The following is a 242337-nucleotide window of genomic DNA, read 5'->3' on the forward strand; positions in this document are numbered from 1 at the left end:
CATTATCTCAGCTATTTCTCACGAGATTCGTTTAAGGAATTCCTTCTGAATATTTTCAGGAATTTCTTCAGATTTCTTTTTTCATTGATTTCTCATATGATTCCTTCAGGGATCTCTTTAAATATTTCTCCAGAGTGTCCGTCAAGGATTCCTCCAGAGATTTCATCCATGGATTCTTCATTGATTCCCCCTTAGGGATTTCCCCCAAGTTTCTTTCCCGTTTTTTCACGGATTATTCCCGAGAATCCATCAGAGATTCCTCCAGGATTCTTCCGGCATTCTTTCATGTATTTATTGATTCCTCCCTTAATTTTGTCATTTACTTTTACCGTTTATTTTTTGGGATACCTCTCATGATTCATTCAGGGATTCTTTAAGAGATTTCTAGCAGAATTCTTTTCGGCATTCTCTCAGGTATTTCTAACGAGATTCATTCAAGAATTCCTTTTGGATATTTTCAGGAATTCGTTCAGAGATATCTTCCGGAACTCATTCATTGATCCTTGAGTTTCCGTCGAGGATTCCTCCACAGATTTTATTCGGGATTCCTTCCTGGAACCATTCTTTTCTCGAGATTTTTTTTTTATGGATTTTTTCGGCATTTTTTTCTGAGATTCAGTGATTTCCCCCGGGATTCTTCCCGAGTTTTGTGTTTGAGATTCTTTTATGGATCATTTCAAAGGCTGCTTCAAGGATTCCTCCAGGTTTTTTTCTGGGCTTTCTTCCGGGTTCCTCCAGCGATTCATTCAAGGATACTTGCTGGAATTCCTTTGAAGGTTTATTCCGAAACTACTTTTGAGATTCCTTCATTGATATCTCCCTGGTATTCTTTCAGGTATTCCTCCCAAAATGTATTTAGATATTCCTATTGAGATTCCGCCTGAATCCTTTCAGGGATTGCTTCAGAAATTTCTTTCGTAATTCCTTCTTTTATTCTTCCCAAGTTTCTTTTAGGATTTTATCTCAGTATTCCTTAAGGACTTCCAGACCTCCAGATATTTTTAACTATTACACCACCTGGGATTCCACTCGAGATGTCTACAGAGATTCCTCCAAGGATCCCGGCATTTCTACACTTATTTTCAATGGAATGCCTCTAGGGATTTTCCCTGAGATTCCTTCAGGGTTTCTTCTACAATGTTTCCAGATATCTCTCCCGGGGTCGCTGTTGGGATTCCTCTAAGATACTTATTACGACTTTTTTAAGATTCTTTCAGAGAACACTCACAGATTTTTTATGGATTTCCTCAAGAATTTCTCTCGGGCTTCCTCCATAGATTCCTTCTGAAATACCTTCAGGAGTTCTTCAAAGGATTCCTTCATTGACACCTCCTTGAATTTTTTTTTATTGATTCTTCTCAGGTTTCCTTTAGGGATTCTTCCCAGGAGGGAAATACCTTCAGGAGTTCTTCAAAGGATTCCTTCATTGACACCTCCTTGGATTTTTTTTATTGATTCTTCTCAGGTTTCCTTTAGGGATTCTTCCCAGGAGGGATTTCTCCGAATTTCCTTTACGAATTTCGCCCAAGATTCTTTCAGGGAATCCTTCTAAGATTATTCTGAGATTTTCTTCAGAAATCCTTCGTGGATTTCGTCCTAGGATTCTCCTGAGATTCCTCCAGAATTCTTTCATGGATTGCTCCCGACACTCCTTCAGGGATTTCTGCTGGTCTTTCTCCTCGATTCTTCCAGGGATTTCTCTCAAGTTTTCCTAAAGTTCATCCTAGAATTTCTTCCGGGATTTCTCCAAGGGGAGCCTTCAGGGATTCCTCTTAGAATTTCTTCCACGATTCCTACTAGGATGTCTCCCGGGATTTTCCCCGCTATCGATTCTTTTTTCAGATTCCTTCCGGGATTCCTCTAAGGATTTATTCCAGAATTTCTCCTGGGATTCCACTCGGAATTTGCGGCTTTTTCCTGAGATTCTTTCAAGAGTGCTTCTGTTATTCTATCAGACAACTCTCCCAAGATTGTTTTAAACATTCTCTAAAATATTTAAAACGACTCCTTTTCAGATTCTTTCAGATTTCTTAAGAATTTCTTCAGGGATTTCTCCCGGGCTTCCTTTCGGAATACCTTTGGGAGTTCTTCCCAGGATTCCTTTATTAACACCTCCCGGAATTCTTTCATTGATTCTACTCAGATTTCCTTTAGGGATTTCCCGATATTCTTTAAATGATTCTTCTCAGAAGGCATTTCTTCGAATTTCCTCTACGAATTTCGCCCAAGATTCGTTCAGGGAATCCTTCTGATATTATTTATAATTTCTCCAGTAACCCTTTCTGGAATCCTTCCTGGATTTCGTCCTAGGATTCTCCTGTGATTCCTCCAGATTTTTTTCATGGATTGCTCCCGACACTTCTTAAGGGATTTCTGCTGGGATTCCTCCTTGATTCTTTCAGGGATTTCTCCCGGGTTTTCCTTAAGTTCATCCAAGAATTTCTTCCGGAATTTCTCCAAGGGGAGCCTTCAGAGATTTCTACTAGAATTTCATCCGGGTTCCTACTAGGATGTCTCCTGGGATAATCCCCGCTACCAATCCTTTTTTCAGACTCCTTCCGGGATTCCTCTAAGGATTCAATCCGGGATTTCTCCTGGGATTCCACTCGAGATTTGCGAATTTCTCCTAAGATTCTTTCAAGAGTTCTTCTACTATTCTACCAGATATCTCTCCCAGGATTGTTTTAAAGATTCCTCTAAAATATTTAAAACGGCTCCTTTTCAGATTCTTTCAGAGAATATTTTCAGATTTTTAAAAAATTTCTTCAGGAATTTCTCCCGGGATTACTTTCGGAATACCTTTAGGAGTTCTTCTCAGGATTCCTTCAATGACACCTTCCGGGATTTTTTCATTGATTCTTCTCAAGTTTCCTTTAGGGAATCTTCCTGAGATTCTTTGCATCCCTTTAGGCATTTCTCTCGAAATTCCTCACAGCATTCTGTTAGGTATTGCTCTCCATATTCATTTGATGTTTCTGTCAGAGATTTCTCCCGTGTTTTTTTTTTCTATTGAATTTTCCTTTAGGAATTTCGCCCAGGATTCTTCCAGGGATTTCTCTCGAGATTTTTTCAGGGAATTCCAGAGATTATTTCATTCATTATTTCATTTTATTTCTTTCCAGAATCCTTCGTGGATTTCTCTTGGAATTCCTTCATATGATTCTTCTGGAATACCTTCCGGAATTCCTCCAGGATTATTTTCAGTTTCTTTCAGGGATTTCTTCAGGATTCTTTCATGGATTGCTCCCGGAAATTCTTCAGGGATTCCTCCTCGATTATTTTAGGAATTTAACCCGCAGTTTCTACAAAAAAAACCAGAAAGAAATAAGTTCGAAATTTGGTAGATCTTACACCGTAACGCACCATTCTAAGGTGATCTACTCACGTTACGGGACGCTACGAAATATCATAATCCTCAAGAGGACAAAGTCAATGAGGCTTGGAATAAGCATGGAAATTCACCATGAATTCCTTCATATTTTAGATTAATTATATCATGGCCTTTACAGCAGCTTCTTCGGATGTCCTCTTGGAATTTGTTCAAGAATGTTGAAATAATAGGAAACTTTCAAACGAGAGAAGGGAAGCTATGAAAAATGTCTTTATATTTATATTAACAATGCCAATTAAATCACATAACGAACATCCCAACAAACATTATTGCTGTACAATGACTGAATAAACCGCTCTTAAGCTTGATTTCAATTTTTTTAGCTAAATAAGTCGTTATTCAGCTATTAATGTTACTTTGGATATTAATTCGAGTTTGATTCTCTTCATCTGCCACACAGATACAACCAGCTGACATCGATTCCGGTGTCGTTGAAAAACTGCACTCACATGGACGAGTTCAACGTCGAGGGTAACGGAATCAGCCAGCTGCCGGACGGCTTGCTGGCCAGTCTCAGCAATTTGACGACCATCACGCTGTCGCGCAATGCGTTCCATAGTTATCCCTCCGGTGGGCCGGCCCAGTTCACCAACGTCACCAGCATCAACATGGAGCACAATCAAATCGACAAGATCCAGTACGGTATTTTCTCGCGTGCCAAAGGGCTTACCAAGCTGAACATGAAGGAGAATGCGTTGACGTCCCTGCCGTTGGACATCGGGACTTGGACGCAGATGGTAGAGCTCAACTTCGGTACCAATTCGCTAACGAAGCTCCCGGATGACATTCACTGCCTGCAGAACCTTGAAATCCTAATCCTGTCCAACAACGTGCTGAAACGAATCCCCAATACGATTGGAAACCTTAAGAAGCTCCGAGTGCTAGACCTGGAAGAGAACCGACTGGAATCGCTTCCTTCGGAGATTGGCCTACTGCACGATCTTCAAAAGCTTATCCTTCAATCGAACCAACTGACTTCCCTGCCTCGAACCATCGGGCACCTAACGAACCTCACGTACCTGTCCGTCGGCGAGAACAACCTCCAGTTCCTGCCGGAAGAAATTGGCACGCTTGAAAACCTCGAGTCGCTCTACATCAACGACAACGCCTCGCTGGTGAAACTCCCGTACGAACTAGCCCTGTGCCAAAATCTGGCTATCATGAGCATCGAAAACTGTCCCCTGTCGGCACTGCCACCGGAAGTGGTCAGCGGAGGTCCGAGCCTGGTGATACAGTACCTAAAGCTCCATTCGCCGTACCGACAGATGTGATTTGTTCCCGGGGCGTAAACTGGAGCAGGCGAAACTGTGTTGTATACAAATTTGGTTGTTTTCTCTGCGATTTGGTTAGTTGGTTGGTTGGTTAGACATTTCGGGCTGAAAGCCCGAGTGGCGGCAATTTGTTTGACCTTGTGCATGCTGAACATGGGAGGAGGACGGAAGTTTGAAGGACTCGACAGGAGATATGAAGCGATGCATGCGAAGCATGTTGGCAAAGGATGTCTGACCTACACGAAAAGTGGCGGCATTCCATTACGAGCGTGCACCACTCGTAGGTGACGACAGACACGGGAAACACAAACGCGAAAAGTGTTTTCGTAATTGTTTTTATTTTTCGAACGAAGCAGTGGAAGGCAGTTGGTAAGAAACAACAAATTAATGTGATTGAAATAAAGCTTTAATAATATTGCTATTTAAAGAAGGCAAATAAGCAAAAACACTAACTAATATGGAGAACAAAGAAAAATGTCGCAAAAAAAGCAACATTGTACAGAAGATAAATGAAATCCGTTAAACTTAAGCTGAATCTGATTTGTAAAACGACGTTGGTGTACATCAATACATGGGAAGATTTGAACGCAAACGGTAGAACGTGGCAGCGGAGATCGGCAGTTATACAGCGTCGTCATAAGCAGCAGATTAATGTTTCCTTTATTACTGGTAAGTACCAAATGTATTACTTGCGACACTGGTGTAAACAATCTCATTAGTCGCGCTCAACGCGAGACTAGAAGAGATAAATTGGTACAAGAGAAAAGCGAGACGATTTTGTGAATGACGACCCTGAAGGGCGGTTAAAGCGATCATGCGATTTGTTCAGGGCTCAAGAAGGACGCCATATTCTTACTCTAGTAGGGTAGCGAGCCACTTTGTGATAATTTTTTTTTTTTTTTTTTTTGCTAGGTTTCTAGCTGCACTCTGAATAGAGTTGAAACCTCTACACTAGACCTGAAGATAGGAAAGCGAACGTAATCTTTCAGAAGCAGTTTACCAGCCGTACGCGGAAAATGATATCCATTAAGACACTGTTGCAAACTGACTCAGAAAGTTACGGTAGAAAGATTGGAAAGTTTTCAATTGGTCAGTCAGTCAGAATTTGCCTATGTAGTGTTATGGTCACACGGTTTGTGTTTGTCTTCTTGTTTGATTTTGTGGTATGGTTCAATATGTTTTACTTCTCGTTGAATCAGTTGTCGTATATTTGTTTTTTTCGAATCAATCGAACCCTGTATGTTAAAATATATTCGATCCTGTGTCAAATTGTTTTCTTGGTTTCGCTAATCGTTTTCTACTTCTCTGTGTTCATCTCTTGTGTCCTTAAATTGTCATCGGTGCAAAACCCACAGAAACATGTAACTGAACTTCTGATATTTTTCTGTTGTCGTCATAATACCATCTAAGTGATAAACAAAAATACGCCAAGTTGGTCAGTTGATTGCAATAAAATTTTAAAATAATTAAGATTTCATGTCAACTTTCATCCCGCTACAAATACTATGAAAAATATTCAAATTCGTTCAATTGTCCTATCGGTCCTACCTAGATAAACCATGTCATTTTCTCAAGCGTAGCCTAGAAATGTCAACCTAGTCATACCCTACGTCTCCACTAGACAGAAATGTCTTGCCATTTTGCTGCCAGAAAGAGAAAACGTAACTGAAATGAGCAACACCGCTGCTTCCCATGCAAACAGCGAGAGAACATTTCTGTCATGACACATCTGTCCAGCAAAATGGCAAGACATTTCTGTCTAGTGGAGACGTCGGGATACACAAGTAACGTTGTTCAGTTAATAAAAGGCAGTCAGTTTTTGTCCAAAATGTCACGTCGAACGCATTGACGTCAACAATGCGTTTAAGTGTTCGCACGTTAGCTTCGAATCTATCAGCACAATTAAGTGCTGCAAATCTCCTTCCCACTATTAATTCTTCGGTCGATTTTTATTGCTTTATTTAAAGAAAATATGACCAACTAACATTGCAAGAAATCGAAAAAGCGACTATGACATTAATAAATTACTAATCAAAATCAACCGAGAAACGTGGGAAATAGAGCCCAAACAACATTTTGAAGTCAGCTGGCTGTAAAAGGTTCCAAAACCTGTCACAAATCCTATAACAGTTTTATTAGGATTTGTAACGATCATCAAAACCCTCTTAAATCCAACCGACTTTAAACTATTGTTTGGGAATAGACTCTACTGAGCCCTGGCGGTTCCTCCGTGTATATCGAGCATGTCTGATGCATATGATCAGCCATACTCCATCTGCAGCAGCCGGTTCGTGATGAACCGTTGGAGGCGCATTAAAGTGTTAAAAAGGTGATATGTTTCACTAAAGAACACTACATTACAATAATCAAAATGAAACTCCTTCACTTTAATACCGTCAACCCCTGCGAACTTGGCCAGGGAGCCACTTTGTGATAATTGTAGTAAAACCACTAATCTACAAGATTGCTGAACGCCACATTTTAATATCAGGCTTCTGAACTGAGTTAAAGACAAATGAGTCGCACGATTGCCAGGTGATCGAAAACATTCATGCCCTATGGCTTCCTCCAGGGATTCCTCCGGTGAACTCACTAGGAATTCTTTCAGGGAATTCTCCAATGATTCGGCCATAGATCTCTTTAGTGATTCATTTAATAATACCTGAAGAATTCGTCAATAGATTGCTTCAAGAAATTCTTCAGGGATCCCTCCAGAGATTCCTCCACGAATTCATCCAGAGATTGCTCCGGGAATTCCACCAGGGATTCTTCCGAAATTCTCCGGAGATTCCTCTAAACAATCACCCAGGGAAATCTTCTAGGAATTCCTCCAGAGCGTTCTCCAGAGATTCCTTCAGGGATTCGTCTATATATTCCTCCAGGAATTTCTCCAATAATACCTTCAGGGATACGTCAATAGATTCCTTCAGGGATTTCATTAAGGATTGCTCTAGGATTCTTCCAAGAATTCTCCGGAGATTGCTCATGAAATTCCACCAGAGATTCCTTCAAGAAATCTGGATAATCGTGCTAGAGGAATCAGAGATTTTTCAGAAATTCTGTCAGGGTTTATTTCTGGAACTTCTCTAGATATAGGTGCCTCTTGAAATGCCTTCTGGGATTTCTCACATTTTTTTTCCATATTTTCACCCCATTATTCCTTTTTGAATTACCTTTGGTGATTCTTCCGGATTCCTACGTCTATGCTTATTGGCAATCTTGGAATGTCCTGTACCTTAATTACTCTAAGAATAAACCTTCAGTTGAATTGTTTTGAGTACATCCTTGTCGAAATCTCCCCAAAGATTGTTTTATATACTCATATACTGCCCATAATCGCATAAGAGTAACATTCGACAAAAGTAAGGCATTGGAGAAAATGGAGCCCACAGATTCAACTTTGAATGGTATGGAATTGAACCTAAATTTTAAAAATTTCTCATAAATTGGTAGTCAATCGTTTAGCAATAAAATTTTCTACAGCACATCTTATATGCTAGTCGAATTGCCAGAAAATAAATCGGACCTGATTATGATTGATGACACGCTTTAAAGCCAGCCTTTTTTTCCAGTGTGACTGTTATGCGGTTACATTGGTCAATGAGACAAAATGACTTGGTATTTTTTTCATAAATCCTAGAACAAACTTGAATTTTTTATTCAGGAAGTCGAAAGTACTTGCGATTTGATGGTGATCCCCGGTAATAACTCAATATCATCAAAATATGCAAATGTTACAAATATGCAGTTATGAGCAGTATACTGCATGTAGTCATCTCAGAGTATAATCCTACCCACCAAACGCTTTCAGCAATATTTTGCTAAATTTTGTAAATTTTTTTTGCTGAACTTTCAGCAAAGTTTGCTGAATTTCAGCAAAACGTTACTGATGATCAGCAGAGTTTACTGAGCAAATCAGCAAAATTTTGCTGAATTTCAGCAAAATTTTTGCTGAAACCTTCAGCTTGGCAAAACTCAGCAAAATTTTGCTGAAACCGTCAATCGATTTTTGGAATGTATAGAATGTATGTATGTATAGTCAATTGGCGTTTTTCCGAGAAGGATCCTACGAAGATTTTTTGAAAGAATTCTCATAAAAGCCTTGAAACTAACACTGGAGGAAACCCTCGAGTTATTCCTATGAGAATTTTTCAAAGAAATGTCTGAAGAACTTCTTGAAGAATTTTGCTGCAGGTATTTTCGGAGAATTCTCAAACAATGGAATTTTTGAAAAGATCCTGGAATATATTCAAAAATAAATGTGTGGAGGAATTTAGGAAGGAATTCCCAGAAAAATTTTGGTGCTGAGACATTCCGGGAGAAGTTCCTGGAAGAATTCCGAAAGAGTCTTTCCTGGGTGAATTCCTGAAGGATTCCCTGGAGAAATGTCCGAAAGCACTTTCAGCATGTAAGTTCTTATATGTTTGAAGTAAGTCACTTCTACGCAACCAGAACTTGCGGTGCGGTGGGTGACTCTTGTGGCATGTGTGTTGCTTGCAAGAATCACTGGAGGACTTATTGTCTCCCTTATTGTAAGAATTGCTAATGGAATCCCTGAGTAAACTTCTGAAGAAACTGCTGGAGGGATTGCTTAAAGAATCCCTGCATAATGTCCTGATTCCTGTATGCATCCTTTTTAAATTTTCTTACAATACTAGTCGCTGGAGACATTTTTCCAGAAATTCTTGGAGCAATTAAAAAAAATCATCAGGTAATCCTGGAAACATTCTTGGGTACATCCCTGAAAAAGATGATTGAAGTTATTTTTTTAATTTCTGAAGGAACTCCCTTATGAATCTTTGAAGAGAAACTGAGACGAATTTCTGAAGAAATCACTTCAGGTACTCCCGGAGCAATCCCAGGGAGAAATCCTGGAGCAATTCCTGGAAAAATTTCTGAAAAAAATCAGGAAGGAAGCCCTAGACAAATTTCAGAAGAAATCTCTTAAGGAATATTGGAGGAATTCTTAGAGAAATTTCTGAAGCAATTCCTGGAAAAATCTCTAGAGAGATTCCTGAAGGAATGCCTAGAGGAACTTCTGAACAAATTTCTTGTGTAATCGCTGGAGGAATTTCTGGAGAAGTTCTTATATGAGACCCAGCAGGAATTCCTGGAGAACTTCCTGAAGCAATTCTTGGATAAATTCTAGGAGCAATCCCTGGAAGAATTCCTGGAGAAATCTCTAGAGGAATTCTGAAAAGATCTCTTGAGGAGGATTTCCTGAAAGAATCCTTGGACGAATTTCTGGAGGAGTTCCTGGAGGAATCTTCGAAGGATTTCCTGGAGGAATCTCTGGGAAAATCCCTGGAGAAATTTGTGTAGAAATCTCTGGAGGAATCCCTGAAGCAATCCCTGGAGGAATATCTGGAGGAATGCTTGGAGGAATCCTTGAAGAAATCTCTGAGGAAAGCTCTGCCAAACGATTTCCTGGTGAAATTCTTGGAGAAACTGCTGACATAATTTCTGAAAGATGGTCAGGAGCAATTCCTGGAAAAATCCTGGAGGAATTCTTGAAGAAATTGCTGGAGTAAGTCCTGGAGGAGTTCCTAGGTAAATTACTGGAAACAAATTCTGGATGAATGCCTGCAGGAATTCCTAGAGATATTTCTGTGGGAATTGCTGGAGGCATTCCTGGATGAATCTCTAGGGAAATTCTTGAAAGAATTACTGGATGAATATCTGGAAGAATCTGTAGAGGAATTGATTTCTATTTGTATTTTAATTATTTCTATATTTCTGCAGAAATCCTCGAAGGAATTCCTTAAGGAATCCGTGAAAAAAAATTGTGGAGAAATCCCCAAAGCAATTCCTGGAGGAATCTTTGGAAGAATTCTTGTAAGAATGTCTGGAGGAATCCCAAAAAAAAAATCCTGAACATATTCCTGGAGAGTTTCCTGGTACAATTTCTGCAGAAATTCCTAGAGGATTTCGGGGAAGAATCCTTGGAGGAAATTCTGGAGGATTTCCTGGAGGAAATTCTGGAGGATTTCCTGGAGAAATTTCTGGAGGAGTTCCAGGTGGAATCTTTGAAGGATTACGTAGAAGAATCCCTTGGAAAATCCCTGGAAAAAATCGTGGAGAAATCTCTGGAGGAATCCCTGAAGCAATTCCTGAAGGAATCTCTGGAAATATTCCTGGAGAAAATTCCTCAAAATTTCCTGAAGGTATTCTCGAAAAAAATCCCGGAAGAATTTCTGCAGAAATGCCTACAGGATTTCCTAGAAGAATCCCTGGGGAATTCCTGGAGAAATCTCTGGAGGAATTCCTGAAGCAATTCGCTGAAGGAATCTTTGGAAATATTTCTGGGGAAAATTCCTGAAGGTATTCCCGAAAAAATTCCCGGAAAAATTTCTGCAGAAATTCCTAGAGAATTTCCTAGGGAAATTCTTGGAGAAGTTGATGACAAAATTTCTGAGGGTTGTTCAGGAGCAATTCTGGATCAATTACCGGAGAAATTCATGGAGGAGTTCCTGGAGAAATTCCTGGATGAAATCCTGGAGGAAGGCCTGAAGGAATTTCTGGAGGAATCTCTAGAGGAATTCTTGAACCAATTACTGTAAGAATTTCTGGAGGATTCTCTAGAGTACCTCTGGGAGAAATTTCTGAAGCAATCCCTTGAGAATTCCAGGAGAAATTTCCAGAGGAATTTCTGAAAACATATCCGAAGGATTTACTGAAAGAATCCCTGGAAAAATTCGCGGAGAAATCGCTGGAAAATCCCTGAAGGATTTCCTGGAGGAATTATTAGCGGAATTCCTGGAGGAAATTCTGGAAAAATTCGTAAAGTAATTCCTGGAAAAAAAAAATCCAGAAGGTATTCTTAGAGAAAATCCTGGACGAATTTTTGAAGGAATGCGTGACGGATTTCATTAGAAAATTCCTGGATGAATTGCAGACAGAATTTATGAAGTAATTCCCAGATTAATTCCTGGTGAAATTCTTGGAGGTATCCCTGAAGAAATTCCTGGGGTTGTTTCCGGAGGAATTCCTCGAGGAGACCCTGGAGAAATTCCTGGATGAAATCCTGGAGGAGTTCCTGAAGCAACTCATGGAGGAATATATGAAGAAATACCTGGAAGAATCTCTGAAAAAATTCCTGAAGAAATCTCTGCAAGAATCCAAGGACGAATCCCTGGAAGAATGCCTAAGAGAATTCTCGACGGAATTCTTGGAGGAATCCTTGAAGTAATTCCTGGAGAAATCTTTGGAGGAATTTCTGTACACGTCTCTGAAAAAATCCATGGAAAAATCTCTTGAAGAATCCATGAATGAGTTCCTGGAGTAATTCCTGGAGGAGTCCCTGAAGCAATTCCTGGAAGAATACCTGTAGGAATCGCTGAAAGAATTCATGGAGAAATCTCTACAAGAATCCAAGAAAGAATCTCTGGAGGAATTTTTGGAAGGATGCCTAGATTTCCTGTAGGAGGGAAACACCAGAGGAACTCCTGGAGAAATCTCTAGAGGAATTTCTGGTGGAGTATCTGGAGGAATTCCTGAGGGAATTTTTAGAGAAATACCTCCAGGAATTCCGGGAAGAATTTCTGAATGAATTCCTGATGAAATTTCTGGAGAAATCTCCTAAGAAATTCGTAGGGGAATTCCAGGAGTAATTCCCGAAATAATCGCAAATGAAATTCTTTGAGAAATTCTGAAGAAATCCTTGGAAGAGTTCGATGAGGAATAGCAATGCCTGAAGAAATCCCTAGAGGAATTCCTGAAGTAACTCCAGGAGGAATTTCTAAGGTAATATCTGAACAGTTCGTGGAGGAAGTACTTAATAAATTCCTGGAGGAGTTTCTTAGAGAACACAAGGTGGAATTCTGGAAGGAAGCCTCAAAAGAGTTCCACGGGGAATCTTTGGAGAAATTTTTAAAATAAGTTGTTCCAGAAAGTATTACAGAAGGAACACCCGATTGAAATCCTGGCAAAATTCTTGGAATAATCCATGGATTCCTCTGAGATTTTCACCAGGATTTCACTCGGGAACTCTTTCTGAAGGAATACTAGTGGGATGCCTGCAGGGATTCCCGGAGGAATCTCTGGAGAAACTCTTGGAGAAATCGCTAGAAGAATTCGTGGAGGAATCTCTAGAGACATTTATGCAGCAATTTCCACAGGAATCCCTGGAATAGTTCGTGGAGGAATCCCTTGAGGAATTTCTGGAGGAATCCCACGAAGAATTCCTGAAGAAATCGCACATGGAATTCTTGGAGAAATCCTGAAGGAATCCTAAGAAGAGTTCGTGGAGGAACTCCTTAAGGAATCTCTGTTGCAGTTCCTGAAAGAATTCCTGCAAGAATTCCTGAAGAAACCCCAGGAGAAATCCTGGAAGCAATTCCAAGAGAAACTCCTGAAGGAATTCTTAAAAGAGTTCCAGAGGGAATCCTTGGAGGAATTTCCCTGGAGTTATTTCTGAAAGAATCACAGAAGAAATGTTCGGGTGAATGTCTGGAAGAATTCTTGGAGGAATCCCAGGAAAAATTCCAAGATGAAATTCTTGGAGATATCCTGAAGGAATCTTAGGAGGAGTTCGTGGAGGAACTCCTTGAGGAATCCCTGTAGTAGTTTCAGGAGGAATTCCTGAAGAAACCCCAGTAGGAATCCCACACGCAATACCAAGGGGAATTCCTAAGGGAATCCCCAAACATTTCCTGGAGGAAGTACTGGATTAATTCTTGGAGAAGTTCCTGAAAGAACTCCAAGAGGAACAGCTGAAGGAATTCTAAAAAAAGTTCCGAGAGGAATCCTTGGAGGAATTTTTAAAATAATCTCTGGAGTTGTCGCTGAAAAGAACACAGAAGAAATATACAGCAGAATCCCTGGAGGAAGTTTTGGAGGGCAATCTGGATGAATTCCTAGAGAAATCCCATAAGCAATCCCGGAAGCCATCCCATGAGGAATTCCTTAGAAAATCCCAGGAAACTGTCACGCCCCCCTGCCCCCCTTTGGCTACGCCCATGCTTTTATACCAGTGTAGCAGCTTCTAGTTAACGATGTCGAAGACTAATAATTCCAATTTCATCTTTCACCATTACCTTCTAGAAACTATACATCAATGACGATGCCGGTAGCACCAGGGATCACTGACGCGAGCCGATCCAAGGGCGGACCACCCGTTCTCGTGAACGAACAAGCGAAAGGAGGTATCAAATTACGCTCCCATATTCTCCCGGCAGTAGTCACCACACAAGCCGATCTTCACCCACATTCTTTTTGCCAAAAACTTACTACACACTGCGCGAAGCGAAGCGAACGGACACATCCAGAAAAAAAAGGATAGGGGTAATAACGTGAAAACGCAGGAAAAAGTCCTGCACAGAACCGCAAAATCGGCACTTGCTTTTTTTGGTGAAATTTGATCTCATGTTTTCGCACAGAACTGGATTATGTTTCCTTCCCTTTCAAAACAGGAAGGTTTAAAAAAAAGGGTGGTCTCATCAGCTATCAATTTTGTTAACATGTTGCAATCTAACGAACGAACACTCGATTTCAACTGGCAATCAGTTTTTAACTTTGTCTATTTGTCTTGTAGGAGGTATCTGTAGTAGAGGTACATAACTTTCCGTTTTGAAACCAGTGATAACGATCATCATGTATCGAAATGCTCTATATACAATATGCATGTTAGGTTTATACGATCCGTTAAAATGTATAGGAAATCCGTTAGCAGCAACTATAATGTACAATCAACATGTAGGTATGCATGATTGTTTCCTATTTAGTTGAGTCTTTTATCCACTAGGTAATATACTTTTACATCGCAAAGGTGCTCAATTTTTTCGCTTGATTTTTTGAAACTTTATTTTGCGTAGCTCATGTTTATCTGATTTTAGTAAAATCAATTGCAACGAAAATAAATTTGGTATTCTTATCGCCATTTTCAACTGAAAATATCCATGCATTACAGTTCGGCTTACTTATTCCTTAAAACGAGATCAATCCGATAAGTTTCGCTCTACTGGACTCATAGAATAAGTATCGGAAATCGTGAATACATTATCAAAGCATAGAAAAAGCTTGGGAATGCTGTTCATTAATGCTTGACAAAGTCTTTAAAATTGAGGTTTCATTTGCAAAAAAATCAAAAATAGTTGTAAATTTTTTTTTTTTACATGACAATTTTCCGAAGGGCATTAATGAATAGCATTGGCATTACTGTTACAAATGATACACTGAATACAAACCGCAGCCTGAAATCGATTGAGAAGCGATACGATCACGCCCCTTAACGACATTCGATCGGAAACCGTTATGATTCACAAACCCAATTATGTTATCCTAAATTTGGATGACAGTCATATCAAGACCAACAATTGAAAAGGCCGCATCAACATTTTAAAAACAAACGTGTTTCTGTCGACTTGAAGCCTTTTGAACTCTACCCACACACCACCACTAACAGAAAGCGCAAACATTAAGCTTTCTGTTAATGGTGGTGAGATGCGTGGGTGGATCCCAGAAGGCCCTAAGTCGACAGAAACGTGTTTGTTTGCGAAATGTTGATGCGGCCTTTTCAATTGTTGGTCTTGATATAAAAATGGAATGTTCGAGCAACCTTGTTTTATAGCGATGGATAACACAAATTGTATCCTTATAAACGAACGATGTGCGAAGGAGTTGTCAGGTCACGGGCACACTTTTCCAAAAGATGCCCTGTCCTAAATAGAACTTGCAACGAAAAAATTTGAATGTCGCGAGTATAACTATCAAGAAAATGCTTACGCTGAATAAGTTCAGCGAATCTGTGTTGCCTTCGCTTCAAACAAAACTAATATCTGTTCTCGCGTCGACTTCTCGCATTCGAGATGATCTTCATTCTATTTTAGGATGATTTTCATACGGCTGATTCGTCGTTCGAAAACACGATTGTGGTAATTTGAACTAATCAGTCTATTTCGGGGTGAGGTTTTCGTTCAGTGTAGTTTGCATTTGCGCTTTCTTGTTTCTTGAAAAGTTTTTCGATTCACGTTACAGAAATCTAGTCAAAAATCATAGAAAAACGCTTTGTTTTTGCATGCCGCCGATCATTTACATTATAATTGCACCGACATAACCCTGTTCAGAGTGTTGGTAAAGTTACTATTGAAATGACAGTAAAAAACATTTAAGTAAACTGAAATGAAATGGCCTAATAAAATTGTAGTAAAAGCCAACATTAACACTGAAGAAGAAAAAAAAATGACAAAACAAAAAATAATTAAGATAAAGTAAGGCGAAACATTTCAAAGCACGAATGAGAAAAACATATGAGAATTAGAAGAATAGTCTAGCGTTCTAGAGATCACACGTTGAGTTGTGTTTGTTTAATTGTGTGCACAGAGTAGGAACAATTCTATCCTAACATTTGAAAACACCTCATTTACCGCAATTAACCTGTTAAAAAAAAATATCATTGAACGTTTAAGGTGAAACGGGACGCCGTGTTATTTTTCCTATCTTGCCTCTCTTTCTAACAATTTGCCTCGCGATTTTGAAGATGGTAATCTCGAGTTCTATCGCACTGAAGATGTTGAAAATCAATCAGCATATGCACTGCAAGTGAGCATACACAATGATAGGTTTTTGTTGCAAAATATGAAGTAGAATCTGAGATTACCATCTCAGTAGCCACAGAGCAATGGCGGATATTTCCTCGACCGTCCCGTCCGCCCTTAACAGGAATTTGTTATTTGTTCCTTACAGTGAATGCGTTCGTACCTAGGTATGTGCCATAATAAGCTATTTTCAAATATCTTTTTCTCATTCGCAAACAGTTAGGATTTCACGAAAAAAAAATCAAATTCTTGATCAAATCGGCGTTGCAAATCATGATCCCGAGAGACAGTGTATAGATTATTAAATTTACGAAGGTGGAAAGAGAGGAGATATACACCCAAGCAGCACACTGTCCATCAATACATATCGATTCCACGGGATTGCCACCTTCCCAAGCACTGCAAAAGAATGCCCTCTCACTGTGGACTATGTTTACTATCGCCATGAGAGTGTTTCTCACGAAAGTAAGAGTGCGGTCACTCCGATCACTCACTAAACGCGAAGTACTGTTGTTTTTACTACCACTATGAGACTGAATTTCTTATAAATGTAAGGGTGCGGTCATCCGAACGCGCAGTAGACAATGAGACAGAACTTCTTACTAAAACAAGGGTGAGGTCATCCGGACATGCTGTGGTCTATATTTACTGTCACCATGAGATAGAATTTATTACAAAAGTAGGCGTGCGGTCATCCGAACACGCTATGGACTATTTTTACTGTCGCCGTGAGTGTTGCTTACGAAAGTTAGAAAACGGTCATCTAGACGCGCTGTGAACTATTTTTACTGTCGCCATGAGACAGAATGTCTTACAAAGGTAAATGTGCGGTCATCCGGACGCGCTGTGGATTATTTTTACTGTCGCCATGAGTGCTGATTACGAAAGTTAGAATGCAGTCATTCCGACGCGCTGTGAACTATTATCCGTTGCAAGAAAATAGAGAGCGAAAATGGTGCAAAATCGCTAATAGACCTCCGCTCGTACGTTTAATCGTTCTAGTGTCTTTTACGATAAGTGCGCGAATGGGCCAAAGATTACTGCGCCGAAAACACCGACACGATTTACCGTACTGGCGGAGGTATACGAGCTCTTGCGCTCAAAAATTTTCGCGCAACGCATAATATTTTAACAAAAGTAAATGTGCGGTGATCGGGACGCGTTGTGGACTATTTTTACGGTCTCCATGAGATAGAATATCTTATATGTATAAGTAAGCGTACGGTCGTCCTAACACGCTGTGGACTATTTTACTGTTGCCGTGAGTGCTGATTACGAAAGTTAGAATACGGTCATCCAGACGCACTGTGAACTATTTTTACTGTCGCCAAGAGACAAAATTTCTTACAAAAGTAAGTGTGCGGTCATCCGGACACGCTGTGGATTGTCTACTGTCGCCTTGAGTGTTGATTACGAAAGTTAGAATACGGTCATCCGGACGCGCTGTGAACTATTTTTTACTGTCGCCATGAGACAGAATTTCTTTCAAAAGTAAATGTGCTGTCATCTTGACTGTTTTTTTTTTTATTATCGCGATGAGACAGAATTATGCGGAAAAGTTATGCATTTATGGACAGTACACTTGTCTAAAATAGGTTGCGGTTACAGTTATCAGATGTGAAATGAAGGTGACCGTTTATTGGACAAAGAGTGCTGCTTGGGCACACAATACGCACACAAATAAAGTATTCAGATGTAAGGAGAAACTGTTTAAAAGTAAACGGTGAAGAAAAAAAAATCGTAGTCATACAAGCTATATATTAAGAAAACAAAAGTAGATAAATAATAGAATTACTCATTCGTGTAAAATGTGTAGTCTACTGTTATAAAATGTTAGAAAAAAGATGATTGAATTTGGAATGATCGATTTTTTGTTAGTGTTTGTTCACTGTTTTGAATGCATCACATATGATCTCTACTCGTTTATTGAACATTGATTTTTTTCTTCTCAATTTGTTTCGATCGATAATATCATTCATACTTTACAGAAGAGTTACTATCAAATCCATAACTTCACTGTTGGACAATTGTGTATGGCAAATAAATAAAAACTTAAACGTCAATACAGCGAAACATGTAAAGTGAAAGTGAGCGATAGTAAGCATATGGTAGTTCGACAAACAAAATAAATAATCTACACACATAATGCATAACCGAAGCTGTTGTATAACCGAGCGCAAAAAGTAAAACAAAATCACAAAACCGCTAACAAAACAAATCAGTGTAAATATATTCAATCAATCTTGGAAGCATCCATTGAAGAACAATAGCGAACAAACTGATACCCACTTTAAACCGATGCAGAAAATAAACTTGTTGTAGAAGAAAGCCATATATTTAGGGAGTTTACACATAATTGCCAAAAATACAGAACGTCAACTAAAACAAACACAAGACAAAACAGAAAAAGAAATCAGATACGAATCAATGTTGAAACCGAAAACGAAAAGCACAAACTAGACAAGTAGTAGCGAAGTTAGTAGGAGATAAGCTTTGTCAAAACAAAGAAGAATCAAACGTTAGGGAGGAAATTCAATGAACTCATACACACATACACACAGCAAATCATGCAGTGTTAGTGTTATCCGTATCCGTGAGATGAAGAATGTCAAGTGCAGCGTGAGGAACGCATGGACTGCGAATGTATGACCCTATTTAGCTAGAGACAGCTATAGTAGAGTAATTTGTGTTTCCTTAAGGCTTTTTAGAGCACGTGAAGTATGAATGCGAGACTGTGGTTCGGGTGAGAGCGAGACTTATAATTGGAAACGAGCTTAGCGGTACAAAAGCGTTTTCCCCGGAAGGGGGTACGACAGAAGACACATTCTTTTGCATTTATTACACACGGAATGGGCCAAGCGGACGGCCAGATTCACATCAGTGAAGTGCACGTCCCCTTGGTCCAGTGTTTTGTAGTTTATCCGAGCATATGTGTGTGAGATTGGGTGCTGTTTTGTCTGACAATGGGTGAAATTCAGGAGAACGAGAGAAGTGGAAATTGTTACCCAACTATAGAAATCGAAACAGTCACAATCAGAACTTGATCGAAAACATTACTCAATTAGTTGAATTATTTGTCAATCTGTGGTAGAACAAGGAAGACGAAGCTGTTTACATAAAAAAAATAAGTTCAGATAGGTACTTAAGAAGAGATGTGAAAGTAAAATCTACGATAAATTACTGATCGGGTGTTGTTATTCCTTGCTACCTTCGGCATACAGACACAATGAATAGTGTGAAGGTAGAAGACAAAAGAAAATATATATTATACATATATAGATAAACTCGCTGAGATAATACTAGAAAGAGAAGAAAATGCAGCCAGATATATATTAAATACAGAAAAGAAAATTAATAAACAATGCAAGAATATATATGAAAGAATACAAAGTAACATTTGGGAAACCGAAGATAAAGTGAAATTACTTTATTGAGATGATAATTTTCATAAATAAATGTTTGTATATGTACAAATCTGCCAATTGTTTTTCTTTTAATTACGAATATTCCCTTATTGGTTCCCAGGGGTGTGTGTGTGTCTATACAATCCAACTTCCTCATACCAGATGTAGTGGGGTTAGCAAAGCGCCGGAATCGCGATAGGAATTCCCGGGGGAAACTCGGAAGGAATTCCCGGGGGAATCTCGGAAGGAATTCCCGGGGGGATCTCGGAAGGAATTCCCGGGGGATCTCGGAAGGAATTCCCGGGGGGATCTCGGAAGGAATTCCCGGGGGGATCTCGGAAGGAATTCCCGGGGGGATCTCGGAAGGAATTCCCGGGGGGATCTCGGAAGGAATTCCCGGGGGGATCTCGGAAGGAATTCCCGGGGGCATCTCGGAAGGAATTCCCGGGGGGATCTCGGAAGGAATTCCCGGGGGGATCTCGGAAGGAATTCCCGGGGGGATCTCGGAAGGAATTCCCGGGGGAATCTCGGAAGGAATTCCCGGGGGAATCTCGGAAGGAATTCCCGGGGGAATCTCGGAAGGAATTCCCGGGGGAATCTCGGAAGGAATTCCCGGGGGAATCTCGGAAGGAATTCCCGGGGGAATCTCGGAAGGAATTCCCGGGGGAATCTCGGAAGGAATTCCCGGGGGAATCTCGGAAGGAATTCCCGGGGGAATCTCGGAAGGAATTCCCGGGGGAATCTCGGAAGGAATTCCCGGGGGAATCTCGGAAGGAATTCCCGGGGGAATCTCGGAAGGAATTCCCGGGGGAATCTCGGAAGGAATTCCCGGGGGAATCTCGGAAGGAATTCCCGGGGGAATCTCGGAAGGAATTCCCGGGGGAATCTCGGAAGGAATTCCCGGGGGAATCTCGGAAGGAATTCCCGGGGGAATCTCGGAAGGAATTCCCGGGGGAATCTCGGAAGGAATTCCCGGGGGAATCTCGGAAGGAATTCCCGGGGGAATCTCGGAAGGAATTCCCGGGGGAATCTCGGAAGGAATTCCCGGGGGAATCTCGGAAGGAATTCCCGGGGGAATCTCGGAAGGAATTCCCGGGGGAATCTCGGAAGGAATTCCCGGGGGAATCTCGGAAGGAATTCCCGGGGGAATCTCGGAAGGAATTCCCGGGGGAATCTCGGAAGGAATTCCCGGGGGAATCTCGGAAGGAATTCCCGGGGGAATCTCGGAAGGAATTCCCGGGGGAATCTCGGAAGGAATTCCCGGGGGAATCTCGGAAGGAATTCCCGGGGGAATCTCGGAAGGAATTCCCGGGGGAATCTCGGAAGGAATTCCCGGGGGAATCTCGGAAGGAATTCCCGGGGGAATCTCGGAAGGAATTCCCGGGGGAATCTCGGAAGGAATTCCCGGGGGAATCTCGGAAGGAATTCCCGGGGGAATCTCGGAAGGAATTCCCGGGGGAATCTCGGAAGGAATTCCCGGGGGAATCTCGGAAGGAATTCCCGGGGGAATCTCGGAAGGAATTCCCGGGGGAATCTCGGAAGGAATTCCCGGGGGAATCTCGGAAGGAATTCCCGGGGGAATCTCGGAAGGAATTCCCGGGGGAATCTCGGAAGGAATTCCCGGGGGAATCTCGGAAGGAATTCCCGGGGGAATCTCGGAAGGAATTCCCGGGGGAATCTCGGAAGGAATTCCCGGGGGAATCTCGGAAGGAATTCCCGGGGGAATCTCGGAAGGAATTCCCGGGGGAATCTCGGAAGGAATTCCCGGGGGAATCTCGGAAGGAATTCCCGGGGGAATCTCGGAAGGAATTCCCGGGGGAATCTCGGAAGGAATTCCCGGGGGAATCTCGGAAGGAATTCCCGGGGGAATCTCGGAAGGAATTCCCGGGGGAATCTCGGAAGGAATTCCCGGGGGAATCTCGGAAGGAATTCCCGGGGGAATCTCGGAAGGAATTCCCGGGGGAATCTCGGAAGGAATTCCCGGGGGAATCTCGGAAGGAATTCCCGGGGGAATCTCGGAAGGAATTCCCGGGGGAATCTCGGAAGGAATTCCCGGGGGAATCTCGGAAGGAATTCCCGGGGGAATCTCGGAAGGAATTCCCGGGGGAATCTCGGAAGGAATTCCCGGGGGAATCTCGGAAGGAATTCCCGGGGGAATCTCGGAAGGAATTCCCGGGGGAATCTCGGAAGGAATTCCCGGGGGAATCTCGGAAGGAATTCCCGGGGGAATCTCGGAAGGAATTCACGGGGGAATCTCGGAAGGAATTCACGGGGGAATCTCGGAAGGAATTCCCGGGGGAATCTCGGAAGGAATTCCCGGGAGAATCTCGGAAGGAATTCCCGGGGGAATCTCGGAAGGAATTCCCAGGGGAATCTCGGAAGGAATTCCCGGGGGAATCTCGGAAGGAATTCCCGGGGGAATCTCGGAAGGAATTCCCGGGGGAATCTCGGAAGGAATTCCCGGGGGAATCTCGGAAGGAATTCCCGGGGGAATCTCGGAAGGAATTCCCGGGGGAATCTCGGAAGGAATTCCCGGGGGAATCTCGGAAGGAATTCCCGGGGGAATCTCGGAAGGAATTCCCGGGGGAATCTCGGAAGGAATTCCCGGGGGAATCTCGGAAGGAATTCCCGGGGGAATCTCGGAAGGAATTCCCGGGGGAATCTCGGAAGGAATTCCCGGGGGAATCTCGGAAGGAATTCCCGGGGGAATCTCGGAAGGAATTCCCGGGGGAATCTCGGAAGGAATTCCCGGGGGAATCTCGGAAGGAATTCCCGGGGGAATCTCGGAAGGAATTCCCGGGGGAATCTCGGAAGGAATTCCCGGGGGAATCTCGGAAGGAATTCCCGGGGGAATCTCGGAAGGAATTCCCGGGGGAATCTCGGAAGGAATTCCCGGGGGAATCTCGGAAGGAATTCCCGGGGGAATCTCGGAAGGAATTCCCGGGGGAATCTCGGAAGGAATTCCCGGGGGAATCTCGGAAGGAATTCCCGGGGGAATCTCGGAAGGAATTCCCGGGGGAATCTCGGAAGGAATTCCCGGGGGAATCTCGGAAGGAATTCCCGGGGGAATCTCGGAAGGAATTCCCGGGGGAATCTCGGAAGGAATTCCCGGGGGAATCTCGGAAGGAATTCCCGGGGGAATCTCGGAAGGAATTCCCGGGGGAATCTCGGAAGGAATTCCCGGGGGAATCTCGGAAGGAATTCCCGGGGGAATCTCGGAAGGAATTCCCGGGGGAATCTCGGAAGGAATTCCCGGGGGAATCTCGGAAGGAATTCCCGGGGGAATCTCGGAAGGAATTCCCGGGGGAATCTCGGAAGGAATTCCCGGGGGAATCTCGGAAGGAATTCCCGGGGGAATCTCGGAAGGAATTCCCGGGGGAATCTCGGAAGGAATTCCCGGGGGAATCTCGGAAGGAATTCCCGGGGGAATCTCGGAAGGAATTCACGGGGGAATCTCGGAAGGAATTCACGGGGGAATCTCGGAAGGAATTCCCGGGGGAATCTCGGAAGGAATTCCCGGGAGAATCTCGGAAGGAATTCCCGGGGGAATCTCGGAAGGAATTCCCAGGGGAATCTCGGAAGGAATTCCCGGGGGAATCTCGGAAGGAATTCCCGGGGGAATCTCGGAAGGAATTCCCGGGGGAATCTCGGAAGGAATTCCCGGGGGAATCTCGGAAGGAATTCCCGGGGGAATCTCGGAAGGAATTCCCGGGGGAATCTCGGAAGGAATTCCCGGGGGAATCTCGGAAGGAATTCCCGGGGGAATCTCGGAAGGAATTCCCGGGGGAATCTCGGAAGGAATTCCCGGGGGAATCTCGGAAGGAATTCCCGGGGGAATCTCGGAAGGAATTCCCGGGGGAATCTCGGAAGGAATTCCCGGGGGAATCTCGGAAGGAATTCCCGGGGGAATCTCGGAAGGAATTCCCGGGGGAATCTCGGAAGGAATTCCCGGGGGAATCTCGGAAGGAATTCCCCGGGGAATCTCGGAAGGAATTCCCGGAGGAATCTCGGAAGGAATTCCCGGAGGAATCTCGGAAGGAATTCCCGGGGAAATCTCGGAAGGAATTCCCGGGGGAATCTCGGAAGGAATTCCCGGGGGAATCTCGGAAGGAATTCCCGGGGGAATCTCGGAAGGAATTCCCGGGGGAATCTCGGAAGGAATTCCCGGGGGGATCTCGGAAGGAATTCCCGGGGGAATCTCGGAAGGAATTCCCGGCGGAATCTCGGAAGGAATGCCCGGGGGAATCTCGGAAGGAATTCCCGGGGGAATGTCGGAAGGAATTCCCGGGGAAATCTCGGAAGGAATACTAAGGGGAATCCCAGAAGAAATTCCTGGATGAATCCCCGAGGACATCCCTGAGGGAATTCCAGGAGTTCTTCTAGATTTCTAGAAGAATCCCTGAGGGAATTCCTGGAGGATTATTCCAAGGAATTCCACGAGGATTTTCCGAAACAAAACATTCATAAGGGTGCTCCGAAGGAATTCCTGACGAAATTTCTAGAAAAATTCTTGAATGATCTTCAGGACGAACCCCAGACAGAACGGTATCTCCTGGAGTTTTTTAAGGGATTTCTTAAGGTGAAACATCAAGAAATCCCATTGCAATTTTGCATACAAACTTTATAGGCACAAATCTGACGAACGAAGCATCGAACCAAGCCGTGCTTGTTTATCCTGTCTTTGCTCACTTGCAAAAAGAGGTAGCTTTTCCAAATCGAGCGGATTTGTTTACGAATTTTAAAGATCGTTGCTCTTGAAAACGCGAGTAGGGGTCCAAGTCAGCCATTGTGGCAGCCATATTTGTATTCTCTGATGTTTATCCTTAAGGCGAAACTGGATCCATTTCCTCACTTTTTGGTTTTCGATTTTTTATAAAATAACGATGCAATATTTTCAAAATCGGTTTTCGTGCACATGCAGAGTATGGATCAAGGTATCTCCTGAATTCCTGGTGGAAAATGTTTTTCGTTTTTGCAGAAACCATTTTTAAACAAAATAACACAAAAAAATAAAAATAGGGTCTCCAGTTAGCCTAGTGGTTAAGGCTATGGATCGCCAATCCGGAGACGGCGGGTTCGATTCCCGTTCCGGTCGGGAAAATTTTCTCGACTCCCTGGGCATAGTGTATCATTGTACTTGCCTCACAATATACAAATTCATGCAATGGCAGGCAAAGAAAGCCCTTCAATTAATAACTGTGGAAGTGCTCATAGAACACTAAGTTGAAGCGAGGCAGGCCAAGTCCCAGTGGGGACGTAGAGCCATAAAGAAGAAGAAGAACACAAAAAAATGGTTTCCGTAAAAATGGAAAACATTTTCCACCACAAAAAAATTCAGAAGATACCTTGATCCATACTCTACATGTGCACGAAAACCGATTTTGGAAATATTGCTTCGTTATTTAATAAAAAATCAAAAACCAAAAAAAATGAGGAAATCCTTCCAGTTTCGCCTTAAGACAATCCTCTAGGGATTTCTTGGAAATTCCTTCAGATTCCTGAAAGAATTCTTCAGTAATTCTCGCGCAATTTTCGGAAGAACTTCTGAAACATCCCTGGAGGACTATTGGAACAAATTCTGCAGGGATCTCTAAAGACAACCCAGGATATTTTCCTGATGGAAACGCAAAAGAAAATTTCTTAACAAAACCTTGTTGAAATTTCTACAGAAATCACTGAAACAATTTCTCAAAGAATTCTTGGAGAAACATTGGGAAAAGTTTCCGAAGCAATCCTATAGGATTTTTTGAAATACAGGTCGAAATCGATTAACCGAAGTCGGGTTTCGAAATTTTCCAAACATATATTTGAGGAAAGGATCAGTAACCAGTCCAAAGCTTTGTACGGCATTCCGTCTCCCAGATATTAGTTTGGAAAGCATCAGAACCCAACTCCGGATAATCGAGAATGTTCCTTCCGATCTAAAGTGGACTGTGATGTTCTAGTTTTTCGGCATTCCACCCTTTCGCTTTCGATACTAAAATCAAGCGCGACCGGTTCACTTGAATGATTGTACAGAATTTGTTTTCATTCATGTTTTTGTGGAGAGATACATGGGTTGGGTAGAAACGTGTTTCGGCACAGAAGGTGCTTGAGATGTTCATGTTTGAGGATTGTTCATTTTATTAGTAATCGAACAGAGTCCGAACTGTATTGGTATATAAAGAATGGGACACGTTTGGTGTAGTACTAGAATTGTAGTAATGAGCTGAATTTTAGTATGGTGAGAAGGTCATTTCTCCGTTTCTGCAAAGAAATGGTGCAAAAAGCGTGGGTATTATGATTCCTTGCCTAATTTGATGCTGTTTGAGCAAAACTTTGGATAACTATGTTGTTTATGTTGCAAGAAATGGAGAAAACAACACACCTGTTACCCAAAGTTTTGCTCAAACAGCATCAAATTAGGCAAGGAATCATAATACCCACGCTTTTTGCACCATTTCATTGCAGAAACGGAGAATTGACCTTCTCACCATACTAAAATTCAGCTCATTACTACAAATCTAGTACTTCACCGATCTGTCCTATTGTAACGGTCTACGAACTGGTTGATAACAATAGACTTGTAAAAAAATTTGGAACAACCATGGAAGAATCTTTGAAGGAATCCCGTGCTGAAATTCCAAAAAAAACAGTCCTTAAAATTCTGAAGAAGCATCTGGAGAAAAAAATATCTCCTCAAAGTAATTTCCGAAGGAATCCTAGCAGGAATTTCTGAAAGAAACCTTGAAGGAATTTCTGAAGCAATTCTGAAGAAATCCTAGGGAAATTCTTGAAGGAATCCCAGTAAGAATTTCTTAAGAATTTCCTGGAAAAACTTCTAGGGAAACCCTTGGAGGAATAGTTGGAAAAAAAATAATGAAGAATTTATAGGAAAATCCCTCGAGAATCCTTTAATAAAACCGTTAGAGGATTTTCTGTCAGTATTCTTGGAGAAATTGGTGAACGAATTTCTGAAAAAAGTCCAAAATACCTGGAGAAACCCATAGATGAGTAATTGCGTAGATCACTAAAACAGCTCTTGACATATTTCAGAAGGAGTTTCCTTAGAAATTCTTAAGAAATATTTTTGAATAAATTTCTTGAAAAATCCGTGGAGAAGTTAATGTTATTAGAGTTATTCTTAGAGAAAATACCGGATGAATTTCGGCGGCAATACATGGAGGAATATTTGGAAGAAACTCTGAAGGAATCTCTGCATAAACTCATGCTGGATTCTCTGGAGGAATTGCCGCCTGAATCACTGAAAAAAAATAATGGAAGAATCTTTAGAGAAATTCCTGCAGAAGTTTCTGGATGAGATCATGAAGAAATTTCTTTATACATTCATGTGAACATTTCAAATGGAATCCCTAGAGCCTTTCCTGAACAAATCTTTGGTGGATTTACTAAAGGAATCCTGAACGAATTTCTGGAGAAATATTTGGAAGAATTTATTAAAGAATCTTTGAAAGAATTTCTTTAGAAATTCCTTTGAAAGAAATCCCTGTACAAATTCTTAAAGGAATCCGTGGAGAAATTTCCAAAGATTTTTTTTAAATGAATTTCTAGAAGATTTTTTAAAGAATTCCTGGTTGACTTTCAGAAGGAACCCATACAATTCTACCATTTCAGAAGGAACTTAAGGAGTGTATCGTAAAGTAGTTGAAAATGTTTACAATAGCATCAAAAATAGTTTAATACAACTTTTAAGTAATTTAATTTTTGAAGATACTGTACAAATCCATGAAAAGAGAAGTAGCTTTTAACATTTTCTAAAAATGTTCTTTTAACTAGGTTTTTAACCTAGATTACTGAACGCATGTTTTTATTTTTTTGCACACCTTCAAAAAAATTGAAATTGCGAAAAAAGTTCGATAATGTTCGAAAATTGTCAACTTTTTTGTGCAAATATAATAAGCTCCAGAATCTCCATGATATAGGCAAATTATTTTTTTCAAGAAAACTCTTCACTGAATTTAAGCGCAATTCTTAAAAATGAAAAAAAGCCATTTTTGGGAACCCCTTTTTTCTATGCTCCTCCAAATCAAGTTTTCGCAAATAAAAAATAGGTACATAAAATGAAAAATTCGCATTTTTTTAAATAGGGTATGTTTTTTAATTTAAGTAAGTTAGAGCAAAAAATAGAATTTTTTGCAATTTCTCATCGTAATAGGCTGTTTTACCTCACGCAAATCTGTCAGGAAAAGGCCTACTTTCCCACACTAAATAAGCAGTGCTGTAATGGTTCATTACAGCACTGATTTGCGTTGCGTAATGAACCATTACAGCACTGTATTCAATTTTGATCAACTTCTTGATGCTTTCTGGACGCAGTTTTGGAAATTTGTGACAACTGCACTGCATAATTTGCTATGATCAAACTTTCTTAAACATGGCTATGAACATCAGTATGCAGTTTGATCAAAAAGTTTTGTTAAAAACTATCCTCAAGTGGTAATTTATGAAATTGCAAAAAACGTTGTACGCAACTCGGTGCAGAACTCGACTTTTACAGCACTCATCGTAATTATCCAACTCGGCAAGCCTCGTTGGATAAATGTACGACTCGTGCTGTAAAAATCTTCATTCTGCACCTTGTTGCGTAAACTACTATTATAACCTTTCAAGATATTAGAAGCAGAACTTCAAAGTTTTACCAAAAAATAGACGTTTTTTGGAGTGGACCATTTTGTAGATATAGCAGATTTTTCTATCGAAAATATGAATTTTGAAAGTCGGTGTTGAATGATATGTTATGTGTACATAACTGTTAACAAGCATCACTATTCTCCAAATTTTTTATCATACAAATTTTATTCGTAACAGATTTTTGAAATGTTGAAAAATCTTAACAAAATTGCATTTTGTGCAGATTTTTATTTTGTGAGGTGTATTCATTAAACTATATTTTCAATAATACTAAACATTCCAAATGTTTCCATGCTGAACTAAACTTAACTATATTGTGAAGATTTCATAGAAGAACCTAAATGAACAGACCAACCCAGCTTCGAGATAGAGCATCCTGAACATTTTCAACTACTTTCCGATACACTCCTTATACCAAATCTAAATTTCCTTAGGCTTGGAATCCTTGGATAAATTTATGGAGAAATCTAAAAAGGAAATTTCCTAAATAATTCCTGCAAGAATTTCGAAAGTAATCTTTGTAAGAATTGCTGAAGGAGTCAGTGGGAGATTGTCTAAAGAAAACATAGGAGAAATTTCTGGAGATACCTTGGATTTTCTTGAAAAAAAATCGTCTTTAAAAGCATTTCGGAAGGAATCCGTTGGTGATTTCCTGAAAGAATCCTCGTATAGACTCCTGAAAAAAAAATCTATGGAAGATTTTCTGAAGAAACACCTGGAGGATTTTTGGATTAATTTCTGAAGATGTTCATAAGAAACTAAAAACTGTAGAAAATTTCCTAATGATTGTTCGATAGATTTTTTAAAGAGTTCTGTTGTAGTGATTATACTACTGTTTGGTGAAACTGGCAGCACTGGAACTCTAAATAGTTAGCATGGTGTCTGGTATGGAAAACTGATAGTAGTTTACGAGGTATTTTATAGTTAAGTTGTTGGGAAATGAAACCATTCTCTCTCTCTTCTCTCTTCTTGGCGTAACGTCCTCACTGGGACAAAGCCTGCTTCTCAGTTTAGTGTTCTTTGAGCACTTCCACAGTTATTAACTGAGAGCTTCCTCTGCCAATGACCATTTTTCATGCGTATATCGTGTGGCAGGCACGAAGATACTCTATGCCCAAGGAAGTCAAGGAAATTTCCTTTACGAAAAGATCCTGGACCGACCGGGAATCGAACCCGTCTCCCTCAGCATGGTCATGCTGAATACCCGTGCGTTTACCGCCTCGGCTATATGGGCCCTATGAAACCATCGCGGATGTAAAAATTAAAATGTAAGTTTTATACCCGATATACGTATTTCCCGGAAACCGGTTCTGGTGGTTCCGGGATCCATTCATCAACAAGCGACACCTCAAATTTCATGGTTTTTCGAGATTCTTCATTCTAAGCTGTTTTTGCTTTACTCCTGCAATTCATACAGTGACTCCTCCAAGAATTCCTCTAGGAATGACTCTATCGATTCAGATGCTTCCAGGGATTTCTTCATGGATTCCTACCGAATTCTTCTAGGGATTCTTCAAGAAATTTCAATTGAGATTTCTTCAGGAATTCCTAGTGGGATTATTCAAGACCATCTTTCTGGGATCTTCCCAGAACTTCGTTCGGTGATTCTTCCAGAAAATTTCCATGCGATTCCTCCAGAAGTTCCTATTTACATTCCTCCGTGAATTCTAGCAACTCCTGCTGAGGTTCTTCCAGCAAATTCTGTTAGAACTCCTTCACGAGTTCTAACTGTGGTACCTTCAGGTATACTACAAGGGATTCCTCTAAAGATTTCTTCAAACTTTCTTGCTGGGATTCTTCGATGATTTTCCTAGGGATTTTTTCAAGGATTTTTCCCGGATTTCCTCCTGAGATTTTATCCAGTGGTTCTTCCAAAATTACCTCATGAGATTTCTCCAGGGACTGTTGATCTTCTTCTATGAAATCCAGCTCAAGCAATTCTTATTAGCAATCCTTCAGAAATTCTAATTGTGGTACTTCCACGAATGCTTTTATGGACTTCTCCTGGCATACCAACTTGCTGCAATACTTTCGGTAAATCTTCTCGAGATTCCTCCAGAAATGCCATAACTCCTGCGATTCCATCGGAAAATCCTTATCTGCATGAGACAATTATGCTGAGAACGGCAGTATAGACAGAGATCAGAACATTGGCTAGGATATCCTATCCTGTAGTCGAAAATATTCGCCTGCGATTATCCAGTGCCACGAGTTCAAGAAACAACAGAACCAATTCAATACCTAACGCTTGTCAGCCGAAGGGATTGCTGCAAGGTGCTGTGCAAAGAAGCTAGACAACAGGATAGGAGAGACCAATGGATCTGGATATGTCAACAGTTTATGGGGGATTATCTATGAAACAGTGACAACAATAGCCCAAGATGTGATATGTACCGTTCAGCGACGCCAACGTAATGGTTGGTTTGACGAGGACTGCCAACGATTAGCAAACGAAAACAATGCCGCTAGCAGTCGAATGGAAGTGGCCGATCCACCACAGTTAAAAAACGGCAGCACCAAGAGAGTGTCATTTCTGAAGCGCGGGAAAATATGGACAGAAACGATATGCAGAGGTTTTATGCAACTGTCAATGGCGCGCGGCACAAGACTGCGCCAGTACATGAGGAGCACATTGGAAGGAATTTTGCTGACAAACAAAACTATTGTGGCAGTCAGGTGGAATAATTAGTTGAATGGTAGCTATGAAGGAGCACCTAGGAACAGGATTAACATAGTGGATGACGGTCAAGCAATCAGTGGAACCGCCAACACTAGATGAGGTGAAGAAGGCCCTTTGGGAGCTGAAAAGCAGTAAGGCTGTTGGGAAGGGCGTGGTCCCGGTCGAACTTTTTGAGCAAGGAAGCGCGCAGCTACATTAATCAATCCACCAGATTTTTGTAAAGGTTCACAGTATAAGACACTGTCGCGTGTCCTGTTCAACAAACTGGAACCTCTTGCTTGAGGAGTCCTTCGTAGGCGAATACCAGGCTGGTTATCGTGCAAGCCGACGGATCAAATGTTTAACCCTTGTACAAGCCCTAGTAAGATGTTGGGGTCAACATGACCCAGACAGGCACCCTGAATGTATTCTATTCCAGTGTGGTGTGCCAGAATGTCAGAACATGGTTTACCGGTGAAACTAATTAGGCTGATACGCGCAACGCTGGACGAATTAAAATCAAGTATTCGGATTGCAGACCTATCTCGTGTCTACCTCATTTGTGACCTTAGATGGATTGAAACAGGGTGATGCCCTTTAAAATTTACTGTTCAACATTGCACTCGAAGGAGCGATTAGGAGATCTGGCGTGCAGAGGAATGGCACAATCATTACACGGTCGCACATACTTCACGGCTTTGCGGACGATATTGATCTCATCGGCATCGATCGCAGGGCAGTGTGGAGGAAGGTTAAGCTCCTCTGAAGAGACAGACAGCAAGGATAGGCTTGACGATTAACTCTACCAAGACTAAGTACATGATTGCGAGTAGAGACAGAGGCAGACCTAGTGGTGTTCATGCTGAGGTAGTGATCGATGGGGATATGTTAGAAGTTGTTGAAGATTTGCGGCTGTGAATGGGACTGATTGTGGTTGCTCTCTACGGAGGTGTGAATATTGAAGGAGGTAGACCGAAACTGTTTTGGAGTTTTTGAGCGCAAAGTGCTACAATTAATTCTCGGTGGGAAACAATAAGTGTGACCGACGTAGATAGCTCGGCGTAAGAGGAAAGTTACTTAGCCAACAAGGTATCAAGATAAAGTAAAAAGCGGTTTGATTCCTGATTCCGGCCTGACGTTGGTAATGAAGTAAAATTGGAGGATCGTTCGAATTGTTTTAGCACACAACAAACTCTGCTATACGCCACTTTATACATCACTTAACATAAAAAGACATATTTATTCATCTACTCTGCTCGTTTGTATGTTTTTAAGGTTTACTTAACCGTAAGTATAGTACTCTCTCTTTTTCGTTTACGCATGTAAATTGCATCAAAAAATACGACTACAACTATATATAACCGAAGGAGGCTCTCGCTTCGTTCAAGTATGTAATACATTATATAAATACCAATCGCTATGCCTTAAAAATGTGTTTCGCCCTCATTTCGTTTTGTCCCTCCGTCCAGAATTTTCGTTGCTTCCCGAAAACGTCCATTAGAGGAGGGAGCACTAGTTAGTAATACTTTGTAGGATCGATCTCGTTTTTCGAATTTTTACGAAGAATACGCGTGCGCGCTTGGCTTGGCTTATCGGGAGGGATGAAGGATTAAAATACATTCGGAAATCTTGCATCATACGGCGGGCAGACTGTGGGTTCTCCGTACCGTTGCATTCGTGTTCATATCTCTAAATAAACTAACATTAATACGACCTTCTGTAAGCGACCCATTTTTTTTTTAATTAACGATTCACAGTTCGAACAAATCTTTTCATCTTCGGTAGAATTCATGTTTAAAAAATTCGAAGAAGGCAACGCAAAGGCAGTTTGTCTCCTGTATAATATGGTTTTGTTTGTGTAATGTTTTCTTCTGTGAATGTAGCTTTTGAAGGTATCTCTATTCTAATGTTTTTGCATTATCACACGACGGTTTCGATCGAAAGATGAAATGGGATTTTGTCTTCTGTTCGTTGCTTAAATGCACGCTTTTGAATATTCGTCGGACCAGAAGTTGATGAAGTGTGGAGGCGGTCAAGCCCATCCAAGTAGGCTTGCAACAGAGCCTTGTTTTGACGTGGCCTACCACGTTTCTTTTTTTGTGTAAAAATTTAAATAAATTGGAAAATATCACACGGACGCGTCGTGAACATTCCGAAAAGAATATAATAAAATACTTACCTTTCTACTGCTAAATAGCAAATGTCTGTTGCGTTAAAAGTGATAATCGCAAATATTAATAAACTAGCTCAAACTTAAACACAACGACAACAATCGTCCGCCTCCTGTTGTATCTATCCTCTTGGCGGTTTGTCGATCGTTCTTTATCCATAGTTGCTCAGCTTCGTTACGTCGTGTCATATCTTACTAACTGCATGCTTTGATTATCGATTCGGTTCGGTTCGGTTCACTTTAGAATTGACTCTCCTTTCGGAGCAGGGACACAGTCGTTCCACCGGCAGCACCGCCTCCGGTCGAGACGGTTTTGGTGCTCTCGGTCTTGGTGGTCGAATTGTGCTCTCCGTTGACGTGACTGGTTCCGTGCTTAACCGTGGTGATGACCGATTTGATGATCACCGAGTTGGAGGCCGTTTCCGTGGAATCGCTGCAAAAAAGCGTGAATTAGTCTTGTAAAATGATGGCTGACTTTGATGTTAAGATGAACTCACAACACCAAAATCAGTAACTTTTTGTCACAGAGAAAAATGATATTTTACATACCCGATGTGCTTCAAATCTTTGATGTTAGAAGAATTGAGAGTGGTCACGTCGGTGGTTTTGGCGGAGGAAGCTACGTTGTTTGAATGCGTACTCAGCACCGAAAGTCGTCCTAAGAAACAGTGATTCAATCAGAAAAATCGTAGACTTAAACGTTTGTATCGAGATCAAAGAATCATATGATATTCATGACATTTCACAGATTTGCGATAGTCGACGCAAAAGACTCAGTTATTTCCAAGTTTCAATCCCTTTTTCCCCATAGTGGAATACACCTTCCCCTCTATGTAACTTACCGACGATCTCCTCGGTGGTGGTCGAACAAAGCGTCGTGGTCGTCGAGTTCAGATGATCACGAACCGAGTCAATGGTAATGTCGCCGATCGAGCTGGTAATGGTCTCGTTGGCGGCTTTGTTGGGAGAAGCGTCATCTCCGCTGCCGACGCCGTTGGTTAGACCATCTCCGGAACCGGTTCCGTTGATGGCCGTCACCACTACCGACAAGGGTGAGGAAGCATCAACCGATCTCGCAGCAGCGATGGGTTCCTCATTTTCCGGTGTTACAGCAGTTTCTTCTGCTTCAACTGCCTGCTCTGTCTCTTCCTGTTCGACTTGAGACCAATCTTCCAGCTCGATGTAACCGGTCGGGGAAACAATCTTCGACGTGGACAATGTGATTCGCTGCACCTCAGACGAAGACATCATGTACAGAGCTTCTCCATGGTTCGTGAAGCAAAGCGAAGAGATACCACTGGAAACATTAAGGAACGGTTTAGTAAAACAACCTCAACAGAATGATATCGTTTAATCCTTACTTGATATCTTCCCTTCGGACGGCTGCCGCGTTCAGTTGCCGCTTCAGTTCCGGAATCGATAGGACCAAACAATCGCCAAGATTCGTCAGACAGAGCAGACTGATCTCGTAGTGCTTCATAACTTCGGGAACCGGAGCCGCCTGTTCCGCGGGGTTTGCATTCAGTGCTTCGGCTGATGGAGAACCAGATGCTGGGGCAGGTTCCGCAGCAGGAGCTGTTGGTGATGCTGCTGGAGGAGCAGGTGATCGTGGTCCAGTTTTGGATGGGCTGGCTTGTGGATGTGACGCCGGCAGGGTGCACATGAATGTCGCGAAAGCTATACGGCGAACCCTAAAATTTAAGTGTACATTTAGAATATGATGTACTATTTTGGCCACTGGCCATTCACTATTTTGAAATATGACCTCAGATGGCAACACTGGTCGATCTACAAAAGACCGTCCATTACCTAGGGCTGCTGCTAGTTATCTAGTTAAGTTTCAATCTATCTCGGTAACGAAAGCAGATAGAAAAGTGTCGTCTTCGGCAAAGTTGTTCAGAAGGACAAGAATATTCCAGCGATTCAACGAATTAGTTGGCGATTTCACCGCTAGGTGGCGCTTATAATCCAGTAACGTTTTAGACTTCTCTATCTCGGAACGAAAGCAGATAGAAATTTGTCGTCTTCGGCAAAGTTGTTCAGAATGACGAGCACATTCTGGCGATTCTTCAATTAGTTGGCGATTGCGCCGCTAGGTGGCGCTAGTAATCAAATAAAGTTTTATATTTCTCTTTTTCGATAACGGAAGCAGATGAAAATGTGTCGTGTTCAGCAAAGTTGTTCAGAGCGACAAGAGCATTTTGGCGATTCTTTAATTAGTTGGAAAATGCGCCTCTAGGTGGCACTACCCAACTAACATTTATTGTGAATGTAAACGTCAACAAAGCGTCCTCAATACGGCTTGATGCTGAGTTACTGTGTTGTACATATAGATGGAAGCTTCTATGCAAGCCCTATACCAATGAATCTGGCGAACTTAATCAGCATGTATATGCTGTGCGAGAAGCTTCTATGCCACCAAGTCATAGCTCTTTTCTCGGCTCCTATGTAACCACTAACTGAAAAACATTTTGAGAAGGCGCTTTTTCAGCCTTTTCGCAGTTGTTAAATAATAGTTATACGGCATCCCCAAATTAAACGGTTAAATATAATTAGGTTATGGATATCGTGACGCAATACATGTGGAACTGGAATTATCACTTTTAAAATTGAATAATTAAAGTACTTGCCGCTATTTGGAATCGAACTCCCGATCTCCGTATCCACTGGTCCCGATGATGTCCTCGCTGCCACACTGCTATATATAAATAACATAGAAAATAGCCCGTTTTGTTTTACTTCAGACAAGGCTTCATAATTGTGCCACAAGAAACCTTACCCAACTTCATCTTGCTGCAAAAGCTTGTGAAACGTCAAACGCAATAATGTTTACATTGAACAAGCTGTGTGATTGCGCCAACAGATTCTTCTTCACAACTTCTAGCTGAAAGAGTGTTCTTTAAACGGCTACGAAGCGCTGCTGTTTTGTGTTTTGGCAACATTACAAAACGTACTGTATAAAAGCAGCTGTTGTAGTGGCTGGGACTTACTCGATTTGCACATCTTCCGGCAAATCTACCGGCATTGAATTAAAGTGCAATAAAAGCAACCCAAATAATTTCACAGCACATACATGGATAGCTGTAAAGAATTTGTGTAGTAGCTATATATCCCGCTTAAAGTTTGTTTTGACAATAATGTTTATATCCGACAAGCCGTGTTGGTATAAACCAACAGTTTCTTTATTACAGCTTCTAACCGTAATGAAATCGCATAACGGCCTTTAAAGCGCTGCTGGTTTGGGGATTTGTCAGTATAATGAATTGTACTGTATAGTAGCAGCTGTTTTGTTAGTGGGGACTCCTATTCGATGTGTTCAAGTTTTCACATCTTCCGGGAAATCTCCCGGAGTTGGAATAGGGTGGAGTAAAGGCAGCCCCAGTGACAAGTAATGGATTTCTGAAAACCGAGTTTGGTAGCTGTATGGTGCTTGTTTTGCAGTCGTGTATTAGCTTATGATTTATATTTGACTAGCTTTCCTTTTATTCAGCGTTGACTGCTTTTACTCGATGGTTACACAACAGAAAGCAAATGACTGAAGCTTATAGCGCTGAAAATGTTAGTTGGGATACTATATGCTAGTTTATCTTTTCTATGAGTTCAGCAAAGTTTGAGTACTGACCAAGGGCTATCACGTGTGGGCCACTGGTCATTCACTGTTTTGAAATATGACCTCAGATGGCAACACTGGTCGAGCTACAAAAGACCGTCCATTACCTGGGGCTATTGCTAGTTATCTAGTTAAGTTTCAGCAGAAGGACGAGAACATTCTGGCGGTTCTTCAATTAGTTGGCTTCAATTAGCCGCTAGGTGGCGCTTATAATCCAATAATGTTTTAGATGTCTCTATCTTGGTAACGAAAGCGTTTTCAGCAAAGTTGTACAGAGCGACAAAAGTATTCTGGCGATTCTTTAATTAGTTGGCAACTGCGCCGCTAGGTGCCGCTAGTTACCTGGTAAGGTTTTAGACTCTATCTTGGTTACGAAAGCAGATAGAAAAGTGACAACTTCAGCAAAGTTGTTCAGAGCGACAAGAGCATTCTGGCTATTATTTAATTAGTTGGAAAATGCACCGCTAGGTGGCGCTAGTTCTCAAGTAAAGTTTTAGACTTCTCTATCTGGGTAGCGAAAGCAGATAGAAAAGTGTCGTCTTCGACAAAGTTGTTCAGAAGTACAAGAATATTCTTCAATTAGTAGGCGATTTCGCCGCTAGGTGGCGCTTACAATCCAGTAATGCTTTAGACTTCTCTATCGCGGTAACGATATAGAAAACGCGGTAACAGATAGAAAAGTGAGTTCTTAAGCAAAATTGTTCAGAAGGACAAGAGCATTCCGGCGATTATTCAATTAGTTGGCGATTTCGCCGCTAGGTTGCACTTACAATCCAGAAATGTTTTAGACTTCTCTATCTCGGTAACGAAAGCAGATAGAAATGTGTCGTCTTCGGCGCTAGTTCTCAAGTAAAGTTTTAGGCTTCTCTATTTCGTAACGAAAGCAGATAGAAATGTGCCGTCCTCGGCAAAATTGTTCAGAAGGACAAGAACATTCTGGCGATTCTTCAATTAGTTGACAATTGCGTCGCTAGGTGGCGCTAGTAATCAAGTAAAGCTTTAGATTTCTCTTTCCCGGTAACGGAAGCAGGTGGAAAAGTGTCGGGTTAGGCAAAGTTGTTCAGAAGGACAAGAATATTCTAGCGATACACCAATTATTTGACGATTTCGCCGCTAGTTGGCGTTTATAATGCAGTAAAGTTTTAGACTTCTCTATCTCGGTAACGAAAGCAGATAGAAAAGTGTCGTCTTCGGCAAAGTTGTTCAGAAGGATAAGAACATTCTGGCGATTTTTCTATTGTTTGGTGAGTATTAGGCTTCTTTATCTTGGGACCCAGAGCAGAAAGAAATGTGTCATCTTCGGCACAATTTTTCAGAATGACAAGATCATTCTGGTGATTGACCAATTGGTTATGTTACATGTCCAAACGCCCGAATGATAAATACCCGAAAGTAAAAAACGCCCGAACGTAACAGATGCCCAAACACACTAATAACCTTGAAAACACTTTTCTGAAATCAGTGAGGAGAAATATCAATAAATCCTATTTCAATTTTTCATACAAATTTTAGAGGCACAAACATGACGAACAAAGCATCAAACTACGCTGCATTTGTTTATCCTGGCTTGGCCCACTTGCAAAAAAGAGGCAGGTAATCCAAATCAGACGCATTTGTTTACGAATTTTCAAGTTCAGTGCTAATAAAAACGTGAGTAGGAGTTGAAGTCGGCAAATGTGGCAGCCATAGTTGTATTAAAAAAATGTTTCACCTTAAGGCGTCGGCTTAAGGTGTGTTTTATCACCTTATTAAATCGGAAATAGTTTTAGTGTGAAGGTTGGGTGGTTGCCTATGTTAAGTAATCCTACAGGGGCTTTCAGGAGTACTTTTGGGCAGTGGCGTAGCTTTTCGATTTTTTTGCTTTAGTATGAAAAATAAGTGCAATCAACGTATTCCAACGATTTCATCAAGTTTTTCTTTCCAAGTATTCTTTGAAGGGTTTCCGCAAGAGTTCCTTCGGGCAAGGTATATATTTACCTTGCCTTCGGGAATATGTATTACGATTTATCAAGCAGTTACTTCAAAGACTTCTACAAAAAATCCTCTAAGATTTACTGGATTGCTTCAGAAATTCTTCTAAGTATTGATTTTGGAATGCTTGAATTGATTCCTTCAGGAACACCTCCAAGAATTTCTTCAGGAATTTCTTTAAAAAATATCAATCCTTCAAATATTCCTTCAAGGATTACTTTTTTTGTGAATTCCTTCAAGCATTCCTTCAGAAATACCTCTTCGGATCCCTTCATAAAGTCCTTCAAGGATTATGTCATGAAGTCCTTTAACGAAACCATCAGATGAACCTTAAGGAATTTCTCCAAGGATTCGTTTAGAGACTTCTCCAAGAAGGAATATTGCAGGAGTTCCTCATGGAAAATATCCATGATGAATTTCTGAGATCATGCTTGCTCAGGTATGGCTCCTGAATGGATCCTTGTGAGATTTTCTAAAGGAATTTTGGAGGAATGACTGAAAGAATCTTTGTAGAAATGCTTGCAGGAATTTTTAAAGGAATCCTCTAAGAGTCTTCTAGATGAACTCTAAGATGTATTCGGAAAAAAAATCATTGGGTATGAAGTAGTAGTAGAAGTACTATGAGGAATAACGTAAAGGATTCCTGAAGTAACATTTAAAAGCAAAGGGATTTTTGGAAGAATTAACTATGAAATGGGTATATTATTTTTCATAGAAATCAACGGCATAAACGCCTAAGAATTCCTCTCAAATTCGTTGATGCAAATAAAAAAAAATTAAAGAATTATTATAAATTTCCGTGGAGAAATTTCTGGGGGAATTTTTGTAACACCCCTTGAGTGAATGTGTACAGGAATCCTTTAGGGATGAATGTGTTCATCCTTGTGGCATTATCTGAAGGAAAACTTTGAGAAATCCATGAAAAAATCTTGGAAACGTAGCTTGGAAAAATCCTTGGAGAAAAAGATTAAGCCTTTACTGGAATTTCTGCAAGGATTCATGAACGAATTGTGAAAGAGAAATTGAAAAAAAAAATGCCTAAGGAATCTTTGGACGATTTAATAGTCATTATTGAAAGAATTTCTGAAGATATCTTTGAAATGCTTGAACAATGCTTCGTAAGAAATTCTTGAAAGGAATTCAAGAAAAACCATTTGAGGCATTTCAAAATGAACCCTTGCAGAAACACCTGAAAACAAATCTTGAAGGAGTTCCCAAAGGATTCCTCTGAGAAATTTGCTCAAGGGATCATATGGGGTAGCCCCAAAGGAATCGTTTCATGAAATCTTAAAAAAAAACTCTTTATCAAATTCTTGGGAATACATTATACTGAAGAAATTGCTTCAGAAACACTTGGAGGAGTTTCCGAAGCAATCGCTGTAGCAACTTTCAAAGCAAATCTTGGAGAAATTTGTAAAGAAGCCCTTGAAGTGGTTCCGAGATGAATCGTAAAAGATATCTAAGAAAAAGTTCTTGGAGTTTCTCAGTTGGAAAAATGTTTGATAAAAACGTTAGAAAAAATCGTGAAGGAAATCCGGATGAAAATGGTATTATCGCCAAGTGAATCAATAGATGGAAATCTTGGAAAAATACCTAAAGAATTTATTGAAAGAATTCCAATAACATTTCTTGAACGAATTTCTGTGAGAATTCTTGAAAAAAATCTTGCATTTTTTATTAGAATTTTCATTTGGAAATTTCTTTAGGATCTTTTTCAGTAATTACTTTGGAAATCCGTGTAAGAATTCGTTAAGGAATATCTTTGAAAATTTATTTGAAAACTCTTTCATCAGATACTCTGAAAATTTTCTTCGCAAAATGGGTTTGGGAATTCCTAAATACTTTTTTTCTGAATACATTCTTCATTATTTTTAAATAAATTCTTTGGTAATTCATTTGAAAATTACATCAATTATTGTGTTCGCAATTCCTTTGGTAGCAAGTTACAAGTTTCATTTCTGTTACAAGTTTCATTGAAAACTCCTATGGCAATTCTTTTGGGAAATTGTTAGGCAATTCCTTTATAAACTTCTTTAATCAGTTCTCGACAATGCTTTATACGGAAATTTCTTTGGAAATTCCATTTACAACTACTCTTCGTTTTTTTAGCAAAGTCTTTACAAATTTTTCTAGCCATTTTTATTGGATTTGATCCGAAATTTCCTATAAGATTATTGTTGGGGTTTTCTTGGACATTTTTTGAAAACTATTTCGGCCATTCCTTTGAAATTTGGTTCGGAAATTTTTGGACAATATTCAAAATTAATTTAACTATTTAATATAACTTTGAAATTTGGTTCGGAAATTTTTGGACAATATTCAAAATTAATTTAACTATTTAATATAACTAACAATTACTTGTGTAATTCTTTCGAAAGTTACTTTCGTAATTCATTCGGCAGGTCCTTTGAAAATTCCTTAGTTAATTCGTTTGTAAACTGAGGCGGCAATTTTAGAAAATTACTGTAGTAGTTCCTCGGAAAATTCCTATGGTAATTCCTCGGGAAATTTCATTTAATAATTCCTTACGGAATTCCGTCTATTGGTACTTTTGAAATTCTATAAGATACACTCTTGCGAATTAAAAAAAAATCCAAAAATCTAAGCGAGTTCACAACAATTTCTTAAGAAAGCCAGTAGATTTTTTTGGGGGAATTTCTGTGAGAATGCTTGAAAAAATTCTTACATTTTCAGTTGAATATTTGGAGATATCGCAAAAGAATTATTGGATAAACTATTAAAGAAATGTTTGGAAAAATTGCTGAAGGAAATTCGGGAAGAATTTCGAAAGGCCTCTTTGAAGGAATTCCTTTAGAATTTTGAACAGAACCTTGGTAGAAATCTTGAAGCCCAAAAGTAATCCTCTGTAGAGCTCTTGGAGAAATTATTGAATAAATTAAGCAAGGAATGCTTCATCCGATTTATGAAACCTTCGCAGAGGTTCCTAACAAGATCTTTAAAGAAACTCCGAAAGATTTTTTTGAAGAAATATTTGAGAAAACCTTGTAAAAAATCCCGTAGGAATTCTTGAAGCGATTCCTGAAGAATTGGATTGGAAGGTGAATATTCTATATGAAGAAAGTGGCAAAACGGTCTTAGGAGGAGTTCTTGGAGAAACTTCTGAAGAAATTATTTGATTTTATCTCATCAAATCAGGTATCTGTTCAAGTGTAGAATTAGTATAAGTTAAAATACACAGAAACAAAAATTTATAAAAGGGTATCTGTTCCTTTACTATATAAGCATATATACTCCTGTTTTCATTCTACTGAAAACAAAGGAATAAAACGCTTGTTTGTTAGAAGTGGCACGAATGATAACAAACATTACGTAATCAATCAGTGCCGGAATCGCTTTGTTTTCGAATAAGATGAATTTGGGATTGTAAGTTTACTAAGGCACGTTGACCCTACCAGGAATCCACAAAGATTTTTTTAAACTAATTTTCGGAGGAATTTCTGAAGAAATCATTAATAAAACCTGGAGAAATTTTTGACTGAGATGGCTCGATGGAAACTTAGGATGGTTTTTCAAAAGGTTTTTCGAAAGTACGTTTAAGGAGTCTTATAAAAAGTCGCAATAGAAATTTTTAGAAGAATTCCTAGAGGTATGCTAGCAAAAATTTCTGGAGGAATCCTTGGGGAAACTCCTAGAGTAGATGGATATTTCAGAATTTGCGGGAAGATATCCGGAAGGATTTTTGGAAGAAAATCCTACAGAAGTTCCTCTAAGAATGTTCTTGGAGGATTTTTTTTTAATTATTATCTAATGGATTCTTTGGAAATTTCTTGATGGATAAATTCTAGTACAAATCTCACAATGAAACTTTAGAGAAACTGCTTGAAGGATCCTTGCAGATTTTTTTTCGAAAAAAAAAGCGTTGCAATAATTCTTGAAGGAATTTCTAAAGGAATCCTTGTAAGAAATTTTCAAGAAATCTTCAAAGGAACGCCAAGATGAGTAATGAATGCTTGAGGAAATGCCAAGATTAACCCGTGGATAAATCTATGAAGAAATGCTTGACTTCCGCGGAAAAATCATTTAAGGGATATTTAGAGGATCTCCTGAAAGAAATTATGGAGGAATGTTTGAAGAAATTCTATAAGGACTTCTCTTTCGAATTCCGGAATTCCGATGTATTTTTTTGGAAAAATATCTGGTTCCGAAAAAATCATTGCAGAATTTTTTGTAGTGTTTTTTTTTCAGAATTCCTTAAGAATTCTTTGATTTTATAGATAAATCCTCAGAGATATTATTGTTAGAATCCTTGGTGGACTTCCTGAACAAATGTTTCGAGAAATACTAGATGAAGCCTTTGCAAGAATCTTTTGAAGTACTCTGAAGTACTTTTGAAAACATCCTCGGGGACAACACTGTAAGAATTCTTGAAGAAGTGTTTAGATAAATACTGAATGACACCTTTGCATTAATCACTTGAACGATTCTTGAAGACAAATTAATATTAAAGTAACTTTTTTTTTAAAGAAAACTGTTAAACAATCTCATTGCAATGAGCGTAAGGATTTGTTTTCTAAGAATTATGTTGAAGTTTTTTTAGGAATTGCGTCAAGTAATTCTTTAGGAATTCCTTCAAAGATTGCTTTACCGTTTTCTTCAATGCATTGATGGAATTCCGGAATGTACTTATCCTTGCAGAAATCCCCGAAAAAAATATGAATGAATACAGAAAATATTCTTTAACCTTCCGTCAGTTATTTGGCCACCACTGCCAGCATCACGCTAATGCTGAGTACAAAAGTAAATATTTTTTCAACGTTTTGTACAAAATTCAACGGTGTGATCATTTGATAGTTAGAAGGATAGATTTACTATTGTAAAATATGTACATCTGTAATTTTCAGGAGGGCCTACAAATTTGGATCCGCATCGGGCCCCAAATTCCTAGCTACGCCACTGCTTTCGGGATGTCTCTCGATTCTATCTGGAGAATCTCAAATTCACTCCAGAGATGCTTTAAAAATATCTGAATATCTGCCAGCAATAACATAATTTTTGTGTCATAATGTGAAACAATGTACTTTAACATTGTCGAACATTTAATTTGCCTGTCTTATTCCGGGTCTGAGATACAGGTCGGACTCGATTATCCGGGTGCTCGATTATCCGTGATTCGATTATCCAATAAATTTGGCTCGGTAATTCACGAATCACATAATTATGTGCTTTATTTGCACAATTTCAGCTAGCATAATGCCAAAAAATGAAGGAAATTAAAAAAAAAAAACAACATGAATTATTTTTATTGTACAGATTTTTTTATTGCAAAAACCCCATTTTCAAAATATATGTCGTTGAATTTAAGCACTATAACATCACACAACATATCTTCTATGTTTACCAAAATGTTTTTGATTGAAGAACATCAACTACAATATAAAAACGTATGACTCGATTATCCGGGGTGATTTTTTTTGAGTCACTCGGATAATCGAGTTTGTATTTGTAATTTAATCAATTCATCTGACATGTTAGTCTTAATGAATAAAATTAATTAATATTACATACATTTAAACGACATTTAACGCAGATTTAATACGATTAGCGAAAAGTCTTGTCGGTTCGTTAAAAACGAAGAATTCTTGCACATCTGCAAAAGCACGAATACACGCTGAGAAGGGCTCGTTGTAATCATACACGGTTCGGCGGAAAGTTGGTTGCAGTAATGTCGAATTTCGAAGATGTACCTATGGTCGGAACACCGAAATTTAATGAAGAAACCAACCCTGGAGCATCGATTTCACTATTAAGAAGTTTTGCTACAAGTAGCGACTGCTGTACTTTTCGCTGTCGCACCAAAGTCTCCAACCCCAGTATAGTCGGCATCTGTCTGGATATGGTGGCGAGTTATCAATCAGGATCTCTCCAAGGCAAACTTCTCAAGGCTAAGCGGATGAACCGTCTCTGAATTCGTTAAATTCTTAGGCTCCACGTGACTTGGTGCGGATGCCATATGACGGAGGCATTTTCAAAATTAGAACCTATATTGAGCTTTATTCAAATCACAATGTGAAATAATGTACTGAACTCGAGGTGCACTATAACATTCGAATTGCCTATCTCACACCGGATCTGAGTTATTGAACTCTGTGTTGCCAGCAATAATATAATTTTTGTGTCGCAATGTGAAGTAATGTACATATAACATTGTCAAACATTCGAATTGATTATTTCACACCGTATCAGAGATGTTAAGCTATATGTTAATCTGTATGATCAGTGTTGTCAGAAATTTCTATGTCGCAACGTGAAGCAATTTACTGCACTAGGTGCGCTGTAACATTGTTGAACATTCGAATTGCCTATCTAACACCGGATCTGAGTTATTGAGCTCTGTTTGATTCTACTTGGTCAGTGTTGCCAGCATTAATAGCATGTTGTGTCGCAATGTGAAAAAATGTACTGTACTTGAGGGGCACTATAACATTGTCGAAATTTTAGGTTGTCTATCTCACACCATATTAGAGATATGGAGCTATAATTAAATCTGTATGATCAGTGTTGCCAGCAATAATATATTTTTGTGTCGCGATGTGAAAAAATGAATTGCGCTTGAGGTTAACTATGACATTGTCGAATATTTGAATTGCCTATCTCACACCGAATCTAAGATATTGAGTTTTATCTAAATTTGCATCGTAATTTGAAAAAATGTACTGCACTTGAGGTTTACTATGACATTGTCGAATATTCGAATGGTCTATCTCACACTAGAACTGTGATATTGATCTATATTTGAATCTGAATGACCAGTGTTGCCAGTTACTCCAAGAATTCTGAGTTAGTAAATGACGTCAAAAATTCCTGTTTTAAAATGACGCTTAAGATGCCACTTGACTTCTACATTATCTTAGCTGAACAATCGAATTCGATATATTATCTCAAAACCGTGTTGATCGATGTTTGACATTATGCAGTGTTGCGAGTTGCAGAGATAATTTTGAAGAAATTTTCTTTTACAGAGACAAGTACATAAGGTAAATCTAGATGACTTGCTGATAATATGTTACGTTACTTCAAACTCCATTGAACATGAACACCATCCAAATTGTAATGAATCACATATTCAGATTTTTATTTACAGTTCAGCAGTGTTGCCAGCTTCGTTTTATTCTATGCAACATGAAAGAGCGTCAAATATCCCAAATGGAGGATAACGTGCTTCTGAAGCCAACCTTCTGATTCCTGACCTGATATATTGCAGTGCAACCATTCGTATGTATATATTCAGCAAGATATGATTCTATTTGAACAGTGTTGCCATCTAACATAAGCAATCATCAGGAGCTGTTGCTATTTGATGTCCTTTCGAACTTTACTGAACATCACATGTGCATATTTAGAAAACTATTCAAGATTTAGAGCAATGATTGAAATGGATGTTAATCTAAATTTTGGACGTAAAAAAGTGGATGTAAATCAATTCTGCGTAAAATAAACGGACGTAAAATAAGGTTATATATTGTACTAACCTTGCTCCTTCGTGCGCCGTTAGTTTGTACTTGTTGACCGGCTTCAGCTGTGGCAGGGAGAACACCTTGAACTGTTCCTCGGATGCGATGAGAACCTTGTGTGGGCCAGGTCCCGGCTTCGACTGGAACTCTAATGGAACTCCATGCTACAACAAGGAAGAAGAACGAATGATTATTTGCCGGTTATAATAAATATGTAGTCCAATTTCCCGGATATCATTAACTAAATCAAGTTGTTTGAGTCGGTTGCGTCGGTCACTCACCTGATCGAACAGAGAAATAGCAATGACCGGTGCCCGGTGCTTCAGCTGGATCTCCTTAGCCAGCACGCCGGTGATGGGTTTCGGTGGCGGAACATCTCCTCCGTCGACGTTAGCTTCGTTGTTCTGGACCGGTGGTTGCGGTTGCTGCCGTGGCGGTACATTCAGGATGAACACCGACACACAACTGGAGTTCGTCCCGGACCACAGTGTTGCACTGGTGTGCTGTTGGTTGGTCAGATAGGTCTGCGCAAAGGTCAGACACCGGACCATTGAACCCATTCCATCGTCCACTGGGCGAGCTTCAATCTGCCGCTCAACGGGCCGAGCTTCGGCCGGGGTTGTTGCCTGAGCACTTGGGTTGTTCCGCGTGGAACGTCCCTTACGCAACCGACGGAATGACTCGCGGAGGGTTTTCTTGAACGATTTACGGCGGGATAGGGTTTCACCTGCGCCGGTGAGATCTGGGTGGGAAGAGAAAAAAGGCAAAATATAGATAGATGTTCATAAAGATAAACTAGGCGGTACATACCATTTGGATTCAGCGTGCACTTGTACAGGACCAGATGCTGGGTGTGATAATCGAACGCCACCAGTCCGTGGGCGGTACCAGCCGCAACCAAATTCCATTGACTTTGCACAGCCGTGCAGGTCACAGCAGCCGGCGGAAGAATCTGCAACACACTGACCACATTCACGCCCTCCTGAATCGGTTGATTTTCCTCCAACAGCTGTCGTTTGACCTTCAGCTGATCGTGACCCTTCCAAACGAAACCGTCGCGATCGCTAACCAGGTTCATTGTAGATACCTTTAACGGGCCTGGTTCCTCCGGGGATGGTTCGAAGTTGGCAATCACCACATTGCCAGCGGTGCCAGCAATCACCAATGTTCCGGTTGTTGGACATAGCTGAACCTTCTTCACAGCTAAACGGGGATCGTCCGAATACGGATCAAACTGGCCGGCTTTACGGAAGGGAGGTTCCCCTTCGTCCAACTGTTCAGTTGAGGTAGTCAAATGATTGTCAAACGGTTCGTCACTGTTGTTGAACAGTGGGGCAGTTTTTACGTGTAAAATTGGGGCCAAGCAAACGTCACTGCAGTTCCAGAATTTTACGGAACCGTCTTCGTGACCCGTAATGAGCAGGTCGTACTCTTGTCGTTCTTCTTCGATTGTTTCTGGAAGCATTCCACCGTCAATCGGCCATGGTTTGGAGCTGTAATCCGCCATTTGGGACTCTCCGGCTTGTACGATCTTCTGATACAACTCTGGCTTTACACCGGAAATCAGATGATTGCAGGTCACGGCAGAGGCATGCAACGAATGTAGATATGGAACGTTGATCTGTGGAATGGTCTCATCTGTCAAGTCGTATGCGACCAGCTCCTCCTCCAGCAATACAACCAGAACTTCAGCCTGCTCCGGGTGTTCGTCGTTGAACGTGACGAAGAAATCGATAACCTTGGAGGTAAAATCAAAGGCCACTTTTGTGCCACCTCGGCAGTGAACCGACACGCATTGGTGTTCTCCGTAGGCCGATCTTGGCATTCCTCCGGAGAACACAACCAGTTCACATAATCCTCGTTTTCCGCGAATTAACCGGTCTATTGCTTTGCACGGATCTGGTCCATAAGGCACATACTTCTGGTTTTCAGGTGGAATCACACTATCTAAATCCCACGTAGCGAAGGAGCCATCTCCGTGGTACCATGTGAACTGTGTCCCGCACGGTGAAATGTACAATCCAACACTCTGGCCATGTCCCGGTGAAATAAACGACTGTTTCACATTGCATGCTTCCAAGTCCCACAGTACGGTCAGTCCCCGATTGTAGGCGATCAGCAGTTGGTTGTGATTGTTTGGCAGTTGCTTGACCGATTCGATCGCTCCCGGATTCAGCTTGTACGATTGTGGCAATTGTTCGAGAACCACATCGTGATAGATGACCGGTTCCCGCACCGAAAAACTCTTGATATCGAACTGATAAACGTTACCCCCTTCTGTTCCAATCCACACCGTGTCCTTCATGTAGGAACAGCACAACGATGAAATCTTCTTCAGCTTGCCATCGAAGGGAAGCGTTTTGATGGGGACCAGCACCGTTCCGGTGGGTTCCCACAGAATCAACTGATTCGATGCCGTCAACGAGAGGAGCCGACCACTGCCGGGGATCCATTCCAGCAGTTGGACAATCGAGTCGGACGCGTTCGTCGTGGCCGGATGTTGACCATAGAACTCGACGCCAGGCCGGCCAAACACTTTGATGATGCCACTGTTGGTTCCGATGGCCATCAGCTTGCTGATGGGGTCGTACGCCACTGCCGAGGGTTTGTGCGGGAAGCCATGCTGGGCTGTCTGTTGAGAGGAAGAGATGAGTATTTGATGAAATGGAACTCTTGGGTAACACCAAATTACTCAAGTAATACGTGAAATTGATGTAAATGCATTCTGTAAGCGTTCTAGATCTAGATGTATCAGGGTTGAACAACTTCCTTTTGAAAATCTAACAAACATTTCAAGAATTACAAAAAAGTAATAATAATACTAACATCGTAGAATATATAGGAAAGATAAATGACGGAAAAGTTGGTAGAATATCAGATCTTGGTAATCTCAACTTGATCTCATCATACTGACAGACAGACAGACAGACAGACAGACAGACAGACAGACAGACAGACAGACAGACAGACAGACAGACAGACAGACAGACAGACAGACAGACAGACATACAGACAGACAGACAGACAGACAGACAGACAGATAGACAGAAATTCATTTCTATATATTCTCGGGAAATCCTTGGGATTCGTGCAAGAATTTCTTCTGAAGTTATTTTTTGGGATTCCTAAAGGATTTTTTTCTGAGAATTATCCATGGGATTCTACTGGATTCTCTCCAGAAGCCTCTTTGGAATTTCTCCCGGATTTTTAACTGGGATTCTTTTTAAGAATTTCTTCTGGAAATCCTTTTGGAAATCAGAATGCTCTAAGCTCCTTTCGGAAATCTTCCTGGAATTCTTTCTGAGAATGCTCCAGGAGTTACTTGTCGGATCCGATCAGAAGTTTCTTCTGGCAGTTTTTCATGATTTTTTTAGAAGGCTTTCAGGAGCTCCTTTTGGGATTCATCCAGGAGTTCTTTTATTTTGAACTTTGTTATCTATGGGATACTTTCAGGAGATTTTTTTTAATCCTTCCGGAATTTTCTGGTGTTCTTCCAGAAAATCCTTCTGAGATTTGTCAAGCATTTTTTCCTGAAGTTTATGACGTGTATTAGATATAGGAAAATAGCGAGATAGAGGGTGCAGAGAGTATAGAGTTTAAGCTTGATTGACCACCCGTGAATGCTGTTCCAGTATTGCCAGACCAGCTACACTCACACAAGGAACCAATGAGATATCTGTCGGGGACTAAGCAGACATCTTCAGTGTGTGAGTGTTGGTGATCTTCTATTTTTTCAGGCAACAATGGTGCCTGTCACGTCAGGTTGCAGATCAATATTGGGAAGTGAGGATTGCAATCATTTATATCCACACCGAATATACACTCCCGTTCAAAAGTTTGGGGTCACCCCCTCAAAAACATGTAATTTTTTTAGGCCCATATCTCCGCCAATTTGCGTCAGATTTCAAAACCCTAGGTTTCATTCAAAAGAAAATAAGTCAAAGAAACTTTGAACATGATTTAAAAGAAAGTTTTTCAGAAAATTTTGTATGTAAACTTAACCCAAAGTTGCCAAATTTTCTAAAAAATGAATATAAACTTACGGCAGTGTCGCTGGAAGTTGGGTCGACCAAATTTTAAGATGAGAGCGGTAATATGACCCATTTTCTATTAGCTTTCAACTGCTTTTTACAGAACTTAGCTAAGAAATCTAGGAAAAAAGTTATTAAGTAAATTAATCCTTGATGTCATCGACCAAAAGTTTGGGGTCACCCGTCAATATGATGTATCGGCCAAAAGTTTGGGGTCACTTTCGTAAAACATGGAAAAGTGATTTGGTGATATCTTCGTCATCTATAGTTCAATTTTAATTATTTTTGGCTCATTTCAAAGATAATTAACTAAATTTACGTTTGATGTCTTCAACTTAACGTATTTAACGATTTTTGTATATAAAAATGTTATGTAAAGTTAGCACATTTTACCATGCTTCAAAAAATGAGGCAACTTTACGTTAAGTTTTAGTATGTAAATTTCAACAAATATGTGTGGTTCAATGTCTATGCAGTAAGTATCATTCATTTTGTTTCAAATTAGCCAAGAAGAATTAAAATTGAATGAAAGATGACAAAGATATCAACAAATCACTTTTCCATGTTTTACGAAAGTGACCCCAAACTTTTGGCCGATACATCATATTGAGGGGTGACCCCAAACTTTTGGTCGGTGACATCAAGGATTAATTTACTTAATAACTTTTTTTCTAGATTTTTTAGCTAAGTTCTGTAAAAAGCAGTTGAAAGCTAATAGAAAATGGGTCATATTACCGCTCTCATCTTGAAATTTGGTCGACCCAACTTCCAGCGACATTGCCGTAAGTTTATATTCATTTTTTAGAAAATTTGGCAACTTTGGATTAAGTTTACATACAAAATCTTTTGAAAAAGTTTCTTTTAAATCATGTTCAAAGTTTCTTTGACTTATTATTTTTTGAATGAAACCTAGGGTTTTGAAATCGGACGCAAATTGACGAAGATATGGGCCTAAAAAAATGACATGTTTTTGAGGGGGTGACCCCAAACTTTTGAACGGGAGTGTACCTCTGCGTCTGCACAAATTCATGCGGATGCCGGAGTGTTGGTGGGATATGGTTGACAATGGGTTCACACATTGGTGCATGGATGCCAGGCGTAAGGTGACAGATTAGTGCATTTATTACTCTGAAGATATTGCGGCACAGTTCGCTTGATTGCATAACTCATAGGCGTTATATGATAGATTGACGCTGTGCTAGTAAAGTTGGAAGGAAGGGAAACAATGTTTTCAACCCATTTCTGTTTTAGTGATGACTATGATCTTATGAATACACTCTTTTAGGGAACGACCATAAATTACGTCACGCTTTTAGGGGGAGGGGGTTCAGTAAAGTGTGACAACTCATACAAAAATTTCAGAGGTCTCATACAAAAACTGTGACATGGGGGGAAGGGGGTTGAAAACTGGCCATTTTTGCGTGACGTGATTTGTGGACGCTCTTTTATTGTATATGTAGATAAGAGAAAGAGATAGAGATAAAGAGATAGAAAGATACAAAGTAGGAGGAAAAAGACGGGCCAGGGATTGAACCTAGGACCTTCTGCATATGAATCAGAAGCGGTAACCACTAGATCAGCAAGCCCGTCAGAAAAATCTTTCACACCTCATGTAATACAAACATAATATGCCTTTCCAGACATTTAATCATGCAAAATCAACTTGAAGTATTTGGAAAATAAACTAGGGTCTGAGACCATTTGGGTAGGAATACCTATTTTGGGCACTTGCTGCTATAACTCAGACAATTTCAGGCCAAATATTTCAATAGGTCCTATCTGCATTTGAAAGGCGCTCTTTATTCACTTTCTCTTTCAATTATTGCAATGTAATGGTACACTTTTCAACTACTTTTGCAGTACAAATCAAAAGACGATTGTTTTGACTATCGTACTATGCAAGGAGACAATCATAATTCAAATAAACAGCTGAGATATTAACGAAAGCGAGGAAAACCAAAGAAAGCCTCTCTTCTGCGAATAGGACCTTTAGATATGTTTGGCCTGGTTTTGAACCAATTGACTTGATTTTTGAGACACGATCAGATTCGCACAGTATCTAATCATGTTCAAAAAGTCAAGCCAATCGGATTGAAATTGACTGAGTTATAGCAGCAAGTGCTCAAAATAGGATCCCTGAATCATGAATTTGATTATCCCAGAATCCTAAAATAAAATTCTTCAAGAATCCTGAGAGGAATTCTAAAAGCGGTTCTTACACATTCTTGAAATAAATTCATCTAAAATACTGAGAGATTCTCACAAAAAAATATTTTCGGAATTCTAAGATGAAATCCACAAGAAACTTGACAGAAATGCCCCATAACCCTGAAAAGGAAAGTTTAGAACCCTAAGAAAGATTACTTCAGAATCCTGAGAAAGGTTCCCTCAAAATACTGGGCGAGATTGCCAAAGAAACCTGAGATATACTCTCACATAATTCTGGAAGATAGGATTCCCCCATAATCCTGAGAAGAATAACTGCAGAACCTTTTTAAGTATTTTTCCAGAATTGCCCTAGAATCCTGGGTGTAATCCTTTAGAATGCCGAGAATAATTCTGCCAGAATCCCGAAAAGTATTCCCTCAGAATCCTGAAAGGGATCATAAGAGAGGTTCTTTCAGATTCTTGAGAGGACTATATCTAGAAACCTAAGTGGGATTTTTTCCGAAAAACTGATGAGGATTCTCCCTGGAAGAGCTTACGAAAACTTCTAGAATGGACTTCCCCAGCATCCTGAGAAGGATTCTCTGGAAATCTGAGAGATATTCCCACATAAAACAGAAAAATTACAGCCGATTCCTAAAAGACATTCCCTCAGAATCATTAGAAGGACTTCCCTAAATTCCTGAAAGGGGTAGCTTCAGAACTCTGAGAGTGATTCCTCTAGAATACTTAAACGAAATACAGAAAAAATACAGAAAACAGATTTCTACTGGAATTCTCGTAGAATGCTAAGTAGGATTTCTTCCGAACCTTAAGAGGAATCACAACAATTAAATTTCTCTAGAGAATTCCGCCCAGAATTTCGTGAGAGATTCTTCAATAATCAATAATTCTGAAAGAAAGTTCCTAGAATCTTGAAAAAATGTACCTCCAGCATCCCAAGGATTTCTCCGAAATCATGGGACAAATTCCCCAGAATCCTGACAGAGATTACCCCAGAAAGCCGAAATTTCAGAGAATCTTGGGAAGAGTACCCGTAGAATACATAGTGATATCCTCCCAGAATCTTTCAAGGATCTTACACAGAATCCTGAGAAGGGTATCGCTAGAAACCTCACACAGGATTCCCCCAGAATTCTAAGAGGAATTTCGCCGAAATTCTCAGAATGATGAATATGATTCTCCAAGAAGTCTGAGAGGAGTTCTTGAGAATACTGAGAAAGATTTACTCAGATCCTAAGTGAGGGTCTTCCAGAATCCTTAGAGGAATCAACCCAGATCATCCATAAATTACTTCTGTACTCCAAAAACCTGAAATTATTATTTTTAGAATCCAGAGATTCATAAGAACTCTGATAGGTATTTCCATGTAATACTGCTGACAAAATTCCTTGAGAATTTTTGAAATGACTTTTCTCTGAGGACTCCTTCAAAATTCTGTGAAAGATTCCTTCTAAATGCTGAAAATTATCAGACCAGCATCCTGAGAGACCTTATCCCAGAAAAGAGAGAAAGACTCTTTCAATAAGAATTCTACCTGAATTCTATTAAGGATTTCCCTAGAATCCTGGGACAGATTACTCCAGTTTTCTGAGATGGATTCTCTCAGAAATTAAGAGGAATTCTTCCAGAATCCTGAGGGATTTCCGCGGATTCCCGAGATGGATACTCCCTGAATCCTGTAATGAGTTGCCTCAGAATCCTGAGAGAAGTTTTTCCTGGGAATTCTCCCAGAGTGCTTAGACGGATATCCCCAGAACTCCCTGGCGGATTCTTCCACAATCCTTAGAGGGATTCTCCTAGAATTCTGAGAGAAATTCTCCTGCAGTATTGAAAGACTTTATAATCCTGAAAGAAATTGCCCCAGAATCCTGAGAGGAGAGGGATCCTAAGACCATCCATGGTGTCGAAGTGCGTGGAATGTATCCCGAGCATTTAGCATTGTTTTGCCGAGAAATTCGGTAAAAGAAAGTACCGACGACGAAACCTACCTACCAGGGAATCACAAACCTCAAATCTCAGCTAATAAACAAACTTTTAACTGGTAGATGGCGCCGATGAATCAGAATGATCATCGCGATTACCATTCCGGGAACCGGTGTCACCGGCGCATTGTACGGCCACAGAGATTGTGAGGTTAAGCACGTTCAAAAGGCGGTGACATGTGCACGCTTTCACAAGCAGTGCACACCGTATAAGGAAAACTGGGGTAAAGCATGAGTCCCTGGTGCAATTATTGCAGAGTGGAAAAGGGGAAACAGGTGAGCAAGAAGTCTGAAACGTATGGAGCACTTCCAGATTAAGTTGTAGCTGTCATAAATCTGCTGAAGCAACAACAGTTCAACTGCGTTAAGGTGGGCGAGGCAACAGATAGACAGACAGACCGCTCGATTCAATCAACAGACGAGGAAGGATGACGACAGGAAATGTTGGGTATACAATATGTTTTTGTTTGGCTAGGTGCGGTGACGATAATTATAACACTTGTAATTATTTTGAGTGCCTTTCTGCAACGAGACTGATAACGAGCAAGGGGTGACCTTATTGGCGAACGTCGTATATTTCCAAACAGGTGATATCAGCTCTGCTGGAAGAGTATGACAAATTGAATACTTTTGATTCAAATGTTTTGAAACTCAATTTTTATTTAGTAAAAAACTCATTTTTTTCAAGTTGCTTATAGCCGGCACAGTCATACACAGTGAATAGGAACATAAATTATTAATGTATGATCGTCATCTTCAAGTCGGAACTTCCAGCCACTGCACTGGCTCATCGGTGAACGTCGTAAAATTTGCATTCGAAAAGATTTTCAATCGTTTGTGAATTGTGAAGTACCTGGCCCACCAACGCAGTCCGCAATGCTTTCTTCGGTCCATTCGCGGTGAATGAGTCACGGTTTTAGCCGGTCACATTCTATAAAAGCATGTAGATACACAGGTGTACCCGATACCACCCCATAACCGGTGTGAATCACATCACATAAGGTTGTGAGATTTGTTCGCACCATTCACGATTGATGTTTAATATACACACTGCACTGCAATCGTTGACTGTGTAGTAATGTGTGTTTTTGCATGTGTGGCGTTGGTGGATGCTGGACGGCGTGCGTTCTGTGTAATCTCGTTGAATGTCGTGTGAGCAGATATATTGGTTACACTGGAATGGAGGGTATGGCAGATAAGGGGAAGTACAATGGCGGGTTTTGGGGAAGTGAGAGGTGGGAAAATTTCACACGCTGATCTGTTTGACTGATAATGATATAAACAATAATCGGCGGTCAGATGGGCGATTCGTGTTGGTACACCACCCTCTGTTAGCTAAATTAGTTGATGTGAACATAATGAACGTTTTTTGTCGTTCAATATCAGTATGAATCAGATTATATTCACCTTCAAACATTTCAGGTTCGCACTAAATACACTAATAAATCATGTTAACATGAGTAATTCTCATAATACCTGGAAGTAAAATAAAAATATTCAATCTACACCTGAGATCAATGGATCAGTGATGTTGCTAGAATGAATTACATTGGCAAAAAATATTTTTTTTTTTTTCCATAGTGATTACGGCGGTAGCACACTGTGCTTATGTTCTAACACCGCCACCGCACCCTTTCCCTACGTTTGCTTCTATGAGCCTCTATTTTTGTTTCAACACACAGAAGTACGTAGGCATATCGTGGCCCAAGTCGACACTGTTTTGGCCTGCGTTGAACAAAAATAGTTTTAATAAAAGTTTCCCCTTTTTTTCTTTTTGTCAATTGTTTTTTTCAAGGTTACCAATAATCGTATCGTGGAGCACTCACCATGATTTTTAAGCCGATAAGCATTTCCAAGCTCACCGTGCATATTTTGATCGCTAATGCAATGAACTCAGCTGTCACTGTCTAGCTGAGGAAAACTCTCGCTGGTTACAGTGGCGCTTGTAAACAAAGATACTCACGCTCTCGAAGTGGTGTTCATTCATCGATCACAACTCTCGCACCGCTGCTCGAAAGTGAACGATTCGAAGGAAGCGAAAACTGGAGCAGTTATTATCGCGGGTGATAATTTTCACTGCGATTGATAATAATTTATCACCACGAGTGCCGATTCAAAGGAAAAGCAGCGCAGTATCGATACCGTGTCTTTAAATAATGCTCACCAAAGATGCACATTTTTATACCTTGATGCATTTACATATGTATTTGAGACACATATTTTGCGCTACAGTAAAATGAGCTTGCAACTCTAACGGTATTTTAAACCTAACTGATGAACCGTAAGGTGTGTGGTGTGCCTTTGGCAATGTCATTTCATCGAGCGTGGATTGGTCGTTCTCGTATTACAAGTAAAACTTGTGTAATACAAAATGCACTGGTAAGAGCACAAGAGGATGGTGTTTTCTGCAATGTTTGCTTGAAGAGTAAAAAAAGATGTAGTTTTAGGAAGCGTGGACTCCCTCTACGATTATGGGTCGGACCGTATGCATATTACATAGTTAAAAAACATGCTCCTCTGAAGGAGAAGGGAGGAATCAAAAATTGTACAAACATACTAAAATTTAATACATCACATATCATGATCCTGACCATTTAGATAGAGATAATGTAATTGGACAAAATTGTATGCTTATTTGTGCCACTCAGCGGAAGAGTTACATTTACGAAACAAACGATCTATCTTCTGTAAATCCTTGAATTATTTAATAACTTTACCGGATACACCATTTGTCCAATAAATGTCCCTCGAGCAGTCGCGGCTTTGACTACCTGCAGCGACGCCGCGCTCACGCGGTGTACCACATGCGTGCATTTTTTCATGATGCGTGTCTCAGTACACGACGCAACCGCTCCCGGGATATTTGTCAATTCTGGAACTCGATTTGAATAGGTCGTATGTGCTTTTGTCGATATAAAATTCGATCAATTGGATTCGCTTCTTATAGCGGAAACTGTTGAAATTTAACAAAATCAATACATACAACCGATTCCTCACAAAACAAGCCACCGAAATACCATCCATATTTCTACTATTACTAAAATAAACTGATCGAATTTTATATCGATGAAAGCACATACGACCTATTCAAATCGATCTCCAGAATTAATCAATTCCGAGATTAAGATCTTCATGCACTTGAGTGCTAGTTGATGACACATTTGCTAATCAATCGAAAAGAAAGCAACATATGACAATTTCAGTCCCCCAAAACCACCAACTACGAAACAACTTTTGTATTTTCAAATTTTTAAAATTTTGCATGAAGTGCGTTACGCGCTAGGTTCCCTTCCTCCCCGTTATGTAATTTTTGAACGAACCCTTGCATGCCAATTCTCGATCTACCAAACAAATTTATAACTTTATTTCTGACTAATTCCGAACCCTAATGCACACAAACGGGTTTCTGATAAAATCTTCCCCATGCTCCTGCCGATTTCGATGATATTATCGCCGTGAGTGGGAATCGGAATGAAAGCTGAGAATCAGCACGATACTTTCGAGCAAATTATCTTTCGCAGCTGAATGGAAAATAGTTCGACAGCGCTCTCGCAATTTTCATTCCAGTTAGTTGGTGGGCAACACACTCACGCTGGATGAGTTCATTCACGCCTTTGTGAGTAAATGAACGAGTTGTTGTTTCTATGATGAACATTTGGGACGATACACACTGAAATTAATTGTTTGGCTTTCGCGAGAATTTTCGTCTATCAGTAACCTTGGTTTTTTTTTTGTAGTATGGTCCATGTATTTAGTTAGGTTCTTGTCAATTTGTCAGTTATTCGAAGTAGATCTCCAAGGTAATAGTCAATTAAGTCATTCTGGTCAGTTCTATCATAGCAGCTTTAGTCTTTGCTTTATTGAAGTGTAGTTTTATTGGAAATATGCTGAATGTAGTTATTAAAAAGAGACGTCTGGAACTGTGTCCTGCTAGTTGTTTCGTCATGCACATACGTCATGTCTTAATAATGCCTAGGAGATTAACAAAAACACGTGTGTTCGGTCGGATGTCCATTGCGTAGAAAGTCAAGGAAAATAGGTTTCTTTATTGTCAGTTGTTATGTAAGCCTCGCTTGAAGCACTTTCCGTGAGAATCCTGTTATCTGTACACCAACTAATCCGTATCTTCGTACACAGCTAAATACTGTACTGTCAACCGGCGAAAAGCCTACGGTTAAATATTAAATAATGAATAATAATGCTGTTTAGCGCATTGTTTCCTATCGCCACTATTTTAGTCTAGTCCCAACTGCAAGCTTTTTTTCCAATCTTAGCGTCAATTGTCTTCTAGATACTTCTAGATAGATTCATCGAATCAGTCGAACCCGTATGTTAAAATATAGTCGATTCTGTGCCAAATTGTTTTCTTGATTTCTACTTCTCTGTGTTCATCTCTTGTGTCCTTAAATTGTCATCGGTGGAAAACCCACAGAAACATGTAACTGAACTCCTGATATTTTTCTTTTGGTGTCATAGCACCATCTAAAAGATAAACAAAAATACGCTAAGTTGGTCAGTTGATTGTAATAAAACAAAAATTGCTTGTCAACTATTATGTATTCATCCCCCTACAAATACTATGAAAAATATTCAAATTCGTTCTGTCCTATCGGTCCTACCTCGATAAACCATGTCATTTTCTCATGCGTGGCCTAGAAATGTCAACCTAGTCATACAAAAGTAACGTTGTTCAGTTAATAAAAAGCAGTCAGCTTTTGTCCAAAATGTCACGTCGAACGCATTGATGTCAACAATGCGTTTAAGTGTTCGCACGTTAGCTTCGAATCTATCAGCACAATTAAGTGCTGCAAATCTCCTTCCCACTATTAATTCGTCGGTTGATTTTAATTGCATTATTTAAAGAAAATATGACCAACTAACATTGTAAAAAATCGAAAAAGCGACTATGACATTAATACATTTTTAATCAAAATCAACCGAGAAACGTGAGAAATAGAGCCCAAACAACATTTTGAAGTCAACTGGCTGTTAAAGGTTCCAAAACCTGTCACAAATCCTATAATACTTTTATTAGGATTTGTAACGATCATCAAAACCTTCTCAAATCCAACCGACTTGGAACTATTGCTTGGGAATAGACTCTACTGAGCCCTGGCGGTTCCTCCGTGTTTATCGAGCATGTCTGATGCATATGATCAGCCATACTCCATCTGCAGCAGCCGGTTCGTGATGAACCGTTGGAGGCGCATTAAAGTGTTAAAAAGGTGATATGTTTCACTAAAGAACACTACATTACAATAATCAAAATGAAACTCCTTCACTTTAATACCGTCAACCCCTGCGAACTTGGCCAGGGAATTACATTGGCAAAAAATATTGAATAAAAAAGGCCAAGTTCTCGCTGTACTTGAGCAGATGCAGCCACAAAACAAGATCATGCTCAAAGCGGCTGAGTTCGATTTTGGACCAAGTTGAGAAACCTTTCAGGTCTGGTCAGAAAAAAATCTGGGTCGAGCTATCAGTAAATTATTGTGGATGTGCTCACATAACAGCTATTTCTATTCAAAGGCAGACTCTTGCAGTTGGAATACCTAAAAACTAAAAGTTATGTTATTTTCTAATATGAATGCTATGCTATGCACAATTCAAGAACTGGACCACACTGACAGAAATTGGAATGACTTCAAACTATTTTAATAGACATGACGTTGAATAGCTAATAAACAATACTCATGAGGTATATGCTCATTTCGAGCATGGTTGAAACATTTTCTTAAGCTCGTTAACCTCTGTACCCGTCGTGCCCACCCCGCTAATCCTCTTCGGCTGTTTCAATACATCTTGCTTGCAAGACTGACTGACCCACTCATTGAAAGAATGGTACCGAGCGAGCTAACCAACCGCACGAGTTTTATTATAACGGTGAGTTTTGCGAATCACGTCATCTCTTTGCTCCACGCTACTAGCACTAGATAGATAGGTCACCACACTTAGCAGTTCACCGGCATTCGATCAGTTTAATGATAGCTATCTCTTGCTGCACCTTTGTTCAACGGGAGAGGCCACACCAAAGTTAGCGACAACTGTACGATTCGGGATGGTGGATAATGACATCGACTGTGTCTTTGCGAAAGTTGAAATTTATAGACAACCACCCCTGGTGACAGACAAGTTGTCGCCATTTAAAAATAGTACACGTTCCAACCTCGCAGGGAGTTCATGGAACAAAATTACTCCAACCCATTCCACATGCATTAGATACTTAATTCGATTGGAATGATTGACCCAAAAAGTGTGAAGGTACATACCCATAAGAGTACACAACACAGTGCAGTGGTTCAAAAGTGTAACAAACCGGGACTAAGCCTCATATTTTTGAGAACAAAATATGTTTCCTAACGTACACAAAAATAAATCAGCCTGTCAAATTCAGTTGACTACAGATTAGATGAAAAGCTTCCAATCCGGGCTTCTGTTGTAGCCTACACAAGGCCTCACTGGAATCATTCCTCGCACATCAATAATCTACTAAACATTGATCCTCGACTTGAACTTATTTTATATACGCACTATATCCTAATATCTAAATCGATTCCTTAAACTATTGACACAGTATTTTTGAATGACTCGGAATACTCAAAAATACGGTGTCAATAGTTTAGGAAATCGATTTAGATATTAGGGTCTAGTGAGTACATAGAATAAGTTCGAACCGAGGAACGACCTCGATAAAGGTCAATTCCAACGGGGCTCCATTTTCTGGTACAAATTTATAACAGTTTTAAAAATTTAGAACACCGAAAATAGTTCAAAATTCCATTAGCTTTCAGGTGTTCCACCTGGAATTTCTATAGGAATTTCACCTGGGATTTTCCAGGAATTCCACTTAGGTTCATTCCACCTGGGATTCTTCTTCGAGTTTTAACTTAGATTTGTCCAGATGTTCCACCTGAGATTTATTCAGGAGTTTCAATTGAGATTTCTCTAGAAGTTCTACCTAGGGTTTCTACAGGAACTCCCAGTGGCGTCGCGTAACCTCACTTTTTACCTGTGCACCGACCCTAAAACTTTCCATTGCAGGGGATTTCAGGCCAAACATGTCTAAAGGTCCAATCTGCACAAGAGAGGCTCTCTTTGGTTTCTCTCTCTTTCGTTAATATCTCAGCTGTTTATTTGTATTTTGATTGCCTCCTTGCATTGAACGATGGTCAAAACAATCGTCTTTTGATTTCTACTGCAAAAATAGTTGGAAAGTGTACCATTACATTGCAATAATTGAAAGAGAAAGTAAACAAAGAGAGCCTCTCAAATGCAGATAGGACCTATTGAAATGTTTGGCCTGATTTATGATCGAAACCAAAATACAAATGAGTGAAAGCAGCTATTCTCGTCATTTTCTAATTATTACAAGCAAATTTGTTCAAAAAATTCAAGAATTTATATTTGGTGCACAGGTAAAAAGTGAGGTTACGCGACGCCACTGGGAACTCCACCTGCGATTTAGGGTTCATTCACAAATGTCATAACGCTAAAATTTGTCGTTTTCAACACCCACCCACCCCTTCGTAACACTGCTTATATGGGGAAAATTTTATTTTGTTCGAGCTGTAACACCATGAAGGACACCCACCCACCCCCTCCAGCGTTATGACATTTGTGAACAAGCCCTTATACAAAAGTGCAACTTGAGATTGTTCCAGTAATTCAAATTGGAATTCCTTCAGTAGTTTATGGCTGGAATTCATAAAAAAAAACTGGTATTCATTCTTTAGTTCCACATGACATTTCTCTAGGAGTGCCACATGGGGCTCTTCCAAGACTTCCATATGAAATTTCTCCAAAAGTTGCGTTTGGTTTCCTCCCAGACATTCCACTAAGAGCTCTTCCAAGACTTCCACCTGGAATTCTATCAAGATTTCTACTGGGATTTCTCCAGTAGTTCTACCTGAGATATCTTTAAAGTTCTACCTGAGATTTCAACACGGGCGCCACCTGTGATTTATTCAGAAGTTCCATCTGGGATTCCTCCAGGAGTTCCACATGGACGTGATTCTCTAGGAGTTCTATCTGGTATGTCTCCAAAAGCTCACCAGAAATTTCCTTAGAAGTTCTAACAGAAGTTCCAACAGTTCCACGAGGGGTTTCTCCAAGAGTTCCACATGTAGTTACTCCAGAAGATACACCTGGTTTTCTTCAAGGAGCTCCATCTGGACTTCTCCCAAATAATCTGCATGAGATTTTTACAGGATTTCAACCTGCGGTTTTTCCAGTAGTTCCAACTTTGATTTCAGCAAAAGTTCCATCAGGGATTTCTTTAGATATTCCACCTGGGATTTATTCAAAAGTTTTACTAGGAATCCCTTAAAGAATTTCTTCTGCACTACAACCTTGACCCAGTCTTCCCAAACGAACACCGAACTCGCTAAGTACTGCTGTATTTAAACTCCACCTGTACTCTGACTTGGTGTTTAAACCGCAACACACAAATCTGTACCCAAACGTGTACTTATGTTCAGAGTTCGTTCCAAACACAAGTACGAACATATGTACAGTACACGTGTATCGCACGAAACGAAGTGGGAAGCGATCGTGCAAAAAAGAACATTCTCGAACGACGATTGCCAGTTCGACACCACTCGTTTACCAATCGGAAAGCTGCTTCGGGTTTCATTCTCGGTTTTGGCTCGGTTCGATTCTTGTTTTGTACTTCTGTACGAACACAAGTTTTGTACTTGAGTACTCTTTGGTACGGAGTACGCTAGCAAACACGGGTACTCCGATGTTTGGTGTTTGATGTTCAACACAAGTGCGAGTAATCGTACCGAAGTTGAACATGTGTTGCGTTCGTGGGAAGATTGCCTTGACCTTCTCCAGCAGCTCCATTTGCAAGACCTTCGGGAGTTTCCATCTGGAATGCCACACAAAGTTATTCCGGAAGTAACACCTGGTGTTTTTCTTCAAGTAGTTGCACCTGGCATTCGTTCAAGAGTTCCACCTGGAGTTACTCCATCAGTTTCAGTTGAGATGCCTTCAAAATTTCTACCTCGGAATTGTGCAGGATTTAATCCTGCGATTTCTCCAGTAGTTCCAACATCGAATTCAACAGAGGTTTCACCAGGTATTTCACCTTGGATTTATTCAGGAGCTTCGTCAGGAATTCTTTTTAGGATTTTTTTTTCAGCAGTACAACCTAGACATTCTCCAGCAGGGCCACCTGAAAGTCTTTCAGAAGTTTCAACTGCTATTCCTCCAGCAATTCCAACCGGAATGAATCGGTGAGTCTGGACGTAGCATATTCTATAGTACAAGCAAAAAATATTGTTCCATTTAACATCAACGTCACATTAATATTAATTTTTATCAATATAAAAAAAAATGGTGAACAAATTTGACTGATTGAATGCTAGAAGGGCTTGACAGTACAAACAAGGAGAAGATGTATCACTCTTTTTATGGCCAGTTTATTATCAAACGAATCACTCTCGTAAGATTCACCTAGAATACTATCAGGGGTTTCTTCTGATATTCCTAAAGAGGTTCCATATTTGAGATTTCTCCTGAGATTACTTACGGGATTTTTCGAGGAATTCCTCTAGGATTTCTCCAAAAGTTCTTTTACGGATTACTTCCATAGTTCCTTCTGGAATCCCCAAAGGGTTTTATTCTAGGATTTTTGGATTTTTTCTATGATCCTTCCAGCAATTACCCATTATTTCTTCCAAGATTTTCCTGGAAACTATTGCCGGGGATTGCTTCAGGAATTCCTTCAGGAACTTTTTGTGAAATTCCTGAAAGAACTCCTTCCGGTATTCGTTCAGGAATTATTGCTGAGTGCATCAAGATCGAAAATATCAAATGCGGGGACACAACTTGGCGGTGATACTGACAATGGTTTCTTAGTGGCCTTTGGTTGCACCGCGTTCAAAACGAAAAAAGGGAAACTTGGGATTGTTCCAAGTGTTCAAACTAAGCAGGAATTCATCCAGAACTGGGTATTCCTCCTTGTGTTCCATGTTTCCTTCTACAAGTTCCACATGTGATTTCTCCTGAAGTGACATCTGGTATTCTTCCAGGCGTTCGACTAAGATATGTTCCAAGAGCTCGACCTGGGATACCTTCAGGATTTCTCCAGTAGTTCTGCCTTAGATATCTTCAGGAGTTCTACCTGTGATTTATTCAGAAGTTCCACCAGGGATTTCTTCCAGAAGTTTCAACTAGAATACCTCTTTCAACTGGCAGTTCTTTCCGAGATCATTTCGGTGTACTTTCGGGATTTCTCAAAAGTTTTTCTCGTTAATTTTGCGATATTTCTGCGATCTTCGAGTTTTTCGACGTATTTCTTGGATTTCTTCGCGCAGAATTTCTTTATGTGGTTTTTGGAGTTCCTTCTTGAATTGCCTCAATATTTATTCCCGCGATTTCTTGACAAATTGCACCTGGTTTTTTCCGGAATTTCTTACAAGCCATTTCGTAAGTAATTTCAGGAGACACTTCGAAGAAAAAAATTCTGAAAAAAACCTACAAGAACTTCGGAATCGACTCTGGGCTATTTCTGGTAGGGATTCCCTCCGGGAAGAGCTCTAGAAATAATTCGGAGAAAATCCGTAAAAATAATCTTAGATGAATCAGTGTCAGAAATCTGGTAAACAACTACGAGAAAAAAGCCTAGTAGAAATCACGGGAAGAGCTCCGTGACAAATATTCGCAATAACTCCTGCAGAAATCCTAGAAGGCACTTCAAAAAAAAAACTTTGGAGAAAGTCCATGGTAAAGTCAGAAAGACTCTGAAAGACATCCTAGGGCCTGAAGGAATTTTCTGAGACAAGTCTCCGAGAGAAATCTTTGGTAACACTTCAGAAGGAATCCCACAAGAACCTTTAGGAAATATCCCAGCTGAAACATTTGCAAAAATTCAGGGAGAAAATCTAGAAGAAAGCTCATGGAAATTTCTTGAAGAAATTACCTGCAAAAGAAACTTCGAACAAAATCCAGGGAGGTACTCCTGCAGGAAATTCGGGAAAAACTTTTCAAGAAATACTTGAAATACTTGAGAAATGATTAACTCTTGTAGCGACTCTGAGAGAAATCATGGAAAGATCTCCAGGAGAAGTCCAAAGAGGAACACCGGAAGGAATCGCGGGAAACCCTCAAGAGGTATGGCGAGAGAAACTCCGCGACAACATATGCGATAATTCCTTAGGTTGTGGAGATCTCGCGGGATTAATCCTGGTAGAAATCCCACGAAAATGTTTTTGGACAAAACACAGGAGGAATCCCACGAGGTACTTGAGTGGAACACTGATGGAAGAGTGAACGGTCGTCGGTCGTCAGTGACAAACAGGGGGCGGAGGCTGAAACATGCCGCATTTTGTCGTTCCCGCGTTTTTGCATTTTTCTTTGTGTTTTTAGTTCGTACTTGAGTGGAACACTGATGGAAGAGTGAACGGTCGTCGGTCGTCAGTGACAAGCAGGGCTCGGAGGCTGAAACATGCCGCATTTCGTCGTTCCCGCGTTTTCGTATTTTTCTTTGTGTTTTTTGTTCGCACTTTGTGTAAACGATCGACGATGGCTCGGTGCCAAGAGACCACATTGCCCGCATCGTGGTGCTCGTGCTCGTCGTTATTTCGAGTTGGGAAATGCTAGTATCCAAGAGATTGTTTTTCAGTGCGTCGGGTATTCTCGCTTATGTATTTTTTTTTCGGATTCTTCGATGGACGATCGGAGAATCAGCGAGCGGTGTGAACGAGTGCACATTTAATATGGTTGGACCGTTTGCATGCTGAGACCAAAGCCAAAGATAGAAAACCAGCTGGTTAGGATTACCCGGTGAGTTCGTTCCTTATTACTTTTTATATTTGAACATGACATACATGGGGATTTCGGAGGGGTAGCCTAAGGAAGTTAAATGAACTGGTTTCCGGGCAAATGTTCGTGGGGTGGCCAGACTTTGTCACGAGATAACAATTATCATGTTGTTTTCCGAAGGTCTCCAGTGAATTTAGCTTACCCTGCTACAACAAACCATCAGGTAGATCATTCCGTTCCGGTATGACTCTGCAGCCATAGGTAATCCTTGCGCTGATGGTGGGTACACAATCATCATCATCATCATCATCATCATCATCAAAACACAGGAGGAATCCCACGAGGAACTCTGGGAGCAATACCTCTGGGAGAAATTCTGGGAAGAAAATCTGCAGAAAAACTGCAGGAAAAATGGAAAACACAGAAATCCTGGAAGATCCACAAGGAAAATTAATGGAATGAATTGTTCAAATCTTAGAGAATTTCCAGAAGGAATCCTGGAAAATGCCGGTAAGCATCTCCGGGTGGAATTTAAAAAGGAACTCTAAGAAAAGTTGTGTAAAAATACAAAATAAATACAGAAGAAATAGAGACGTTCCAGAAAGAAACCCTGATGGAATTTTTGAAGAAATCTTTGTAGCGGAGTTTCTAGAACTTAGACGGATTTCAACTTGCAGGTTCATTCGCGTCCACATGAAATTTGGACTGGAGGAATGCTAGATCTTCTCCTCGTGTTCCTCTAGCACGGTTATCCAAATTCCTTCTTTATTCAACTAACAGCACATCACTGTACTGCCCCCACTCGCATAACAGTCCCATTTGCAAAAAGTAGGAATTGAGAAAACGGCATTTGAAGTTGTTTCCATATAAAACTTTGAAAAATCGCCAAAATTTGAAAAATATTTCGATCATCTCGAAACTTTCACAGATTGCTTTGCACATGAATATATAACTGTAAAAAATATTACAATCATTACAAAGTTGTTCAGTTTTGTGTTACGTAACACAAAAATCCACGATGGGACTGTTATGCGGGTACTTTTGATATGGGACGCTCATAACTTGGTATTTTTTTCACACATTGACATAAAAATTCGTAATTTCTATTATTGTTTTTGGAAGTACATAAAAAATGATGACTATTCATAACGTTAACCCAAAAGTGATGAAAAGTCAAATGGGACTGTTATGCGAGTGGGGGCAGTGTACATGCCTACAATCCCTGCCTGGGTTTTATTCAGGAGTTTCACTTCACTAGGATTCCTTCAAAAATGCAACCTAGACTTTTTCCAACAACTCCACCTGGAAGTCTAAGGAGTTTGAACTGAAATTCCTCCAGGAGTTCTGGAGTTTTCTAAAACCTGTAGATCTCAAAGTTAGTATAAACATTTTTCTTACCAAGCTGAACAATACGGCAATATTTCAGGCAGTTTTGCCAATAACTAATCCATTTCCAAATAGTTACGTTACATATTGAGGTCTCAGCTTCCACAGCAGTCATCGTTATCTAAAAAATCTAAAAGACTATGAAAATTGAAAGGCAATAAAGAAAAAAGCTCTAGAGCAAATTTTTTAAGGTTGTTATCTACCCAAAGTATCCAGATTTTAAAACGTTCTGGAGATCTACCTTATGGGGCAGACGAAATCATTGAAATATGATTTTTCGATTTTCAGAAGTAGTTTGGTATGGTTTTATAAGTCGACACCGAACTTCTGACTATAGCCCTCTGCTACTAGTCGCGCCTTGTGAAGGATTGCTTGATCAGACCTGTCGAGCTTCATCTTGAAGATCCATTTGCATCCGATTTGCGGGCTTCTCCACGATGTCCCATGTCGAGTTACAAACTCTTTGTCCCCCGATTTCTCCATTCTCGACTTTCCTATCTGCGCATAGCTCCATCATACGTACGGAGTTCGTCTTACAGAGTTGATGCCAGCCGGGTAGCTTCTCCTTATCGTACCGGTGACACACCAATGTTCGATCGGTTTAATATTCATACATCCTTGATTTCGTTCGATTTCGACCGCAGCATCACATGACATGAGGAGCTTGTTTGTCGGTAGCCCTTATGCTGATGCGAGTAATCGACCAACGCCGTTTCCATCGATTTTGGGTCCAAGTTGGAACGCTGCGATTCGAACAATCGCAGATGATTGACGTCCGGCTACTTCTATGTCCACCAGTGCTGAAAATGTCATTTCGACATACCTAAATTCAACAACATCCCGCTCATTTTAGAATATGGTATATGAAAAACTTGTGCGGCTAGACCAGCTCTACAAGAATGTCACGGAAAAACCCCTCTTTTGAATCGAAAAAATGACAGTTGATATTCATCATGATTATCATTGGCATTTTTCGAACATAGTCCGTGACATTTATCTTAAATATTCGAAAAAGATCGGGTTTCCCGTGACTTTCTTGTAGAGCTGGTCTAGCCGCACACGTTTTTCATATACCATATTCTCAGGTTGAGCTTCTAATGAGCAGGATGTGGATGTGGAATTTCGATTTGTCGAAATGACATTTTCAGCACTGATCGAATTGTTGATATAGGAGTTTTCAAGTGAAAGCTCTTCACAAGTTCAAGCATTTGGGTACACCAGCACTGGGTGTCAACATATTTTGAAGGTAGAATGCTATGTTGATTGCTCCAGTTCAATATTTGTTCAGCATCTTAACATCACATATTTAGCAGGCATATTCCTATCCCGACTAGCGTTCTTCCTTTCAGCAATCAAACGTACTGTTAGGGCGTATGACTCGTGCTGAACTGCTGTTGAACAGAGTTGCAAAATATCAGTTCAGTTGCAGTGATTGTGATTTTGAGTGCGGGTCAGTATCAAGTCGTTGCCTGTCATTGTCGTCTTGATATTGATCGGCCTACAGTGTTAGTGATGGTGGTGCAAAATCAATAGTCAACTACGACAATAGACTGATATTGTGCAGTTCTGTTGTTGAATGTTATCTTGACGACAACAAATAGCCAGTCCTTGATTCTGGAATTCGCCACCCTGATACGACGGAATTATTTTAGCGGTCTACCGAACGACGTCTTCATTTCATGCACGTGTTGCTGGATGAACGTGTTGACTTCTGGCTTGCGTTAAAGAAAGTACATCACTGAAAAGCGTGTGATATGAAATTGTATGTTATAGCCACAAAATACCGATGTTGGTCCGGATAGATCGAGAGGTTGCTTCGTCTTCTTCTCGGATTGCTTCAGGAAAAGTAATTTTGAGAACTTTGATTTAAGTTGAAATGATAGGAACTCTGACAATAAGCTTTAAATCTGAGCAGGTTACAAATTCTGACATATAGCAGACATACAGTATGTAACTGATAGATGTTGTTGTGAATCTATGTACCAGAATCTTCAAAATGTTGGCAGATGTTCGAGATGATGCCAAAAGCAGCATCATTGAGAGAAAATTTTGAGTTCAAATGTGCTGGTAAAATGATCAGGAACTTCCAGGAAGACAACAGCTTGAGAATAAAGCTCAGTGGGTTGATCCCAGAAAGTTCTAAAACAACAGAAACATGTTTGTTTACAAAAAGCTGATGTGTCCTTTTCTATGATTTTGAACTAAAACTCTATTACATTGCTCATAACTGTGCATGGAACGGAAAACTCCACCGAAATATATGAGAGGATAGATTTGAATGCGGCGGTCTATAGTAACGGTTTATGGGGCGCTTCCAGCGTAGCCGCCGGTAGGCTGTAACCAAATGAGATGCGTATGAATGCACCGTCCATGTCCGGCGCGCTTCTTCTCCGTTTTTTATGGAATTTCTTCGAAGAGCGAAACATTGATATTGGGGATTTAATTAGTTGCCCGATAATTAAAGCATCCATTTAACACCCACTCCGGGTTACGGGTGAGGGTGGTCCAATAGGGGAGGGGAATATATTATCGTCCAATTAATTGATAGTGCCTGTGTTGCTGATTCGGATGGAAACAGGTGTTGCCAGTCAATCAAGCGAGTGGTTTACGGTTTGTTTACCGAAGAACGTTCAAACAAAAACTTTGATTGTGCGCGTTGGTTTTCGGCTTTTTGGCCATTTTAGTGATTATACCAAGCCGCTACGTGTGAACGCGGGGTGATGAAAGAAATTCGATTTGTTTTTCTCTACTAGATATTGCATTTACCGCACTCTGATAATGTGGTATCTGGATTGCATTACCGATTATTTAGATTAAAGGGGAACCAGGGGTACGATAGACATCTAATACTTTGTCCATGACTTTGTCTATTTTTTTATTGTACACACTTCATGATTTCAGTGTTCTCTCGACAACAAACGTGGGTGTAATCCAGGAAATTCTACCCTCGTAATACATTTCGAACGTTTGTGAATTGATCCGCAGTTCAACGAACCGAGTAAATCCAACTCATACGACTTGAGCCAAGTCCCGCTGATCAACTCCACATCTAACTCAAGAAAGTACAGAAAGCAAACAAAAAAACTATGATATAGGAAACCACCGAGGGTAAGGAGGAGAGGTGTACCTAATGTGGAGTAGTAGAGCAATTACCAGCCCGCATTAAGTCATTGAATGTCGTCGTCGTCACGAAGTCACTGATGGCGTTTTGTTTTCGTTTCTTCTTTACAATTTTTCTTTATACATTCGTTTCTATAATATGGTCGGTGGTAAAATGGGTCAACACAATAATTGAGAGGAAAAAAAGAAAGAATGAACCAGCCAATTCGAATCAGGCTTTTCGCGCTACGTAAGTTTTCGTTTGGTGAACCCTTTTACTTTATAGGTTGCTCAGTGCAGACAGAGTAGTGTTGCAACCTGGTGAAGATCTCGCTCGACCGAAGCAAGAAGCATTAGAGAGGAGATCGTGGAATGGCAACGGAGAAAAACAAACGAATCGTGTGGCTGAGCGCTGAGGAGCTATGGTTGGGATGGGCTCGTCTCTCTGGCAGTCAGTTGTCGATTGGGTAGATCCCGTTAGGTTCTATCGCTTCTCGTGATGACGTTGTTTTAGGAGCACATTTTACAACGATGGAAATACGAGTTGAGGGAGTTGTAACGTTGAGGTCCCATTTGAATAGGGAATCGCGCCACTTGGGCAGTGGCTTCTATATTCATCTGTTTTCCACTATAACTCAGTCAAATTTGAACCAATTGACACAACTTTTGGAATTTGGTGAGATAGGCATAGTACCCGGGTAGAGGTAAAATACTGACGATCAAAACGTGATATTGATTTGATTGATATAAGAGATAAAAGATCTGAAAATAATATCTGAAAAATGTTCCTGGAATATCTGAACAATATCAAAATTTGATATTTCAAGATCAAACAAATAGCTTGCTGCTATTGGTTAGATCTTACAAAATCTAATTATGATCTGATGATGATGTTGCAGGAGTAAATTTTAGATATTATTTTCAGATCTTTTATCTCTTATATCAATCAAACCAATACAGGTATGTTCCGTTTTTGTCACTATCCGTTATTATCACTACCCGTTTTTATCACTATCCGATTTCGTCAACATTTCATTCCGTTTTTGTCAACACTAAAGGTTTTGTCGATTTTTTTCCTTCGAACACGAGTTATTTATAGTTTAACATTAATCTTGTGGCAATGCATCCATCAGTGAATTTGAAGCAACCACAATGCATTGCAATGATGACATAGAAGACGTATACGCTACAATAGCTTTGATCACATTTCAAATTCAGCTGTAGATAATGTTAATTCATGCTTTCTCTCACGCATAATTTTACTTCTTATTTGAACATGAGAAAAATTAAACCAATATTCCGATAGAAAAATTACTCTAGCTCTACGTACCAACTGGAACATGGCCTGCCTCTTTAAGGGTCGAGAGCTTAAAAAGTTTGGGTTTTTGCCTGTCATTGCCTGAATTTTTACACTACAATCTTTTTTACAAGATTTTTTTAAGTGCAATATCTTCCACGCGGTTTTTTACACGATTTTCTTAAAATTACGCGATGTGCTGAATTCTTCTCTTCTGGTCGCTATTTCTTTTCGACGGGGCTCAAATTTAAACCAGAAATCTCTCTTATCATCCTTGATACTCTGTCCAAATTTCCCCGTCGAAAACTGCTACATTCACTAGGAAAACTGGAGATTCCTATATAATTTTATCCGGGACTTCATCTTTCGATTGCTCTAAAAATGCAATCTTGGTTTCCTTTAGTAATTTCTACTAGTGATTCTACCTTGTATTCCTCCAGATTATTTAATGGTTTTCTTGTGAGATATCGTTAGGAAATAATTCAGAAGTTTCTTTAGGAGTTAAGCCTTCCAGAAATAAGTTTCTCTAGGAAAAAGGAGTCTAGGAACATGACAAACGCTCTGGGGATTTCTCCAGCGACTACTGAAGGGTTCCCAGAAGAATCTAAGGATTCCCAAAAAATCCTAAAAAATTTCCATCAATTCTGAACTTATACAGGATTCCTAGAAGGAATTTCTCAAGGTTTCCCACTAGGAAATTCTGGAGGATTCTCAGGAATAACTCCCCGGAGATTTCTACACAGAACATCAGGAGGACTCCCTGAAGAAATTTCTGGAGTGTTTGAGGAAGGATTCATGGAATTCCTGGAAGATGACTAGACTAAACTACTGGGATATTCCTAGGAAACGCAGTAAGAAGTCGGGGAGAATTATTACTATATTATTTTTTTACGAGATTGTCAGCTCAAGGCTGGTTCATCTACTAATCATGGGGAAATAACGAAGATGAAAGATAGAATCCTCTTGGAAGTATTCATAATAAAAGTTCTAGTAGGTGTATGTGTTTCTACTGCGCATAAATACCAAAACAAAGTCCTGTAGGAATCCTTATAAGAGATTTTTCGATGGAGGACGTTCCAGGGAAAAATATTATTAGAAACTCTTTAAAGAATCCAAGAAAGAACTTCTGATGAAATTCTAGAAAAAATGTTGAAGGAATCTTAGAAATAAATTTTGGAGGAACCCCAGAATGAACCCCTGGAGAAATATCAGGAAAATGTTCTGGAGTGATTTCAAAAAGTAATCTTGGAAGAATTCCCGCAAGAAATTCTGAAGAAACGGAGTTATTCCTATATTCCAAAAGTAAAATCAAGGTGAATCTCCAAAGCAACTCGAGTTGGATTAATTTCAACAGGATGTCTAGGTTAAATCCCAAAATGATTTTTTTAGCCCACCTTGTGCATTCTAGACCCAAACTGTACACTACGTCAGCCAGAGATGGGAACACTCACTTGTGAAGAGTTACACTCACTTTCTGTTTCTCAGCTCAGAAGCGTGCAATCAAGAAACTATGTACGGACGACTTTTGCCTTTTGGTTTTGTCTAAAAATTTATCGAAGAAAGTATGGGTCGCACACGCATATCAAAGGCGTGAAGGTGCTGCGAAGGCAACTCTCCACGAGGTGAATGTAAATTACCCTCACATTGTAGAGAGTCGCTTTCACAGGTCTGTCACGACTTTGGTATGGGTTTACGACCCCTACTCTATTCAGCAAACTTTTAGATAAAACCACAAGCCAAAAGTCGCCCATACATCGTTTCTTGATTGCACGTTTCTGAGCTGAGAAAACAGCAAGTGAGTGTAACTCTTCACAAGTGAGTGTTCCCATCCCTGACGTCAGCGAGCTGTTCCCATCATAATGCATAAGGAACGTTAATAAATTCCATTTCCTGGTGGAATATTTGAAGGGATCCCCACAGAAACTCCAGGAGAAATTTAAAAAAAGACTCCTAGGTTGAGCCGAGAAGGAATTTCTGAAGAAATCATAAAACTTATTTTCTCTAAAAAATCCAATCGAATTCCAAAATATAAACAAGCGACATAATACAAGGTAACCTAGAGAAACGCCTTCCGGAATGAAGTAAACATATCCTTTTTTGTTAGGATATCGAAATTATGTTCCTGGAGATTAATAATTCCTGGAAGTATGTCATATTTTAAAACGTCGATCCGGGTACTGGAACTGTAATATGTGTCATTCTTGCGTTCAACGAAAATAAATTTCCAAAAATGTGGTAACAAATGTGGTGAAAACCTCTTGTCGGCGTCAGTCAGAAGACTGTAATTTGAACTGGTTGCAGATGTGCTAAATTAATGTTTTTAACAATTTAATTTCATAGTAAACAGCATATTTTTACTTTAGGAATGTGTTCTACAGTAAAACTTCCAATTCATATTAAAATGTTGCAAAATATTTTGTCAAAGAAAATTATTCCGTTTTTATCACTATTCCGTTTTTGTCAACTGAAAATCGCGGACCGTGTTGATAAAAACGGAACATACCTGTATCACATTTTGATCTCAATATCAAAATATGCTATTATTAAGCTCTTTTCCTCTACCCGGGTATCTACCCGTGTACAACATTCTAAGTCAATTGGCTCAGAAAAGACTGAGTTATAGTGGAAAACAGACGAATATAAAAGCCACCGCCCAAGTGGCGCGATACCCTACGTACATGTAGACTTGGAATAGATGGTCATCAGCCATTTTCATAGGTTTTTTTTTCGATGAAGGATAACATCAGCCTCGTACTTGAAGAGCGTCGATGATATACAAACAATAACCATGATATGTAATAAGGCCGACCAAAAAGTCGTTGATATCCGATACTCCGTTTCGATAAACTAAATCACAATCCATTACATCTATTTTTTTTTTCAAAAAAGCTACACAACGTCAACTGTTATGACAGGGAATTAAACATTTCAATAAAAATGTCAAAAGAGCCGATTGGGAATTCGGCATCTCAGCAATCAAAGGATGGATGAATCAAGATAGTTTCCCACCAAGAAACCGCAGTTGAGAACCACTGCTAAACTTAGAAGTCAGCAGACACACAGCGGAGCGCATAGAAGATGGCAAATCAGTGCGGAGGAGATGTTGCATATATTATTTAGTTGGACGAGTTTAGAGTGTGGCCAAGCGCGATGATGATGTTCATTGGAGTGTGTCGTCTGCTGAAGAAAGGGTGCAACGTGGGTACGTGAACGTGGAAACAACAGAGTTGGGCTCACGGAAAAAGAAACACCACACCTTGTTTACGATGTCGACGACGGTGAAATGATAAACCCAAAAGGCCGCCGTGTCGCTGGCGCTGTTTGTACTTCACCGGGCACACCTTCGCCAAGATATCGGCCCGGCGATGGGTTCATTTGGTTACGTTTTTTTTATATATTTCCCTTTGCTCTTTGTTAGAATGAAGGTGTAGGAAACACGAAGGAAATTGATACTATTATTATGATTATTTTCCGTCTCTCCACCCCCAGCTCAAATAGCGGGCGAGCACCTCAGAGAGTGAACGGGGTCAGCGTTGAACAGTGTGTCGATAAGTCAATCCACGTTCACAATAAAATTAGTTCGTCAGACGGAAAAAGTACACATTGTAGAGGTGCTCCGTTACAGGTTAATCAAACCGGTTCTTGAATTTCTTCTCTACGAAACTTGAACGCTTCATACTTCAAGAAAAAGTATACCTTCTGTCTAGGCAATTGTTCGTGAACATCGCCAGTTCCTATCAGTACCCGGAGCCCAACCCAAGTCCTCCAAAGATAAGATGTGCCGGGCGTACTGTCGATACCGAGCTGGGTCGGGTTCGTTGATTAGAACAAATGATAGCAGCGAACAACAAAGCTAACGGTTTCCAGTGTTAACCAAACATCGAAACTTGGCACCGTGTAAAGGGCATCGGAAAAAAATGAAGCATTACTAGATAAGCCAGCGTACGATACCACGATCGATGTGTCATATCACCGTTGTGGGTACACAAACACCAGACACCGTTGAAGCATTTGCTTCGGTAGCTCAAAAGATTACTGGTCGCCGATGTGTGGGTAGGGTATGTACTTTTTGGTGATGTCGGATTGATGATTCATTGCTGAAAACACCCATAGATCACGTACTGATCAAACAATGCAGACCGTATGATTAATTGTATGTTTTATATCTATGGCCATGGAATTAGAAGAATTTCAACAACACAACATAAGTATGACCAACGACTTAAACCCACCAATATCATACTCAGATTCGGTCTTACAAAAGCGGCAAAGGATAGCCTTAGTTATTTCGTGTATGAATCCATTAGCGTGATTGAAACAATCGTTTTTGCTCCACACCACTTATTCGATTCGTAACCAGATTCTATGCCTTCTCTCTAAATTTGAGCTCATTTGGTTGAAAATTGAGACAAGCCCTTCAAAGTTTGTTTGGAAATTACTTAGGGAAAACGATGTAATCAATTGTATGAATCATTGGTTAGCTACCGATTTTTAACCAGAATAACAATCTTTACTTTTCTGATAATTGAACTATTCGGTAGGCATCACTGCATTTTGCCGAGAAACATAGTAACCATGATATCTGTGAGCTATCTTTGGCGCCATGTGCAGCAATCAGAGAGTAAAATATTCGAAGATTGAAAGTGAAGATTGACATTTTCATTTTTTCATTCGTGTTTGGCCACATTCATTGTCAGCTGAATGCCTCTCTTTTTTCATTCAATTCTCTGTCACGAATATTTTTTCGGACGGCGTAAAATGTCCAATTTCTGTTAACAGACGCACAATCCGACTTAATGGACAAATAGAGAACATAATTAATATTCTAATTAACTACTATACACAAGTTTTGAGGTAATTGGAAGTATAATCGGGAGTTACGGTCCAGTTTTATTTCTTAGTGAAAATTGTCAGTGACAGAAAAATGAATGAATAGGTGAAAAAATTCATTCACCAAAATGAATTTTATTTTGATCCCTCAGTTGAGAATCTTCAAAGTTCACGTTGAATTTCATTCATTGAAAATGAAAATTTTAAACTCTGGCAGCAATGTTGCCTGCTGGGAAGCTTAAGATTCGCTGTTAATGTTGTTGGCAATAGCTTCTCTTTGGAGCCACCAAATGTTGGTGTCAGCATAGTCTTCCAATAATTGACAGCACGATTGATGTGGTGTTCCTCTTGCAGTCTTACTTGCTGAATCCAGCCAGTTGCGAAGAGATACAATATTACATTCCGTACATAACCAACAGACTAGTCGGAACGCGCTACTTTCGAACAGCGATACAACTCACTCAGGGTAGGAATTACGAGAGGGAGAATAGTTAAAATCCATACGTCCTAATCCTATGTGATAGCATTTAGACCTTTCTAGACTCATGCCAACGTTCTCGCATTTCGGAACCTTAGCTTGCCATAGTGAGAAAAAGTTAGATAGATTTAATGATTAGGGACACGTCTAAATCGTGTGTAGTACCACTTAGGCCTTTATAGACTAAAAATTCTTCTCTGGGTACCCGAAGAGAATTACTAAAGTGAGAAAAGTTTTATCGATTCTAAGTGTTCGCTCTTTTGAAGGCTTTAATTATCCAATCAAGTGATCAGAATAAGTTTTGCTTCGCAAGTGCTAGTTTAGGATCAAAGGGACTTTAGTAGTAAAATATTAACCGGGAGATATCCAGTGTGGAATCCAAAACAAAAAAAAAAATACTGTCGCCCTTATTGATCTTCCTCTTTTATAGCTACAGGGTCTACACATGATCTTTTTCTGAAGGATGATGTGGCTCTCGTTACGATTTACGCATCTGATACATTTGGTACGTGTATTGACATGGATATGAGCGGCAAGAATTCTAGAATAATCTTTTGCAAGTGCATGGTTTTACGTTTCTGCACAAGAGAAATATCTTCTTCAAAACCGTTCTCTAGCCCTAGCGGATCCTTAGGAGATTATGCAGAAAACGGATCACATTTTCGGAAATAATACTATCAAGACGAAATCAACAAAAAGAAATCAATCACTAATGTTATGCCCATATGATAATAAAATTGTAAACAGTACTATTTGCAGTGCTGAAAAAGTCAATTCGTCATATCTAAATTCAACCACCTACAGCTCATTTTAGAAGCTGAACCTGAGTATATGGTATTGGAAAAACTTGTGCTGCTAGACCAGTTCTACAAGAAAGTCACGGAAAATCCGCTCTTTTCGAATATTTAAGGTAAATGTCACGGGCTACCTTCGAAAAATGCCAATTGATATTCACCATGAATTTACCAATTGATATTCACCGTGACATTTATCTTAAATATTCAAAAAAGAGCGGGTTTTCCGTGACTTTCTTGTAGAACTGCTCTAGCCGCACAAGTTTTTCTAATACCATATTCTCAGGTTCAGCTTCTAAAATGAGCTGTACTGCCGTGAATCGCAAGTCAGTCACATATGTAAAAAGTAGGCATTGAGAAAATGGCCTCTGAAGTTTTCAAATTCGTTTTCTATGTGAAGCTTTCAAAAATCGCCATGAATTGAAAACTTCTGCGATCATCATAAAACTTTCATACATAGTTTCAAACGTGTAAACGTAACAGTGAAAAATATACCGCATTTAGTTCACCACTGGACTGCGAACTGCGACTTCATAAGTGCGAAAACGTAAATAAAAGTGCGCGATTGCATCATATCAGTGGGCGAATTCCGGCGCACAATCTCTTCGAAGAGAAGAAATTTTCTTCCATTGCCCACCTGTAAGAAAATTTTCTTCTCTTCGAAGAAATTGTGCGTCGGAATTCACTCACAGGTTGATGTCTTCGGCGCACTATTTCTTCAATCTATGGTGAACAAGTGCTCTGAAGACACCGAGTTGATTTGATGCTATCGCGCACTTTTATTAGCGTTTTCGCACTCGTAAAAACTAGTGCGATAGTCCAGTGGTGAACTAAATGCGCTATATAAAACTGGCTAAAATAGTGTCAGATTTTGTATTGGATGGTGCACAAGTTCGTAATGGGACTGACTTGCGATTACATTTCATTATGGGACAATCTGACTTGGTGTTGTTTTTCAATTTTATTGAACAAACTATAAATTATTTTGCACGCAGCTGAAAAATCATCCGAAGAAAGCTCGAAAACGGCCATTAACTCATTTTTGCCCAAAATGCAGATGGGACTGACTTGCGATTCACGGCAGTGTAGGAAGTTGAATTTAGATATGACGAAATGACTTTTTAAGTCCCAAGTTGACTCCTTTGTCTAGAAGCATTTTGGAATGCCTCCTGGGAGTTTCATCATGGACATCTTTATCTTTTCAGGAGATCTTTCAGGAATTCCGACGGGAGTCCCTTCAGATATGGTTCCAGGAGAATTCGGGAATGCCTTCAGGTGATCCATAAGTGATTCATCCAGAAGATCCTTCAGGGATTCCCATAGATGATTCATAAGAGATTAGTTTAAAAGTTCCTTCAGGGATTTATTCTGAAGCTCCTTTAGAAATTCCTACAGGAGTTGTTTCAGGAATTAGTCCAGAAGTTCTTTTAAATATTCCTTTAGGAGTTCCTTCAAAAAATCATCATGAATTCCAATCAGGGATTTCTCCTGGCATTCTGACATTTCTCCTGACAGTTCTTTCTGGGATCCCTCATGGAGTTTTTTTTTACCCAAGTCAAGTAGGTTCCAAGAGGTTATAAACGGTTATACGGCGGTTCTTAAAACCTCTAGAAAGCAAATGAAGCATCTAATTGTTGCTTGAACAGAATCTCTTCTGAAATTTCTTCGGTATATCTCATGGAGATTTTTCATAGATTCTCGCAGGAGTTCTTTTTGGGAATTTCTCTAGGAGTTTCTTTAGGTATTTATTCATAGAGTAGTAGTAGTAGTAGTAGTAGTAGTACTTTCAAGGTTTGCTCCAAAAGGGTTCCTTTAGGGATCTCTCCAGGAGTTCCGTCAGGGATCTCCCCAGAAGTTCCAGGAAGATTTAGGGATGCCTCCAGGTGTTTTCTTCAGAGGTTTCTACAGCTATTCCAATAGGAGTGACTTCTGGTATTCATCCAGAAACTCCTTCAGAGATTCTTTCAGGAGGATTTAGGGATGTCTTCAAAAGTTCCTACGATAGGTCCTTCGGGAACTCTTACAGGAAGTCCTTCGGGAACTCTTACAGGAAGTCCTTCGGGAATTCCTACAGAAGGTCCTTTAGAGATTTGCCCACAATGTCGCAACCTGAATTTGTCACGACATTCTACCCAATGCGACATAGGTTTGTCCCAACTTGAACAGAATAGGACAAAGATCGTGCACCACGAGTTTAGAGATTTTTAAGGCTTGCATTGTGATTTTCGAGCGGTAACTTCGAGTCGGTAAACACTGCAACGCTGCTGAAGAAGTATCATCAAAAAGTTTTGATTATTCACGAGTTGAAAAGTACGCAGTTCAGGTTCCGTATTGTCTTCAACAATTTTTTTCGAGATCATGTCATTGTCTGTTACCAGATGGGATAAAGAGTAATCACCACCTCTTTTTACTTTATTTTGCTTGTTTTGTGCCTCTTGTGTCTGACAATTCTCTCCACTGGTCCAGGAGTTTCTTTAGAGATTCCTCCAGGAATTTCAAGGATGCGCGCAGATGTTTCTTCTGAGATTGCTCCTGGAATTCTTTCAGGGATTCCTCCATAAGTTCTCTCCATGAGTTCCTTAAGAGATTCTTACAGGGGAATCCAAGCATACCCCCAGGAGAATTCAGGGATTCTCTAAAAGTGTCTTCAGGGAATACTATAGAAGTTCATTCAGGAATTAGATCAGGGTTCCTTTCAAGATTCCTCCAGAAGTTTCTTTAGAGATTCTTCTAGGAATTTCTAGGAATCCCTCCTATATCTCTATCTCAAACTTTTTTCTAGATGATCCAGGATATCTCTAGGAGTTAGATCAGAGATTGCTCCAAAAGTTCCTTCAGGAACTTCTACATGAGTTCCTTCATGATTTTTTTAAAAAGACACGGACACGTTCAATGCTTCCAGTGAGCTTTTCGCTCTTTGAAGCAAGCACGACACTAGACAACGGACTAGCATGCAACGCCCAGTGGCACAGCCGAAAATTTTTCCTGACAGCTGCGGCGTTAATCGAACCCGCGCTCCTCAGCACGATGCGACTAAGAGCTTGGTGACCCTAGCCACACGACCACGGAGCCGCACGGGACTATAATCCCGCATTCCTCCAGGATTTCCTCATGGAGTTCCTACAATAATGCCTCCAGAAATTGTTTCATGGAATCATCCAAGTTTTCCTTCTGGAATTTCGCCAGGAATTCTTCCAGGGTTTCTCCTGAAAATTCTTTAGGAATTCCTCCTGAAAATCGTTCGAGGATTCCTCCTGGAAATGCTACGAAGATTACTCCTGGAAATCCTTCAAGAATTCCTCCGGGTATTCATCCTGAAATTCCTTCGGGGACTTTTCCTCCTGGAACTCCTTCGGGGATCCCTCTTAGTTTTTCTTTGAGGAATCTTCCTTACTATCCTTCGGGGACTCCTCCTAGAAAACCTTTAGGAATTCCTCCTGGAAATCTTTCAGGGACTCTTTCTGAAATTCCTTCTGAGACTGCTTCTAATTTTCTTTCGGGGATTCCTGCAGGAATTCCTTCCTTTATGCATTTTTTAGAACTATAATCAGGCATGGCTACAGGATTTCCTCATAGAGTTCCTACAATAATTCCTCCAGAATTAGTTTCATGGATCAAACCAAGTTTTCCTTCTGGAATTTCTCCAGGACTTCTTTCGGGGATTTTTACTGAGCATTCTTTGGAAATTCCAGCTGGAAATCGTTCAGAGATTCCTCCAGGGATTCATCCAGAAATTCTTTCGGGGACTTCTCCTAGAATTCTTTCGCTAATTCCTTCTGGAGTTCCTTCGGGGATTCCTCCTGGATTTCCTTCGAGAAATTCTTCTAATTTTTTTTTTCGGGGATTCCTCCAGGATTTTTTTCGAGTATTTTCCCTGGGATTCCTCCTCAATTCCTTCAAAGATTCCTCCTGAAATTCCTTCAGGAATTGTTGCTGAAATCGCTTCCGGGATTGCTCCTGGAATTCCTTCGGGGATTCCTCCTCAAATTGCTTCGGAAATTTCCGCTAGAATTCCTTCGGTGATTCCGGCTGGAGTTTCTTTGGGGATTCCCGCTGGAATTGTTTCGAGAATTTCTTATGGAACTCCTTCGATGATTCTTCCTGGAATTAATTTTTGGATTCCTACTGAAATTCCAAGCAAGGATTTTTTAGAAGTTTCTGCAGGAACTCTCTAAGAGATACTTGTACCACCAGGGTACCTGCAGAAGTTCCTCAAGGGTTTCATACAACAATCTCTGAAGGGATTGCTCCAGGAGTTCCTTCAGGAATTGCTCCAATAGTTATTTCAGAGATTCCTCTCTAAGAGTTTTTCAGGGATTCCTTCTGTAGTTCCTTCAAGGTTTCTTCCGAAATACCTTCGGGGATTTTACTGGAATTCCTTCGAAGATTCCTCCTGGAAATCTTTCGGCGATTCTATATAGTGCGACCTTATTATCAACTTTGATAGCATTTGAAGCTTCTAAGAAAACCAAACATAAGCTGTATCAAAATCGATACTTGTCCTTCAATAATGGAGTAATGCCACAAGCACTGCACTAAGGATATGGGTTCTACCTAGGTAATTTAACCTAGACACACTCCTGAAACATGTTGAAGGTGATGTTCTACGAACACAATGCCATTGTACGGCGAACATACGTTGACAGCTCTCCGACGCAAACGCCACGCCAGTGACCATTGAATTCCCAAGAAATTGCGCGAAACTGCACCCCATATTTACACTGGTGTATTGTACTGCATTCTTTCGCTGACCTAAGCCAGAACCGCGCCAGAAGACCTTCACCGTGAGCGCACCGTAAAGCACGCCCTCTCGCACCGCTTTGTATGTACTCTTTTCTAAGCCAAAACAATTTTGGCGGGTGCGAACGCGGATGAGTACCGCTGCTTCGTAGGCGCGGGCAACAGGAAGGACGCCCTCATTTTTCGCGACGTCCATTTCCAGTGCAGCCCAAACAAAAACTACTCTGCACAAAGCAGCTCTGTTAAAAGCAACCATGTGCTACTACGGTGTAACATTTACTTTCCGTTGAAGATTTTCGAGAAGACGTTCATAGACCAGTTGGTCAGTAATCACAATGACTTGATAAACAAGATCGAATAAATTTGTGATGTGACTAGGAAGACACAGCATTATTTCATCTCATTTTACACAACTCCTGAAAGCTTAACTGAAACACATTACAAATTGTGTAAGCAGCTGTTATTTTTTATCCAAAGAAGAGTTTGTTTGTACTACTTCAATCAATATAATTTGGGATCGAATTTATATGAATCTCTGTTACCGATACCTAACTAAAACAGAACATAAGCTTATAATGTTGTTTCTTCTATGAATCGAAAAGGTGATGAAAGAAAGAAAAAAAGCTCTGTAGCCACTTACCCGCCGGAATGCAAATAGTTCCTTCTGCAGCTTCTGCCGTTCGGCCGAAGGTTGTTGGCCTTTTCCACGTATAAATTTCAACATTGTTGCCGCCGTAGATGCTACTTCTGCTGGTCCAGCGTTGTTGTTCCTTGTCTTCCTCTATGAGTTTTTCTATCTATTTATCTATTCTCGCCTCCTTCCCAACAACTATCGCTCACTCACATGCACATACAATAACACAAAATTCCACTACTCTGGATGTTTCGTTTCTTTTCCTTCTATGTTAGTAATAACTCTTCTCTTCTGAATTGCGCGCGGCGGTCTTCTTTGCGGTTGCGCGATGGATTGATGCTGCGTGATGATCCCCAAGATTTATCTGTTTCTGTACTATCTTTTTTTTTCTCCGTTTTCGTTTCCTCTTTTCACTTACGCGAGAAGCTTGACCATTTCTGGATGGACTGCCGGAAGGGTGTTAGCCTTCTGCTTGGGGCTTCAATTAACTACACTCTCCACTTGGGGGCAGCCGTGGTGCACGAACAAGACCATTGAAAACGTGCTCCGCCAGATTGGTTGCGCTCAATTTTGATTTCGGCAGCACGATGATGGTCCCAGTGATAGTTTTGTTGCTGGTGGTGATGATGATGATGATGCCGATGCTCCGGAGTTGATTCCGTTGTCATGGAACCGAATCGAATCTTCTGATTCCAGTAGCGCACAGATTTCAGTCAAACGAAGTTTCGGTACTGTGGAAGAAGAAGAAGACATAGACACAGAATAAGCATATTGAATTCAAATACAAAGAACATTAATTTAATTATTTCCACCGACAGTTGGTAGAAGCATTTCATTTGATGGGCTTCTGTCATACTTCAAATCCTCTCAAAGTGTCATCACAACCGAAAAGCGTAAAAAGCAACTCTCACATAAGTAAAACCGGAAAGATAATAAACCGTAAAATAATAACCTCCTTATGCAGGTAACAATGGGTTGAAACAAAGAAAACTTCCATTTATTTGTAAGCAAGACTATGATATTAAGATAAACAGTATGCTCTATGATAAACCGTAAATGTGTTACCAGGAATACTAAGATAAGACTACCTACTGAAAAAAATGAAATCTACAAATTCAGATGCTTTTGTCAAGTTAAAGTACAGAAGCTGCTCAACTACAAATTTGAACGCATCTACTATTGACCCATTGTCACATTCAGCGATGGTAAATCACACACTGGAACCACATCCACGGTTGTGTTGTCGTCGTTCTGGTAGAACGACAAGGTCCAGAGGATAACATCCGGTAGAATTATATATGCACAAAGTAAGTAGCTTCGAAAAGAATAAAAAATATGCCACACCAGAGTAGGGAAATCCATCGAACTCAAACATGAGCTGAGCATTCTACAACAACTTTTACCTTGCCTACATGAAGGTAAAAAGCGTACGTACGAACGTTATCGTCTTTCATACCTTCGCCCGAAGAATGCGAAAAACACCGGAAATGCGTCTACGAACAGGCAGTTCATTTACAGGGGGAAGCCCAATAAAGAATCGCTTTTGTTTATCATTGCAGAAAACTAAACACTGTAAAAAGGACGAACGCAGTAGCTACGAATCTGTTGGAAAAAGTCACCAAATTGTAATCTCGATGTGAATCAGTTTATCAACTATAACAGTTGCACTGCCTCCCACGTGAACCACTTTCACGAGCTGAATAAAAAAAATGCAGGGACATAAGAAGATACATGCGAAAGCGAGTCGACGTAAGTCGTTTACCCGGTCCTCCTACGTCGGGTTTCCAGATGGGTGTTGGATTCGACATCAACATCACCTCGTTCGTTCAGGTATACTGATTGAAGAAGAGTTAATTCTCAAGATGTAATAGTCTTGGACGACTGTGTCTTAAACTTTAAATATCTATTTTAAAATAAGCATGTGATTAGTATTGGATGTACACCCAAGTCAAATAGCAAATCATTTGAAGAATAGTTTTGTAACTGTCTTCCTCAGTTCAGTTGAAGTATGTGGTGTTGCAGAACCTTGCATCCAAACATAATATTCTACGCACACATATTCTATCTTTAACCCTCTCAGGCCAGATTTTTTCCGGGTAGAATATGATGTTGAAATTTCTTTATGGATATCCTAGGTCTACCAAACTGGTCTTGAGTGAGTGTTATCAGTTTTGTACCTTTAAATTCCGCCGGGCGGAATTAAAAGGTACAAAACTGATTACACTCATTCGAAAAGGGTATTCTGCTTAGAGGGTTCGAAAAGTCGGTACAAGTCTGGTTTTGAGTTCAGATCATAAAGTCTATGGGTGTAACAGTAACTTCTTCCAGATTTGTGATGTATCATGTCCAGTAAGTCTTCTGATGTCTATCATGCCCGGGTAAGTCTTTTAGAAGTTCAATAGACAGTATTAGATATGTTGGGATATCCTAGATCATCCAAACCGTTCTTGAGTTTACATCCCGAAGTCTACGGGCGTAACGATAACTGTTTTCATTATACGAAGTCCGGTAAATCTTTTGAAACTGTTATGATGTTTAAAATCTAGCATCCACAGCAATAGAAGCTTCTGTTTTGCCCGTATAGAGTTATGTTGCATAATATACTATACGTACTGGAGTTCATAGAATATAATCAGAGACTATAACATAGATTCGGGATATTCAGAATCGTAAACACAGTCATGTAATATTTTACATGGAATCTAAAGCCGTAATAATATCTTTTTTTTTGCCTTTTTGAGTTACACAACATAACCAATCAAAATGATTGTATCGAATACATTTATTTAACGTGATTAATAATTATAATAAAACTGAATCAACAATTCTTCACCACAACACTCGGTTCGTGGCTGCAGTCCTCCATCCTCGGTCACGTCCCACATTTACCAGATCGTTCTGCACCAGCTTTGCGGCATTCTCACAACATGCCCTTCCCATCATATCCTTCCAGCATTTGTCACCTTCCGGATCCTAGATTCGTCGTAGAGTACAGCGAGCTCGTGGTTCATTCTTCGCCGCCACATACCGTACTCTTGCACACGGCCAAAGATGCTCCTAAGAACTGAACTTCAGAATACTTAGGATGACCCAGAAAAACAAAAAAAAACTTTCTAAGAATACCTTGGGACCTTTAATTATTCAGTGAACATGATGGATTACTCTATTGTATATTTTACGGATAATCAGACCTTGAAGACGAAATTGAACTCGCCCTAATATGGTACTAACCTAACATTATGACACATTTTCGCCTTCTTTTCCCGATTCCAGCGAAACCAGCTGATTTTGTTATGAAGACATAAACAGCTGGTAGCCGAGAACAATAAGGATGAACGTAAACATCGGTAAACCAGCTGGTTTTGTTGCGTAAACATGACCAGCTATTGGACCGAGAACTAAAAACCTTAATGGTAAACATTGAGACAGCCGGCGAAAACTGTCACATTATCGGGCGAGTTGCAAAAACCCTGCGACTGAGAGTGACAGCGAAATCGAAAGCGAAATATGAGTACGACGAAATTTATTGCATCAGTCTAAGTCGAAAAAAAAATCGCAATATTAGAATAATTTTGATACAAATGTTAGCTGGAAGTTCTTAGTTGTAGGGAAGTTTAGTAATCCTGAAATATCCAAAAGGTATTTTGGAATGGCTCTGGGTTTTACAGAAGTTCACGGATCTGGGTGGGTTACACTAGGTGCCGTAACTTTTCATAGCACAAACGAATACAGATTTCAAAAAATGAGTATCATAAAAGTTTGTACAACCTTAAATATTTCAAAGGTACAGAACAATGCCTACTAGCCCTTGATGAATATTAGTATATTCATTATGTATTATTATTTAATGTAGCAGGCTACACCAAAACCTCCATTTAGGTAACGAGTTGGGACTGCCTAAACAGAGTTTTTACCTAAATGGATTTGAAGATTGCAAAGAAGTTTAAGAAGGGCGAGTTAGCTGGAGATTTGAAGGAGACCATGCGGGATTTCAGAGGGATTTCATGGAAGTTTCAGGAGGGGGGGGACTATGTCAGAGACGTTGTACCGGGAGGGAGGGCTTCAGGGGTATTTTCGGGGAGTTTCGAAGGGTTTCAGTTTCGTTAGATGGGGCCCGAGGGGGTTTAGGGGGATTTCGAAGGCATTTCAGACAACTTCAGATGATTTTTAGCAAGTTTCAGACGTTACGAAGGCGTTTTCGGTTTTTTTTTCCCGAGGGTCTCAGGTGCGTTACATGAGGTCCGAGGGGGGTTTTAGGGAGATTTCGAAGGCGTTTCAGACAGCTTTAAATGATTTTTGGCGAGTTTCAGAGTTGTTACTCAGGCTTTGCGATGGCGTTCTCGGGGGTTTCTGAGGGTCTCAGGTGCGTTACATGAGATCCGAGTGGCTTTTAGGGGGATTAAGAAGGCATTTCAGAAAGCTTCAGATGATTTTTGGCGAGATTATGAGGTGTTACTCAGACGTTTTCGGTGGTTTCTGTAAGTGTAAGGTGCATTACATGGGGTTCGAAGGGGTTTTAGGGGGATTTCGAAGGCGCTTCAGACAACTTCAGATGATTTTTGGCGAGTTTCAGAGGTGTTACTTAGGCGTTACGTAGGCGTTTTCAGGAGTCTCTTTGGGTCTTAGGTGCGTTACATGGGGTCCGAGGGGGTTTTAGGGGGATTTCGAAAGCATTTCAGAAAGCTTCAGATGATTTTTGGCGAGTTTCAGAGGCGTGACTTAGGAGTTACGAAGGCTTTTTCGGTGCTACATCAGGCATGAGGCTGTGTTAGCATAACTTTTATGCAATCATTTTAGCACACAAGTTATGTGAGTACATTCGATGGCTCATGCTCAAGAAAGTTCTTATGAAACCTTAAAAAGTCCCAAACCAAACCCATCCCCCCTCATTGCCTCCCCCTCCCTAATCACGCCCTGAACTCCCCTTAACTACACTTGCAACTTAATTCCCTTACACCAATCTTATCACCAAACTAAAACACTCCAACTGCTCTGAACACAATGAGATTCCATTTAGATGACGTTACCTAAATAGATTTTACCTTAATGGATTCGACCTAAATGAAGGTTTTAGTGTAGCATTGCAAGTGTAGATATAAAGTTGTGCACTCCATGAAAGATTGGACGACCTAAAGTATCACAAAACTATCATGGAGTGACCCTTGACAGTTGAGAGGTTCATGGATCCTAATTTGGTATTTTTACTACCTAATCTAAAACAAATTCACCAATGGTTGTTTTTATCAAGTAAGCCCCATAACAGTGAGGAAGACCCACAATATCCCAAACATATATAACAACGCTTATTGTTCCTCGAACTACTTTGGTAAATCCAGTTGATTATGTAACACTACCATCGTTGGGGATGACAATGGGTCAGAGGAGCGAGATTGGGTCAAAACATCATCTGAAATATCTCATCAAATATTGCGAATATCGAATCAAACATTTCGTCTTGGCATCCCAGCGGTTCCTGTCAAAGCATTAGATTTCTGGAGCAATTAGTCAATTTTTGATAAATCATCGAAATAGCTTGAAAATGAAGCCTTTTTAAAATGCCACTTTTAAGGCTCGGTGAAACATCACACTTTTAGGTGGATTCGTGGATTGATACTTTTTAGAATCTCAAACTCATATCCATCATATAATATATTATTGGTTAATACTATCACCCTTGAACTTTATCAACTTGCTTCGTTGTCATTGCTGAACAAATTCGATTCCCTTCTCACCCGAACGACGAACTCCAATATGTATTCATCATTTGATCACCGGAATGTGATCTTTGGCAATACATGCACAAAGATGCATTGCCAAAGATCACATTCCAGTGAATCAATGACTTTTTCATGCAAAGAAGCAAAAGATACTGAATAATGAATGTGAAAGTATGCATTTTTAACCCATTCTTATCCTCAACGACGGTACTTAACGTAGTGGCAAAAGTCACAAGTGTAGACCTGGTGCTATGATCTCCGGAGTAGTTTGGGTGATCTGGAATATCTCAAAAGCATCTTGAAATGACTCATGAAATGCCAGGTGTATTGCAGATTACAGCTGGATGTATAATGTTACAGTTGATTGTGAGAATACTGGTACTGTCAGTCAAGAGATAAACTTCAGTTTGGACGATAAAGACAGTTTGGACGACCCTAAATGTCCCAAAGGTTTATCTTAATCTCTTCATATTGATCCAGTAGCCGCGGTTGATTATGCAGCGTTATTCAGCAGATATGACTACTGTTACGAGTGTAGACCTGAAGTTTTGAACTCCAAGGTAGTTTGGCTTACCTAGAATATCTCTATAGTGTCTATAAACGGCATTATAGTTTTTCAGAGCTTTACGGATACCAGTAGATTATGCAATGCTATTATTTATAGCGAAAACACAAAAAAAAAATCTTGTAGATTTGAAGGACTTCACTGTAGGGAAGTTTGGAACACCTAGAACATCAAAGAATACAAAACATGCTATTCTACAGAATACGAAACTGATATTCTTGACAAAGGTTAAATGATACTTATGAACGTAATTCATATCCAAATTCAGCTTTTGGAACAACTGGTATGTCAATTATTTCGTTTCTCTAAACTTCATGGTGTTCAGGACGTTCTTGGATCTCAATAAAGTCTCAAATACAAACATTCCCATTTTTACTTAATAGGGGACTCAACTTGCAACAACTTTGCCGACGACAGTGTTTTTTATTGAATGTGTGAATTCATACAGCCGTTTCTATGTTGGGGTCATATATGACCCCTCCGGCTCCAAAGGGTTAAAGGGAATTCCTGCTAGATCTGCTTGATGGGACATTTATGCATAGAACGACAGCATACCACTCGCAAACATATAGTCTATCATCCGGTGGAATGCAATCGTCGTGGAAAAATCTTACTATTCATGAGGAGTCTCGAACCACGATAGAGCAAGAATACTAATAATGGAACGAACATTACCCATAGTAAATGTATTTGCGTTGCGTATACGTACATTGATTGGTAGACTCTTGCTGTACGGTACCAGTTTTTTTTCTATGGTTAGTGGACTTGTCGTCTCGGTTGCTGTTGTTGTAATTTGAATATCAACCACCGACTCTGAGTCGATGTCTATATTGAGGCAATACCGTCGTGGCAAGCGTGGCGTCATAACAATGCGGATACGCCACGGAAATTGTCTGCACTATCTTGTTCCGTTCCCATGATTTCGCTACTAGTACTAAACCGTAGGCCTGCACTGAGCACTGCTTGATGCTTGGTTTGATATGCCTGTCTGACCGTAGAAGATATCGCATTTCGTCCCGCGTCAATGGCAAATATTTATATAGCGACCACCAGCAGTACTTCGAACCGTAAGAAAAGCTCGGTGCGTGCGTGATCCAATGCAGTTTCCGAAGGCCGTCTTCCACCGACCAGGTTCCACCTGAGACAATGCGAATTGGTGTGGCCCCTAATTAACTCCATAGAAAGAGGTGTTTGTTTTTCCATGAAGCGTTGTTTGCTTATGTCATACCACTGGACTGAGGTGGCTGTGACTGCGAAGTAACAAATTCTGACTTGGCTTTTAATTAAATTTAACAACGTGTCGAAAAAGAAGCGCAAGAACGAATCATCTAAAAACAGATTGCACGATGAACTTGAAATTGGGTTGGACGTTCTTTCTCAGCGTGGCTTTGAGCTACTCACTCGTGCATAGTGGCAGCAAAGAAAGGTATGACATCATGCTCCGCGTCCGCTGGTGGTGTATATTTATATTTATATGTGACGTGCCGCATCGAGTTGTTTAGTCCACCGACCGACCGGCAGTGAGAGGCACGACAAGCAGGTTTCCGTGTAATCTATTTAACACATCTATATGAGAAAAAGTTGTTTTGCTGTGTTTGTAATTTAAATTCTCGTTCTTGTGGACACCCGTCGATCACATCCTGGGAAGGTAGAGAGGGAGGAAAGGGTCCGGAAATTGTCTCACTCAATTGATCCCCGGTGACCCTTACGAAGATCATGCAAGATGCGACAGTTGCACATTCCTAACGTATTCCTGATCTAGTGGCGTAGGTTGCAATCTGTGGTAGTTGAGCGTGATCAAGTAGGCTACGCACAAGATTCAGAACACTTCTAGTTCAACTGTCAGAAAGCGAAGCACGCAACTACGCAACCCACCACAAATGGCTGACGAAGATGGGATCTTGGAGAAAATGCCTGAAGAAGTATATAACAAATCGAAGATGATGAAAATTCGCATCAAGACGAGGACGATTTAAACGAAAATGTGAAGAAAAGTCTGACCTGGTTTGGCATGCAAATTCCACCAACTAGCCTACGAGGGAATCCATCCGTACAAGACCTTCTACCGTGGCAAGATTTACCAATGAAACTTGAAATTGCAAGTTCACATCCGGCGAATCCTATACAAAGTCCCTCACAGACAACCTCGGGTTGGTCGGTGAGGGCATGTCAGAACAAAGACCCTCACGGACAACCTCGGGTTGGTCGGTGAGGGCACAACACAATAAAGTCCCTCACGGACAACCTCGGGTTGGTCGGTGAGGGCACGACATAATAAAGTCCCTCACGGACAACCTCGGGTTGGTCGGTGAGGGCATGACAGAATAAAGCCCCTCACGGACAACCTCGGGTTGGTCGGTGAGGGCACGACACAATAAAGTCCCTCACGGACAACCTCGGGTTGGTCGGTGAGGGCATGTCAGAACAAAGACCCTCACGGACAACCTCGGGTTGGTCGGTGAGGGCACGACATAATAAAGTCCCTCACGGACAACCTCGGGTTGGTCGGTGAGGGCATGACAGAATAAAGTCCCTCACGGACAACCTCGGGTTGGTCGGTGAGGGCATGACAGAATAAAGACCCTCACGGACAACCTCGGGTTGGTCGGTGAGGGCACAACATAATAAAGTCCCTCACGGACAACCTCGGGTTGGTCGGTGAGGGCACGACATAATAAAGTCCCTCACGGACAACCTCGGGTTGGTCGGTGAGGGCATGACAGAATAAAGCCCCTCACGGACAACCTCGGGTTGGTCGGTGAGGGCATGTTAGAACAAAGACCCTCACGGACAACCTCGGGTTGGTCGGTGAGGGCACGACATTATAAAGTCCCTCACGGACAACCTCGGGTTGGTCGGTGAGGGCATGACAGAATAAAGTCCCTCACGGACAACCTCGGGTTGGTCGGTGAGGGCATGACAGAATAAAGACCCTCTAGTAAAAAAAATATATGTAGATCCGTTGACCCGTTCTCAAGCCAAATCGTTGAAACAAAACACCATTTTGAATAACTATATAAAGCTCATTCAATTATAAAGAAAAGGAGATGTGGTAGTTGAGCGTGATCAAGAAGGCTACGCACAAGATTCAGAACACTTCTAGTTCAACTGTCAGAAAGCGAAGCACGCAACTACGCAACCCACCACACAATCTATTTATTATCTTCCGCCACAGTAGCTGTACTTTTAAGGAAAGTCAAAATAATAATAGAAGTAACCCAAATGAAGCTATTTTACTCGATCGTCGATTGGTTTTGAAAAACTGATTGGCCATTGATTCCGGATTCCAGATACTTTTGGATGACTACGGTGTTCTAGCCCAAGCTTCAGAGTATGAGCACGATTTACGACTTTTGCACTTGCTAGTGGCGTAGACCACTGCTGAATCCGTTAACGTTTACAGTATGCGGCAGGAAAAAATGCGAAAATGTTTTTCAACTTCAAACCTCGTTTTCAATCTCTACGCAGTGCACCAGGCAATTATTGTCAAAGCATACAATTTTGAATTTGTTAGAAAAGCTGTGATATTTTTTGAAGCGACTCTTAAGTGCATCCACTCGTCCCTGAAATATTTTATTCCGTCATAGATGTGACACTGACACTGTTATTCGAGTTAGAATATTTTCTGACTGATGATATATCTGGAAATTTTCAGCTGAGATCCTGAGCAGACTCATAATGAAATTTTCGCCACATTCCTGAACTTTAGCAAAGTCCTACGTTGACCCCTGTATGATATAACTTTTGTGGTTTTGAAAGACGTTTTTCCTAGACCATGACTAGGTTTTTGCAGAAATATATGCCAATGATTCTTAAGATATCCTTGAATGCTTTACTTTCATAACCATTGCATATATTTGACAAGGTTATTGGGTAAATTTCTTCTAGATTTTCTGGGCACTCAAGAGATCGAAAGGAGATTCCTTTGAAATCATTAACACATTTTCAATGGAATTCCTGGAAAACTAATTTCGAGATCATTCATAGATCCTTTCTCTAGTCTTATGCATTACTACTAACTAGTTGGGTTGTTTCTGAAATTTTTAGCGAAGTTCTTGAAGATGCATTGATGGTAGTAGTGCTTTGAGAATCTTTTTTTCGTGCACCGCAGTGCACGATCTGAAAACCCCTGGTCTTAGATATCCCGAAAAAGTTTTTCGAAGGCCGGAAAGTGATCAGACGCGTGTGATAAAAGTTATGCCTACGAGGCATTGCACTATCAGTAAAATTTTATTGCTATTATTATTCCTTTATTTGTTAAACGTTAAGCACCACCCGACGGTCTGCAAGTAATATCTTTTCTAACAAGCGTCTGATGACTTTGCGGTCTTCGACTAAGTTTTTTGACACATCTAAGCCTACACACTATATAATCGATTGTGTTATTTAAGAGCAGTCCAAGGCTGAAAGTTTCTATAATAAAGCGAATTAAATTGATTTAAGAAAAAATAGAGCTCCTAACGAGAAAAAAAAATGCAAGAAACGACGTTTTCCCATATAAATTTCCATAAAAATTGCAAATAAGTTTAACACCGCTCAAGTGTCAACGGATTTACTGTAATATTTGATCAGAGCATCGCAAACTTCTGAAACTTACTGAGATCCCTGGAACAGTCCTGGAACAACTTGAAACTCCAGGATCGTCCTTGGAACATTTTGAAACCTCTTGGAACACCACTGAAATCCCCTGGAATGTCCTTGGAACCCTCTGGAACACACCTGAAACCTCTGAGGCGCTACTAAAATCACTTGGAACACTCCTGAAAGTCTTTGAGAACACTACTGAAATCCCCCGTAACACCTTGAAATACCCCTGAAAAGCCCCTGAAGCTCTCTGGAACAGTCTTGAAATTACATGGAACAGTGCTGAAGCTCCTGAAACGCTACTGAAATCACCACACACTCAGATTTGATTACCGTACTCGGTAAAACTTTACTGGGTGTTTCAACAGCAGAGAAAACTCAGTATGTAATGCGAAAAATTTCTGATCTGTCGAAATATAACTGTTCGCGCCAAAATTGTTACTGTCTTTTTCGGTAAAGCGTTTGTTTACTTCTGAATTGCTGAGTTTTTTAGTTGTTAAAGCGAAACCCGGTTTTTTAGAACACAAATTTAGTTTTGATTTTAATTTTATTTAGAACTAGCTGTCCCGGCAAACTTTGTCTTGCCGTCTTGGTGGTGGTTTGACAAATGTTGAGCTCAAAATAGCACCGCACTTTAGATTGATTTCATTTCGGTCGTGTTGATTTCCTTCTCAGTTCATATAGAAAATCAGTTCTTTTTCAATTTTGTTACTTTTCTAGTTGATTTTCGTAACTTTTTGTGCATATAAACACAGCCACCATGAAAACAAATCGAATCGTGCAAGAGACATCCTAATTGGTTCAGCCGTTTGTGAGTTTGTTGTCTCAAAGGGATTTCAAACTTATTTTTATATAGGGTGACATTGGGTATTGTCGGCAGGTTTGTTCTCTTCGTCATTGGGGGTTTCTGTGAGCTAAATTGCCCGAAACTTGCCATATAATTCAGCTTAGTTGGTAAGGATTTGAGGCCAACTTTGAGTTCAGTAGGTTTCAAAAAACCCCCCAAGACGAAGAGAACAAAACGGCCGAGAATAGGCAATTTCCCCTATATAGATCGCTAGATTATGCCATACTATCGGAGCAACACAACTTTGTTATTCAAGCATGTTCCTGCATGACCCTTCCCACTTTGAATGGTTTGTTTAAGCGCCTTGGTCAGCTTTTCATGGATAATTCCGCTTCATGAGAAGCTGAGACATGAGGAGGTAGCGGAACTATACGAGCTTATTGTAAGAACTGTATCACCTAACTGATTACCTAGCTGTTGAGTTTATTTAGGAAATTAGTTGGAATTGGAGTTGCAGGAGAATATAGTCGAACTCTGCTCTATCAAATCAGCAGTTTGACCAATTGACTATCTTCGCCTGCAATTCGAAGCCCAGATGGTTAAAGGAAACCTTATAATTAAATGTGTAGTTTTGTCCTCGTTGATCTTTTTAGAAGGAAGACCTACCTTTAGCAACTGACCAAGGCGCTTAATTTTAATAAAACAATATGTTTCCCGCAGGAGGCTGAATCCGAAAACTTCCGACGATGACTCTGGTGTTGGCTGGTCCAAAGTACTTAATTGACATTGACGACCGCGCCTTTATTTGTTAACGTTCAGTAAAAGTTAGTTTTAGCCGATAGAACTATCTTGTACTTGTTTTTACTGAATTTTTCCGTTCGGCTGTTGATGTCCGGTAAAATCTCAGTTTTACGATGTGCTCAGTACTAAAAATTACCGTATTCAGTAGAAAGTGAAATAATTTACTGATCATCAACAGGTTCAATATTGAAAGCTGAAATCTCAGTAGTTAAGCCGTTGTGCGGTGCAGAATGAAGATTTTTACAGCACGAGTCGTACATTTATCCAACGAGGCTTGCCGAGTTGGATAATTACGACAAGTGCTGTAGAAATCGAGTTCTGCACCGAGTTGCGTACAACGTTTTTTGCAATTTCATAAATTACCGCTTGTGGTTAGTTTTAAAAAAACTTTCCCATCAAATTGCACATTATACTGTGTAGTTGTCACAATTTTCAAAACTGCGTCCAGAATGCATCAAGAAGTTGATGAAACCTGAAAACAGTGCTGTAATGGTTCATTACGCAACGTAAATCAGTGCTGTAATGAACCATTACAGCACTGTTTATTTGGTGCGGGAAATTAGGCCTTTTCCTGTCAGATTTGCGTGAGGTAAAACAGCCTATTACGATGAGAAATTGCAAAAAACAAATTACCGAACAGCAAAGAGGTTATTGAGAGTGCTTATAGCGTTCCTAAAACGCCCTGGAACATTCCTGAAATCCCTTGAAATCTTCTTGAACGACCCATGAAACCCCTGAAATCTCTTGGAACAATTCTGCACTCCTGGAACACCTCTCAAACCCCCTGAAACCCCGTCATGAAAATATGAAATATTCTTGAACCCCTCGAAAATCCCCGCAACGCCCCTGAACTCCTGTAACGCTTTTGAAACTGAAAAATACCTCTGAAACCCCTTTAAACCCCTGGAACTCCTCTGAAACCCTTTGGTACACCCCTTAAAACGATTGATTACCACCGGTACAACCCTGAAACACCCTGTGGCTGTGACTCCAATGAAAAACCCTGGAATACCCCTAAAACACCCCGAAAACTCCCGGAACACCCCTGAAACCACTTGGAATACCCCTGAAATTTCTTGAAAACCGCCGAAACCCCCGAAACTCATGCAACGCTCCTAAAACGCCCTGGAATACTTATGAAACCCCTTGAAGCCCTCGGAACGCTCCTGAAACCTCAGGGGAATCCCTGGAACGCTGCAAAAATCTCTTGGAATGGCTCCCAAAGGCTTATCTCAATTTCTGCAATAATCGATCTTGCATAGGTTATAACGTTCTTTCAGTTACGGTTCCCCTAAAAGTGTTCTGTTTCTATTATTATCTTCATTATCGAGATGATCATCCATTTATGTTTCTAGTAATATTCATCAATTCGGCTTAATTATCAAATGGATTAAACACTAGAAGTCTATTCGAAGTTTCGACCCAGCTTAGCTCCCTTATTGAAAATTTTAAGTAGCAGGAAAATTAATAAGTGAAAACAAATCATCCACAGCGTCGAGATTTATTTTAATCACTCATGTAGATTTGTCAATACGGTTTTTTTTGTTATTGAGAATGAACATGAAGTTTATCGTATGGTACAAAAAATGTAAAAAATACAGTTTTTGCGAAAGTATCACTAATATGTACCTCAGAGGTTCCCAAACTTTTTGCTACCGCGGCGCCTTTTGAAATTTTCAAAATTTTCGCGGCGCACCAACAACTTTTTACAAAGAATTTTAATAATTTGAACACCTGCAGTTCAAAATTACAAAAATAAATCGCAAAAAATTGAAGGCTTTTTTATAATAAAAAAAAAGAAAAATTGCTTAAAGATTCGCAGAACTTAATACAAATTTTAGATTTCTGAAGGATTGCATTGAAAAACTTTTAATTTTTAAATAAAGTACCTAGATTACCAAATTTAAGGGAAAATAGATATAAAAATGAATTGTTCAGAACCTGTCAGAACGGCTGACAGTGACGGTGAAGTGTCATGTTTTTGTATTCGGTACTTAAAAAACTCAACTCAACAACTCAAAAAAGCGGTTTCAGAAACATGCATGAAATCGACACATTAATTATCGCAGATTTTTCACGATAAGAGTTTGTTCTTTGTGTTTTTCCCAAGAGCCTGCGGCGCACCTGAGAGATGTTCACGGCGCACCAGGGCGCCGCGGCGCACAGTTTGGGAAGCACTGATGTACCTTATCATCGAAAAATATTATCATTCTTCATTATTTCAGATTTTCAATCAATCTACCCAGCTGCGACCAAGCTCATGCAGTAGCCTGGACGAAGACAGCTGATTCGAAGCAGCCTTGTAGTGTTATATGTACATATAGTAATGTTGAACGCTGATTAAATGTACCCTTTGGACTTACCCTTTTACTTACAACACCCATTTTCACCGTGATACATAGGTCTAAGAGGTCGTCGAGCTTTCTACTTCTTTTTCTTCAGGTTGCAAGGACGTGGTCAGTTTTTGAGCGTTGGAGGATTGCGAAAATCTTGTGTAAAAGTCAGATATTAGTCCCAAATCTGCGGTCTAAGACTATACTACCTACTATGTAATGGCGGTAACTTTTTAATTCTGGAAAAATCTGATACCATAACTAGCTTCAAGATTCTTCTTCTATTTTTTGGTGGTACAGTCCTAGACCGTTGTTATGAGGGTTGCCTCCTTGCCGTCCGAACCAAAGCACAAAGATTTGGGATTAATCTCTGATTCTTAGACAAGACTGACGCAATCCTCCAATGGCCGAGAACTGTTCTGGCCACGTCCTTGCGTCAGCTGAGGAATGGGAAAGTAAGATTAGCTGGACACCTAAGAAAGATATGTAGAGTCCTCTACGTCCTCTCTGGCCTAGGGTAACGGTTGAATTTTGGACCCCTAGGGGACATTAGTTTGAATTTAAGCCAAAATCAAACAGATTCAGACATTGTTGGGAATACTCACTCGCGAAAAGTTATACTCACTTGCTTCTATCTCAGTCCTGTAGCATGCTATCAAAACACATTTATTTTTGGATTGTAGTTTAATTTTAAACTTTGCTGAATAAAGTAAAGTTCGCCCACGTATACCAAAATCATGAGACAGCGCACAGTGGCTGATTTCGTCATTTTAGCGCGCTTAATTAATAACTTTTTTAATATGAAGTTTAGCGTCATGGTGTCTTCGGGAAAGTTTTTCACTATGATAAGGAGCTTCTTTTGAGCTTCTGAGGAAAATGATCAATCCCCCTAAAAGTGAGATAGAAAATTTATTTTTTTAATTTTTCAAGATACGAGGTTGGTGTCTTCACAAAAGTTTTAGAAAATGTTGTCTGGAGCAACTTTGCCGAAGATACCAAGATTGCAACTCCGTTACTTTTCAAGATACGTTACGTTTTCTTTCATCAGCCCCTGGAAAAAGGTTTTTGCGCAATAACTTTCTAAAAATTGATTCTACAATTTTCTCATGTTCTACAAAGTTATAGATAATGAAAAAACACACAACTTTGCCGAACATGACATCCCGCTAATTCCAAAATCAAAATAGTTATAACGGTTTTTATAGTTTTTTGGGCCATATTTCAAGCATATATAACTTAGCTATAGGCAATTATATGCAAATTTCCTTTTACGCATGTGAAAGTACATGTAATTGCCTCTCTTAGAAAGCCAAAATCATCAAACTGTAAGAAACTGTAAGATGGTTTTGTATAGAAACTTACATCCATTTATGTTTTTTTTTTATATGGGATTTATATACATTTTCAACATATTTATTTGACATTTCATGTCAGCTTGCATTTTTATTGTTATTGTAAGTGTGTGTTAATATAAAGAAAGGTTTGTTGTGTATTCTGGATCATTCATGAAGTACGTTACATAAAAACTCACCAACTACTTCTATTTTCTTACTAACTCACAATGCTCCACGTAGTCCAGGAAAAAAACGCATAAAGTGAAACTTCCTTCGTCAGATCACGATTTAACAGCAGCTTTCTTTGAAGTGCAATAAGATTTATAATTTACTATAACCAATGTAGACATAGATATGTACTAGTGAGAGCGTTGACAGAATATGTCACGCGCATGTTTGGATTTTTTTAAGAAATGACGCTTTATTCGCTCTTTGCGTGGACTACGTGGAGCATTGTCAGTTAGTAAGAAAATAGAAGTAGTTGGTGAGTTTTTATGTAACGTACTTCATGAATGATCCAAAATACACAACAAACCTTTCTTTATATTAACACACACTTACAATAACAATAAAAATGCAAGCTGACATGAAATGTCTAATAAATATGTTGAAAATGTATGTAAATCCCATATAAAAGTAGCATAAATGGATGTAAGTTTCTATACAAAAACCATCTTACAGTTTCTTACAGTTTGATGATTTTGGCTTTCTAAGAGAGGCAATTACATGTACTTTCACATGCGTAAAGTAAATTTGCATATAATTGCCTATAGCTAAGTTATATATGCTTGAAACATGGCCCAAAAAACTATAAAAACCGTTATAACTATTTTGATTTTGGAATTAGTGGGATGTCATGTTCGGCAAAGTTGTGTGTTTTTCCATTATCTATAACTTTGTAGAACATGAGAAAATTGTAGAATCAATTTTTAGAAAGTTATTGCGCAAAAACCTTTTTCAAGGAGTTGTCGAAAGAAAACGTAACGTATCTTGAAAAGTAACGGAGTTGCAATCTTGGTATCTTCGGCAAAGTTGCTCCAAACAACATTTTCTACAACTTTTGTGAAGACACCAACCTCGTATCTTGAAAAATTAAAAAAATAAATTTTCTATCTCACTTTTAGGGGGATTGATCATTTTTCACAGAAGCTCAAAAGAAGCTCCTTATTATAGTGAAAAACTTTCCCGAAGACACTATGACGCTAAACTTCATAGTAAAAAAGTTATTAATTAAGCGCGCTAAAATGACGAAATCAGCCACTGTGCAGCGGTGAGCACAAGGTGAGTATAAATTACACGAATTTTACTCACCTCGTACTCACAGCTCTCTCACGAATTTGGTATGCGTGTGCGACCTTTACTTTTTTCGGAAAACTTTTAGATTAAACTACAATATAAAAGCCTTTCAAAGGCCATTTTTTGATAGCATGCTTCTGGACTGAGATAGAAGCAAGTGAGTATAACTTTTCGCGAGTGAGTATTCCCAACACTGGATTCAGAGGGTATTACACATAATCATGATGTTAGTAAGATTCGCTCAATGCTAATGCTAATAATAATGGAAATTTAATTCTTCGCTTGTAGAACATTTATTTCCAACCCTACTTTTTGGCGGTAACTTTTTAATTCTGGAAAAATCTGATACCGAAACAAACTTCAATATTCTTCTTCGATTTTAGAAAGGGGAGTTGCCAGAGTAAGATTAGTAGATGTTTAGACAGTTTAGAATTTAATATTTAGCTAGAAGTTGAAGCCACAATGACTCGCTAAGGTTACCAAACTCAGATATCCGATAAACATTCCGTTGTTTCTCAATAGTTTCTTGGAATTAAGGGTCTTCCCGATTGAAACCTTTTGAACATCTTTAAGTCCAATCGATCTAGGCATGAAAATAAGGTTAGCAGTGCCTTGTAGTGGTTACGACAAATGTATTCTGTCCAGTCTCAATAGCTCATGACAGTCAAAAGTCACGTGGCCGGTTGCGTTGCAGTATCAGACATCTGGATTGGGGGTGCATTACCACGATCATCTATCGTCGAATGAGGCAAAGAGAGAGAAAGAGGGATTAGAGAGAATGATGCGTACAAATGACCCTGAAATTAAGAGCACCAAGCCAAGCCGACGACGCAATGGAATGAATTCATCCGGTAAAGATGCGATCAAACGATAGCCAGACGAATGCCGAGGAGATATGTACCTATAGAAGGCAAAAGGAGATCAGCATTAATGAGAACCCCTTCTTGCGTCCCCTTAGCACTCGATTCAGCTCCTGGGTTGAATAGAAGTGCGCTACTCACTCTGGATGAAACCGCGAGAGACACAGTTACACACCAGATTGACATTACAGCGTGAAAAGCATCTTTCAATGTTACCTAGTTTCTGAATGCACTGCTCTGTTATGGAGGCGTCCGCCGATCAAACGGAAGGAAGAGCGCTTGAATTTGAGGTTTCCTTTGGGGCGAATCACGTTCAGATAGACTGATAGACGCATGCAATCAAAGATTTTTTTCTATTATCGAGAATCATCAGCACGGATTTTAGAAACTCTACACTGAAAAGAAAAATATTTCAAAATCTCATTTTATGTTTATTTGGTTTTGTGAATCATTTTCTTTCCACAGGATTTTTATCCCACTCTGCTGAAAAAAAGGGCAGACTCTGTAAATCCTTACAAGTGTTATAAACTGGTTCATTTTTTTAGCTACTCGCAAACGATATGCACGCAACACGAAGCGACAACAACCCAGGTAGGTATATCGTCTGGCTACGACCGGGTGTTTTGTTTTACGTTTGGAGGCGAGCTACGCGTCTACCGGACAACTACCTGCTAATGTTTATTTGTCTTCCACTCCGTCGTAGAATTGTTTTTATGACCAACGCATACACAAGTTTCGCACTTCGTCGCCAGCGTCACTGTTTTTGATTCTATTTTTGTTAACTCCTGAAGGAGATAGAAACGCAGAAAAAAGCGCTGTAGATAGCAAACAAGGTTGCACATTTTACGAAGAATGCTGGGTAGTCTACGAAGTTTGTTTGTCTATAGGAGCAATAAACATATTTTGGAGAGAATACAGTTTGGGAACATTTTGTGAGCTTGAGCTTGATTGACAAACCGTCGTAGTTGCTACTCCAGTATCACCAGATCAGTCACACTCACACAAGGATCCAATGAGATAGCTGCTTAGGACTACCAGGCATCATCTTCAGTGTGTGAGCGTTGTTGACCTTCTATTTTTTGACGAGAATGACACCTGCTACGTCAGGTTGCAGATCAATGTGGGGAGGGGAGGGAAATGATGATTACAGTCGCTTACCCACCTGAGTTCTCTGCACAAGGACATACGGGTGTTCGAGTCCTGTTGGATATTTTTTTTTTTTTTGGCACTGGTTCACGCATTGGTGCATGGATGCCAGGTGTAAAGTAATAGATTGTATGAAGATTACTGTGAAGATGATACGGCACAGTTCGCTTTGGTCGCATAGATTGATAGATTGATACTGTGCTGCGGAAGTTGGAAGGAAGGGAACCGCCCTCGTAAAAATGTCCAATACAAATACAATATGTATATTGTATTGTTACATTAAAATGCATTCACAATGCATTTCACAATGCTGCACCCAACATTCTTCTACATGCCTTGTTCAAAAATTTGCGACAATTTTCAAACTCAATCGACCGTAAAAGACGAAGACCAAAGATTGGAACCCGATTTCCCAATCAGTTAGGTCACCATTTTGAAAATAGTAAATACGCGTATAAATAAACCTTGGGAACGCTCGACATATTTCGGGCAACCATAAAAAGTTAGGGGCGTAAACAACGGTCGGAGCGCCCTGTCGCAATTAGTGTGTCACTTGTTCGTTTGTTTTCTTTATGATTATTCCTCGCCAGAGTTTAGTTGGAATGGCTAGAGGTGTGATACGAAACATGTGTGTTATCGAAGGCGTAATCATTGCCACTCTGATAAGACCACCGAATTTTTTTTCCTGTAACCATCGAAAGGAAAGAGGTATATGAATCGGCCTGAGGTCTGGGTTTCGCAATCCAATCACGTCGGACTCGAAGCAGTCAATACACGTGGATTTATGCGAATGCGTAGGTTTGTGATAAACACCAGAGCTCAATTGTCAGTTTTATGTGGTGTATTGAGTGTGTTTGTAATAAGACCGGGGATTTCTTTGACATAGTGATGACACCCATGTCTGCAAAGGTTTAGTATATTCTCGGGTAGGATATTTTCTCAATTTTTCCAAAAGCTAGTTTGTAACCGTGGAGGTGCTCGTATAAAATTGAGAGCAGGCTTCGTTTCCGTGGAGATGTAATTCCAAAAAGAAATGAAAAAAAGTGCAATTACTCATGAAACCAGCAGAGCTGATACGTATTTTATCGCATAGGGATTTGTTCTACGTGTGACCAAAACCATTTGGCTTTACCATTCCAGCATAGCAACGATAAGACATTTTAACGAAAATCGTGTGCAAGTGTATTGATTTAATCTTAGTTGTTCAATCAACGTTTCCGAATTTGGCTAAATTCAACTTTAGAAGGAAATTTCACCATTGTTTGAAACGAATTTGTATCACAAAAGATATATAAGGAAGTGTAATGTATGACGATTTGTTATTATGTTGTACCAACATAGGGGACTTGACGGAATTTGTTTTATATTTCAGTGATTAGACTACGAATTCAGACAGGATACAAACGATTCGATCGAATGTTTTTATTTAATTTTACACGATTGATCATCTTTTTCTGAGCCAATATTTATCCAATTTTATTCAGATTTTTGCCTTTTTCGTACACTAAATGTACTGAAAAGGCTATATGTTCACTCCAAAAATGACTTTTTGATAGAAGGCCCGGAAGGTCGAGTCACAAATACCAATCAACTCAGCTCGACGAATTAAGGTGATGTTTGTGTGTGTGTGTGTGTGTGTGTGTGTGTGTGTGTGTGTGTGTGTGTGTGTGTGTGTGTGTGTGTGTGTGTGTGTGTGTGTGTATGTGTGTACAAAAAACTTTGGCAGTAAACCTCACCCGATTTTATTGACCGACGGTTTATTCGACGCGGTCCCATTGTTTCCTATTAAAAATTCCCCGACGATGGTCCCATTGTTTCCTATTGAAAATGGTTCGAATCTGTCCATCCATGACAATAACTCCGGAACTATTGTCATTCAGGTGTTCCAGACTAGTACCCCAGGAAGGGGCACTAGCGAGAAAATGTAACAAATCCATACATGCGACACATCAAACCACGGCATTTTCGAAAACCTGATGAACGGTAAGCAGGAAAATAGTCTCAGATCATATCTGAACCGGTAGTGATCCGGAACCGGTTCCAGGTGTCCCAAAGTGACCAAAAAGAAAAGTGAACTAAACCCGTGCATGCGACACGTCAACCGCGGCATTTTCGATAACTCAATGAACAGTAAGCAGGAAAATAGTCTCAGATCATATCTTCACCGGTAGTGATCTCCGGAACCGATTCCAGGTGTCCCGCCGGAAGTGGCCAAATAAAAAAAGTGAACCAAACCCGCATGCGGCACGTCAAACCGTGGCATTTTCGATAACCCAATGAACAGTAAGCAGGAAAATAGTTTCAGATAATATCTGAACCGGTAGTGATCCGGAACCGATTCCAGGTTTCCCGCCGGAAGTGGCCAAATAGAAAAGTGAACCTTATCCATGCATGCGACACGCCAAACCGCGGCATTTTCGATAACCTGATTAACGGTAAGCAGGGAAACAATCTCAGACCATATCCAGTATGTTTCGGAACCGGTTCCGGGTGTCCCGCCGGAAGTGATCAAATATAAAAATTAACCAAACCCGTGCAAACGTCACGCCGAACTGCAGTATTTTCGATAACCTGATGAACGGTAAGCAGGAAAATAGTCTCCGGTAGTGTTCTGGAATCGGTTCCGGGTGTCCCGCCGGAAGTGGCCAAATAAAAAAGCAAAACAAAACCCGCGCATGCGACACATCAAATCGCGGCTCTTTAGATGATCTGATAAGCGATGAGCAAGAAAATTGTTTCCGACCCTATTTGGGGCCACCGGTAGTGTTCCGGATGCGGTTACGGGTATCTCGCTGGAACTGGCCAAATGCCAAAAAAAAAACAAACCTTTGAATGCGATACATCAATTTACGCGACTTTTTAGGAAAACTGAACAGTTAGCAAAAAACTAGTCTCAGACCACATTAGGGATAATCGGCACAGTCCATGAACTTGTTCTGGTTGTCCCACCGGAAATGGTTAAATTTGAACCAAACCCATGCATGCGGTATCGGAAAACCCCTGGACAATTATTGCTGTAGAATTACCGGGCTTAAGTTTTAATTTGACAAATTGGTCACCCTACACAATCTTGTTTGTTTTTGTTTTGATTGTTAGATTTGTTATTGAATTCTTCTGATATTGTGGTGGTACGAACGGATAGCTTGTTTTTTCTACGAATGTTGGCTTCCGGTGTTCATTCCGGTTGATCTCCAGACGGATCAGGTGTTGGATAGCGCTAAATTTAAAAGACAATTACACCGTCTTCGACCTTATGGCCTCTACAGACTGAACAGTACAAACATTCGACAACGGACAACACATAACACGAACCCACACTCCGAGGTTTACGAGACACCTAAACGACTGACGCCGCTAACTGCTCGGCCACGAAGCCCACCAAATACATGAACTTCCGGACGTAGCTGCTGCAATACCGGATCATTCGCATTTATAGTGTAGAACGCTGTGACATTTGATTTTTTTTTATTTCGACAAATGTCGAATGAGCAGGATACAAATCAAAAATAGTGTCGAATAAGCGGGGTAATACGGTATATCAAACAGCTGCTTTCGAAACCTGATGAAGGATTTGTGAGACCTCAGACTATATTTAAGACAGCCGGTAGTGTCCCGGAACCGATTCTGGGTGTCCCACTTGAAGTGGTGAAATATAAAAGTTAACCAAACGCATACATGCGACACATAAAATTGCTGCTTTTTTAGTAACCTGAAACAGTTGTCGATGAAGTATGTAGTCTCATGCCATATTTGGCACAACTGGTAGTGCTTCGGAATCAGTTCCGGGTGTCCCGTCGAAAATGGTCAAATATTAAAGTAATCTAAATTCATACATGCGACACATCAAACCGAGGCTTTTATAATAACTGAACAAGACCAGACGATTTGATGAGCCCAGGTTGAACCATCATACCACTTGACCAGCAGTCATTTCAAAATTGAAGTCTTCATACAGAACAACATTGAGCACCTGTAACTATGAACTATGCTTCGGAGTCCCATATCTTATCGCACAAATCATAATGATTACGTTCAGGGTTGGTCGGCTGGATTCAATGTTTGCTTTTGGTATTCTGGCAATGAAATAATGATAACAACTGTTTGAGCAAGTGCTTTTTTTCTACGCACTGAGTCATTGAAGACATCCGTATTCCCAAGATTTTTTTCAAGCTCTAATAGAGGTAGGTAATAGCAATAATAAATGAAGATTTAGCCATACAGAGAAATCCTCTTTCCAAAATCAATGGTCTACTATAATCTGCAGCAAGGCATGCTTCTTTTCGAACACACAAACATTGCATTTTCATCGCTGGCAGTATGAGTACAAGACGAGGAGAGGCAACAAGTGGCTCGTCTGACTGCACGTGGAGCAACAAATAACCGTCTGCGATTTTGTTTAGGTCCTGTGTGTTTCCACGGTTACCGTTATGACAGTGAGTAATTTACCAACATACATACTGCAAGAAAAAAAGACATAAAAACTCACCTGTTCGAAACACCTGATGATCTGATCTATCACTCAGCGGGAATTCCTCCAATCCTTTCAGAACTTCACATGCATACAGAGTCACTACTCAGTTTTGTTCGATACTTGTTTAACGGTTGATTTTTTTTTTTGCAAGGCACTTGAATTGAGAAATTATGAAATCAATATGTAGTTTGAACAATCCGCACAACACTTCGTTTAAACGTGCTGAAAAAACAGTCGACCCAATCCCGACCACTTCCAGCACATTTAAAGCAAATAGAACCCGTGTAATGAGGTGGTCAGTTCAATCGGCCGATAAAACCGCGCACTACAGTATATTAACACTTTTTGCTCTCTCCTGATGTTCCAATAACTGATCCCGATGATTGAACCGCACCCAAAAAAAATAACGCCAAAGAAACCGGCCACAGTGTTCACAGAGCAAAATAGCGGACCCGGCTGGGGCTGCACCACTATAAGCGCAGTTGCTTCTTTTCTCCAAACCAGACTGAAGTCTGGACACGACGACGGGACAACCAAACGGAGCGGAGGAGGAACCCGTTTATTGGGGCTTCACTTGCCCCCGCTTGGGGATTTGGACGGCGGCGGCCTGCACGAAAGTCTCGATGAGTGCGATGACGATCAAGGAGCGATGTGGACGAGGTGTGGATTGTGCAGGTGGCGACGGCCGGCAAGTGAATGAACGTGGTGAAAAACACTCTTCTTTGGAGCAATAAAAGCGAGTCGATTGTTTTCTGCACAACTTTTCGATTCTTCTGTCGATTAAGGTGTCTTGCATTAGGTAAAACTGTTATATCTTTACGTTAAAGCCTCAATTTAGAATTTGAAGATTTAATTTGCAACGTTTTAAATTTGTAAAATATATATTTTTTTATGATACCTGGTACACGATTTCTCGTCACTATCATCCTAGAAACGATCAAGTTACACTTCACGGATGAGTAAATGCGAAGGAACAGTTTTTTTTAAGCTTTTAGGCGTCGTTGACAAGCACACATACTCGAGGCATGCCACGCGAGTGATTCTATAACATTCCCCAGAAAACCATTCCCCAGAATACCAATCCCCAGAATTCCATTCCCCAGAAAACCATTTCCCAGAATGTACCATTCCCCAGAATGTACCATTTCCCAGAAATCCATTCCCCAGAAATCCATTACCCAGAATGCACCATTCCCCAGAAATCCATTCCCCAGAATGTACCATTCCCCAGAAAAGCTTAATATACTCGTCTAAAAAGTTTAATTCGATACACAAACAGTACAAAGTTGATCATAATGATATGTTATAGGCAAGGATTTTAACATTATAGTGTTATTACGCGCAAAAATCTATTTCTTATACGATATATCCATAAAAATATTCTACAATGGTTCAAACGTTTAATTACCATTGTACACAGTTGCATGTTGATCTTTAAACCTATCTTGAAAGATCACAAACTGTCCATTCCAGTTGCGTTGCTATAAAATGTTTTGTTTTTGACAGATTTGTGAAAATTGTGCAGCACTTGTTTCACGATGAATAAAGTTTTAAAAGTGATGTGCAAAATTTACAGAGAAAATGCATTTTCTTTTGATGTTGTTCAGTGTACAAGATACTAATGGACCAGTTTATGGTCGGTTTATATTAAAAAGATTTTTCTGTCGAAAACTTTGAGTTACTCGGAAAGACTCAACTGACCACGTTTTTCTACGCAAATGGTTGAAGGAATCCATCCCAATGGATGTTCCTAATTATTCGCTTCAAAGGCCCTTCATTCATGCGGTATGAGAAGGGCTTTTATCATTATTCCAATACTATGGAATAGAAAAAGTGATCATAGGTATAAGCAGTTTTAATGCCAGCAATTCTAAATATTTTTAATGAAGAAGGAAAAAGGTATCATTGTTTTCCTTTTGACTTTCAAAAACCCAACAATGTTCCTTCTTGTAAAACAATTTTTTTCTTAGAATGAAGGCAATTAGTAATTTTTTTGGAATTATAACTGCTTACATTTTCAACATAGATTCTCCCTTCTTTTCTACATAGGCTGTTCTTTCAAATTGCACTTTTCAGGAAATTATGGGCATTATTGCAACCACCGGTGTTAAATTGATGTTATATTTATTATATATTTTTTTCAAATTTCTAAACACCTGTGCCTGTTGGGCCGATAATTACCTAAACATTGCAACTCGAAAGAACAGCCCATGTAGAAAAGAAGGAAACATCTATGTTGAAAAAGTAAGCAGTTGTGATGCCGATAATTTCCTGAAAAGTGCAATTCGAAAGAACAGCCTATGCAGCAAAGAAGGAAACATCTATGTTGAAAATGAAAGCAGTTATAATTCCTATAATTGTACCAATTGCCTAAATTCTAAAAAAAAGCTTGTTTAAAAAGAGGAACAGTGTTGGGTTTTTGAATGCCGAAAGGAAAACAATGTCACCACAGACAAACAGACGTAACACTTCGAACATTTTTCGATTCAAATTTTAGTCTCGGAAACAGATTCGCTTAATTCTAAAAGGACTGAATTTACCCAACCATCAACTAGGTGGCAGTAGTGTCAAACTCGAACAAAAACGATGCGAGCGCCGCGGATTGGCAGTTGGTCAACCCTCAAATAAACCGTTAAATCGAAGTACGATGGCAATTATCAGAGTGTTACGTTTCCTTCTTGAGGGCCCATATAGCCGAGGCGGTAAACGCACGGGTATTCAGCATGACCATGCTGAGGGTGACGGGTTCGATTCCCGGTCGGTCCAGGATCTTTTCGTAAAGGAAATTTCCTTGACTTCCTTGGGCATAGAGTATCTTCGTGCCTGCCACACGATATACACATGCAAAATGGTCATTGGCAGAGGAAGCTCTCAGTTAATAACTGTGGAAGTGCTCATAGAACACTAAGCTGAGAAGCAGGCTTTGTCCCAGTGAGGACGTTACGCCAAGAAGAGGAGAGAGGAGAGGACGTTTCCTTCTTCGTTAAAAAAATGTTTGAGTCGTTATAAGAATTGTTGGCATTACAACTGCTTATATGTTCATCAACAATTGTCCCTTCTTTTGCATAGGCTGTTCTTTCGAGTTGCACTTTTCAGGAAATTATCGGCATTCCAACTGCGTATATACTTTTTTAACATAGATTCTCCCTTCTTTTTTGCATAGGCTGTTCTTTCGAATTGCACTTTTCTGGAAATTATGGGCATTACAGCCTCCACCGGTGTTAAAATTGCTAAAATATTTATTTAATATTTTTTTCAAATTTCTAAATACCTGTGCTTGTGGTGCCGATAATTACCTGAATAGTGTAACTCGAAAGAACAGCCTATGCAGAAAAGAAGGAAAAACTACGTAGAAAATGTAATAAATTTTGATGTCGATAATTTACTGAAAAGTGCAATTCGAAAGAACAACCTATGCAGAAAAGAAGGAAAAATGTATGTTGAAAAAGTAAGCAGTTGCGAAGCCAATAATTATACCAATAACCTAAATTGTAAAGGCAAATCATGCTTATTTCCAAAGTTTTTAAGAATTTTTGGCAGGATGTTTCTTTCAGTGATTTCTTACGATTAAATATTTGATTTTTAGCGATTAATATAAACCATTCAGGGTCTCCAGTTAGCTTAGTGGTTAAGGCTATGGATCGCCAATCCGGAGACGGCGGGTTCGATTCCCGTTCCGGTCGGGAAAATTTTCTCGACTCCCTGGGCATAGAGTATCATTGTACTTGCCTCACAATATACAAATTCATGCAATGGCAGGCAAAGAAAGCCCTTCAATTAATAACTGTGGAAGTGCTCAAAGAACACTAAGTTGAAGAGAGGCAGGCCAAGTCCCAGTGCGGACGTAGAGCCATAAAGAAGAAGAAGATAAACCATTCAGAAATAAAACAATAGTTTTATTTTCTTTCTGGGGAATGGTACATTCTGGGGAATGGAATTCTGGGGAATGGTACATTCTGGGGAATGGGTTTCTGGGAAATGGTTTTCTGGGGAATGGTACATTCTGGGGAATGGAATTCTGGGGATTGGTTTTCTGGGGAATGGTTTTCTGGGGAATGTTATAGAATCCACGCGAGTTTGTCATTCAATTGCTAAAAATAGCAAACACCGAGTTGACTAGGTTTCCTAGACAGAAATTTCCCTTACGATAGTAAAGTCAGCTTAGATAGCTGTGTAGTATCGATAGCGGTCTGATCCAGTGGTAGGAGTCCACTATTCAGATGACCCCTAATCCATGGTATCATGCGGCTTTATGCTTACCGTGCCTAGGAATGAATGGTTAGGGGTGTCTAATAAAAACCCAATCGCAAACGGATCCTGTATAATACCTACCAGGGCTCCCTCCACAGTATTTTGTCCTTACTGTGCTAACCGGAGCAATAGCTCAGTGGACGTTGTGTTTCTCCGAGCCAATCAGCTGCCTTCTCTTACTCACAAACTTGAGGCTGATTAAAGGTGGGATTATGAAGATGTCATGCGATTTACATAGTGTATTCTGTGTATTCTCGCCTTTGGCGTTTTTCAATCGATACTGATTCGGTTTCATTGCTGCTGTGCTTTTTTGTACTGTGATTGTAAAGAGTTTACTTGCCTAGTTTTGGTATTGGCTACGGTTAAGATAGCTCAGATCAATCTTCAGCATAAAAGAACAGCAACGATCAATCTTTACAGACTTGGTAAAGCCCATAAGGCTTTAGTACAAGAACCTTACGTTTGTGAGGCATTCATCATGACAGCTTTCGAAGAAGTTTGCCTTCTGCGATCTGTAAAGACTACAAGAGGAATCCCTTGGTGGAACTCTGATCTGGCGAAGCTCAGGAAACGATGTAGAAATAGTTGGAACCTAGGTTGGAACAGTCGACATTCGACTGGATCGGAGGCTTTCAGGTCGGCTTGCAAGGCACACCAGGAAGCTCTTCCATCTGCTGAACGATCCGACCGGAAAACTTTTTGTACAAAGTATCCAGTTTGAGCTTGAGTGAAGTCAGTAGGTTGAACAAAATCCTTACGAAATCCAACGATTTCCGAGTGAACGGACTTTGTTTACCAAATGGCCATTTCACTTCCTCTAATGAGGAAGTTCTGGAATGTTTATTCAACACACACTTCCCTGGATGTGTGGATATCACATCATGAGATAAACCTGGTCTTTTCTTGTTGTTATGATTCTCTGACTCGAAGAATAATAACTTTAGAATCGATTGAGTGGGGACTAAATAGTTCCACTCCTTTCAAATCTTCTCGATCAGATGGGACACACCCTATCTTGCTACTACTTGTTTGCAGTTTTGCTACTACAGGGTATATTTCCAAAACTCGGCGGAATATTACTAAAAATTTATTCCCACAGCGGGTCGTTCGTCGTATGAACAAGCAAAGAGTTTCAGGCCTAGCAGTTTGATCTCTTTATTTCTGAAATGCTTAGAACGCATTGTCGATCACTACAACCGCAATGTTCATTTGGCTAACATGCCTCTTCATGTGAACCAACATGCCTACTCATCTGTCAAGTCCACTTTTAGGTATACAAAGTTGTTTATCATGCCGAGAAAACAGGAAATTTTAAGTGGCTGGACTAAGACTAGTGGCCGTGACTTTTACCAGGCCTGCAATTTGAATGTACCAGATATGAACCCAAACGTTTTCTGAATATTTTAAACAAAATATTGCTGAAAAATTTATTCAAAATATACCTCACACTTTTTTATAATTCCTTTAATTATTGTTCTTTTAGTTGAATAACAGTTGGAGTAATGCGTTGAATTACCAGGAGATCGTTCTTTCTTCCGGGATTCTTCTCAACAATTTCTAAAAAAGAGACTCAATCTCGGCAATTCTCGTAAGATTGCTGCGAGTAATAATATTATAGATTCCTTCAAAAATGTCCAAGAAATCCATGGCGCCTCGTAACCTCACTTTTTACCTATTCAACGATCCTAAAAAAATTCAAATTACGGAGAATACAGGGTCAGAATCAAACGTAAAATTAGCGAAAATGGCCATTCTCGATATTTTCTTTTAATTAATGGGTTGATTTGTTGAGAAAATTCAAGAATTTACACTTATTGAACAGGTAGATTTGAGGTTAGGGAATCGCCACTACCAATTACCGGTCAGACTCGATTATCCGGTACATAAAAAAATCACGTTGGATCGGATAATCAAGAACGATTAAATTATCCAGCGTTATTTTTGGGGCAACTTCAATAGTCTTCCTTTAGGAAATTTCTCCAGCAATTGCACTGGTGAATTAGGAGTAATTCCTCTGTCGATTACTTAAGGAGTGCCATCTGGCGATTCCTCTAAAAATTGCTTCTCCAAGATGTATTTCTGGAGATTAGCCTTCTAGAAATTCTTGCTAAGGATTCCTTCAGAAACTCCTTCAGGGGATTCTAATATAGCATATATTTTCTGGGATGTCTTTCACGAAGTCCTTCTGAGATACCTTCATCGATTTGCTTTGGGGATTCCTCCACGAATGCCTTCTGTGGAATTCTTAACATTCATTTATGGATTTCTACATGATTTGGGTTTTTTAAGAATCCCTTCAAAAGTTTTTTTTAGTGTAGTCTGGAAGTCCTCCGAGAATTCCACCTCGAAATGAATCCATGAGTTCGATTTAGGTATATCTTCAGGAACTTTCGAAGGACTCCTAGAAGAAACTGCTGGAGGGCTTCTAGGGCTTCTAAAAAGCCTTAAAGAAATCCCATATGAAACTATCGGAGAAATCCTGAACAGAATCCCTGAATGATTCAGACAAAGGATTCCTGGAAGATCCCCAAAAGACACATTTGAAGGATTATCACAATGAATTGCTGAAAGAGTTTCAGAAGGAACGCCTTGAGGATTCTTAGAAAGAATTTCTTGAAGATTTCCAGAATGAACTCATGGAGGATATTCAGAAAAAAAAATCCTGCAGGATTCCTAGAAGAAATCTTTGAAGAATTTCTAGGAAGAAGTCTCGGAGGGCTTCCGGAAAAAAAATTGGGAGGATTTCCCGCAGAAATTCCTAAAGAATTCCTAGAACAAACTTCTGAAGGATTTCCAGAAGGAACCCTTGGAGAAATCCCAGAAGAAGTTCCTGGAGAAATTGATGGACGAAAATCAATAGTGTTTGGCATTTATTCCGCCTTGCAGTTTTGGTGTGGAGCAGTCGGGAATTTCGAGTTAGCTTAAAGCCCTTCAAGTAATAACTGTGGAAGTGATCAAGGAACACTCACTAAGTTGAAGAGAGACAGAATTCCTCAAGACATTTCAATTCCTAGTGAAACTCCTAGTAGGATGTTGGGGTCAATATGACCCAGGCAGGCTCGCTGAACGAACTATCGTGTGGCCCCTAGCCTAACATCTTAGGAAAGTTATAAATCTCGGTAGGATTTCTAGGAAACATTTAAAATGAATAATATGTTCTCAGAGGGAAATGCTGTAAAAATTTCAGAAGTAGTTGCTAAAAAAATTTCCTTGATTAGCAACTTTTCTGTAGGTATCCAAACAAAAACTCCTCATGGAATCCCAGAAGGAACCCCAAGGTAAAACCTAAAAAAATACATCGAAAAATCCACGAGATTTCTTCAAGAAAGCGTAGAACAAACTCCTGAAGCTAAGACACTGTTCATAAACTACGTACTCTTATGTGCATCTGGTAATTGGGTTGTTTAGTGAATAAAATATTGCTAGTTTCTATAACCTAATCGAAAGAGCTCATTTTTCTGAGTATAACGTGATTTTATTGGATTCCAATACCTTTGTTTTGATGGTTAAATTAACAAAACAGTTTTCATTTTTGTGGATAGAATGACAGCTCAATCGATAAAGTGACAGTTCGACCCGAACAAAAAAAAATCCCCATACAAACTTTAAATGCATTTTAAAAATAGTTCCCAAACTCCGAAAACTATGAAATTTTGGATTTCGACTAATTGTTGGGCGGAGAATCCGATTATGAAGTAATCCGGATACCCCTAAAGAACCCAATTCAGGATATATTTCCTGTATCTAATGAGTCTTTTAAGAAGGTCCTAAACGGGCAGAATATCGGAAAAAATATGGTTTCACTTTTTCAAGACTGACGAGCCATCACGAAACAATATATTGTTTTCCTTCCAAAAGGCATTCCTCCACGAGTATTTTCTGAGATTCCCCCAGGTATTCGTTTACAGATTCCTTTAGTAGTTTCCTCAGGGATACTTTTAGGAAAATGCAAGGATTTTTTTGTTTACAATCACTCGAAACTTTTCTAGAACTTCATTTGGTTTTCCCCAAGAAGTCTTATCTGGGACTGGTCTAGGTTATCTCGGACTATTCCGCTTGGATCTCTTGGAATCCCACGAGAAATTTTTGAGAGTTTCTGACTCCTGGGTTTTTTTAGGAATACCTTCTCGAATAAACCCAGATGTCTCTTTTTCAATTCCTTCTGGAACTTTTCCGGGATTTTTTTCGAATCGGAATTTAGGAAAACAATTCGGGATTTTAATTAAGACATCCTGTTGAAATTCATCCATGAGGTGGTTTTGAGATTCACCAAGATTTTCCTTCCGAAATTCCTACAGAGTTTCCTCTCATTCTTCAGAATTTCCTATACGGGAATTCTTCCGAGATAATTACATAAAATTGATCCAGAAATTGTTTCTGATGTTGCTACAGGTGTTCCTTCTGGGGTTCCCTAAGAATTTCTTTCTGGGATTCTTTAAAAAGTTTTTTTTTTTAAGATTTCGTTACGACATCCTGGTATTCTTCAAATAGTTACTTTCGGTTATTTTTTCAGGAAATCCTTTTGGGACACAAGCGATTTGGCTGGATAATATCTTTGTTCGCCTTCCTGGAATTTCTCCAGGATTTCTTACTACGCTTGTTCCAAGAGTTCCTTCTGAGAGTCTTCCAGAAGTTTATTCTATGAATGCTTTAGGAGTTGCTTCTAGGAGTCCTTAATGGATTGTTTTTGAGAATCCTCCAAGCGTTCCTTCTGCAAATACCCTAGAAGGCCAGGAGTTACAGGGGATAGACAAAATGATCGGGACAGGCAAAATTTTCACTTTTCAAAAAATGTTCAATTAGTTGTAACTTTTCGAAAAGTGCATCAAATATTTTCAAATTTTTACTGTAAGTTCCTCAACTAGTTGTGTATCAGTGGACAAAATCTGGATAAGATCAAACAATTCTTCACAAAGTTATAAAGATTTTTGAAAAAAGTAAAATTATCCGACAGCCAACTTTGTGCTGTTATATCTCCGGATTCAATGAACCGAATGCAATGAAATTTTGATCATTTATGACTTATATAATGAGCTATGGGAAACAATTGACTTAACTTAATATTCTTAACACGGAAGAAAATTATAACGATTAGATTATTTTTCTAATAAAACACCAAATTATCCAAAACATCAACATCGTTTCAAAATTCAAGATACAAATTATAGTTCATTCAGTTTCCCTCTAATTGACTTTTATATAAATGCGTTTTGAAGGAAAGTAACAACATAGCCGCCAATAAAATGAAAAAGTAATGGGATGCATATTAAAAATAGACCAATTTACTAAAAATTCGTGAAAGAAATAAAATCGCTATAACTTTTTCGCTTGGTAAAAATTTCAAGTTGAATCAAATGTTTTCCAGAGTTTATTATATAAGTCACGAATGGTCAAAATTTCATTGCAATCGGTTCATTGAATCCGGAGACAGAACAGCTCAAAGTTGGCTATCGAATAATTCTATCTTGTTCAAAAATCTTTATACCTTCGTGAAGAATTGTCCGATCTTTTCCAAATTTTGTCCACTGATACACAACTAGTTGAGGAACTTACAGTAGAAATTTGAGAATATTTGATACACTTTTCGAAAAGTTACGGCTAGTTGAACATTTTTTGGAAAGTAAAAATTTTGCCTGTCCCGATCATTTTGTCTATCCCCTGTATTTCTGGAAATCCTTAAGAAGTTCCTTTTGAAAATCATCCAGAACTTCCTTGTGGGATTCCTTCAGAAATTATTTGTGAGAATTTTTTGGAAGTTCTTTCTATGAACCCTGCAAGAATACTTTCAAGAGTTTTATGTGGGAACCCTTCAGGATTGGTGAGACTTTCCAATGAATTTCTTCTGAGAAACCTTAGTTTTTTTCTGGGAATCGTTTAGGTGTCCCTGCATAAATCCCTAGGTCGAATTCCTGGATCCCAGACTTAAGTCCTCAAATTTTCGGTTTGAGGTTTCGAAACCTCTATGGGGTGTGATTTGTGACCATCCCTATCGCAACGCTTCGCACGAATTGGAGAGAGAAGTGTAGAATAAGAAGTATAGATTGACAGCGCCATTCGAGTTGCGCATTGCGAATAGTAAAACATGTTCTGACGAGTAGAGAAATAAAGTAGTTGATAGTATTCTCGATCATTTTATTTCGTACCGCTTCCGTCCACCACAGTTGGTGACCCCGACGTGATTTCGTAGTTACCGCGAGTTCGTAAAGTTCCGTAAACAATCGAGTTCGGTTTCCGGTTACACAACCTATCGCTCCGCCGGTTCGTCGTCATGACAGAAAACGGAAATCAAAACATCGCGCAACAAGCCGCCAGTGTGTCCGTCAAGCTTCCAGAATTCTGGAAGACGGACCCAGAAATGTGGTTCGCACAGGCGGAAGCACAATTCGTTCTTGCGAATGTTACCAAGGACGAAACAAAATTCTACCACATTGTGGCAAAGGTCGACCAATCGGTGATATGCCACGTCGCCGACTTGGTGTCAGCCCCACCACAGCAGGACAAGTACAAAGCGGTCAAGGATCGTCTGATCGCTCGATTTGCTCTTTCACCACAATCACGACTGGAGCGGTTGCTCGGTTCCTTCGATCTTGGTGACATGCGCCCTACGCATCTTCTGGCCAAGATGCAAGAACTGGCCAACGGCCTGAATGTCACCGACGACCTCCTCAAAATGCTCTTTTTGCAACGAATGCCGGCTCACATTCGGCCGATATTGACCATCAGCGACGGAACGTTGGTCAAGTTGGCGGAAATGGCCGACAAAATGGTAGAATCGCCACAAGCATCTGCAGTGTCTACCACGTCAACCATCGACGAGCAAATGGAGAAAGTGAAGGAGCAACTGGAGGTGCTTAGTGCAGAGTCCCGTCGGCTAAAAGCCGGCCCATCAACCGGATCCAGTGGTCGCCGCAGTCGTTCATCCTCACGTTCCAGAACCGGAATGGAAATGTGCTGGTATCATCGTAAGTTCGGGCAAAATGCCGAACGGTGCAAGGAGCCATGCAAGTACACGCCAAAAAACTAGATCCCAACTCACCTGAGTCGGCTGAGGTGGGTGGCGTGTTTTCAAGCCGACGACTAAAAATCTTCGATAAGACAAGTGGCATTTGCTTCTTGATTGACACCGGCTCCGATGTCTCAATTGTTCCAGCTTCGAGGCAGGACAGACTCTCTGCGCCAATCCCGTTCGTGCTTCATGCTGCTAACGGCTCAGAGATAAAAACGTATTCAACAAAGTTCATAACAACCGATCTCGGACTCAGAAGACGCTTCACGTGGAACTTTCTGGTTTCTGACGTCAGCCATGCCATCATAGGAGCTGATTTCTTAGCTCACTTCGGGCTGCTCATCGACATGAAAAACAGAAGCCTTATCGACGTCAAAACAAACTTGCAGTCTGCCGGAGAGCTGATCATCGCTGCTGTACACACTATCACCACCGTCAGCTGTAATCACCCGTTTCACGAACTTCTGAAGCAGTACCGAGACATCACGCTCCCATCCACGATGCAAGCGGCGACGCAACATGACGTCACTCATCATATTGTTACCAAAGGACCTCCAGTTTCATCGAAGGCTAGAAGAATGCATCCAGACAAACTCAAGGCTGCAAAGGAAGAATTCGCCCTCATGTCCGAGCTCGGAATTTGCCGTCCGTCCAGCAGTAGCTGGGCTAGTCCGCTCCACTGCGTGATGAAGAAGAATGGACAATTTCGATTCGTGGGAGACTACCGCGGATTGAACAAAGCTACCGTTCCTGATCGCTACCCGGTACCACACGTACATGACATCCTGAATTCACTGCAAGGTAAGAAAGTATTTACTACCTTAGACTTAGAGCGAGCCTACCATCAAATTCCGGTAGAGGAGGGTGACATTCCCAAAACGGCGGTCATTACTCCTTTCGGTCTTTACGAATTCACCAGAATGCAGTTTGGCTTATGCAACGCGAGCCAGACTTTTCAACGTTTTATGAATAAAATATTGGGAGACCTCGACTTCGTAGTGACGTTCATTGACGACGTTTGCATCGCTTCAGAATCTGAAGAGGAACACAAGGAACATGTCCGAATTGTCTTTGATCGACTGAAGCAGAACGGCCTTGTGATAAATGTAGCAAAGTGTAAGTTCGCTCAACCCGAGGTGGAGTTTCTTGGCTACTTGGTAAATAGCACGGGCATTAAACCGCTGCCGTCAAGAGTCCGGGCAATCACCGAGTACGTACGTCCATCGACTGTCAAAGAACTTCGCAGATTCCTGGCACTGGTTAACGTGTACAAGAGATTCATTCCCAAAGCGGTAGACATGCAGTTGGATTTACGCAGGATGATTCCAGACAATCGCAAGAACGACAACCGGATGTTATCGTGGGATGATTCGACAACAGCTGCTTTTGAACGCTGCAAGAACTCTCTAGCCGAAACCGCATTATTGTACTATCCAGACTCAACGAAGCAGTTAGCTCTAATGATTGACGCATCGAACACTGCTGCCGGTGCGGTTCTGCAGCAATTTTCTGGATCGTCTTGGCAGCCACTTGGGTTTTACTCTGAGAAGTTTTCGGATTCACAGAAGAGTTACTCGACATTTGGACGTGAATTGACGGCTATGAAAATGGCGGTCAAGTATTTCCGATATTTCTTGGAGGGGCGGCAGTTCGTTATTTTCACCGACCATAAGCCTCTTACATACGCCATGACTACGAACTCATCTAGCAGGCTACCCCACGAAGAACGTTATTTGAAGTACATCTCACAGTTCACCACCGACATCCGCCACATAAATGGTAACGAAAACACCGTTGCTGATGCTCTTTCCCGTGTAGATGCTTTAGCCGGCATCGATCTTTCAGCGATAGCGGAAGACCAAGCAACTGACGAGCAGTTAAAAGCCCTGATGAAGTCATCGGTTCTCAAGATAGAACCAATTCGAATTCCCAACGTGTCTCGACCAGTATATTGTGATGTATCCTTGAAGAATCGTATTCGTCCTTTCGTTCCAGAGAAGCATCGTGCCGCCATAATGCAGCATTTTCATGGCCTGGCTCATCCTGGGACAAAAGCTACACGGAAGTTAATCTGCGACAGGTTTATATGGGCGTCTATGAACCGAGACATCAACAGATTTGTCCAAGCGTGTGTTGATTGCCAACTATCGAAAGTAAATCGTCATACGACTTCAGCGTTGGCCCCATTCGACCCACCGAAATCCAGATTTCGACACATACATATTGATCTCGTTGGACCCTTGCCGCATTCGAATGGAAATCGATACGTGCTGACTATCATTGATCGTTTTACACGGTGGCCAGAAGCAGTACCGTTATCGGATATGACAGCTCCTACTGTGGCCAGGGCATTAACTTCATGTTGGATATCGCGATTCGGCTCTCCTGAAACCATTACATCGGACCAGGGTCGACAATTCGAGTCGGATTTGTTTCGTGAATTGGTTTACATCCTGGGATCTCATCATATTCATACGACTGCTTACCACCCTCAAGCCAACGGATTGGTGGAACGTTTTCATCGAACTTTGAAGGCGGCTTTGATGTGCAAGAAGGGAAATCAATGGAGCGAGGAGCTACCATTGGTATTGCTCGGGTTGAGAAGTGCATATCGAGAGGATTTGAAATGCTCTACTGCTGACCTGGTTTACGGACAACCGTTACGCCTGCCTGGGGAGTTCTTTGATCCACCGGCATCGAATGTCGATCGAACGGATTTCGCAAGATCACTGCATCAACATTTTTCCAGCATGCGGGCACCGGAAACTCGTCATCACTCCAAGCCATCTGTCTTCAAGCACAGTGCACTGAGAGATTGCAGTCATGTATTTATTCGTATTGATTCAGTTCGACGATCCCTGCAGCAGCCCTACGAAGGTCCCTATCAAGTGGTAAGCCGCAACGATAAGCATTTCGAAGTCATCATCTCTGGAAAGAAGCAAATTATTTCAATAGACAGAGTCAAGCCAGCGTTTATGTGCAATCATCAAATCGAAGATCACCCAGAAGACGACAGCCAAACCACAGTTACTCCATCTGGTCATCGTGTCCGATTTTTGGTGTAACTGGGGGGGCCCTATGGGGTGTGATTTGTGACCATCCCTATCGCAACGCTTCGCACGAATTGGAGAGAGAAGTGTAGAATAAGAAGTATAGATTGACAGCGCCATTCGAGTTGCGCATTGCGAATAGTAAAACATGTTCTGACGAGTAGAGAAATAAAGTAGTTGATAGTATTCTCGATCATTTTATTTCGTACCGCTTCCGTCCACCACACCTCAAATGGTATTATCTATCGGAATTCTCCCAGAAACTCTATCTTTGTTTCCTTCAAAGGTTTTTAAAGATTTCATTAGAAGTTCATCCAGGCATTCTTCTCAGAGTTCCTTTTGGTATTTTATTCAGGAAATCCTTTTGAAACTCATCAACAATTTCTTCAACTATGATTTTCAATATTTCCAAGAGATTTTGGAGGAATGTTTCAGGAGTTACTTCTAAGTGTCCTCCATGAGTTGCTTTTGGGAATCCTCCAGAAGTTCCTTCTGCAAATCCTTCAAAAGTTTCTTTTGGGAGCCCTGAGAGAAATCTTCCAGGAGATATTTCTGGGAAGATATTTCTGGGAATCTTCTTCAAGGATTTAGAGGCTTTGTTTTGTTGTTTGTATTAATAAAGCAAGACACACAGACACACAAACAACAAAACAAAGCCTCTAAATCTTTGAAGAAGACGGAAATTTTGTATATTTAATATACGTCGGAATAATCGTTTTAGGTGCTTAAAAGACTGAAGTTTTTTCTAGAAATCCTGTTAGAGTTCTTTCAAGAAATCCCACAATAGTTTCATGTGGGGAACTTTCAAGATTGGTGGGATTTCCTTAGGATTTTCTTCTGGAAATCCTTCAGGAGTTCCTGAGTTCTCGGACTAAAGTCCTGTTCCTAAAAGGAACTAATTCCTAACATATACTAAACTCCAACTTCTCTGAAGCCGTCAATTTTTCTATTAAACATTAAAGTAAAATTTTACAACAAAAGGATTCTTCTAAAACTTCTACATAGCATAAAGTTTAAATTTTCAGCTTGATTTTTTATGTCGTCAGATATTTCTCCATGAATTCCATCATAAATATTGTTATAAAATCAATAAGAAAAATCCTGGAAGATTTATTTTATGGAACGCCCCAAAAACGTTCAAAAAGCTCTATCACCCTTAACAGGTGCAATGATTGATTCTCTGGAATCTAGAATCTGATTTCCAGAAATTCCAGAAGAGCTCCTAAGTTCGACCCTGTTACGAATAATGTACACAACCTGGAGAGTGCACTCACACTCACTTACCCGCTACGCCACGCACACACACCACCACATCCGAGTCCGTCGTCCAACAAGCGGTTTTCTTTTCCCCAGTAGTTCATCGGCGGATCCCGAGTCCCGGTTCCACACCACCAAGGCGGATTCCACAAACTTCACACCACCCCTTCGCAGCACTGTTCCTTGTTCTTTCCCACCAGTACCTAGTACTTTGCTGCCACTTCAACAACCACTGGATGCAAATAACCTCCAAAACACAAGACACTCCTCTTCTTCGCAAGCAAAGCTGCGTTTTTCTTCGGGGCACCAGAACATAAAATCCCAACACTCTGAACCACCGCACCACGGCCGGGTGAAAATTTGCTTACGCACCCGTTCGTAAAACAGAACGCCGGCTTACGATTTTACGCGACCACTTCACTTCCAAAACTGCACCGAAGCAAAAAAAAAAAGAATCAGACAGTAAAACGGATTATTTACTGGAAACTGAAAACTACTGAGAGCGAAAAAAATACGCGTCAGATGCCCGCTAGCGTCAACGAACGACTGTGCTTCGGCTTGCTTTGCTGTTTGCGGCGAAGCCGAACCGAGCCCGATCCTGGCAGTGTTGCCACTTCTTTTGGGATGAATGAAATTAAATATTATTGTATTAATACAATTGTATTTTTTACGATTAATCAGACTTTGGCGACGAAATTGAACTCGCCCTAATTGTAGAACGATGATACATTTTCACCTTCTTTCCCCGATTCAGGCGAAACCAGCTGATTTTGTTATGAAAACATACACGGGGAAACGAAAGAACTCAAAATCTAGTTAAAAATTACGCAAAAAGAAGTACTCTTGAAACACTACAAAATTGGATACTTTTCTGTTCTTGTTTTTACATAAATTTTGCTCAAACTGTAGGTCATCCCAAAACTCTAACTTTTGGGTAATTTTATAGTTTAGACATTTTTATTTTGTTTTGCTTCCCATCCAAAGAGAGTATCCAAAAACGAGACTTAATTGAGTACTGAATTTTGGATGAAAATTTTGTTCGTGCGCCATTTTCACTTCTGGAGCGAGTCATTATCATCAAGCAAGGCATAGAAGGTAAGTTATTTGTTTCCCGTTTATGATTTAATTTGTGTTAATTGTTGTTCAATAGTTTCCAGGGCCAGGACACCCATTAACTTCCGAGCGAAATGGAACCTTACGGATCAACCTCTGGATCGGAGTATTCGGTGAAACATTGAAACGGCGATATTGGAACGGTAAGTGAAACTGAATATACAATGTACGAAATTAAATTACTTATTGGTAAATGTGACACAAATCCCCTTCATTACAGCAACTTCCGTGATGACATGAATTACGAGTGCCATGCTGCAGGAGCCAAGGCTGGAGCTGCACCCGCGGGAACACCGTTCGAGATCCGGACTACAGTGAAAAGTGTCAAATGTGTAAAAATATGTGAGATGTATTGTATTATTTTGCTCGATATTTTGTTTGTGGGAACTAATAAAAGCACATTATTTAGTTTCACTATGAATTTTACCATTTTCCTATGAAAACAACGAAAATTTTGCAAAATTCGGTAAAAAAATCGCTCCAGAAAAAGACTCGATATTGAGTAGTTTTAATGCAATGCTTACTGTTTGCGAAACAGTTAAATTAACGCAAACTATAGTTTGAGTGAAATAACTCAAAATTGGGTTTTTCACAAATAACTCAAATTTGACTGGTTTTACTTAGGTGTCAAGATGAGTGAAAAAGACCTAATTTTGAGTTCTTTCGTTTCCCCGTGTAAACAGCTGGTAGCCGAGAACAATAAGGATGAACGTAAACATCGGTGAACCAGCTGGTTTTGTTGTGTAAACATGACCAGCTGGTGGACCGAGAACAAAAGACCTTAATGGTAAACATTGAGACGGCCGGCGAAAACTGTCACATTATTGGGCGAGTTGCAAAAACCCTGTGACTGGGATTGACAGCGAAATCGAAAGCGAAATATGAGCACGACGAAATTTATCGCATCAAAGTCTAAGTCGAAAAAAAAATCGCAATAAATTAATTAATTGGCTTCTTTAGCGGTGTTGAGATAATTCCATATTCAGAATCTGCATGCAAAACTGAGCCGAAATCCAAATTTTCATGAATTTTGGTGCCCGGGAACCTATTTAAAAATCAGTTTGAAGTTTGTATGGGAGCGATTTGTCGAATCACCCCTCGTCGCATTTTGTACTGGGCTGAGCTGTCAAGCAGTTGGCCAGCTGTCAAAAGGTGATTTAGATAAATCTCTTCGAAAGCAATTTTAAGTACCAAAATGAAGTTCTTAAAATCTGAAAAAAAATCATGGTGGTTCAGAAAATGTGCTCTTTCGTATAAAATCAAAAAATCAACACATTTTTCTTAATTTAAAAACCCAATTAAAATATTGCGGATTTTGCCCCGTACGCTATGGTCCACTGCACGAATTTATACTGGCCTGCTTACTCCCCCACGAAATTTGACGTTTGAGAGGTGTCGGCACCGGGTGATTCAAAATTTATGGCATGCTAGCGTAAAAAGCTGGAATGAGCTCTCCAAATTTTATCTCACGGAGCCAATCCAAATGCCTGTGTGGTAGTGATTTGTGTTCAAATTCCCCAAGAAATTCCCAAAATTCCCCGTGTTAAGAATTTGTAAGAACTTTGTAAACAACGTTCTCCCGTATATGAATAGGCTTGATAGGCTTCCATTAGGTTTCGTGAGATAAAATTTGTAGATATCAATCCATATACGGAAGAACAAAAGTTGTCTACAAAGTTCTTACCTTGGTTCTTACAAATTCGTAAAACGCCGGGGAATTTGAACACAAAAATCACTATTTATTTTCTAGATTGAGTTTAAATAAGGGCAAAAGTAACATGAGAGAATTCTCTTCATCGACTCTCTCTTCTGCAAATTGAGGTGACAAGATGCAAATTCAATCGAACTTTTTTACACTTAGACGCTAGATTGCATCGCAACCTAGCGATTTATGACTAAAAAGTTCAACAATACTTGCATCTTGTCACTTTAATTTGAAGAAGAGAGAGTCGATGAAGAGAACTCTCTCATGTTACTTTCGCCCTTATTTAAACTCAATCTAGATTTAACCACACAGGCATTTGGATTGATTTTATAGCACCCGTCGTGAACAGATTTCGAACTTTTCATTTTTCGACCTCTTAACGCAACCCACCAGCAAACGATGACGAAAGAAACGTCAAACTGTTGTCAAAAGTTGCATCATTAATTTTTTTTGTTTAGGTTTTTGTTTAGTCATGATAGGCCTTTTCATGTGACAGATCCGTGCATGCATTTGTTTACAAAGCTTGAACAACAGCTGCTAACAAGAACGTGTCATCTTCATAGAAGAACTGTCAAACGCCCGAACAATCAGCTGATTTAAGACGTCAAATGAAAAGGCCCATTAGGTGGCCAGCGCAGCGAACTAATTTCGGAAGCATCTAGCACAGTTTAGAAGTATCTAACAAGAGATTCCAGCTTCATAAATTACGACGTGTTAAGGAATCTGACGTCATTCATTCAGTTCGTGTCGTGCAATCCGGAGTGTGTTGGAGTTAACCTGCCAAGAAGGAGGAATTGTGAAATTAGAGGAAGAACAGCAGCATAATGGAATTTCCGCATTTGGGTAAACATTGTTCGGAGCAGTATTGCCGCAAGCTCGGTAAGATATTCATTCTAGGATATTTTCTTGAAGACCCAACTCATTTTCTGTCAAACTCCCCTCAGATTTCCTGCCGATGAAATGCGACGCTTGTGGGGAGATTTTCTGGTGAGCATAACAAAGAAACAACAGAAGTGACCTTGAAGCAATCCAGTCTAATCCGCATTCGTTTCCTCCTCTTGCAGTTCGGAGCACTTCAGCTACCAAACACATTCCTGCCATTCGGCGCACAAGAAGGACGTCCAGGTTCCGATCTGTCCGCTGTGCGGCGATCCGGTTCCCACCGCCCGGGATGTTTCCCCGGACGTGACCGTCGGAGCCCACATTGACCAATTTTGCAAATCGGAGAAGAAAAAGATCTACACCAACCGGTGTTCGTACAAGAACTGCAAAAGGAAAGAACTGGTGCCATTCTCGTGTGGAGTTTGCAAACGGAACTACTGCCTCAAGCACCGTCACACGTTGGATCACGAATGTTCCGGTGCTAGTGGCGGCGGCGTTCCGCCACGGAGTCTGGCTGCCCAAGCTGCTGTGCAGCGTCAGCAGCAGCAGCATCAAAGTTCCCGCAGCGTGCCACAGCAGTCACGAACCAATGCTAGTCAACTGGCCACGGCCGTTCAGGGTGATATGTCCGAGGACGAGGCCCTGGCCCGGGCACTGGCCCTGTCCATGCAGGAGGAAGAAGACGAACGAGCTCGTGCCGCTCGGGATGCAAACGGTAGCAACGGAAGGAATCCGGCGCGCAGTGGCATATCGGTCGGTGGCAATGGGGCCAAGGACAAGTGCAATCTATCGTGATTGCGATCCCAACGCCAGCCAACCGGCGTGTCACGTAAGATGCTTTGGTGAACGACAATCGGTGGAAGCTTTTCAAGAAGGAATTTCCTTATGATACGTAGGATAGTCAAACACGTCGTATTTTATCTCGCTTTACTCACTATCAGTGCAGATTATATCAATGTTTAAAATAGTTTATGATAAATTGAAACAGTGCAGCTTGATTTATGCCGAAACTTCTGAAAATGACTACGTGTGCTTCATAGTGACTCGTGATTACCTGTTCGTTTATGGAAAGAAAGCTAGCGGATACTGATGGATGATTTCGGATAATTGGTGAGTTCATTTCGTATTTACTATATTTTATTTGTTAGTTTATATTTTCATACTTCTTCTATGGCAAAAAGTACAATTTGGATAAAACCTTCGAAGCTTAAGATTTGTTTTGAGATATTTTTGCATTGCAAGGTTCGACCTGAATTTTAAAGAAATTTCTTATGAATCTTTTTACGAAATGTTATGAACAAACTGCAGGTCCGTTTTCTTTAATACCTTGACAATCTTGAAATTCTGAAACACCGAATGTTTCTCCGACATATCTCCGAGGATACATTTATCACATCCTTAGGTTGTTGCTTAGAGAATTCCTTCTCTTTATTCCGCTACCACGTTCTCTAGCTGTCTTTCAGCCAACTAAACTACGAAAACTTCTGCATTTCATCTTTTAGGTAGGGTAACTTAGGGTAGTATCGGTAGGTTCGTCCTCTTCGTCTTCTTCTTCAGTCATTTGACAGCTCTTGTTTCGTCAACACGTGTTTTGATAAACACTAGAATCATCTGCTGTTCTTTTCTAATTTCTCACGGACTTGGTCCGTTTCGTGATTATCGAAGTTTATTTTTTCGCCAACGGAACACACTCACGCCGCGAAATGGCTTCAACAGTCGACCGAACGTTCGTCATCAGCTTCCGATCGGTACCAAGCAAGCTCAAGTACATCGACATCTCGAATTTCATCGCCCAAAAATTGAACTTCGAACTGCACCAAATCAAGCATCTCCAAGTTACCAACGGCCGTGTTTACGTAGGAACCGAATCACCAGAAGTTGCACAAAGTATGGTCCAAGAACACAACATGAAGCATCAAGTGGAATTCGACGGTAAGCTGTACACAATTCCGATCTCTATGGAAGATGGCACGATTGAGGTTAAGATACACGACCTCCGACCCAAAATAAACAATCAACAAGTCGTGAATCGGATGAAGGAATACGGAGTCGTCACTGCGATTCGTGAAGAAACCTGGAAAGATTTCTTCCCCGGGGTCCCAAACGGTGTCCGGATACTCCGGATCAGGGATGGGAACACTCACTTGCGAAGAGTTACACTCACTTGCTGTTTTCTCAGCACAGAAGTGTGCTATCAAAAAACGATGTATGGACGACTTTTTTCTTTTGGTTTTGTCTAAAAGTTTGCCGAACAAAGTATGGGTCGCACACGCATATCGAATACGTGAGGGAGCTGCGAAGGCAACTCTCCACGAGGTGAATGTAAATTACACTCACCTCGTGGAGAGTCGCTTTCGCAGCTCTGTCACGACTTAGGTATGGGTTTGCGACCCGTACTCTATTCGACAAACTTTTAGACAAAACCACAAGCCAAAAGTCGTCCATACATCGTTTCTTGATAGCACGCTTCTGGGCTGAGAACACAGCAAGTGAGTGTAACTCTTCACAAGTGAGTGTTCCCATCCCTGCTCCGGATGAAGCTCTTAAAACCTATCCCATCGTACATAACGGTAGAAGCTGAGATGACGCTGGTTACTTACAGGGGCCAGTTTGCTACGTGTAAACACTGCCACCGTAACGTACACTTCTCCCAAACCTGCTCGGAATACGCAAAATCGCTGAAACCGCCATCGGTAAACGACCGCCTGACTATGGCTGACGTTGTGAAAAACGTAAACACTAATCACAGTCAACCGGACGACGGCTTTATCGAGGTGAGACGATCCAAACGCAAGCTAACTGAAGCGGAAAAAGTGAAACAAACGCATACACGGTCCAGATCGAACGTTTCGCTTGCGGCAAGTATTTCATCGATTGATGAAACGACTCTCTTGACGCAGTCTGACTACCAGCTACCAGTTGATTATCTCGCAGATCCAGTCGTGTCCTTACCGGCTATGGAAACGGCATACGATCTCACTCCACCACCCGTGATGCACCAAAGCCAGCAGCGAACCACACAAACAAGCGGCGGAAAATCGGTATCGCCACAGCGCATTGCCAGCCAAAACATCGGTAGAATGACCCGATCACAAACGCGCTCCAATTCCAGCTCTGGGGATCGTTCGCGATCTCCGTCAAGGCTCCGACACAATCTGTAACCTCGTGACGTTAAGTTTAAGACCCCCACCGAACACAGACAACTAGACAACCAAACTTCAATTTAAAAAAACGCAAATGGATAAAACAACTTTTTCGTCAGCATCGCCTCCGACTCTGAAAGTCGGTACTGTTTCCAGCATTCTCAACAGCACACAAACTACGCAAAGCCTTTCCCCGGTGCCGGCCGTTGTCGGCAGTTCGGATTGCGTAGCAAATAAAGTTTCCTCGACAGCGGCTGGCACTGTGGGGCAATGCGTCCCACAGGTCAGTCCTAATCAATCATCAATTCCCACGGGTGCTACTGCGGAATGTTTTTCAGTTTCAGCATCTGCAGCAAGCCTTCGCTCATCAGCGTCACAGCCAAGCCGCCACTTCCAAAATACTGTTGCCTTGGATAATACCACGGTTAGCCTCTTTCCACCATTAGGAATGGAGGTAGTAGATGCTGCTTTATACCGACGGCCCCACCTAGTCCGATATGGTCCTGCCGCAGTTATCAATCCTCCTTTTTCGTCATCATCGCCACCGACTTTGGAAGTCGGTATCATATCTAGCATAAACAACAGCACACAAACTACGCAAAGCCTTTCCCCGGTGCCGGCCGTTGTCGGCAGTTCGGATTGCGTAGCAAATAAAGTTTCCTCGACAGCGGCTGGCACTGTGGGGCAATGCGTCCCACAGGTCAGTCCAAATCAACCACCAATTCTCACGGGTGCTACTGCGAAATATTTTCCAGTTTCAGCATGTACAGCTGCAGCAGTTACCTCAAATATCCCAGTCGGAGGTTCAACGCCGGGATTTGTGTCGAGTGAAGATCTCTCGGTGGCCGCATCCTCGTCCTCCTCCAGCTTCCCGAGGCCAACTCTTCCAAGACGGGTGAACTTTATTCTGCAGTGGAATCTCAACGGTTACAGAGCTCGCCTTTGTGATTTAGAGTTATTGGTCAACAACAGCCGGCCCTGGGTGCTTGCACTTCAGGAAACAAACAACATCTCAGCCGTCGAATTGAATCGCACTCTAGGCGGTCAATACACATGGACAGTCAAGCGATTATCGTATCACCGTCATTCTGCTGCAATCGGTATTCGTCAAGGAATCCCTCATCGAGTCCTCGACATTCCTACCGACTTGCCCATCGTTGCTGTGCAACTGATTGGTTCTACTACTGTATCGGTAGCTTGCGCCTACCTGCCAGGTGGAAAAAACGACAACCTTCACAATCAAATTCAAAGCTACATCCGAGCACTCCCAGAACCACGGATATTTCTTGGAGACCTTAATGCTCATCATTCAATTTGGGGTTCCCCCCGATCGGATGCACGTGGAACCAACCTGGTTGATGTCTTCGAAGCAGAAGATATGTTTGTCCTCAATGATGGAGCCCCAACCTTCTACAACGGACATTTCTCCAGTCAAATTGACGTTTCAGCGGCTTCCGGTTGCTTTGCTCGGAACCTGCAATGGAGCACCAGCTCTGACCTCCATGGAAGCGATCACTTCCCCATACGAATTACTTTAGCCGCCGGGCAACCATTCCACAAACAACTAGGCGACCTAGATGGAAGTACGAAAAAGCAGACTGGGTGGATTATGACACGCGAATCCGAGCATCATTGCGAAATCGTTCTCCAGAAAGCATTTCCGAACTCACTTCGACTATCTACGAAGCCGCCAAGCACTCCATCCCACGAACAAGCTCCAATCCTGGACGTAAAGCTACACGTTGGTGGTCTGATGAAACCAAAGCAGCTGTCAAGGCAAGACGGAAAGCACTTCGCAGACTTCGACGCCTTCCATTGGATCACCCCGAAAGGGACTCGGCGATACAATTGTACAGGACACTTAACAACGATTGCAAGCAAATTATCTTCGAAGCCAAAAACGCAACTTGGAAAGAATTCCTCGAAAGCATGAATGCATCACAAACCTCAGCAGAGCTCTGGAATCGCATCAATGCCTTAGACGGGAAACGAAAATTTACGCCACTAACACTACATGTGCAGGATTCTGTTGTGATCGATCCAAACGATGTTGCCAATGAGCTTGGCAAATATTTCTCTAGCCTTTCCGCCATCGATGGATATGAAAGTAGTTTCAAGAACGCCGTCAACCCATCCACAATGTCCATAGGAAGCTTCATCGTTCCTCCACACACTGCAGACCCAGCGTTGGACCAGCCATTCTCATCCAGAGAGATGGCCTTTGCCCTTGCACGCAGTAGTGGCAAATCAGCAGGTCCTGATGAGATAGGATATCCTCTATTGAAAAACTTACCGAGCGTAGGTAAGCTTGCCCTTCTAAACCTGTATAACAACATCTGGCTCAACGACGCTTTTCCGGACATCTGGAGAGAAAGCCTAGTGGTTCCAATTCCCAAGGCAAATACCCCCACTCGTGACCCATCCAAATACCGTCCAATCTCTCTGACCTGTTGTGCCGGAAAGATTATGGAAAGAATGGTCAACCGTCGAATCAAACAATACCTCGAAGCTAACGAACTTCTAGACCCTCGACAGCATGCTTTCCGTCAAGGTTTCGGAACATCTACATACTTTGCCGAACTCAGCAATGTTCTTCAGGAAGCTTCCGACCAAGGACACCACGCGGAAGTCATCTCATTGGATATTTCTAAAGCGTTCAATCGTACATGGACACCTTTCGTTCTAAGGCAACTAGAAAACTGGGGCATAGGCGGACATACGCTGCACTTCGTTCGTAACTTTCTTTCTGGACGGTCCTTCCGGGTCGTTGTTGGAAACACGAAATCGTCTTCTTTCGCTGAGGAAACTGGCGTACCACAAGGGTCTGTGTTGGCAGTGACGCTCTTTCTCGTGGCGATGAACGGAGTATTTGATGCAATACAGGGCAATATCCACATCTTTGTTTACGCCGATGACATTCTCATCGTCGTTATTGGACCCACACCGACCATGACAAGGATCCGTGCTCAGGCTGCAGTAAAAAGAGTGGCAAAATGGGCATCTGACATTGGCTTCCAGCTCTCAGCTAGTAAAAGTGTTAGATGTCACATCTGTCCACTCGGGCATAAAATAAAAGGTCCACCTATAACAATTGAAGGACAAGTAATTCCACTTCGTAAGTCGATCCGCATCTTGGGAGTACTGTTGGACCGTACACTGTCGTTTCGTCAACACTTTGACGCTGTAAAAGCCGCCTGCCGAACGAGGTTAAATCTGATCAAATCCATATCTCGTCCGCATAGATCAAACAATCGGAAAATCCGCTTCCAGGTAGCTCACGCCATCATCGATAGTCGGCTCGTATACGGACTCGAAATTACCAGCATTGCCATCAACAGGTTAATTCAAGTCCTCAGTCCCGTATACAGTTCATATGTTCGACTGATCTCCGGACTGCTACCCTCAACTCCGGCAGAGTCTTCCTGCGTAGAGGCTGGTCTGCTACCGTTCCAGATATTTATCCTCGCAGCTCTTTGCATCAAGAGTGCGACCTTCTCCAGCAAGAACACGAGCGATGACAGAGTCTTTCTTCTCATCGAGGGGAACAGAGCTCTAAACACAGTAGCCAACATGGATCTCCCTCCGGTTGCAAAGCTCCACTGGCTTGGAGACAGGAGTTGGCATTCCGTACCGCCGAAAATTGACAATCGGATAAAAAACAGTTTCTCCGCCGGCTGTAACTCTGCTGCTCTACGAAGGTCGGTCGCTGAACTTTTGCGTGTCTCCTACCCGAACTTTGCTCACCGGTTTTCTGATGGATCGCTCTCCCATCTTGGAGTCGGGATAGGTGTATCAGGCGACATCCCGCCGGTCAGCATGAGTCTTCCCCCACAGTGCTCAGTTTTCTCTGCTGAAGCAGCAGCAGCCTTCATCGCTGCTACCACGCCATCTGACCGCCCGATACTGGTTCTGACCGATTCTGCGAGCGTCATATCGGCGCTTCAATCTGATACACCGACACACCCCTGGATCCAGGGTATACTTATGAACGCTCCAGCTGATACCGTGTTCACGTGGATCCCTGGACACTGCGGTGTTCCGGGTAATGAAAAAGCCGATCGTCTCGCTGGCTCCGGTCACGCCCGTGAACGACACACTGACAGCATCCCGCTCATGGACCTTAAACGATGGATCAAATCCAGCTGCCGTCAGTACTGGGGTAACCTATGGAGCCAATCAAGAACTGCTTTCCTGCGGAAAATAAAAGACGCGGTTGAACCATGGACTGATTTGCCAGTGCTCAAAGACCAGAGAGTGATCTCTCGATTGCGAACCGGGCACACACTTCTATCACACAACATGGGAGGTGGACCGTTCCGCAAGGAGTGTGAAGTGTGCCACATCCCAGCCACAGTAGAACATGTCCTTTGCGTGTGTCCCATCTACGAAGGCCAACGTCAACTCCACAACATCGCTGGTAATATTGGAGAGGTCCTACGGGACGATCCTGATACCATCAAAACACTGTTCAAGTTTCTCCACGATTGTAACTTGTATGAATTAATTTAACAGCTCTCTCATTCGTTTATTAATTTAGTGTGTTGAACTAACATTAAGTTAAAAAACACAATAATAAAGAATAAAAAAAAAAAAGTCTTCTTCTTCTTCTTCTTTTTGGCTCTACGTCCCCACTGGGACTTAGCCTGCCTCGCTTCAATTTAGTGTTCTTTGAGCACTTCCACAGTTATTAATTGATGGGGCTTCCTTTGCCTGCCATTGCATGAATTTGTATCTTGTGTGGCAAGTACAATGATACACTATGCCCAGGAAGTCGAGAAAATTTTCCCGACCGGAACGGGAATCGAACCCGCCGTCTCCGGATTGGCGATCCATAGCCTTAACCCGAAGACGGCTAATAACAAGACAGACAGCTCCCACCCTGTCGCAGGCGACATGGTTGAAACGCCCTCAACGATTCACAGTAACATTAAATCATGATTGTGTGCGTGTACATGCTAATACGTACACGGAAATTGTAGCATCGCACGCACACTCATTCATGATGTTGTTCCCTGAAGTCGTTCGCGGCGCTAGTGTGCTTGTAGCTCCCAAAGTATATGGAGCAAGAGGGTAGATGTCTGTCTTGTTATTAGCCGTCTTCGCTTAACCACTAGGCTAACTTGAGACCCTAGCCGTCATAGGAGGTTTTTCTCCTCCGGAAATGCCTCAAAACATTTCTCTGCGCATTCCTCCAAGGATTTCTCTGAGGATTCTTTCAGGAATTCCTTTAAGAATTCATTTGGAAATTCCACTAGATACTTATTTAGGAATCCCTCCAGTGATTTCATCGGGAATTTCTTCAGTCGTTTTTTCGGAAATTTACTAGGAAATATCCTTCAGAGATTTCTCCAGAGATTTGGTTTGAAATTCTTCCTGGGAAATCCCTGGGCAAAGGCACAATTTTGTGATCAGCTTTATTGCTGTCAGGTCTCGGGGATTAAATGTATCTTTACTCTACAGAGAAAGATGCACACTCGTGGTGCCAACAAGAACCGATACTTTTCGTGATCAAACGAAGAAGCGTCACGGTCCTTTTTTGTTGTTTTTGATATATTTGATTTGTATTTGCAGAGAAAAAGTTGATGCACAATTTGTCCTTCTATTTTTTGAAATTATTATTAACTAAGCTTCCAATATTGAAGACACAAGAACAAGAACCAGCATGAACGGTTCACTGAACATCAAGCACCATATTGTGAAACATGTCCATATTGTGTGAAAATATGCAAAGGTAAATAACGTTGACCATCTAATTAACCCTAAAAGGGATACCTGGGGTCCATTGGACCCCAGGCGCCTTTCAGAGCTCGTCTTTGATGGAACACACTCAGCGAGGTGACGAAACTAAGGCCATGAAGGTATCCCTTTTAGGGTTAACAACACATTCTTTCACAGCTTAATACGCAAAATCAATCTCCCACCTTTCCTCATCCTTAAGGCCACGCAAAACTTAAAAGCCGCATGGCTAAAGAGGTTGCAATGCCTTTTCCCAAATTCCACGGTGTATTATGGACGATGTGAGTTCTTGAACTTGCATTGGAGATTTGGCCCCATGGCCACCTTGTGCATCAATAAAATAAAATAAAATAAAATAAAATAACAAATTCTACCTGGGAAATCTTCTCGATTTCCTCTACGATGTAGTTTTCGAAAAGATCACTGGAGGAAATTCCGAAAGAATCCCTGTAGTAGTAAGCAGGGATCTCTTCGGAAATTCTTATAGGGATTCCTTGTAATATTCTCCCAGGGATTCTTCAAGAAATAATTTAAGAGTTCCTACAGAGATTATCCGAGTGATTTCTTCAAAAAATCTACTAAGAATTTCTTGGGCATTTTTTTCAAAGATTGCTTTGGAAATGTCCCCAGAGATTCCTTTTCCAAGTTCTTGAATAAGGAATTGCTCATTTTTTACATGAGTTCTGGAATTTCTCTAGAGGCCTCTTTGTAAATTCCTTCGTTGATATAAGTAAGATATAAGACAACGGACAACACACGAAACACCCAGTGGTCCAATGAAGAATTTTCCATTTGACGAACAAAAGTGTTCACCTACTGGACCGGGAATCGAACCCACACTTCGAGGCTTACGAAACGGTCAGACGACTGACGCCCCTAACCGCACGGTCACGAAGCCCTCAAGGATACCTTCAAGAGTTCCTTCGGAGCTTCCATACTTCAGCAATTTCATTTCAAATCACTCCAGAGTTTCCTTCTACGATTCATCCACGATTTTCTCAGCGATTTCATCAGGGAATTCTTAAGAAATTCCTTCATTGGTTATTTGAGAAAGTTGTTTTGGGATACGTTCGAAACTACTTTATGGACTCTATTAGAAATTCCACTATACATTCCTTCAGCTAATTTTCCAGGTATTGCTACGAGAATTTTTACTGAATTTCGTTCGGGAAGCCTACGAAAGCTTCTTTCAGGATATTCTGCATTGATTCATTCGGAAATTCCTCTTCAGTGCGCCGGGGTTCATGGCGCAGTTGGACGCACTTTCGCTCCATGAGCAGATGGTCATGGGTTTGACTCCTTGCCCGTGATTTATTATTCATGATAATTAATATGGAGTCTCCAGTTAGCCTAGTGGTTAAGGCTGTGGATCGCAAATCTGGAGGCGGCGGGTTTGATTCCCGTTCCGGTCGGGAAAATTTTCTCGACTCCCTGGGCATAGAGTATCATTGTACTTGTTTCACAATATACAAATTCATGCAATGGCAGGCAAAGAAAGCCCTTCAATTAATAACTGTGGAAGTGCTCAAATTTGTTTTTTGTTACCAAGCAATCAAGCATTGAATCTCCGAGAATTTTCCTAGAGATAGCCCTTGATCATTCTGAAAGAATTTCTGCAGATATTCTTCGGAAATACTCTCAAAGTGCACAAGAACAATCACTCATTTAACCAACATTGCAACGGCATTTTTATTCCACATTTGATCGAATTGCAGTTTAACATTATTTCATCACAGCTTGTAATCAGGCGTTGTTCAAACAAAAGTGGAGAAGTTATTCAGCAATCTTTTCTGCAAGCGCTATACAGGCTTTACAGTAGGAAGTTAGCTGTGTTATATCAGCCTCATATTAAACTTGTATTCAGTTATAATAACCTGCTGCGAAAACAAAAACAAATTGAAGTGCGAGGTGCAATTGTAGTTCAATCATGTTTATTTGTCGCATCTAAACGCATTCATAACACACAAGCTCTTCAAAATTTTCTCAACTTGGGTTTTGAACTCTCTTGACCTCCCAATCACCCGTTGCGTGCCTTACCGACTACGCCATCCTGGAGTTGGTAAGTTGCTCGCTCAGAGTGGAACATCTTCACAAAGCTGTGAAACACCAATATTCAGATTTATGAAAGGTTGTAAATATTTATTTAATAAAAATGAAGATGACTACACATTTGAAATTGCTATGAAAATTAGCAAATGTTTCGAATATTTCGCATTGGTGTGCAACAAACATCAATACATATTTAATAATTAGGAATATTCCAGTACTGCGCTATTATAATCCCTGTGATCTGTTGTTCAATCGAAAAGTGATAATAGAACAAATATATCATAAATCTGTTTATTCAGCTTACTGTTACACCATTATTGAACGTTCCCACAATAGCTGAAGTATTAAACATCAAAAGCATTTGTAACTTATGTAGACCACAATAATCAGCTTTCGGAAACTGTGGAACATAAGCTTTTCAACGCGTAGGAAAAAGTTCTTCTTCAGCTTACATTAAAACTTGTAAAGGCAAATCTAACAAACAACAATTGCTGACGTTTGTTAAGCTTATAACTAAATTGCTGTTCACATACGTGTCAAATGTTACATTTTGGCTTATTTACAATGTAAATCAAGCTTAACTTAACAAAACACCGTATGTCGCAAATGTAAACAAATCGAGGTTTTGATGCAAATGCATACAGTGATTAGCGTGGTTCAAAAAATCGTTTTTGCTCCACACCGCTTATTCGATTTGTAATCAAATTCTAAACCTTCTCCCAAAAAATGATCTAATTTGGTTGAAAATTGAGAGTGCACAAGCCCTTCAAAGTTTGTATGGGAATTACTATGGGAAAAGGACGTTTTTCATTTAAATGACCGTATCATTTCCCCAAGTGCCCTAGAGTGTTAGTTGACCCTTGGTTATCATAGGCTACTCTATCAGCTACAACTTTGCTGAAGACCACATTCAAATCGGACGCCTCGTTAATTAGTTATCGATTTTTATCCAACTGCAGAAACTTTAACAGGGATCGTTCATCTTCCCAGCAGGCAACATTGCTGCACATGGCGCCAAAGATAGCACACATAAATCATGGCTACTATGTTTCAAGGTAAATTGCAGTGATGCCCATCGAATAGTGTAATCATCATGATCAAAGATTTTCATTCTGGATAAAAATCGATAACAAATTAATGAGGCGTCCGATTTCAATGTGGTCTTCGGCAAAGTTGTAGCTGGTAAAGTAGCCTAGGAGTACCAAGGGTCAACTAACACTCTAGGGTACTTGGGGAAATGCTATGGTCAATTGAATGAAAAACGTCCTTTTCCCATAGTAATTCCCATACAAACTTTGAAGAGCTTGTGCACTCTCAATTTTCATCCAAATCAGCTCATTTTTTTGGAGAAGGCTTAGAATTTGGTTACGAATCGAATAAGCGGTGTGGAGCAAAAACAATTTTTGAACCACGCTAGGGTTCATTCAAATATTACGTAACGCAAAATATGACAATTTTAGACCCCCTCCCTCCCCCACGTAACAACTTTTGTATGGAAGATTTTTAAATTTTGTAGGAAGCGTAACACAGCGTTAGACCCCCTCCCTCCCCCCATTGCGTTACGTAATATTTGAATGAACCCCTAACAGTGATACGGATTCTATGTGTAGAGTTTCTTCTTCTCGTCAATTAGCATTCCAAAAGATTAAAACAATTAAACTTAAAAACACCTTATGTAACAGTATATTGGAACCAGTGTTTTTGTTACATAGGGTAGTAATACCACAACACCCTATTTACCATTTTGATGGTATCATAGCAAACTGCGACATACGGTCTTTTGGTGTCACCTTTTTCTGGAGCGTGAAGGAACTACAATAAGTACCGCTTTCCCGCCACTGCGTATTCCTACCTAGTGTATGATGTATGTGACCATAATTCAATTGCTGATAGCACAACGCAGATGCGGATTTCAATACTATCTTCAGAGTCAACAATGTATCCCACAAATACCGTATGTACCAAACGAAAGAGAAAATACCCTATCTAACAGTTTCACTTATTTAAACGAAAATCACCCGAAAATTAATACCAGATTCCTCATTTGAGTTTTATGTTATACAATCAATCGGTCTGAAGCTTTCTAGGTATGAAAATACTAATTACGATTTCATAGAAAAATTCAAAATTTTGGAGGAGATTTTCTCGGATCAATGCGATTGTTACATACGGTGTTTTGTAAAGTTAGGCTTGAAATAGCATCATTTCAGCTTATTAATCAGCATTTGGTTTTGTTCAGCTGCGAATGCTATAAACCAGCAATAGTTCGACATGCATGCTTATTTATGATTTTGAATTGTTCCTTGGATGTTCCTTAAATTATTCTTGGAAATATTCTAGATGTATATTTGGGAAGTTTAACTGTAGATATTGTCGGGGTCCGTGGCGCAGTGGTCCACACGTTCGCTTCATAAGCGGATGGTCATGGGTTCAATCCCAGCCCCGGCACTTGCAGTTTTTCGTCAGTTGCTCTTTCCCCCGAGAGCAACTGACACCTGACCCTCTTCGGAGCATATAGCTCTAACGGACCCGGAATTTGGATATCGGCGAGCCGCAACTCATAATGGACGACCCCCAATTGAACTGGACAAGGAACAGCAGCCAAGTATCAGCATCATCGTGCTCATCATTCTACCGTGGACAGGGTAGAAAAGTTGAAGCAACACAAGGCACCAGTTCGATATAGTTGAATTAGAATAGAATACATGTATGCGCTGTACAAAGTGTAAGTACAGCGTCCAACTGGAATCGCTCACGTAGTGCCCTAGTGGACGAAAGAGCTGTAAATTAGGTTAAGTGATTAAGAATAAAAAAAAACTGTAGATATCGCTGAATATATATTCCTGAATAAATTCTTAAGATTATTTATTGAGAACTCCTATGTGATAATCCCGAATAAATACCTTCTGAAAATCCAAGGGATATTCCTGAAACAATATTGGGGATTTACCGGCTACTTGTATTCTGCCGGTTGCTTCCATATGGCCTCCAAAGTAGCCGTTTTACAAAAAGAGTAACATAAAAATGAGCTTAAACATTTTTATTGAATGCGCTATTCCTCGTTGGCACTAGCTACTCAATGACATTCATTTTTTGACAATTAAGTTAATTTTTATATGAAAACGGCTACTTAAGTAACCGGTGGAATCCAAGTAGCCGGTAAATCCACAATACAAAAATCGCTAGAGAAATCCTTTGAGTTTTTTTAAGATTCTTGAAAATCCGCGATTGCTTTCCTGAAAAAAATCTTCAAGGTAATGGATGAATAATACAAATAAATACAAATAAATATTGGATAATAACTTTTGTCTCGTGAGTCGAAATATGTTGCGGTATTCGGCAACATTCATCATCGATGAGGAGCGCACCTGGTGTGATGGTTAAAGCACGTGACTATCACGCTGAGGGCCTGGGATCGAATCCTACTCCCGATAAACTAACAAAAATGTGAGTTCTTCCTTCGGAAGGGAAGTGAAGCGTGGATCCCGAGATGAACTAGCCTGGGGATAAAAATCTCGTTAATACAGGCAAGCACCCTTAGGGCTGATTTCTTTACCTCGGCTTAACTGGTACGCCAGGCTCACCCATATAGTTAAACCTGGTTTAACACTAGGGTGAACAAATCGCCCCTTAGTAAGTTTGTGCCTACTAGCTTTTAACTAAACGCAACACGATGAAATTGACTATAATAACGAGTATAATAACATTGAGTTCGAAAAACATAATTTAACCTTTACTAGTCACGCTATTGTATTTTGTGCAATACGTTAAAAAAGCTCGCAGGTTCTACACAAATCAACGTGGTGCTGGTAGCGCTGGCCAATTTCTGGAAGGTTTAGGATTTTTATTTACTCGTGCATTATTTCTTCTGGAGTTCAGATTTTTTTTGCTAATATCTACAAAATATTCGTAAGAAATTATAGCCAAACTCTTTTGAAAATTACGAACTCTTTTCTTCATGGTTTCCTTCAACATTTTTTTTTCTAGTGGAACATGATGGAAACTTGTCCGAAGATTTGTCTACATAATGTCTTCTATGACTAACTGAAGTTCTTTCAGTAATTAATCATCCAGTTTGTCTATGCTTATTAGCAATCTTGGAGTGTCCCGGATCTCTATTTCTGTAAGAATATACCTTCCGTTGAATTGTTCCGGAGACATCCTTGCTGGAAACTCCCTAAAGATTGTGCTATATACTCATATACTCATCTAAGACCATAATCCTATAGAAATGTCAATTAACGTTTTCCCGGAAGGATCCTTGGATGAATTTTTAATGATATTCTCGTTAAAGCCTTGAAACTATCACTGGAGGAAACCCTTGAGTTATTCCTGTCAGAATTCCTGAAGGAAATGCCTGGACAAATTCTTGAAGAATTTCCAGCAGGTATTTCCAGAGAACTCTCAAATAATGGATTTTTTGAGGAAATCCTGGAATTTATTCAAAAAGCAATGTCTGGAGGAATTTTGTAAGAAGGTATTTCTAGAAGAATTTCTTGTGCATTTCCTAGAGAAATTCCGGAAAGAATCCCTGGGAGAATTCCGAAAGAGTCTTCCCAGGGTGGATTCCTGAAGGATTGCCGAGAGCATATGTTTTCAAAGTCAGTCACAGTGTCTTCTACGCAACCAAAACCTGCGCTGCCGTGACCCTTTTGTAACATGTGTTGCTTGGAAGAATCCGTGGAGGACTTATTGTGTCGCCTATTGTAAGAATTCCTAATGGAATCTCTGAGTAAACTTCTGAAGAAACTGCTGGAGGGATTCCTGAACGAATCCCTGGATAATTTCCTGGTTCCTGTATGCATCCTTTTTAAATTATCTTCCAATACTATTTGCTGGAGGGATTGCTCAAGAAATTCTTGAAGTAATTTAAAAAAAAAATCATCAGGCAATCCTGGAGAAATTTTTGGGTACATCCTTTGAAAGGATGATTGAAGGATTTATGAAGAAATCTCTTGAGAAATTCCTAGAAGGCGTCCTAGATAAATTTCTGGAGACATTCCTGGAGGAATTCTGGAAGAAATCCCTAGAAAAAAATCTGAAGTAATCTCTTGAGGAATCCCTAGACGAAACATTAGAAAAATTTTCTGCAGGAATCTTTGGAGGAATTCTTGACGAAACCCATCGAGCAATCCCTGAAGCAATTCCTGAAAAAATCTCTAGAGAGAATCCTGGAGGAATGCCTGGAGGAACTACTGAACAAATGTCTGGTGTAATCTCTGGAGGAATTCTTGTAACAATTCTTCGATGAGACCCAGCAGGAATTTCTGGAGAAATTCCTGGACGAATTCTTAGAGCAATCCCAGGAGGAATTTTTGGAGAAATCTCCAGAGGAACTCTGGGAGAAACTTTCTGAAAAAAAATTCCTTGAAAAGGTCCAGGAGGATTTCCTGGAAGAATTCTTGGAGGAATTTCTGGAGGATTTCTTGGAGGAATCTCTAAGAACATCGCTGGAGAAATTCGTGGAGAAATCCCTGGGGGAATCCCTAAAGCAATTGCTGGAGGAACATTTGGAGGAATTCCTGGAGAAATGCCTGGAAGCATCCCTGAGAAATTCCTGACAAATCTCTGAAGAAATCCCTAGAGGATTTCCTGGGGGAATTGCTGACAAAATTTCTGAAGGATGTCCAGTAACAATTTCTGGAAAAAAATCGTGGAAGAATTTCTGGAGGAGTTCCTAGAGAAATTCCTGGATAAAATCCTGGAGGAATACCTGGATGATTTCCCAAAGGTCTTCCTGTGGGAATTGCAGTAAAAATCCTTGGAAGAATTCCTGGCGAAGAAATTCTTGGATTACTGGATGAATTTCTGAAGGAATTTCTAGAGAAATTCTGGGAGATTTCTATTTCTATTATTTGTGTTTTTCTTACAAAATCCCTTGAGAAATTCTTGGAACAATTTCTAGAGGAATTTCTGAAAGACTTCCTGGAGAAATTCTAGTAGGAATTGCCTGGGGAAACCCTGAGGGACCCCTGGGCGAATCCTTAGATAAATTTGTGGAGAAATACCTGGAGGAATCCCTGAAGCAATTCCTGGAGGAATCTCTGGAGGAATGCCTGAAAAAATCATGAAGGTATTCCTGGAGAATATCCTGGAATAATTTTTGAAGAATTCTCTAGAGGATTTCCTGGAAGAACCCTTGGAGGAATTTCTGGTGGATTTCGTGGATGAAATTCTGGAGGATTTCCTGGTGGAATCCCTGGTGAAATTAGTGAAGAAATTTCTGGAGGAACCTCGAGAGAAATTTGTGGAGGAATTTCTGGAGGAATCCCTGAAGCAATTCCTGAAGAAACCACTGCACAGTGTTCGAAATCAATGATTTTACGATCAAAATTAAAAAACTTTTTTAAGGTTGGTTCTAGAGGTTTGGCGTGTTCTACAAAGTTTTTCTGCATGTTAAAAGGCGTCTTTTGATAAAATGTAATAAATGATTAATCCCCCTAGAAGTGAGATAAAAAAAATATTTTTTCGAAATATTTTTTTAGAGGTTTGACGTCTTTGGTAAAGTTGTAGCCCATAATAAGAGAACAAAAACCGTAGAACATGTCAAAGCTCCATCTCTTACGGTTTTCGAGATATGGAGCGTTTTGTGCGAAGTACCCCTAAAACTAGTTTTTTTAGTGTAGCTTCAACAGATAAAATCCTACAGTTTTGTGACCTTCTACAATCTTGTTCAGGACGTCGAATTACACATTTCTTTTGAAGATGTCAAGTCATTATATCTTAAAACAAAAAAGTTATAGGTAAATTTATCATATTTTAAGGTGTACTTTCACCTTAAGTAACTATTTCCGGCGCAAAATGGCGCAGATGGCTCAGTCGGTAGTTGAAAGATTAGACTTTTTACTATCACTTGGGGGTGGAAACCCTCGTGGGCAATAGTGGGAAAGGTGGTTTAAATACATGATAAAAACTAATTATTTTGCCTGTAATACAAGAAAAATAAATAAAAATTAATCATTTAGGAGACCGCAGTAATTTTTACTGCATTGCGGTATTTCCAGCAATATTTTACAACATTTTTTAGCATGATTTAGTGATTTATTTACCTCAATTAGCGACACTTTACACCAAAGTTGCATTCGTGTCGTTTTTGAGCATTGTTTTAACCAAACATAATATTTTATTCATGATTTTGAATTAATATTGTTTACTATCAGATGGTCAGACAATTTCTGATAAAGTTACTTTAAAATTACCTGTTTAAAGTTTTGTTTTGGGGCAATATTCAAGTTAAGTAGCGCTAGAAATAGGAAGAAGGAAATATTGAACAGTTCAAGATGTGCATCAAAACACATAGTAGATTTTTTTTTGTTATTTTTTCATGTATTTATATATTTGTTGTTTGACTTTTCAACTACGGAATCAGTATCGGAAAACATCAGAAGTTTTGTTTCGTCCGATAGCAGATTAACAGCTTTTTCGGTAATCCACGAGTTTGACTTACAACTGGGAAGCAATAGAAATATATCAGATATAAATCAATAAAATACAGGGGGTGCCGAGAAATAACGCGATAGTTTTTTTTTTTAATTTCAAACATTATTTTTAATCTCGTTAACCAATTACATGTTACGTCCCATCGTCTGCATCATGCATTAGCTGAAATACTTTTCATATTTTTAACAGTACTTTTCACAAAAACCGGGTTGAAAATAAATCTTTATATTAAATTGATCATTTGATATAAAAGATAAACTTCATTTTCACCAGGAAATCGTCAAAATATGTATTGAAGAATGTAAAATTACAACTACCTTTATAAGAACTGCGAAGGTATTTATCAAAACGCATTTGATATTCTAACCACCGTAGCCATTCAGTTTTATGACTATTGAGTAGGTTGTCATTCATTTGGGCATAGATATGTTGTCATTATTTTGAAGAAATTCAATACTTTTATTTAGAACTAGCTTGAGTTATAACTCTCGGGAACAATATTTTGTTCTGATGTTTTAATTTTAAGTGATAAAAACTCACTGGTTTTTGCAAAAACGTTTGTAAAATATTGCTGGAAGAAACACAGTGCAGTAAAAATTACTGTGGGCTTCTTAATTATTATTTCTTTTATTTATTTTGCTTGTATTCTCGCTTGTATTACAGGCAAAATAATTAGTTTTTGTCATGTATTTAAACCACCTTTCCCACTATTGCCCACGAGGGTTTCCATCCCCAAGTGATAGTTAAAAGTCTAATCTTTCAACTACCGACTGAGCCATCTGCGCCATTTTGCGCCGGAAATAGTTACTTAAGGTGAAAGTACACCTTAAAATATGATAAATTTGCCTATAACTTTTTTGTTTGAAGATATAATGACTTAACATCTTCAAAAGAAATGTGTAATTCGACGTCCTGAACAAGTTTGTAGAAGGTCACAAAACTGTAGGATTTTATCTGTTGAAGCTACACTGAAAAAACTAGTTTTAGGGGTACTTCGCACAAAACGCTCCATATATTGAAAACCGTAAGAGATGGAGCTTTGACATGTTCTACGGTTTTTGTTCTCTTATTATGGGCTACAACTTTGCCAAAGACGTCAAACCTCTAAAAAAATATTTCGAAAAAATAATTTTTTTTATCTCACTTCCAGTGGGATTAATCATTTATTACATTTTATCAAAAGACGCCTTTTAACATGCAGAAAAACTTTGTAGAACACGCCAAACCTCTAGAACCAACCTTAAAAAAGTTATTTAATTTTGATCGTAAAATCATCGATTTCGAACACTGTGCACTGAAGAAATGCCCGGAGGAATCCCTGAAAAATTCCTGAAAGTATTCCTGAAGAATTTCCTGGAAGAATTTCTGAAGAATTCCTTAGAGGATTTCCTGGAGATATTCCTGAAGAAATTGAGAACATAATTTCTGAGGGATGTCCAGGAGCAATTCTTGGGTCAATTCTGGCACAAACTCAAGGAGGAACTCCTGGAGAAATTCCTTGATAAAATCCTGGAGGAATGCCTGAAGGCCTGGATGATTTTCTGGAGGAATTTCTAGAGGAACTCTGAGAGAAATTTCTAAGAAAAATCCCTTGAGAAACGACTTGAGGAATTCCTGAAGGAATCCCTGAGAGAATCCTTGGAGAAATTTGTTGAGAAATCCTTGGAAAAAATTCTGATAGAATTCCTGGAGGAAGCCCTGAAGGAATGCATGCAGGAATCTCAGGAGGAATTCTTGAAGGAATCTGTGAAATAATTCGTGTAGTAATTCTTGGAGAGACTCCTGGACGAATTCCTGAAGGAATCCCCAGAGGAACTCCTGAAGATTTCTTTGAAATTCTTTGAGAATTCTCTGAGAAATTCTGAAGGAATACTTAGACGAGTAATTCCCAAGTGAACCCCTAAACAGTTCCTGGAGGAAGTTCTGAATTAATTCCTGGAGGAGTACCTTCAGAGAATGCAAGGAGGAATTCCTAAAGGAATCCTAAGAAGAGTTTCTGGGAGAATCATTGGAGGAATTTTTAAAATAAGTTGTTCCAGAAAGAATTCCCGAATGAAGCCCTGGAGAAATTATTGGAGGAATCTCTGTAGGATTTCCAGGAAGAATTCATGGAGGACATCCTAGAGGAATGTCTGTAGGGATTCCCGGAGAAATCTCTAGAAGAATTCCTGGAGGAATTTTTAGAGGAATCTCTAGAGACATTTCTGTAGAATGTTTTTTTTTCTCCAGGGATGAATTATAGAGGAATCCCTGCAGCAATTTCCAGAGAAATCTCTGAAGAAATTCGTGGTGGAATCGCTTGAGGAATTCCTGAAGGAATCTTAGGAAGAAATCGTAGATGGAATTCTTGGAGAAATCCTGAAGGAATCCTAGGAAAAGTTCGAGGAGGAACTCCTTGAGGAATGCCTGTAGCAGTTCCTGATGAAATCCTTGCAGGAGTTCCTAAAGAAACCTCAGGAGGAATCCTGAGAGCAATTCCTAGAGGCATTCCTAAGGGAATCCCTAAACAGTAACTGGAGGATGTACTGGGTCAATTGCTGGAGGAGTTCTTGATTAAATTCAAAGAGGAATTCCTAAAGGAATTCTAAAAAGAGTTCCTGGGTGAATCCTTGGAGGATTTTTTAGAATAATCCCTGGATGAAAGAAACACAGAATAAATTCTCGGGTGAATTCTTGGGGAACTCTTGGAGAAAAACCTGAAGGAAATCGTGAAGAAATCCCATGAGGAATCCCGGAAGCAATCCCATGAAAAATCACACACAATACGCGATGCGACACAAGACAATACTTGATTGATTGATTTGTCTTTATTAAAGAGACTTTCAGCCCTTGGCTGGTTCGTCTCTATTCGACAATACTTATCGTTCTTACAATCGTCAAGAAAAGATTTAAAAAATTACCTTTTGTCGACCGGTTTCGGGCGAGATCTAGCCCATCCGAGCCGATTGTAAGTACTAGCGCCGAGCCTATTGTAAGTACTTTATTATTTGATGGCACAAATGTCCCAGATGGAATATAACGTGCCTCTGCCCTCTGGAGCCAGCCTTATGATAGTAAGCACTAACCAGTATTTATTTATTTATTTATTTATTCATTTCGACATATCTAGATTCAATCATCTACAGCTCATTTCAGAAGCTAAATCTGAAAATGTGGTGTATGAAAAACGTTTGCAGCTAGATCAATTCTACAAAAAAGTCACAAATAACCGCTTTATCTCCAACATTCAAGGTAAATGTAATTTACTACCTTCGAAAAAAGCTAATGATATTATCCTTAACTATTACGATTAGAGTGGTATTTCCGTAACTTTCTTGTAGAACTAATCTTACGGCACAAGTTCTTCGTATACCACCCAAGTAACAGAACTAGCTGAATAGCTGTTTCTTAAGCTAAAGTTTGCTTAAGAGTAGTTTGTTCCACTCTTATACGGCAAAAATGTTTGTTGGGCATGTTTTCAGATTCAGCTTCTGAAATTCGCTGTAGTTGATTGAATCTAGATAAATGTAGTTCAGCACTACTAACTACACACAAAACTTCAGCTGAATCGAATGCAAGACTTCTGAGAAATTGCGGTGGATGTCGGTAGTCAAAGCAGTAAACCCAAAGCCGTTAAGTAGATCATTTTGAGGTTATGTCTGGGCGTCCATTCTTTGCTAAAGTACATTACAGTATGCGGCAGGAAAAAATGCGAAAGTGTTTTTCAACTTCAAACCTCATTTTCGTCCATTTGACATTAACCAATCTATGTTTCAACGTTCCATGATCTATAATAGGCTAGTTTTCTGAAAAGTAAATTAAAAAATTTCCCATTTTGGTCACTAGCCTTTGCAGGGCGGCGCCTGAAGATGAAGACAACCAGAATTTTCAAACCGCAGAAAATCGCACAGGTCGCTAAATTTCGCATCTGATAAAACAATTTTTTTGATTTTCTCTACAATATCATTAAATATATGTACTTATTTCATCTGCTATGTGAAACTACATGGCTTTGGATCAGTGTGGTCTGGTTGTTCATCGAATTTGAGCTAATTTTGTTACTGTTATAGTCATTTTGTTTAATGACCATTGGGCGCGCAGTTTATTGATATCCGCTAATTAGGCCTACATTATCACATGTTAAATATCAAATGTGTTCATTTTTATTTTTCAGTGCTAGAATATAGACATTGACTGATACACTGTCATGAAACAATAGTCATATATATCCCATATTTAGCGTGTAATAGTGCCTTGAACTTTTCGCATTTTTTCCTGCCGCACCCTGTATCTTTGGTATTAATTGGATTTCGGGGACTTCTTATCATCTCTATTTGATATAGATCTTTTTATGCCAGTCACACGATATACGACTGCTAAAATTACACGTTAGACCCATGACTCGGCTTTTGGAACAAAGTAAAAGTCTATTTTCATAACTGTATTGTTGTACGATTAGCAATGGATGTTCTTAGTTTAAAACTATGTGAAAATACCCATAGACTATTAAGGTAAAAAGCAGACTTTTACCAGTTTGTATGTTACGCCAATAAAAAAAAGCATATTTGTTTTAAGCAGCAACGTTGAGTATTGCTTACTATAACCTGTATGGTAGGTACGATTCAGTGTTCAGAGTTCCATTGTGACTGATAACGATTCTTTCGTACTGCTTTCCCCAGCCAGACTTCAAGTCTTTCGAACATCCGAATCAATAATTGATAACGCTCTTCTCAACTCGACACTGACTCACGCGACGCAGACGGTCATCTTCTGTGATCTCTCAGCTAGCTCAGTCTCAGTGATCATCCCGAAGAATATAGACGAAGAAACGCACCGCAAACGATCCGACAGCGATGTTCAGAGCACGCTTGCTAATCGCACTATTGTTGTTCAATTGCCTCCTTATCAGCACGGTGCGATGTGACGAGGGTAAGCCACTACGGGGTCAAGATGGCGTTTGCGTGAGTTTTTGATTCATCGGAATTCGCATTTCCTCTCCTAGATAAATCGTCCTCGGCGGAGGAATCCTCACCGGAGGATGTGGACAAGCACAACCAACAGGCTGGAGAGAGCCTTATTTCGGCTCAGCTGTTCGCAGTGATTGATCTTTACAAACAGGAAGATCCGGTTGGTTTACCCGGGGCCACCGTTCCGGATCCGATGCCGATTCCGGAAATTAAACAGTCCTTCTCGATAGCCAAAATGCACATGAAGAATGTGCTGGCCTATGGGCTGTCCAAGTTTCGCATCAAGATGTTCAAAACGGAGCTGAACACGATGAAGGTTCAAACCGGAGTCCAGATCGACGAAATGCTCGTCAAGGGCAACTACACGATGAGCACATTCTTCAATCGGGCCGAGGGTCCCTTCACCGTGGTGTTGAAGAACGTCATGACCAAAGGTAGGGTGGTTCAACTGAGTTTGTGTGATTATCGTTGCCGATTCAAGTGGACAGATGCCGACCCTATTAACTGAAATAGCTGCATATTAACAGCAAACGTTCTTGGAAACAAGCTTTTTCAAACTCTTATTCAGTAAAAAATGTTAGTTGGGGAGGATCCAACACAGGCTAGGCCTTATTAGTGATGTACCGAACAGCTCTGTCCGACCTTCGACCGAATATTTCAGATTTTATTATTTGGCTAAACGAATCATCGGCCAGATGTTCGACTGATGTTCTTGTTAGTAAATGCTGAATTAGAATTACGCATTTTACTGAATTCTTGGCTTAGTGTGTTGTCGTTATATTCAATCCATTTAAATAGTATTTGGCCAATTCAGTATGCTCAGTAAAGTCTGGCCAGACGAATATTTAGTACATCACTAAAATTGAATCGCTAAAACGTCGACTCTTTACTAAAAGTTATATAATTTCGGCAATTTTATCATCGAAATATCAGTCATTTAATGTTACTTAGATTTCGTCAGTAAATACCTGGTATTTCAATTGGTTCTTCTAGGAAACGTATCGCTATCGGTTGATCGGGACGGCAAAGTCCGCACCCAGGATATCAGTTTGGACATCACATTCGACGACATGTCGATGGACTTCCAAAATTTGGGTTTCATGGGCAGCATCTTCCAGAGTGTGGTCAACTCCGCTTCCAATTTGGTGTTCGATACCATTAAACCGTTCATGCTGAGCGAAGCCTATTCGAAAATTCGCGCCGAAATCGATACCCGCGTGGAGAACATGACCACCGAGTACAGCATCGTATTTCCGAACTCGATCTCTCCGCTGGACATGGCCATTGGGGAAGCACGCACGCTTGTGCGTAACAAGAAATTCGATCCCTACCTTATTCCGGACTACAATACAACGGCCGGAATATTCGGAATGCATACGTCGCACACCTGGATTCGTGGCGTGTCTAGCTTCTATCGCTACGGAGACATCGGAATCCTCATGCAGAACAATACCGTTGCGTTGACGATGCAGGTTGGTACGCAGCGCATCATGGGCTCCACTCAGTGGGAGGTTTCCGTTGGTCGAGGTATGGTGTCTCGCGCAGGACAAGCCCAGTTCACAGTGGAACACATCAAGGTATCGTTCGAGGTACAACAGCCGCTGGATCTTCGCCGGAAGCCCAAGCTCAACGACATTCAGCTGGAGCTGGGAAATATTCAGGTTCGCTGCGATGGCGCCGGGACATTGGATTACGTTGTGGAAGCGGTAGTCAACATCTTGCCCAATTTGTTGCGCTACCAGATCATGGACGCCATCGAGAATCCGCTGAAGACGCGCGTTCAGGAGAAACTGGACTGCATCAACGTGGAGCAGATGGTGAAGAAGCACGTGGTCGAGTACGAGAAAAAAGGTTTCGATATGGAGGTTAATTTCAAGCTATGCTAAGCGAGAGTAAATTATAACCGAAACATCTTCGGCCGTTTTTAGATACGATAAGGTTGAAATAAAAACTTAATTTTGATTGCAAAGGTTCACTTTGTCAAAGCTGCATTTTCATGGCTTTTCGATCATAACGTCATATCATATAAGCATTCTCTCACTTTTCCGATGATCATGAACACTTCCTACCAATAAATCGAGTAAATCTGTTTGGGAGATTATAGGTTTCGACTGGATGATTGTCCTTTGTTCTTAGAAATTTCGGCTTACAGTCTAACAAATTGCGTTGATTAATTACTGATCATCGCCGATGTTTCGGTCCAACTATTAGACCATCTTCAGGGCCTAATTTTTTTTTCTCAATTTTCATAAACCATTTGGGTCCTAAAGATGGTCCAATAGCCGGTCCGAAACATCGACGAGGATCAGTAATTAATCAATGCAATTTGTTAGACTATAAGCCTAAGTAAGAGTCGAGTAAACAGATGACCATGATTTGATGTGACTATATGTTTACCGTGCCTAGGAATGAACGGCTAGGGTAGTCCAATAAAAACCTAATCGCTAACGGAGTCTGTGGAGTACCAGACCGCTCACAACAGTATTAGTTTAAATTTTCACCTACATGTTTTTGAATTATGCGATTTATACAGTGTATTCTAGGCGACTTTAGCATTTTCCAAACGATACCGATCTGGTTTTATTGTTGCTGTTCTTTGTTGTGTTGTTATTGCAACGAGATTTTAATCTTACCTAGTTTGAGCACTATCTACGGTTAGGATAGCTCAGATCGATCCTCAGCATAAAAGAACAGTAATGAACAATCTTTGAAGACTTATGCAAAACGGTACAGCCCTAGTGGCGTTGTCCAAGAACCTTACTTTCGTAAGGGAAATTTCTATTTAGGAAACCTTGTCATGCCTCGAGCCTGTGTGCTTGTAAACAACGCAACTGTTGCTGCACTCATCTCTAAACTAACCACCAGTAATGTATTGTTTATTGTTCGGTTTATTTACCGCATGATGAACCATCCCCTACGGATGCTTTCAAACAAGTCATCGCATACTGCACTTCAAAAGGCCTTCCGCTACTTGTTGGCAGTGATGCTAATGCTCACCATATCATGTGGAGCAGCTCAGACATTAACTTGAGAGGCTCCAGTTTAACATAGGCCGCCCAACCTTTATTGTATCTGCCAGAGAGGAAGGGTTAGACATAACGTTTTGCTTTAGTAGAATAAGCAACGAGTTGACCAATTGGCATGTGTCAGATGAGAAATCTTTATCTGACCACGGTTACATCTTTTTTGAAGACTTGAATATTACTTTACAAACTTTGAGTTTTTTCAACCCCCGGAAGCAATTGGCTCCTTTAGCGGTGTTGAGATAATTCCATATTCAGAATCTGCATGCAAAACTGAGCCGAAATCCAAATTTTAATGAATTTTGGTGCCCGGGAACCTATATAAAAATCAGTTTGAAGTTTGTATGGGAGCGATTTGTCGAATCACCCCTCGTCGCATTTTGTACTGGGCGGAGCTGTCAAGCAGTTGGCCAGCTGTCAAAAGGTGATTTCGAAAAATCTCTTCGAAAGCGGTTTTAGGTACCAAAATGAAGTTCTAAAAATCTGAAAAAAATATGGTGGTTCAGAAAAAGGTGCTCTTTCGTATAAAATAAAAAAATCAATACATTTTTCTTAATTTAAAAACCCAATTGTTCCGAATCAAGTGCAGCTTACCGTTAACCTGGACGTTTTGGATAGAGAAAAATGAAGAAAAGAAAGCATAGCGGTATTTGCAGTGGTGGTGAAAGCCTTCAAGGAAGCGATGGCTAACCCGCAAGCGCAGCAACGACGGTCCCGATTTGCAGCTTCTGGTTTCGGCTCCAGCTCCGGTTCGAATACTGTTCCGAAGAAAAAGTGTGCCCGGAAATCCAAATACTGAAAGTGTTTTGTTTGTATTTTTGTAAAATATTATTGATCCTCGGCTCTGTAGAGTTTTGTATTAAACATGTGAGCCTAAACAAATAAACAAAATGGTAAAATTAAAAAAAAAACTTTGAGTTTCAGGAATCCCCGGTCAACCAACTGATTTGATTGACACTCCAAATGATTAAGATGATGGATACTACAACGAGCTTAATCATGAAAGCTTTTAAAGAAGTGTGCCCTCTCCGGGCTGTGAAGGCCACAAGAGGAACCCCTTGTTGGAACTCTGATCTGGCGAAGCTCAGGAAACAATGTAGAAAGAGTTGGAAAAACGACAATCGGCTCGCAAGGTCTGCTGAACAATCCGGCTGTACAAATGTTTTCAGTTTGAATGAATCCAGTCGGTTGAGCAAAATCCAAGGATTTCCGAGTCCACGAACTTTGTTTGCCAAATGGCGATTTCACTTCCTCTGATTAGGAAGTTCTGGAATACTTATTCAGCACACACTTCCTTGGATGAACCTGATGTCTTTTCTTGTAGTCATGCTTCAGCGTTGAGTGTTGCAACCATAGAATCGATTGAATGGGCACTGGCACTATGTAGCTTTGCACTTCCAAATCTCTTGGGGAAGATAGGATTTATCCTGATTTGCTTCAGAAAGGATTTGATTATTTTGAACATGTTTGAAAAAAAAACTACTTGTTTGCAGTCTTGCTACAGGTTGTATTTCCCCATCTTGACGGGATATTACTGTAAAGTTTATTCCGAAAGTGGATTGTGCGTCGTATGAAGAAACAAAGACCTATGAGTTAGACCTCTGTTCTTCTGAAATGCTTAGAACGCATTGTGGATCATCACAATCGTGATGTTCATCTGGCCAACGTGCCTCTTCATGTCAACCAGCATGCCTAAGTCCACTGTGACTCTTTAACACCTTTAACGGTGCGCTTCTATACCCCGTTTGGCAGCCCTCCATCATTGCAGCAAACTTTACCGGTCGCTGCTGGATGCGCTCGCAAAATAGTAGCGCTATGGGTGGGTGACCAAATATAGTAGCGGGACAGTTGCGCTGCTAAAAATTATATGGGAATATGACAGCCCTCCCGATACGAATCAAGGTGACTAATTTGATTGCTACCGGTATGGAAAACGGTGGTTAAGTCAAAATGGTAGCGCTGCGCGGGTTGCTCGAATAGTAGCCGCCGTTAATGTTGCTCTTAAAAAAGGTTGTTTACGATATCGAGGGTGCCTTTGACAACGTGCCTATCGATATCCATATTGGACGACTCACGGGGTCGGAGTATATCTCCTATGATTTCCAACTGGATTCACCAATTGCTCAAAAACCGACATCTCTTCTCGACATTGCGTCAAGCAGCGATTAGGATATTGAGTGTTTGTGGATGCAACCAATGCCGCTTTTGTGGAATCTCGTAGCAGATACGCTATGGAGGAAACTCAATAATAGCGGGATTTCTACTTATGGTTTTTGTGAATACCGGGCAACTCACTGGAACAATCCGTTCCCAGCCATCTTAGCAAACTGCAGTAGAATCACTTGGCATAATACGGAACCTCGCGGTGATGGCGACTTGCTCCGCCAACAGTCCACTCGTCAATGAGGCAGCATCACACTGACGACGACCCCGTCATGGTGCTGGCTGTCACTGATGCTTGCTAGGGGAAATACACGCATGGAGAATGCTACTCAGCTTTGTTCATACCCCACATTCTCCCTCTTCTCCGAAAAAAAAAGAAAAAACAAGAGATTAACGAATTTGAGATTTATCAGACTAAAGATTCCGTATATCATACAACTCCCAAGGGCCCATATAGCCGAGGCGGTAAACGCACGGGTATTCAGCATGACCATGCTGAGGGTGACGGGTTCGATTCCCGGTCAGTCCAGAATCTTTTCGTAATGGAAATTTCCTTGACTTCCTTGGGCATAGAGTATCTTCGTGCCTGCCACACGATATACACATGCAAAATGGTCATTGGCAGAGGAAGCTCTCAGTTAAAAACTGTGGAAGTGCTCATAGAACACTAAGCTGAGAAGCAGGCTTTGTCCCAGTGAGGACGTTACGCCAAGAAGAGGAGAGAGGAGGAGGATATCATACAACTCCATTTTCAATGTTTCAATGTGATGGTACAGATGGACCATATATAACACACAAATGTCCTTCATTATACGATGATAGATTCTACAAAACGAGTTCGAAAGAGGTTCTACAAGATATTTTCAGTAGATATGTTTTCATTGCATACTTCAAATTTTAAACTGTTTTACGATATGCAATTTTGATGGGCGGTTTTCATTACACGTCCCTGCATTTTCCTCACGCACAGCTTTCGGCAGTTATCATGCAACGCCATTTCCTTAGACGGGTTTCTTTACACATCGCTGCATTTTACTGATGCAAATAATTTTCGGCAGTTTTTCAATAACGCCATTTCCTTGGACGGATTTCATTTCACGTCCCTGTATTTTCCTTATGCAGAAAAAATTTCGGCGGTTATCCAATAACGCCTTTATCTTGGACGGTTTTCACTACACGTCCCTGCATTTTCTTTATGCAGAATAATTTTCGGCGGTTATCCAAAAATACCGTTTCCTTGGACGGTTTTCATTACACGTCCCTGCATTTTCCTTATGCAGAAAAATTGTCGGCGGTTATCCAACAACGCCTTTACCTTGGACGGTTTTCACTACACGTCCCTGCATTTTCTTTATGCAGAATAATTTTCGGCGGTTATCCAAAAATGCCGTTTCCTTGGACGGTTTTCATTACACGTCCCTGCATTTTCCTTATGCAAAAAAAAATTTCGGCGGTTATCCAACAACGCCTTTACCTTGGACGGTTTTCATTACACGTCCCTGCATTTTCTCTATGCAGAATAATTTTCGGCGGTTATCTAAAAATGCCGTTTCCTTGGACGGTTTTCATTACACGTCCCTGCATTTTCCTTATGCAGAAAAATTTTCGGCGGTTCGACACGCCCAACCAAAAACCCGAACAAAAAAACCAACCCAACCAACCAACGCCACGAGTATTTTACGGCAACATTCACAATAGCCAAACACCTCTACCATCATGCACATCAACCTGTTTGCATTTACCGTTCAACCGAGCGACAACACGAGCATGTACGATCCGAGGAATCAACGAAAGCGCGACCATCCATGCCGAGCAGGAACATATTGTTCGTGCAGTTGAAAATCGGAATTTTTGACACGCGAAAATCGATTTTTCTCCTGAACCGTGTGTCGGACGTACGTCGGGCACAGTGCGCTGTATAGAGGGCCAGGTCCGCTGTCCAGCGCCCTACGTCCGACGTTAGGTTTCACGTATGGATTTTGAGAAAATTCGATTGTCGGGTGTGGGGAAACTTCGGGTTTCAACCGCGACGACAATAAAAAAACATGCATGCAATCATCGACCGACCAACCACCTATCCACAGCGTGCTACCAGTCGACAACAAAAATCAACCACGTCACCGCGCCTTTGTTCATGTGTTTGTGCTAGAACCAAGGCTAAAACAGAACGCGGTTGGAAAAACAAAAACTTTCCGCGCTCTAGCTTTCGTCAGGAACCGCAGAATTGCAACACCCACTTTACTGTGTTTGCAGCACCACCACACACTTCACACACCAAAACGATTTGTTTTCTCTCACTGTTTTTATGCCAAGTGATTCTACCTATTTTATGATTAACTTGTTATTGATTATGATGCACTCCTGGCAGGATCGCCAATGTGAATACCGGGCAACTCACTGGAACAATCCGTTCCCAGCCATCTTAGCAAACTGCAGTAGAATCACTTGGCATAATACGGAACCTCGCGGTGATGGCGACTTGCTCCGCCAACAGTCCACTCGTCAATGAGGCAGCATCACACTGACGACGACCCCGTCATGGTGCTGGCTGTCACTGATGCTTGCTAGGGGAAATACACGCATGGAGAATGCTACTCAGCTTTGTTCATACCCCACAGTTTTGCCGACGACTACCAAACATTGTAAGTCGGTATGTGCATCAAGCACCCTTTTCGACCTAATGCAAAGCTCTCTTCGGGTAGTTGAGGGTTGGTGTCGCCAATATAGCCTTTCGGTTAATCCGAGTAAAACATCTATTGCTCTTTTCACGGAAAGGTGAAACCGTAATTGCGTTGGAATCGTTGTGACTAAACAGGTAAAGTATGTTGGAGTCACTCTTGATTCCAAGCTTTCCTGGACACCTCACATTAAGTTCAGAATCAAGAAGGCTCGTATGGCCTTCGGGCGATGCCGGTGTGAATTGGGACAAAGTTGTCCTTGCTCCAAAGAATCTTACACATGCTTGTAATTTTTCATATAGGATATTTTCGAAATGTTGGGTAAATCTTCAGATTGAAACTTGGGCCACAGACAAACAGGTGTAACTCTTAAAGGAAATTCATCAAAAACTTTTGAATTCGATTATGGAACTTCGTATCATTGGATATATAATTTTCCCAAGAATTTTCCAGTTTTTATTTACGCAACTGCATTTCCGAGTACTCTGTAAACACTTATTAGTGAAATTAACTTCAGAAACTTGAATCTTCAGGATGTTCTGTTGTTTTTAACCCGCTGTAGTAAGGGTCTTGTTACTATGTGGACGACTATCTCGACAATTCGGTAGCATAGAAGAAGCAAAGCAAATGCAGCAAATGTGCGCAAGGTCCATCGAAACGGAGGATTTCATCTAAGAAACTCGAACTCAAACAACGTTGATGCGTTACAACACCTGGGAGAAGCAAAGGCGATCGAGATCAAGAACCTTCCGCTTTGGTGGAGGTGAATCTACAGAACGAGTTCTTGGTATGCTGTGGAAACCCTCGTCGGAAGAACTGTGCTTCTCAACTCGCATGAGTGAAGAAGTGCGAGAGCTCATTGACAGCGTAGAAACACCGAGCAAACGACAAGTATTTCGCTGTACCATGACTCTTTTCGATCCCCTTGGGTTGCTTGATTTACGGTAAAGTCCTTATTCAAGACCTGTGGCGATTCGGATCGGGTTGGGACGAACCTATCGGCGATCAGCAGTATGAACGTTGGAGAAGATAGGTGGAAATGATCGGATTCGTTTCCACAGTGAAGATTCCAAGGAGCTATTTTCCCAGCGCTACCGAAGCTACATATGCAGATGCAGTGCTTCACGTATTTGTCGACGCAAGCCCAACAGCGTACGCGTGCGCAGTTTACCTACGTACCACGGACCTAGATCAGACCACTGGTAGCTGGCAAGGCTAAGGTAGCACCCCTCATACCTATGTCTATTCCAAGGCTCGAATTGCAAGCTTGCGTGCTCGGGACGCGTCTTATAAAGTTCGTACAAGATGGTCACACGATCCAGGCGAATCATGGGACAATCTGCGTCGGGCCATAGCCTACGTTCGTCGTTTTCTCCACAATGCGGTGAAAGGGAAACGAGTTGGACCATGCTGGAGAGCGATACTACAACATCATGAGCTGCTAGCAGCGGAGATCAATATACTCAAGCTTGTCCAGTGGGAAGCATTTCCCGACGAAATGACAGTTATGCAGCGAAATGTGGATCTACCGCTCAATGATCGCAAGTCAATCGAGAAACACAGTCAGCTATATCAGCTAGTTCCAGTACTCGACGAAGACGGATTGCTACGCCAGTATGGCAGGATTGGAGCAGTGCCCGGCGTTTCACGTAACATGCGTTGCCCGGTGATTCTACCCAAGACACACTGGGTGACTAAACTATTGGTGGAGAAATATCACCGGAAATATCGACATGCCAACGCCGAAACGATCGTCAATGAGACTCGACAAGTGTACGCGATTTCCAACCTTCGGCCATTGGTAAAGAAGGTGGTACGTGGCTGCTTGTTGGGCAGGCTTCGCAAGGCTCGACCCAGTATTCCGCCGATGGCGCCATTACCAGCAGCACGATTAGCAGTTCATGCACGACCTTTTACCAACACCGGGTTGGATTACTTTGGACTGTTGTTCGTAAAAGCTCTGGAGATCTAACGTCAAGAGGTGGATAGCTCTGTTCACTTGCCTGACCGTACGCGCGCACAGTTCACCTCGAAGTAGCATTCAGTTTGTCAACATCGTCCTGTATGTCCTGCGTGCGACGCTTCGTTGGACGGCGAGGATCTCCAGACGAATTCATTACGGACAACGGAAAGAACGGCTGTTACGAGAGCAGATAAGCCAGGGACTGTCGTCAACGTTCACCAACTCAGCGACTAAGTGGACCTTCATATCTCCCTTCATACCTCCAGGTGCGCCACACATGGGGGGTGCATGGGAACGTTTAGTGCAATCCGTCAAGAGAGTAATGAAGACGTTGACTCCAAACCATTTCATCATGGGGTCATCCAGTGGAGCAAGTCGTTGCAATCAAGTTCCGAACCACTCTCAGTCAGCGCACCGTCTGAAGGACATGCATGAGTATATCCAGCTGAAGTTGGACCCTTTCTGGCACCGTTGGATCGTGGAATATCTACCGGTGATTAGACGACAACCGAAATGGTTCGAGGAGGTACGGCAATTACGTGAAGGCGACCTTGTGCTGATCGTAAACGACGGTGAACGCAATAGCTGGGTGCGTGGACGTGTGGAGCAGACGACCGCAGGCGTAGATGGTAGAGTTCGTCAGGCAATGGTGCGGACTTCCGGAGGTATGATACGGCGCCCAGTGGCAAAGTTCGTGCTGCTCGACGTGGATTCTGATCGTGCAGTCTTGGCTACCGCCAGGATGCACCCGGGGAAGGATGTCCGCAGAATTGGCCGCACTGCCCGCCAACTATCGCATGCGCACCGAGCAGCAGGGGGTACCTCTTGTATGATAATCATAAACGCGCCAAAAGGCGCTTGGGTTCTACGATCTTTCGTATTCTATTGTCATTGGTTTTAGAAAGCGGGTCCCTTGAATAGTCTACCTCAAAGCATCTAGTTCTATATTCAATCGCGGAGATTACAAATGTGAAGATCGTTCAATCGCGTAGCAGAAAACGAAAGTTACAGGTGTTTTACCGTTCCTAGTTTAGTTCGTAATTGTAGTACATGCGGTTCATAATTTATTCCCAAGTGAATTTAACCGTTATGTGTCCGACAATTTTTTTGCTTTTATCTACACCGTGCTTTTCAAATGGGCACTGGGTACCCGGGTACCCTGTCGGACACATAAGGGTTAAGTCAGATTGAACTAATCTTCATGTTATTATTAGATTGTCGACTCACAATAAGATCCGCCGATTTGTGAAGTTTGTCGGGTTCGAAAAGTAAATTTATGAGCCCACTGAATGGATCAATGAAGCCAACTTTTCTAGCATTCGCCGCATGTAAACAAAAGCGCCACTTTGCGGACATTTGCATTGTGACAGTAGACGAGTTATGTTACACACAAAACTACGGTGGCGCTATCTGTTCATTCCAAAGCGGCCGTTCTAGTTATTTTAGTGATCCATTGTAAGCAATACATAATAAGCTTTATTCGTCGTCAGCAAATTTGTAACCTCAGTTCGCTTTTCAGTTTTGGAGCACTACGAAATATATGCTCTCAAACCTCAGTTAGACGCTCTCATTCGATCCGACAGGTCTATAGGCTCTCTTTGATTGATTGGCTGATTTATTTTTATTATAGAGACTTTCACGGCTTGGTGTGGCCCAGAGAAAATAGGTACACTCAGGAAAATTGCCTCATACTTAATGGCAAATATCCATCCTAGCACGGAGGTTTGTTTTTAGTTTTTTTTTTGTATTTGTGAATTTTAACTTAATGCTAATTCTTCACACATATGTGCCAAACCACATCCAAAGTATATGCAACCAATACCCGATTACGCAGGCAAATTAGCGCATGAATAGTATGTGCTCTAAATTGTATGAGCCGCTGCTGTATGGTGCCTCATCAAAAGTATGAGTCGCACTAAGGGAAGATTCAAATATTACGTCCATCGTTTTTCGGGATTTTTAGACCCCCCCTCCCCCCTCTGTCGCGCACTTTTCCTATTAGCCTGTGCATGCCGGCGGGATCGACATACGAATGACACTAATGAGTGGAGCTTTTTTATCGACCATTTAAAGCTTTTGACAGTGTTCGACATTCGATCTGGCTAAAATTTAATTCGACCGTTATTTTTTTTATTCAAACCAGCTTTTATGGTTGCGGTAAACAGAAGCATTTCTGATTCCTCCGTCTCAATTGCAAGTGATTGCAAGATTCTTTGTAAAAGTGTTTTGAATGGCGGGGAAAGATTTTTCAAACCCCCGAAATTAATGTATTTGGAATATATTACTTATTGCACAGTAAAACCGCTCAGCACTAAAATGTGCAAGACCTACTCATAAATGCATAGTTTCCATACCACTCATAAAATGTGTAAGAGTTACACATTCAGAAAATCTGCTCCAGCGTCTATAAAATCGTTAAAGTTTCAATTTTTTGTATGGCAATCTAACTAGGTTTCCAAGTGACCTTGGCGAACCAAAAAATATAGCCATTTCGCATCTAGAATAGTGTACGAGCATATTTTGTGAATGTATAACGGTATAACTCTTACACATATTATGAGCGGTATGGAAATTATGCATTTATGAGTAGGTCTTACACATTTTAGTGCTGAGCAGTTTTAGCGTGTGGAAAAATTTATAGATTATGATGCTTTTGGCGTAGGTGTATTGAAACTATCGTCAATAAAACACATACATATTTAAATGCCATAATCAATCGTTATGTGAAACAAACAATTTTCTTCTGACTTGCTAAAGCCGTCAAATTACAAAAAAATACTCATAAATTGGTCAGTGATTCACTCTTTAGAAATCACTCACCCCAAGCGTCCCGTTATTTGCGCGACATTTTTAGTAAGTTTGAAAACTAATCTCTAAATTTCAATAATTTTTCGATGCTTCATTCTTTATCTGATTTTTTTCAAACTTAAATCGAGATTGAAAAAAAAAAATATATTTTGATTTTAAATGCCATAATCAATCGTTATGTTCTTTCCGTAATTAAAAGCAGTTACGGCAAGTATAACAATAGAACAATTCTAATGGTCCCCCATTGTAGATGCGTTGGGTGAGACAAGAAGAAAATCGTTTGTTTCACATAATGATTAATTATGGCATTTAAATATGTATGCGTTTTATTGGCGATAGTTTCAATACACCTACGCCAAAAATAAGACGTTTAAATTTTTAGCGTCATAATCTATAAATTTTCCCAATAAGTAATATATTCCAAATACATTAATTTCGGGGGTTTGAAAAATCTTTCCCCGCCATTCAAAACACTTTTACAAAGAATCTTGCAATCACTTGCAATTGAGACGGAGGAATCAGAAATGCTTCTGTTTACCGCAACCATAAAAGCTGGTTTGAATAAAAAAAATAACGGTCGAATTAAACTTTAGCCAGATCGAATGTCGAACACTGTCAAAAGCTTTAAATGGTCGATAAAAAAGCTCCACTCATTAGTGTCATTCGTATGTCGATCCCGCCGGCATGCACAGGCTAATCCACTTATCCGCGATCGGTAATGGCGGCGGCGGGCATATCCAACCGGTTTGGAATTTGACGTTTCTTGGGGGAAAGTCAAAACAGTTTCATTCTCCTCCTCACCCCTTCACCCACCGATCGGTAGCGCTAACCGATTGCGATCTCCACGAAACGTCAAAATTCGAATCGGTTGGTTGTGCCCGCCGCCGTCATTACCGATCGCGGATAAGTGGATACCCAATACACGTACTGTCACACTTTTCTAGACCCCCTCCCCTCCCCCAAATGTTGGACGTAATTTTTGAACGTTCCCTAATGGTGTTGCCGTTCAGGCGGCTGTTCACTCTTCGCTTCTCTACCTATTTTCTCTGGCACGGCCCAGCTGACGCTGTTGAACGCATTCCTTGCGTGACGACCGCGCAGTAGCGGGGTAGCGGATTCCGATTCAATCTGCAGTCCTTAACAACCTTAACAAGCTTGTATGCAAGCTTTTCGTGCTCAGTTTCCCTTTTCAGTGCCGGGTAAATTGCATGACAACTCGCTGATCGTCAGTTTTGTTTACGTTTTTTTTTTCGTGAAAGTTTACAAAATTTTCGAGGATAAGTGAGTGTAATCGCAATTTTTGATTAAAAATCGGTTATTTCCCTGTGATAATACTTAAATTCTTTCGATAAGTGAGAATAAAGTCCTCCTCGAGGTAAATAAAGTGAGTGCACTCAGCAATGGTCAACCCCAACCGCCCGGTCGTGACGGGGCTCTCGCCGAAGGAGGGCCCTCCCGGAACGCGAGTCACCATTCGGGGCGAATTCCTCGGGTCCAAAGCGTCCGATCTGGTGGGACTGACCATCTGTGGCTGTGATTGCCTGCTGTCGGCCGAGTGGAAGTCCGATAAGAAAATTATTGCTCGGACCGGTGCCGCCAAGGGCAAAGGGGACATCATTGTGACGACGCGGATGGGAGGCGTCGGGACGAGCACGGTGCAGTTCCGGGCGTATTATGAGACGATTGGTCCGATGAAGGAGTCGGCGGTTTGGATTGAGGAATCGCCAATGCAGTCGTTGGCTTGGGGAAGGCGATCGTTAGCCCCGACGGGGTACATCCAGGAAGATCCGCTGGGGCTGTCTATCGAAGGGAATGATAAGAAGTTTCCGGAAGATTTGCGAGATATTTTTCCGGAGGGGTCCGGGGATTTGTCGCAGGAGAACTTTCTTCCGGGGTGGTTTCTGTTGGAGAACCATCATGCTACGTCGTTTGAGGATCTGAAAGCTGGGTTGTCGTATCTGAGACGCCGGGTGGAAAGCCAGAAGGAGGGGCAGCTGTCCTTTCTGAAGTCCAATGCCGGATCGGTGATGGACCAGTTGGACACGTTGATGGCACTGCGTGATCGAGTAACGCAGGATAGCAAACTGCACGGAAAGGATCAGGTGAAGGATTTGGAGAAAGCGATCACAAACTCAATCGATGCTTCGCAGGAGTTGTTCAAGGATGTGCTGGCCAGGAAGGAGAAGGCCGATGCTACTAGGGCGGCGCTGTCCGCTTTGTCCCGGCACAAGTTTTTGTTCTGCTTGCCGAACTCGGTGGAGAAAAGCGCCGCCAAGAACGAGTTTGACATCGTGGTCAATGATTACGCTAGGGTGAAGAACCTGTTTGGGAAGACGGAAGTTCCGGTAAGTGTACCAAACCAAAATGCGTTTGATTCGAGATTGTGTAAGGTAATTCTTTTCCGTAGATATTCATGAAAGTCCTTGAGGAGGTGGATATGAAGATCCTCAACATACGGCAGCAGCTGCATAGCAAAGTTAAGGAGATGCCGCAAGGCGTTGAGCAGCAAAAGAAGTTGGTCAAAGCGTTGATAAGTTTGGAAGCTCAACAAGCGGGGACCAGCGTTGCTAGCATGTTGGTAATTGCTGATCCAGCCTGGGACGCTATTGAATCGCGAGCCAAGTATCTTGAGGACACGTTCCTGAAAACGTACGAGCAGTATACCCATAAAGAAACCAATCCGACAGAACCAAAATCACGGGCGGATCCAAATGCCACACCCAATCGGGTGCAGTTCTGTGAGGAAATGACCGAAATTGCGGCAAGCCAGTTGCCAGATTTATGGCGTCTCGGTCAGGCCTATTTTACGGGAGAGCTAAGGGGAGCAGGTCAACCAAAGCCGGGCAACTTCAAGCGAATCATCTTGACAGTGATTGAGCAGTTTTGTGTGTACTTGAAGGCGGCCCTGCTCCCTTCCGGGAACCAGCGGTCACTTCTTGCCGGAAGCATGAAAGGGTTACCAACCTGGCCTGCCACTAGTCTTTCGTTGAACTATCTGATCACTTGGTTGCCGCATTGCCTGCGCTATGTGAGGGTCTCCTACGCCACCCTAATCCGGCTGGATTTGCCTGGTGAAGCGCTGGATATTGTGTCCAAGTTTATCGATGAACTACGTCTATACTGTCTCTCGACGATTCTGAAGAAGGCAAACGAGAAGGTAAAGAAGCTGCACGAGAAGGAATTGTGGGAGTTCGCTGTGCCGGATTTTGCCGGGGCAACGGCATTGGTAAGTTGCCCTTACTTATCGCGCTCAATTGCATTAAATCAATCATTTCGTTTTTCCGTAGCCTTCCAAGCTGGAGGAGATCCTGACTGAGGCCATCGAGGACGCCCAAACGCTCTGTCTCACACCGGAAGTGCGTGAAACATCTCTGCTGGAACCCCACTCGGACGGCCAACGGGAAATGTCCAAGCGCTTCCAAGAGATCTTGGGCACGTTCTGTGGAGTGATCGAAACGTTAGCCCTGCAAAGGTCCGACGAAGATCCCCAACAGGCACCGATGCTATCGCAGTTGATAGGCTTTCCGGCGGCGCTCCTGCAGCAGCAGATGTCCGGAGATAAAAGCTGGGGATCGAGCATCACCTGGGAACAACGGCTGCTGTGCTGTCTGTCCAACTGCATTTACTGCAATAAGATATTTTTCCCTAAACTGGGCGGAATGTTCACCAAGTATGACGAGCTATCGAACAACTTGAGAACCTTTCAATAACCGAATCACCTCTCCATTACACAGACACAACTACCCGGTTCCGACGATTGCCATCGAAAACTCCCGCTCCACGGTGAACACCCTGTTCAGCAGCCTGCTGGACATGTACGTGGAGCACAAGAGCGACCCGCTCGTCGGCACCATCGAACCTTCCATGTACATCGGACGCTTCCAGTGGGACCAGGTTGGCGCCTCGGACAAGCTGAGCCCGTACGCGCACGAATGCTGCGACAATTTGGTATCCGTCTACTCGGAGATCTTCTCCATCTCGCCGGTGCTGTTGAGGCCAGTGCTGCAGCCGATCGTGCAAACCGTAGCCGAAGAACTGGCCCGGCTAATGACCTGTGTTCAGAAGTTTAACGTCAACGGAGCGCTACAAGCCAAGGTCGACATCCATGTGATACGTGATGCGGCCAGGGTTTACAGTAACGAAACGGCGAAGTGAGTATCAGTTTTCAAATGTAACGCGTTTATACTTAACATTTCAATTTATCCTTCAGATCCTTTTTCGTCGAGGCTCTGGAAGCCATTCCACCAGTCCCGGACAGTGAGGAACAGTAAGACTTTACATCGATTTTATAGATTTCCTTCAAATTTCTACATTCTTCTCGTTTTGCAGAATTCAGCAAACCGTTCAACAGATTAAGAACAATATGCGCTTGCAGCTGATGTGCCTCCAGGTGGTGGATCCTTGACACGATGCGATCAACTTTAGAACGATGTATTCTAAGGTAAGAAAGTGACTTCTCATTGGGAATAGTCGGCGTTCTTGGGCAGACAATGCTGAACTTGACATATACCTAGTAATGAACAATAGTATTTAGTTATGAAATCCGATATAAACACTACAACAAGGCTTATACAATTTATGCATGATAACAGAGTTAAGGCACACACGCCTAAATATTCCATTAAATGGCACAGAGTTATATTTAAAACGAAGAAGCGATCGTTATTGATCCGAAATCATCCATGATATCTGTAACGTTTTCATATAGGCACAATACTGTTCAACACGTTGCACATTGGTTAGCCTAGTGGTAAGGCTTTGGATCGCCAATCCGGAGACGGCGGGTTCGATTCCCGTTACGGTCGGAAACTTTTCTCGATTTCCTGGGGCATAGTGTATTAATAACTGGAAATGCTTAAAGAACACTAAGTTGAAGAGAGGCAGGCCAAGTTCCAGTGGGAACGTATAGCCACTAAGAAGAAGAAGATGAAAACGCGAACTCTCAAGATCGATGTTCAAGATTAGGCGTGAGAGTCCGTCACCTTGTCGCAGTCCGCTGCGAGATCCGAATAAACAGGATAGTTTATCCAAACCTTACGCAGTTTTGCACACCGTTTGTCGTTGGTTTAGTCAGCTTTCCAAGGAAGCATTTTTCGTACATGATTTTCCATAGCACTGTGCGACGATGCTGTCGTATGCCGCTTAAAATACGATGAACAGGTGATGCGTTGGGACCTTGTATTCACTGCAGTTTTTGAGGATTTAGCATATAGTGATACAGGTGGCAACATTTTCTGGACCCATCTTGATGAGTTCAGCAGCGATATCATCCTTTAAGAACTGCTTTCTTGGTTTAGCGCTTTCGTTCTTCGTTCAGCGTGGGAGTTTTTCTGCCCTCTGCTATACTGACGTAGCCGTTGGCATTAGTTTTCAACGCCGTTCGAGTGCTCATCGGAATGCTGTTCATTAACCGCACGTTCGTCGGTTAAGAGACTTCCGTCTTCATCCCTACATATTTGGGTTCACAATACTAATCCGTTGCCAGATGCATTGAGCTTCTGGTAGAACGCCACAGCAGTGTCATTTTATCGCATTCCGCATATTTTCAGGCGGCATTTTTTTTTCTCCCAAAAGTTGCAGTGGAGTATGCTTTAAGCTGTAATTCAGTGTAATTAATGTACCTAATGTAACAGTCTTAATGTTCGTCCATGTCTACTTACAAGTTCTAGTCCTTTCCGTTATTTATTTGTCCATGTCTAGACCTAAAACTGTCCTGTCACTATCCTGTATAAACGTTAATGGTCTATTTGTTATTTATTCCATCTGTTCATTTCATATTGTACTTACAAAGTGTTTGTTTGTTGTATAATAGTAATATAGGGTCAATTTAATTTTAGTAATCACGCGTGGTAATTTTGTAATTTGTAATTTATTTATTAACACTACGATACCCTGTTGGCAGTGATACCTTATTTCAGGTCAAGGAGAGGCACATACAAAATTGATTTTACTTAAGGAGCTAGTAAACTGAATTACAATCTTCAAGTGTATGTGTAGCTAATTCAATGTAGCGTGGTGCAAATTTAATGTTTTTTCGTTTGACAATTCGATCTGTTGTGTGTACAGTTTGTCAGGAGTGTCATTCATTTGTCACCCTGACGTTCTGAAATTGAGGACGAACCTAGTTTACCGACTGGTGGCAGTGCTGCCGAGGGATCGGTTTCTGTAAAATTCCCCGACCCGTATTGTTGGCAACCTTCTCCAGCTGTACCGTCCTTCATCATCTTGAGCACCACCAAACCTGCTGTAACAGACCTCTGCAGCAATCCTGTCTGGACATCAACCCGTCGAACAACGCCATCTGCTCCTTTGTATATTTTTACTATTTTACCGCGTTTCCTCCAGCTGTTCCGCGATCCTGCGTCTACTACCATAACCAGATCTCCAGGTTGTACATGTTTGGCGTCCGTCAACCACTTCGACCGACAGTTAATGACAGGCAGATATTCTTTTATCCACTCGGCCCAAAACAGATCCAAAAGGTGTTGGATTTGATTCCAATTCATCCTTAGGGCTGCGCCGTTGACTATCGGAAGCTGAGGCGGTTGTACCACTCCTCTGGAGTCAATCTGGAGTTCAATAACAAGAAGTGATTTGGTGTACTTGCTTCACCATCTTCGTATTCTAACGGCACTTCAGTTAACGGGCGGGAGTTGACAATAGATTCCACTTCAATACACGTACCTATGTAGAACGTTTCTTGGTCCGGTTTCCTTCCTGCTGAAATTGTCCTCAGCGCCGTCTTCACCGACCTCACGAGACGCTCCCACGCCCTACCCATGTGTGGCGTAGCAGGCGGGTTGAAGCGCCATTGGGTATCGGCATTGGTGAATGTTTCAGCTAGGTCCTTGTTAATGCTGGCTATTTCCTCTCTCAGTTCTCTGCTTGCGCCGATGAAGTTAGTCCCCTGATCGCTAAAACTTTCCTGCGGTGCTCCTCGTCTCGCTATAAATCTACGAATAGCCATCTCGCAGCCTTCGTTTGACTGGCTACCGACCACCTCGAGATGCACAGCTCGCACCGTAAGGCATGTCACAAGCATCACCCATTTCTTCATCACGTATCTCCGAACTCGTTGCGAGAATGGCCCGTAGTAATCCACGCCGATGTACGTGAATGCACGGACGTAAGGAGTCACCCGAACTTCTGGAAGTGGAGCTATTCTGGGAAATCGTGGGCTGGATTTGTAGACAGTGCACCATGCGCACTGTTCTGCAACCTGTCGAATCATTATCCGAAGGCTAGAGATGTGGAAACTTTGGCGTATTTCATTGAGCACTGTTAGGCCATTTCCGTGTGCGAATCGCTGATGGAACGATAGGACGAGCAATCCAGTAAAAGGATGGTTCTTAGGCAGAATTACCGGAAGTTTTGCTGCATATGATGCATGTGGAGCGTTTCTTAATCGACCATCCAACCGAATAACTCCAGCCTCGTCTATGAAGCAACATAGCTTACGTAGTGGACTGGTTTTCTCAAATTTTCTATGTTCATGGGATTCTAGTTGCTGATTGACACGAAGTGTATACAATTGGTCAGAGTAGACTTCTGCTTGAACCCAACGCCATAGCGTAAACTCCGCTTTTTGAATCTCTTGTCGAGACAATATCGCAGACGCAGGAACTTCAGCAACGAATCTTTTATTAGAAACAGCGATAAAACGGCGCACATAAGCAACGGTTTTAACCAAACGTTGAAGACTGGAGAACCTTTTGAAGTCGACGACTGGTTCCACTGCCGCTGTGGTGCGCGTGCACTGGCCGTTGTTCTTCTGCTGTATCAGCTTCCGGGAGCTCCTGTTTCGGCCACTCCGATTCTTCTTTGCAGAGGAACTCTGGCCCACAGAACCATCGGCTGTTCTCGCGTAGGTTTGGCCCGTTTCCCCATTTTGTCGCTTCGTCAGCAACGTTGAGGCGCGATGGAATCCATCTCCATTCTTTCAATTTGGTCTCGTCTAAGATTTCGCTTATCCGAAACGCAACAAACTGCCGGTAATTTTGTTGATTCGATTGGATCCATGACAAGACGGTCCTTGAATCGCTCCAAATAACCCGTCGGCAGACAGGCAGCGTGTGGCGCTGCTGGATGGACTTCATCAATCGTGTACCGATGACCGCCGCCTGGAGCTCCAAACGCGGTATTGACAGTGGCTTGAGCGGAGCTACCTTTGTCTTCGACAAAACAAGCACGCATCGAAATCCCCTTTCCTGATCTTTAATCCGGAAGTAAGCGACGCAAGAGTAGGCCGTCTCGCTGGCATCCACAAACACATGAAGCTGTAGACTCCGAAGACTACCGACACTGTATTTTGGAAAGTAGCACCGCGGTAGTTCGAGTTGAGGTAGCTGTTGAAAAACTTGAATCCATCGACGCCAAGTTTCGTGGAGTTTCTCGGGAATGGGATTATCCCAACCAATTTTGGTCCGCCAAATGTCTTGCACCAAGCACTTTCCGTGGATCACGAATACCGCGACTAATCCCAGAGGGTCGAAAACACTCATGACGACACGTAGAACTTGCCTTTTGGTTGGCACGCTCGTTCCACTGATCAACGATTGGATGTCGGTCCGAAAATTCACAGCGAAAGTGAAAGAGTCATCCTTCGGTGTCCAACTCATTCCCAGCACCCTTTCAGTCTCCGATCCTTTGCCGAATGTGAAACTATTCGTATTCTGCTGGCCCGGATCCCGACCCGTTGAACGACCAACTCTGAATTTGACAGCCAATTCCGGATATCAAACCCGGCCTTAGCATGACCGGTCTTCACATCGAGCGCCAATTGAACAGCTTCTTCCTTACAATCCAAACTGTCCAGATAGTCATCCACGTAATGACACTCTATGATGGCTCCCGCTGCCTCCGGATACTGTTCGCTCCACTCTTCAGCGTTCTTGTTCTTGATGTATTGGGCCGACGAAGGTGAGCAGGTCGACCCGAGGGTTGCCACGTCCATGACGTATTCCTTGCATGTTTTACCAGGTTCATCTCGCCATAAAAATCTTTGTGATTGACGATCTTGTGGACGAATTTGGATCTGGTGAAACCTTTCCCTGATGTCACCTGCGATGGCGATTTGTCGTTGCCGGAAACGAAATAGCACTGTTGTGAGCGACGCAGTCAAGTCTGGACCCTTCATCAACATGGAGTTGAACGATATTCCTTCAATTTTAGCTGCGGCATCCCAAACTACCCCGTGCTTTGCCTGGTTTGTTCGGGTTTGTCACAACACCTAAGGGCACATACCACACCCGTCGAGGATCACTGTTGTTCGCCTCCTCTTCGGTTAACTCGTGCGCATATCCTTTACGTTGGTAATCCTTGATTTGCTGCTTGCACGTTGTTATACAGCTCGGGGTTCCTACCAAGTCGCCGCTCCAAACATTTGAGACGATGTTCTGCCATAGTCCGGCTGTCCAAAAACTCGAAGTAGTCATTCCTCCATAGGAGACCAGTCTGGAATCTTCCAGATGGCATGCGAATGGTCGTTTTCTCCATAATCGCACGGGCCCGTCGGTCGTCTTCTGCTTCTATTCTCGTTGCAACTGCGACGCCGACACTTTCGATCGAGAAGGACTCCTTGATCGTTTCGTGAAGATCTTCGTCAGCTGACTGGGCGCAAATGTGTAGAAGTCGATGGGATGGCTCGCCAAATCCTTCCACGTTCCCGTAGATCGTCCATCCAAGCCTAGTTTTGGTGGCAACTAGTTCGAACTTCTTCCCTTCCCTTTTCTTGAGCGTCACCAGTAAATTGGCGTTGTCTACGCCAATTAGAATACGCGGCACCGTGCTGTCGTTGCTTGCCACCGGAAGACCCCGCAGGTACTCGTAATTGTCCGCTAGCTCTATATATCGCAACGATTGCGGAGGAAGATCGAGTTTCTCCACTGTTCGTACATCCTCCAAGATGTGCTTCTGGTTGGCGTCGACACCTGATGACCTGATACCTCAATCTGCAGCAGTCGAGAGTTCGCTTCCGTCCTTGTTATTCCACTTGTCCATTGTAGGCACAGTGGCGTCAGTAACGCCAAGTTCATCCGCGAGGTCCTGCTCTACCAACGTGTAGGAAGAGCCGTCGTGGAGGAACGCTAGCGTACGAATGGATGTTCCATTCGCATGAACGGTGACCGGAATGATTCGGAAAAGTGTGGGACGAGACTGATGACGGTGAACACCTACAGTACCAGAGCAGTTACTTTGGGCTGATCCTTGGCGCTCGACGATTATTCTTCCCGGATGCAACAGCCTATGATGACGTAGCTCGCATCCGTCCATCCCGCACACTGTTGCTTTACATGGCCATTTGCCGTGACCAATCAAGCAGCGCCTGCACAGGTTCGCCTGGTGAACTAACTTCCAGCGGTCGTCGATAGTTGCTTTCAGGAAACCGCGGCAGTCCTTCACCGTATGCGGTTCTTTCTTACAAACCGGACACGGCTTAGGGGTGTATGGAGTCCTCGTCTGTCCTGCGCTGCTTCCCTTTCGCTCTTCTCGGTCGTTGTTGCCCACTTCTTCAGTAGAATGAGCATTCAGAAAGCCTTTCTCCGTCCCCTTTGGCTTTACAAACATTCTCGCTGGTCCCGATCCAACAGAAACCTTTGAAGCAGCAAAGACGATCGTTGACATGTAGTTGCCAAACGAGCTCAGGTCTACGATTGCCAGTTGACGCTGATGCAGGGCTCAATCCAGTTTCAAGTTGGTAGGCAGCTTATCTACCAGTTCCTGTAGCAGAGTGGGGTTCGACAGGTGCGCCTCTATCCCCATTGATTGCAGGTTGCTGCACAGATTTTAAATGGCAAGTCCAAAACTAATTAGGGTCTCCAGCTTGTCTGTCTTCGGTGCTGGTGTTGACTGAACCTTGTTCAACAAGCAACAATTCATGCTCATTATTTTAAGAATTCCTAGAGAAAGTCTGTATCAGGTCTGTATCGTTTTATTAAGGTTTTCAAGGGTTTTTTAGAGATACCTCCATATTTTTTTTTGTATTTTTTTTATATTTTTCCAATGTTTTCCTTGCAAGAATTTTTTTCACGAATCTTTTGGTACCTACATTTTCCTGTATGACGGCTTCTGACAGATTTCTCCAAGTACGCTCTATAGGTTGGTACAGTGATTTTGCTAAATTGCTGAATGAAATAAAGTTCTGGCCAGTGCTGAAAAAGTCATTTCGTCATATCTAAATTAAATCACCTATAGCTCATTTTAGAAGCTTTACCTGAGAATATCGTATATGAAGAAGTTGTGCGGCTAGTTCAGTTCTGCAAGAAAGTCATGGAAAACCCGTTATTTTTCGAATATTTAAGGTAAATGTCACGGACTACCTTCGAAAAATGCCAATGATTTTCACGGTGAATATCATTTGGCATTTTTCGAAGGTAGTCCGTGACATTTACCTTAAAAATTCGAAAAATAGCAGTTTTTCCGTGACTTTTTTGCAGAACTGAACTAGCCGCACAACTTCTTCATATACCATATTCTCAGGTTCAGCTACTAAAATGAGCTGTAGGTGGTTGAATTTAGATATGACGAAATGAAATTTTCAGCACTGGTTCTGGCAAAACGTTTCAAAATTTCAGAAAGCTTAGAATATAGGTATAATATGAGCTGTGTTAATTTACGAATGAGAAGTTCAGTTCCCACCCAGCACTCGAATACCGTCTACCCCCGTTGGTTTGACCGCATCTAATCTGAACACTTTTCAATTTGACCCCCTCTAATCTGCACATCGTTCAAACTAAAAATGGTTCAAACGTCATACTGCTCATGGAACGGGGTGAAACGGAACGTAGAAAGAAAACAAAACAGCAAAAAGAGTTACCATCAGTGTGTTTTTCGATGCCCACAGGGTTACTAGAAGTTCAAATTAAAAATGAACCTCATTGATTTGCATGAGGCGTCGTTCAATCCAACGGTGGTAGACGGTAATCCATTCCAGTTTAAAGTGCCTTTTCTCCATACATTATTGTAGAATGTTCAAATTTCGTCGAAAAAATGTCCGCTCTACTGTATTTTTTTCCTTCACGTTTTCGAACTCAGGACAAGATTCTACACTAAAAATGATCATTAGCTTACCGAGTTCAAAAATGCTGTAAACCAAGGGCGTAGCCAGCTTTTCGGTCAGGGGGGGGGGGGTGCAAGCACCCTTAGCAATTTTTTACCTACTAGCTTTTATAACTAAACGCAACACGATGAAATTAAATATAATAACATTATATTCTTAAAGCATTTTTTAATTTTTCAGCTGTCACGCTGTTGTATTTTTATCAATACAAAAAAAAAGCTCACATTAAGGATTTTTATTTACTCGTGCATTATTTTGTTCCGTTTTTTTTATTTTGTAAATGTCTACAAAACAATCATAAGAAATTATAGCTGAAATCTTTTGGAAATTATGAACTTTGAAGGCAAACCTAGAATTTCCCGGTTCCTTAATGCATCCCTTTTAAATTATCTTCCAATACTTTTCGCTAGTGGAATTTCTCCTGGATGAATTCCTGGTGAAATTTCTACAGGAATGTCTGGAAGAAGCCCTGTAGAGTCCCTAGAGGAATTTCCAGAAGAATCCCTGGAAATTTTTTCGAAAGTCTCCTGCATAAATTATGGGAGTAATACCTAGAGAAATTTCCGAAGAGATCTCATGAGGAAATCCTAGATGAAATCCAAGATGATTTTTTGGGAAATTCCTTGGAAGAATTCTTGGAGAAATCCCTGAAGGAATTCCTGGGAAAATCTCAAGCGAGAATCCTGGAGATACTTTTTAACAAATTCCGGGCGTAATTCCTAGAGGAATTCTTGGATAAGACCCAGCCGGAATTCCTGGAGAAATTTCTTGGGTGAATTTTTGGAGCAACCTCTGGAAGAATTCCTTAAGAAATCTCCAGAGGAATTGCTGTGGAAATTTCTAAAAAAAATCCGTTGAGGATTTCCTGGAAGAACCCGTGGAGGTATTTCTGGAGGATACCCTGAAGGCATCTCTGGGAATATCCCTGGAGATATTCGTGGAGGAATCCCTGGAGGAATTTCTGGAGGAATGTCTGGAGCAATCCCTGATAATTCATGAAAATATTCCTGGAGAATTTCGTGGAAACCCGTAGAGGATTTCCTGGAGAAATTCCTGCAAGAATTGCTGACATAATTTCCGAAGAATGTCCAGGAGCAGTTCCTGGAGGAATTCCTGAAGAAATTCCTGGGATATTTTCTGGAAGAACTCCTGGAGATGTTTCTGAAAAAGTTCCTGGATAAAATCCTGGAGGAATGTCTGGAAGAATTCCTTGAAGTATTTCTGTGAGAATTGCTTGAGAAATCTTGAAAGAACTACTGGGTGGATTTCTAGAGGAATCTCCAGAGGGATTCTATGAAGTTTCTATTTCTATTATTTTTCTATTTCTGAAAAAAATCCCTTGAGGAATTCTCGAATCAATTCCTGAAAGAATCTCTGGGGGAATCCTTGAATAAAATTTCAAGCGAGAATCCTGGAGATACTTTTTAACAAATTCCGGGCGTAATTCCTAGAGGAATTCTTGGATAAGACCCAGCCGGAATTCCTGGAGAAATTTCTTGGGTGAATTTTTGGAGCAACCTCTGGAAGAATTCCTTAAGAAATCTCCAGAGGAATTGCTGTGGAAATTTCTAAAAAAAATCCGTTGAGGATTTCCTGGAAGAACCCGTGGAGGTATTTCTGGAGGATACCCTGAAGGCATCTCTGGGAATATCCCTGGAGATATTCGTGGAGGAATCCCTGGAGGAATTTCTGGAGGAATGTCTGGAGCAATCCCTGATAATTCATGAAAATATTCCTGGAGAATTTCGTGGAAACCCGTAGAGGATTTCCTGGAGAAATTCCTGCAAGAATTGCTGACATAATTTCCGAAGAATGTCCAGGAGCAGTTCCTGGAGGAATTCCTGAAGAAATTCCTGGGATATTTTCTGGAAGAACTCCTGGAGATGTTTCTGAAAAAGTTCCTGGATAAAATCCTGGAGGAATGTCTGGAAGAATTCCTTGAAGTATTTCTGTGAGAATTGCTTGAGAAATCTTGAAAGAACTACTGGGTGGATTTCTAGAGGAATCTCCAGAGGGATTCTATGAAGTTTCTATTTCTATTATTTTTCTATTTCTGAAAAAAATCCCTTGAGGAATTCTCGAATCAATTCCTGAAAGAATCTCTGGGGGAATCCTTGAATAAATTTGTGGAGAAATCCCTGCAGAAATTTCTGGAGGAATTCCTTGAGAAAGCCTTGAAAAATTCCTGAAGGTATTCCAGGAGAATTTCCTGAAAGAATTTCTAAAGGTATTCCTAAAGGATTTCCTGGAAGAATCCTGGATGGAATTTCTTGGAGGAATCGTCGAAGAATTTTCCGGAGGAATCCCTGAGCAAATCCCTGGAGAAATTCGTGAAGAAATTTCTAGAGAAATCGCTGAAGCTATTCCTGATGGAATCTCAGGAGAAATTCCTGGAGGAATCCTTAGAGGAATTGCTAACATAATTTCTAAATGATGTCCAGGAACAATTTCTGGAAAAAATATTTGGAGGATTTCCTGAAAAAAAATCCTGGAAGAGTTCCTTGATAAAATCCCGGAGGAATGCCTGGAGGAATTCCTGAAGGTTTTCCTTAAGAAATTGCTGGAGGAATCATTGAAGGGATTTCTTCAGGAATCTCTGGAGGAATTATTACAATAATTACTGGAAAAATTTCTGGGGGAATCTCTAGAGGAATCTTGGAAGAAATATCTGAAAAAAAAATCCCCTGGAAAATTCCTGGAAGAATTTCTAGACAAATTTCAGGAGGAATTCCTGGAGAAATCCCATTGGAGAAATTCGTTGAGAAATCCCTGGAAAAATCCCTGAAGAAGTAACTGCAAGAATTTTTAGCGGAATGCCTGGAAGAACCCTTGCAGCAATTCCTGGAGAAATCTCTAGAGGAATTCTTGAAAGAATTACTAGATGAATTTCTAGAGAAATCTCCAGAAGAATTTCCTGAAAGAATTTCTGAAGAAATCCCTGAAGGATTTCCTGGAGAAATCCTTACGGGAACTTCTGGAGAATTTCCTGAAGGAATCTTCGAAGGATTTTCTGGAAGAATTCCTGTAAAAACTCGTGAAGAAATCCCTGGAGGAATCCCTGAAGCAATTAATGAAGGAATCTCAGGAGAAATTCCAGGAAAAATGTCTGGACCTCGAGGTGTCTCTGATAAAAACCTGAGGATATTCCTAGAGAATTTCCTGAAAGAATTTCGGAAAAATCGCCAAAAATTTTTTCGAAAAAAAATCCTGGAGAAAATGCTGACATAATTTATGAAGGATGTACATTAGTAATTCCTGGATCAATTCCTGAAAAATTCCTGAAGAAATTCTTGGAGTAACCCCTGGAGAATTTCCTGGAGGAGTTCTAGGAGAAATTCGAGGATGAAATCTTGGAGAAATGTCTGGAGGAAATCCTGACGGTTTTCCTTTGAGAATTGTTGGAGGAATCGTTGAACGAATTCCTGGAAGAATCTCTAGAGGAATTCTTACAACAATTACTGGATAAATTTCTGGGGAAATCTTAGATCTAAGGGTTAGAGAGACCCTGGGAGAAATATCTGAAAGAAAAGCCCCTGAGAAATTCATGAAAGAATTTCTAGAGAAATTTTTGGAGGAATTCCTGGAGAAATCCTTGAAGGAATTTCTGAAGGAAACCCTGGGGAATCATTGGAGAAATTCGGGGAGAAATCCCTGGAAAAATCCCTGAAGAAGTTCCTGGGGGAATTTTTAGCGGAATTCCTGGAGGAATCCTTGCAGCAATTCCTGGAGGAAGATCTGGAAAAATTCTTGGCGGAATTTCGGAAAAAGTTTCAGAACGTATTCCTAGAGAAAATCCTGGAAATAATTTCTGAAGGAATCCCTGATGGCTTTGCTGGAGAAAATCCTGGACGAATTGCTGACATAATTTATAATGGAAGTCCTCGATTAATTCCTGGAAGAATCCCTGAAAGAATTCCTGTAGCAATTTCTGGAGGAATTTCTGGAGGAATTTCTCGCGGAGATCCTGGAGAAATTTCTGGATGAAATCCTCGAGGAATGCCTGCATGAGGAATACAAGGAATAATTCCTGAAGAAATCGCAGATGGAATTTTATGGAGAAATTCTGGAGGAGTCCTTAGAAGAGTTCCTGAAGAAACTCCACATGGAACCCCGGAAGCAGTTTCAAGAGCAATGCCTAAGGGAATCTCTTAACAGTTCAGGAAATACTCAGTCAATTCCTGGAGAAAATCCTTACTTACATAATACAAGGAAAAATTCCTGAAGAAATCCTAAGAAGAGTTCCTGGGGGAATCTTTTGATGAATTTTTAAAATAAGTTGTTCCAGAAAGAATTACAGAAGCAATTCCCGAGTTAAACCCTGTAATTCTTGGAGGAATCCCTAAAGAATATCCTAGAGGAATGCCTGTAGGGATTGAAGGAGAAACACTCCTGGAGGAATCTCTAGAGGCATTTCTGAAGGAATCCCTAGATTAATTTTAAGGGGAATCCCTATAGTTATTCCCAGAGGAATCCTTGGAATAATTCCTGGAGAAATCTCTGAAGAAATTCGTTTAAGAATTCCTTAAGAAATTCCTGGAGGAATTCCAGTACGAATTCCTGAAGAAATTGCAGATGGAATCCTTAGAAAAATCCTGAAGGAATTCTACGAAGAATTCGTGGAGAAACTCCTTGAGGAATCTCTGCAGGAGTTCCTAAATCACGGAAGTAATCCAATGAGGAATTCCTTAGGAAATCCCAGGAAAGCTTCCTCAACAAATTCCTGGAAGAATTTGTGTAGGAAAAAAATATGAAGGAATCTACAATAATTTTTGGAGGAACTCCTGGATTTTCCTGTAAGGGTTGCTGGAAGATATTGCTGCTGAAATACTTCGAATTATTCCAGATTGAATTATTGGAGCAATCTCTAGTGGAATTCATAAAGGAATATATGGAGAAGAAACCGCAGAAATCTCTGAAAGAACACTTGCAGAAATACCTGAAAAATTTCTGTTGACATTCCTTTGGGAATCCCTAAAGAAATTCTTGGAGGAATCCTTGAAAAAACACTGGAACAATCACTGGAGGAAGCTCTAATAATATCCCATGAGAAATTCCCGGAAGAATGACTGGTGAAACTCATAGAAGCATTCTTGAAAAATTCTCTGGAGAAATCTATGAAGGAATCACCGAAGAAAGCTATGGAAAAAAACCTGGAGAAATTCGCCGATGCATCCTTGCAGAAGTATCTGTAAAAAATGCTGAAGGAATCGTGCTAGACATTCCTGAAGCGTTTCTTTGAACAAACCCTGAAACAATCACTATCCGAACCCTGCAAGATGTTCATAGAAGAATTCACGAATGAAAAAATCCTGGAGAAGTCCCTTGAGGAATTTTTGAAACAATCCCTGGAGAAGTACTTGAATTAATGGCTTAAGGAATTTCTGAAGGTATCCTCGAAAAAATTAGAAAAGAAATCCCAGGTATTTAGCTCTTAGCATGACGTTTGTTTGAATTGAATACAAGTGAAAATTCGTGTATCAGTAGCACATAACTGCACTCTATAGCAGCAAAGTCCTTCTTTTCTCTATCAGAATCAGTTCCGGCATATCTGGAAAATTTGGCATGCTGTTTTTGTATTCCATGAATAAGCATCACAAAATTCAGCCATTCAGCCAAGCTTATTATTTGGTAAAATTCAATGATAAGATCGAAGTGGTTCTCTTGGAGAAATACTTGGCGAAATTTTCTGAGGTTCTCGAGTAAAAAAGGTTTGATAATTGTGAATAAAAACTTATTAGAATAGTTTATGTAGCAGCATTACATCGCCACTACAACTCTTGTCGCATCTCCCTTGCTACATCTTTGATGCAACAATTCGATATGCTCACACGACACTTGCAACGACCCGAACACGAAAAATATTCAGTTGAATACGAATTGAATTCAAAACCTTTTCAACTATTCAAACTATTGAGCTTATGGCATGCATTGTGTAATGAGGATATATAAGCGAAATTGGATTTTGTAATAAAGTAGTTTAGTTTAGTGTAGTATTAGAAACACGCTGTTTCACTTTGCACAATCGAAAAGTCGTTCCATATTTATTTTTTAAGATATTTTTTCTGGAATTCTGAATTATCGATAAACTTTGAGATGGCTCGAATTAAAAAAAAATCTGGCGTGCCCCCCCCCCTCTGCACCCCTCTGGCTACGCCCATGCTGTAAACTAGTGTTATTGGTATAAATACCAAATGTTTTAATTATTAAGCTTCAAGCTCGTTGAGCACCCCCTTAGACTTAATCGTTTCCGCTAAAATTTTGAACATAGCTTGTGGGAGTCCAAGACAACTGATTCAAGCGGTAAAACTTGACCTTTTTCGGAGAATTGATCATCTCGTCACCATTCAGCTCATTACTACAAAATTTGATTTAATCTAGTATTTCACTGATACTGCTTTAATGCATTTCAATACCATGTTATGGCTCTTAAAAAAAGAAAGGTACTGCACAATTTCCTAGTTTTCGGAAGACTTCGTCATGGTGAAGCTAAAGCAAGCAATAAAATATTTCCCTATAATAACGTCTGCCGACCAGGTGAAAGAAATCGACTTGTAAGGATTCTTTCTTCGTTCCACGCAGGGTGCCATCCATGATCGATTTATTGCATTCCTATTATGGCATAGTGGCTCAATGCTACGTTTTCACCTGACCACATTCAACCCTGTTCGTCTTGTAGTGTCCGTAACCGGGGTTGGCACTGAAGCGAGAATTCCATCGGCAGATTGAACGAAACCCCAACGCTGTCTGGTTCGGTCTGTCTCATAGTTTCAGTTAAGCTCCCGCCCATCTCCAACGATAATGATGTTCCGTGATAAAACTGGACCCGATTTGATAACATTTCGCGGATTTACCCCACCTCCACCGAACGAGGATGACCTCCTGGAACAACGAAGAGCCTGCTCCCTGCTTGCGACGGAGACGGAGAAACCTGCCAACGGCGACAACGACGATGGTCACGGTTCGTCGCCGAATCTGTCGTTGTTCTTCGCGAGCCTGTGCGTGATTGATCTGTTTGGGGTGTTCCCCATAGTGGCGTTGCCGAAATCGATTATATCGTGCGGATTGTATGGCATTCCTTTGGTGTTGTTGGTGGTCACGTTGCAAATATATACGGCAACTGTGTTGGGCCGCTGTTGGACCATTGCCGAAAAGTTGGATCCGTCCATTGTCCGGAAGAATCGCTATCCGTACGCGGCCATTGCGGAGTTTACCTATGGGAAGCGGATGAGTGTGTTCGTTACGGTGCTGTTGGATATGACGGTATTCGGCGGAGGCATTCCGAATCTGCTGGTCGCTTCCCAGAACCTTCAGCTGATGGGATCGAAACTAACCGGAGGTGAATTTGAGTTTTCGTTTTGCTACTGGTTGGTGTTGATTGGAATGTTTCTGTGTCCCATTATGTGGTTGGGAAGCCCCAAGAATATGCGGCCTTTGGCTAGTATTTCGGTGTTAATTTGTAGCAGTGTTGCCGTCTTGACGTGGTTGTCCATTGGTAGGGATACGTTTGTGACGAATGTGAATGGAACGGTAGTGCCGAGGGATGATTTTGAGCCTTTCAAGGGCATCGAGCTGGGTATGCCATCGTGGATTCGACTGTTGAAGGCCTATGGAATCATAGCGTTCCAGTTCGATATTCATCCCATGCTGCTGACGATCCAGGTCGATATGGAAAAGAAACGGAAGATCGGCAAGGCGGTATTCCTCGGGCTGATGGCCACTTGCACGTTGTCAACGGTGACGACGGTTTTTGCTGCGTATCGGTATGGGATGGATACGACCAACAATGTGTTGCAGATCTTGCCGAAGAGTTGGCCGCTGTACATCACTATCTTGCTGGTAACACTGCAGCTGTGCCTTTCTAGTGCTGTGGGGAATTCGGCGCTCTTTCAACATGTGGAGGATGTGCTGGGCGCTTCCAGAGGTAAGTGGTTCAATACTTAGAACATGAAAATGGGACCAATGCGTATTGAAATGTAACTTCTTGCAACTTTAGTTTTCTTTTCTAGACTGTGTTATTCTTTGAATCATTCTTCAGCCTATTTGGTAACGTGTGCCAAACAAATGACACACAAAACTCTGCTAGATATTTTCTTATAAAACAGAAATTTGAAATATTTTCCAATAATTTTGTCTATATATATATATATATATATATATATATATATATATATATATATATATATATATATATATATATATATATATATATATATATATATATATATTATTAGCTCTTTTAACTCCAGTATCTTTCAGCCTTTAAATTACTTTTTTTTTACTGATTTGAAGAATCTTGAATCATTCGAACTAGTGAATAACGTTAGAATGTATAGATTGTTTCGATGATTTATATCTCTCATCTTTATACCATTCGTCACGATGATGAATATATTGAAAGAAAATCAAACATTTTAGATCATATTTGTGAATGGAAATTATGGAAAAGATAAACGTCAGAATGCATTTTTTATGTGCTTCGAACCAGCTTATTTGACACATTTTCAGACATTTCAATGATTTGCATTGGGATGATTGATACAATTTTGCAAAGGAATTTTCATTATTCAAGCATTGTTTCCTTTGAGACTTTTTTTCCTACTTCTGTCGGGTTAAAGATCATTACATTCATTTTTATAGCTATTGTGATATACAGGGGGTGGCCACAATGTTTGGGATAGGCAACTTTTTTTCTTTCACAAAAAAGTTCAACATGGTGTAACTTTTCATAGAATGCATCGAATATTCTCAAATTTTGACTGTTTATTAACCTATTATATGTGCATTGAAGTGCTCATTGAACACTAAGCTGAGAAGCAGGCTTTGTCCCAGTGAGGACGTTACGCCAAGAAGAGGAGGATTTGCTTCAGTGGTACAAATTTCAGCTTGATTGGTTAATCTTTCGCGAAGTTATAACTGATCTGGTAAAGCACTATTTTTAAGACTATCAATTTTTGAACTGTCATATCTCGGAGACTAGTGAACCGAATTGAATGAAATTTTGAGCGATTATCAACAATATAATAATGCTTGAAAACTCATCAGAACATAGATACTTTTTAAAAGTTGAAAAAAAGTTATGATGGTTTGACATTTTCACCCATTTAGAGGAAAATGAGTCAAATTTACTATACTGCACAAAAATTACTAAATGTGTTCTTCCTTTAATCCAAATAGGCACTAAGGGGCTGTCCATTAATTACGTAAGGGTTTATAAGGGGAGGGGGGGTTCGAAAAATCTTACGTGCCATACAAAAAATTTTGGGTTCTCATACAAAAAATCTTACAAGGGAGGAAGGGGTGTTGAAAAACTGCAAAAAATCCCTTACGTAATAAATGGACAGCCCCTAATATATCTTTTTATAGATATCTTATGAACAGAAGTAGAAAATCTTTGGATATCAAAAACACATTGTTGTAAAAAAATGCATTTTTTTCGAAAAAGATACAAAAAGTGCCGATCCATCATAACTTTTTTCAACGTTTAAAAAGTACCCATGTTTTCAATAATTTTCAAGCATTAATGTATTGTGAATGAAAGTTCAAAATTTCATTCAATTCGGTTCACTGGTCTCCGAGATATGACAGCTCAAAAATTAGTAGTCTAAAAAGTAGTGTTTTACCAGAACGGTTATAACTTCGCGAAAGAGTAACCAATCGAGCTCAAATTTGTACATATACTAGGTTAACAAACAGTCAAAATTTGAGAATATTTGATGCATTCTATGAAAAGTTACAGCATGTTGAACTTTTTTGTGAGAGAAAAAAAGTTGCCTATCCCAAACATTTTGGCCATCCCCTGTATGTACATCAGGTTGTCTTACTACATGGAAAACACTGAAAAATCTGGAATTATCAGGCGATTTTGTTTGATCTAAAAAAAAAAAAAAAATTGGAAATCTCAGAGAATTTTGCAGTCAATCAGGTTTTTTTTAAATTTGAAGTTGTACTATTTCACAATGTCTATATATTCTAGGTTCAAATGTTTTCCAACATTAATAATAATTCAGCAGCTCCAAGACAAACGAGTTAAAAATCAAAAGAATAAATCTAGACTAACATTTGAAAAGGGCGGAAAAACCATTGCAAATTTTCACTTGTTCTGTCCCTCCTTGGCGTATTTCAATATTTTTATGCAAACTTTTCCCGTTAACAGATAGAGGGGAGTCAGATCTATCTATTATTGGTAAAAGATTTCATGAATAATGGAGCGTAAGCCTAGAAGGGACTGGAGAAGCAGACATTCGAAATGGTTGTTACGCCCTTTTCAAATGTTGGTCTAGAAATATAATTAGCAGTATTAATATTAGAGCAATATAGATTTTAAGAATATTCAGATCTGTCGCTATGCCATTGCTTGCAACTCTGAGAATTTCAAAATTACAGGTGTGGCTTTTAGGAGCGGACCAGGTGTGGTGGTTATAGATCTGTGCGCCGACTATATTTTGCTCGGTGGCGGCGTGAGGGCCATTTTTGGCCAGCGGTGGCGGCGGCGTGAATCGACCAAAATTTGACCATAATTTCAACATTGGCAAAGCAAAGAAGTTGTCATTACGCTCTATAATTTGTAATCTGAGCTTTTTCATGACCATTGATGACATAAACTATTACGTTAGAAAGAAAACCATATTTATTTCTGTTCGGGTACGTCACTGTCACCAGTGATTAGACCTACTGAGACATTTTTTTTTAGTTATGGGCATAACAGAGCCGAAATGATTTATTCATTTTTGTTTTTAAAATTTTTAACCTAATACTATATTAGGTTGGATAGCCGAAGTACTCGCGGCTGTTTTGAGGTTAGGGATAACAACTATTTATAATTGGAAAGGAATATTGAGACATTACCGGTATCCTTAGTGTGATGCATGTTGCATCACTCCATTGCAAAAGAAGGACAATAAAATATTGATTTTGCTACAGTTCTTTGTTTTGTTTTCTCAGAACCTTCAGAAGCTATGAAACTTGATAATAAATTCACACTGTTTACACTAAGGCATCCCCGAATTATTTCAAAGAGGAATTTCAGGAGGAATCCTAGGAGGAGCCTGAAAGAAACTCCATGAAAAAAAAAATCTGTACTAATCTCTGCAGGAACTGCTGTATGAATCCCTGAAGAAACTTCTGCAGGAATCTCTGGCGGTTCAAGAATCTCGTTAAGAGATCCCTGTAGAAAATGCTGAAGAACTCCTTGATTGAAGTTTTCGAGGAATTTCAGAAGGAAATCCAGGTTTCCCCAAATGAACTCAAGCAGGGATCCCAAGGGAATTTGTAAAGAAATTCGAGAAGGATTTCAAAAGGATTTCCAGAAGAAATCAACGAAAAATATCGAGAAGGAATCTCTGAAGGAATTCCAGGAGAAATCCCTGAGAAAATACTAGGAGGAATTTCCGAAAGAACTCCATGAGGAATCCTCGAAGGAATCCCATATGGTATTCCTGAAGGAATTTCAGGAAGAATCTCCGGAAGAATTATAAGAGGAATCCTCGATATTACTCTGGGAGGAATTTGCGAAAGAATTCCAAGATAAATCCCCCATAGAATTCCAGGAGAAATTCACGAAGTAATTCTAGGAGAATCATCGAAGGAATACCAGGAGGAAACCAGAAGGAATACCATAAAGAAATTCCATGAGGAAATCCCGAAGAAATTTGTAGCCTTTGCTACATCTCCAGAAATATGCCAGATATAATTCCATTAACAGATTCAATATCCATATAAAAATGACCTTTAATGAGTGCATCAATGCCCACTAAAGATCAATTACGTTGCGCCGAACGGTTAGGCAACATGCTCACTATAAAAAGCTTTTCCAAGAACTTTAATCGGCCTTCAATCGGCCGCGATTGAAATATCCGAAGGTCAAGTACGTTTGGAATTTCCGGAGACAGTCTGGAAAGAAATGGCGCGACCGAACCCAAAACTGAGCGAGCCTTCAACATAGGCCGTTACACTACCGAACTATTTCGAAGAAGTTCGTGGGAAATGTCGAACTTCTGTTGAGTTCGATCGATGGAACCTTCCCTAATCTGAGGATCACGGTTTCATGTTACTTTCATTCGATCCGCAGATTAGTGTAGAAGTGACGTGTCGTGGTTCGTTCGTTGAAGAAATCGTGAATTGTAAGTTACCGTAACGGAGTGATATTTCTATAGTTTAATTTGTTCTTTGTTCCTTTTGTTAGTCCATTGTTCAAGCTAGGAAAGTAGTGCGTTAAGGGTTTGTGCGTTTTCCTACAATAGGACTTACAGGTAATGTGCTCTTTGTCATTGTGCTCGTTTTAAGAAAACCCGTGCCTGTGGACTGTACGTGAATAGCCCGCCGGCTACATTCTTCCACAGCGACGCTTCTCTGCCGATCGACTCGGAACTTCCGGCGAACGAATACCGCCGAAGAAACGGCACGTATACACGCCGCTTAGCGAGCTTCTGTGGTCGTCAATTGCCACATGCCAGGCCCGTCTTGCAGGTCGTTCAAGGTTGCGCAACAACAACCCCCACGTGCCCCCCCCCCCCCCTACACGTGGTCCAGGGGTCGCTTGACCGTCGACGCGACACACCAGGAGCGCAGAATCAGCAACAGATAAACGACAACTCCGTAGCTGCTCGGTGAGTCTGTTCTTTTTTGCACCGTTTTTTTGTGGAGTGGGGTCGTCCGGTGAGGACGCCTCGGAGAAGTTTTTTTTTGCCGACCTTAGGTCGTGGATAATCCTGGACGTCTAGTCTAACACAGCGTCCGCAAATGGAAGGTTGGGTGATTGCTTGAAGCCGAAAAGCACGCGCACGTATTTTATGACCGGCCCACCCAACCTATTGTTTGAGTCACCCGGCTTGATGCAGCCGTGGCTAGCTTGTCGCACCGCATCAATGAAACGCGTACACGAATAGAGCACATGCATGCATAACAAGATACCGATAGACAGCTAGGAAAAGTAGAAAACGCACTAGTAGAGTAGGACTGAACAGGAACACATGTATATACAACAATAATACACCTAGGTTAGCTAATCATGATGTTAGAATAAATAATGTTGATTATACTCTGAATAAATGGGTTTAGTTGGTTGTTAGTCAAATTGTATGGATTTAATGTTTCAGTTCTACGAAAGTCAATTTAAGTTATGGTGATATTGTTCCGTTGCTCCGCGCTTTAGTGTAATGTTGTTTGCGTGGCGCAATTTGACTGTAGTCTTGCGTATACTCTTCTACGCTGGTAGCGCCTCTAGCGGGAAGTAGTGAAACTGCCAGTGATGAGAAATAGCATGCGATACTAATGTCCCACTGTTTTTTAGGTATGGGTGACATCTTACCGCGTTCTTTGGAGGAATGGTTTTGTAGTGTATCGGATTATGTTGTTGCGTAGGGTAATCACCCCAGTTCATGTGTAGGAAGTAGATGCGCTGGCTCGATCCTACTTTCTTCGGGAATTTCAAATGGACTCGCCCTGAAGAGTCTCAACCGGGCAAATTTAGAACTTGTCGTGCGGTCTCCTTACGGAGTGGCGCTTAAGCCGCATGATTTATTCCCAGATCGGCCAGTGCCGGCTACAAATTCAGGAGGAATTCCCGAAGAAATTCCAGGAGGAATCCTCAATGGAAGTTCCGGAGGACTGCCCGAAAGAATTCCAGGAAAAATCCCCGAAAGCATTTAAGGAGGAATTTTCGAATTAATTCCAGGAGGAAATGGAACTTCACGAGGAATTCCCGAAGGAATTCCAGGAGAAATCCCCGAACAAATAACAGGAAAAATCCCTACATGGAAAGGAACCCCTGAAAGAATTCTGGGAGGAATCTTCGAAGGAATTCTTGGTGAAAACACTGAAACAATTCCAGAAGGAAACCCCAAAGGATTTCCAGAAGGACTCCCGAAGGAATTCCATGAGGAATCCCTGAAGCAAATCCAGGAGGAATCTTCGGAGGAATTATAAAAGAAATCAACAAGGAAATTCCAGGAGGAACCCCCGAAGAAATTTCAAGAGAAATCCACATTAGAATATCAGGAGAAAGCCCCGAAAGAATTTCAGGAGGAATCCATGAAAGATATCCAGGAGAAATACCCGAAGGAATTCCAGGAGGAATCCTCAAAGGAATTCCAGGAGGCATTCCAGAATGAATTATAGGATGGATCCCCAAATGAAATCCAAGAAAAATCCCTAAATGAAGCAGCAGAAACCCCTGGAGGAATTCTAAGAGAAATCACCAAAGAAATTCTACAGAATATTAGAAGGAATCCCCGAAAGAATTTCAGGAGGCAATCTGGGAAGAAACCCCGAAAGAAAATTTAGGGAAAATCTCCGGAGGAATTCCAATAGAAATCCCCGAAAGAATTCAGGAAAAGCCAGGAGAAATCCTCGAAGGAAGTCCAAGGGAATCCCTGAAGAAAATCTAGGAGGAATCGCCGAAGAAATTACAGGAGAAATCCCTGCAGGGATTCCAGGGGAATGCTCGAAGGAATTCCGGTAGGAATATCCAAAGAATTCCCAGGTGGAATCCTTGAAGGATTTTCAGCGGATCTTTCCGGGTAGGGGGCAGGATTTGCAGAAGGTATTCTTTAAAGAATTCCTGGAAGAATTCCAGAAGGAAATTCTTGAGGAATGGGGCACGTTCGGTGTAGTCCTAGATTTGTAGTAATGAGCTGAAATTTTTGTATGGTGAGAAGGTCAATTCTCCGTTTCTGCAATGAAATGGTGCAAAAAGCGTGATTCCTTGCCTAAATTTATGCTGTTTGAGCAAAACTTTGGATAACTATGTTGTTTATGTTGCAAGAAATGGAGAAAACAACAACACTGTTGCCCAAAATTTTGCTCAAACAGCGTCAAATTAGGCAAGGAATCATAATACCCACGCTTTATGCCCCATTTCATTGCAGAAACGGAGAATCGACCTTCTCACCATACTAAAAGTCAGCTCATTACTACAAATCTAGTACGTCACCGATCTGTCCTATTATTGTAGAAACTCCATGAAAGATCCGTAAAGAATATCCTGGAGATATGCCTGATTATAATCCTAAGGGAATTATTGAAGGAACTCCCACAAGATCTCCTGAAAGAAATCTTGTAGGAATTCTTGAATGAGCTTCTGAAGAAATCTCTGTAACTTATGGAAGCATCCGTGAGCCCTCCTGAAAAAAATCTCAACTACAATCTGACAGAACCCCAGGAGCGATCCCTGAAAGAACTTCTGGAAGAATTGCAAAGGAAGAAATCTTGAGCAATCCTTACAGGATATTCTTCACAGGAATCTTGGAAGGAACTCTAATAGGAATCCCTGAATAAACTTCTGAGGTAATCCCTGAATTCTCCTGGAGGTATCGTTGGATCTTCGTATAAGATTCTCTGAATTAACTTCTGTAAAGATTTCTGAAAGAACTTATGTAGAAATCCCTGAAGAAATTTAGGAGGAATCTCTGAAGCAACATCTGCAATAATCCCTGAAACTCCTGGAGGAATCTCTGATGGAACTCATGAAAAGAACTCCTGTAAGAATTTCTAATGGTACTTCAGAAGGAATACGTTCAGCAACTTCTATACTAATTTCTAAAGACCTCCTGCAGGAATTCCTGAAGAAACTTCTCACGGGATTCTCCAGGTTGCAGTTATGGAAGGATATCTGAACGAACTCCTGTTGAAATAGCTAAGGGAACTTCTGAAGCAATTTCTAATGAACACATGGAGGCATCCCTGAATCCTCCTGGAGCTCTCAGGCGGATCCCTGAGTGAACTCCTGGAGAGATCACCGAAGGAACTTGTGGAGCAATCCCTGCAAGAACTCCTGAAATAATCTTTGAATATTTTTCTTGAGACATCCCGAAGTAATTCCAAGAGGGATCCCCGAAGGAATTTCAACAAACTCCAGAAATTTCTGATGGATCTCCTGGAGGAAACTCCTGGACTAGTTCCTAAAGAAAATCCTGTAGAAATTCCTGAAGGAACTCTTAGATTAATCTCTGAAGGACCTCCTATGAGAATTCCTGAAGGATCTTCTGGATGAACCTCTGATGTATCTCTAGGAGGCACCCCTGAATTCTCATGAAAGAATTTTTGAAGGTACACCTTTCGAGATCTTTCTGAGAGATCTTCTGAAAAAAATAAATCATCCTGGAGGCACCCTCGAAGAATTTTCTGGAGAAGTCCCAGGTGGATCTCCTGGAAGAATCTCTTAAGAAACTTCTGGAGAGATGTGAATGTGTGTTCTAAGAATTGAGAAATCAATTATTGTAGGGTAGCGAACCACTTGGGCAGCGGCCGGTATTTTGGGCACTCTTCGCTATAACTCAGTCAATTCCAAATCAATTAACTTGAAATTTTGTACACGGCTAGATACTATACGTATCTCATTGCGTTCCAAAAATTGTGTCAAATGATTCAAAATTGGTTGAGTTATAGCAGAAAAGTATCCAAAATAGGACCCTTGCCGAGATGGTTCCACTTCCCTATTGTGTGGGAAATAGTTGAGGGAATCGCTGGGGCAGGAATGAGACAACAGAATTTTCAAAGATGTTTATTGAGTTAAAACTCTTTTTGAAATATATAAGACCTCGAGTAGAGAAAGAGCATTTTTATACAGAAATCAAAAAGTAATATAAAAGAAATATGATCATTATATCATATTTAGATCTTGTATGATCTAAGCTATAGCAAAGAGCTCTTTGTTTGATCTTCAAATGTCAAATGTTTTAGATGTTCCAGGTACAGTTTTCTGATATTGTTTTCAAGATTATCATTCTAGCGCATTAAATTCGCAAAGTCCTTGGTGTGTACTACCTGGAAAAACCTGGAAAACCGGGAAACCTCAGAGAAAAATCTAAAAACTTGGAATATCTTGAATACTCCGGAAAATTTTACTTCGATAAAAAATAAAACATTGGACGGTATGAATAACAAGTAGTAAACTTTACTGCTTCTAGATCTAATCAGAAGTAGAATCCACGGAGTTCACTAAGTTGTTTGTATGAATCTGGTAGTTGAAATTAATCTAGAAATACCGTTACAAGGATGTTTTCCAGAAATTCCGTCAGGTTTTTTTTTCTCTGGAACTTCTTTAGAAATACCTCTTGGAATGGCTCCCAGGATTTCTCGTCGTATTTTCCATTCCAATTTACTTGGTATTATTTTTTTTAATTTCTTCCGGAGATTCCTTCGGATCTCTTGGCATTTTTTTTTTCCAAGATTCGAATTCTTTCCTGGATTCTTCTTTGAGAATCTTCCGAGATTCCTGTATTTATGCCGGTTTTCCAGAGAAAATCCAGAGGTTCTTTCGGTATTGCTCCCAGAGTTCCTCCTGCGTTTTGCTCAAAGAAAACTTCGCGGGGTTTCTTTCATGATTATTTCCGAGATCTTCATAAGAGTTTCTTTCAAGATTGCAGGTGTTTTCACAGAATTTCTCCCAAAGTTTGTCTCGGGATTCCTCTTACAAATTTTTAGCGACTTCTTCAGTAGTTCTTCCCTGGATTTATTCCAGAGTTGTTGCAGAAGTTGATTATGAGACTTCTACTAGAGAGTCTGCAAGGAGTAGATTTTCACGAATTTTCTGTGGAAGCTCTTGCCGTGATTTCACCCCAAGTGTCTTTTGCAATTTCTTCAAGCAATTTCAATGAGCTTTCTTCCTTAGTTTTGCCCTAGATTTCTACAGAAGTTTCAGCTGGAATACTTCTCTAAAGTTCTTACGGATTTTTTTTAAGTTTCACTGGAAATTGCTCTCAGATTTTGTTCCGGTACGTTTCTCAGAAGATTTCTTCCGGCATTGGTCCTGGGATGCCTCTCAGAGTTTTCCTGAATTTCTCCTGAACTATCTCCTATTTTTTAGTTCCTTTTGGGATTTCTCATGGAATTATTCCCGCGATTTTCTCGAAATTCTTGCCGAAAATCGTTCCACCATTCTGGATGCTCATTTTTTGCATTTCTGCAACTATTAAGCTCCAGGACTTCTTGTAGATAGCTTTCTAGGAGTTTTTATCGGAATGTCTCCTGGGATAACTTAACGAAATTCCTGGTAAGAAATTCCAAGGGAAATTTTGGAAGAAATCCAGATGAAATCTTGTGAAAAAACCCTCATAGATCTATTGAAAAAAAAACTCAATAGGTAATCCTGCGGAAAACTGGGACATTTCGGAAAAAAATCTGGGAGTAATCCCAGCAGGAAATATTAAGGAAATTCAAGGAGAAACCCTAAAAACCTTCATGAGAAATCCTGGGAGAAACTTCGGGCGAAATCTCGCGGGGACATCGAAGACAAACATCGGAAAACTATTTAGAAGAAATTCCTGGAAGAACTCAATCCTGAGAGAAACTGTTGGAAAGCTATACTGGAAAACCACTTAGAGAAAAAAGTTTTGGAACGATAGTCAGGAGAAATCCAGCGAGAAACTTGAAAAAACCTATGAAAAAAAACTAATCCCGGGAGGTACCCCAGCAGAGACTACGTGAAAACTCTCTCAGAAATTCTGCGAGAAACTGTGGTAGAAATCCCAAAATCAAAGAATTCCCGAAAGAACACCAAAAAATCTCTTGAGAAGTTATTCGGCGGAATAGTCAAAACAATCAATCGGTTCCACCAGTTTTACTCAAAGTTGTTGAAATACTATCGTAGTTTCCAATTTCCCATTGAATTTTAATTGAAATTGCAACATAACTACATCACCGCACATATAACAGACATCCAAGTCCAGTTTCAAAGTTGTGTAAGCAATTTTACAGTCAGGTCAGATGGTCTATGGAATTATGGCATGGACTTCTCGAATGTTGTTTTTTCCTGATTTTCTTGACAATTTTTATTAAAACAAATTTTTGATGGAATTGTCGAATCAATTTATTGCAATTACCCCAAAACTGAAAAAAATCTAGATATATTCCAAAGCCGATCTTTGTGTTTGTGTTATTTTCAAAGGAGTTTAGCAAAAAATACTTGGAAGAATTCAGCTATTTGAAGCGTTTTTTTTTGAGACATGCACATTTCACTTCCACTAATTTTTGAGGATATTTTTGTAAAGTTTTTAAAAGTATATAATTATAATTAACAAAAAAAAAGAAATCAAAAATAGGGTTATTAAATTTGGAATTATTTTTGAATTATAAATTTTTAAAATTTCCCCTGGGAAAAAACCTTGAAAACTCAGGGAATTTTATTTTGCCTTATGAGTAGACACCCTAGAATTATGTGATCCAGCATATTGAAGTGACAGATTCTTCAAAAATAGTTTCAAACGGGTTTAAACACCGGGTGTTCAAAATATATACCGTACGGGGTCCAAAATGCATTGGGATGTCCAAAATAGTAAAAAAATGATGCAAGCTAATGTCCTCTAGGGGTCCTTAATTCGACCGTTACCCTATTACATAGTATGACACTCAACTCTGGTTTTTAAACTTGGTTCATTTGAAAGACCCTGGGAAATGTTTTATTGTTTGCCTCTTAACCTAATTTACAGCTCATTTGCCCACTGAGGCACTACGAGAGCGATTACAGCTAAAAGCTGAACCTACAATTTGTACAGCGCCTACATTTATTCTTTCTACTATATCGAACCAGTATTTGTGCTGCTTTCACATCTCTACTCTACCAAGTAAAAATGAATGCTGAACAGTGAGAGTATTAGCTGAACATTGGCTGATTAATTGTTGCGGATTGCTGAATACAATGACAGCTGAATATTGGTCAGAAGTATTGCTTGTTCAACCAGCATTACATAGATAGCTGAATATCAAGTTGAATAGCATATTATTCATACAGCTGGTAGTAAGAGAGCTTTGAAACGTGCACTTCTATGCAGAATTAACCATCTGTTATTCAACCTTTTATTAAATATTTTTGACAGTTGACCAAAGCAGTGTTTTCACGGAGTCCACATAGCTTCTTCAGCCTCAATACAGCTTTAGTTCAACTTATGTTCTAGATTATTCAGATACAACAAGCATTGCTCTCGTTTTCGAGGATATGTATACATTTGTGTGTGGTGAAGGTGAGTGGTTATAAATCAGCAGTTCCGAGTTCAATTCCCAGTTTTCCCATAGATTAATTTATACATTCCTAAGCATCTCTTCTGGGAATAGAATGCCGCAAAAAGGTGAAAATAAGTTTAAAAAATGTTCATTTCTTATTTTAAACCAAATTCAATAAATTTAATTGATTGCTGACTAAGCGCATATTAAGCCTTAAATCAGCCTTTCAATGAACCACAAACCAGCTTAAGGTTGAATAAAATCACCTAAATTAGATGTTTAGGGGCTGAATGAAGGATTATATGTATATCTTGTGCTCAGATTTTGTTCAAATGAAGGCTGCTTTAAAATGGTTGGAAAAACGATTACTCAGCATCAAATTGTTACCTGGGTGTCCATGTGTGGTGTTGATGTGTGGCTGCTGTTCCTTTTCCAGTCCGATTGAGGGTACATTATGAGTTGCCATTTCGCCGATACCCAATTGTCCGGGTCCGTTAGAGCTATGAGAGCTCAGGAGAGGGTCAAGTGCCAGCCGCTGTCGGGGGGAAGAGCAACTGACGCAAGAACAAGTGCCGGGGCTGGGATCAAACCCATGACCATCCGCTTATGAAGTGAACGTGTTATCACTGTGCCACGAGCCCCGGCGTACCTGAGAAATACCGTTTTTATCTGAGCTGAGATAGGCACCTTGTACAAGCTCATACATCAGTTCATACTATAATTCAAAGGGAAGCTTTCAATACGTTTTGGTCCAGCTTAACAGTATTATAATCGAATCAGTAAATAAATTTCCTTATTTTTAGACTTCACAATCAAGCGATGCGTGATCCGTTCCTCGCTGGTATGGCTAGCGGTACTGATAGCCGAAATTTTGCCTCGTTTCGATGTGGTCATGGGAATCATCGGAGGAACTCTGACCGGTCCTCTCATCTTCATTCTGCCGCCGTTGTTCTATCAGAAGATGACTTCCCTGGAAGCGATCTACTACCGGGAAATGGAGCGCATCCAGAGCAGAGACACCCTGGTGTCCACCGACGATCGGGAACCGCTGTTCCCCAGCGCCTACGGATCGATTGGACCGCATTCCTCGACTGAGATTCGGCGAAGTTCTCCTCCGACTTTGAATTGGATCGGCGAATGCTTTTCGTTTTGCAACTATCGGTTCCACCAGTTTTGTCGGTTTTTGTACAGTGATTGCATATTGTCGGGGGCAGTCATCATATTTGGAATCGGGGCCACTCTCATTTCTACGTATTACAACATTTTCGACGTCAAGGACATCGGTACGCAGTTCTGGGGATCTTGTGCCGCAAATATTACATTGGTTAGTGATCTCTAAAGCAGAGAAGGTGACGACATTTCAGCAATAGACAGAAACAACTTTGTACAACTATGGGTTTTCTTTTCTAAGAAAAAATTGAGAAGACCATTTTTATCATAAAAATTCCTGTAATTACGTTAAGATCGATTTCGCTTTCAAATTAAATTTGAATGCTATTCACATTATCACACAGCCTTTCGTTCGCGTCGCAAGCACACAATCACACAAAGTTTTCAAATATCTTTTGGCTTAGCGTTCTTTGTCCTCCTTACGTACAAATAAATACGGAAATCCATTCCCCACCTTTAACAACGTTAATCCGATAAAAATTAACAAACCATTTTACCTCCAGTGAGACGAAAGCTCTCATTTCGGTGCCTTCCATCCACCGAATGCAGCTTCCAATTCGCGTGCAATGCAGAGACTTAGCCGGTCCTGGTAGGGAGCGGCCACTACCTGTATGCCGATGGGCAGGCCCTGTTTGTTGAATCCCAACGGGACGTGGGTTCCGGGGAATCCGAGCGCATTGAAAAGCATCGTGTACGTCACACCGGTAATGTGACCGAATGAGTCGTAGTGTCGGATAGCTGGCGTCGGATAAGTCGGCAAGAACAGCACTCCTTCCGTGCCCAGGGTTTCCTGAAATCAGTGAGATCAGATCAATATCAAGCTGCAAACGTAGAAAAAGTCACGAACGAAACTTACAATCAACTGCTTTCGGAGTGCGTCCTTCATTCGCAGATATCGCTGCTGATCTTCGGGGCTGAACAGATGCTTCGTATTGTACAGGATGTAGAACACGATCCCTGCAAGAGTGAACTGCGATCGGCCGATGAGCGACTTACCCAACTCCAACAGCAGACTGTGCTTCTCCTTGGGGTTCTCCCGGCTGTCAAACATGTTCGGCACGTCTTCAAGCGACTGCAGCGTACACATGGCCATCTCCATGCTGTGGTTCAAGTTGTCGAACTCGGCCCGTTCCGTCTGGAGGCCGTGATCCTTGAAGAACTGCACCGCACGGTACATGGCGATCTTGATCTCCTCCTCGACCGGGACGAATGCCACGTTGAAGCCGAAGTCTTCCATGTAGTGAATCTTGATGTCTTTGGTGTAAACCGTTTCATCTAGGCGAAGTTTGTACGCTTTCGAACCGGCCATGATGTGGACCAGGGTGGGGAGATCCTTCGAGTAGCGACACATCGGACCCACCGTGAGGAAGTTGCGGAACTTTTCGTCCGAAGAGAATGGGAAGTGTCCGTTGATTGAAATGACATCTGGAGAAAGTAAGAGAATGAAATGACCTTTTTGGAAATAGTACGAGGAAGTATTCTAAGCCGAAAATATCCCCTGCGGAGTGTGCATGAGACACACTTTATACTGGGAGCAGTTACGCCAGTACGTTTTTCACAACAGTAGGCCTAGCCTAGTAGGGGGAGGGGTTAGTTCCTGATATTGCTACGAACCATGTATTGGTATTGGCGAAAACGCTTCCCCTCGGGGATCTTAACAATCGTTCAAAAATGCGACGTCATTTAAAATACGTAATTTCTGTAGAAACATTTGGAGGAGTTCCCGGATGAATACCTTGCGTAATTTATGAAGGAATCCCAATTGAAATCTCCTAAAAAATCCCTAGAAGCATCCCAAGAGGAATTCCTGGATAAATCTCTGGAGTAATTCCTCTAAAGAAATCACTGTTATTCCTGAATCGATACAGGTTTCTTGATGAAATCATAAGAGAAATACACTACCCGTCATAAGTACGGACTCACAAAAAGTATTGCAACAGTATTGCATCACCCTGACTCACCTAGATATCTCCAAAATCTGAGGACTTAGAAAGATGCTGTCTTCGGGAAAGTTATTCAGAAGACCAAAAGCAACAACTTTTCTGAAGGCGGCATTTTTGTAGGCGTTCTGGTTTTAGAGATATGGATATCGAGGTGAGTCAGGGTGATGCAATATTGTTGCAATATTTTTTGTGAGTCCGTACTTATGACGGGTAGTGTACATAACTGAAGCAATACCAAGAGATATTTATGTAGGAGCACCTTCAAGAATTCCAAGCAAGAGGAATCACTGGGAAGTTTATAGAAAAATTCGATAGGAACATCTATAGAGGAATCCTGAAGAAATTCCCAGATCGATTTCTCGATAAATTGTTTGAGTAAATTCTGGAGAAATAACTGCAGGCATCTGTAGAAGTATTTTTAAGAATTCCCTAGAGAGATCCCCGGAGAAATCCCCGATAGAATCTCTGGAGAAATCTTAGCAGAAATTTTTGAAGGAATTATAAGAAGAATTCCAGAAGGAATTCTAAGAGGAATTCCTAAAAGGATGCCTAGCATAATCCTTCTACAAATACCAGGTTGAATCCACGGAGTAGTTCTAGGAGTAATTTTTGGATACATCCCTAGAAGTGTTCCTGTACAAATTCCTGCAGGAATACCAACAAAATTTTTGTTCCAAAGTTCAAAAGTCCCTTAAAAACCTGTTATTTTTTGAGGCCCATATCACCGCCAATTTGCATCCGATTTCAAAATCCTAGGTGCCATTCGAAAGATAATCAGACTTATTCTGCGCGGCGTGTGAGGTGAGACAGATGGTTTCGTCTCACGTGACGTGAGACGACTAATGTAAATCAAATGGGGTGAGTCGACTTTTGTCATCTCATTCGACTCGTCTCACCTCACACGCCGCGCAGAATAAGCCTGAATAGCATGAATTGAAGATGATTTTGGTGAAATTTGTACGTAAATATTTATGCCTTAACTTAAGATACAGTTGTAAAATTTACTAAAAAATAAATTAAAACTTACGGCAGTGTCGATGAAAATTGGGTTGTCCAAATTTTGAAATGAGGTGGTATATACTAATTTCTATCAGCTTTCAATTGCTAAGCTTGATAAAGCTATACAATCTAAAAAAAAATATTGAGTAAATTAACTTCTGAGGCCATCGACCAAAAGTTTGGAGTCTTTCCCTCAAAATGATGTATCGGTCAAAAGTTTGGGGTCATTTTAGTAAAACATGGAAAAGTGATTTGTTGATATTTTTGTCATCTTTTATTCAATTTTAATTCTTCTTTGCTTATTTTAAACATAATGAATGGCAGTTACTGCATGGATATTGAACTATATTTGTTAAAACTTATATACTAAAACTTAATTTAAAGCCTTATAATCTGAAAAGTTATGAAATATGTTAACTTTACATAACATATTTATATATAAAAATCATTGCATACGCTCAATCAAAGGCATGGTACGCAAAACTAGTTTATTATCTTTAAAATGAGCAATTAAAATTGAACTAAAGATCACGGAGATATCATCATTTTGTCGATGACATCAAGAGTTTATTTACCTCATATCTTTTTTTAAATATTTCTTAGCTCAGTTTGGTGAAAAGGACATGAAAGCTGATAGAAATTAGGTAATATTACCGCTCTCATCTTAAATTTTGTCGACCCACATTCCAGTGACACTGCTGGATGTTGCAACTTTAGGTCAAATTTACACATAAATATTTATGTAAAAATTTCTCCTAAACCATGCTCAAAGTTTCTTTGACTTATTATCTTTTGAATGAGACCTAGGATTTTAAAATCGGACGCAAATTGGCGGAGATATGGGCCTGAAAAATGACATGTTTTTGAGATGGCGACACCAAACTTTAGATCGGGAGTGTCGAGAATACTCTCCCAACTGGAACGGGAATCGAACCCGCCGTCTCTGGATTGACGTTTCAAAATCTTATCCACCAGGCTAACTGGGAGATCCCCACATAAATTCCTGGAAGAATCGCAGCAAGAATTTCAGGAGAAATTCCATCGCAAATTCCTGAAGGGATTGCAACAGAGATTCTTGAAGGAATTTATGATGGAATCTCTTAAAAATACCCTGTAATACGAGTAAATTTTGGAAAAATCTCTGGAAGATTTCTGGCAGCGATTCCTGATCAAGTTCAGTTGTATCTATGAATTTTATTATCGTAACAATCAACTTCACTTGGCCAAATTAGTTGTTAAGGCTCAAATGAGAATCGCATTTTTTTTGGGCTTGCAATTTATATATTTCAATTCATTCACTTCCAAAAAAAATCGCATATTATACCAAACTGAAAAGGCAATTTTCTCTAGAATGACGAAATTGCGAACAAAACCAGCGTGTCCCATTGTCATAATTGACTAAATAAACAATCGGACATTCTTATTTTCTTCGATTTGTGAATCATTTTGAGAAAAAGTGCTTTTTTTTAGTTCTGGAACATTTGCCATTTATAATTCAGCCTTAACATATTTATTTATCTAGTTCTGGTTTCTTAAACATGGCAGTTGGCATTACATAAAATACATGTTATATTGAATTGAACGGAAGAAAATGTAATTTTTTTTAATAAAAAAATCCATGAAAACAGTCATTTCTTCTAAGGATATTTTCTTATATTATTGTAGAAATTCTTGCTATTTTTCTGTAATTTTAAAGAGATTTGTTTTACAATGCATGCATATTAAAAAAAAATCTGTGGAAACATTGATAGAAATTACTGGTAAAATTTTCTGAGAGTTTTGAATCATTCTGTAAAACACTAATGGATTATTTAAGAAATACCCTAAAAGTTAGTTGAAACTCCTCAAACACCTTAAAAAATCCTTCTATTATGGATATGTTTTATTTATTTTATTGATGTACAAGGGAGTTGCTGGGCCTAGTCTTCAATGCATCGCCTATACACACACCGTGGAATTTGAGAGTAGGCATTTGCGTGGCTTTAAGGTTTAGGAAAACACAGGTTTGGTGGTCTAGTGGCTATCGCTTCTGATATGTATGCAGAAGATCCAGGGTTCAATCCATGGCCCGTCCCTTTCCTTCTACTTTGTATCTTTCTATGTAATTTCTCTCTCCTCTCTTTATATACAGCTCATCGCCAGAACCAGAAACGAGTTGAAAAAATCCCCTTCCCTTCCTTCCAATTTTCACGAATTGTGTCGCATTATCTTCAGAACACACAGTTCTATCACCTTTCACCTGGCATCCACGCACCAATGTGTGAACCCTTTGCCAATCATATCCCATCAACTCTTTGACATCCGCATGAATTTGTGCAGACGCAGAGATATATTCGGTCTGCTGTGGATGTCGCCTAAAAATAGATCACTAACACCCACACACTTGAGGCATTCTAGGCATTTCTTTCTCTGTAGAGTAAAGATGCATATTAGCCCCAAGACCCGACAGCAATCAAGCTGATCACAAGTTTGTGCCTTTTCCCAGGGATAAAAATTGAAACCTCAACCTTTTCATAGAGAGTCCCTACACTGAAAGACGGCTTGCTGTAATGACCAGCATAGAAATGTTTTCAAATTTACCATGGCAAATCAACCAACAAACGCATCTTGTGTGCGTTTTTTCCTCTCATATCAACCGTTTCGAAAGCCGAGTGATAGCGTGCGAGCCTGGTGATCTCAAGGTTCTTGGTTCGAATCCGGCTACTAACAGAAACTTATTTTAATTGTAAATCGGGTCTATGATAAAATTGAAAACATTAATCTGTCGAACTGGAACGAAACTCAGTCTGCACCAATTTAGTGCAGGTTGCATAGACCAACCATCCGGTCACTTAAAATTGAAATGAAAATGGTTGATTGTACCTTTCTTCTATTCTACAAAAGTTCCTGAAAACAAACTAGTTCCCAGGAATTCCTTTACATATATTTCTTTGGCATATCATCTGATTACTCCACCGAAAGCTACTGAGAGGTGCTACTGAGAGGTTCCAATTAGATTTTTCTCGAATACCGGTAGAATTTTCAGTGTGATCCATCATAAGTATATTTTTAAGGCATATATTCAGAAACCTTTAGATCCCCGGGTAATCTGTTTAGGCGAACCCTCGAGGAAACCTATAAAAATGCAAGAATTTGCAAATCTTTGCAAGGATTTCCGGATATTTTTTTTGTCTTCATTAACGAGGCTTTTGCCCTAGATGAGTTCGCCACGATTCCAGATAAATTACTGGAGAAGTTCCTGGACGTGTTCTTAGAAAAAAAAACCAGGAAACACCCTGAAGGAATTTCGAACTAATTTGCGGTTGAAAACCTTAAAAGAGCTTTAGTAAGAAAATGTAAAAATAATCCCAATGGCTACAGAAGTTCTTCTAGGTAACTGCGGTGGAAGGGTTCTGCTGAGTTTTTTTCAGCACTTTCTACAGCAATTCATCTTGGCATTTTATCAGCATACTCTTCAGGTATTATCCCTAGAAGATTCCTATCTAAAGATTTTTTCGAAAATGTCTTAGGCAGCATCCATTTATTACGTAACACTAGAATCAACATTTGTCGACCCACCCCCCCCCCCTCCCCTCTTCGTAACGCTTTTTTGTATGAAAACCCAATTTTTTTTTTGTATGGGCCGTAACGCTCGGCCATACTCCCCCTCTCCCCCTAGAGCGTTACGTAATTTGTGAATGGCGCCTTACTGTGTTTCATTTAAAAGTTTTTTCATTACCAGCTTTACTCAAAAGATTCTCAAAATAATCTTCTAAGAATTCCTACGCAGCAGCGGTCGGAATTTTCGCTCATTCTCACGAAAATAGAATTCTCCCTCACGCCAATTTTCAGCGAAAATCTGACTTGATAAATCTCCCGCACAAAGAGCAGAGCGAAAACATTTTTTCACTCACTCCCAAAGGTGCGAGAATTTTGTTTGCCCTTTGTCGGCCGATTATGTTGTCTATCCTTGACTCATATGGCGCCGACGATGATTGGTTTTATGCATTATATTTTCTATACCCTCTGTGTGGTTGGCGTGGTGGTGTGGATAGAGTGCGCGTGTCGCGTATGTTTTAGTAATGTTCCAGGTTCGAATCCCGTCGCGGGCACAATTTTTGTTAATCTGCTTTGAAAAGATTTTCGTGAAAATTGGGTGAGAGAAAATTTAACAGAACGAAAAGAAATTATCTGCAGGTTGAAGCGATTTTCAGTAATCATTAATCGCTACTCTCGAAAGAAGTGCTGGAGGGGATAAGTGCTACGCAGTGTTCTTCCTACAATTCTACACTACCTCAGCGCTATCCACGGATGAAAGTTGAATCTTCATGCGATAGTGTGTGTTGCTGATTGTATACGGATTTTAAATCATACTCACACCACCTTCTCTCATAACAAATCAAGAACACTGAGAGCTTCTATCTTGATACGCTTAGAGAGCGCCACCTGTATTGTCGCTTGACATTTTTCATATAAAAAGACAGGAGATGGCATTCTTTGTGTTTGTATTCTTTGATTGTATAAATATTCTCGAAAAAGAGAGCGTAACTGTTGTCTGAACAATCAAAAACTGAAGTTGAGCTCAGTTGTCAAAACTGTCAAACAAATGATACGTCAAACCAATATTCAGCTAGTATTGTGTTCAGCTATTGACACCATTATCTATGAAAAAGTAGACTATGCAAATTTAATGTTTAATATTTATTGCAAAAAGCGTAAATTAACTTTTACACCGTCTCATCGATCTACATCATCTTCCAAGCATCCAATCGTTTTGCGGTCTTCAAGAGAATGATTCGTGGATGAGGAACATTGATCGGTTTGAATTAAGGAGACAAGGGGCGACCTCTGGGATTTAATTTCTGTAAGTGTAACTTTTCCCATAGTAAATCCTATATAAACTGTGAACCGCTTGCGCTAAATTATAGTTTCACCGATCGCGGACCTAAATGGAATCTAAAAAGTCGACTGGAGTCGACAAGCGTGTCCCATACTAATGTTCATGGGAGATGGTTATATTTGCGGTTAGGGGAAAATTAGGTAGATCGATGGGATTTTAATTATCTTATAGGGTATTTGTACCCTTATTAATCTCATTAGGGATGTGCAGCATGAAAATCATTCAAAGCGCAATGTATACGCTTTTAATTTGCAACTAAAAAACCGTGTCATCAATTGGCTCGGTAGCTTAGTTGGTAAAGCACATGTCAAGCGTATAAAGGTCATGAGTTCAAATCTTACCAGAGCTGTGGATTTTTTTTTTTCCTAATTCAACCAATAATTTATCCATTTGCACATATGCACGTTGACCTCACGGGTTGGTATTACCAAAATTTTGCACTTTCAGTGAATCTAGAAAATCATCTTACGTAAAATGTATAACACTTGAGCACAACTGAAAAAGTCGAGTACATCCCAAGTAACCACGAAGCCGTATATAAGTGCATCAATTTTGCCGTATATTTATATTTAAAATTGTGTAAATAATGCTGCATTACTTTAAATACCTCATTGAAGCAATATTAAAGTCGAAAAGGGCCCCACTAAAATTAAATTAGTGCCACATATTGCTGCACGTTGACAGCCATTGCTAAAGTGACATAAATGCATGTGCTGTACATTTGCATTTGCACATGCTTAATACGTGCAACACGAAAAACCAAAACAAAAATCTATTTTTAGCACCGTTTCGTTATCGACGGTACTAATGCCCCCCACATGAATGTTTTAACCATTTTTTTTGTTGCCAGGTCGGGAGTCGAACCAGAAGTGTTGAAGACCGCTTGATGAGTTACATTCGCGCTGGTGCTGTGGACCGTTTCTGCTGCTGTGATAACAGCCGATATTTCATTAACTAAAAGAAAACTGTTATTCTGCCTCAACCATTTCAGTAGAGGGCAAAACGACTATGTCATATGTAATTACAGGGATTCGTAATCACATTCTGATAAATCGCTGATAAATGCATAATGCATTCTATAGAAGATATTCAATCAATATAAGAAAAATAAAACACCTTTCGTACAATGCTCATAATATTATGCTAATTGTGGTTTCCATCATAATTGGCATGCGATAGCAGTCAAAAAAAGGGTTTTCTGAAGAAAGTCGTCGATCGGTGGTTCAAACGAGGATTAAGTTGGTCGGGAGTCGAACCAGAAGTGTTGAAGACCGCTATAGTTGACCATGAAGTTGTTAACTTTTCTTGATTTCATTTGTTTACCATTAGAGTCAAGCTTTTATAATTGTATTGTTAGAGCAATCTTTGCTAGTTTGTACATTGCATTTATACAGTTTTTGCAGTGTTGAATTATTGAATTATCGTATATCACCTTTTAATGCACCCTAATGTAAAGAAAAAATGTAATGCATCAATACATTGATAATGCCAATCTAAAGGTATATTGCATGAGAAGTGTGGAATTACTGCATTTCGCATTGCAAAGGTTGATATTCAGTCTAATTCGTGCAATGATATAATGCTTGTGATTACTTGGGATGTATTTGCATTTCTGCAATAACAGTTTCTCAATCTTCGGCATCAATGATGACGCAAACCTCTGCATCTCGAGTTTGATTCTTGCAAATCTTCAGAAATACAATCCTCTGAATGTAGCATTGACGTAGTAACAAACATCAATCCTCCAAGGCTTATTATCAAAAATACTGATGATAATAATATTTTGTCGAAATGAAACAGCAGACTCATTTTTTCGCATCTGCTGATAAGAAATTAAAGGGTGTCAGGCCATTCGGCCGAAGGTCATTAGGCCGAAGGCCATTCGGCCGAAGGTCATTAGGCCGAATGGTCATTAGGCCGAATGGTCATTAGGCCGAATGGTCATCAGGCCGAATGGTCATTGGGTCTTCTTCTTGCCGTTACGTCCCCACTGAGACAAAGCCTGCTTCTCAGCTTATTAACTGAGAGCTTCCTCTGCAAATGACCATTTTGCATGTATGTATCGTGTGATAGGCACGAAGATACTTTATTGATGCTGAATCTACTGATATTTTACCCATGAATTTTTCCTTCTTTTAAATATAGGCTGTTCTTTCTAGTATCATTGCTGAAATAGTTTTTGGCGCTGAAACTGCTGATATTCAATTCATAAATTTTTCCTTCTTTAAAACATAGGCTATTCTTTCTACCCAAGTAACCAGTAAGCATTTAAAATAGCATTCCATCAGCATTATAGTAGCCTTTACGACAAGGTGTTTAATGCTGATTAGCCGCATATGCGACTATAGTGCTACCTCACAGCAGGTTTTGGCAAAATAACGGGCTGTCTTAGTGCTATCCCTTCAGGAACGTCGTGACGAAATGTCAAAGAAGCGTAACGCCTCGTCGAGCAATAAAAAAAACAAAAATAGATTGACGTCTGCTTCTCGTTCTCTCAGCCTGCTTCCCCGCTTCATCGTCCTTCCATATTCCAGCCGGTGCTAGGTGGTACTTTTTTGCTGATTTTTGTAGTGATGTAGGTTTGAACTTACGATCCGGAGATTGATTAATCATATCTGCTTCGGATTCTGTTGCTCCTGATCCACGATGCTAAAGCAGTCCCGGTGGCGTGCGTTGATTAAATCACCAATATAAAGAATGATTCGATAACAGCTTCAGATTCAACATCCAAAACTTGTTTTCATTGAGATTTTTCATTGTGGTAGAGCATTACGATCCCTTCTTTTAAATATCTGTGGAATATGATTGTTTCTTCCCTCTTTCAAACAATCCTATGATCCACCAAAGCATCCACCTATTCGGCACATATTTTCCGACGAAATGATGAATAATTGGAGATTTTTTGATGATGTTCGGTTCCCAATCCAATCCAGCTGCAGTAATGTTTTCTTTGGTGCTTTTGGATGAGTAGGGGAAAATGAAGAAACAAATAAGATGCACAAATTTGTAAATAGAAACATAGGCTCTGTAAGAGAGAGACAAAATGTGTTGCCAAATGCGTAACATATCTCCCAACCTTTTTGCTCCTAGCATTTAAAGAGCAGTTGAAAAGCATTCTGTATGCTCCCAAGTGAAACCACTTCAAGCAGTTGAAATGCTAATTAACAGCCGAAAGCTTTTGAGCAGCACAGCTTATGCTAACTCAAGGCAGCTATGCATTCGAACTGCTTATGTAGGGCAGCAAGCAGTTTAAATGCGTAATACGGGCTGATACACGGCTTATTCAAATGCTTAGTGGTTACCTGGGTAGTTCCATTGTTAAACTAGTTTTTGTCAAAAATTGTTGGAAAAGGTAAAAACAACGGCTAACTTTCAATTCGTCCTGATGACCATTCGGCCTAATGACCTTCGGCCTAATGGCCTTCGGCCTAATGACCTTCGGCCTAATGACCCAGCATCAAGTTGGTATGTGTGTAATTACTGAATGTATTATTGTTTATATCAATCAATATGGTGCATAATACATCGTGCATTACGTATTCCCCAGAACTCTCGTAGACGCACTGTTGTGCAAACCTATGTGAGACGTAGCTCCAACTTCACGTGATTTTGTGAATAACTCGTTGAACTCACCTGCCGTTGGCTTATGGCCGAATATGCCGTTGAACAGCGCTGGCACCCGGATCGATCCGGCAACGTCACTTCCCACGCCGAACAGCGAAGCGCCGGCCGCAATCAGTGCACCCTCCCCTCCGGAGGAACCGCCGGCCGTCCGGCGGTTATCGTACGGGTTCAACGTTCGGCCGGTGATGTGGTTGTACGACTCCCAGCTGAGACAGTATTCCGGCGTGTTGGACACCAACAGGGGAATACACCCGGCCGCCCTCAGTAGTGCCACCGCTTCACCGTCGGAGCTCGCCTTGATTCCCGCACGAGGTAGAGAGCCTCCGGTGAACAGGGCACCTGCAACGAGTCAGAAGAGTCAACCATTGCATTGCTCGCCGCATGCAATACATTAGCGTTTCGTTTCGCAGATATCGATAACCTTTGCGCAGCGGATCACAACGGTCCGCGCGGTTTTAGGTCAGTGCTTTCTTGCCGGTACTGATAAGAGCTGGCGAGACACATTCGTACCGAAGTAAAAATAGCAACACTCTGTTTTTTAACGGTTTGCTTAAGCTGGATTGGAACAGTTATTGGATTTACTTTAAAGGACCATATTATTTTTTGTATATTCCTAGATTTGAACGTCCTAAACTTTTACTGGAATGGACAAGTTCCTTAAAAGTAAACCCAGCTGAATTTCATGTATATTAAAACTGAGTAAACGGTAATAAACCTCATAAAACGACAGAAAATCAGAGTGTTGCTAATATCATACCTCTCGGTCTACAAGGAAGTCCTTACCTTTCAACCCGCAGCTTTCCTTCACCGTGAATGGAACCCCCAGCAGCGGATAGGTTTTGATGAGCCAAATCGTTTGCATGTCGGCAATCATCTGGTCTGCCTTCTTGGCTTCCTCGATGGCCGCCGCGAATCGTTCCTCGACCACGGCATTGATCAACGGATTCACCTCCCGGATCCGGTCGATGTAGGCCCGTACCACGTCTTCCGAGCGGAGCTGCAGGACAAGCAGGAAGGAACAAAAAAAAATGCATACATTAAACACCGTGTGCCGTTAGTTATCCGTTGAATAGCAAGAGTGAGCAAGCAATCAATAAGCGTCGATGTGCTAATTGCGCCAATATGTACTCGACGGGCGCGCGCGCGGAGAGCGCACGCACTGTTTTTTTCTGGTTCCGTGACGGCAGCGCGGATAGCCGCGGCTTCTACGTCGCAATGCAATGCCTCCTCCATATGTGAACTGCCTACCACCCGCCGCCAGAGCTAAGCAAGCCGGTTGAATGGTGGTTGGTGGTTCAAGTTCAAGGCCACCTTTGGTATGGCGAGCTGACCACCAGCAAGAACAACACGCTACCGGTTCACTTGGACCACTTCACCATTTGCAGCAGCCAACCAAAGGAGGCTTCAAAATTGAAGTATCGGGATTTGTTGATTTTTAATCAAAGCTTTTTTTTGTATGTAGGATACCTATAACGGACGATCAACCTGTCTAGTAACCGGGTACAGTAAAAAATGCGTATGTCTGATACGGACTATTTTTTTCCTAGACCGAATGAATGATTAGGTCTGCTCCTACTCGAAGCAGAATTTTAAACACGATATCGAACCGGTCGGCAAAAAAGCGGTTAACGATGATGATGAGTGTTGTTATATGGTGTGGTTTAATGTTTTCATCGTGTTTAGTGACTTTTTGTTTGTACTTTAGTTGTTAAGTTATTAACTTTGTGTGCAGCCATAAAGCGCCATCTGGTACAGTATGATAGGTTATAAATGACTGAGATAATTAAACAATTATTGACCGCTGTTGACTCCATTGAGTTGTGTATACAGTATAGGACCAACATGAAGCAACAAAAAGTTGTTTTTGTGTTTAGTAGGGTAAGGGAGGTATTTTGGACCCCTTTAGGAAGTAGATGAACAATTCAGCGAAAAAAGAAGGTTCCCACTTCAAAATATGGATAATTTCAGTAGGCATTACGTAGAGCAACATGTTTTCTGTCGAAAAAGGCCAAACAGAACTCAAAATTGTTGTAGTAAATACAAGAAATATCAAAACTCCTGAAGGATCTCGGGCTTCTATTTTGGACCACCTGATTTTATTTTGGACCACCAAGTGCACATATTTTGGCCCACCAAATAAAACTTCAATTGATTGATGAAATGAAAGCCACCTCAGCTAAAATTTAAAAATAGTTAAAACTACGTAAAGTTTACATCATTTCTATTCATTTGTTGAGGCAGGGAACGTTTAAAAATTACGTAACGGTAAAAAAAGATGAAATTTTGTGGCAATTGCCAGTTTTGACGCATTGCAGTATGATGTTTCATAAAAAAAAATGTTACGCAAAACGTGTATTTATTAACTTTTGTATGACGTCAGTTACCATGCTTAAATTACGTTACGCTTAATAGGAAATGTGAAAGTCTAGTGATTTTGCTAAATAATAAAGGCGTTCCACACATATTGTAATGAGTGGAAAGGCCATCAAAAATAAAGTAATTTGAATGATCCGTAAATTGTCAAACATACATTAGATAACACATTGTCTCAGTCATCAACCGATTGCCGAGAAGGACAATTTTTCTAAACTGGATGACTTAACACCTGAAAATTTCAACTTGTCGACAAGTTGTAAGGAAACAAGTCGAATCGAAATTTTTAGCTTGGCGAAAAGTTGTTAGAACAAATCGAACCAACAACAATCTCATTGTAAAATAAACGTATAACAACTCAGATCACGGGAGGTCCTAACTTATTCTATTTATCTATTTTTAGAGTACATTACATTGGCATGAATATTTTCTCCTTTTAGAAGGAACTGGAGAGATGGTTCTGACAGGTGGTCCAAAATATGTCCACATCTGATTATGTTGAACATATTTTGGCCATACCTCAAACCACTATTTTAGTAAATATTATCCCTCCACCGAGGTTAAGAACAGTTTATTTTGAGTTCTTACAAGGCCCTAACTACATTCACATGAAATAAATATTTAATTGTAAAATTTAATACCTCTTCGAAGCCGACTACAAATTTGTCACCTTCTTTGTTTTTGGTGCTTTTCCGTGCGTTTCATTGGAAGTGAAAACATTTTCTCTATTTTTGATGCGAAACATCATATTTAACTGACATCCAAAATAAAAGTCATCACATAATTTAATACTTTTCGTATTCCAATAAAAATTTACCAAAATTTAGTAGAGATTACGTGATAAATATCATAAAACTCCCTAGGTGGGCCAAAATACCTGCCCGGTCCAAAATACCTCCACTACCCTATATGGCGAGATTCATCTATCGTTTTTTGATATGCACGTAAAAATTATACAGATTATTTAATCTTTCAGAAATTGTCCTCAGTTGATATTGAAGCAATCACTCAGTACGTGTGGATATATGAAACATAAGTGCATCATTAATTTGAACCAAAAATATGTTTTTGCGTCTTCGACCACCCCGAGCGACACCACGCTTACGCTGTGTGCTACAAGCGTTTTAACATGGTTCGTACAGTACACGTACTAAAACGTCTGAAGGTACATATATCCTTATTACAAATACATTAAGCTTTACAATTTTCAAGAATAGTTTTACTCATTTATGAAAGAATCAAAAAATGCTCCAATTTGTCGTTGCTATACTGCCTATGATCGCATAATTGTCCCATATGAATAGGAAACCCAGCAAAGATGGGACTGATATGCGATCATGGGTAGTATATTTTTCTATAAAGTTGGTAGTCAACGTTGAGAAATGCTATTGGAATGAACACCACTACGGAAAGTTCAAGATAACGTGACTCAAGTTGAGGGTCGGTGGTTTGAACTGAAGATCTTTCAGGGTGTCTATTCATAACTCAAAATAGAATTCCCTGAGTTTTCCAGGTTTTGCCAGATGAAATTTTGAAAGTTTTGAATTATAAACTTAAATAAATTATAAAACAACCCAAATTTTCTGAAAATTATAAAGGGTGACTTAGGGTATCATCGGCAGGTTTGTTCTCTTCGTCATGAGGGATTTATGCCAGATAAATTGCCTGAAACTTGATCATATTCAGCTTGGTTGGGCAGGATTTGATGCCAACTCTGAGTTCAACAGGTTTAAAAAAAACCATGACGAAGAGAACAAAACTGCCGAAAATACGTAAGTTCTCCTACTCTTCAAAAAATTCTTTCAAGATTTCTGAGCATAATTCCTGAAATTTCTTCCAAAGTTTCTCCCTGGCTCTCCGCAGGATTCTTTCACACGAGATATCTGTTTGAGTACGTCCCGATATTTCTTGCAAAGGTTTTCCGATATATTTCTAGAGATTCTCGCTGGATACCTCCTGAAGATCCATCCAAAACTATTCAAAGTTTCTTCAAGAGTGTCATTGGTTGAACCTCGTAGCCATGCGGTTAGAGTCCGGGTGGATGAGGGTTCGTTTCCCGCTCCGAGCGATGAAATTTTTCCGTATTAAGTTTCGTTCAATCGGTACAGCCGCCGGCTGAAGCCAGTGTCCATGTCTGTTTTAGTGGTTTTCCGGGACAGCTATCCATAAACTATTGAACTTTTCCGATAGTTCTCCGATATTCCTCTTGTTTTACCCGCGGAACCTCGTCCGCAGCTGCTTTCAGGTATCCATGAGGTTTTCAGAATTCCTCCTTGAATGTCCTTAATAATTCTTCTCGGGATTACTATTACCTAGAACTTTTTTCGAGATGTCTCATTTTTTCCTCAGGTTTTTCCTGAAGTTCATGTCAAGATTTTTTCAATAACACTTTGCGGAATTTTTCGCAACTTTTATTTGAATTCCCTCGAATATTTCTCCATGAATTTCCTATAAGGGACGATTCAAATATGACGTCCATCATTTTTCGGGGATTTTTGACCCCCCTCCCCCCTCTGTCACGCTTTTTCGTATACCTAACATATGGAGTGTCAAACTTTCTCAGACCTCCCCTCCCCCCTAAATGATGGACGTCATATTTGAATGACCCCTAAGGTAGTTCGTAAGTTATCTCAGGCGACATTCTGAGGAAAACCCGTAGAAGGATCCCTGCAATTACTTTGGGAGAAATCCCTAAAGGAGTATCCAGAATCTCGGGACAATTTCTGGTAAAGATTCCGGGAAGAATTTTGAATAATGCATAGAATATCTGTAAAAACTCTCAGGTGGATCACTGCAAGAAATCCGGTACAACTACAAGAAACAGCCTGGCTCTGAAAGAATGCGAGAGAAGAATTCAATGAGAAATATCAGCAATAACTCCTGTGGAAATCCCAGAAGGAACTCTGGAAAAAAAAATCTAAGGAGAAAATCCAGGGTAATTTAAGAAAAACTTTGAGAGACATCTCATGACCAACATCGGAAGGAATCTTCTGAGAGAAGTTCCAGGAGATACTCCGAGAAAAATCTCAGGTAAAGCTTCAAAATAAACCTCGCGAAAACTTTGAACAAATTCCTGTAGGAGACTAGGAGGAACATCTCGAAGAAAGCCCAAAGCAATGGTTTGAAGATATCACATGAAACAAATGAAAGAAATCTTTTGAGGAGCTCTTGCTCTAAATTCGTGAAAACTCTTTCAGAAACCCTTGCACGGTCAGAAAATTCACTCATTTTGGAGCTAAAGTGGGACAACTCAAAAATGAGTAAATTTTATTTCCAGCGATAGCGCTGGCCCAAGTGCGAAAATCTCATCAGTTTAAGTTGTATAATATTCTTGCTGATGTGAAGACTATTATACGGCTTAAACTGTTTGGATTTTTGCACACGGGCCAGCGCTATCGCTGGAAATGCAATTTACTCATTTTTTGAGCTGTTCCAGTTTAGCTCAGTTTTGTGTGAATCTTACTCATTTTAGAGTAACTTTTTCTTAGCGTGTGGAGGAACTTTAGTAGAAATCCCAGGAATAACTCCTTTAGCAACTCTGAAAGACATTCTGTGAAGATCTTCTGGGTAAGTCCCAAGAAGAACACCGCAAGGAATCGGGTAAAATTTCCGTGAGGAGTGCCGAAAGAAATTCCACGATTTATCCCGACAGATATTCTTATAGAGTATTCGGGATAAATTCTGGTGGAAATCCTACGAAGATTTCATTCAGCAAAACACTGGAGGAACTCTGGGAGGAAATAGCATCCCCGTGAAAAACTCCAGGAAAAATCGGTTGGAATTCAGGAATCCTGGAAGGAATCCGGAAGTATACCTTTCCGGAAAAAATCAAAAAGGAATACCAAGAAAAATAGCGTCAAAAATGCGGAAGGAATTTTATAAGTAATCCTGGGAGACATTCCAGGAGGTATTTTTAAAGAAGTTCCAGAAAGAAATTCTGACGGAATTTCAGAAAAAAATCCTTGTAGCGAAATTTCAATATGGATTTTTAATACCAGGTTCATACGACCTAATGTTTTTTTATCGGAGTAAAATTTCCCTGAGTACTCCAGAAATTCCCTGAGTATTCCAGGTTTTTCCCTGTTAAATAAAATTCCCTGAGGATTCCCGGTTTTCCAGGTTTTTCCAGGTAGTAGACACCCTGTCTTTACATCGTCTGCATAGAACAAGCGAAATTCAGGTCGAAGCAGCATTTCAACTTTATTCAATTTAATTTTAAGATACACTCTCAAATTTTATGCCGCCGTCTATCACCGATTGCAAGAGAGTTCAGGCTGGATTCATGGGTGAACGCGCTACAATGCACAGATACAGATGTTCGCTAGGTGTTGCGGAAATGCCGCGAATACAACGTGCCCACACATCACTTGTTCATCGATTTCAAATCGGCGTATGATACAATCGATCGAGAACAGCTATGGTAGATTATGTCCGAATATGGATTCCCGGATAATCTGATACGTTTGATAATGCCGACGATGGATCAAGTGATGTGCGTAATTTGAGGACACTCACGAGTCCCTTAGAATGTTGCAGAGGGTTACGGCAAGGTGATGGTCTTTCGTGCTTGCTGTTCGCCTTAGAAGGAGAGCGGGGATAAACACGAGTGGAATGATGTTCACGAAGTCCGTTCAGCTGCTTGGTTTCGCTGATGATATTGATATTATAGCTCGTAAATTTGAGACGATGGCGGAAACGTACCTCCGACTAAAGTGTGAAGCCTGGCGAATCGGATTAGTCATTAATGTGTCGAAGACAAAGTGCATGATGGCAAAGGGCTCCAGGGAGGAATCACCGTGCCAGCCACCCAGAATTTCAGTTTCAGTTCCAGGAAATGTTGTTGAGATTTCTTCAGAAATTTCTCCTGTGATTTCTTCAGTGATTTATCTTAGGTCACTCTTCCCGAATTTCTTCCATTGTGTTTATCCAGGGTTTCTCCCTGGCTTCCTCTCGCGATTTCTCCAAGAATTTCTCCTGAGATTCATCTACGGGCTCTTTCATGGATTTCTCCAGGGATTTTTCCAGGGTTCTCTTAATGGATTCCTCCTGAAGCTCCGCTAGAGATTTCTCCAAAAATTGAGTTAGAGATTCCTCCAGGGATATCTTCATATATTCCTATAGCAGATATTTCTTCAAGAGATTCCTCCATTTGGTATTATTGGAATTTACCTAGAGATTCCTCCTGAAATGTTACCAGGCATTAATAAAGAATTCCCTCTAAATATCATGTTAGGGTTAACTCCAGTAATTCCTCTAGTAGAGATTTCTCCAGAGGTTTCTACATGGACTTCTCTAGGGATTTTCTTGAAATTTCCCTCTGAAGTTCCTCCAGGATATTTTCCTGGAATTCCCTCCATAGTTCCGAAAATTTCTCTTGCCATTCATGGATACATTTACACTCAAAAGGTAGTGTAAATGCATTCTGTTGTTCACAACCTGTTGTTAACTCACGAGGTGACAGTTAATGCGTTTCAGGGTAGTTTAAAACAGAAGTAAACATTAACCCTAGTAAGATGTTGGGGTCAATATGACCCCCCGGTGCATCTATCATAACATCCTAAAGAGGGTTAAATATAAAGTTTTTTTTGCTGAATCAGTATAGTTACCTCTGTATTAATAAATAACTCAAAACTTTAGTACTTTATGAATTTTCTTAAAATACTGAGTTTTGCTAATCTATATACATCTACGAATTTTCCTTGTAAATCCACAATTTTTAGACGATTGTTGAATTAAATTTTTTACAATTAGTAGAAAACTCAAATAACCCGAGACTATCACGCCGGGGACCTGGGATCGAATCCCACTCCCGACATATGTACTCACAAAATGTGAGTTCTTCCTTCGGAAGGGAAGTAAAGCGTGGGTCCCGAGATGAACTAGCCTAGGGTTAAAAATCTCGTTAATACAAACAAAAAAAAAAAAAATAACCCGAGTTATATTAAAAATTGATTGAAATGTTCATGTTTTTTCTTATGACATGAGTATTGTTCTGAAAATATTTAACTTTCCAGGACGGTCCCTTTCATCTTTCGCGACATATGACTTGGAACTTGGAAGAAAAGGACATCCGGCAGGGCGCATTAATGGCATTTTCCACGGTGTTTTTGGCGAATTGGTGAGAGCGTTTCAGGCTACATATTATTTTCTATTCTTTTCTTTTCTTTAGCGGCGACGTTCATAAACCATTACGGAGGAACTTGTTTTTGTTACGTCATAGCTCCTCAACTCTGAGAAATCAGTGCTTTATTTTATTTCGGAGAGCCCGCAAAGGCGCTTGAGCCTAGGCACAAGGGCCAGAACACGGTTTAAATATTTGTGTTCCATCCCAGGGGTGGCGTTAGCCTTTTTAGCAGCGTCACCCCCACCGATTTTTCACGCAGTTGGCTTTCTACATCAAACTGGGCGGTTGGTACGAGATGTCCCCGCTTAACGGTTTGACTGTAGAATCAATAACGCTGCACAGTAAGCCTGGCCGCTGTAATGCTTGTAATGCATTTTCAATGTACTGCAAGCATTAAGAGAAATGATATATGTAAGTAGTCGATTCTATCATTTTCCAAGATTCTTTCAATGAATGGTAGACTAAACTAGAAAATATTCAACCTTTCATGACGCGTGCCTGTTTGATCCGAAAACTGCACCGCGCTCGCGCAGGATACGACGAGAGAGGTTTGTTTTGGAAGTGTTGTGCTTTTTTTTAACGGCGCGCGTCCTAAAGGGTTAAAGCTGTAATTAGACCAGAAGTTTAGAAAATTCAAAAACACTCTTGTAGAGAATGTGACGATTCCGGTTATTACAACTCAGTTTGGCCGAAACGATGGCATATTTACTAAAATCACGAATTTGGGATAAACTTTAAAGGATTTCTGCCAGGGATTTTGGATTTCTGGTAAAACTCTTCAAGATTAGTTTGATTGAATTTATGAAAAAATATTCCCATGGAATTTTCGTTCAGTTTCTGTCGTCATTCTCTAAGAACTTTCTTCGATAATCGTATTAAGAGGAATTTAAAAATATGTTTATAAGTTTAAGTATAACAAATTTGTTCAAATTTGCTCTGGACTTTTCTCTTTTCTGATTCTTGTTACCATTCTATTAGAAATTCTATCAGACATTCTTCCAGAACTTCAATTTGGAATTCCTCTACAAAGCTTTGCAACTATTTCGGGCGTTTTGCAGAAAATTGTGCCTTAAGGTTTCTAGACAACGTCTTCCTATGAAAATTTGGCCAGTAAAGTTTGATTTTTTTTCTAGAACTCTGAAATTCCATAAATATTTCAGGGATTCTATAAGAAATTTCTCCAGATTCACCAGGAAATAAAAATTCAGATTACCAACACATAAAAAGAAGCTTAAAACAGCTTCTTAAGTTGAAGTTTGCTTAAGTAATGTTTATTCAACTTGTACAGAAGTTGTTTGTTAGGAATGAGTTTTATACATAAAGGCTTCGATTGGCATGCAGGAAATTCGGAAACAGTGGTAAGAAATTCCCTTTGAAAATTTGCCAAAACTGACAGCAGGGGTTGTGCAAGAATGGCAAGAAAAGTCAGTAATTTCTTAAAAAATATTGGTCAAATGTCGCTATTGAATATTTTTATGACTTTTGACTGATTAGTCTGAAATTATTTGCCCAATGCTATAAATACAAAGATCTCGAAAACCTAAAAAAAACTTTAGCATGAACTCTCAAAAAATAAAAATAAATCTCAGTTTGAGTTCAGAATTTTATGAGATTTCTAGGATTTTTACAGATAAAATAAAATGATAATTCAAGTCTAACTTTACCAAAAACTGTATGTAACAAAATCGACGAACGGAGAAAAACGAAGGGGAAGTTCGCTATTCCCATAGCAACTCATGCATTGAGAATTTTAGAAACGTGAAAAATCCGGGTATTTTTTCACAAATCATCCTCAAAGATGAGTGATACAAGTAGTCCTTTACGAGATTCAGTGCCTCATGTAAAAAACCCTTTTTTGTTAACATATGTTACATACGGTGTTTGGTAAGGTTGGGCTTGAATTCCACTTTTCCCAAGATGTTTTTCTTCAGTAGGAGTTCTTGTTGTCATTACCCTGAAAATATCAAACAAATGTAAGTGTTGGTGATTTCGTTTCGTGAGTGTTGCCGAGGATTTCGTGATTTGTTAAAATGTTAATACTCGTGATTAGTGTAGGTTCTTTCCAGTTACAACCTTCCGATAGGATAAGGATCGAACAGGCTCCACCACGCTAAAAGCAACCATCAGTATACTACACACCGTAGTTGAAAAACGCACCCCCAGAGGGATTGGTTACCACCCACTGGGTGGCCATGTTGGAGATGGCATTGATCGAGGAAAGAGGTCATGAACCTCGATCATGACTTCTTGCCCAAAGTTCGTCGACTACGACAGTAAGCTTTGGAACGATAAAAAATTAACCCTCTATTACCCGCATTTTTTATTTTGATCTAAATATAATTTTTCGTTGTCTAAAATCGAAGACGGCTAATAACAAGACAGACAGCTCCCACCCTGTTGCAGGCGACATGGTTGAAACGCCCTCAACAATTCACAGGAACATTAAAATATGATTGTGTGTGTGTACATGCAAATACGTACACGGAAATAATAGCATCGCATGCACAACTTTACGATGTTGTTCCCTGAAGTCGTTCGTGGCGCTAGTGTGCTTGTAGCTCCCAAGGTATATGAAGCAAGAGGGTAGATGTCTGTCTTGTTATTAGCCGTCTTTGCTAAAATCGATGTAAACATGTTTGGAATAAGATTCTTTTTAACTTAAGCAGAATTGTAACTTGTTCTGAGGCTTAGTTGGTTAAAGCGCCGGACTAGCGTGAGTTCGAATCCCACTAAAACAAGTGGTATTTTTTTCATAAATGTATCTCTCAATTTGCCAATTAAACGTACTTTGCCTAAAAATACTTCAATTTTTTACGTTTGATTCTTTTTAATTCTAGATTTTGAGAATTTTGGTTTATGATTTTTCTAATTTTTATTTTTGAACATCCCTACACTTCTATATTTTTCCTGGAAGCCTCTTTGGTATACCGATTTCTTAAGGACATAGTTGCAGGAATCACAATATGGCAGCAAACATGTCTGTCACTCGCCCCCTTACCTCTTCCTCCCCTCACCCTACTCATCTCCAAGAACGGAGGTCGACGAACAAATTCTTTGAATTATAATGCCTTACCTGCTCAAAATCTGCTGTGGTTGCTACTCGTGATACAAAACTAAATTTCATAATCGTTGCGTACTATTCCTTTCGAATATTCATCACAATTTTAAAACTTCGTGCAAAAATTCTACTTCCACCTCACATTTTTCTTCAAGGAGCGCGACACTACTTTTCTGGAAATCACCTTTTTATTCACTCACGATTTCCCCAGCACTTTGGAAAGTAGATCGTGTACAGGAAAAACTTTCTTCTTTCGCCTAGTTAATTGGATATCGCGGAAAAATCGCGTGTTTTTCACTTTCGTGGTCGAAAACCCGACGTGATTTCAATCGTGGTTGGCTGAAACTGAAAAGTGTACCGTGAAACAGGGTGTTGTTGTTCAGCCTGCATAAAATTGGTTGAAATAATGGCCACGCTCATCACGAAATAATGGCGTTCTCGTTGTCAATAATTGAAATAATTTGAGATAAAGTGTTCAAAGCGTAAGCCAACGTGATATTAAGATATAATCGATTTGTTTGCTGTTTGATTTCTAATATGGAGTAGTGTCACCCCATACCACGGTAGTTGCCTACGATTGGTGAGCAGAGGTGCGAGAGAAGAGAGGATAGAACTGTCAAAAACAAAACGTAAATAAACGGCGCATAGTGTGATAAACGTTGTACAAACTGGGCAAAAAAGAAAATACATAAGGAATTGAAATGTTTCTAAGAACCTTATTGTGAAGATGAGCCAATTATATCAATATTGAGTATACCAAAGTTAAAAACTGTCGAACTTCTACTATTGGCTTGATATAGTTCATATAACAAGAATTATTTTTCATTTATTTGACCATCATGCACTGCATTGTGCGCCTTCTGGTTTGCTTTGCTTGGGTGGGCAGTTGGGTGTTGGGTGGTAAGTTTGGGTGGTAGGCAGTGTAATTGTTGTGATCTCGAGCAACCTTCACCTTAAGACAAAAGCATTTTTAACTTTAATTTTTTTCCATAAAAAAATATTTTCCATGTAACTTTTAGGAATTTCATTTTAGTGTGTAACTCCCTTAAACTCTTTTACTATAATAGAAGGATTGAGGAAAAATTTGAATTACGGATATTGTTGCGATTAAACACAAAAAACAATGATGTCTAAAAGGTGACAAAAACATCAATTTTTCAATGATTATGAAAAATGTTAATACACTTTAAAAGAAACAAATAACCATAACTGTATGTCTCAAACAGAACATCAGCTAAAAATATTAAAGTTTTGATTGCCCAGGCAAGAAAAATACAAAAATGCTCTAAATATACCCCGTCTAAAGGCGGGGTTGAGTATTAGAGGGTTATGAGTTTGAAGTCGGAAAAGTCCGAGAAGTTGAAGTGATAGTTGAAAGTAGTTGGAGTTGTTTTTCAGAAAGTTGGTAGAGTGGACAGAGCGTGTGCAAAGTAGACCAGAACCCCGCCGTTTTTGACGTGAAGGTGTCCGTCCGATTGTCCTACGTCGTCTCCGTGACCATCTGGGTGAATTCCGACACAGAACTTGTCGAAGGCCGATACGTTACCATATCAGCAGGACGAGATACGTACGAGGATCAAAAGTCTGAACAACCAAGCTTATGGCCAATTACATCACTATCAAGATTATTAATATTAGGAAAAAAAAACTGATAATTCTCAGACACCGTTATAGTTATGGCAGATGGGTTTATAAGGGTTCAACCAAGAATTCCTAAAACTCAAGAGAATCCCTTACTTACGAATACCTATTGGTTGCCAAATTTATCCGGTATATTATGCCAAGTATGTGCGTGCACAGAAAGGCTGGGTTTTGGGGTTTTCACCCGAACCCCTCCCCACCTTCCTGCGTAGGGGCCTGCCACTAAAATAGGGTAACTTTGAGTATTTTCAGCAGTTTTGTTTTCTTCGTTTTATGGGGTTTTTTGTCGGCCAAATTGCCTGAAACTTGGGAAGGGAAAGTTTTGAGCTCCTCTTTGAGTTCAACCGGTTTTAGAAAACAGCCCATGACGAAGAGAACAATGCTGCCGAAAATAGCATAAGTTCCCCTATATGCAGCATCTTGTGATCGTTTCTCAACACCACAGATTTTTGATGAGATGACTCAGACTTCCTGGTTCAATTATTTCAACTAACCAAGACTACACCGCACTACCTAGGAAAGATGCTATTTTTCGAACACTCTAATAAAATTGGAAAATTCCAAAATAGATCAGCCAAGAAAACTGGTCTCCCACTAAAGCCGGCAACTTCTACATACCTACTATGTGGCTGAGAAAGATAAACTAATGTTGGCTGTAATTAATCGAGTAGTGCCGAGCCGACAAGCATGGCTAATCTCGTTTGGTACACTAACTGCGGCGACGGCGGTGTGACGACCGGCATCATATAGCCAGCCCACTGTCAAGTACAACCAGATGCATTGTATCTAGAACGCGACCGTTCATTCAGCTTTTGCCATCTTGTATTCTAAACCTCCTTTTACCATTACTGGTGCAGTGGTGTTGCATTTCGGTGGTGGTCACGTTCCACTTGATGTTCGGGGTAGCCTGGGCCAGATAACGCTGAGCCATGTTGATTGAGAACCCCTGTGATATTGCATTGATGACATACATATGATACCGGTGCGGTGATCGGGCGGCTCTTTTCGATATGACCACGTTCAGATGAGTTGAATTGACTTTATACAGCCGGCGATTCTCGGTCGGTGCCGAGAACTTGAATCATTATGTCCTAGCCATTCTCGAGCTAGAATCAAATACGGCAATTTACCATCAGCGTTGGTTGGTCGTTGGTGTCGAGTCCAAGCCAATAGCTGTTCAAGAGGTGTAAAAACGTAGGTACCGACCGACGACGTCATCCGAACAAGTGGACATTTTTATGATTGTGACCTCCGTGTCCGGCCCGCGCCATCGCATCCAGCGTACTTGACAGTGAACTTTTTACTGGGATCACCGATGCGACGCGACGATATGATGGCGTCTTCCTTAGCGGCAGCAACTTGTTAGAAAAACAAAAGTGCTAATTAATCACACCTTCCTAATGGATGCGTTAGAATGTTCTACCTAATGGCATCATCATCGTTTAAATATCTTCTAACTCTGGTTATTATGCACTCTATTCACTTCCTTCATGAACAGTTTTCTAACTAACTATTTGAACTTCTTCAACTACAGCTCTATTATAATCTAGTTCAAAGGGATGCCAGTAATGTCTGAATTATAATTATTGATGTACGGTATCACGGGGTAACTTTGATAGTTTTTCCGCAAATTTCCATAATATTTTTCCATGTAACAAACTGTTTACGGTGTGCAGAACAGCGTAAGGATTTCGGGTGAACTATCCAGTTCATTCGAATCCCGACGGGGACTACGACAAGGTGATGGACTTTCCTGCCTGCTATTCAACATCGCCCGGGAAGGTGTTATGCGACGAGCCGGGCTCAACAGCCGGGGTACGATCTTCACGAAATCCAGCCAATTGGTCTGTTTTGCGGATGAAATGGATATTATTGCTAGAACATTTGGAACGGTGGTAGAACAGTACACCCGCCTGGAACGTGAAGCAGCAACGGTCGGACTGGTGGTGAATGCGGCTAAGACAAAGTACATGCTGGTAGGTGGGACTGAGCGAGACAGGACAAGCCTTGGCAGCAATGTTACGATAGACGGGGATACTTTCGTGGTGGTAGAAGAATTCGTCTACCTCGGTTCCTTGCTAACGGCTGACAATAACGTGAGCCGTGAAATACGAAGGCGCATCATCAGTGGAAGTCGTGCCTACTATGGGCTCCAGAAGAAACTGCGGTCAAAAAAGATTCACCCCGCACCAAATGTACCATGTACAAGACGTTAATAAGACCGGTGGTTCTCTACGGACACGAGACATGGACGATGCTCAAGGAGGACCTGCAAGCACTCGGAGTTTTCGAGCGACGGGCGCTAAGGACGATCTTCGGCGGCGTGCAGGAGAACGGTGTGTGGCGGAGAAGGATGAACCACGAGCTCGCTGCACTTTACGGCGAACCCAGCATCCAGAAAGCCGGAAGGATACGATGGACACGGCATGTTGCAAGAATGCCGGACAACAACCCTGCAAAGCTGGTGTTTGCTAACCATCCGGTTGGTACAAGAAGGCGTGGGGCGCGGAGAGCACGATGGGCGGACCAAGTGGAGCGTGATCTGGCGAGTATTGGGCGTGACCGACGTTGGAGAGCTGCAACTGCAAATCGAGTATTATGGCGGCAAATTGTTGATTCAGTATTATCATGAATTTGATGTTAACTAAATAAATGAATGAGGTCATTAGGCCGAATGGGTCATCAAAAAGTATGTACAAGAAACCTTGCTCGTCGTATTCAGACCTTTTCGGCCTAAAGACCTTTGCGGCCTAAAGACCGGCCTAAAGACCTTTTCGGCCTTTTTCGGCCTAAAGCCTTTTGCAGCCTAATGACTTTTGCGGTCAAACGCATTTTGCAGCCCAATGACGTATTCAGCTCAATAACCTTTTCGGCCTAATGGCGTGTTCAGCCTCATGACTGGGCCGGAAAGGTCCCTATTCGGCCTACTCAGCCTAATGAACTTTTCGAAGAACAGATGTTTTCGAAACCGCAGCATATTTACATTTGTTTTGCTGGGGATACAGTCAAATTCCATTTAGGTTGCGTTACTTAAATGGAGGGACTTTAATAGAATTTACTTTAATGGATTCGACTTAAATGGCGGTTTGAGTATACAGGCCTGGTAGCGAGTCACTATTTAGTGACTTGGTCACTATTTTCGGGTCAGTCACTAAAAAGTCACTATTTTCAAGATGTTTCAACTAAAGTCACTTTTTCTGTTAAAAAGCCACTATTTTCAACTATTTTTAATGTTCTGTGGCAAATGATAATCTATTCAGCGAGAAAAATAAGATTTGGAGTGATAAAAGTGCAAAAGAAGCATTGTATGACTGGAGACAATAACATGTTTAGTAGCTGTGTTAGCAAATGTATCAATTGTCAAAATAGACTGACTGGTTTTGAGTATTGTAGTATAAGTCAAGTTGAGTGTCTTTAACAGAAAAATCTCCAGTCCGAAACTGATTCATCTATTCAGTGAAAGGGTTGTCTTTTTGCACAAGATTCATACGACAAACTGAAAAGCATTCTTTTCCATTGAAGTTTCTGGTCATTCTACAGTAAAGTGATGAATGTTTTTGAACTATTACCGGAACAAATATTGGTGAAAATTTTGAATAAACTTGTAATGGCATTTTCAGAAATAAAAAGCAGAAAATATTTGCCAGAACTCTTGAAGAAGTTCTCGACGGAATTAACGTTACAATAATTGTCGATGCGGACTTCGAAATATGCTCCTGTATGACCTCCATGACAATTTCTGCATAAATTCATGCAGGATTTTGGCGAAAATTACTGAATATTACTTGTGAAATTTTATCTCTAGCTAAGCTTTTGTTTAAATTTCTGTAGGTATGATATTCTAGTTCCACGCCTAGAAAAATTTCCTGATAAAATTCTTTGGCGAATGTTTGGAAGAGAAATCTTCGAAATGATATTTTCCATTCGATTTTCAAAAATTGTTCACTACTTTTGACAACAGTTTTTTCGGGAACACCGTCAAATACTGTTTTGACTATTTTGTTTTTAACTTTTTGCAGATATTTTTGAAGCTTATTGGAAACGATAGCTATCAACACTTATTATTCCCCAGCTTCCCAGATTTCCAGATACTCCAGTCACTAGCTACTCTGTAAATGAGCGATTCCAAGCAACAGCATCAAAATTTAGGACTTTTTTTAATTCATGATTTTCTATTGAGCTGAAACTTTGCACAGTTTTTCAGTTCCATCTAAATCACCATTTTTCGATATCATATCTTCATGTTGAGTCACGACTAACTTTTCAAAAGGGTGTATATGAAAATGGTTGAAAAATATTCAAAAAGCTGCACAGCAAAAACGGTTCGTTCGATTGTTATGATTTTTTCAGCAAAGTTAGATAACTAAATGGTGATTACTAAAAAAATATACACTGTAAAAAAAATATTTTTTTTGCATTAAAAAATATAATTTTTGTCACAAAAACTTAAATATCTCAAAACCCTATCTTTTTACCAACGTCATTTTTTTAGGGAAAATGGTCCGTTATATTAGCTATCTACCATAAAAATTTGGTGATGGTAAACTAATAAACAAAAAAGTTATGACATTTCAAACATTTCACAATTTTTTACATTTAGTAGAAAAAAAATTTTTTACCGTGTAAATTATTTCGAGAATCACAGTTTGGTGCTGTTTTTTTTGTTAAGGGTCTTGCGGGAGTTAAACAAGTTGTTTTTACGATATTCAATATTTGTGTATTCATTTGTATTATGTATATTATATGTATAAATATTATATGTATTTATATTATATGTATATACATGTAATATATATACATATAATATATATACATATAATATTTATACATATAAATGAATTCTCAAATTACACAACAATAATCATAGATTTGACACAATAGGGGTAAGAGAGGGCTAAGAGTTTTGGGTTTGGATTTTATTATGGGTTATGAGATCATGAAAACAGTTTTACTTATTTTTTATTTGATTTTATTTATTTTTTTACAATATCGAACACTTTGGCATTATTGTCAGAACAGTTTGAGTATAGTTTTGCTTTAATTTTATTTTCTGACAATGGAATGAAACAATGGAATTTTTGGGTTCCTTGGATCGTTTTCGCGTTATTATATTGCTCGCTGAGCTCTGAAGCCTTTATTTCGTACTCTTCCGTAGTAGTAAAACAAAATGATAATTTGGTTAAATCTTCTTCTTTTCTACGATTCGCCCATTCAAAAAGTTCTTTCGCAGTTTTAATTGGATGCTCACGTTCTTTGGCTAAACTTGCTCTTGTGGCCATGCGCTTTATTGTTCCTCCAATAGCATCACAAGGACCTTTGCCATGTGACGTAGCAAAAAAATGCCATTCTGCATCAATTCCGTACATTGATTTAAATTGACATAGGCTCGAAAAATTCTTACGGTTTTTGTACTGGGACGCTGCTCCATCAGACATAAAATATATCTTTTTGACTTCTTTATGTTTATCAACGCGTAAAAAGTTAATCATTTTGGCAATGAACAAGTTTACGGATATTGAATCGTGCCTTAAATCTTCGGAAATTACAATGAAACTAAAGTGTTCAATTTGCGAACTTCCATTAAAATAAATAACGAATGGATGAATTGTAGCTTGTTGCACGTTCCAGTGATGGGACTGAACTTCATCTTGCAATACAAAACTGTAATTTTCAGAAAAATCACAAATGACTAAAAATTCACCATTTTGTAACGTATTTTCGTATTTTTTAAAAAGCTGGATTGCTCTGTTTTAATGAAATCGTGAGGGATTAAACTTTCTAATTTCAAGCAAAAATATGACACAAACTCATCTACAGGTTTTACAATTGTTTCTAGGTCACACCTATCCGTGGTTACCCATTGCTCAAATGATAACTGATCAATATATTTTTCTTCAAACTCACCGAATAAAGTATTTTCCAATAATGAAGAATCTGGACAATCCGAACAAGATCGTAGATAGCAATTTGATGTTGTATTTTCACACAAAAGACTACCAGTTAACATTTTAATATCCTTTGTTAAATTTATTCTTTTCAAACTATGTAAAATAAGGTTAATATTCTCATGGGTTGTGCACACACAAACATTATGTGTTCCTGAATTGGAAAGAAGCTTGCATTGCCTTGGCCGAAGGCTTGCAAATGAGGAAAAACCTACTTTAATATTATTGTGAATTTCCTTGAAGCGTGTGTAAGCTTCTTTCAATGTCGTCATCATTAATCGTTTTTGGATTGCTTGACGCTTTCCATCTTGTTTTACTGATACATAATCTTTCTGGCCAGGCATAGCTCGACTTACTTCATCATCTTCAAAATATTGAACTACTATTTCTTTTGCCTCGTCTGTTAACGCATTACTAGACCTAGTATTTTTGGTTGAAAGACAGTTATTCTTAAATAGTTTTGCCTCTTTTACTGTATATCTATTGGTTTCGAACTCATCAATGGCATCTTGAATAGACCACGAACTTGGCAGCATCGACAAAATCAATAATTTTTCTTTCCTTGTCGTGGCTGGATTCGAGAACCTTTCCTTCATATTCATAATTACCTCATCGTAGTCTGTATTTTCCACATCCTCAGGTCCTAATTTGAAGAGGTATCTACGTACAGCTTCGTTTATTTCACGGTATTTTTTCTCTGGATAATAAACGTAGTCCATCTTCGTCCATTTAATCGGAGTCACTTTTATCCCAGCTATGCCCTCGTTAAAGCGTTCGATGTTTACCTTTTGAATACACTCATCTTCCGATTGATTTGTTGAAACAGATGTCGCTGATGGTACGGTGGCAAGGCTCTCTGCACTTGGAACTTCTAGTAATTCCTCAGTTGTTGTCGTTTTCGAACTTCCTGCGCCCTGCTCTTCCGATGATATACAGATTGCTCGTTTGTCAACGTTTAGACGGCAGGACGTGCAAATGCGTAAATTTGTATTCAATGTGGACATTGGAGCATAACCTGTCGCTTTCAGTTTATCTATGGTGCTTTCGGTGAGATTTCGTAACTCTTTTGAGCACTTTTTTTCTGCAAACGGCCTACAACAGTTGAGAAAGCGACTACTCATGTTGTTCGTTAGATTTTAATAAACAAAATCACTTTCAAGTTTTTACTGACTAGTTTGGTGTCGTTTACTTGACTGAAGAAAACTTTTACTTTACAATCCTTAATAACCATAGCGGTAGTAATTTTTTGCTTTTTCGTGAGCATTGTCATGGTACCTATCATGCATTTGTTGTTGTTGAAGTTACTCGCTTCCTCCCGATATTTATGATTCTATTCTCTGATAGGTAAATTTTTGCAGGTAAACTAGACGTCTAGAGCATTGTCGTGGTATGCACCTATTATGTATTTGTTGGTGTTGCAGTTACTCGCTTTCTCTCCATCATAAAATCTATTATCTAAGAGGTAAGTTTTTTGCAGGTAAACTAGACGCATTCGTCTATATAAAACTTTTGTTTTGCAGCTTTTATCTTAAAAATAATATTACTTATGTTTCTTATTATCAACAGGTTTTAACCCTATTAACAGAATTTTTCGCCAGTCACGTACAATAAAAATAATGACACTATCAATACTTTTGATCACTACACTGGATCGCGTCTAAGTTTCTAATAGATGCTATAATAGTTATGAATAATTAAATAAAAATATCATGAAAATAACTTGATTAATTCATGCGGTAGCCTCCCAAGCAACACACATGTTATAATAGAGTTACGACAGCGCAAGTTTTGGTTGTATAGAAGTTTATTTGACGTAATTTTAACATTGTGTTGAAATAACGTAAAATAAACTTCTATACAGCCAAAACTTGCGCTGTCGTAACTTTTATATAACATGTGTGTTGCTTGGGCTTAACAATAAAATCAGCATCATAATGCGATTTTCTGAATAATGTACACGGTAAAAAAAACATATTTTTTTTACTAAATGTAAAAATTGTGAAATGTTTGAAATATCATAACTTTTTTGTTTATTAGTTTACCATCACCAAATTTTTATGGTAGATAGCTAATATAATGGACCGTTTTCCCTGAAAAAATCACGTTGGTAAAAAGATAGGGTTTTGAGATATTTGAGTTTGTGTGACAAAAATGATATTTTTTTTTTTTTTTTTTTTTTTTTTTTTTTTTTTTTTTTAATGCGCTGTTATTGTTCAGTGACAAGCAGGGCGCGGAGGCTGAAACATGCTGCATTTCGTCTTTACCGCGTTTTTGCATTTTTCTTTGTGTTTTTAGTTCGTACTTGGGTGGAATGCTGATGGAAGAGTGAACGGTCGTCGGTCGTCAGTGACAAGCAGGGCGCGGAGGCTGAAACATGCCGCATTTCGTCTTTACCGCGTTTTTGCATTTTTCTTTGTGTTTTTAGTTCGTACTTAGGTGGAACGCTGATGGAAGAGTGAAAGGTCGACGGTCGTCAGTGACAAGCAGGGCGCGGAGGCTGAAACATGCCGCATTTCGTCTTTACCGCGTTTTCGTATTTTTCTTTGTGTTTTTGTTCGCACTTTGTGTAAACGATCGACGATGGCTCGGTGGCAAGAGACCACATTGCCCGCGTCGTGGTGCTCGTGTTCGTCGTTATTCCGAGTTCGGAAATGCTAGTATCCAAGAGATTGTTTTTCAGTGCGTCAGGTATTCTCGCTTATGTATTTTTTTTTTCGGATTCTTCGATGGACGATCGGAGAATCAGCGAGTGGTGTGAACGAGTGCACATTTAATATGGTTTGGACCGTTTGCATGCTGAGACCAAAGCCAAACATAGAAAACCAGCTGGTCAGGATTACCCGGTGAGTTCGTTCCATATTATTACTTTTTATATTTGAACATGACATATATGGGGATTTCGGAGGGGTAGCCTAAGGAAGTTAAATGAACTGGTTTCCGGGCAAATGTTCGTGGGGTGGCCAGACTTTGTCACGAGATAACAATTATCATGTTGTTTTCCGAAGGTCTCCAGTGAATTTAGCTTACCCTGCTACAACAAACCATCAGGTAGATCATTCCGTTCCGGAATGACTCTGCAGCCATAGGTAATCCTTGCGCTGATGGTGGGTACACAATCATCATCATCATCATCATCAAAAATGATATTTTTTTAATGCAAAAAAAAATTTTTTTACATTGTATATTTTCTTAGCAATCCCCATTAAGTTATCTAACTTTGCTGAAAAAATCATAACAATCGAACGAACCGTTTTTGCTGTGCAGCTTTTTGAATATTTTTCAACCATTTTCACATACACCCTTTTGAAAAGTTAGACGTGACTCTATATGAAGATTTGATATCGAAAAATGACGTTTTAGATGAAATTGAAAAACTGTGCAAAGTTTCAGATATTTTTGAAATGGTCGCTCAGGATCGACTTGCGTGCCTCCGTGGAATCCCTCAAATGCAATAACTTCCACGGAGAATCCGCTCAAAAATAAATGAGAAATTGCACCTCGAACTAATTTTTCAAAAACTTCAAATGTGGGAGAAATTTAAAATTAAAATGTCATTTTCGTCAATGATCGTTTTTTGTTATTCCTCGGAAATGTTTGAAATGTATACTTTAACAAATACTACAGGAATTCAATAACAAATTCTGCATAAATTTCCCCTTCTTATAGTTTTGACAGGTTCCTCGCAAATATTTTCAAAGAAATGTGAGAAATTCTTACATAAATTTGCCCACATATTGTCTATTTATCTATCTATGCTTTCTTGATTTTCTTAAAAAAAAATCACCAAATAAATTCTCCCGGAATTTTTAAAAGCAATTTCGTATCTGAAACATCGTTATTCCCTACCAGGAAAATATATATATTTATTTTAATTTCGCTTTTTTTTGTAATTTTGTACAATTTTCTCTAGAAATTTTAGCAAACACCATTCCATGATTTTTGCCAGCAGTAAATCCCGCAGCTCTTTCAAATAAGGCTCAAGGGCCTAATTTGACCTGAATTTCTCTATAAGATCCAAAGAAATATCTGCAATAATTTGCATATAAATCTATTTAGAAATTTGTACAGTTAGCCTCATCTCAAATTCTTAAAGATAATATCAGCTTTCACTAAAAAAAATACCAGGAACTTGCACCTATGTTTCCGCATTGAATTTCTCTAGAACCGACTAAAGAGAAGCTGTAGGTGTCAACAACCCTTTTCGTTCATTGACTTACAGTCAGGTTTTTTTACGCGAGGGATACGTACCGCGTAAAAAAAACTCAGTTCAAAATCTAAGCCGCGTAAAAAAAAAGTCTCACCATTTCTCGACGAATCATGCAAAAAGAAGACGATGAAATTTTTTTTTGTATGGACTTTTTATTTACGCGGCTGCGTAAATGAAAACCGCGTAAAAAAACCTGACTGTACTATTCATCTAGTTCTGCACAATATCTGCTTGTTAACTATTGTATACACATGCATTTTTTATAATTTTTGATAGAGAAGCTTTTCCTGAAAATGTTTATTTTGCGGTAGCCCAAGATTTTCTGAATCAAGTTCGGCTCACAATTTTAGGCTGCTAATTATATTTTTGTTTCCCAAAAGTCACTATTTAGTCACTTTTTTGCCATGTGTAAGTCACTATTTGGTCACTATTTTCGTGAACTTGGTCACTAAAATAACTATTTCAACCATCAGTCTTTGCTACCAGCCCTGAGTATAATAGGCTGTTTTACCTCACGCAATTCTGCCAGGAAAAGGCCTACTTTCCCACACTAAATTAACAGTGCGGTTATGGTTCATTACAGCACTGATTTGCGTTGCGTAATGAACCATTACAACACTGTTTTCAGTTTTGATCAACTTCTTGATGCTTTCTGAACACAGGTTTGAAAAATTATGACAACTGCAGTGTATAACCTGTTACGATCAGACTTTCTGCACATGGTTGTGAACATCAGTGTGCAGTTTGATGAAAAAGTTTCGTTAAAAACTATCCTCAAGTGGTAATTTTCGAAATTGCAAAAAAAAAACGTTGTACGCAACTCGGTACAGAAGTCGATTTTTACAGCACTCGTTGTAATTATCCAACTCGGCAAGCCTCGTTGGATAAATTTACGACTCGTAAATATCTTAATTCTGCACCTTTTGGCATAAACTACTATTACAGTACATAAACATGTAACGCTACACGCAGAAAAAAATATTTTAAACTCAAAAATAAAGTGCTTTGAATCAAAGAAAATATACCATTGAACCACGGCTTAATACCATTTTTCTTTGAATCAAATAGGGGGATTAGGGGCATAATGGACATCCGGGGCGAAATGGACACCCCTGTTTTTGCGGAAACCGTTGACTTTTATGTAAAACTTTTAATGCATTAGTGTAAAGGAACAAGTCTATGTTATATTTTTCAAAAATATCATTTATATTCCTTCAAAATAATCAAAATATCATTGAAATTGAAGTATGTTTTTCATATGGTGGATTTCTTATAATTTCAAAGCAGCAGCAAATAAGGTATTACGAGTGTTTGAGTGTGTCTACCATACAAACAAGTGAATTGTTAGCTTATCTACATGTATACACAGATTTAGCAATGGATGAAGTATTATATTTTTGATCAGAATTTACTGAAAATAGCAATTTCAATGTTGTAGTCGATTCGGGGTGAAATGAACACCGGCAATTATGAATGGATGTACGCGCGTTGCATACTGTTAGGCGTTTTAGAGAGTTTGATAAAAATCAATCCGGTTATTTTAGGCTAAAATTTATTTGATTAACTTTGAAGTTATGTAAACTCGTCTAAGATGGAGTATTATACCTGTGGTATTGATCTCCGTAGGCAAATTACTTAACTGGTCGATATTGTCAAAGATACAGCAGAAAATATGCAGGGGTGTCCATTATGCCCCGATGGGTGTCCATTTCGCCCCGTACCTTTCCTGCCAGCCCCAAAAAACACACGGTTTTTAATTCATTATTTCTTCACAATAATGACATTCTAGCAGCTGTAAATGATTGAAATACGTTGGAAACAAGTTAAAGTTGTAAGCCAACTGATAATATATTAAGTTTTTGTCTGTTACACAGGCCTAACATACTCATTTGCTTAGGGTGTCCATTATGCCCCTAATCCCCCTACATTTGGTATTTGTTTCAAAGCATTATTTTCATTGATTTAACAATCACGCCTCCGCGACACTGATTGTAGTTTCAAATACTTGTTGTCTTTGAATCTATCACATCATTGCTTTGAAAGTAAGTAATTTTGCAATTTCAAAGACTTTATTTTTTTGAAACAAATATTCACGGACTTAGATTCAAAAACAAAATATTTTTGTTTGAAAGTGGAAGCGAAATAAAAAAAAGGCGAGCGAGAATCGAACACGAATACTGCTATACTATGCTATACTGATAGCGAGTTATCGTTCACAACCAGATCTGCTCTTGAAAATCTGAAGGTAAAACTGAATCACCTTGCTCATATTGGCATTCTTTATTACACCAACGAACCTAACCTCAAAATGACTGACAATTCTCAGGTCATTTTGACAGATGTAACTTGAGCTTGAAAAGGACGGCAACAAGATCGATAAAGTAGAAATATAATCCGTCTTTTTCATACATGTGTGTGGTCCTAGGTGTGGTCTGTCAAAATGACCTGAGAATTGTCAAACATTTTCATGGCTAGCTTTGTTGGTGTAATGAAGAATTATCCATTCTCCAATATTGAAAACAAAGAAATATTTTTTTTTGATTCAATAATCCTCGCGACTTAGAAACAAAGTCTCTTTATATTTGGTTCTGATATATGTTATTTTTCTGCGTGTACGCATAGTGACTTCTCTTTATTTGAGCTGTTTATGAATTTTTATAATCAAATTTAGAAAACATTTGAACTACAATGAAATTACAAGGGCACTGCATTATCTTAGGTGTTTATCGGTGTAAGGAGAATTCTGTCCCGATAATGATCTACCATCCCTAGTAGCACACTTGTTCTACATTAGCATATATGACTCTTATATGACCAAATTAAGTCATATAGGAGTTGTATAAACTTTTGTAGAACATATATGCTATTAGGGATGATCGATCTACCGAAAATAAGTGGCCATTTGTTGGAAAAATAGTCAAAACATTATTGTAGCGCAGGCAGATTGTTTGAAGGTGCGGACAAATGACGAAAACATCGAAACATTTTATTTTTCGCTCAAAAAGTTGTAAGTATACAGGGTGCTGGGTTCAAAAATGCAAACTTTTTAAAGGGTGATAGAGAATTATAGAGTGGAACAGGGGTCACAACTTTGCCTAAGAAATAATTTTAATTTATTACGCATTTTCAAAAGATAATTGACAAAAACAAAGTAAAACACACTACTTTTGAGCTATTTGCTCTATAAAACTTGGTTATTTAACCAAACCATTCAATTCAATGATACCATTTGATAGGAAATTCAATAATCTTTCGAATAAGGGTCTAAAAACTGCGATAAGTTTGACCATTTCCAAGTTATAGCCAGTTAAGGCAATAATAGTAAAAAATATGGAGAGTTCAATAACTACGTAACGGTTGAGATTTGACCATATGCGTAGAACAATTTTTTTTCATCATTTATGGTCCTCTATCACCCTTTAAAAAGTTTGCACTCAGGAACCTAACACCCTGTATAAGCTTGGTTGTAATGGAAATACCTCTGAAATTGACTTTTTTTTTTATTTTATTTTTATTTGTGAATTTTAACTTAGGCTAATTCTTCACACTAAAATTGACTTTCATATGTATAGTTTTGATTTACGTTTACTTTGTTCTTAACTGATTGAAGGAATCATAGTTATAAGATAAAATATGCAATGCCTTCCGCACTGTCAAAGTTACCCCCATTTTCAAATTTACCCCGTTTTACGGTACACTGAAAGTTTGCAGTTCTTAATCTGATTATATTTGTTTGTGTACTTATCCCAGTCATTCCTGCGATGTTAACTTATTTAACTTTACTTATTTTACTAAATATATCAATGATATCAACTAAACAATAGATCTTAAAGCTGGTCGCATATACCCAACAAAAAATCAAAAAAAAAAATGGACAATAACAAAACTAATAAATACAGTAGGTAGATTAGATAGATCTATAACAACCTTAAAACCTCAAGCCGTATTGAGCATACTAATGTGTGAACGTTTAGGAAATACAGTTGTGGCAATAAATAATGCAGCGAAAGCGGTCAGCAGAGGGGCCTGGCTCGGCACGGGAATGACAACCACGATCTAATCATTCCGCCCACTTACGGAAACGAAAAACTGGTCAATCAACGTTACTTACTACTGATATTAATACGTGCCATGTCAACGCAGCAATATATGACATGCAAGCCAGAAAGTACCTAGCTATCTACGTGCCATCATGATTAGTTTTCAATTACTATCGCTCGATGATGCCATATAGGCAGATATGTATATCTATGAGCGCGGGTGGAGAAAACATCGCATCGTGTCGCAGCAGTTTGTGAACTATGTCAACGTGTACACAGACATCGTGCGTGCTTCTGCTGGCTTCCTGAACGCTATCGTGACTTGGTAATGTGTAGTAATGAATACACTTACTTATAATATCACATCGGCCTAGCTTCTGTGATGTGTCAGTTATATAATTAAATCGAATAGGTAAAAAAGGTTGTTGTCACGAACGAGGTGCTGAACAGGGCAGGGCGTAGACTAATCGATATTTTTTTTCAGACGCCGGTAGTTCTATATATCTATATCCAGCTGTATAGTGTTTGTATATACTAATGGATACGATTTGTTATGTCCAGAAATTGGAAGTATGCTGTTACAAAAACGTTCCTGTAAGGTGCGCGGTGAACTTTTCAGAAAACCCCTGCTGAGGGCAACCAGGTTCTATCTCATTACGGTTATCGAACTTTACTGACCAAAAACTTTCTTGACTCCGTATCTTTGCGTTTGGTTCAAGATGTGCTCAATTGTTAAAGAATATTCAGGGAATGCCGCATGTATTATATGACCCCCCCCCCCCTGGCACCAAAATGTGTCTTTTAATTCCAGTCAACCGCAAAGATGTATGAAGTGAGCGACTTTGCTTAAAAACAAAACAAAAATCGATTTCAAATCACCCACCTTGTATGGAAAATCGAAAAAAAATCCGCTCTACTGTATTTTTTCCTTCCCGTTTTCGAACTCAGGGCATGATTCTACACTAAAAATGATCATCAGCTTATCGTGTTCAAAAATGCTGTAAACTAGTGTAATTCAAAGTTCCTGAAACATTATCCTAAGAAATAAAATATTCTAATAGTTTAGGATTTAATCCATTATTACCCAACTTTTTTTGAAAACCGCAAAAAATTTCGCCAAGTAATTCTATAAGACCACTACTTCAATCTTGTCATAGAATTTTACCAAATAACAAGCTCGGTTGAATGGCTTAATTTTGTGATTTTTATTCATGGAATACAAAAACAACATGCCAAATTTTCCGGATATGCCGGGAACGAGAAGGACTTTCTAGTACCATGTGCTGCTATAGAGTGTAGTAGCTCAAAATTCACGAATTTTCAGTAGTATTCAATTCAAATAAACGTCATGCAACAAAAAAACAAGGTATTTCTTTATGAATTCCTCCAGGGGCACCTTCAGAAATTCCTTCAGGTATTTCTCCCGAACCCCCTCCAGGGATATATTCAGGATTCCTCAATGGACTTCTTTAGGAATTTCTCCTTCGTGAAGCCCTCCATGGACGTCTTGCGGGGTTCCGATAGTGATTGTTTCAGAGCTTGGTCCAAGAAATACTTCAGGAATTCCTCCAACAATTCCTTCAGATTTTTTCCCGAAACTTCTGCAAGAATGCATCTACGAATTCCTATAGGAATTTTCCCAAAGCTTTCTTCAGTGATTCCATCATGGATTCCTCCAACGATGCCATCGAGATTTCCTCTAGGAACTTCACCACCAGTGAATCAAAATTCAACCATCGCGCAACAATAATGACAATGTCGCAACCTGTATTTGTTGCGACAGACAAACCCATGCGACATAAGTTTGTCCCAACTTGGAAATAATGGGATTAACATCATGGGCGAAACTATGGGTTTTTACCAGGGGGTGCACTACAAACAAATATTCATTAGTTCATCCATTGATCATTCATCGCCCCATATTTGACAGCAATGTATTAAAATTCTAGGGGGTGCCTGGCAACCCCGGCACCGCCGGTAGTTTCGCCTATGATTAACATCGTACACCACGAGTTTAGAGATTTTTAAGCCTTGCATTGCGATTTTCGAATGGTAACTTCGAGTCGGTAAACACTTGCAACTCTGGTGAAACTCTATCATCAAACAGTTACGACTTTGGGTTAGCAATGATTGATTATTCACGAGTTGAAATGTACGCAACAAATTCAGCTTCCGTTTTGTCTGCAACAAAAAATTTCGAGATCATGTCATTATCCGTTACCAGTAGGGATAAAGAGTAATCGTCGCACCTTCTTTGTTGCTTGTTTTGTGCCTCTTTTGTCTGACAATTCTCTTCACTGTTCACCACACATTCCTTCAAGATTTTTTCCAGGGATATCTTTAGATGTTCCTCCAGTGATTTTTCTAGTGCCTTCCTCGAGAATTCCTTTTGAAATTTCTCCAGAGATACTTTTAGGTATTTCTTCAGAGATTTCTTTAGGAATTCCGTTGAAGATTGCTCCAATAATTCCATCTGGAACAATTCGAAACATTTCTGTAGGAATTTTTTTCAGGAATTCTTTCAGGAATTTTTACCAGAGATTATCCAAAAATTAATCCAGGAATAGGAGGCAATCACTGAAGTATTAGATTGAAAGTAGTGAGCTGAATTTTAGTATGGGTGAGAAGGTAAATTCTCCGTTTATGCAACAAAATGATGCAAACAGCGTGGGCTTTATAATTTCTTGACTAATTTGATGTTGTTTGAGAAAAAAAAAATGGGTAACTGTGTCGTTGATGTTGCAAGAAATAAATAATACAACAACACAGTTACGCAAACTGCTTCTCAAACCTTCTCATCATACAAAAATTCAGCTCACTACTTTCAATCGAGTACATCACTAATTGCGTCCTATTCCTTAAACATTTTATACAAAAATCCTTTTGGAGTTCATCCAAGGACTCCTTCAATAATTTGTCCAGATATTATTGCAGACATGGATTCCTTCAGATTTTATTTTTGAGGAATTCGTTAAGACTGCTCTCCTGGGATTTCCTAAGAAATTGCTCATGGGTTTGCTTTCGGAATTTCTCATGGGGTTTATGCAGAAATTCCTTCAGGTATTCCTCCAAGAATTCATCCAGGGATTCACTCCGGAATTCTTTCTGTAATTCTTTCAAGAACCACTTCAGAAATTATTTCAAAAACTCCTCCCGGAACTCGTCTTGGGATACCTTCAGGAATTATTTCAGGAACTCCTCTAGGTATTAATTCAAGATTTGCTACATTAACTGTTTAGTGATTCCCTTAGGAATTCCCCTTAAGATTGCTTTTGGGATTCCTCCTGGAGTTTCATCAAGAGTTCCTCCAGGGTTTCTTTCTCTAATTTGAATTGCGTAGTTGTATATATCACAATACATGACATAACACGATTTCTTTTGGGATAATTGCTATATTATGCTCTAAATACTTGGGGAAGGGATCACTTTCCTTTTTTTCGTTTCAGAGAGCGAGTACTGGCGCTTAAGCCTAGACTTTCGAGCCTGGACATAAGGGTTAAACTCCTATGTCCCATGCCAGGAATAAGTACATCGACGGAATGACATTAACTTTCTTAGCACAATCACTCCCAACGTTTTAATTGTACATTTATATTCCATACTATACTCAGCGGTTGGTACGAGATGTCCCCGTTCTTTAGCTTTGTTGTACTAATAACGCTGCACACTAGGCCTGGCCGCTTCAATTCTTGTAATACATCTCCGATGTGCTGCGAGCATTGATAATGACAAGAAAAATGATAGAAGTAGTCGATTCTATCTTTTTCCAGGATTCTTTGAAAGAATGGCTGTGTATGTGTAGACTAGACTAGACTAGACTAGAGTTCCTCCAGGGATTCTTTCAGGAACTGCTATAGGACTTCTTCCAGGTGTTCATCCATGAGCTCTTCTTTTGGGATCCCTCAGGATTTATCCAGGACTTTTTTTCGCGATTTTTTCAGTGCTTCCATCTCAGATTTCTTCAGAAACCCCTCATGGGATTCCCTCAGGAATTCTTCCTAGGTTTTCTTCAGGAATTCTTCCTGGTATTCCTCCAGAAATTCCTGAAGGGATTGATTTAGAAATTCCTTCAAGAGTTCTTCAAGGGATTCCTCTGAGAACTCCTGCAAAGATTCCTGAAAAGAATTCCAAGAATTTCTCTACAGCTTGCGCCAGGAGTTCCTCCAGAGATTCCTTCAGGAATTCCTAAAAGGATTCCTCCTGGAATTGCAACAGTGATTCTCCGAGAAATTCCTCAAGGGATTCCTTCAGGAATTTCTCCAAGGATTCATCCGTGAATTTATGCAGGGATTCTCCCAGGAATTTCTCTAGATTCCTCCAGGAATTTCTACAGGTATTCCTCCAGACATTACTCCTGGGGTTCCTCGATGCATTTCTTCAGGAGTTCCTCTAGGGAATTAGAGACGAATCAGCCAAGGGCTGAAAGTCTCTAAAATATAGCTAAATCAATCAATCAATCTAAGGAATCCTTTAGAGATTGCTCCAGGAATTCCTCAAGGAATTTATCTGGAGATTCTTCCAGGAAATTCTGCAGCGAGTACTCCAGGAATTTCTTCAAAAATTCCTCCAGGAATTTCTGTAGGAATTGATCCAGGAATTCCTTCCGAAATTCCTACAACACTTCATCCACGATTTTCTTCAAGAAATCCTCCAGGATTCCTTCAGAAATTTTTCCAGGAATTCTCCGGGAATTTCTCCAGGAGTTCTTCCAGTGATTACTCCAGGAATTCCTCTACAGATTGCGTCATGTGTTCCGTCAGAGATACCTCTAGTGGTTCTTCCTGGAATTGCTCCAGTGATTCCCCGAGGAATCCCTCCGGGAATTTATGCAGGGATTTCTCCTGCAATTTCTCTAAAGATTCCTCCGGGAATTCTTACAGGTATGTTTGCAGGAATTCCTCCAGGAATTACTCCAGGCATTCCTCCAGGCATTAGTCCAGGGGTTCTTCCAGGTATTCCTGTAGGGAATCCTCTAGAGATTGCTCAAGAAATACCTTAAGGTGAATATATAACGAAGCCATCCCTCGAAATTTCAAGAGCACAAATCTGAAGAACCAAATATCTCACCACGCCGAAAAGTTGATCGATTGGTCACCTGCTGGTGGTGACCAATCGATCAACTTTTCATCACAATCCATAATTTGGTTCTTCAGATTTGTGCTCTTGAAAATTCGAGGGGTGGCTTCGTTATATATTCACCTTAAGGGATTTCTCCAAGAATTCCTTTGGACATTCCTCCAGGTTCCTGAAGGATTTATTTCGTCCGCCAATTTCTCTAGCGATTCCTCCTGGAATTACCCCAGGATTTTCTTCAGAAATTCCTCCATGAATTTTTGTAAGAATTGATTCAGGAATTCCTTCATAAATACCTACAGCACTTCCTCTAGGAATTCTCTGGGAATTTCTCCAGGGATTTTTTTCCAAGGATTCCACCAGGCATTCCTCCAGAAATTCATTCAGAAATTCCTCCAGAAATTGCTTCAGGGATTCCTCCAGGAATTAAACCAAAAATTTCTCCAGGAATTCTTCAAGGGATTCCTCCAAGAATTCTTCCAGAAATTCCTCAAGAAATTCTTTCTGGGATTCCGTATATATAAGAGTTAGAATGAAGCGTCCCTCGTGATAATTGTAGGAAAAACACCAATCTACAAGTTTGCCGAACACCACATTTCAATATTATGCTTCTGAACTGGATTTTAGTCAAATGAGTCAAATAATTGCCAGATGATCGAAAACATCCTTGTCACCAGGAAAACATACAGGTGGTAATCCTTCAGAAATTCTTCCAGGAATTTCTCCAGGAATTCTGCCAGGAATTTGTCAAGAAGTCCAGACATTCCTCCAGGATTTCCTTCTGAGATTTCTTCAGGAATTATCAGGGATTTCTTCCAGAATTCCTCTAAGCATTCCTCCAGTAATGCATGCAGGGATTCCTTCAAGATTTTTTCCAGGGATTCCTCCAGGATATAATCCAGGAATCAAACAAATAAAACAAACAATGTTAATCTTACTGTGCTGTTGCTGTGGTAGTGAACAAACACCAAAATAAGAACAAAAACTATTGAAACACTGTGAGTGGACAATTCAAAACATCTACCGAATGTTTGAATTATGCGCTGAAAAAGTAACATGGTATAGAAAGTACGGTAACGTCTGTTTGTCTGTCGCGTTCCGGTTTGATTTTGAACAAAAACTGGTTTAAAATCTTTGATAAACGATTATGGTTATTATTCACACGCTTCTTTGTTCTTACTTCCGAACAAGCAACCCTGCGCCTCCTTCGATTACGCACTACATAGTTATTCAATAATTGGTTTCACGGTACGCACCTCTTTGTTCCTGATTCTCTCCGCCAGGTCCACAGCCGGTATGTTCAGCATTTCGTTACGAATCTCCGGGAAGGGTGTCTTCCGCCGGGGCCCACCCACAAACCGGATCAACGGCAACAGCACCACATTTGCTATCCGGAGTAGCACCCCCAACGCTCGTAACCACAGTTGCATTATTTTATCGTTGTTGCTGGTGGGATTAGCGATTCTAATTGATTCAGTGGAAAATCACTATCGACGACGACGACAACGACGACACTTTCTCAGTAACCAACGACTGACGCGTAATGACTGATCTATTGAACTTAGCTTCTTAGATACTAGTCGCTGGTAGGTTTTGCTAATTCCCGCAGCTACCGTGCCGACTCGAGTGGGAACTTTTGTGGTGGTTTTCAAACGCTCACTGAAACGTGGTATGGCACTATATACTAAAATCGTTACAACACGGCACCTTGGTGGTTACACACAGCCTGCTTAGAGTAGGTATAAGGCTTCCTTTTCGTATCGGGATTCAGAACTCCTCTCTTTCGCACACTCTAGAACACTTCTCTTCGTCCAGCAGCAAACTAGTAGGCGAGCAAATTATTACTGCCGATCATTAGCAGCTGATTAGCTAGAATTAGTTCAACCACTCGTGGAACCTATTGTCCGGCTGTCTTATAGATATTTTTATCACATGCAACCAAATCGATCGCACTGCCGCTTATCATCGACTCTGTTGTCGCGCTTTGATATCACATCGAGCGACCTGACGCGCGAGATTAGCTTCTCTGTTGGGGAACTCTGTGTAGTCGCGTTTGCTAGCGAGCGATACACACTCGTCGTCCGCGTGGAAGGAGCGCGCGCGCGTCCGGCCGGGCTAGAATCTAGGAACCGAATGATTCGCAGTTCATCCAGTAGCATGCGACGACCGCTGGCTGATTGCGGGACTTGATGGAGTCAAGCGCAAGAGCGCGCGCTCGTCGTATGTAATGCATGCATGCAAGGAAGTTCGCCGAAAGGTTCTTGAGCAGAGTTCTCGACGGCTCCGTTCGTTCTCTTAGCGGGCGCAGTTTCGCCCCCTCGTTCGTCCTATGTACATACCTAACTATAGCCAGCGGAACGTCTCGTACCGGTCTGGAGTTGCGTTTTTTTTGTGCTTGAGGTACATCGCTACAATGTGCGGTATTTGCTAATGCTGGGGTGCCATTTGGAGTGAGTGTCATCGTGTATTGTCCCGGCTCGTTCGATTAATTTAGGCGAAAGTGACTTGGACACCTCCAGTCGTCATTCTTTTTTTGCGAGCTATGACTGGGAAAAAAACACGGATCAATCCACGTATAGCGATAATAATGCGTTTCTTGATAGCTTAACAATTCAAACCTTTCTGTGTGTGCCATTAGAGAGTCTGTTGCTCACCTTCGTAATTAACGGGATCTTCCACATTCACAGCAATCGACTATCTCTTGAATTGCACAACTCGGAACGATTATTTGGATGTCAAAAAAGCGTTCCTATGAATAATGCTAGAGATAAATTGGTCAAAGTCTACGCTCCATATAAATTTTCAAATTTTTGTATGGACAAAAGTCTACGAGGGGTTAGGG

At 40.5% G+C, this 242337-nt stretch overlaps 9 protein-coding genes and 1 long non-coding RNA gene across 13 annotated transcripts; 8 read left to right on the top strand and 2 right to left on the bottom strand.

Annotated features, from left to right (window-relative positions):
* Nucleotides 1-3819: 3819 nt before the first annotated feature.
* LOC134283944 (leucine-rich repeat protein soc-2 homolog) lies at nt 3820-14659 on the top strand (the record flags this gene model as incomplete). Its single annotated transcript, XM_062842718.1, is given in 2 exon segments — nt 3820-5331; nt 13705-14659. A coding segment is annotated over 1 exon segment (843 nt), but the record flags the coding sequence as incomplete, so codon positions are not given.
* Nucleotides 14660-32098: 17439 nt separating this feature from the next.
* On the bottom strand, nt 32099-123333 carry LOC109405206 (lethal(2) giant larvae protein). 4 transcript variants are annotated; one of them, XM_019678219.3, is made up of 10 exons: nt 123150-123333; nt 107229-107367; nt 83326-84050; nt 46924-48745; nt 46395-46855; nt 46132-46277; nt 34422-34751; nt 33903-34357; nt 33610-33718; nt 32099-33493 (listed from the first exon to the last, which is right to left on the bottom strand). In XM_019678219.3, the coding sequence occupies exons 3-10, from the start codon at nt 83407-83409 to the stop codon at nt 33301-33303; spliced, it is 3600 nt and encodes a 1199-aa protein (XP_019533764.3). In that variant the 5' UTR covers nt 83410-84050; nt 107229-107367; nt 123150-123333; the 3' UTR covers nt 32099-33300. The 4 variants fall into 4 exon arrangements, with proteins under 4 accessions (XP_019533764.3, XP_019533765.3, XP_062698737.1 ...); XM_019678220.3 differs by having other exon boundaries at nt 123178-123327; XM_062842753.1 differs by lacking the exon at nt 107229-107367 and having other exon boundaries at nt 122805-123333.
* LOC134288272 (uncharacterized) lies at nt 117820-118488 on the top strand. Its single transcript, XM_062852609.1, has one exon. It carries the CDS (start codon nt 117820-117822, stop codon nt 118486-118488), a length of 669 nt encoding a protein of 222 aa, XP_062708593.1.
* Nucleotides 123334-123567: 234 nt separating the features above from the next.
* Nucleotides 123568-124564, top strand: LOC109413899 (uncharacterized). Its single transcript, XR_009998257.1, has 3 exons — nt 123568-123872; nt 123928-124033; nt 124111-124564. It is a non-coding gene; the product is annotated as an uncharacterized LOC109413899 (long non-coding RNA).
* Nucleotides 124565-126215: 1651 nt separating this feature from the next.
* LOC109405229 (AN1-type zinc finger protein 2A) lies at nt 126216-127462 on the top strand. Its single transcript, XM_019678264.3, has 3 exons — nt 126216-126474; nt 126540-126582; nt 126660-127462. Exons 1-3 carry the CDS (start codon nt 126420-126422, stop codon nt 127270-127272), a joined length of 711 nt encoding a protein of 236 aa, XP_019533809.3. The 5' UTR covers nt 126216-126419; the 3' UTR covers nt 127273-127462.
* Nucleotides 127463-149539: 22077 nt separating this feature from the next.
* On the top strand, nt 149540-151724 carry LOC109412868 (uncharacterized). The gene is made up of 3 exons (XM_019686508.3): nt 149540-149753; nt 149827-150225; nt 150785-151724. The coding sequence occupies exons 1-3, from the start codon at nt 149678-149680 to the stop codon at nt 151675-151677; spliced, it is 1368 nt and encodes a 455-aa protein (XP_019542053.3). The 5' UTR covers nt 149540-149677; the 3' UTR covers nt 151678-151724.
* A 7429-nt stretch (nt 151725-159153) lies between these two features.
* On the top strand, nt 159154-160451 carry LOC134288290 (uncharacterized). The gene is made up of 3 exons (XM_062852672.1): nt 159154-159602; nt 159679-160283; nt 160360-160451. Exons 1-3 carry the CDS (start codon nt 159154-159156, stop codon nt 160449-160451), a joined length of 1146 nt encoding a protein of 381 aa, XP_062708656.1.
* Nucleotides 160452-163813: 3362 nt separating this feature from the next.
* On the top strand, nt 163814-167082 carry LOC109412869 (exocyst complex component 2). Its single transcript, XM_019686509.3, has 6 exons — nt 163814-164771; nt 164834-165652; nt 165714-166096; nt 166161-166577; nt 166637-166693; nt 166756-167082. Exons 1-6 carry the CDS (start codon nt 163827-163829, stop codon nt 166829-166831), a joined length of 2697 nt encoding a protein of 898 aa, XP_019542054.3. The 5' UTR covers nt 163814-163826; the 3' UTR covers nt 166832-167082.
* Nucleotides 167083-181192: 14110 nt separating this feature from the next.
* On the top strand, nt 181193-195817 carry LOC109405236 (uncharacterized). The gene is made up of 2 exons (XM_019678269.3): nt 181193-182405; nt 195223-195817. The coding sequence occupies exons 1-2, from the start codon at nt 181283-181285 to the stop codon at nt 195756-195758; spliced, it is 1659 nt and encodes a 552-aa protein (XP_019533814.3). The 5' UTR covers nt 181193-181282; the 3' UTR covers nt 195759-195817.
* A 31-nt stretch (nt 195818-195848) lies between these two features.
* On the bottom strand, nt 195849-241765 carry LOC109405223 (fatty-acid amide hydrolase 2). Its single transcript, XM_019678257.3, has 5 exons — nt 240752-241765; nt 207818-208031; nt 207044-207373; nt 196446-197014; nt 195849-196379 (listed from the first exon to the last, which is right to left on the bottom strand). Exons 1-5 carry the CDS (start codon nt 240923-240925, stop codon nt 196107-196109), a joined length of 1560 nt encoding a protein of 519 aa, XP_019533802.3. The 5' UTR covers nt 240926-241765; the 3' UTR covers nt 195849-196106.
* Nucleotides 241766-242337: the final 572 nt, after the last annotated feature.

The sequence above is a fragment of the Aedes albopictus genome, chromosome 1 (genome assembly GCF_035046485.1).
Source record: "Aedes albopictus strain Foshan chromosome 1, AalbF5, whole genome shotgun sequence".
Lineage (NCBI taxonomy): Eukaryota > Metazoa > Arthropoda > Insecta > Diptera > Culicidae > Aedes > Aedes albopictus.

Coding starts and splice junctions, on each gene's coding strand:
- LOC109405206 (XM_019678219.3), bottom strand. CDS start 83,409: ATGTTGAAATTTATACGTGGAAAAGGCCAACAACCTTCGGCCGAACGG. Junction 34,358..34,421: donor GTCCGAAGGGAAGATATCAA/GTAAGGATTAAA, acceptor TAATGTTTCCAG/TGGTATCTCTTCGCTTTGCT. Junction 33,719..33,902: donor CACCACCGAGGAGATCGTCG/GTAAGTTACATA, acceptor ACTGTTTCTTAG/GACGACTTTCGGTGCTGAGT.
- LOC134288272 (XM_062852609.1), top strand. CDS start 117,820: ATGTGGTTCGCACAGGCGGAAGCACAATTCGTTCTTGCGAATGTTACC.
- LOC109405229 (XM_019678264.3), top strand. CDS start 126,420: ATGGAATTTCCGCATTTGGGTAAACATTGTTCGGAGCAGTATTGCCGC. Junction 126,475..126,539: donor GCAGTATTGCCGCAAGCTCG/GTAAGATATTCA, acceptor AACTCCCCTCAG/ATTTCCTGCCGATGAAATGC. Junction 126,583..126,659: donor GCTTGTGGGGAGATTTTCTG/GTGAGCATAACA, acceptor CTCCTCTTGCAG/TTCGGAGCACTTCAGCTACC.
- LOC109412868 (XM_019686508.3), top strand. CDS start 149,678: ATGTTCAGAGCACGCTTGCTAATCGCACTATTGTTGTTCAATTGCCTC. Junction 149,754..149,826: donor CACGGTGCGATGTGACGAGG/GTAAGCCACTAC, acceptor TTCCTCTCCTAG/ATAAATCGTCCTCGGCGGAG. Junction 150,226..150,784: donor GAAGAACGTCATGACCAAAG/GTAGGGTGGTTC, acceptor TGGTTCTTCTAG/GAAACGTATCGCTATCGGTT.
- LOC134288290 (XM_062852672.1), top strand. CDS start 159,154: ATGACAGTTATGCAGCGAAATGTGGATCTACCGCTCAATGATCGCAAG. Junction 159,603..159,678: donor TTGGATTACTTTGGACTGTT/GTTCGTAAAAGC, acceptor ACGCGCGCACAG/TTCACCTCGAAGTAGCATTC. Junction 160,284..160,359: donor AATGGTGCGGACTTCCGGAG/GTATGATACGGC, acceptor GGCTACCGCCAG/GATGCACCCGGGGAAGGATG.
- LOC109412869 (XM_019686509.3), top strand. CDS start 163,827: ATGGTCAACCCCAACCGCCCGGTCGTGACGGGGCTCTCGCCGAAGGAG. Junction 166,097..166,160: donor CTGGGCGGAATGTTCACCAA/GTATGACGAGCT, acceptor TCCATTACACAG/ACACAACTACCCGGTTCCGA. Junction 166,578..166,636: donor TACAGTAACGAAACGGCGAA/GTGAGTATCAGT, acceptor TTTATCCTTCAG/ATCCTTTTTCGTCGAGGCTC.
- LOC109405236 (XM_019678269.3), top strand. CDS start 181,283: ATGATGTTCCGTGATAAAACTGGACCCGATTTGATAACATTTCGCGGA. Junction 182,406..195,222: donor TGTGCTGGGCGCTTCCAGAG/GTAAGTGGTTCA, acceptor CCTTATTTTTAG/ACTTCACAATCAAGCGATGC.
- LOC109405223 (XM_019678257.3), bottom strand. CDS start 240,925: ATGCAACTGTGGTTACGAGCGTTGGGGGTGCTACTCCGGATAGCAAAT. Junction 208,032..240,751: donor AGAGAATCAGGAACAAAGAG/GTGCGTACCGTG, acceptor CTTGTCCTGCAG/CTCCGCTCGGAAGACGTGGT. Junction 197,015..207,043: donor CGGCCATAAGCCAACGGCAG/GTGAGTTCAACG, acceptor TACTTTCTCCAG/ATGTCATTTCAATCAACGGA.